Source organism: Caenorhabditis remanei, chromosome IV (assembly GCF_010183535.1).
Source record: "Caenorhabditis remanei strain PX506 chromosome IV, whole genome shotgun sequence".
Classification (NCBI taxonomy): domain Eukaryota; kingdom Metazoa; phylum Nematoda; class Chromadorea; order Rhabditida; family Rhabditidae; genus Caenorhabditis; species Caenorhabditis remanei.
The window spans coordinates 8,367,829-8,652,820 of NC_071331.1; the positions used below are offsets into that span (position 1 = coordinate 8,367,829).

The 284,992-nt window shown below is 37.5% G+C and overlaps 57 protein-coding genes across 57 annotated transcripts; 19 read left to right on the forward strand and 38 right to left on the reverse strand.

Annotated features, from left to right (window-relative positions):
- Positions 1–834: 834 nt before the first annotated feature.
- Positions 835–1,829, reverse strand: GCK72_012906 (uncharacterized protein; the record flags this gene model as incomplete). Its single annotated transcript, XM_003096921.2, has 3 exons — positions 835–1,068; positions 1,154–1,509; positions 1,742–1,829. The coding sequence occupies 3 exons, from the start codon at positions 1,827–1,829 to the stop codon at positions 835–837; spliced, it is 678 nt and encodes a 225-aa protein (XP_003096969.2).
- A 9,594-nt stretch (positions 1,830–11,423) lies between these two features.
- On the reverse strand, positions 11,424–12,217 carry GCK72_012907 (uncharacterized protein; the record flags this gene model as incomplete). Its single annotated transcript, XM_053729487.1, has 3 exons — positions 11,424–11,639; positions 11,719–12,053; positions 12,100–12,217. 3 exons carry the CDS (start codon positions 12,215–12,217, stop codon positions 11,424–11,426), a joined length of 669 nt encoding a protein of 222 aa, XP_053584259.1.
- Positions 12,218–15,811: 3,594 nt separating this feature from the next.
- GCK72_012908 (uncharacterized protein) lies at positions 15,812–17,043 on the reverse strand (the record flags this gene model as incomplete). The annotated part of the gene is made up of 4 exons (XM_053729488.1): positions 15,812–15,937; positions 15,984–16,280; positions 16,331–16,707; positions 16,893–17,043. The coding sequence occupies 4 exons, from the start codon at positions 17,041–17,043 to the stop codon at positions 15,812–15,814; spliced, it is 951 nt and encodes a 316-aa protein (XP_053584260.1).
- A 1,609-nt stretch (positions 17,044–18,652) lies between these two features.
- Positions 18,653–23,841, reverse strand: GCK72_012909 (uncharacterized protein; the record flags this gene model as incomplete). The annotated part of the gene is made up of 7 exons (XM_053729489.1): positions 18,653–19,108; positions 20,159–20,448; positions 20,533–21,025; positions 22,055–22,318; positions 22,367–22,769; positions 23,333–23,525; positions 23,640–23,841. The coding sequence occupies 7 exons, from the start codon at positions 23,839–23,841 to the stop codon at positions 18,653–18,655; spliced, it is 2,301 nt and encodes a 766-aa protein (XP_053584261.1).
- Positions 23,842–26,249: 2,408 nt separating this feature from the next.
- On the forward strand, positions 26,250–29,133 carry GCK72_012910 (uncharacterized protein; the record flags this gene model as incomplete). The annotated part of the gene is made up of 5 exons (XM_003096913.2): positions 26,250–26,363; positions 26,408–26,497; positions 26,705–26,770; positions 27,838–28,026; positions 29,044–29,133. 5 exons carry the CDS (start codon positions 26,250–26,252, stop codon positions 29,131–29,133), a joined length of 549 nt encoding a protein of 182 aa, XP_003096961.2.
- Positions 29,134–42,234: 13,101 nt separating this feature from the next.
- Positions 42,235–47,803, forward strand: GCK72_012911 (uncharacterized protein; the record flags this gene model as incomplete). Its single annotated transcript, XM_053729490.1, has 11 exons — positions 42,235–42,323; positions 43,146–43,337; positions 43,445–43,814; positions 44,265–44,423; positions 44,518–44,764; positions 44,864–44,951; positions 45,006–45,127; positions 45,172–45,302; positions 46,410–47,069; positions 47,191–47,421; positions 47,591–47,803. The coding sequence occupies 11 exons, from the start codon at positions 42,235–42,237 to the stop codon at positions 47,801–47,803; spliced, it is 2,502 nt and encodes an 833-aa protein (XP_053584262.1).
- Positions 47,804–48,772: 969 nt separating this feature from the next.
- On the reverse strand, positions 48,773–49,354 carry GCK72_012912 (uncharacterized protein; the record flags this gene model as incomplete). The annotated part of the gene is made up of 3 exons (XM_053729491.1): positions 48,773–49,014; positions 49,061–49,184; positions 49,238–49,354. 3 exons carry the CDS (start codon positions 49,352–49,354, stop codon positions 48,773–48,775), a joined length of 483 nt encoding a protein of 160 aa, XP_053584263.1.
- Positions 49,355–50,011: 657 nt separating this feature from the next.
- Positions 50,012–51,848, reverse strand: GCK72_012913 (uncharacterized protein; the record flags this gene model as incomplete). Its single annotated transcript, XM_053729492.1, has 5 exons — positions 50,012–50,379; positions 50,430–50,876; positions 50,996–51,487; positions 51,555–51,678; positions 51,732–51,848. The coding sequence occupies 5 exons, from the start codon at positions 51,846–51,848 to the stop codon at positions 50,012–50,014; spliced, it is 1,548 nt and encodes a 515-aa protein (XP_053584264.1).
- A 1,185-nt stretch (positions 51,849–53,033) lies between these two features.
- Positions 53,034–54,582, reverse strand: GCK72_012914 (uncharacterized protein; the record flags this gene model as incomplete). The annotated part of the gene is made up of 4 exons (XM_053729493.1): positions 53,034–53,431; positions 53,482–53,949; positions 54,118–54,241; positions 54,358–54,582. 4 exons carry the CDS (start codon positions 54,580–54,582, stop codon positions 53,034–53,036), a joined length of 1,215 nt encoding a protein of 404 aa, XP_053584265.1.
- Positions 54,583–56,805: 2,223 nt separating this feature from the next.
- Positions 56,806–58,714, forward strand: GCK72_012915 (uncharacterized protein; the record flags this gene model as incomplete). The annotated part of the gene is made up of 5 exons (XM_053729494.1): positions 56,806–57,039; positions 57,283–57,418; positions 57,624–58,094; positions 58,142–58,288; positions 58,338–58,714. The coding sequence occupies 5 exons, from the start codon at positions 56,806–56,808 to the stop codon at positions 58,712–58,714; spliced, it is 1,365 nt and encodes a 454-aa protein (XP_053584266.1).
- An 892-nt stretch (positions 58,715–59,606) lies between these two features.
- GCK72_012916 (uncharacterized protein) lies at positions 59,607–68,704 on the forward strand (the record flags this gene model as incomplete). The annotated part of the gene is made up of 13 exons (XM_053729495.1): positions 59,607–59,689; positions 60,312–60,568; positions 61,888–61,981; positions 62,826–63,017; positions 63,127–63,496; positions 63,882–64,040; positions 64,133–64,379; positions 65,270–65,357; positions 65,412–65,533; positions 65,578–65,708; positions 66,906–67,565; positions 68,089–68,319; positions 68,492–68,704. 13 exons carry the CDS (start codon positions 59,607–59,609, stop codon positions 68,702–68,704), a joined length of 2,847 nt encoding a protein of 948 aa, XP_053584267.1.
- On the reverse strand, positions 59,826–60,453 carry GCK72_012917 (uncharacterized protein; the record flags this gene model as incomplete). The annotated part of the gene is made up of 2 exons (XM_053729496.1): positions 59,826–60,281; positions 60,325–60,453. 2 exons carry the CDS (start codon positions 60,451–60,453, stop codon positions 59,826–59,828), a joined length of 585 nt encoding a protein of 194 aa, XP_053584268.1.
- Positions 68,705–71,316: 2,612 nt separating the features above from the next.
- GCK72_012918 (uncharacterized protein) lies at positions 71,317–72,661 on the forward strand (the record flags this gene model as incomplete). Its single annotated transcript, XM_053729497.1, has 4 exons — positions 71,317–71,424; positions 71,837–71,929; positions 72,029–72,259; positions 72,449–72,661. The coding sequence occupies 4 exons, from the start codon at positions 71,317–71,319 to the stop codon at positions 72,659–72,661; spliced, it is 645 nt and encodes a 214-aa protein (XP_053584269.1).
- Positions 72,662–73,098: 437 nt separating this feature from the next.
- On the reverse strand, positions 73,099–74,402 carry GCK72_012919 (uncharacterized protein; the record flags this gene model as incomplete). Its single annotated transcript, XM_053729498.1, has 4 exons — positions 73,099–73,532; positions 73,616–74,062; positions 74,109–74,232; positions 74,286–74,402. The coding sequence occupies 4 exons, from the start codon at positions 74,400–74,402 to the stop codon at positions 73,099–73,101; spliced, it is 1,122 nt and encodes a 373-aa protein (XP_053584270.1).
- Positions 74,403–75,062: 660 nt separating this feature from the next.
- GCK72_012920 (uncharacterized protein) lies at positions 75,063–76,898 on the reverse strand (the record flags this gene model as incomplete). The annotated part of the gene is made up of 5 exons (XM_053729499.1): positions 75,063–75,430; positions 75,481–75,927; positions 76,048–76,539; positions 76,606–76,729; positions 76,782–76,898. 5 exons carry the CDS (start codon positions 76,896–76,898, stop codon positions 75,063–75,065), a joined length of 1,548 nt encoding a protein of 515 aa, XP_053584271.1.
- Positions 76,899–77,565: 667 nt separating this feature from the next.
- Positions 77,566–79,154, reverse strand: GCK72_012921 (uncharacterized protein; the record flags this gene model as incomplete). Its single annotated transcript, XM_053729500.1, has 4 exons — positions 77,566–77,975; positions 78,026–78,484; positions 78,652–78,775; positions 78,930–79,154. The coding sequence occupies 4 exons, from the start codon at positions 79,152–79,154 to the stop codon at positions 77,566–77,568; spliced, it is 1,218 nt and encodes a 405-aa protein (XP_053584272.1).
- Positions 79,155–81,546: 2,392 nt separating this feature from the next.
- Positions 81,547–82,508, reverse strand: GCK72_012922 (uncharacterized protein; the record flags this gene model as incomplete). The annotated part of the gene is made up of 2 exons (XM_053729501.1): positions 81,547–81,950; positions 82,001–82,508. The coding sequence occupies 2 exons, from the start codon at positions 82,506–82,508 to the stop codon at positions 81,547–81,549; spliced, it is 912 nt and encodes a 303-aa protein (XP_053584273.1).
- Positions 82,509–82,625: 117 nt separating this feature from the next.
- On the reverse strand, positions 82,626–83,424 carry GCK72_012923 (uncharacterized protein; the record flags this gene model as incomplete). The annotated part of the gene is made up of 3 exons (XM_003096955.2): positions 82,626–83,062; positions 83,130–83,253; positions 83,308–83,424. 3 exons carry the CDS (start codon positions 83,422–83,424, stop codon positions 82,626–82,628), a joined length of 678 nt encoding a protein of 225 aa, XP_003097003.2.
- A 650-nt stretch (positions 83,425–84,074) lies between these two features.
- On the reverse strand, positions 84,075–85,302 carry GCK72_012924 (uncharacterized protein; the record flags this gene model as incomplete). The annotated part of the gene is made up of 3 exons (XM_053729502.1): positions 84,075–84,478; positions 84,529–84,987; positions 85,146–85,302. 3 exons carry the CDS (start codon positions 85,300–85,302, stop codon positions 84,075–84,077), a joined length of 1,020 nt encoding a protein of 339 aa, XP_053584274.1.
- Positions 85,303–88,453: 3,151 nt separating this feature from the next.
- Positions 88,454–91,459, reverse strand: GCK72_012925 (uncharacterized protein; the record flags this gene model as incomplete). Its single annotated transcript, XM_053729503.1, has 2 exons — positions 88,454–88,617; positions 91,267–91,459. The coding sequence occupies 2 exons, from the start codon at positions 91,457–91,459 to the stop codon at positions 88,454–88,456; spliced, it is 357 nt and encodes a 118-aa protein (XP_053584275.1).
- Positions 90,506–92,313, forward strand: GCK72_012926 (uncharacterized protein; the record flags this gene model as incomplete). The annotated part of the gene is made up of 5 exons (XM_053729504.1): positions 90,506–90,739; positions 90,864–90,987; positions 91,212–91,682; positions 91,732–91,878; positions 91,928–92,313. The coding sequence occupies 5 exons, from the start codon at positions 90,506–90,508 to the stop codon at positions 92,311–92,313; spliced, it is 1,362 nt and encodes a 453-aa protein (XP_053584276.1).
- Positions 92,314–104,937: 12,624 nt separating this feature from the next.
- On the reverse strand, positions 104,938–105,342 carry GCK72_012927 (uncharacterized protein; the record flags this gene model as incomplete). The annotated part of the gene is made up of 1 exon (XM_053729505.1): positions 104,938–105,342. The coding sequence occupies one exon, from the start codon at positions 105,340–105,342 to the stop codon at positions 104,938–104,940; it is 405 nt and encodes a 134-aa protein (XP_053584277.1).
- A 4,001-nt stretch (positions 105,343–109,343) lies between these two features.
- On the reverse strand, positions 109,344–110,288 carry GCK72_012928 (uncharacterized protein; the record flags this gene model as incomplete). Its single annotated transcript, XM_053729506.1, has 4 exons — positions 109,344–109,498; positions 109,547–109,948; positions 109,995–110,118; positions 110,172–110,288. The coding sequence occupies 4 exons, from the start codon at positions 110,286–110,288 to the stop codon at positions 109,344–109,346; spliced, it is 798 nt and encodes a 265-aa protein (XP_053584278.1).
- A 650-nt stretch (positions 110,289–110,938) lies between these two features.
- On the reverse strand, positions 110,939–112,717 carry GCK72_012929 (uncharacterized protein; the record flags this gene model as incomplete). Its single annotated transcript, XM_053729507.1, has 5 exons — positions 110,939–111,306; positions 111,357–111,803; positions 111,923–112,414; positions 112,481–112,547; positions 112,601–112,717. The coding sequence occupies 5 exons, from the start codon at positions 112,715–112,717 to the stop codon at positions 110,939–110,941; spliced, it is 1,491 nt and encodes a 496-aa protein (XP_053584279.1).
- A 572-nt stretch (positions 112,718–113,289) lies between these two features.
- GCK72_012930 (uncharacterized protein) lies at positions 113,290–114,822 on the reverse strand (the record flags this gene model as incomplete). Its single annotated transcript, XM_053729508.1, has 4 exons — positions 113,290–113,681; positions 113,732–114,190; positions 114,357–114,480; positions 114,598–114,822. 4 exons carry the CDS (start codon positions 114,820–114,822, stop codon positions 113,290–113,292), a joined length of 1,200 nt encoding a protein of 399 aa, XP_053584280.1.
- A 1,896-nt stretch (positions 114,823–116,718) lies between these two features.
- Positions 116,719–117,992, forward strand: GCK72_012931 (uncharacterized protein; the record flags this gene model as incomplete). Its single annotated transcript, XM_053729509.1, has 4 exons — positions 116,719–116,952; positions 117,063–117,186; positions 117,411–117,881; positions 117,931–117,992. 4 exons carry the CDS (start codon positions 116,719–116,721, stop codon positions 117,990–117,992), a joined length of 891 nt encoding a protein of 296 aa, XP_053584281.1.
- A 1,053-nt stretch (positions 117,993–119,045) lies between these two features.
- Positions 119,046–119,707, reverse strand: GCK72_012932 (uncharacterized protein; the record flags this gene model as incomplete). Its single annotated transcript, XM_053729510.1, has 3 exons — positions 119,046–119,130; positions 119,178–119,607; positions 119,656–119,707. The coding sequence occupies 3 exons, from the start codon at positions 119,705–119,707 to the stop codon at positions 119,046–119,048; spliced, it is 567 nt and encodes a 188-aa protein (XP_053584282.1).
- A 7,557-nt stretch (positions 119,708–127,264) lies between these two features.
- On the forward strand, positions 127,265–127,917 carry GCK72_012933 (uncharacterized protein; the record flags this gene model as incomplete). Its single annotated transcript, XM_053729511.1, has 2 exons — positions 127,265–127,749; positions 127,794–127,917. The coding sequence occupies 2 exons, from the start codon at positions 127,265–127,267 to the stop codon at positions 127,915–127,917; spliced, it is 609 nt and encodes a 202-aa protein (XP_053584283.1).
- Positions 127,918–129,792: 1,875 nt separating this feature from the next.
- GCK72_012934 (uncharacterized protein) lies at positions 129,793–130,445 on the reverse strand (the record flags this gene model as incomplete). The annotated part of the gene is made up of 2 exons (XM_053729512.1): positions 129,793–129,916; positions 129,961–130,445. The coding sequence occupies 2 exons, from the start codon at positions 130,443–130,445 to the stop codon at positions 129,793–129,795; spliced, it is 609 nt and encodes a 202-aa protein (XP_053584284.1).
- A 7,557-nt stretch (positions 130,446–138,002) lies between these two features.
- GCK72_012935 (uncharacterized protein) lies at positions 138,003–138,664 on the forward strand (the record flags this gene model as incomplete). Its single annotated transcript, XM_053729513.1, has 3 exons — positions 138,003–138,054; positions 138,103–138,532; positions 138,580–138,664. The coding sequence occupies 3 exons, from the start codon at positions 138,003–138,005 to the stop codon at positions 138,662–138,664; spliced, it is 567 nt and encodes a 188-aa protein (XP_053584285.1).
- A 1,100-nt stretch (positions 138,665–139,764) lies between these two features.
- Positions 139,765–140,260, forward strand: GCK72_012936 (uncharacterized protein; the record flags this gene model as incomplete). The annotated part of the gene is made up of 2 exons (XM_053729514.1): positions 139,765–139,834; positions 139,884–140,260. 2 exons carry the CDS (start codon positions 139,765–139,767, stop codon positions 140,258–140,260), a joined length of 447 nt encoding a protein of 148 aa, XP_053584286.1.
- Positions 140,261–141,650: 1,390 nt separating this feature from the next.
- GCK72_012937 (uncharacterized protein) lies at positions 141,651–145,404 on the reverse strand (the record flags this gene model as incomplete). Its single annotated transcript, XM_053729515.1, has 4 exons — positions 141,651–141,839; positions 143,544–143,687; positions 145,063–145,181; positions 145,233–145,404. 4 exons carry the CDS (start codon positions 145,402–145,404, stop codon positions 141,651–141,653), a joined length of 624 nt encoding a protein of 207 aa, XP_053584287.1.
- An 8,971-nt stretch (positions 145,405–154,375) lies between these two features.
- Positions 154,376–158,697, reverse strand: GCK72_012938 (uncharacterized protein; the record flags this gene model as incomplete). The annotated part of the gene is made up of 6 exons (XM_003096940.2): positions 154,376–155,149; positions 155,265–155,344; positions 155,394–155,577; positions 155,863–155,939; positions 158,308–158,437; positions 158,491–158,697. 6 exons carry the CDS (start codon positions 158,695–158,697, stop codon positions 154,376–154,378), a joined length of 1,452 nt encoding a protein of 483 aa, XP_003096988.2.
- Positions 158,698–198,371: 39,674 nt separating this feature from the next.
- On the reverse strand, positions 198,372–198,954 carry GCK72_012939 (uncharacterized protein; the record flags this gene model as incomplete). The annotated part of the gene is made up of 2 exons (XM_053729516.1): positions 198,372–198,821; positions 198,871–198,954. Coding segments are annotated over 2 exons (534 nt in total), but the record flags the coding sequence as incomplete, so codon positions are not given.
- Positions 198,955–200,646: 1,692 nt separating this feature from the next.
- Positions 200,647–202,134, forward strand: GCK72_012940 (uncharacterized protein; the record flags this gene model as incomplete). Its single annotated transcript, XM_053729517.1, has 5 exons — positions 200,647–200,800; positions 200,858–201,108; positions 201,259–201,561; positions 201,608–201,760; positions 201,943–202,134. The coding sequence occupies 5 exons, from the start codon at positions 200,647–200,649 to the stop codon at positions 202,132–202,134; spliced, it is 1,053 nt and encodes a 350-aa protein (XP_053584289.1).
- Positions 202,135–202,167: 33 nt separating this feature from the next.
- On the forward strand, positions 202,168–203,450 carry GCK72_012941 (uncharacterized protein; the record flags this gene model as incomplete). Its single annotated transcript, XM_053729518.1, has 3 exons — positions 202,168–202,408; positions 202,457–202,785; positions 202,830–203,450. The coding sequence occupies 3 exons, from the start codon at positions 202,168–202,170 to the stop codon at positions 203,448–203,450; spliced, it is 1,191 nt and encodes a 396-aa protein (XP_053584290.1).
- A 437-nt stretch (positions 203,451–203,887) lies between these two features.
- GCK72_012942 (uncharacterized protein) lies at positions 203,888–204,395 on the forward strand (the record flags this gene model as incomplete). The annotated part of the gene is made up of 2 exons (XM_053729519.1): positions 203,888–203,958; positions 204,005–204,395. 2 exons carry the CDS (start codon positions 203,888–203,890, stop codon positions 204,393–204,395), a joined length of 462 nt encoding a protein of 153 aa, XP_053584291.1.
- A 1,798-nt stretch (positions 204,396–206,193) lies between these two features.
- Positions 206,194–206,589, reverse strand: GCK72_012943 (uncharacterized protein; the record flags this gene model as incomplete). The annotated part of the gene is made up of 1 exon (XM_053729520.1): positions 206,194–206,589. One exon carries the CDS (start codon positions 206,587–206,589, stop codon positions 206,194–206,196), a length of 396 nt encoding a protein of 131 aa, XP_053584292.1.
- On the forward strand, positions 206,258–207,172 carry GCK72_012944 (uncharacterized protein; the record flags this gene model as incomplete). Its single annotated transcript, XM_053729521.1, has 1 exon — positions 206,258–207,172. The coding sequence occupies one exon, from the start codon at positions 206,258–206,260 to the stop codon at positions 207,170–207,172; it is 915 nt and encodes a 304-aa protein (XP_053584293.1).
- Positions 207,173–208,072: 900 nt separating this feature from the next.
- Positions 208,073–208,533, forward strand: GCK72_012945 (uncharacterized protein; the record flags this gene model as incomplete). Its single annotated transcript, XM_053729522.1, has 3 exons — positions 208,073–208,207; positions 208,263–208,349; positions 208,459–208,533. The coding sequence occupies 3 exons, from the start codon at positions 208,073–208,075 to the stop codon at positions 208,531–208,533; spliced, it is 297 nt and encodes a 98-aa protein (XP_053584294.1).
- A 2,408-nt stretch (positions 208,534–210,941) lies between these two features.
- Positions 210,942–211,656, reverse strand: GCK72_012946 (uncharacterized protein; the record flags this gene model as incomplete). Its single annotated transcript, XM_003090806.2, has 3 exons — positions 210,942–211,126; positions 211,240–211,492; positions 211,546–211,656. 3 exons carry the CDS (start codon positions 211,654–211,656, stop codon positions 210,942–210,944), a joined length of 549 nt encoding a protein of 182 aa, XP_003090854.2.
- A 1,375-nt stretch (positions 211,657–213,031) lies between these two features.
- On the reverse strand, positions 213,032–213,562 carry GCK72_012947 (uncharacterized protein; the record flags this gene model as incomplete). The annotated part of the gene is made up of 3 exons (XM_053729523.1): positions 213,032–213,148; positions 213,194–213,391; positions 213,443–213,562. 3 exons carry the CDS (start codon positions 213,560–213,562, stop codon positions 213,032–213,034), a joined length of 435 nt encoding a protein of 144 aa, XP_053584295.1.
- Positions 213,563–214,627: 1,065 nt separating this feature from the next.
- GCK72_012948 (uncharacterized protein) lies at positions 214,628–215,234 on the reverse strand (the record flags this gene model as incomplete). The annotated part of the gene is made up of 2 exons (XM_053729524.1): positions 214,628–215,086; positions 215,139–215,234. The coding sequence occupies 2 exons, from the start codon at positions 215,232–215,234 to the stop codon at positions 214,628–214,630; spliced, it is 555 nt and encodes a 184-aa protein (XP_053584296.1).
- Positions 215,235–215,927: 693 nt separating this feature from the next.
- Positions 215,928–216,388, reverse strand: GCK72_012949 (uncharacterized protein; the record flags this gene model as incomplete). The annotated part of the gene is made up of 3 exons (XM_053729525.1): positions 215,928–216,002; positions 216,112–216,198; positions 216,254–216,388. 3 exons carry the CDS (start codon positions 216,386–216,388, stop codon positions 215,928–215,930), a joined length of 297 nt encoding a protein of 98 aa, XP_053584297.1.
- Positions 216,389–217,871: 1,483 nt separating this feature from the next.
- Positions 217,872–219,251, forward strand: GCK72_012950 (uncharacterized protein; the record flags this gene model as incomplete). The annotated part of the gene is made up of 1 exon (XM_053729526.1): positions 217,872–219,251. One exon carries the CDS (start codon positions 217,872–217,874, stop codon positions 219,249–219,251), a length of 1,380 nt encoding a protein of 459 aa, XP_053584298.1.
- An 11,551-nt stretch (positions 219,252–230,802) lies between these two features.
- On the reverse strand, positions 230,803–231,414 carry GCK72_012951 (uncharacterized protein; the record flags this gene model as incomplete). Its single annotated transcript, XM_053729527.1, has 2 exons — positions 230,803–231,135; positions 231,178–231,414. The coding sequence occupies 2 exons, from the start codon at positions 231,412–231,414 to the stop codon at positions 230,803–230,805; spliced, it is 570 nt and encodes a 189-aa protein (XP_053584299.1).
- Positions 231,415–240,098: 8,684 nt separating this feature from the next.
- On the reverse strand, positions 240,099–240,727 carry GCK72_012952 (uncharacterized protein; the record flags this gene model as incomplete). The annotated part of the gene is made up of 2 exons (XM_053729528.1): positions 240,099–240,557; positions 240,608–240,727. The coding sequence occupies 2 exons, from the start codon at positions 240,725–240,727 to the stop codon at positions 240,099–240,101; spliced, it is 579 nt and encodes a 192-aa protein (XP_053584300.1).
- Positions 240,728–242,085: 1,358 nt separating this feature from the next.
- GCK72_012953 (uncharacterized protein) lies at positions 242,086–242,963 on the reverse strand (the record flags this gene model as incomplete). The annotated part of the gene is made up of 2 exons (XM_003089752.2): positions 242,086–242,517; positions 242,838–242,963. 2 exons carry the CDS (start codon positions 242,961–242,963, stop codon positions 242,086–242,088), a joined length of 558 nt encoding a protein of 185 aa, XP_003089800.2.
- A 212-nt stretch (positions 242,964–243,175) lies between these two features.
- Positions 243,176–245,692, reverse strand: GCK72_012954 (uncharacterized protein; the record flags this gene model as incomplete). The annotated part of the gene is made up of 1 exon (XM_053729529.1): positions 243,176–245,692. The coding sequence occupies one exon, from the start codon at positions 245,690–245,692 to the stop codon at positions 243,176–243,178; it is 2,517 nt and encodes an 838-aa protein (XP_053584301.1).
- A 668-nt stretch (positions 245,693–246,360) lies between these two features.
- Positions 246,361–248,673, reverse strand: GCK72_012955 (uncharacterized protein; the record flags this gene model as incomplete). Its single annotated transcript, XM_053729530.1, has 7 exons — positions 246,361–246,632; positions 246,683–247,031; positions 247,075–247,186; positions 247,238–247,424; positions 248,108–248,277; positions 248,324–248,471; positions 248,517–248,673. 7 exons carry the CDS (start codon positions 248,671–248,673, stop codon positions 246,361–246,363), a joined length of 1,395 nt encoding a protein of 464 aa, XP_053584302.1.
- A 2,258-nt stretch (positions 248,674–250,931) lies between these two features.
- Positions 250,932–254,250, reverse strand: GCK72_012956 (uncharacterized protein; the record flags this gene model as incomplete). Its single annotated transcript, XM_003092015.2, has 7 exons — positions 250,932–252,223; positions 252,279–252,615; positions 252,659–252,770; positions 252,830–253,016; positions 253,683–253,852; positions 253,901–254,048; positions 254,094–254,250. 7 exons carry the CDS (start codon positions 254,248–254,250, stop codon positions 250,932–250,934), a joined length of 2,403 nt encoding a protein of 800 aa, XP_003092063.2.
- Positions 254,251–256,466: 2,216 nt separating this feature from the next.
- On the reverse strand, positions 256,467–257,330 carry GCK72_012957 (uncharacterized protein; the record flags this gene model as incomplete). Its single annotated transcript, XM_053729531.1, has 3 exons — positions 256,467–256,766; positions 256,831–257,028; positions 257,163–257,330. 3 exons carry the CDS (start codon positions 257,328–257,330, stop codon positions 256,467–256,469), a joined length of 666 nt encoding a protein of 221 aa, XP_053584303.1.
- Positions 257,331–258,675: 1,345 nt separating this feature from the next.
- On the forward strand, positions 258,676–259,459 carry GCK72_012958 (uncharacterized protein; the record flags this gene model as incomplete). Its single annotated transcript, XM_003090695.2, has 3 exons — positions 258,676–258,789; positions 258,884–259,099; positions 259,163–259,459. 3 exons carry the CDS (start codon positions 258,676–258,678, stop codon positions 259,457–259,459), a joined length of 627 nt encoding a protein of 208 aa, XP_003090743.2.
- Positions 259,460–260,332: 873 nt separating this feature from the next.
- On the reverse strand, positions 260,333–263,652 carry GCK72_012959 (uncharacterized protein; the record flags this gene model as incomplete). The annotated part of the gene is made up of 2 exons (XM_053729532.1): positions 260,333–262,280; positions 263,105–263,652. The coding sequence occupies 2 exons, from the start codon at positions 263,650–263,652 to the stop codon at positions 260,333–260,335; spliced, it is 2,496 nt and encodes an 831-aa protein (XP_053584304.1).
- Positions 263,653–267,537: 3,885 nt separating this feature from the next.
- On the forward strand, positions 267,538–269,386 carry GCK72_012960 (uncharacterized protein; the record flags this gene model as incomplete). The annotated part of the gene is made up of 6 exons (XM_053729533.1): positions 267,538–267,553; positions 267,684–267,743; positions 267,801–267,945; positions 268,908–269,031; positions 269,077–269,178; positions 269,234–269,386. 6 exons carry the CDS (start codon positions 267,538–267,540, stop codon positions 269,384–269,386), a joined length of 600 nt encoding a protein of 199 aa, XP_053584305.1.
- Positions 269,387–273,321: 3,935 nt separating this feature from the next.
- GCK72_012961 (uncharacterized protein) lies at positions 273,322–275,572 on the forward strand (the record flags this gene model as incomplete). The annotated part of the gene is made up of 7 exons (XM_053729534.1): positions 273,322–273,507; positions 274,398–274,485; positions 274,529–274,742; positions 274,789–274,882; positions 274,940–275,065; positions 275,200–275,377; positions 275,463–275,572. 7 exons carry the CDS (start codon positions 273,322–273,324, stop codon positions 275,570–275,572), a joined length of 996 nt encoding a protein of 331 aa, XP_053584306.1.
- An 884-nt stretch (positions 275,573–276,456) lies between these two features.
- On the reverse strand, positions 276,457–278,115 carry GCK72_012962 (uncharacterized protein; the record flags this gene model as incomplete). Its single annotated transcript, XM_053729535.1, has 3 exons — positions 276,457–276,702; positions 277,724–277,887; positions 278,046–278,115. 3 exons carry the CDS (start codon positions 278,113–278,115, stop codon positions 276,457–276,459), a joined length of 480 nt encoding a protein of 159 aa, XP_053584307.1.
- Between the last annotated feature and the right edge of the window lie 6,877 nt (positions 278,116–284,992).

Sequence of the window (284,992 nt, forward strand, 5' to 3'; positions counted from 1 at the left end):
ACGGGCATCATCCGGGGAAAATTTCCAATCGATCTGTGTAAATTTCATTGAAAACGGTTCAGTACAGAAGGCGCTAGAGTCGGCGACAAACGGACAGACAGACAGATCTGCTCAATATTATTAGTAAAGATAAAGATGTAATTAAAACAGTAATAATATTTTAGGTGTACCGTTGAATTTTTAAAGTTCTGTCACTATCTTAAACAAGTTTTTCACAAATAGGTGATCCAATTTTTTTCATAGAAACAACGAGAAGGGAAAAGAGCAATTAATGAATCGAGTAGTGGTTTTTCAATCGTAAAACCATTCAATGAAACAATAAATATTTCTACGTAAATTTGAAAAAAAAAACAAACATTTTTTTAACAAGCACAAATAATGAAAAACATCAGATTGTGTTCTCAAGTTCTATTTCTTGAGCCACAAACGAGTAGAAAATTGCACAACGTCCAGTCAGGTCGGTCTGCTCTGAATTTTACAATTCCAAATTTTCCTTTTCATTCTCTGGATGTAACATGATTTTCATAATAAACTGAATATGTAGTGCTCTGGATACTATTATCAAGTCCTCAAATCTATTATGAATTCAAAATTTTTTGTGCAAGGAAAGCTCCCCCGCTTTCCATGCACAGAAAATTTGAAATTTTTAACAAGAATCAATTGAAATGTCTCTTCAAATCTAGTCAAATAATAAAACGTTTGAATCGGTATACTTTTTGATTTCCAACAACTTTTTTTTCAAAAACAAATCTTGCTTCACAACTGATAAATAATGTATTGAACCCAAATCATGAAATATAACTGATAATGAGTCACAGAACAGAAAAAAAGTTATCAAACATTTGCTTCTTGAAAATGCACAGAATAGAGGAAGAGCGGCGAGTACATGGGTTGTCCTCCGTGTTGGTTGTTGCCATCTTGTGCAGGGTCTTTTGCTTCAAATTTAATCATTGCCTCGAGTTGTTGAGTGACTGAGTGGACAGCTTCGCGTTTTCGGGAAATCTTTGCATGAAGACGACGTCGCTGGATTTCCATAGCTTGTCTTACCACTGTATTCCGGACGACCGTCTGTAAAAAGATGATGTGCTATTCGTTTTCAGACACAGCTCTGCCATTATTACATTTTTTGAAAATTGGAATAAAAGTTGGTTACCTTCGCCCTTTTCTCTAAAGAAGATTTGAAAGAGAATGGTGTAACATTTTCTTTCAAACCCTCATCGCCCACAACGGTACACCTTGATTCAGCAGAGCTAGTATCATAGCTTCCAAGATTTCCAAACTTCGAAACAGAAATATTTGGATTTCCCAAAGCGCAGCTACCCAAGCCGCTCCAGTTCGTGTCGAGACGCTGTCCATGATCTAAATCGCAAGTGCACATGCTCAAACCCTTAGAGTAGCTTCCGACTTCTGGACCACATGATTTTTTGTCAACAGTGTCCTGTTGAAACACATCATCCTCCTCATCGTTCCAGTCGATTCCAATGAGAAAGTTATCCGTTTGGACTGAATCTGGAAAAAAATATTTATGCCTCACTAAAATCATGTCGTATGGCTGACCGTGAGAGAAAAAAATTGAAAAAGCCGCGGCCGGCCGGGTAAAACCCTGGTTGTCAGATTGTCAAGTCATGTTTTCAGTTTATATTCTAGAAAGCCGCGGCTCTTCACGGCCCACCGGCCCCAATTTCTGACAGCCTTACCTCACTACGACAGTAATCGATACTAAAATTCACAATCTACTTACCATTTTCAGAATCCGCGGAGACATTATCGGTCTTTTCGGCCAACTCAAGATTGGTTTCGATGGCACTGTTTTCATATGTGGTGTTCATTGTGAACAATTTTGTTCGCGTTTTTTCTGTAAAGAAAGTTTTGAGAAGATATTGGAGTATGGACAGCAAAAATAACAAAAAATAATTAAAAATACTACAATAAAAATTCATTGAAACAGGAGGTTTTTTTTTGAAAATCAGTATAATGAAAGGTGTGCTAGATGAATCCAAAAACCGGAATGATCCGTTCAAAGTGAAAGAGAGGTGTGAGCAGACTTGCAAGATTCCGGGCCGGCCCGCCGGCCCGGCCCGGTTTTGGCCCGGATTTGAATTTTTGTACTTTTTTCCTTACAATTTTTTGTCCAAAAATTTATTTTCTGAAAATTTTTCATATTTTTCCTCAAGTATATTTTTCAAAAACCTTCGAAACCTACAAAAAATTGTTTTTAAGAAATATTTTTCAAAAAAAATCGGGAAATTTTCGAAAAAAAAATTTGAATTTTTTTCAGTACTGAACTTCCGGGCCGACCGGGCCGGGCCGGGCCGGGCCCTGGAAATTTTCATTCCGGCCCGGCCCGGCCCGTTGCAAGTCTGGGTGTGAGTGAATATTTAAGAGACGTTCTAGAAGAAAGTCGAGCACAGCCTCATAAAGGGTAGCAAATAATTTTTCCAAACCAAACATAAGTTATTTTTAGCGTTTAGGAAAAAAATTTACAAAATCGTTTTAACAGGAGAATAAAATTTACGGGTAGCACGGAAGAACTAACAGAGTCACAGTACCGCTCGGGACAAATCAATAAATGAGAAAGACACACGTCCAATCCTTCCCACGATCCGACGGAACGCTGATCGCCTCTTTTCATTTCCTGTGACAGATGGACCACACAAGGGGTAATCTTTCTGCATTCCTATTTATTCAACCGTGGGTCTTCTTGATCTGGGAAATTAGAATGGTCACTCTTCATAATAAGTTAACAGAGTGAGAAAGTCGGAGAGTTGTAAAACTTTGTAAATCGTAGGAGAGAAAATTCTGCAATGTTATAAGCTATCAGAGTTTAAAAAAGAGAAACCTGAAACAGCAGGTACGGTTTTCAGTTTCCTGTGTGAAAGGTATGATTAATCATTGTTTGATTATTAGATTAATATGTGTTTGTATGATTTTCTCACTGTCTTGAAACGGAAGTACTTTTGTTCTATGAGAAGTCTGATAGGACTCAACTTTTGCGATTAATATATTTGTGTCAAAACGATCAAGAGAAATGAAATCTGTAGATCATTTCATTGGGCTGAAACAATAAGAACAAGGTTAGATAAAAAAGCTACAAAAAACAACAAATAGGACAATCATGACAAGTTTTTTGTAGCGTTTATTTTCTAAAACCTTGTTGTTATTGAATTTATCCCATATTCTACACTATAATCTTCGTGGAATTTGTTTACAATAATTTCGTTGTTCATCAAAACCGAGAACTTCTGCAGTATATTTTCAAAATGTTCCTTGAAAGATACTGTTTCGAAAGCGTATGTTAACTTATCAAGTTTGAATGAGTTAGTTGATGAATGAGTTCGAAGATATTTTAATCACTTATGCAATTATTTATTTAACCTGATTTATTGGGAATTTTAAATTTTAAAATTCAATGACGAAGAAAGTGTATGTTTTCATAAAATACATTCTTATTTATGGGTATTTCCTTTTCAAACCTCAATCATTTTTAATTTTTCCTGAGGTAGAACCATGAAAATGTGGCCCCTGGGGTTTCTTTGTACCCTGAATCGAATGGTCATCACAGATTTTTTCTATCTGTACTGGTTCTGTCTGGAACCCCAAAACATAGGGGGGTCCTATCATTATTGGACGCACTGTATAATACAATGATATGTGTAAAACTGCAATAAATTTTAACAAATTATAACACACATGATTTTGTAAACCTACAGTGCGCGTCATAAAACTCTAAAAAGTGAAAAATCACTAAAAAGTCAGAAAATCGAATTTTTTCAAACAAGTTTTTTACTAAGAATTTTTGCAAAAACATTTAAAAAAGGACTAATTATTGCACTCAAGACTACTTTTGATCAAAAAATTCCACATTTTCTTACTTTTTGAGAAGAAAAGTACTGAATTTTTGGAGTGTCCGTTCTTTATGACGCAGCCTCAAAAATAACTTTTGAGCACAGCGTTGTTCAAAGTTGCTCAATCCAAACGATCAGATACTACGGGTTTTTAGAGTCGCTGAATCGAACTACACTCACCGATTTTTGATAACTATCCAGGATTTTTCAGAACGTCAAATTTTGGGGGGTGTTCTATCTTTATGACGCGCACTGGAATGATCCGGTCATTACCGGAATCCTATCAGTCAGAATAGCACAAAGTTAGGAAACAGGAAAGTTTGAAAAAAAAAGTTTTCCATACAGTTGAACTATACAATTGAACCAATGAACACTCATACTCACAAGGGAACCTTTTAAGTGGTACCTAACGCCATCAAAAACGACCAATACAGGGTGAAAGAGGATGTTTGAAAACCTAGAAATCAACTTTCAAAAGTTGCTTACGTGACCTGTAAGTGGGTGAAATTGCCATCTGAAAATTGACCATTTTTAACATTGATTTGGTGCATCTCCCCCCTCTCGCCTCCTCTTCTTTTTACCACGTTTGTATTAGACTTCGGCGACACTATCGAAACGTGGTAGGATGGCGCAGCTGGTTAGCTTCTCGGGGGAGGAAAACTATACGCGGGTTCGACCCCTTCACCATTTTTTTCTTTTTTTTTGTTTGATTTGATTTTTGCAATTTTTTTCTGGATTTTTTTTTGGAAGCAAAGTAAGAAAAACACTAATTTACTTGTAAAGGAAAAGAGAAAACGAGTTGATATACAATGAATCTGCTAACAACGATGACATTTGTCCCAGAAACATTCGAAACAAAAAGATTCTTCACATCTTGGGCAAACAGTGAAGCCTTCTTGGGAGCATGAGCAGGGCTTGCTAATTCCGGAACCAAATATGAATTGTTTGGGACCATCAAACGGTGGTGGCTTCGATGGAATGAATCCTCCCTTGTAAAAACCGTATGCAATGAAAGATTTGAAACGGGGAGATCCGATGACCCAATGAGCTTGGGAAGCAAATTTCAGCAAATTGTCTCGCTCTGAAACTCGATATCTTATATCCCGGAACATGATAAGTGACGTCAGTCTCTTCTGGATCCCTTTCAACTGATGATTATAAGAAAGATCTGCTGGTTGACAGATGGAAGTGCCGCCAGGTGGAATGTTGATAATGTGGAGATCAGTTGATGGAGGTGCAAAGCTTCTGATGAAAGCATGATCCCGAAAGATAGGCCAAGAATCCAGAATCAAAAGAAGTTTTGCTGGAACATGTCCTCCAAAAAGTACATTCCTGAAAAAGTGTTCTGCAGTTGCGCGAGACATGATGTGGGATTTCGCCACAGAAACATGAATAGTCTTATCAGAATAGCATCCTTTCTGTGGAAGTCGGCCGTTTGGTTCTCCAAGCTGGATAAACACTTTGTCGTGCTGGAAACCATCACTGCCAATGATGGGAAGAAATGTGATGGAATGAGAAGTCGCATTTTTTGATTGCACTTTGATTTTCACTTTTTTAGATCCTGTTCGTGAATGCGTTCTCATTCCGTGACATTCCTATGAAAATAAATTACTTTTTTTAAAAGTTGGAGCTCTGACTACCTTCACCAGTCCCGTTTGGTCGCAATTCCAGATTTCGATTCCAGGGTTGTTTGCCACAATGGTTTCCACATCTTTCCGGAGCTTCTCGACCAGATCCAAAACTTTTTGAGGGTCCTTGGATGGTTTCAAGCTAATAAATTCTGTGATTCTTCTGCTGCTAACTTTGAAGCGTTTCTTCCATTTAAGAAGCCAGCTCTCCGAACACTAGAATACTGATTTTCCAACCAGCAATGCAAAAATTAAGCGATTACCTTGAATTTCGGCCACAATGCATTTTGTCGGTTTATGGCCAGTGCCATTTCTCGAAGTTCAAAATCCGAAAACTGGAGCCCCTCATCTATAACACGTTCCACCTCCTTATCCAATTCTATTGCCAGTTTTTCCAGTTGCACATTCCGACTCTTTGGGATTTCCCCTGCATTTTTGATTTTGTTTATTTGGACAACTTCTCATACCTGTTGCTCCATAAGCGATCACTGATTTGAAAACTTTCATTGACGTAATCCAACGGAAACGTCTTGTCATAGATTTCAAACTGCGTACTCCTTGTCCTCGATAGTTTACCTTTTTTTTGCATGATCTATAGAATTTTATAGCAGCGTCCATCTACATACAAAATTGTGAGAATATTATAAAGGGAATAACTAACCATTTGTTTTGTTATTTCTCTACTCTTCTCCTCAAAAACTTCATCCTCATAATCCCAGTCCAAATCCTCTTCATCATATTCACAGTCGTGCCGTGTCAAAATATCTTTTTCTCTAATCATACCTTCACCTGTTTCCGCGCATCGTATCATTAGTGCGATTCGATCCCTCCATCTCTTCTCAACATCATTGAGTGTCACACTTGAAGGAAGATTCAATCCGAAAGTAATTGCCAAACTTTCCACAATTGCTTTTCCGCGGACTTCCGAAAAATCCGGAGACTCAACTTTAAAGGAACATGCCACATTTTGCCACATGTTATTTTCTTACTTTGCTTCCAAAAAAAATCGGGATTCTTTACTTATCGCCCCCCACATCAGTAGAGTCCCCCACGTTGAAATGTACCTAGGAAGAGCCCCCCACCCAGTACAAAACAGGTGGGGGCTTTTCCCTCACGGCGGGGGGCTCTACTTCTATTTTGGTGTGAAACAATGACCCCCCACCAGTACAAAGTGGGGGACGATTGTTCAAGAACCTGGTATTCATGACTTATCGCCCCCACCCCCCTAGAGCCCCCCACCGAAAGTGGAGTTGTAATTCTTACTGTTTATCTTTAGCTGTAATCATTTACTGATAGCCCCCCACCATTGAACATCGGTCCCCCACCTATGGATTATTAGACCCCCATCATTGAATATCAGTCCCCCATTAATGACTTTGACACCCCCATTGTTTAACAATAGACCCCCATAATAGAACATCAGGCCCCCACTATTGAACCCCACACTATGAATGAAACAAATGGAAGCACGTTTTCAGACTATAAGCTTCATAAATATAAATTATGCCGAAAATGTCCTTCCGGGTCTTTTTTCCTAAGCCGGAAGATTCGGGTATAGTTGAATTATGTTGGACTCAATGGTTCAGGCGTTTAAGTGAAAAAGAGAAAGGGGGGGGGGGGGCTAATGTTCAATGGGTGGGGGGTCAATAATCAATCAGGTGGGGGGCTTTTCCCAGGTCCTTTTTGTGGGGTCATTCTTCAATATAGGGGGGGACGAAAAGTAAATATACCCAAAAAATCCAGAAAAAAATTGCAAAAATCAAATCAAACAAAAAAAAAGAAAAAAATGGTGAAGGGGTCGAACCCGCGTATAGTTTTCCTCCCCCGAGAAGCTAACCAGCTGCGCCATCCTACCACGTTTCGATAGTGTCGCCGAAGTCTAATACAAACGTGGTAAAAAGAAGAGGAGGCGAGAGGGGGGAGATGCACCAAATCAATGTTAAAAATGGTCAATTTTCAGATGGCAATTTCACCCACTTACAGGTCACGTAAGCAACTTTTGAAAGTTGATTTCTAGGTTTTCAAACATCCTCTTTCACCCTGTATTGGTCGTTTTTGATGGCGTTAGGTACCACTTAAAAGGTTCCCTTGTCAGTGCTACGCTTTGTGGGACCCTTTACTGAAAAAAAAATTGGTTTTTATTTAGCCTAAAACCACAAGAAAGTAAAAAAATGTTCTTCAAACAACAAAGCTTTATTGGACCCAAATTGAAGTGTTGAAGGAATAAGGGTACCTTGAGGTCCCGAATAAAAAACATTGTGTGTCAAACAATTTTCAATCCTCAAAACCCTAGATGTGCTCTGGATAAGCAAACAGTGGTGAATACAAATTTTTCTCGGAAACAGGGGTGTAGTCATGGGTTTCCCTCTCGAAGGCCATCATTACTTCAAGATCCTTGGTAACCGACACAATGCGCTCTCTTTTGCGCTCAATCCTCGCTTCAAGACGACGAAGATAGACGTCGACAGCTTCCTTGGTCTTCATCTTGTAGAGTTTTGCCTAGAAAAAAGAATTGAAAATTGAAAAATGTATAGGGTAAAGGTATTTCATAACACCAGTACTCGCCATAAAGAATGCGGCACGTGCAGTTTTTAGTGGGAAATGGTCAACTTTGTGAGTGTGTCACAGCCTCCCTGATTGTATAACAATATCGATTGTTTACGGAATGTATAGATCAAAAGTAGAGCTTGGTTTTTGTAGTTGACAACTATTTTGTACAAGCACTCCCTAGTAAGTTATCGATTAATAAAGTAATTCTCGCTCTTTTTCAGTGCTAAAGGGAGACATTTTTTTAGATTGATGGACTGTAACTTGTTAGGAAGAGCTTGTACAAAAAGTAGTCAACTACAAAAATGAAGCGCTATTTTCAGTCTATACATTCTATAAAAGTTTGGTATTTTGCGATAAACACAAAGATTGTGGCACATGGTCAAAGCTGACTTGTCAAATAAAAATTTTCAGTGCGGCATTCTTTTTATAGAGGTTACTGTAGGTTTTTATTAAAACGAGATCTTACCTTTGACCGTTTTTCAATCGCAGATTGAAATGAGTGGCTATGTGTTTCTTCTTTTGAGTAGCGTGAGATCTTAGCGATTGATGACTGATCTTTGGAGTGTGAGACATCGTGCGAAGTTATCACACGGGGAGTCCAGCCTCTGCAGCAGTCCTCAGTTCCCACATTGATTTCGAAATAGTAATTGCCTGATGAGTCTGAAATAGTAGTACTCGTGATAAAAGAATCCAGAATTCATAAAAGTTTTACTACCTCATGAAAACTTACCAATATCATGCTCATCCCGGACGGCATTGTTGTTCTCGGACAGCTCAACGCGTGCTCGAATAGGTTTGTTTCCAACATTGTTGTTCATTTTGAACATTATTCTTCTTGTTTTCGTGTAGTTTACGCTGAAAAAAAAACAAAAATTAGGTTACAATAGAAGAGAACCAGCAAAACACAATAAACTCGTAAAAATAATACGAATTTGAAGAAACAGAATATGTTGAAAGATAATCAAAAGTAGCGAAAGGGTTAGGGATTCAACCAAAAAAACGCTGGTATCTACACTACTGGCCATACACAGTGACGAATGTTCATTTTTCCTCATTCCTCGCTTTTACGTTGCTGGGGGTCTCTTTGCTATTCTCCTTGGGGCAGCACTTTCCCTCCATCCCTCCATTCCTCCATTCCCATCTTTTGATTTATGGATACACCCTTTTTTACAGTATAACTTTTTTTTCTTCATATTTCCTAAAACACTTGCTTCCTGTCACGATCGACTTATATTCTCAACCGCATTGTCGGTCTCAACAGTTTCAAAATTCCGAGTACTTTCTCTTGTAGCATCAATTTTTTGGCACATAGAATGCGAAACTTACCGACTTTAGGTTAAAACTGGTAAACTTTGAGCACATTTCACGGCTTCACTGATTGTCTCACTATGTAAATTGTTAACGGAGTGTATAAACTTGAAGTAGAGCTTCAGTTTTATAATTGACAACTTTTTTGTCAGAGCACACGCTACTGAGTTATTGATTGTCGAAGTACACAGCTCAAAAAACACTTATTAGTAAGAGAGTTATATGATCTTGACAATCAATAACTGACTAGCGTGTACTTGTACAAAATAGTTGTCAACTACAAAAATAAAGTTCTACTTTTGGTCTATGCATTCCGTTAAAATTTGACATTGTGAGCTAATCAGTGAGGCTGTGACACATACTGAAAGTTGACCAGTTTCTGCAAGTGAGTGTATGCCTAAACTGTAAAACTTCAAGAGAAGTGCTTGAAAGGCGAGAAACTATTAAGACCAATAGAAGTAGATTATACAAATCGGTCGTAACAGGAAAAAAGTAAAATAAAATTGAGGAAATATGAAAAACGAGTGTACTGTACTACTAACCATAAGACAACTAAAAAATCAATAAAATAGAATGAAGGGATGGAGGGAAGAGAAGGAAAGTACTGTCACAAGGCGAATGACGAAGAGACCTTTAGCAACGGGAAAGCGACTGGTCAACCGAAAGGAATGAGGAAGACTGAACCGTCGTCACTGCGTATACCACAGGTGCACAGACTGCGTCGTTAATATTGCGCGTGACAGACTGACGATGTGGAGATCGTCTGTTTGCACTCCTTTTAGTACATCACTGATGGGCCGTCTGTTTTGGGGATATTTAATCAGCGTATGAGTAAAAAATGTGAGATATGTAGGAAAAAAGGAATCCGTGAATTTGAGAATTTTTACAAACAAGTAAAGCACAGATAATTACAAAAATGAGAAACTGAACAACTGACAATGAGAGAAAAATAATGATTATTTGAATTGTACGACCTCGAATAATATTAAAAATTAATTCCGTTTTGGTTTTGAAAAAAATATATACAATTAACTCATGCATTTAATATAATTGGCCATTGGAGGCATATCTTGGTTTCACACTGGAACAGAAAATCAAAGTTTTATAGGATGAGACGAAAAATGTCAGAGGTCATAGCGAGATTCCACGACTCCTGCATTATTGACAAGCAAAAACGTCGAGTGAGCAATGATTATTAGAAAGCTTGTGTTAACTGATAAAGTTGAAACTGTAACTGGTTGTGATATTTTCATTTTTTCATATTAAATAATTTAATTCACGTCGCATATTGGATGTTGATTGATAGGTGTCGAAAATTTGTTTTTCATGAAAATATTGAAACAGCAGTTGTAACTATCTTCATTACCATACAAAAATGTAGAGAAGAAGCTTCATAATGTTTTTCTTTAAAATTAAAGTTTTTTGTTTCTTTTTTATTGCAGTACAACTATTTCTTCAACCAAAAAATTCAAGCTAATTTTTGTTTGAAATCATGAACTTCTGAAGTGGAAAGTTTGAAATATTAAATTATTGTGACATCAAGAAAAAAATTCAGAAAAATCAACTTTAGTCGTTCGACAAGAGGGTTCAAAGCTCAGAGGAGTCCTATCCCTTTTGCATCGACTCTAACGGGGATTCCCTTTTTCGACATGTCGCGTGTTGAAAAATTGGAAATGACCATACTCACCGGGGGCCGGCCCAACCCGGCATGGCCCGGAAAGGCCCGAATGCCCGGCTAAAAAAATTAACCTTTTTTTCAAAATGTTTTTCAATTCTTTATCGAAAATGTGAACCTCTCTGATGATTTTTCAGAATTTCTTCTAATTCAAAAAAATCGAAAATTTTGAAATTTGAACTTTGGCGCAAAGTACCCAGGCATTGACAAGTATGGAAATGACTATCGAAAAAAAGAAGGAAATGTAGAAACATTTAGATAAAATATATAGAAAAAGTACCTCTAAGTGTTTTCTAGAAAGAAACAAACATTTTTTATCAACGACTAATTTATTTATTCAACCTAAAACAACAGAAGTGAATAAAGTAAGAAAGATGAATGAACAACAGAAAAAGATTCTCAATTGTTTGAGTATTGTCAATGCTCAAGGTACACTGGTGAAGAAGGTAGTGACCATCCTTCGAAGACTTCATCATTTTCTTCCAATTCTTCCATTTCCATTTCGAAGACACGCATCATTTCTTCTTGTTGAGTGACATGAAACTGTGGCTCCCTCTTGCGACAGATTCGATCGCGAAGTCTACGATGATAAATATCAATCGCTTTGGGGAGTTCGAGCTTGAAGAGCTTGTTCTAAAAATTTATGTGAATTAGGAACTTGAACTCATGTGAGTTGCTTGAAAAACCCTAGGTAAATGGAAAAGTTGCTCACCTTCGATCTTCTCTCCACCGCTGATTTTGCTGAGTACGGTGTTCCGATGTCTCTCAAGATCTTCTTGCTTCTAGCGATAGTACCACTTATTTCAGTGCTATCAGCGAATTTTCCCGTTTTGACAGGATTGGAGTTCCTCATCTTGTGACAATTGGTTCCAGTCTCCGGGAGTTGTTGGCAATCCATGTCACAAAGACATGGGATCTCACTCCAACAAGTGCTACGAATCCCTGGCCCACATTTGTTTTGTCCAATGGCACAACTCGATTCATCACTGAAGACATCGTCGTCGAAGTCTGCTGGGTCCGCTACGAGTAGTGCGGCATGATGGGATTCTGAAAGCCAAATTGTTACTATTTTGTAGATGTGACAGTAACTTACCACGATCATCATCCTTAACATCCTTCGGTTGCTCAATATCATCAGAAACTTCCTTCACGTCCTCACTGGACTTATTGGAGCGATTGACCATTTCAGGAGAACCGAGTGTGAAGACCATACGGTTTATCATTTTTGGGTGCAAGTTTTTTTTAATCTGAAAATAATTATATGAGAATCAATGCATTAAACAAGAACGAGAACATATTTCTACAGCACGAGCAATGTAACAACGTAAATGAGCGATGGGTACAGTAAGAAACAGTAAGATTTTGACAATTCCAGTTTTTAGTTAAAAATAATCAACTTTGAGTATGTCTCACTGCCTCACTTATTGTCTCACAATGTTAACTGATTATACAATGTATAGATAAAAAGTAGAGCTTCATTTTTGTAGTTCACAACTTTTTTCTACGGGCACACACTGGTGAGTTATCGATCGTCAAAGTACACAGCTCAAAAATCTCACCACTCAGCAAGGGTTACTTTGACAATTAATAACTCACTAGAGTGTGCTCCTACAAGAAAATTTTCAACTACAAAAATGTAGCTCAACTTTAGGTCTATGCACACTGTTAGAATTTTACATTGTCAGACAATAAGTGAAGCCGTGATACATGCTCAAAGTTGACAATTTTTAACTATTATGACCTACTGTTAGTACTGTAGAATGTTAGAGACCAATAGAGTTACAAAAAGAGAATCAATAAGAAAGAAGGAAAGGTAACCAGTGGAGAATTGGGAAGATCATGAAGTGTACGACAGCAAGAAAGATACACTATAACCCACAGATGAGAATCAAGAAAGAAAAATACGACTGGTCGGCATGAACGAATAAGGAAGAATGAACATCCGCAGACCTTTTACCCAACATATGTGAGGACTTCCCAAAGGACAATTCTTTTTTGGCAGCGTGCGAATCGTTGTGCGACGGAGCGCGTTTCCGCGACCTTACGCCTCTGCTGTGTAGTCGCCCCAGTATACCGGAGAGGAATTTTTTGATACTGTATTGACATGGTCTACGAAAGATTTACAAGTTTTTCTTCTTCTGAGAAAAGGGACGGCAGGATGCGAAAACCTCACAAACAAGGTGCAACCATACTTTGAATTTTTTCTAATATTTTTTTGATTTTTTCGCAAAAAAGTAGAATTTTCGACTATGCTTTTACATATCGATAAAACTCAAGTGTACATAGGATTTTTGACTATTTTTGATGAAAATTTCAAAAAATTTCGAAAAATTTTGTGAAAAAATTGTGCTCATTTTTTGACTCCGGCCGACCGGGCCGGGCCGGGCCGGCAACTTTCTCTACCGGACGGGCCGACGGGCCGAGCCGGGCCGGCCGATATTTTGCAAGTATGGGTGCAATACAGTGCGCGTCATAAATATGTGCCACCCCCCAAAAATGGGTGTTCCGTGGAAACGAAAGATTTTCGGAAAAAATGATTGTTATAATCAAACTCAGCGTGCAAAAAAACATATATTCAGAAGTTTTTACGAAAATCTGCCGTAAAATAAGACCAAGCCACGAAAAAATCGAAAAAAACGACCGCGTCATAAACATGTGCCACCTCTCAAAAATTGAAAATTTGTTCAACTTTTCGGATTTTTTTTCGAAGTTTTCTAAACTTTTCTGGTATTTAATTGATTGTTTACTTCAAAACAATCAACATTACCACATTTTTCATTTGATATTCATTTATTCACAAAAAATGTTAAGCGATTATAGCAAAATTATCGTATTTCTAGGGTTATTGAGATAAGAAAGTGCAAAACCCCAAAATATTGAATATATCAGGGTCTGAAAATATTGATATAGAATGTCACTAACTCTATGACAAAAAATATTACGTTTACAGACTCCTAACCCGTTCGTTCAGGCATGTTGAATCTCGTATGAGATACCTTCTACATGCCCAAGTGAGATTGGACAGTCAAATTGTCATCCTGGATGAGCTAGTACCAGATTTTTTGAAGTGTTCACTCTCTTTCATGTCATTTCTAAATAAAATACAGACAATTGAATGACATTCGACTGATTCTTGACTCTGTCGAGGATCCTGAGTAGCTCATGAATCCCAGGAACTGTGAGAAACCACGTATTTTGAGATATGTTGTCGGCAGGACTTAATTTTGTACATATTTGTCGACAAAAATATATATTTGGAAACTTTTAAACAATAGTTCTACGCTCGGATGCCAGAATTCTGAGGCGGAAGTCATTTTGTGCCCTAAACTTCAAAATCTCAATGCCTCTAACCTTGTACACTATTTACTGGGATTCAGGAGCTACTCAGGATCCACGACAGAGTTAGGAATTAGTCGAATGTCTTTCAGTTGTATGTAAAATATCTAGAAGTGACATGAAAGAGAGTGAACACTTCAAAAAATCTGGTACTAGCTCATCCAGGATGACAATTTGACTGTCCAATCTCACTTGGGCATGTAGAAGGTATCTCATACGAGATTCAACATGCCTGAACGAACGGGTTAGGAGTCTGTAAACGTAATATTTTTTGTCATAGAGTTAGTGACATTCTATATCAATATTTTCAGACCCTGATATATTCAATATTTTGGGGTTTTGCACTTTCTTATCTCAATAACCCTAGAAATACGACAATTTTGCTATAATCGCTTAACATTTTTTTGTGAATAAATGAATATCAAATGAAAAATGTGGTAATGTTGATTGTTTTGAAATAAACAATCAATTAAATACCAGAAAAGTTTAGAAAACTTCGAAAAAAATCCGAAAAGTTGAACAAATTTTCAATTTTTGAGAGGTGACACATATTTATGACGCGGTCGTTTTTTCGATTTTTTCGTGGCTTGGTCTTATTTTACGGCAGATTTTCGTAAAAACTTCTGAATATATGTTTTTTTGCACGCTGAGTTTGATTATAACAATCATTTTTTCCGAAAATCTTTCGTTTCCACGGAACACCCATTTTTGGGGGGTGGCACATATTTATGACGCGCACTGTAGGTACTTCGTTCTTACACTTTTTTCAGGAATTACAGACTTTTTATTCGGTTTCTAAAATGGTATACTCGATTCTAACCGCAATTACATAACTGTTTTTGTTTAATTTTGACCTTTTCTTGATGCAGTCGAATATTATGTTTCAAAAATAATGTATTGTTCGAGTGTCAAGTCTATGGGAATACTTTAGGAATAAATAAATCAACATTAAAGTTCGATAATTGAATGACTATGAATACCATTTTGCAAAGGAACAGATCCTAAAGAAACAATCTGATGCTAACATAGAACACATAGAAATTGTTGTTTTTACAGATAAATTTTATTTTCGCAAAAGTTTTGCACATTTTCTGATAACGGGTCTTTCCGCTCGAAAATTGGGAAAATATGTATTGGAGAGTAAGAATTACTGTTTCAGAACTTACACAACTCAATCCTCAACTTGTTTTTAGCGATAGTTTCAATTAATTGGCAGTTAGCTTAATTTTTAAATAGACACTTTGTGAGTTAAAGAAAATCAGCAAAACACAATTTTTCATCATCAAACTAGTTATTTACTCGAAATGATAATTCTGAACACAAAGAAAATGTGATAAGGGAATAGAGGGGCTAATGTTTGTTCACCATGTTGGCATCCCCTAATAGTAAGTCGACGGTGTTTGCAAATTGAAGCATTTAATATTCATACGAGTACCAAAGAAAAAGTTCAGACATCATTCATCCGTCTTTTATTTCCATCCAACCTCAAAAACTCTCATCACGATAGCCTTCATAATTTCCCCCGACATCTTCTCAACATCCAAATCTTCTACATCTTTCTTTTTGATTGACTCCTGCTTGTTTAGCCAAGTGTGCTGAGAAGAGCATAATTATTGATTGTCAACTCAAGAAATAACTAACCAAAACTCTTCTCAAATTGAATGTAACCGCAATCTTCCGACAAGAAATGTTATTGTTATAAACAAAAGGTTTTTGGATAACTGTTGCTTCTACTCTTCGAGCTACCGCTCTCATTTTGAAGGACACAGATAATTCAAGGAGGCTTTGAACACTACCGAGAAAGAGAATTGAAATAGGAAAACCATAAACACAATCCAAAAATTCTTCGAATAATTCACCTGACGGCTGCTTAAATGAGAAGGAATCCATTTTGGAAATATCAAAATCTCTTCCGCATTTGGCATGGGCATTTAGGATCTGCGTACACAAAATTCGAACGTTTCACATTTTTAGAAAATTTGACTTACCGCCTTATTACAATAAAAAGTGTCGTTGGAGTGAATGAAACGGAACAAATTCTTGGAGTTTACCGGTGGTAATCGATAATTTATGACCAATGGCTGATGAAATCCCTCTACTTCCACAACTCGAATATCTGTCTCCATTATGATTTCATTATTTCTCATAAATCCAGAGTCTTCACCGAGGAGATCAACCAAACGGATATTGATACGCCGATGAAGATCTGGCCTATCAAGATCGTGGTTGCCGAAACTAAGTTCTCCGCAATTATGTATTATTGAACCGCTATCATTGTTGAAATTTCGTATGTTGACGGTAACATTTGCTTTGACTTTCCAAAAATTCCCAATCAAGTTATTCGCATCACACTCAACAATTAAATCTAGATTTGTACGTTCATTGCCCACAAATATGATGTGTGAAAATGATATATTCATTTTCCGGAACCCGATACAGAAATATTCAATGATTGTGTTGTTGTCTTTGATGACGTGAACAGATTTGAAATGACCGAGAGGGTCGGGGTCTGAAATTCACTATACATATGATTAGAAGGGGATAACTCACAATTTTCAAGGTATGATCTTTTCTCCATTGCGCTACAATCTGAGTTATTTGAGTGATCCTCAAAATCATAGGAATCAGAAGATTCAGAAGAATCCGAAAAACCAGAAGAATCAGAATTATCGCTTTCTGTATGAGATTGATTCGCGCCCATTGTGACCAAATTAAAATGATGAAGAAAACAGTTATAATCAATTTGACAAAGGAGAAAATGTGTTTTTAAAGGTTACCCGGTTTTCATTTAGTGGTTTACGTAAAAACTAATTCATTTCCAATTAATTCAATTTGAATCGTTGGTGTAGATAGAATGTAGGACTAGAAAATGGTTTAACTGATTCAAACACTCTTGAGCTATAAATAAGGTCTAAGTGAAACTGCAAGAATTTTATTGATTTTTCCAATAAAATCGACTACTATAAAAGAACTAATTGTGAGAAGATAAAAGATTCTGATAATTTTATTCATTTCGTAGTGTATTTAGATCGGCCAAAATCCTTGCAATTCAGACATGAGGCGTATGAAACATTGCATTTTTTAACCCTCTCAAAAGTGGGACAGTTTCAATTGGAAAGGAAAATATGATAAATTCTTGACCGGTACTATATATTTGAGTGTCTCGCGTAGGCATGTTGTTGTATTCAGGTCTTGGTGAACGAAAAATACTGTAGGAGTGTATTTTAAAGAAGACAACTGGTAACTGTTGTCGTGATCTTCACTGGTTATCATCTGAAACTCGTGATGCAAAAATTATCAAAATAAACATGTACATAAGTTCATAGTGAAACTGCAAGAATTCCATTGCAGTTATTAAAAAGTTCTACCATTAAAACAACTAGAGAAGAAATGAGAACACGCATGTTATAAAAAGGTTTCCCAAAAAACTAATGACAAAGTATTGAACCTGCTCCCATAAACCGTTCTTATTTTTTGTATGCTAAACAAAACGGTGTCATGAATTCTTATTTTCTCAAAATATTATTTCCGACAGTTCCTCAATGAAAAAAAAGTCCAACTGTTTTTATGATCATTGAGTAGTTTCAGAAGTCAGTAAAACGATTGGTCCACCGAGAGGACTAGGAGCACATTGATGATATGTGGGAAGTTCTAAATCTATATTGGAGTTTTTCATGTGGCCATGTTAAGGCATTTGGTTTTCGTGAACGGAACATATTGGCCGCACGTCAACCACATTTTTTATCCCTGGCCACCCCGAGTCATATGGTTCCCCAATTTGTTCCGGTCCCCATAATGGATGGGGCCGCATAACAGTTCGCCGCACTCGCAAATGACATGATGCGAGCGCCACCACAAGGAGTTCAACAAATCAATCCCCTCAACCAAATATTCGCTGCCACACCACAAGCATTCACTCTGCCTAAGTTCATCCCCTTCTAACATATTGCTGGAATAGACATAGTTTTTGACGTCATGAGCTAGTGACCAGAAAACTTGAAAACTTACCAATAAATTGATGTTTCACCAACAAGTGTTGTAACTGACTCAAAAAAATGTTATGATTCGTTTGTCAGATGATTGCTCTAACAGTTACATATAATTTGTTTTTGATAGTCGATTTTACTGGAAATATACTGTTTCTGTTCAGAGTTATCAAGATAAGATTATATCAAAATGCAATAGAATCCATCGATTTGAATTCATAATCATTTCTGAAAAAATCCGTATCAGATCCTCGCAATGACAGAAGAGTCTAACTGTTTGTATGATCTAATAAAAAGTATTCATTCAGTCAAAAAAGAGAAACTTCAATATTTAGTAACCCTATCCATGACTATTTTCATATCGTCCTCATTCAATTTCTTCACTGATTTCGTGTTGACTACTTTCTTTGTGTTCTCTGCCATCACTTCCTGTTCATTTCTATAACTTCCACGTGTCATCATCTGCGTCTCTCCATTTCTCATTCTCTCTGATGTCTGTGTTCCAATTCCTCGTTCACTCACAATCTGTCTATCCGGATATTTATAGAAATCCTCTTGTCTCGGAGTCATATTTTCCGATTTCGGCTTGGTGAAAGTCAGAAAATTGTCAGCAAATCGTGCACTTCCACCTTCCAACGGTAACAATCTCATCCATTCGATCGGGATTTTTGGGTGTTTTTCAGGAAATAATGGGTTGGTGAATGATTTTGCAGTCGACAGTTTTAGAGAGTTGTCGGAGAGAGTCGGTGTTTTTTGGCCAGACTCCATGAAGGTCGGGTACTAAAATTGAATGAATTATTTAAGAAGTGATGTTAGTTTTAAACAGGGAGCTGTTAGTATTATTATGATTTCTATAAAGGGTTCTCCGTAAGACTCGAATTTTTTTTGCGAATAACTCGACAATCCTTTCTTGAAATTTTATGAAACTTCGTGAAAAAATTATAATAATCGTCTATAAACTACACTAAGTTTTTTGAGCACCTACAGTAACCCAGGGGCCGGTAGGTGGGCACCAGGATTATGCATATTGGTTAACCAAGACCCATAGTACATGCTAATATAAAAATGTGTCCCCATGGCAGACGTTGCTCGAGTTTTACAGAGAACACGCCCCCTCGCAGCGGCCACGCCACTCATATTTTAGCGCAGCGTTCAATATTGAAAATTTTTCTGCTTCAAGAAATGGCCTTGACAGGGGCAAGGAGGCGGGGCAACTTTTCTTTGCACAATAAAAATTTGAATTCATAACACCCGCAATGTAATCAGAGTTTGTAGTTATTAAAAAAAAATATACTATAGTCGTAAAACAGAGAGCTGTAAGAAGTTATCGGCTCTCAATTGCCAGATATTACTATTATAAATTTTATCAATTCTCCGTTTTAGTTGAGGAAAAAATAGCATTTCAGAAAAAGTTAGTTCTTAAAATATCGTAAACCTGCTTTTGGCTGACTAGGTAATATTTTCCGTTTCCTATTCTTGTTATAGTGACTTGCTCAATCCTGATGGCATTGTGTTACCATTTCCCTTCTCACTAGATTGAAATTTTTGACTCCAAACTTATTCTAATAACTCAATCAACCTCTGTTTCAGAATTATTAAATTAGTCTCGGTTGGTTTAATTGCTTTGATTTCGAATGAACTGTCTTGAAAACCTCATACTAGTTCAAGCTTCGAGGTCAAAATTATTACTGTTTCGACAATTTTTTAATAATAGCACTTATCAACTTATTCCGATTCGATCTGAATGGTGTGAGATTTCTCAATTTCAACAGCTTCTTCTTGTTTTGATTTTGACATAACGATTAGAATTCCTGTTAAATTATTTCCCACCTTTTCCCTCTCCGATTCCGATTCCTTAAAACTCAAATCCCCAATAGGTGCGGGTGTCCGACTGGATAGCATTCCGAAATCCAATTTCTCAATAACCGGTGCGTCATCATGAACTGGTGCATCTTCATAGTGTAATGGAATATCTGATATTTCAGATTCCTCATCTTCTTCTCGAATGTACATTGACTTCTGTCTATCAGCGAGTCCTTTCACCACTTCATCCAATCTCTCGTTCAGAAGATTCAATTGTTTTGCAAGAGCTTCATCGACTAGTTGTTTGGTAGGAGGATCTGAAATACATGATGATTAAAGCAAGAAATAAACTTTTTCCAAGTAGCCCCTATAATACAGTAATTTTTTAAATGTAAACGTACCCACAGACTCCTTTCCTGCTTTCAACACCTCCACATCTTCCAATGGATCCGGATAATAATAGTGTCCAGCTCGTTTCAAAAACTCTGTTTCTTTATTCAATTCCCTCTGTAACTCATCTTGTTGCCTCGAAAAAACTCTCAGCTGCTCCTCGAACGGCGTGAAAAACCGTGCGGTCTGTGCCATTTCCCTCGTCATTTTTTCGTGTTTTTCCGCATATTTCGATATCAAATCAGGACTCGCTGGATGATTTCTCGGAGTGAATATCTTCTCCTCGTCTTTCTCTTGATACTTGCTCAATTCTTCTTGAGGACTATAGAGGATATCTCTGGCAGATGCAGAGAAATTGACAGTGGCAGTTGTGGTTCCAAGGCAGAGATCATGAGGATGGATTGATAGACGAAGAGCGAGACACCCGGGTTGGATGAATGTGAATCCAGGGGATGTCCATTGGGAGTTTATGAAGAGCATCTGGGACATGACGACGTCGCATACCTGGAAAAAAGGAGAACATTAATTAGCATGCAGGTACTGCTGTCTACTTGTAGAAATTTTCTACGTGAAACATGAATTTTTTTATTTTGTGGAAATCGTTAAGCTATACATACGGTTCATAATCATAGCGTTACGTTATTATCACATACAATTTTCTGTTCCGCTTGAAACATTTTTCAAAATTTTGCTGACAAAACTCCCAAAGAAGCCATTTGAGCCCGACCCGCGGTACATTAACGACTAGCCATACGGCCCGTAGTAGGCCGCAGGTATAGATCTCGTTGAGCTCATAATATTAAGTTTGCAGCCTGTGTCGACCCGTTTCAGCCCGGTTTGCAAATATGATTTACACTTTTATCGGCCCTCATAATCACATATGGTTCATCATCACAGCGTTATGCTATTATTGCAAACAATTTTCTGTCCCGCTTGAAACATTCTTCAAATCTCGCTAACAGAACTACCACTCATAGCTATCTTAAAAATGGATTGTATCCAAAACTGTCAAAGATCGTAGTGCAATTTAATATTGAAGTTCCCAGCCATGGAAACTTTTCACTTCTTCAGGCACCCTTGTAGAAGACCAGAAGATTAGTCGATGGGCAAAAATTCAGCTCATTGGCGGCCCTGAAAGTCACGGTCGGGCGTACGACAGCCTCGATACTACCAAAAACCATTTTACACTGGCGGAGTAGAGTATGCACTACCCAAATTATACATACATTCTAATCTGCCCTACTTGAAACATTCTTCAAATTTCCTTTACTCGCCCTGTGTTTCGGATGACAGACGGATCGAAACCAATCCATAGTTCTCTCCTGTCGGATATCTCTGTGATTGATTGTACTATTCAACACAATTCTTCGAAGCCATAATTCTCGAGAACGCGATGCCAGTGGAAGGAGCGATGATGTCTGGAAGATATTGGGAGAAATTATTAGGATCACAGTTTCAATGGGTCTATATTTCTATACTGGTTTGACTAGGTCCAGTAGTTTTAAATAAATAAAAGCTCAAAAAGATACCAACCTGTTGATAGTTATTCTGAATCCAATCGACAAACACCCCACTTCTCTCCTGATCATCTTCTTCTGCAGTCTTAAACCATTCTTGCAGAAGGATATGTTCTCCACTTTCATCTTTCAATAATTGTTTGTATCTCTCTGCAATCTTCCCCAGATTCGGATGATTCTCCCGTAGAGCAACAGAGAATAAATGACGATAAGTGATACGGAGCATGAGAAGAAGAACTCGATGTAGGAAATAGTTGTGGGAGATGTCGGATGGAAGTTTCTGGAAAAATAACTGATTGCAACGTAAGAATTTTCAAAAAACCCCTACAGTGTCATTTGTAACCAGCTTGACTGTAAAATTCATCTGATCTACCAATCGATTCGTCCTCGCAAAACTCTCCAATAACAACTGTACATATCCATGAATCTCAGAGAAAGCTTTAGCCTCTTCTGAATCCGAAGTGTCCCCCGGATCCTCGTAAATTGGATTCGGAAGCAATTCTTCTGATTCCCAAGGCAACTCGGAAAAAAGAAATTCAGCGGATGAGATGAGATGTTGTTCCATGAAAAGAACCAAGTCATCTTGCAATGCAACATCCAGTTGGAGTATCGACTCGGTGAAATTTTGAGAGAATTTCGATACAGATTTCGGCGATTTCAGGGATTCCTCCATTTGGAGAGGGAGGTTTTCGACAATCATGGTTTTGATGAAGTCGATGGTCAGATCTTTGCTGAAATTACTTTTATTATGAGGCAACTTTTACTGTTTTGTCTAGGTTTTATGTACCTTTGTAACAATGATAATCTACTACAGAGGGTGTTACGGTATCACCAATTGTCTCACAAAGTAAATTATGTATAAATCATACAGCACAAAGGTAGAGCTTTATTTTTGTAGTTAACAACTTTTAGGTATAAAAACTCCCTAGCAAGTTAAATATCGACAAAGTAATTTATCCCTCAAATCGTCCAATTTCAATGCAAAATATGTAGAGTGATTTTTTAGCTGGAGCCTTAAAATGACCAAAACTCTCTAGGGAGTGCCCGTACAAAAAAGTTGTCAACTACAAAAATGAAGATCTACTTTTGATCTGTGGGATCCTTTAAAAATCTAACTGATGGGACAATCAGTATTACCATGACACACTCTCAAAGTTGGACATTTTCAACTACCTAAGTTTTCAACTTTTTGGCGGGTACTGTACAGACTACAATACAATCTGTTTCAAACAATCCATTATATGATCATTACTACAAAAGCAATAGTAAACGCATCCTTAGTTTTAAAACTCACTTATGCAACGAATCCGCAAGTAATCTCAATATGAGACTAGTCCTCCTATCATCAAAATGATCTACATAACTGATTGCTTCTATCAAACTGTCACATTTAACCATCAGTAGAGCAGGCAGGGCGGGAGAATATTCCACTGGGAGAAGGGAGCTCACTTTGGTACGATCCAATATTGTGTCGGTTGGTTTCAGATCTGGAAGAGACATTTTTACACGAGCTCTTATAAAGTATGTAGTGAAGTAGCAGAATAACTCGAAATCTTATACCGCTATGAAACGGGAAAATTTTTTCGTTTCATGACACTAACCGTCTTTCTGAATATTTCCCCATAGATACAGTGATGGTAGAAGTCCTTCCTCTTCTTTAGGCAAGAATAACAGGTAATCCAAATAATATGCGGCTACAAATCTCGCAATTTTAATACAAGTCGACTTGTTTTTATCTGGATCCAGGAGTAATGTACGGAGAAATTGAGGGTTTAACCATTGGGATAGGATGGTGTCAGTCATTCTGAAAAGATGATAAAAGTAAAAGTTCGAGTAGACATTGGTATGATTTTGGGAGATTTAAATCCAATTTAAGATATGATTTCCAAATAAACACTGTTTCACAAATAAGTTATAATAGAACAAATGTAATATCCTTCAATATATCTTAATAGAAACAGTCAATTTTATTTCATTTCATTTGGCACAATTAGCTTTTAAATCCAGTGGGAATACTACAGTAATTTTGTTCCAATAAAGGTTGTTTTAATAAACTAATGTTTAAAAGTGGACGTGATGAAGATCTATATAATGGAACCAATCATAATATCCCCTTGGATTGGACTGAGGAATAAACAACAACCTCTACCACCATATAAGAAAAGGAGTTAGAACAGTAATGTAGGAAAACCCTCTTTGAAGGAGTGCTTTCAAAACGAGTACATGATGTCATTATGTCACACGTTTTATATGCTACTATTATATAAACAGATGTCATTTCTGTTCCGAGTTCACTGCTCATTGAGAATCATCAGTGAACATTAAAATAACGAGCAGGAACCACAGATTTAGGTATACCGAAACAAGCTATGTAAACACAGTTTATAAGCAATTTTTGTAACAGAAGAACAAATTCTCATACTCTGGAACGGTTTGAAGGCACGCAGTTTGACATCAGAAATTTCCGTTCGTTTCTCATTTCTTCTCGGTTTCAACCATATGGTTTCAAAACGTACCAATTCACTGTTTCAGTTATTTTTGGAGTCTCTGACTTAAGTTTATATAATTTTTTAACAATAAACGGCTCTGGAACGTTCTAAGAAGAAAATCCTTTAGAACCAAACTTTAACTGGGTTGAGCAAACGTTGAAAAAACTCATTCACATTTTCTAGTTTTAAAAAGTCAAGTGTAGAAATGTTCCCGGACCAAAGCAGATCTTCGAGTTAGAGTTTTACTGTTTTAGAACTCACTAGTCAGTGAATTGCCTCATCGTTCAAAATAATTGTTTTCCATCTTTTTTAGTAGTCACAGCACCAAGATCTAGAACAAAAATATTCCAAGTAAAAACATTTGCTAACTCTGTGAAACCGAGTCGATAGAGTGTTTAGCTCGTCTCTTCATGTGTTTTTTACAAGCTTGTTATGAATCTACCGAATAAGTATTCAAAAAATATAAAATGCAACTTTGGAACGAAATAAAAAATCTGATATGTAGCTCATAAACATGGTACATGTGAACAAAAAGCAAAATGATCGAAATGCAGGAATTAAAAAAAATAGTAACGAACTTATGCCATCTCGAAAACAGCAAAAAAACTAAATAAAATCGAGTCAAAATGAATATCTAAGACGTTGTGAAACCCCGTCCTCATCACCATAGTAACAGCTAAATAGAGAGCAGGTGAGAGACCACGAACCGACGAGAGAGTATGTAAGGAGGAGAGACGCAGAGAGTGAACGGAGGGGGGGAAGAGTTCTCTCGTAAAGGGGGACTAAAGAAGGATAATAAAGGGGTGAGAGGGGGGATTTTGCGAAGAGAAGAGAAAATTGGGCGACACGAATGACACCAAAAAATGAAAGAAGTCTTTCTGAGAGTCCGTGTCGAGGAGGAAAAAGATTGATTCCGTTTTTAAAATGTATGCATTTTGGAGAAACGAACATGGACAAATCTCTCTTGGGAATCGGTTCTTTTTTGGATTTGGAATTGTTGGGGAACATTGAGAAATTGGTGGCCGAAGTTTTGAGTGGGGGACTAGAAAACTAAATTGGGAAAGTTTGACCGTTAATTGCAAATTTTCGGTTTCTCCAGCTTTTCTTTACAAATTGTGGTAATTTATGACAATTTTCGTCTAAAGTATATTTTTAAAATCATTCTAAACATTATGCGATGTACTATTTCCTCTTTTAGGGGTTTTCACCACTTTTTTTGAAGGATTTTTGCCCAAATTCTACTCAAATTTACTTATTTCTGAATTTTCCTTCTTTCCCACCTTCACTTTCATGTTTTTTAACCTTTTTCCAGCGATTTTCAGCAATCTTTTACCAATTTTGCACCTAGTAGTACGGTCAACATTTTCTGACTCAGCACAATGTCCGCAAACACCGTCACGTGAGAATGCACACACTTGGTCTACGACCGATTTATTTGCGCTTTTCCACTCGCTTTTTCGAGTGTTTTAATTGATTTTTCGCTATTTTTCCTTTTTAAAAATGATGGAAAACTCTTTAAAATGTTGAAATTATGTAGAAAATCTGGAAAAATCTTTTAAAATATCGATTTTTCGTCGGAAACTTGAAGTGCAAGTTTTTCTCTCATTTTTCTTCATTTTCGTTGCTTTTTTTTGCTTTCTTTGATGTTTCGTATGTAAAAAACGCTCAAAATTCTGAATTTCTGCATTAGAAACCTTGAAAATCCTCTAAATTTCCAGAAAAATGGCTCAACCGCCGGGGGCGATGGTGTCTCAGCCACAAATGCGAAACGGCACCTCTTCCGACACAAAAAGTCCGTTCGAGACGCAAATAATAATTCTAAATCAGTGCAGAAAGGTGAGTAAAACTATAAAAAAGCAAAAAATCAATAACTTGGTTAGTTGAATGGTCAGATCTTCATTCAAAGGGACTACACGCAGGGCCTCGACGTGCAGTTTGAGGTCGAATATCCGTCGAGATTTACTGAAAAAGTGAGTGAGATTTCTATAGAATTCTATTAGCACGGCACGCTTTTTACAACCGCGCTCTACTGAAACTGAAGAAAAGTGTGTGGGAAATTGAGAGACTCAGTGAAAAAGAGACATTTTTCAAGGGCTTTTCGGTGGAGCGCAGTTGTTAGAACTGTGCCGAGCTAATTGCGGAAAATCTGAAGAAAATAGTAAATATTTTGTGTTTAGGTGCCTCGCGACGTCTGGGAAAACACAATTGTCCGAATAAATCGGATATTCGCTGACGCCGAAGCGGTAGGTATAAGAAATGAGAAAATCGCTCAAAAATATCGAAATTTTGATATTTTATTCATGAAAATTGGTGATTTTCGTTCTAATTCTATCGAAAATCCTTTTTTCTGGTGTTCTGACCGAGAAATAGAGAAAATCGCATTTTTTCGCCATGTGAATCGATTTTTCTCCGTTTGGTGTGCTTAAACTCTTCAAAATGCCCAAATTTTCTGTTTTATAGGATGTTTTGAAATTTGCTTAAATTGCTGCTGAGAAACGTCGTAAAAATTGTATTTTCAACTTTTCTCACCATCAGATTTTTTCATATGCACGGTCTACCACACAGCGAAAAAGAACTGCAAAAAAAGTGAAGACGATTTTTTCACGTTTTGATTCAATTCTTTCGGATTTTGCCCTGAAAATTCAGTATTTTCAGCTGTTTAGGCGCCGAAATGGATGAAAAAAGGTCCCATGCATCAGAATTGTAGAAAAATGAAATTCTATACCTTATGAGACAGAAACTCTGAATTTCAGGCCAAAATTGACTTTTTTCTTACAGAAAAACGGATTTTGAGAAAAATGAGATATTCTGCCGTTTCACCCGATTTTTCTTTTTCTAAAAATTGTTTCAGAGCATCCTCAAGTACATTATGTGCAATTTTTATTGGAAAAAGTTTTCTGACAAAAAAATTATGCTCATTTTTCCGAAAATCGGTTTTTCTATATTAAAAAAGTCAATTTCTGACCGAATTTTTCGTTTTTTGGCTCATTAAATAGATAATTGTATTTTCTAGAATTCTGATGAATGGGACCGTTTTTCATCCATTGCGACACCTAAAATACTGGATTTTCAGTGTAAAAAATTGAAGATTTGAATTAAAAATTGAAAAATCAGCTTCACTTTTCTTGCAGTTCTTTTTCGCTGTGTCGGAGACCATGCTGTACGAAAAAAAAACTGTTTTGTTGCTGAAAAAGCTGTCATTTTTTGTTATTTTTTCCTGAAAACTCATATTTTCAAGCGAAAAAAGTTTTTTTTGCAAAAACTTCGATTTCCTCTCCCATTTTCCTCATTCAACCATCCCCATTTCCAGATCACACCTCAAACAATCTTCGAAACGTTGCTGGGGTGTTTCACGTGTTACGCCTCGTATCTCGTGACCAAATCCACATATCGCCGGAAATTAGACGAATTGCAAGAGTTTTTGGACCGAGAGAATCGAGAAATCTATCATAACGTCGGTTTTCATATCCGCAATCCCATGGAGAGAGGATTGAGAGTGGTTAGTGTCGAGGGACTTGCAAAAACTGGGTTGCAAAAAATCAGTCCTGAAAAATCTGAACATTTTGGAAAAAAATGAATTTTTTCTGTACTGGAGCTCCTTTTTTCTTTTTTCCCGTTTCTGTAAAATTGGTTGAAAACAATAAAAAATTATGCACAAATGATCAAAATGTGTTGAAAAATTTGCATTTTGAGTGGTTTTTTAATTGAAAAATGTAAATTTTTCATTAAAATTGTCAATTTTCACTATAGAACTTTTTCCGTTGGAGAAGGGAATAGAAGTGTCAATTCATTTTTTCGAGAAAACTCTCGGAAAATTGAAAATCAGCGATAAAAACAGAGTTTTAGATATACTATTGTCCAAAAGCTTGTCCGATAAGATTGAAACGAGATAATTAGGAAATTAGACTAATTAAGGTAATTAGTGAAATTTTTCTGAAAAGTGCCGTTAGCTGTGCGAAAAAACTTTTTTCGAAAAATTCGAAAAAAAAGTCAAGAAAAATGTCTGAAAAAATAGTTTTTCGGAGGCAAAAGTTATGAATTTGTATGAAAACAATAAGTATTTTGAGGACAGACCCCCAGAAACCTGTTTTTGAGTACAAAATTGGAAAAAAATTCTGGAAAAATCAAAAATCACTATTTTTGTTACTTAGTTTCGAAAAAATTTTCGAAAATTTTGGAAATCTCTACTGAAATGTTCAAAATATAAGTATAAAAAAGTGATTTTTGACTTTTTCTGAATTTTTTTCTAATTTTGTACTCAAAAACATGTTTCTGGGTCTGTCCTGAAAATACTTACAGTTTTCATGCAAATTTGAGATTTTTGACTCTGAAAACCTTTTTCAGACAGTTTTTTTGCATTTTTTTCGAATTTTTCGGTTTTTTCGGTCAAAAATTTACCACCGAAAAACCGAAATGTTTTTCGCACAGCCCTGGTTAAGAGAGAAAATTGACGGGGGGCTTTACACATTTTTTCCTAAAAAAGTTCAAAAAAATGTATCAAAGTCAATTCTTTCAGCTCGAAATCGCGATGCTCATTCGACAAGGCGAGACACCACGCGATGAGGTGGAAATTCAAGAATCCAGTCGTCCGATTCGAACAATTTGAAGCCCCCGCCATCAGCCAACGACACACATGTTAGGGAAATTTAATTTCTTCTTGTCTCTCTTTTTTCCTATTTTGTCACTTCTTTTGATCCCAACCATGATATGAGATATCCCTTGAATCAAATCCAGGTGCGATATATATTATTTTTTATTTTCAACTTTTGAATTCTCTATTTCTCTCACATTTCCCTTCTATTTTTATCCATTCTTCTGAACCGAGCTTTATAATCAAAAATTCACCCCCCACTAAGTCATGTATCATATTCCTCCCTCTTCTTTGTGCCCTTTTTGAAAGGTTCACACAAAATTTTTTAGAAATAAAAATAGTAAATAGAGGAATCAATCTCAGGGTCCTCTGGCGGCTCCAGGGAGCCCTCGGAGCCAAGAGAGAGAACAAGAGCAGTTGGTGATGTGTAACACACACAAATCGACTCAAAAATCATTTTAACCCCGCAAAAAAATCAAAACATGCTTCACCGCCAGAGATCCATTTCATTCTCTGCCGGGAGCTCGCCTATATTCGATGTCTGTTTCGATGATGACACGAATCATGACTTCTTGGCACCGTGCCAACAATTCTGGAATGGACAATCAAACGACGAGAGAGTGGAGACGCAGGAAGAGGAGGAGGGAGGTGAGTTTTCGGAGTGTCGGGTTTCAGGTGGGGGGGAACAACTCAAATATCTAATTAAAAATTAAAAATGAGAAAATTATATTTTTTCTGTCGTGTAGTCCTTTTGGGCAAGTGAAAAATCTTATTTTCGTGGCTAAAAATGCTAATTTTGCTCTAAAAACGTCACGATATGTAGACAGTTTTTTGAAAAAGCACGCTTCTTACAGCCGCGCTCTACCGAAACCAAAAAAAGTTGTGTGCGAAATTGAGAGACATCTACAGAAATTGCTGCTCACGTAATTGATGGGCGAACTGCGCTATCATTGGGCAGTTTGCGGGACGTTTGGGCAGCCCTGCGGAGTGGCAGCGGCAACCCGCTCATTTGAGGCGCAGTTCGCCCGATCCCCGCGCATTGCCTGCCCAGTAGCTGCCCATTCCTAGCGCCGCCTGCCCCAACTCATGCCAGATCTCGCGTCACAGCTGCCCACCTTCGCGCATTACCTGCCCAGTAGCTGCCCATCACCTGCCCATGCGCAGTTTGCCCAAAACCGTATATATATTTTATCCTGTGTTTTTGAAATTTAGAGCGACTTTCATAAATCCATCATCATATCCTAGAGTTTTGTTTGTTACTTAAAAATCGAAGTTTTGAAACCGAAAATATTGGAAAGCACAGCGTAAAGTCGCGAAAACTCGCTCCATCGCACAGCGGTTTACGTGGCGCAAAATTTAAATTTGACGCAGTGCCTAAGATTTTTATTTGAGGCACAGTCAATGCAAACCGCGACGAAAGTTATACATATGTAGTGATTTTAAGAAAAGTGAAAAATAAGGGAATGCACTGTTCATGGACAGATATCTAGTTACAATACTGCGGACTTCTGCGCGCCAAATTAAAAAAAAACTGAAAAATTTTCAATTTGTGAAGGAAAAACTGAAAAATTGTGTTTTTTCACTAAATATCTGCGAAATCTTACCGTAGCCCTTGGAGTGATAATTGCAATTCAACAGTATCGCGGCTTCGATTAAGTCACTGAACTTATATAACTTATTGCTTGAAAATGGAAGTTGTGAAACATACTTTTTCTGTGATTTTTTCTTTTTTGGTGCAAGTAAGAAAGTGTGAAGGACTTTAGTTCGATCTCAACGTCATACAAATGTGAGACACTATTCCATTTGGCAATCCGGTGAATGAATTGATCCCAGTGTTGGTGTTGTTACTCTAAAATGGAGGTTTTGAAACGGGAAGTTATATATTTTTGTTTGATTCTCGAAACTTCTAGTAGAATTTTTTACAAATTTCGAGCTCAACACTAACGGTACATCATTGAAATGTAATGCTTGAAACAGAAGCTTTCGTCATTTTTATCTGATTTTTTTGGTGTTTTAGAAATATTTTGATAAGTGCGTTAACTGTACAATAATTTATAGTACGGATAGTTCTTGAAAAATAGATTCTGTGAAACTGAAAGTATTCAGTACTCCTACCCATATCACCAAAGATTAGTTTTTTTGGGATTCCGTCCACGTCCAGGATGTTTTAGGTTTTCCTCATATTTGTGTACTGAATATCAGATTTTAGAGCAATAATTCAGATATCTCAAAAACGACTTTATAACTCCAGAATGCTGATTTAGACCTGAAAATGTAAATTTCGAAACAGGAGACTTTCTTTTTCAAGAAAGATTAAAATGTTGGATGAAAATGTGTATTTTTAACTTTTCTCAGATTTATCCTGTTTTGTAGAAGTGGGATAATGGGTGGAGTTTTAGCTCAGTCAGTGATAGAATCCCGTTCATTTCTCGAATTCTGGCGTATACATATTCAAAACATGGAAATTTAGAAACTGAAATTCTAGAAGAACAAGAAGATTCTGTGAATTTTGAATTTTTGGAAGATTTTATTTTTCTTCATTCCTTTCATATCGATAGAAAGATATATAGAACAGTTTTGAAACAGATTTTTTCCGATTTTTGTGTTCTCTAGAAGCAGTTGAAAACAGTTTTGATTGCTATAATTTTTGGCACGGTCATCAATAAGCCCCACCCACTTCTCTCATCTTGTCTTTGGTCACGATGTTTAATAGTTCTGTGCACAATTGGGGTTGAAAGTGTTCTATACATGGTTATGACTGAATATGAACGTTTCGAAACAGAAAATCTCAATTTGAATATGAATTTTAGTGGATTTTCTGTAAAAGTGACTTGCAATAGGCGGAGTTTAAATTGCAATACTGCGTTTTTTGCGTTATTTTGAAACGTGATTTATTGTAATTTGCTCTCGACGAGATTTTTCCCCTTTGGCATTATTTTTTCTCCCTATTTGCGATAAACGGACTCCCGAATCCATGCTTTCCTGCAAAAATGGAAGCTTTGAAACAGACGTTAGACGCTTTCCAGGAAAACACATTTTCCACAGAAAATATTTCCCAAGAAAATGGCTCGGAAAACAGTTTTCCGAGAAAACCGTTTTCGGTATTCACGAGTGATTTTCCACCGAGAAAATATTTTCCGCGTTAAACAGGGAGAGAAAATGAATTTAGAGGCTTTCTTCAATGAGATTCTCCCTAGTAAAACTGTAAAACGAATGGTTTCAAGTGTGATAACTAGCAAAACGACAGTTTCGAATGAGAAATTCGACCGTAATATTTGCAAATTAAACAATTTAAAAGAAAATCTCATTTGCAAGTTGCAACTAGTTTTACTATACACATAATATGCGTTATGTATTACCCTTAACAATATATTAATGAGTTGATTAGTATTCTTTCAAATTCCCATGAGAAAAACATTATTGTTTTGAAATTATCACAGATAACCATGTTTGCATACCATAGCTTGATCAACTCATGAACAACTCTACCATCATATGAGGATTACGGTTTGAAAGAGGCTTTTTCATTTCCACAAAGTTCCTAACTCTGAAAATTGTTTTACTTTCAAAACTTCCAGGACCTTTTCTCTCTGAAATATTATATCATAAAAATTTATCTAATACATTCAAATTTAAAGATATTATATTATCTGATCGAAATTTCATGGCTGATCAGCCTGTCAAAGCTCGGAAAATGTCTATTTTCCGACGTCTTAGGTGGGTAAATCTTTTTCCGGCGGAAAACGGTTTTCCATTTTCTCAAAAAGTTTCATGGATACGGATTTTCTCAGAAAACGATTTTCCGAGTTCATTTTCCACACGGAAAACGTTCATGGATACGGCCACAGAATTTTTAATCGTAATCTGGGCTTCGAGTGACACTTCTGTCACTTCGGTCCAGAGAAAGTCCACCGTCCAAATTCTCTCTGCTGAGTAAATGATTATTATCTTCCGTTTTTGCATCGCTGATGTAAATATACCTGAGTTTCGGTTTCATTGAGAACTGATGAAAAATTGAGTTTTCATCTGTGTTCACTATTTAATTGTCCACCGTATGCCTAATTTTGAATGAGAGAATCCATGTTTTCCGCGTTCCGTATACTTGAAATTATCTCCCGTGCACATCCCCATCGACCCTGTCAGATTTTACATTTTTTGAAAATGATGCACAATCAAATTGACTGTTACATGCATGTCTTTAATAAATGTGTTGAATCAGAAATTAATCTGGTTAAGCTGGTCGAGGAAGACTGAATGAAAGTAGTGTTTAGAACATGATGAGGTGGGGTTCTTGAAAACGTAGTCGAGTTTTGGTGCGTCTTATTAATTTTTGAATTTTTCGAAAAACGAGGGGAGTTTTCGGGGTGTCGGGTTTTAGGGGAAGAACTCAAATATCTAATTAAAAATTAAAAATGAGAAAATTATATATTTTCTGTCGTGTAGTCCTTTTGGACAAGATGGAAATCTAATTTTTGAGGCGGGAAATACTCATTTCGCTCTAAAAACATCACGATGTATAGACGGTTTTTCAAAAAGTGATCCGAAAAAAAATTACCGAATTTCAGTTGTTGCTTTGAAATGAATGTTCTGAAACGGAAGTTTTCAAAATGTTTGCTGTTTTCTTTGGTTCAACTTCATGATTCGACTTCCACTTCGTGTACTCCTTTTGGACAATTTTATCCTGTGTTTTTGAAATTTGGGAAAAATTAGAGCGACTTTTAAAAATTTTATTCACGAATTCAATTGGATAGATTTTTTCTATTGCAGCGTTTTGTGTGTTTCTTGAAAATGGATGTTTTGAAACCGAAATTTTTGAAAGTTTTTGTGCTTTTAAAGGAAGACTGAAATCATTATTTTATTCCAGATTCTGATTATTCAGACAGATCTAAGAAACTTTCATCGTTGGAGAATTTGCTAAAAACCGCTATAAAAACCCTAAATTCCCGTTCTCCTGACTGAGTAAAAATTTGACTTGACATTTAAAGGAAAATGTGAAAAATTGTGTTCTTACACCAAATATAAGCGATATTTTACCGTAGCCTACGTGGACAACAGGAATACAGTTTTTTGGAGAGTGATTCTTGCAATTCGGTCGCACTGAACTTATATAACTTATTGCTTGAAAATGGAAGTTGTGAAACATACTTTTCTGTGATTTTTGCTTTTTCGGTAGAAATTGGAAAGTGTGCAGGGCTTTAGTTCGATTTCAAGGTCATACAAATGTGAGACACTATTCTGGTTGAGAATCCGCACAGGGTCATATTTTGTCCATATGAATTCAAATTATTTTCCCGCGAAACTGAAAGTTCAGTGAAGCGCGTTTGCACACCACTTGGCATGCTGCCAAGTGAGTCGCCGATCAGCATAATGCGGGACTTATAACGTGGACGAAATCGACTAACGATAGGGAATTGAATTTTTCGAATGAAGCTCACTTTTCTTCCATTTTTCTCCCTATTTTCGATAAAACTTTGCACAAAAAATGTCGAATTCATCAAAAAAGAGAAAAAATACAAAATCCGGTATTCAGACTATTTAGTATTGGCTGTTACTTTAAAATGGAGGTTTTGAAACAGGAAGTTATATATTTTTGTTTGATTCTCGAAACTTTTAGAAAAAATTTTCCTATACGCTGAGCTCAAAACTAACGGCACATCATTGAAATTGAATGTTTGAAACAGAAGCTTTCGTCATTTTCATCTGATTTTCGTGGTGTTTCAAAAATAAGTTTTGATAAATGTTGGGTAGCAAAGCAATCCTATTCAATGTATCTGAGATTATCATACAACCGATACTTCTTGAGAAATAGATTTTATGAAACTGATAGCAAATGTTTTCTGTACTCTTACAATCAGCAACACATTTTTTTGTTTTATAAGGGCTCGACTCATTCTCTGCATGTTTTATTTAGGTTAACATATTTGTGTACTGAATATCGGATTTTAAAGCAATAATTCAGATAACTTTAAAAAAACGACGTTCCAACTCCAGAATGCTGACTTAGGCCTGAAAATGTAAATTTCGAAACGGGAAACTCTTATTTTTGGAGAAATGACAAGTTTTGGTCAAAGAACTCGGAAAATTGTATTTTTCAACTTTTCTCAATTTTTCCTGTTTTGTAGAAGTGGGATAATGGGCGGAGTTTTGGGTCAGTGATCTGGTTTTGTGAAGACTATTTGACAGAATAATAATTGTTTACCAAGATACAATTAGGGACGCCTCAAGAATTACAGTCAAAATGGTTATGACCGGAAGTGCAAGTTTTGAAACAGAAGATTTCAATATAATTTCGGATTTTTGTGGATTTTCTGTATAGAAGATTAGCAAAAAGGGTGGGGAGGCTAGATTGCAATTCTGTGTTTTTTTTTGGAAACGGGGTGTACAGTCGTAAAGTCTTTTTAGACTAGATAAGATCATCCTAGTGCAGAACAAGTTTCGAATTATAAGTTCATGTTTTTATTCAACAAAGAGAAGCTTAGAAACAGAAATCTTAGAAGAAAAAAGACTTCGTGATTATTGAATGGTGGGAGGATTATTTCTCGATTAATTTCTTCCATCTCGGGAGAACGATAAAAAAGTTTTGAAACTGATTTTTTCCGATTTTCGCGATTTTCTCATCGAGATTGGTGTCGAGAAAATTGTGGGTACTAGCTACTCCTGAATTCATGTTCTCCTGCAAAAATGGAAGTTTCGAAGACAGAAGTAAACGTTTGTTTTTTATCACGGTACATGGTTTTTACAGCGGCGCTCCTAGAACTCGGAAAAAAGAACTGTGAGAAAATGAAACTGTAGTTCGAATGGAGCGCGTTTGCGTTCTTGATTTTTTAGAAGAATTAGAACCAATTTTCGAGGAGAAAGGTCTACCACCATTTTCTTGCAGTTCTATTTTTCCGACTTCCAAAAGCGACTCCTAATTCAGAATGTGTGTTGCACCGCAGAAATGAAAGTTTTGAGACAGTGAAATTAGTATTTTTTCTGATTTGTGTTTCATTTAGAAGTAGTGAAGGAAATTGATGGTGTCTAGGTTTTCACCCTTGCAGTCCTCTAAGACAAGAGTGTTTTATGATTTTGAAAAGTTTGTGGAGCTCCTTTTGAGATGAAATAGCGAATTTGTCTACAACTTCAAAGTGCGGGCTACTGCAGGAAAATGGAGAATTTGAAACGGAAAAATTAATTATTTTTGTTTTGATTTTCCCGGTTTTCAGTAGTAATGAGAAAAAAAGCTATTCCAATTTTCCCCAAAAATTACTAGAGTTATGTTTGTCTGTCGTGCAGTCCTTCTAGGCAAAGAGTATCCAGTATTTTTAATCGTAATCTGGACTTTACTTCGAGTGACATTTCAGTCACTTCGGTCCAGAGATGTAAGGAAACCCACCGTCCGAATTCTTTATTCTGAGAAAATTTCCTTTTTTCTTTTTTTGCGACGCTGAAGTGCATATGCCAATCTAAATTTCGTTTCATTGAGAACTGATGAGAGAATGTGTTTTCATCGATCTACAGTGTGCAACTGTCCGTGAGACTAAAAATCAACCGTATGTCTGATTGTAAATGACGAAGTAGAATTCATGACTGTTACATTTCTGTCTTTAATAAATGTATTGAAGCAGAAATTAATTTTTTTTTTTCTGGACAAGGAAGACTGTATAAAAGTATTATTTGATGAGGCGGGGTTCTTAAAAACGTTGTCTAGTTTTGGTGCGACTCTATACTGTGAAAAAGTAAAGTTTGGCCAAGAATTTTCACAGTAATTGCCGATTTTTACGTCAATCCATTATTTCACGTCACTACAGTAACTGCTTTCCGAGTTTTGTGAGGCTGTATCATAAGAAAGTTTTCGCAACTTTTAAAAAGCTGTTTCATGCTGGACAAAAACTGCGTCGAAGGATCGAATTTACATTATGATTTCTTGTATCCGTGATAATTGAAACTGGAAGTTTCATTTGGTATATTCTTTCAAATTCTTAGTTTCTGAACATTTTTAGTGGAAAAGTGTTGAACTTGATAGGCAATGCCATGTGCATAAGTTTTTTCGATCAAATAATATTTTTCCCCCAGTCATCGTACACCAAAAGTTAACGACCTTGATTCATAGAAAAATCTATTATGACTTGATGTTTTGTTTCCCACACGTTGAAGTGTTATTAGCATTATCGTACTTAAAGAAGATGTACTGAATTTCTTGCATATAGAAGTTGTTTTATCTAGCAGTTGAAACTGTAATTAGTCGTTGGACAGTTTAATATTTAGTTGAAAAAATTTACCCTTACTAGAGAAAGAAGGATAACGAGTCTCATGAAAAAGTTTTTTCGATTTAAAAAAGTTTAAATTACGTTTATGTTTCGATGATTGGTCTCTTGCATAAAACGATGTGATTTTCAAATTAAGTAGATTTCCCATGTTCCCATTTTTCCAGGTTGCCGTGCTTTGGGTCGTTATGAGAGCTAGTAAGTGTCAGCAGGCCTTTTTTGAAACCATTTTTTTTTGTTTCAAAATGTTAAATTTTGCAAACTGTTGTACTTTTCTTGTTTCAGAGTGAAAACCTACTTTCTTGCAGTTCTTACTCGGAGTCTGGGAGACTGTGCTTTTATTAAAATTTTCATTGGGAGCGATTGTTTATGGAATTTTTCTAGTTTTTCTTTGAAATTTATTTTAGAAGAAAAGCCGTTACTTAATTACTACTCAATTTTTGTACAGAAATGTTATGGAATTTGTGAAACCGTTTTTTACTATGGTCTTTACTACAATTAATAAATTGTCAAGCCAGCGCACTTTGTAAGTGTTTTTGGCCTCAATTTCGAAATTTACGGTCGTAATACTCCTTGAAAACAAGTTTTGCTAATTGATGGTATTGAAACAGGGGCTCCTTAAAAGTATTCTGATTATTAATTTCCAGTTTCTGTATTTCAGATTCCTGAATTTTGTGAAACTTCTTTGTAAACGAATTCATTGCGAACGTTTATATACATGTAAAAAAGAAGAATCATTTTGCTGTAAATCCAAACTGAGTGAGCATGAATGAGGAAAAATATATTAGTTTTGAAAAAGAGCAGAATTTCGTGTTACTCACGGGAAAGCATTTGTCCGATATGCCCTTCTTTTCTTCTGTTTCTTTTGATATATATCACAGTTTTAGAAATTCCTAAAGAGTGTGTTCTGAAATAAAAGTTGATAATCATTTTCAATTTTTCCATTTCCGTAAGGTAGTAGAACAGATATCACTAGCAAATATTATCGACCAATCATAATATAATGACTGTGAGAACTGTATGTTTTATAAGAAACAGTGTTTAAGTTTTATCCTATTCCAATTTCTGAAACAACTCTTTGTATATTTTACATCTTCAAGGAAAGACTAGTTTACCAAGTTACTGAAATAAAGTTTGTTGAACAAAAGCAAGTGAAACAGTTGTGGAATGACAGCAACGAATCTTGTTGACAAATCTCCATACGTTGCATCTAGAGAGCAATCTAACAAAGACAGAAGGAAACATTTTTAAACAAGAAAAACTATGTTTTACCAATTATAATTTGGCTAACCTAATCTGCATTGGTGTTGTGAAAAATCTGCGCCGTGTGGTCATGATTTTTGAGAAACTTTCAATTTCTACAATCTCATATTTTGTAACAAATCAAGGCTGTTATACTGCTAGATTTGACCCGCCAAACAAAAAACGTAAAATTATCACTGTCTCGTATATTAACTTTCATAGTAGGATAGAACAGTGATAAAAACTTTCCATATGCAAATTGCAACGATTCGAATGTTAGGAACATTTTCCATTGTGACTGCTTTTTAAATAAGCTCATCTTCAAATGACTTGTTCGTTTGATTGAGAACTCCTTCCAGTTTCACAATGTTCATTTAAACAAACATTCTCTCCTGTAATAGTCGGAACTAAAAATTGATCTAAGAGAACTATTTATACGATTAATATTATGTTTCAGTTGTGTTCAATAATTAAAAAAAGGAGCAAACACAAGCGTATAATTAAATTCTTTTGTATTGTTCTACAGATATTGTAAAACTCAGATTTTGTGAGACAATGTTAAACGAATACCGTTCTCGTCAAATAATTTATAAGAAGTAATTGTTTCAGAATTTGCTTCTGGATTATTTTCTTGAATTTTCAGAAGCGAAGGAAGTTTGCAAGTTTCTGTCCTGTTTTTTTTCATTTGTTTATTGTGCAGAAATATGAATCTAGGAGAATTCGAGATATTTCATAAGCAGAATTAAATTTTGTTAAACTGGGCCTTCTCATTGAAAAAAGTTACTGAAAAACAATCGAAATGGAAAAGTTAACAACCGTGTGAAACAGTGGGAAAGTTATCTATATTGGGATAGTTGAGATTTTTTTTGAATTATTCATTATAAACCGAAAATTCTTGTACTATATTATTGGCTCTGAGACTTTTCTATGAACTTTACTTATTGAAACAGAAAGTATAATTAAAATAGAGTTTCGTCATTTTCTTAAAATGAAAACCATAATGCTTTCTCTTGATAACTCCCTCGATACAAAAGGACTTCTAATCCCATAAGGAAATATTCTGGAAATTAAGACTCGGCTGGCCAACTCAAGGGTAATATCCGTTTAGTGCACCACTTCTCTATACCAATACCTATGCCAACCCAAAATCCATTGAGGTAATTTTCATTCCGAGAAACACAAAAACTTCTGTTCCAATGACTTTATTATTTCTTTCAAACAATATTTCTCTATTATATCGTCCCATTAATAATTCAACCACACTACAAAAAAACCATCTGCCTCTTTCATCGCCTTCTTCTTCCCCCTCTTTTCCACCCGGCAGATGATGTCCAGAAGTCTTCTCTAACCACCTGCGTCTCTTCTCCCTCTCCATTTTCATGATGCTCTTAATTGTTGCGGAGAAGAGGGGTGGATGGAGAAGGGCATGCCAGCCCTCTCTTTCTTTCGAAAATATAAAATCGATGTTTGTTGGTTTTCCCTTTTCTCCCGTTTTTGGATGAACGACAGTTTTCACTTTTTAGTGTAAATAGATTTCACACAAAAATGTTGTGTTTCAAAATTTTTATTTGTTTCTTTCCTGTGTTTGTTCATATGTTCTTTGACGAAAAATTTCCAAAAAAGAAACAGAAAAAAGAGAAAAGGAGGTGAATGTTTTGGTATGAATAATAAAAACAACGGGGACTCTTGGGACATGTGAGACCAAAGAAAAAGAGTAGAAAGACGAAGAAAAGGAGAGAAGGAAACTCCATCGATTTTTGAAATTATGCTCCTTTTTGGTGTTTTGGCTCTTTGTTTTGTAATATTTCAATTTTTCGTATGGATTAAAAAAAAATTACCGACACAGAGTATTTTTTTTACTTTTTTGAAAATTCAAACTGTGAGATTGAATACTGACGAATTCGAAATTGATTTCTGAAACATGTGAAACCGCTTAAAACTTTTCTAACAGGCTCCCCCTTTTAAACGCAGAGTTATTGGTAACTTTAAAAGGGGGATTTCGGAAACTTGGGAATTTTTTTCAAAGTGTGTAGAAACAAAATGGAACTTCAAACGATAATACTCAAAAACACCTTTAAAAATTTGCTGGCCGAACTTTTTGAAGTGCTTTCTTTTATCAGTAGTGAAAATAAGAGAATAATAGCGATACGAACGGGAAGAACTTTCCGTGGCCTAGAAACAAAAAACCAAAGTATTTACTAGGAATTTCGGGCTGGAAATTCACGGTTTAAAATTTGTTTCGGTGTTTTTGAGTAGAAATGACAATGTCAACAACATGTCAATAAAAGCTGCCGAAATCCCCCTTTTAGTTATCGGCGAGCTATTAGAAAGTTTTTGAAACCGCAGCGGTTTTTTTTAACTTCCCGTTTCGGATAGTGCACACAATATCTCTGTTCTCCTAGTAATTATTCAAAATATGTTTCAAATAAAAACAAACATCGTTATACCCAACTTTATTGCAAAGGTTTTCAGTTCATCTATTTTTACAAAGTATTGTAACATGTACATATATATCATACTTGTCACGGGCCTCAAAAAAAAGAAATCAAAAATATTCTCGTCCCGGCCCCACCCGGCCCGGTCCGCTCGGCCCGTTTTGAAACATTTCTGAAATTTTGATGTTTTTTGGAAATTTGTTGAAAAAAAAAGTTTTCGAATAAAAATTCAAAATTCAATGAAAAGGTGAATATGTATGATAATTTAAGCATTTTTACTCTAAATTTTCGAAAAAAAAATTGTGTTACAAAATAAGTACACATTTATGAATCCGGGCCGAGAGAAATTTCGGCCCGGCTCACCCGATTTTTGACAAGTATGGTATATATATATTTTGATATCCACATGTTTATTTTTTGAGAAAAAAGAAAGGAAAGTTAAACCAGGAGTAATTGTTGCGAGATCACAAATTTTTGCCGTTTTTTGTAGTTGGCATAGTTTCGAAACAGAAATGTTATGTTCGATAACGAGATCACAGGTTGATGTTACTGAAAATTATAATTTGTTTTTTACCGTTTTCCAATGATGATAAATCTCTCTGCTTTAGTGCCGTAACTGATATGTGAAAATTTTTATTTGTTCGTTCTCAAGGCTAGTCAGTGGCAAAAAAGAACATTCCAACATCCGAAAAGGTGGTTGCGCAAATCCTATTCTTATCTTCCTCAAGCTACTCCAACAACTTTTTGCCTCCGATAACAGATTTTCTTTCACTCAAGAACCATCTGAATCCAAGATTTAACGAGTTTTTGAAACTGTAACAGAACTACCGTGAGCTTCTGTTTCATCAGATAATTATTGGAAGTGTCTGAAAACATTTGATAGTTTTTTTGTCGTAATACCATCATATGATTTGCCATCTATTTCGAAACAAAACTCATGATTTATATTTTTTAGTTTCACATAAACTCTGGGAAACAATATTTTCATCGTTTCGTTCTCACCAAACCGTTATTTTCTCTTTTCCTCCTTCTCTTTTTTTCACTGCGTAATGAATATTCAGCCGATTGATATCGGAATTGTCAAAAATAACTATCTCCGTTTTACCAAAATCTTGAAAATGCAAGAAAATCATGTGCTCATTTTGTATCCTTTAAAGTCTCTCTTACGAATTCAATTTCAATTTTCAGGCGTAATGGCAACACTCCACAACAAATTTGGGGCGATTATACAGGATGGAATCGTTGAGGGACAGAGATTTGCACTCAGTTCGGATTTGTGGAGGTGAGTTTGGAAAAAGGAATAGAGCCACGCACAATCGAGCAAAATCAACCTGAAAATCAGTTGTCAACATTTGGAAACGGGAACTTTTTTTAGTCAGAGCTTTTTTGCGCATATGGGAAGTCATTGAAGGCACCACTTTCAAACGACCTATAAATTTGGTTATAGGCGCTTTCGACTTCGGGGAGTCCATTTCTGCAGTCAAAACCGGCTAAATGTTTCTGTGAACCGAGTTATGAACTCTCAAACTATTCATGTGGTAAAGCTTTTCACATGAATTTCAAATCGGGCTCTCGTACGTTGCAAAAACGAGAATATCTTGTGTATACTATTATATTTTTCCGATTCGAAATTCCATGTAAAAAAGCTTGACCAAATAATAAGTTTGAGAGCTCATAACTCGGCTAGCAGAGACATTTAACCGATTCTGACTGCAGAAATAGACTCCCCGTAGTCGAAAGTACTTATGACGCAATTTATAAAGCGTTTGAAAGCCGCATATCTAAAGGCTTCCCTTGTGAGTCTGCATTTCGTGGAGAGAATAAAATTGTTGTTGAAACAAGTTGATAACGAAAAACCAAAAACTTAACATGAAAACCAAAACCCAATTATCGACTTTTGTGAACGGGAAATTTATTTTAGTAAGAGCTTTTTTTCTCTGAACATTTTCATTCACAATGTCAGCTTTAGTAAACCAAACTGTAAAACATCCACTAAAAGAGTCTCAGAACATCTCATTAAAAATGTGATGGTTAACTCATTAAATGAAATGTACATAATACATTTTGAAAAATATCAAAAAATTCCAACATCCCTTATTTCCAGATACGCCTCCACCTCCACCCACTGTGATCTTCTAATCACTATGAAATTCTCGGATGATGACGTGGAAAACAAGACATCCGTGATGTGGTTGGTACAACAGATGAGAGAACATGAACCGAATTTACGGATAGAAGTCAGATACCACAGATTGAATAGTTGTTATGCGATATATTTGACGGCGGATTATAAGAGGTAATTTATCTTCGTACTATGAAAGTTTCATTAGGTTTATAATAGTCACCTAAAGTTTGTGGGCTGATTGAAACTGTAGAAAAAACAACAATAAAAATTGTTTTCAGTCTCCTGAAAGGCGCCGAATTGTGTCATATCAAGAAAGCAATAAAAACAAAATTTGGGGGTGGAATGCGAGATTTTTCATTTGAAGAAGCCCAGTTTTTTGCCGGAGTCGAAGGAAAGAACACCTTTTTATCACCGATGGAACGGACAATAATTGTAAAACAGATGGTTGATATGATGAGAGCAGGGAAAGGAGGATTATCATTAAAACTTCCAAGAAGGACGATTACATTCACTGAAGGAATTGCAATTGTTCCACGGCTGATATCTATGAATGTAGTGCAGAATGTATCTGCATTGCATAACACGGAGTATCTGAAACATCTTCAACAGAAATGGGTGGCCTCGTTGGGAGAGCAACCGATTGATCAGGTTAGTTGTTGCAGAAATTGTACTGTCTCAAATATTTGATAAATTGAATGAAATGTTATTCAAATATTCGGCTTAAAGAAAACGTAAAAAGTCCGTTGCGAAAATGACTAAAGATTTGGATTCTGCCTAAAACTTGCAATCAGCCAACTTGTCAAAATTTCTGCTGGGATTTTGCTCGGCCCGGTCGGCCAGCCTTTAAAAAAAAAGTACAGTTTTTTACCTTTTTTTGAGTATTTAAATAATTTAACATTTAAAAAATATAATTTTTTGATGGATAACTAGCTTTTGATTGAATTCTGACTCAAGAAAGTAGAGTCAAAAAGCCCGGACAGGCCAGTGACAAATTTGATAAATTCATTTTGTTCTGAAACATGTACAGTTTCAAATAAGGGATAACACAACTAGTGTTTTTCCTTTTTTGTTCATCATTGCCTCAAATTTTGTTTTCAGGTCAAAGACTACTTTGGAACTGAAATCGCCATGTATTTCGCGTGGTTGGGTCATATGACAACTGCTCTGTGGTTCCCATCACTTCTCGGGATCCTCATGTGGTTTTTGGGTGGATTCAAGTACAAAAATAATCCTGGAGACAAACAGGATTTGTATCAGGTAAATAACACAGTTTCTGTAAAATTCAACTTTTAAAACATATGCCTTCAAAAGTTATTACAGTTCTGAAACAATAAAAATGTTCTTTTTTCAGCTGATCTCCGACATTTGCTTCGTCTTGTTCGCTTTCTTCAACTGCATCTGGTCGACAATTTATCTGGAATGGTGGAAACGAGTACAAGCTGAATTAGCATTCAAATGGGGAACTTATGATGCAACTCAAGATTCATATCTACAAGATCCAAGACCTGCATTTGCTGGAGACTACTTGGCTCCTAATCCAGTATCCGGGCGGATGGAACCATTTTATCCGGCTTGGAAGCACACTGTAGTGAGATATGGTAAATGCTTTTTGTAATGGAAAAAAACTAAAAACATTGAAATCAAAGAATAGTATTTTTTCATACAATGATGTTGAAACACAAATAAATTTATTTCAGTCATCACCTATCCCATCACTTGTCTCTGTGTTGTTGGAATGTTTGTTGCCATGTTGGCTATCTTCACTGTTCAAGATCTTGCTGACTTGTAAGTTTTCCTTTTTCCAGCTACATATTTTCAATATTAACTTTTTCATTCCAGTTACTTTGCCGAATCCTTCTTCTTCCACTGGATCTGTTACCTTCCAATGATTGTCTACGCGTTGATGATTGTGATCAGTGACAAGATTTATAGACGGCTTGCATTGGTTCTAAATGATTGGGGTATCCTAGAAAATCCGTGTCTGAAAATAAGAAAATGGTTTCAGAGAATTACCGTACTGATGATGAATACGAGGATTTCCTGATAACGAAAATTGTGTTGTTCCAATTTGTCACTGCGTTCGGGTCACTTTTCTATATTGCATTTGTGTTGAGAGATATGAAAAGGTTACAGGAGGTGAGGAACATTTATTACGGTAGAGAGAAATCAATTGCTTTCCGTAAACTAAACGAAGATTTGTGCACTTCGAGAAACAGAAATTTTTTAAAGGAGGAATGAAGTCATATTTTTATCACAGATTCTGAAACTTTAAACAATTCTGAACAACTTTCATAATTGGAGTATATGTTAAAAATCGCTCTAAATCCCACAATTCCCGTTCTCCTGACTCCAAAGGGGCCTTCGTGGGAGGATAAAAGTATCTCTCAATTCCTCGAAAAACTCGCTTTTTTCTACAAACTTCGTATTTTTTCAAATTTGAAAAAACACGAAGTTTGTAGAAAAAAATGTAGATATACGAAAGTTTCTTAGAAAAAGTGAGTGAGAAAACGAGGAATTGAACCGGAATCTTGTCCGAGAAGACTACACGGCTGCGCGGAAAAACTCTTCCATCTAGGCTCATTTTGAGCTAGGAGAACGGGAATTGTAGCGTTTAGAGTGATTTTTAGCACATGCTCCAATCGTTTTTTTTTCTTAGAATTGTCAGAAGTATCATAATCTGTGATAAAAAATATGACTTCAGTCAGGCTGGATTATACCAAAGCTTACTGTTGATTCATAGTCTATAATCAGTTTTTGCAACAGGAGTTGATTTGTAATTTCCTGGTATTTTTGGTTTATTTTGAAAAACTTATGGAAAAAAGATTGTGGCAAAGTTTGAACCAACTTTACAGTTATCAAAGAGGAGACTTCTTCAAACTTTTTCTATAGCTGTTTTGCCACAAGACAAAAAATTTCAATGAATCATGTAAAAAATCAAGACTGATACTCCTAAAATTGCACATTTGGGAAGGTAGATTCTCCCAAAAACATAAAAACTTTTCTGATAGATTCTCGTAGCAAAAACTGATTACAGTTCCGAAATCAGCGTAAATTTTTTTCGATTGAACTAAGGACGTTACCAATTTTAAATAAAAAACAACGTAAAAAATTCATAATATGAAACAGAGAATATGTATTGGCTTAACATGAAATAGAACTGAATTTTTATATTATAACTTCCTGTTTTCCAAGTTTAGTATGAGCAAATATTTATACATTCAAACATTCAATGCTTAATTTCAGACTCTTGCCACCCTCCTCATCACCCGTCAAGTCACTCAGAACATCATGGAAACTGTGGTCCCATTCATGATCGAAAAGCTGAAATTGAGCAGTTTAACGTACAAAATGACACGAAGCATGAGTGATGGAACATTGAGAAGACACGTGGAGAACGTGAGGAACAAAAGACAAAGTTCCGTGGAGCAAGAGGAAGAAATGAGTCCGAAACGGAGCCCCATCGGATCATTTTTCAGTTTGGGATCTCCGACGGAAGGGGAATTGAGGGAGAGGAAGAAACATGACGATGGAAAACTTGAGACGAATGATATGAAACAACTTCGAACACTTTCTTCGATATTCCGAGAGGACTTCTCATTGAAAACAGAACGTCTTCCACTTCCAGAATTCAAACCGTCGAATGATTCGAATCCAGAATTGACACAAGCTGAACTGGAGAGTGTTATGTCTGTTTATGCACGCCCACTTGACGATTTTCTCGAAATGTTCATTCAATTCGGATATGTTTTACTGTTTTCCCCTGCGTTCCCGTTGGCTGCCGTATGTGCATTGATCAATAATTTGATCGAGATTCGAGTGGATGCATTCAAATTGTGTAATACTGTACAGAGACCGTTTGGAAGGAGGGTTAAGGATATTGGAGCATGGCAGAAGGCTATGGAGGTGAGTAGTAGAGGATACTGTTTCGAAAACTAAAGAATATCTAATGAGATCGTAATACATGTTCTTCAATCAAATCTCCGTGGTCAGCAGCAAATACAAATTTTTAAAATAAGAATTTTAGCTTCTCGGAATCCTCGGCGTCATTGTCAACTGTGCCCTCATCGGTCAATCCGGTCTTGTCCAGAGAATTTGGCCAGACTTATCATGGGGAGGCCAGATATTGATTGTTGTGGTTTTGGAGCATGTTATTCTTGCATCAAAGATGATTATTGATATTCTGGTACCGGATGTTCCACATTGGGTCAGAATTGAGACGGCGAAGCAGGAACATTTCAGAAGGGAGGCGTTCAAGGTGAGTTAGACTTGCAGAATCTCAAAAATGTTTGAAAATTTTATCAAATATAGTCAAATACCGCATTTGCAGGAATCTAGAATCAATAGTGAAAAATACTATTCAGTTTCATCGAGTTGTTGAAACGGGACACAAGTTTTGCAAAACAATATAGTCCTCTTTTTTTCAGAGAGAATCCCGCCTACTCTCCCATACCCAAACTCCGTCATCCGACCAACTTCAATCTTCAAATAACCAACAAGAACCAACTACTCCAGATGCTGCATCGAGATTCAATCGATTGGATCAGATCAATAGATCAAAAAGGAGAAGTATCACTCCGATGGTCAGGTTATCCAGTTTCACAAGGAAACCAAGGAACGAGGATAATTGTATCGATTGAGATATTAGGGAAAATAATGAAATCTGATATCAATTTGTCATAATTGTAAAACCTATTTCTGAAATTCTAGTCGTTATATCTTCTTTTCTGGCTACGGGATTACAACTTCTTCACTGTCTGTTTTTGAGTTTGCTTTAATAAATTACTGTTTCACAAGGCAAGTATTCTACAAATATTTCGACCAGGATCAATTTGTTGATGTGCTGCGGAGTCAATGATGACAATGTTTTGTACCAATCAATTCTTCTGTCAGCAATAATGGGCATAGAATTCTTTCAGTAATAGTTTTTATTGGCCAGTTATATTTGTTAATAAGTTAGAAATACGAATATGCATCAGTCACTTTTAATTTGATATACTGTTCATGAAACACGAAAAATAGAGTTGAAAACATGAGATTTGAAACGGATTGAAATAAGTTATTATGAGTTATTTGTATTTGTATTTATTCTTGTAAAAAAAAATTATCAATATATGGGGCGAGAGGCTGAGAATGAGTCCCTCACGAGACCATTCAAAGGGTGGGTTAAAGTGAGAGATGTGGGGCAACGAAAAAAAAAGAATGACCGGTATGAGGGGTATAAAAGAAGGCAATATGAATTGAGAAATATGGTAATGCGGGGAAAGGTGGTTTGGGAGTACAGGATAAGAATAGGCTCTAATAGCGTGTGATACTAGACGAAATTAGGGTATTGAACTCGGAAGGGGAGAGAAAATGTGAGCTTTGGGAGGTAATGGCATTCCAGATGGGAATGGTGTGGGAAAAAAAGTCAGAGCACTTGGGTTTAATACAAATAAGATTCATAGGGCGACGGGTGGAGGAGGAAAACCGGATGTACGAATCTAGGTGTGGAAAGTATGAGGTACCGCTTAGAAATTTATATAGGAGGAGAAGCTGGGCTTTTAGTCTACGATGGCGCAATGAGAAGAGATTAAGTTGGGCTAGACGATCGGAATAGGAGGAATAAGTTATGTTACAGCGTTGGAAGATTTTCCTCTCTTATCTCTCTTACAATCTCTTATCTCTCTTACAATTCCTTCGGCATTCATATCGTCTTCATCGCTGATCGGTGTGCTGAGATATTCCAGTGCCATCTCAACAGAATCTGTTGATGAATGAGAATCTATAGTTGGTAATGGAGAAAATAATGTCGAGGAGGAATAGTTTGGAGACAATACGGAAGATTTTGGGATGCCGCGTGATTGGAGATCTGAAAAATTGAAAACATACACTCCACCGAAGAAATTCTCACTCACCTGTTCTTAACATCCATTTCCTGCCTCCACTCATCCCTACTGATGTCGAGTTTTCTACTCCAAAATCTTCTTTTTTGATCTTCTTGACTGTTGGGATTAACTCATCTTGATCTTCATTCTCAACCTGTAAAATTTTATCATTTTTACAAAATTTCGAGTGAAATCTGAAACTGTTACCTTATTTCTTTTAAGAATTCCACTTCCATCTCGTTTCTTCTGATTCTTGACGTTTGTTAGTTTTGATTGTGGGTTGTTCGAGTTATCGGCGGTTTGTTGATTATTGATTGGAATCATGTCTGAAATGAAAAAACTTTATATGTGTTAGAGGTAAAAGAAAGAAAATCTACCAAGCAATCGGAGAGAAAATGGGAAGAATGATTTTCTAGTGGAAGGCAAGATGAGGTAGGTCAAATATTTCTATTGATGAATTTTCGCGCGTTTTTTTTAACAAAACATTTCTGTTTTGAGTTCACAAGACTAGGGTGATACTTAACATTGTTACGTGTTTCAGGAAACTAATAAAACAGAGATTATGGAAAATCTTGAATTCTTTGATTTCATCGAGTTCTATTTTTCTGTAAGCTGTGAGTCCACTATCAAGTTTTGATATAAATATCAGCTATAACTATATTGCCTGTTATTATTTGATAAGAGAAAATGTATAATATATTAAATATTTTAATTTTCATCGAATTATTAGAATAGTAAATTAAAAATCAAGCAGAAAACTGGGAAATAAAGAAACTGCAAATAGGAAATATATTTTACAAATTAGCTTAGATATTACAATATGAGTATTGAAGATAGGAAGACACAAAAAAAAATTATAAGTGAGTATCGGGAAATGAAAGAGAGATCTGTTTAACAGGGGAAACAAGATATATTAATGGTACAAAGATTTAGAAATGCTTGAGTTCTTGGAAGTGTCGAGTCGTCTGTCAACTTGATTTTCTACTGGCATTTCATGTTTGGCGCCTTGTAAACTTTCATCATCTTGAGTCTCTGCTCTTCTGTCAAACACATCCAATTGTACATCTTCACGTAGATCTTCCTCTTTTGGCTCAATTCTTTCCAGTCCTTTGGCTTATTCAGACATTGACCGAGTGTCTTTCTGCTTCTTCCCAAGATTTTTTTGGCAAACCACCTCTGAGTCGCTTGAGTTCTCTGGAGCCAATTCTTCATCAAAATAGAGATATTTTTGGTGTTAACATAATTGATTTTCTTGTTGATGATTGCATTGAATGTCTCGGCGGTAATCGACGGAGATGTCTCCGAAAGGAGTGAAACTTCGCGTTTCTTCGAGATCTCCGTTGGACACTCTGAATCAAAGTGAAATGAAATGAAACATACTTTTATTGATATAACCTACCGTACTCCTCTTCTTCGCCTTCTGGCTCTTGGACAATCTTCTTTGACTTTTCATCGTTCATTCCAGCTACCGACCAGATTTCCCTTTTCACATCTTCTGACATCTTCAACCAATTGTACATTTTGATGTACAATTCCTTTCCATTCCTCAACTTTTTGAATCGTAGTGGAGTTGTCAGAATTGTGTGGAATCGATTGCGCGGTGTACCAAGAATTTTGGCAGCGAAGAAGGACTGGGTACAGATTCCCAGAGTGAACCACTCTTTCATTTGTCTGGCAATGTCCTTGGTATCCAGGTAGACGTTATCGGGTATTGGTGTACTCAGAAGCTCACGAGCCTGTTCGGCAGACATTGAAGAAGTACTGGATGATGTCGGTAGTGAAAGAGAAGGCGAGACGGGAGAACACGGTGATGAGGAGGGCATCGGACGATTGACGTTGTTGAGTTCTAAAATTGTAATTTGATTGATTTTCACAGATTCGGAGGGTATTTCTGAGAATCTTGTAACTGTAGCAGATGACTAGCAAACGCGGTTTTAGTTTCTGTCTGTAAATATTGTCACTTACCTCCAGTAACTCCACGTTCTTGATTATCGCATCCGCCCACTGGTTGTTGGTCCTGTTGGTCCACTGAGTAGTCCTCCAATTTAATTATCTTCGTAGATTGATCTAATGTCAGTATCTTCATTTTCGAAGCTTCACTTATCCTCAACCAATTATACATTCTGACGAATAGCTTCCGTCCACTAGCCAACGAGAAATATGCTTGTGGATAGGTGATGATGTCATCGAATCGTATTTCATCGACATTGAGAATATAAAAAGGAAAGAATTCTTGAGAACAGAGACCCAATGAGAGCCACTCTCTTATTTCTTTCACAATTCTTTCGGCATTCATATCGTCTTCATTGCTGATCGGTAGGTTAAGTAATTCCAGTGCCAGTTCAACAGATATTGAAGATGAATGTGAATCTGTCGTTGATGAAGGAAGTGATGAAGTCATTGAGGAATAGTTTGGAGACAATACGGATGCGATGGAGTGGCGGAGGGGTCGGAGCTCTGAAAGTTTTGAAAAAAAGTTGTAGCTCTCTTGCAAATGCGCCCCACCGAAGAACTTCTCACCCACCTGTCCGCAATGTCCATTGTTTGCCTTCATTGCTCCCCACTGGTGTCGAGTTCTCCACTCCCAAATCATCTTTTTCGATCTTCTTGACTGTCGTGACTAACTCATCTTGATCTTTATTATCATCCTGAAAAATATTGTTATTTTTACTGGTTTTCAGTTGAAATCTGAACCTGTTACCTGATTTCTTTTAATAATTCCACTCTCATCCGGTTTCGTCTGGTTCTTGTCGTTTGGTAGTTCTGATTGTGGGTGGTTCGATTCATCGGAAGTTGGCTGGTTTTTAATTGGAATCATATCTGAAATAAAATAATTTTGTTATGAATCACGAAAGAAAAGAAAGAAAATCAACAAAGCAATGGGAGAGAAAATGAGAAGAATGATTTTCTCGTTGAATGAAAGAGGCGGTAGGTCAAATATTTTTTCTGATGAATTTTCGCGCATTTTTTTCATCGTGAAATTACCATTTTAAATTAACAAGACTAGGAGAAACTCAAAATTGTTGCGTGTTTCAGAGAACTAATAAAACAGAGATTATGGGAAATTTGGAATGTAGTGATCTCATCGAGTATAATATAATAATATAATATAATAATAATAATAATATTCAACAGATCCGTCTGTGTATTTATTTGTCGCCAGCCATAACTCCCTCCGTACTGGGCCGATTTTTATGAAACCTGGATAGATAGATAGGAAATTGCGCTTAGTTGATGCCCGAACTTTTCTTTTTTCAAAAATTCCTGTTTTGACGTCATCTGGAGAAGTCGTTTCATTTTTCCCAGAAAATTCACGTGGAAAATCAAAACTCCTCGGTGAGGTGTACACCTCTATGACCATGCGTCGCAAGTGTCCCCCGTGGTCTACCTGTCACAGGTAAACCGCTAAGTCCCAAAAACGGGCCGACGGCGGCGCGCAAGTTGCCCAACGGCGAACATACGGTGGTTGAAGTTGCGAGCCGCCGACGGACCAACGTTTAGCCGCCACCGGGCCAACTTTCACCCGGCGCACTTTCCCAATAGGCCCCTTTCCCCGGTAGTTTCGGAACACATGGTTGAATAATTATGAAATTGTTTATTATAAGAAAAAACGATCTCGTGTAAGCTATCCAGTACTTTTAAATTTCGATAGCGATGACAATATTAGCTATGCATATAACTTTTCTGTAATTATAAGAAGAGAGAAACTGTATATTAATTATTTTTTATTTTTATCAAATTACTCGAATAGTAAATTAGAAATTAAACAGAAAATTAGGAAATAAAGAAGCTGCAAATGGGAAAGATATTTTACAAATTAGCATGATGAAACGAAGTATTGAAGAAAGAAAGACGCGGGAAAAATTAAGAGAGAGAATCGGAAAATGGGAGATCTGTTTAACAGGGGAAATAAGTTATATTGATGTTACAAAAATTAGAAATTGGTTAAGTAATTGTGAGTTTTTGGAAGTGTCCATTGAGTAATCCCATTTGATTTGATGATCTATTCCATATTTGGCGCCTTGTAAACTTTCATCATCTCGTGTCTCTGCTCCTCCGTCAGACACATCCAATTGTGCATCTTCACGTAGAACTTCCTCTTTTGGCTCAAATCTTTCCAGTCCTTTGGCTTATTCAGACATTGGCCGAGTGTCTTTCTGCTTCTTCCCAAGATTTTTTTGGCAAACCACCTCTGAGTCGCTTGAGTTCTCTGGAGCCAATTCTTCATCAAAATAGAGATATTTTTGGTGTTAACATAATTGATTTGCTTGTTGATGATTGCATTGAATGTCTCGTCAGTGATCGATGTGTCGAGGAATGAGTCAGGAGACAATGATGAGTAGGAAGATGTATCCGAATGGAGTGAAGCTTGGCGTTTCCGGGAAATCTCCTTTGGACAATCTGAAATAAGTTGAACTGAAATGAAAAATACTGGAATCGAGGTAACTTACCGTACTCCTCCTCTTCGCCTTCTGGCTCTTGGGCAATCTTCTTTGACTTTTGATCGTTGTTTCCAAATACCGACAAGATTTCCTTTTTCACATCCTCCGTCAGCTTCAACCAATTGTACATTTTGATATACAATTCCTTTCCAGACTTCAAGGAATCGAATGGTGGTGGGACGGTGAGAACTCTATGGAAACGGTTCCGGGCAACGCCAAGAACATGTGCAGCGAAGAATGCCTGGGAACAGATCGCAAGTGTGAACCACTCTCTCATTTGTCTGGCGATTTCCTTGGTATTCAAGTTGATCTTATAAGAGATCGGTGTGCTCAAAAGATCCAGAGCTTGCTCGATTGACATTGAATGAGAATGGGTTGATGTTGGTAATGAGAGAGAAGACGAGACGGAAGAAAAAGAGATTTCGGGTGATGAAGAGGGCATCGGACGATTGAAGTTGAAGATAGCGTTGTTGAGTTCTGAAATTGCAAATATTATTGATTTTCACTGATTGTGAGGGTATCCATGAGAATCTTGTAACTGTAACAGCTGACTAGCTAACGCGGTTTCAGTTTCTAAACATTTCTGTACAAGTTTTTCTTTGTTAATCATAGATCTTCTTAATGTCTATAAATCTTGTGACTTACCTCCAGTAACTCCACGTTTTGGCAAACTGTATGAGCCGACTGGCGTCTCTTGATCTACAGAGGAGTCCTCCAGTTTCATTCGTTTGGTTGCTGGCTCGAACTCGTGTGGGTTTTGATTTTCGTCCTGAAAAAGAGATTATATTATGGAATGTTATCACTCGTTCAGTAAATCACCAGATAATAAGATCTATCGAAACATTCTTTGTTAGATTCCAGTTCCCCTCTCTCCCATTTACTTACCGTAATACCGAAAGAGATCGGATAATCTCTTGATTCATATCCCGTCTCGCATCGATTCTCAATCTGAACTGTATCCAGTTCGAAGCATGAAATTGGGACTTCTTTCCTTTTGAGAATTCCATAACAGTCCGTATTCCCCGGGTGTCTGACATTGGTCAGTTCCGTAAGAATGTAGTTCGACTCATCGATTATTTGTTGGAAACAGAGTGCTCTGGTTGGAATCATTTCTGAAAATAATACATTAGAGTATGGATAGTGTTAGGGGGAAGAAAACTAAGAAGACGAGAAATTAGTATAGGAGAGGGAAAGACAGAACAGTATGCAGGAAATGAATAAGTAAATGAGGTTCCAAGTTGCGGTATTATGTGGCTGCACATAATTAGCGTGACATCTGATTTACAACCGCGGCGTTCTTTTTAAGATCTCTGGGAAAAAAACTGACTATCTGTATCTTTTCTACAGCAGTTTAACCTGACCTATGCAAGAAGAAAACATCATAAAGGTTAACAATATGGGAAGAGTTGAATATCTATTTACTTGATTTGATCATAACAATGGACAAAATCAGAAGTCAATAATTGTCAATCACGTCAAAAAAGTTGGTAGTCAATATTTTGTCAAAATTTAAAAATTACTGTTATTTCTTGTAGAAAAATGCAAAACTTTGAAAACGTGACAATTACATATCATGTATCAGAAAAAGTCAAACTGATAAAAATTGATCAATTAGAGCATAGAAAATGGGTGGTATGTGTTTCCAGAACCATGGCTATTATAAAGGTTAACAATATGAGAAAATGAAAAGAATAAACCGCCTGTAGGGGAAAAAAGGGAATGAATGAGTGACAGTCCCATCTATCTGGGATACAACTGTGCATTGCGTCCTTTTAAAAAGGCTCTGGGAAAACCTGTCATGTTTTAAAGCGATGTGACCTGACCTATGAGATAAATCAACATCGTAAAAGTTAGCTATGCGTATTGTTATGAGTATTCGCAAAGTGTGAGTACGTCAGTGAATTTGTTTTATCCCAGAACCAGAACCAGAAGGACCCCAGAAGGAGAATGAAATTGTTTCTCGCGTTTGATATAACAAAATTGAAAAAAGCTAGAAAAAAGAAGTCTTTCCATGAGGACCCGAAAGAAAAAGTGATATTTTTTCTTACGAACATAGCGGTCCCTTAAAACTAAATAAAACGGGTAAAATAATATAGGATGGCAAAATAATCGTCTGTAGGACGCAAAAGAAGAAAATGGAAGTTTTGTTCCATTCGATCATAGCGATCCCTAGTTACTATAAGAGAAGAGATAACACTATAACAGCATAAATAAAGATGGTGAGAGGTAAAGGATAAACCGTCTGTAGGGGGAAAACAAGGGTGTGAATGAATGACGGTCCCATATTGGACATCTACCGTGACATCTGGTATACAACCACTTGCGTTTTTGGCCCTGGGAAGAAGTTGTATTGCCTGCAGAGTCAATATGATCGATTCGGCTGATCCGGGTTAGAAAACATCCCGTGGGACCCTAAAAGGACAATACGCAAACGATGTAACTGACGCATTTCTCCTGCAATTTTTCTCCAATTTTGTTTAATCTGAAAGGCCAAATTGTAAAATTGATGAAATTTTCAAAAAATCAGAAATTCGATATTTTTCTGTTGTAAAAAATCACTAAATGAACAGATAAGAAACAAGAAACAATGTTTCATCACAAAATACCAAAACTTTAAGAACAGAAAATCCAACAAAAATTGAACAAATTTTCAAAGTTCAACTTTGAAAACTAAAAAAAAACGCATTTCAGCGAGTTTAGATATACCGGGCTATGGGAAAATGTTATTGGACTGTATCCCAGGATAAAAACCCAACGTTTGCTTGTTTTCGAGTATTTTCGTAATTTCTCAACTTTCAATTCAGATCGGAATGAAACACTAAAAATTAGAAATTTGTAATTTTCTGAAACTTCTTTTTTACTCTTTGATTCTATCAATTATTATTTTTATTATTTTTTTGAAATTCTACCATTTCCTTTTTTTACAAAAAACTGACTTTTCAGTAGTCATTTCTTTTCCTCAAGTTGTTGAACGTTCCGCGCCAAGAAAAACAAAAAACTGGCAAAAACCTCAATTTTTAGTAAAAACCTACCTTTTCACATTTTCTAGAAGATATGTTTTTCTAGAAACAGATTCCTGTGTTAAGAACTTTTTCTTTTATACCCCATTCAAAATCGCCACACTCCTCATCGGCTCTCTTTATGTTGAATAACGTTCTCCAGACCCAAAACATTGTAAGAAAACACCGTATCCTATATTTGACCTACCTATTCGAGTCTTGATCTACAGACCCTCCTTTTATTTTTTCCTTCTTCCCCACAATAATTTTGTCGTCTGTTTCAATTTACCGTTTTCCTCCCGTACTTATAGTCAATTTCCCTGTTTTTCCAGATATGATTCCAACCAGAGCTCTCAGTGTCCAACAAACAATCGATGAGTCTAACTACATTCTGGCGGAACTGACCAATGTCAGACACCCGAGGAATACGGATTGTTATGGAATTCTCAAAAGGAAAGAAGTCCCAATTTCATGCTTCGAACGGGAAATGGTTAAGAAGGAGAATCGATTCGAAATGAGATACACTCCATATGGATCAAAAGATCTTCCAATTTACTTTATGTTCTCGGTGAGTTAATGGCAGAGTTGTTATCATTAAAGTATGTTTCAACTGGTTCTCTTAGCTTAAGATTCCACAACCTTATGATGAAATCGTACTATCGAAATAAAAAAGTTCCGACATTTTTTACCGACGCGTGTTTGCGGACTTAGTGCTACATTTTTAAATTTAGCACTGAGTCCGCAAACACGCGTCGTTAAAAAATGTCGGAACTTTTTTGTCGCGACAATAGATTGTGAACTGTTTTTCCAGGACGAAAACCAATCCCCAAACGAGTTCGAGCCAGCAACCAAAAGAATGAAACTGGAGGACTACTCATTGGTCATTTCATTGGAGCAACAGATGGCAGTAGACTCATTCAGTGGTCAAGAACGTAGAGTTACTAGAGGTGAGTTACAAAATGTTTAGATAATTCGGGTTACTGTCAATTACAAAGAAAAATTCGTCAGGAAATTTCAAGAAACTGAAATCGCGCATTTTGATTTTTAAAACTTAGGGTTTGGTATAAATAGCTGTTTGTCATGTGTTACAGTTGCAACATTTTCATAAATGCCATCACAATCAGTTAATATCAATGGATCAATCGTTTTCAGAACTCAACAACGCTGTTCTCAACTTCAATTGTCCGATGCCCTCCTCATCACTCACTGATACTTTCTCTCCAGTCGCGTCCTCACCCTCGACATCTTCCCGACCTCGTTCCATGTCCGCCAAACAGGCTCATGAGCTTCTGAGTACACCAATACCCGATAACGTCTACCTGGATACCAAGGACATTGCCAGACAAATGAGAGAGTGGTTCACACTTGCAATCTGTTCCCAGTCATTCTTCGCTGCACATGTTTTAGGAACAGTACGAAACCGTTTGCATAGAGTTCTCACCATCCCACGACCATTCGATTCATTGAAGACTGGAAAGGAGTTGTTCATCAAAATGTACAATTGGTTGAAGCTGTCGGAAGATGTGAAAAAAGAGATTCTGTCGATATTTGAAATCGACAATGAGAAGCCAAAGAAGTTTATGAGAGGTCCAGAAGACTTGGGAAGTTTTTCAGATGAGTACGGTAAGATTCTTGATAACAGCATGCTCCAGTTCAACTTGATTTTTCAGACTACCCAAAGCTGGTCTCCCGAAAACGGCAAGTATCACTTCAATCGGAGGCGTCTTCTGATTCCGGCGTTTCCACAATGTCTACTCGTTCATCTTGTCACTCATCAATCTCTACACAGATGTTCGAAACAATTGAAGAGGGTTATGGTACGTTACTTTGATCAAATCATGTTTAATTTTAACTAAATTGTTTAAGATTTCACACAATCGCTGACATCTTCCGTTTCTGGATCATCACTGTCTCCTGAATCATCATTTCACACATCGGTTACCACTGAGACATTCAATGACCTCATCAACAAACCAGTCAATTACGTTGACACCAAAAGAATCTCCGTGGTGGTCAAGAATTGGCTCGAGAGAACTCAAGCGACTCAGGAGTGGTTTGCCACGAAGATTTTGAAAAGATGCAGAAGAACACTCAACCAATGTTTGAATAATCCAAAGGACTGGAAAGAATTGAGCCAAAAAAGAGAAATTTACGTGAAGATGCACAATTGGATGTGTCTGGCGGAAGAGCAGAGACACGAGATGATGAGAATTTACAATGCGCCCAACATGGACTCCCAATAAAACATCGAATCAAGTTGACAGATCATTCGATGGATACTTCCAAGAATTCACAATCACTTAATTAATTTCTAAACCTTATTAACACTAATATGACTTATTTCCACTCTCATTTCCCGATTCTCACTTCTAATTTTTCCTGCGTCTTTCTTTCTTCAATACGCATATTCGTTTCATACAACTAATTTGTAAAATACCCTTCCGCACTTTCAGTTTCTCTATTTCCCAGTTTTCCGTTTAATTGAAAATTTACTGTTCCAATAATTTGATAAGAAAAGAACTTCCCAAATTCTAGTAGTATGAAGATAAGTTGTCGACTTGATTTCTATTTTTCTCTTTTGTTTTCTCCGGTTTCCCCGTAACATAATATATGTGTTATCTTAATGACCTTCAATAATTTTTTTTATTTCCTTCAAAAAAATCGAATTTTATTCAATAAAAATTAAAATAATATTCCGTTTTCATCGACTCGTTATATTATCGAGATCTGTACGAAAAGAAGCCCTGGCCGAGAATCCGACAACTCCTCGACCGCGATATTTCACCACGAAAATGACGTCACTTCGACACAGTCGAAACGAGTGCGACAGTAGTCTTTGGCGGGAAAATTTAAATCAAATATTTTTTTATCCTATTTTCAAGCAATTTTATCATCAAATTTATCGATTTTCAACGCGTTTTGGGTTTTTTTTTTGGGAAAAAAAATTATAATTGTACTTCGCTTCGATTTTCTCACGTTTTTTGGCTGTTTTATTTCAGATTTTTGAATTTCAGGTCACAAAATCGTCCTCGTCATCAACATCGCCGTAATGTCTCACTTTCGTCTCCATTATTTTGCGGTTAGTTTTATTTTCGAACAGATATTTCTTCTCCGCCAGAGATTATCTTTTCAGATATGTCTCTGGAATCAATCGATCGCGCAGTTCGAGGACAGAATAAATGCGAAACTATGGAAAACGCTATGGAAAATTATGAGCGGTTAGTCGCACCATGTTCAGCAAATTTCTTCTCCGCCTTCAGTTGTTTCAGGTCGCTTCAATGCCTACCAACTCGCCAAGCAACGGAAAATATGCAACATCAATCAACAACAATTTATTAGAAAACAGCCAAGAAGTCACATGTCCGATTCATCGTCATTCCACTCCCAAGTCTCCTCATCTTCATCCATCACAAGCTTGATGCCCTCTTCGATTTCGAGAATGTGCTCATAAGTCCACGCAATTTGTGATTCATTGGTGTTCTTAAGCCATGTTTTTGCGCGCTCAGCGACTACTTCCAACTTATCAGTTGTCTTTCCCGCCGATCTAAGATGGGTTTTGAGTTGATTCCAAACCAATTCGATCGGAGAGAATTGACAATGGTAAGGTGGAAGCCGCACAATCTTGACACCGAGAGATTCCGCGTACTCATCGACATAGTAACGTTTCATTGCATCTCTTCCGCCCCTTGTTTCCATTAATGCTTTCACTTCCTCCCACAGCTGCAGATTAGTGGCATCCACAGCACAATCGACGTTGTGCTTTTCGAGAAATGCGCGTAACTCTGCCTTTTTGGAGCTTTTGGTCGGAAGCTGTAAAACTTAATTTGTATATTTTTCCAGATCATCAAAACACCTTGTCAATGAGAGTATTATGAATAGTAGCATTGTCGATAACGAGCGTTGGCTGTCGGCCCTTTGGAGTCGCCGCAACGATTTGGGGCAACACTTTCTTCATGTACTCGATGTACAAATCGGAAGACATGTATTGGTGATAGTCCACCAAGATCTCAGACGGATGACGATTCGGAATAACAATATCAACGGATCCTGGGAGTACTCAGTCAAACTTTATTCAATAAAAATTAAAATAATATTTCGTTTTCATCAATAATGTTAATCCGGTGAGAAAAAAGAAGCTTGTTAGATTTCCATATCACCTGTTACCTTACAATAATCGGAAGGACCATTATATTTACACGTTCTTTAAAATTTTGGATTTATAAAAAGTATGCATATCTGTACTGTTTCAAAAATCAATTGACTTCTGAAAATGAATTGCTAAAACAGTATATAGAAAATTAGCACATCTCAAGAAATTCTAATTTGCTTTTCAACAAAAAAAGGAAACAACTGATTCTTGCGATTTTATTAAAACAGTGTTTTGAGGAATTTGTTAGTTCAGTTCAAAACTATTGCGCCCTACAAATCACTTCAGATTAAATGCCTATTCGCTACAGAAAATTTTCATTGCGCCACAGAAGATGATGAAAATATTGTATATAAAGTTGTCAATTCTTCGGAAAGACCGTTTCATTTCCACGTTCAAAAAAAATCTGGAATTATGAAAAGTATATCTGTACAGTTTCAAAAATCAATTATCTTCTGACAGTAAATTGTTAAAACAGTGGGTAGAATTATTGCACAGTTCAAGAAATTCCAATGTGCTTTTCAATAAAAAAGGAAAACAACTGATTCTTGTGATTTTATTAAAACAGTGTTTTGAAGATTTTGATGAACAATTCGCAATCAAAACATTTGCATTGAGACAAACATTGCGCCCTACTAATCAGTTCATATTAAATGCCTGCTCGATACAGAAAATTTTCTTGGCAAAATGACGAAAATGAAGTTGTCAACTTCAATTTTTATCCAAAAGAAAACTTGTGGAAGAGATTAGTAACAAGACGAACCATTTTAAAATCTGAAACCAGTCTGAAGCAGAAGTGGTTTGCTTCACGTTTTTGCTGAATGTGGTAACAATTATTGCATTAAAGACTGATTTATAGGCTATCTTTCACTCAAGAACCATCTGAATCCAGGACTTTACAAGTTTTTGTAACAGTAACACAACTACCGGGATCTTCTGTTTCATCAGATAATTATTCGAGCTGTCTGAAAACTTTGAATAGTTTATTTGTCCTACATGTATCGAAACCAAACTCACGGTTTACATTTTGTAGTTTCACATAAACTCTGGGAAACAATATTTCCATCGTTTCGTTCTCACCAGAACGTTATTTTCTCTTTTCCTTCTTCTCTGTTTTTCACTGCGGAATGAATATTCAGCCGGTCGATATCGGAATTGTCAAAAATAACTATCTCCGTTTAACCAAATTCTTGAAAATGCAAAAAAAGTGCTCATTTTGTATCCTTTAATGCTTTAAATCTCTTTTACGAATTCAATTTCAATTTCCAGGCGTAATGGCAACGCTCCACAACAAATTTGGGGCGATTATACAGGATGGAATCGTTGAGGGACAGAGATTTGCACTCAGTTCGGATTTGTGGAGGTGAGTCAGGAAAAGAGATGAAATAGATGAAAATCGAGCAAAATCAACCTGAAAATCAGTTGTCCACTTTTGGAAACGGGTACTTTTTTTAGTCAGAGCTTTTTTAGTCTTTGGAGACCCGGCTTTCAAACGATCAATAAAGTGGGTTATAGGTACTTTCGACTTCGGGGAGTCCATTTCTGCCGTCAAAACCGGCTAAATGTTTCTGCGAGCCGAGTTATGAGCTCTCAAACTATTCATATAGTGAGGCTTTTCACATGAATTCCAAATTGGCAAATATTATTTTTTTAACGTACGAACACAGGTGAACCGCTGGATGAACACATATGGAACCGCGCGGTGGCGTACATTCTGCCGATTTGGTATTCCATGCAAAAGAGCTTTACCATTTGAACAGTTTGAGAGCTCATAACTCGGCACGAAGAGGCATTTAGCAGGTTTTGACTGCAGAAATGGACTCCCCGTAGTCGAAAGTACCTATAACCCAATTTATAAAGCGTTTGAAAGCCGCATATCCAAAGACTTCCCTTGTGAGTCTGCAATTCGGGGAGAGAAAAAACTTCTTGTTGAAACAAGATGATAACGAAAAACCAAAAACTTAACATGAAAAACCAAAACCCAATTATCGACTTTTGTGAACGGGAAATTTTTTTAGTCAGAGCTTTTTTTTATCAGAACTTTTTCATTCACAATGTCAGCTTTAGTAAACCAACACTGTAAAACATCCACCAAAAGAGTCTCAGAACATCTCATTGGAAAATGCAGTAGGTAACTTGTTAAGAAAAAAATGTGTACATGATACGTTTTGAAAAAATCAAAAAATTCCAACATTCCTCATTTCCAGGTACGCCTCCACCTCCACCCACTGTGATCTTCTCATCACTATGAAATTCTCGGATGATGACGTGGAAAACAAGACATCCGTGATGTGGTTGGTACAACAGATGAGAGAACATGAACCGAATTTACGGATAGAAGTCAGATACCACAGATTGAATAGTTGTTATGCGATTTATTTGACGGCGGATTATAAGAGGTAATTTATTGTCACTTAATGCCTGAAATATTAATTTAATAACATTTACTTGAAATTTGTGGTCTGATTGAAACTGTAGAAAAAAAACAACATTAAAAATTGTTTTCAGTCTCCTGAAAGGCGCCGAATTGTGTCACATCAAGAAAGCAATAAAATCGAAATTTGGCGGTGGAATGCGAGATTTCTCATTTGAAGAAGCCCAGTTTTTTGCTGGAGTAGAAGGAAAGAACACCTTTTTATCTCCGATGGAACGGACAATAATTGTAAAACAAATGGTTGATATGATGAGAGCTGGAAAAGGAGGATTATCTTTGAAACTTCCAAGGAGGACGATTACATTCACTGAAGGGATTGCAATAGTTCCACGACTGATATCAATGAATGTAGTGCAGAATGTATCTGCATTACATAACACGGAGTATCTGAAACATCTTCAACAGAAATGGGTGGCTTCGTTGGGAGAGCAACCGATTGATCAGGTTAGTTGTGGGAGAAATTGTATCTCAAATATTTGATAAGTTAAATCCAATATGTTTCAAATATTCGGGGTGCCTTAAACTTGTCAAATTTCGGCTCGGCTTCCAAAAAAGTACCGATTTTTACCAAATTTTTTGAATCAAAAATGCAATTTCTTGACGCAAAATTAGTCTTTGATTAAATTCGGAAGTATAGTCGAAAACTCGGCATTTTTGGAAAAAAATCAAAAAGTGTAGTACAAAAGGTTTTTGAATTCCGATTTCGGCCAGGCCCGTGGTAAGTTTGGTAAATTTATTTTGTTCTGAAACATGTACAGTTTCAAATAAGGAATAACACAACTAGTGTTTTTCCTTTTTCGTTCATCATTGCCTTAAACTTTATTTTCAGGTCAAAGACTACTTTGGAACTGAAATTGCCATGTATTTCGCGTGGTTGGGTCATATGACAACTGCTCTGTGGTTTCCATCACTTCTCGGGATTCTTATGTGGTTTTTGGGTGGATTCAAGTACAAAAATAATCCAGGAGATAAGCAGGATTTGTATCAGGTAACATTATACTTGTTATCTCAAAACCATTAAAACAATAATTACTTATTAGTTATTACATTTCTGAAACAATAAAATTTTTCTTTTTCCAGCTGATCTCCGACATCTGCTTCGTCCTATTTGCTTTCTTCAACTGTATCTGGTCGACAATTTATCTTGAATGGTGGAAACGAGTACAAGCTGAATTAGCATTCAAATGGGGAACTTATGATGCAACTCAAGATTCATATCTACAAGATCCAAGACCTGCATTTGCTGGAGACTACTTGGCTCCTAATCCAGTATCCGGGCGGATGGAACCATTCTATCCGGCTTGGAAGCATACTGTAGTGAGATATGGTATGTGTTCTTTTTTAATAGAAGAAAAATGTACGCATTTAATTTATTTATTGACTAGAATATAAATCATGAATATTAAACAGGAGATCAGATCATGCCCCTCACGAGGCTATAGACCTGGTAGGAGGGCGAAATAAGGGGAAAGCAAGATATTAAGTCCGAAAGAATGGGGAAAAATGGGGAACGAGAATTAATTGACATGAGGTGAGAAGATATGAGTGAAATGGGTGAAATAACCGAAAAGGGGAAGAGGGGGCAAGGTAAAGAGCAAATTCACAGGGGGAGATCATAGTCTATTAATTGAATTATTGAGCAGGGAGACAAATTTACCGGAGGGGAGGAAGTCATGGGTATTACATATGATAGAATTCCATATGGGGATTGTAGAAGAGAAGAAGTCATTAACGTCAGGCCTAACACAAATTAAAGTCATGGGTCGTCTAGCCGAATTGGACAGTCTGACATACGATTGGATATTTGGAAAATACGCTGCGCCGCATATAAATTTATAAAGTAAGATTAATTGTGATTTAAGTCTGCGATGGCGGGCTGAGTAAATATCGAGAATTTCGAGACGGTCGAGGTAAGAAGAATAAGGGATGTTGCATCGTTGTAGAACTTTTCTAGTGAATAATCTGAGTGGTTTTTCAAGTTTTTGAGATAGAATGCTAGAAGGTGTAGGAGAGTAGACAACAGAGCAATATTCAAGTAAGGGCAGAACATAGGTGTTGAAAAGATGTCTGTAGAGTGATAGAGATCTAGACTTGAAGGCTTTCAGCAGTTGATTACAGCGGAGTAAAGCTAACGAGGATAATTTCGAAAAGAAATTGAAATCAAAGAATAGTATTTTTTCATACAATGATGTTGAAACACAAATAAATTTATTTCAGTCATCACCTACCCCATCACTTGTCTCTGTGTTGTTGGAATGTTTGTTGCCATGTTGGCTATCTTCACTGTTCAAGATCTTGCTGACTTGTAAGTTTTCTTTTTTCCAGCTACATATTTTCAGTATTTACTTTTTCATTCCAGTTACTTTGCCGAATCCTTCTTCTTCCACTGGATCTGTTACCTTCCAATGATTGTCTACGCGTTGATGATTGTGATTAGTGACAAGATTTATAGACGGCTCGCTTTGGTTCTAAATGATTGGGGTATCCTAGAAAATCCGTGTCTGAAATTAAAAAAATTGTTTTAGAGAACTACCGTACTGATGATGAATATGAGGATTTTCTGATAACGAAAATTGTGTTGTTCCAATTTGTCACTGCGTTCGGGTCACTTTTTTATATTGCATTTGTGTTGAGGGATATGAAACGGTTACAGGAGGTGAGGAAAATTTATAGGGAGGGATGTAAATCAATTGCTTTTGATAAACTGAACGAAGATTTGGGCACTTCGAGAAACAGAAATTTTTTAAAGGAGGACTGAAGCCATATTTTTTATCACAGATTCTGAAACTTCATACAATTCTAAGAAACTTTCATCATTGGAGCATGTACTAAAAGTTCCTCTAAACGCCACAATTCCTGTTTCCCTGACTCAAAAGGAGTCTAGGTGGAAGTTTTTTTCAGCACGGCCGTGTAGTCCTCTCGGACAAGATTTCTGTGCAATTCCTCGTTTTCTCACATTTTCTAACAAACTTTCGTGTTTTTTAACTTATATCGGAAAATAAAAGAGAAACTACGAAAGTTCGTAGGAAAAGTGAGAAAATGAGGAATTGGACCGAAATCTTGTGCGAGAGGACTACACGACCGCTTGGAAAAACTCTTCCACCAAGGCTCCTTTTGGGCTAGGAGAACGGGAATTCTAGCATTCAAAGCGATTTTTAGCACATGCTCCAATCGTGAAGTTTCTTAGAATTGTCAGAAGTATCATAATCTGAAATAAAAATATAAATTCAGGTCTCCTTTAAAAATTTTTGTTTCTCGAAGTGCTCAAGTTTCGTTAAGTGTATCAAAATCAATGCAGAATTGCTAGGGTCCAGATCAATAAATTTAGTCAAATGCTGTTTACTAAATTTTACGTTAATTCAAAATCTATAATCAGTTTTAGCAACAGGACTTTTTTGTATTTTCCTGGTATTTTTTGTAAATTTTGTGAAAATTATGAGGAAAAAAAGATTTTGACAAAGCTTAAACCAACTTACAGTTGTCAAAGATGAGACTTCTACAAATTTTTTCTATAATTGTAAGATGTTGCCACAAGACAACAAATTTCAATGAATCATGTAAAAAATAAAGACTGATACTCCTGAAAATGCACATTTGGGAAGGTAGATTCTCCCAAAACATAAATAACTTTTCTCATAGATTCTCGTAGCAAAAACTGATTACAGGTTCGGAATCAGAGTAAAAAAATTTCTGAATGAATGGAGTTGAGAAATACAGATAAACGTAACAAATTCATGAGATGAAACAGAGAATGGGTGTTGGCTTAACATGAAACAGACTCGAATTTTTATAACATTATTTCCGGTTTCCCATGTCTAGTATATGTATTCAAACATTCAATGCATAATTTCAGACTCTTGCCACCCTCCTCATTACCCGCCAAGTCACCCAAAACATCATGGAAACTGTGGTCCCATTCATGATCGAAAAGTTGAAATTGAGCAGTTTAACGTACAAAATGACACGAAGCATGAGTGATGGAACATTGAGAAGACACGTGGAGAACGTGAGGAACAAAAGACAAAGTTCCGTGGAGCAAGAGGAAGAAATGAGTCCGAAACGGAGCCCAATCGGATCATTTTTTAGTTTGGGATCTCCGATGGAAGGGGAATTGAGGGAGAGGAAGAAACATGATGAAGGAAAACTAGAGACAAATGATATGAAGCAGCTTCGAACACTTTCATCGATATTCCGAGAGGACTTCTCACTGAAAACAGAACGTCTTCCACTTCCAGAATTCAAACCATCAAATGATTCGAATCCAGAATTGACACAAGCTGAACTGGAGAGTGTCATGTCTGTGTATGCACGTCCACTTGACGATTTTCTCGAAATGTTCATTCAATTCGGATATGTTTTATTGTTTTCCCCTGCTTTCCCGTTGGCTGCCGTATGTGCATTGATCAATAATTTGATCGAGATTCGAGTGGATGCATTCAAGCTGTGTAACACTGTACAGAGGCCGTTTGGAAGGAGGGTTAAGGATATTGGAGCATGGCAGAAGGCTATGGAGGTGAGTAGTGGGTGGACACTGTTTCAAAAACTAATGAATTTCTGATGAGAACCTACATACATCGCCGTGCGATAAGATATACAATTTGACCTTTTTCCGTTGAAAATGACCAACTTTGAGAGCGTGTTACGGTATTACTGATTGTCCCACAAAGTAAACTATGTATAAACCATACAGAACAAAGGTAGAGGTTTATTTTTGTAATTGACAACTTTTTTGTACGAGCACTCCCTATTACGTTATGGTCAATTAAAGGGGACATCTCAAAAATCACTCATTTTGCACTGAAATGGGACGATATAAGGGAGAAGTTACTTTGTGGATATGTAACTTGCTAGGTAACGTCCGTATCAAAAAGTTGTCAACTACAAAAATGAAGCTCTATTATTGTTTTGTATGATTTACACATAGTTTACTTTGTGGGACAATCAGGGATACCGGAACACCCCTATCTTACTGCACGGTACTGTAGTTATTAATTCATTTACTTCAGCAGAAAAATTATTCAATAAAAAATATTCAGCTTCTCGGAATCCTCGGCGTCATTGTCAACTGTGCCCTTATCGGTCAATCCGGTCTTGTCCAGAGAATTTGGCCAGACTTATCATGGGGAGGCCAGATATTGATTGTTGTGGTTTTGGAGCATGTCATTCTTGCATCAAAGATGATTATTGATATTCTGGTACCGGATGTTCCACATTGGGTCAGAATTGAGACGGCGAAGCAGGAACATTTCAGAAGGGAGGCGTTCAAGGTGAAGCAGACTTGCAAAATCTCAAAAATGTTTGAAAATTTTATCAAGAATAGTCAAATATCCTATTTTCATTTATTCAGAATCAATAGTGAAAAATACTATTCAGTTTCATCGAGTTGTTGAAACGGCAGAACATTTTTTGCAAAACAATACCATTCTTCATTTTCTTCAGAGGGAATCCCGCCTACTTTCCCATACCCAAACTCCGTCATCCGACCAACTTCAATCTTCGAATAACCAACAAGAACCGACTACACCAGATGCTGCATCGAGGTTCAATCGATTGGATCAGATCAATAGATCAAAGAGGAGAAGTATCACTCCGATGGTCAGATTATCCAGTTTCACAAGGAAACCAAGGAACGAGGATAATTGTATCGATTGACATAATATTGATAAGAATAATCTGATATCAATTTATCATAATTTTACAATCGAATTCTTTGCATCTGAAATTCTAGTCATTATATCTTCTTTTCTGGCTACGGGATTACAACTTCTTCACTGTCTGTTTTTGAGTATGATTTAATAAATTACTGTTTCACAAAGCAAGAATTCTACAACATTTTCAGCCAGGATCAATCTGTTGGTGTGCTGCCGAATCAATGATGACTATTATAAATTCACGACACTGCGCCGCATGGCTTTTGGCGCCTCTATTTTGTTCAAAATGGTCTCGAAGCGAAAAACATTATTTGCATTTATTTTTAGACCTGCAAAGCTCGAAAATAGGGTATTTGATCTTTTTCAACTACGAGACCATTCCGCGAAATTTCTAATAAATGGGATGCGCCTTTAAAGCCATGCGGCGCAGTATTGTGAAAATAAATATGTTTCGTATAAATCAATTCCGCATTCAATTGCTTTTGATAAACTGAACGAAGCTTTGAGCACTTCGAGAAACAGAAATTTTTTAAGATCATATTTTTATTACAGCTTATGATACTTTAGACAATTTTAAGAAACTTTCATCACTGAAGCATATGCTAAAACTCGTTCTAAACGCTACTACTCCCGTTCTCCTGACTCAAAAGAGGCCTTCGTGGAAGAGTTTTCCCACGTGGCCGTGTAGTCTCTCGGACAAAAATATTTCTCAATCCCTCGCTTTTTTAACAAACGTCCGTTTTTTTAAAATTTATATCGCAAAAAATACAAAAGTTCGTTGGAAAAAGTAAGCGCTTCTTTTGAGTTAGGGGAACGGGAATTGTGGCGTTTAGAGCATTTTTTAAAGCAAATACTTTAATAATGAAAGTTACTTAAAACTGTCAGAATTATCATGATCTGAAACGGAAAATATGACTTCAGTCCTTTTTTAAATGAATCTTGTATTACAAGGGAATGGTCCAGATCTATAAATGTGGAAAAATACGGTTTTATAGCAAATTTTACGTTGATTCAGAATCTATAATCAGTTTTTGCAACAGGGATTTCTGAAATTACCTGGTATTTTTGTGCATTTATTAAAACTTATGGGGCAAAAAAGATTGTGACAATGCTTGAACCAACTTTACAGTTGTCAAAGATGATGATTTTACAATTTTTTTTTCTATGACCTATTTTGCCACAAGACTTCGTTAAATGAAAATCAAAAAAAAATTCAGAGAAATATGAAAAAAGTCTAAACTAAGACTCCTGAAAATGCTCATTTCGTTAGATAATTAGATTTTCACAAAAAAACTTTTATAACAGATTCCCGTTGCAAAAACCAGACTTGTCACGGGCCGGGCCGGGCCGAAATCAGGAAAAATTTTGGCCCGGCCGGCCCGGCCCGGCCCGGCTCTTTTGAAACATTTTGAGTTTTTGATTTTTTTTTGGAAATTTTAGGAAAAATGTGAATATGTATGATAATTTAAGCATTTTTACTCTATTTTTTCGAAAAATTTCAAATAAAATTTGGTAAAAACGGGTTCCCATTTTTTGAACTCAAGAAAAATCTCGGCCCGGCCCGGGCCGGCCCGATTTTTGACAAGTCTGGCAAAAACTGATTTAAGATTCGGAATCAGAGTAAAAGATGTTTGATTCATCAAGGTCATCACTTGTTGAGAATACAGATAAACATAACAAATTTATGATATGAAACAGAGAATTTGATTAAACATGAAACATATGGAAATTTACAGCATAAAACGTTGAAAACATCGATTGAAATACGAGTTTATTTTGAAATTCAATTTTGTTCGTTAAAAATCAGCTGGAATTTCATCCGCGCCACTTGCAATTTAAGCTCCGCCCACAACTCCATGCCGCCCTTGCGTTTCAGTCTGCGAAAATCTTTTGAAAACCTTTGTCGAATTTTTTTTCACAGTTCAAATCAAGAAGTTGTGAAATAGACAGTGGTGAATAGACAACAAGTTCATGATATGAAACAGACTTAAATTTTTATAACATTTGAGGTGCATGCAACTCTATTGTTCAAACAGTCCGTCGGAGAGCAACTCTATTAGAGGGTCAATTCAAATAGAGAGTGCACCTCTATTTTTCGCCGAAGAATTCGCCCGACCTTGATACTCAACTATCTTTTGAATTTGTTCGATTTCATTAGTTTTTTATGCCGAGTTTTTCGAACTTTAACGTAAAAAACGGAGAATATCCTGAATTGTTATGGCAAACTACGTTTTTAACAACAAAAATTATGAAATAGAAATGTGAGAGAACAGTTCGGAGTCAGTTAATGATGATATTAGATAAAAGTGTAAATCGCTGGAGAGCAACTTTATTAGAGGGGCACCTCAATTAGAGGGTGCACCTCTATTGTTTAAAGGGTCCGTCGGAGTGCAACTCTATCAGAGGGGCACTTCAAATTAAGGGGCAACTCAAATACAGTTTTTACGGTAACTTCCGGTTTCCCATGTTTAGTATAAGCATTCACTTCCGGTTTCCCACGTTTTGTATAAGCATTCACTTCCGGTTTCCCATGTTTGATATAATCAATTCATAATAAATTTTTTCAAGACGCTGGCGACCCTCCTCATTACCCGTCAAGTCACTCAAAACATCATGGAAACCGTGGTCCCATTCATGATCGAAAAGCTGAAATTGAGCAGTTTAACGTACAAAATGACACGAAGCATGAGTGATGGAACATTGAGAAGACACGTGGAGAACGTGAGGAATAAAAGACAAAGTTCCGTGGAGCAAGAGGAAGAAATGAGTCCGAAACGGAGCCCCATCGGATCATTTTTAGTCTGGGATCTCCGACGGATGGGGAATTGAGGGAGAGGAAGAAACATGACGATGGAAAACTTGAGACAAATGATATGAAGCAACTTCGAACGCTTTCATCGATATTCCGAGAGGACTTTTCGCTGAAAACAGAACGTCTTCCACTTCCAGAATTCAAACCGTCGAATGATTCGAATCCTGAATTGACACAAGCTGAACTGGAGAGTGTCATGTCTGTGTATGCACGCCCACTTGACGATTTTCTCGAAATGTTCATTCAATTCGGATATGTTTTATTGTTTTCCCTGCGTTCCCGCTAGCTGCCGTATGTGCATTGATCAATAATTTGATCGAGATTCGAGTGGATGCATTCAAATTGTGTAATACTGTACAGAGACCATTCGGAAGGAGGGTTAAGGACATTGGAGCATGGCAGAAGGCTATGGAGGTGAGTGATGGGGGGGACACTGTTTCGAACACTATTGAAATTTCGGATGAGAACGTAGTTATTAATACCTGGAAATTTATTCCATTAAACAAATTTCAGCTTCTCGGAATCCTCGGCGTCATTGTCAACTGTGCCCTCATCGGTCAATCCGGTCTTGTCCAGAGGATCTGGCCAGACTTATCATGGGGTGGCCAGATATTGATTGTTGTGGTTTTGGAGCATGTCATTCTTGCATCAAAGATGATTATTGATATTCTGGTACCGGATGTTCCACATTGGGTCAGAATTGAGACGGCGAAGCAGGAACATTTCAGGAGGGAGGCGTTTAAAGTGAGTCAGACTGGCAAAATCTCAAAAATTTTTGAAAATTTTATCAAAAATAGTCAAATATCCTATTTACATTTGGGTTTTATCGGCATTTAAGTACACACTGAATAGTAAAAAATACTATTCAGTTTCATCGAGTTTTTGAAACGGCGCACAAGTTTTGTAAAAAAATATATTTTTCATATTATTCAGAGAGAATCTCGCCTACTCTCCCATACCCAAACACCGTCATCCGACCAACTTCAATCTTCAAATAACCAACAAGAACCGACTACACCAGATGCTGCATCGAGATTCAATCGATTGGATCAGATCAATAGATCAAAGAGGAGAAGTATCACTCCGATGGTCAGATTATCCAGTTTCACAAGGATACCAAGGAACGAGGATAATTGTATCGATTGAGATCTTAGGGAAAATAATGAAATCTGATATCAATTTGTCATAATTTTAAAACCTATTTCTGAAATTCTAGTCATTATATCTTCTTTTCTGGCTACGGGATTACAACTTCTTCACTGTCTGTTTTTGAGTATGATTTAATAAATTACTGTTTCACAAAGCAAGAATTCTACAAATATTTCGACCAGGATCAATTTGTTGATGTGCTGCGGAGTCAATGGTGACAATGTTTTGTACCAATCAATTCTTCTGTCAGCAATAATGGGCATAGAATTCTTTCAGTAGTAGTTTTTATCGGCCAGTTATATTTGTTAATAAGTTAGAAATACGAATATGCATCAGTCACTTTGTAAGTTGAAATACTGTTCATGAAACACGAAAAATAGATTTGAAAACATGAGATTTGAAACGGATTGAAATAAGTTATTATGAGTTTACATTTAGGATTTAGGAAGTTCTTCGAGGATTCCACCAAGTGATAGATCAGTTTGAGACGTGTCCGTAATTGGTGCATTCAGAAGTCTCAAGATCTCTTGTCTCTGCTTCTCTGTCATACTCATCCAATTATGCATCTTCGCATACATATTATTATTATTTCGAATCCCATCATTCCAATCTTTTGGATTATTGATTGCATCAGTCAGTGTTGATCTCCATCGTTTCAATATTTTTGTAGCAAACCATTCTTCGCATACTTGAGATATTTCCAGCCATCTCTTGACTTCGATGGAGACGTTTTTGGTATCAACGAAGCTGACTGGTCTGTTAATAATCTTTGTGACCATATCGGAATCGGTGGTCGATGTGTTTGAAGACAAATCAGGAGTCAATGGAACGTCGCCGGAATCAGAAGACGTCTCTGGTTGAGGAGATGCTGGACGAATTCTGGATATCTTTTCCCGCCATGTTGAAACTATTTGAGTGAAATTTATTTATAATTTGATCACTGTTACTTACCATTCTCTTTGTTTTCCGGCACTTCCATCGAGCTGTCATTCTTGTTTCCAGATAGATTTAATGACAATATCTTCATTTTCAAATCTCCACTCATCCTCAACCAATTATACATTCTGACGAATAACTTCCGTCCACTAGCCAACGAGAAATATTCTTGTGGGAAGGCGATGACGTAATCGAATCGTCTCTTATCAACATCCAGAATGTGAGACAGAAAGAACTCTTGAGAACAGCGACTCAATGAGAGCCAATCTCTTATCTCTCTTACAATTCCTTCGGCATTCATATCGTCTTCATCGCTGATCGGTGTGCTGAGATATTCCAGTGCCATCTCAACAGATAATGGTGATGAATGTGAATCCGTCGTTGGTAATGGAGGAAATAATGTCGAGGAGGAATAGTTTGGAGACAATACGGATGATTTTGGGATGCCGCGTGATTGGAGATCTGAAAAATTGAAAACATACACTCCACCGAAGAAATTCTCACTCACCTGTTCTCAACTTCCATTTCCTGCCTCCACTCACCCCTACTGATGTCGAGTTTTCTACTCCAAAATCTTCTTTTTTGATCTTCTTGACTGTTGGGATTAACTCATCTTGATCTTCATTCTCAACCTGTAAAATTTTATCATTTTTACAAATTTTCGAGTGAAATCTGAAACTGTTACCTTATTTCTTTTAAGAATTCCACTTCCATCTCGTTTCTTCTGATTCTTGACGTTTGTTAGTTTTGATTGTGGGTTGTTCGAGTTATCGGCGGTTTGTTGATTATTGATTGGAATCATGTCTGAAATGAAAAAACTTTATATGTGTTAGAGGTAAAAGAAAGAAAATCTACCAAGCAATCGGAGAGAAAATGGGAAGAATGATTTTCTAGTGGAAGGCAAGAGGAGGTAGGTCAAATATTTCTATTGATGAATTTTCGCGCGTTTTTTTTAACAAAACATTTCTGTTTTGAGTTCACAAGACTAGGGTGATACTTAACATTGTTACGTGTTTCAGGAAACTAATAAAACAGAGATTATGGAAAATCTTGAATTCTTTGATTTCATCGAGTTCTATTTTTCTGTAAGCTGTGAGTCCAGTACTATCAAGTTTTGATATAAATATCAGCTATAACTATATTGCCTGTTATTATTTGATAAGAGAAAATGTATAATATATTAAATATTTTAATTTTCATCGAATTATTAGAATAGTAAATTAAAAATCAAGCAGAAAACTGGGAAATAAAGAAACTGCAAATAGGAAAGATATTTTACAAATTAGCTTAGATATTACAATATGAGTATTGAAGAAAGGAAGACACAAAAAAAAATTATAAGTGAGTATCGGGAAATGAAAGAGAGATCTGTTTAACAGGGGAAACAAGATATATTAATGGTACAAAGATTTAGAAATGCTTGAGTTCTTGGAAGTGTCGAGTCGTCTGTCAACTTGATTTTCTACTGGCATTTCATGTTTGGCGCCTTGTAAACTCTCATAATCTCGAGTCTCTGCTCTTCTGTCAAACACATCCAATTGTACATCTTCACGTAGATCTTCCTCTTTTGGCTCAATTCTTTCCAGTCCTTTGGCTTATTCAGACATTGACCGAGTGTCTTTCTGCTTCTTCCCAAGATTTTTTTGGCAAACCACCTCTGAGTCGCTTGAGTTCTCTGGAGCCAATTCTTCATCAAAATAGAGATATTTTTGGTGTTAACATAATTGATTTTCTTGTTGATGATTGCATTGAATGTCTCGGCGGTAATCGACGGAGATGTCTCCGGAAGGAGTGAAACTTCGCGTTTCTTCGAGATCTCCGTTGGACACTCTGAAACAAAGTGAATTGAAATGAAACATACTTTTATTGATATAACCTACCGTACTCCTCTTCTTCGCTTTCTGGCTGTTGGGCAATCTTCTTTGACTTTTCATTGTTCATTCCAACTACCGACCAGATTTCCCTTTTCACATCTTCTGACATCTTCAACCAGTTGTACATTTTGATGAACAATTCCTTTCCATTCCTCAACTTTTTGAATCGTGGTGGAGTTGTCAGAATTGTGTGGAATCGATTGTTTGGTGTACCAAGAATTTTGGCAGCGAAGAAGGCCTGGGTACAGATTCCCAGAGTGAACCACTCCCTCATTTGTCTGGCAATGTCCTTAGTATCCAGGTAGACGTTATCGGGTATTGGTGTACTCAAAAGTTCTTGAGCCTGTTCGGCAGACATTGAAGAAGTACTGGATGATGTCGGTAGTGAGAGTGAAGGCGAGACGGGAGAACACGATGATGAGGAGGTCATCGGACGATTGACGTTGTTGAGTTCTGAAATTGTTATTTGATTGATTTTCACAGATTCGGAGGGTATTTCTGAGAATCTTGTAACTGAAGTAGATGACTAGAAAAACGCGGTTTCAGTTTCTGTCTATAAATATTGTCACTTACCTCCAGTAACTCCTCGTTCTTGATCATCGCATCCGCCCACTGGTTTCTGTTGTTCCACTGAGTAGTCCTCTAATTTAATTCTCTTCGTAGATTGATCTAATGACAATATCTTCATTTTCGAAGCTTCACTTATCCTCAACCAATTATACATTTTGGCGAATAGCTTGCGTCCACTATCCAACGAAAAATATGCTTCTGGATAGGTGATGACGTCATCGAATCGTATCTCATCGATATTGAGAACATGAGAGGGAAAGAATTCTTGAGAACAGAGACCCAATGAGAGCCACTCTCTTATTTCTTTCACAATTCTTTCGGCATTCATATCGTCTTCATTGCTGATCGGTAGGTTAAGTAATTCCAGTGCTAGCTCAACACATATTGATGATGACTGTAAATCTGTCGTTGATGAAGGAAGTGATGAAGTCAAGGAGGAATAGTTTGTAGATGATACGGAAGGTTTCGAGATGCTGGGGCGGAGGGGTTGGAGCTCTGAAAATTTGTACAAGAATTGTAGCTCTCTTGCAAATGCGCCCCACCGAAGAAATTCTCACTCACCTGTCCGCAAAGTCCATTTCTTGCCTTCATTGCTCCCCACTGGTATCGAGTTTTCCACTCCAAAGTCTTCTCTTCTGCTCTTCTTGACTGTTGTGATTATCTCATCTTGATCTTGATTATCATCCTGAAAAATATTACATTATTATGATTTTTCAGTTGAAATCTGAACCTGTTACCTGATTTCTTTCAATAATTCCACTCTCATCCCCTTTCATCTGATTCTTGTCGTTTGGTAGTTCTGATTGTGGGTGGTTCGAGTCATCGGATGTTGGCTGGTTTTCAATAGGAATCATATCTGAAATAAAGAAGTTTAGTTATGAATCACAAAAGAAAAAAAAGAAAATCAACGAAGTAATGGTCGAGAAATGGAGAAGAATGATTTTCTAGTGGAAGGAAAGAGGAGGTAGGTCAAATATGTCTTCTGATGAACTTTCGCGCAATTTTTTCGGCGGGAAATTATAACTTTAAATTTGCAAGACTAGGATTACACTTAGCATTGTTGCGCGTTTCAGAGAAGTAATAAAACAGAGATTATGTGAAATTTGGAATGGAGTAATCTCATCGAATCCGACTTTTATGTAACCTTACCTGTACTTTCAAAGTTTAATTGGAGAATTGAATATTAGCTGTACAATTTTTCATAATTACACAATGAGAGAAACTGTATATTATTTATTTTTATTTTTTTCAAATTATTGGAATAGTAAATTAGAAAATTAAACAGAAAGCTTGGAAAGAAAGAAGCTGCAAATGGGAAAGATATTTTACAAATGTTCTTGATGAAACGAAGTATTGAAGAAAGAAAGACGCGGGAAAAATTAAGAGAGAGAATCGGAAAATGGGAGATCTGTTTAACAGGGGAAATAAGTTATATTGATGTTACAAAAATTAGAAATTGGTTAAGTAATTGTGAGTTTTTGGAAGTGTTCATTGAGTGATCTGTCAACGTCATTTGATGTTTTAGTGGGAGTCCATGTTCGGCGCATTGTAAGCTCTCATCATCTCGTGTCTCTGCTCCTTTGTCAAACACATCCAATTGTGCATCTTCACGTAAATTTCTCTTTTTTGACTCAAATCTTTCCAGTCCTTTGGATTATTCAAACATTGGCTGAGAGTTCTTCTGCATCTTTTCAAAATCTTCGTGGCAAACCACTCCTGAGTCGCTTGAGTTTCCTCGAGCCAATCTTTGACCAAAAAGGAGATCTTACTGGTGTTAACATAAGTGACTGGCTTGTTGATGAGGGCGTTGAATGTCTCGGTAGTTATTGAAGTATAAAGGAATGAGTCAGAAGACAATGATGAGCTCGAGTAGGAAGATGTCTCCGAATGGAATGAAGCTTTTCGTTTCCGGGAAATCTCCTTGGGACACTCTGAAACAAATTGAATTGAAATGAAACAAACTGGGATCGTGGTAACTTACCGTACTCTTCCTCTTCGTTTACTGATTCTTGGGCAAACTTTATTGAGTTTGTTCCAGATACCGACAAAATCTCCTTTTTCACATCTTCCGACAAATTCAACCAATTGTACATTTTGATGTACAATTCCTTTCCAGCCTTCAATGAATTGAATGGTGGTGGGATGGTGAGAACTCTATGGAAACGGCTCCGAACAACGCCAAGAACATGGACTGCGAAGAATGCCTGGGAACAGATCGCAAGTGTGAACCACTTTCTCATTTGACTGGCGATTTCCTTGGTATCCAAGTTGATCTTATAAGAGATCGGTGTACTCAAAAGATCCTGAGCTTGCTTGATTGACATTGAATGAGATTGGGTTGAAGTTGGTGATGAGAGAGAAGACGAGACGGGAGTGAATGTGAATTCGGGCGATGAAGAGGGCATCGGACGATTGGAGTTGAGGACAGCGTTGTTAAGTTCTGAAATTGAAAAGTCGATTGATGTTCCCTGATTGTGAGGGTATTTCTGAGAATCTTGTAACTGTAACAGCTAACTAGCAAACGCGGTTTCAGTTTCTAAACATTTCTGGACACGTTTTTTGTGGAAATAATTAAACTATGGAATGTCTATAACTCTTGTAACTTACCTCTAGTAACTCCACGTTCTGGCAAACTGCATGAGCCAACTGACGTCTCTTGATCTACGGAGGAGTCCTCCAGTTTCATTCGTTTGGTTGCTGGCTCGAACTTGTTAGTATATTGATTTTCGTCCTAGAAAAAATTTTCTGTGTAAAATGCAATTACTTTTTCGGTATTTTTGGTATTTTTCGGTACTGACACTATTCTTTTCGGCAAATCATAAATTAACAGGGCTCATTGAAACATATTTTGTTAGATCTCAATTCCTTCTCTCCCATAAACTTACCAAAATACCAAAGCAGATCGGATGATCTCTTGATTCACATTCCGTCCTGAATCGATTCTCAATCTGGACTGTATCTAGTTCGAAACATGAAATCGGGACTTCCTTCCTTTTGAGAATTCCATAACAATCCGTATTCATCGGGTGTCTGACATTGGTCAGTTCCGTCAGAATGTAAGTTGACTCATCGATGATTTGTTGGAAAGTGAGAGCTCTGGTTGGAATCATTTCTGAAAATAATACATTAGAGTATGGATATGTGTTAGGGGGAAGAAGAAAAAATATGCAGTCAATAAGAGGAAGAGAAAACAAAACAATATGCAAGTCAGAGCGAGGGAATAAGCGAATGAGGTTCCAAGTTGCGGGATTATATGACTGCACATAATTAGCGTGACATCTGATTTACAACCGCGGCGTCTTTTTCAAGGGCTCTGGGAAAGTAACTGACTATCTGTATCTTTTCTACAGCTGTTTGACCTGACCTATGCAAAAAGATAACATCATAAAGGTTAACAATATGGGAAGAGTTGAAAATCTATTTTTCTTGATTTGATCATGACAATGGACAAAATCAGAAATCAATAATTGTCAATCACGTCAAAAAAAGTTGGTAGTCCATATTTTGTCAAAATTTAAAAATTACTGTTATTTCTTGTTAAAAAATGCAAATCTTTGAAAACGTGACAATTATCATTTATCAGAAAAGTCAAACTGATAAAACTTAATTAACTAGAGTATAGAAAATGGGTGGGTATGTCTTTCCAGAACCATGGTTATTATAATGGTTAACAATATGAGAAGATGAAATAAACCGTCTGTAGGGGAAAAAAGGGAATGAATGAGTGACAGTCCCATCTATCTGGGATACAACTGTGCATTGCGTCCTTTTTTGGGGCTCTGGGAAAACCTGTCATGTTTTAAAGTGATGTGACCTGACCTATGAGATAAATAAATATCGAAAAAGATAACTATGCGTATTGTTTCTGAGTATTCGCAAAGTGTGAGTACGTCAGTGACTACGGTTTATGAGGACCCCAGAAGGAAAATGGAAATGTTTCTCGCGTTTAATATAACAAAGTTGAAAAAAGCTAGTAAAAAAATAAGTCTTTCCATGCGAACCCGAAAGAAAAAGTGATATTTTTTCTTACGAACATAGCGGTCCCTTAAAACTAAATAAAAAGGGTGAAATAATATGCATAGGAAGGCAATAAATCGTCTGTAGGACGCAAAAGAAGAAAATGGAAGTTTTGTTCCTTATGAACGTAACGGTCCCTAGTTACTATAACAAAAGAGAGAACACTATATACTGTATAAATAAATATGATTGAGAGGAAAAGAATAAACCGTCTGTAGGGGGAAAACAAGGGTGTGAATGAATGACGGTCCCATAATGGACATCTACCGTGGCATCTAGTATACAACCACTTCCGTTTTTGGCCCTGGGAAGAAGGTGTCATGAACTGGAGAGTCAATATGATCGATTCGGCTGATCCATGCAAGAAGACATCCTAAAAAATTGCAATGCTCATTGCTCATGTGGAAATACAAGAAGCTGGTAAAATTGCAATTACAAGGGAATATGCTTCTGTGAAATCCATACAAAGGTACTAAAATGAAAAGAAGTAAACGCATTTTAAAATTAAAAGCAAGGAATTAAAAATAAATAATAAAATAAATATAACTGAATTCCATAACTCAATCCCACAAAACAGTAACTCAGATAATATAGTAGCCTGTACACTTCCAGTCCATATTCCTCCTTTCTTTAGTTTCCTCAGCTTATTTCATCTTTCTAGTTGCTCTCCCTCATTTCTTTCACGAAGAACAATCCATTGGAGAGTCTTTGACACGTCACCTTCCAGAGAAGTATGCATAGAGATTTGAGATACGGTTTTTTTCCTGAAATGAAATAAATTTCCACATTTACTGTTTCATGTTGCACATTAAATTTAAAGATGGGGATAATGTTTTGATAAGAGCGCTAAATACTTTTGAACTGCTGCTTTTGAATACTCACCACAAATACTAGTCTCGAAAGCTGTCTCGAAAAGCAGTGCAACCAAAAACAAGGAGAGTGATTCGAAGAGTGACTCGAATATTGAGCGAAGGGTAGATTACAGTTTCATCGAGTTGTTGAAACAGTGCATCAATTATGTGAGACGATATCTTCTCAGTTTTCAAAGGGGAACCTGTCTGAACTTCTAGTCATTATGTCTTCTTTTCTGGCTACTCGATAACAACTTGGTTACTGTCTGCTTTTGAGTTTCTTAAAATAAATTACTGTTTAACAGTGTTTGTATTTTCCAAATTTCTTGACCAGGATCAGTTGATCTTCAGGAAGATAAACATTCAAAATAAATTTTTATTAGTTTAAAAAAAATCAAATTATTGGAATAGTAAATTAGGAATTAAACAGAAAATCGGGAAATAAAGAAGCTGCAAGTGGGAAGGGTATTCGATAAATTAACTTGATGAAACGGATATGAGTATTGAAGAAAGAAAGACGCGGGAAAAATTAAAAGTGAGAATCGGGAAATGAGAGGGAGATCTGTTTAACAGGGAAAATAAGTTAAATTAAATTATTGTGAGATTGTGAGTATTTTAAGTCCGACTTGATGTTTTAGTGAGAGTTCATGTTCGGCGCCTTGTAAACTCTCATAATCTCGTGTCTGTTCTCCTTCGTCAAACACATCCAATTGTGCATCGTTACGAAGATTCCTTTATTTTGGGTCAAATTTTTCCACTCCCTTGGATTATTCAGGCATTGGTTGAGTGTCTTTCTGCATCTTCCCAAAATCTTCGTGGCAAACCACTCCTGAGTCGCTTGGGTTTCCTTGAGCCAATCCTTGATCAAATTGGAGATCTTTTTGGTGTCAACATAATCGACTTGTTTGTTGATGAAGGCATTGAGTGTCTCAGCGGTGATCGATGTGTGAAGGAATGAGTCAGGAGACAATAATGAGTAGGAAGATGTCTCCGAATGGTGTGAAACTTCGCGTTTCCGGGAGATCTTCTTTGGACATGCTGAAACAAATTGAATTGAAATGAAACGTACTCTTATTGATAAAACTCACCGTACTCCTCCTCTTCGCCTTCTGGCCCTTGGGCAATCTTCTTTGACTTTTCATCGTTCATTCCAACTACCGACAAAATTTCTTTTTTCACATCTTCTGACAGTTTCAACCAATTGTACATTTTGATGTACAATTCCTTTCCAGCCTTCAAAGAATTGAATGGCCGTGGGACGGTGAGAAGCTTGCGCAAACGGTTTCGTCCTGTTCCTAGAACATGTACAGCGAAGAAGGACCGGGTACTGATTCTCAGGGTGAACCACTCTTTCATTTTTCTGGCAATGTCATTGGTATCTATGTAGATGTTATCGGGAATTGGTGTACTCATAGTCAGAAGCTCACGAGCCTGTTCGGCGGACATTGAACGAGATTGGGTTGAAGTCGGTAGTGAGAGTGAAGACAAGACGGGAGAACACGATGATGAGGAGGGCATTGGACGATTGAAGTTGAGGACAGCGTTGTTGAGTTCTGAAATTGTAATTTGACTGATGTTCACTGATTGTGAGGGCATTTCTAAATTCTGTACAAATTTTTTTAGTTAATCAGGTCTATTTAGTGTCCATAAATCTTGTAACATACCTCCAGTAACTCCACGTTCTTGATTATCGCATGCGCCCACTGGCTGCTGTTAGTCCACTGAGTATTCCTCCGATTTAATTCTCTTCGTAGATTGATCTAATGACAATATCTTCATTTTCAAAGCTTCACTTATTCTCAACCAATTATACATTCTGACGAATAGCTTCCGTCCACTATCCAACGAGAAATATTCTTGTGGATAGGTGATGACGTCATCGAATCGTATCTCATCGATATTCAGAATATGAGAGGGAAAGAATTCTTGAGAACAGAGACCCAATGAGAGCCACTCTCTTATTCCTTTCACAATTCCTTCGGCATTCATATCGTCTTTATCACTGATCGGTTTGTTAAGAAATTCCAGTGCCATCTCAACAGATATTGATGATGAATGTGAATCTGTCGTTGATGAAGAAAGTGATGAAGTCATGGAGGAATAGTTTGGAGACAATACGGATGCGATGGAGTGGCGGAGGGGTTGGAGCTCTGAAAGTTTTGAAAAAAAGTTGTCGCTCTCTTGCAAATGCGCCCCACCGAAGAAATTCTCACTCACCTGTCCGCAACGTCCATTTTTTGCCTTTATTGCTCCCCACTTGTGCCGAGTTCTCCACTCCCAAATCTTCTCTTTTGCTCTTCTTGACTGTTGTGACTAACTCATCTTGATCTTGATTTTCGTTCTGAAAAATATTGCTATTTTTCCTAATTTTTCGGTTAAAATCTGAACCTGTTACCTTATTTCTTTTAATAATTCCACTTCCATCTCGTTTCATCTGATTCTTGTCGTTCGTTAGTTCTGCTTGTTGGTGGTTCGAGTCATCGGAAGTTGGCTGGTTTTTAATTGGAATCATATCTGAAATAAAGAAATTTTGTCATGAATCACGAAAGAAAAGAAAGAAAATCAACGAATGAATGGGAGAGAAAATGGGAAGAATGATTTTCTCGTTGAAGGTAAAAGGCGGTAGATCAAATATGTCTTCTGATGAATTTTCGCGCATTTTTTTGAGCGGGAAATTACCATTTTAAATTAACAAGACTAGGAGAAACTCAAAATTGTTGCGTGTTTCAGAGAACTAATAAAACAGAGATTATGTGAAATTTGGAATGGCTTAATTCTATTGAATTCAACCTTCATGTAAGCTATCCAGTACATTCAAAATTCGATAGCGATGAGAACATCTATATCAATTTTTTGTATAATACTATAAGAAAACGATGTATTAATTAATTTTATTTTCATCAAATTATTGGAATAGTAAATTAGGAATTAAACAGAAAACTGGGAAATAAAAAAGCTGGAAATGGGAACGATATTTTATAAATTAGCATGAAGTATTGAAGAAAGAAAGACACGGGAAAAATTAAGAGAGAATTGGAAAATGGGAGATCGGTTTAACAGGGAAAATAAGTAATATTGATGTTACAAAAATTAGAAATTTGTTAAGTAATTGTGAGTTTTTGGAAGTGTCCATCGATTGATTCATCAAATTGATTCGATGTTTTATTGGGAATCCATGTTCGGCGCCTTGTAAATTCTCATCATCTCGTGTCTCTGTTCTTCTGTCAAACACATCCAATTGTGCATCTTCACGTAGATTTCTCTCTTTTGACTCAAATCTTTCCAGTCCTTTGGATTATTCAGACATTGACTGAGTGTCCTTCTGCATCTTCCCAAGATCTTGATGGCAAACCACTCCTGAGTCGCTTGAGTTTTCTCGAGCCAATCCTTGATCAACATCGAGATATTACTGGTGTTAACATAATTGATTTTCTTGTTGATGATTGCATTGAATGCCTCGGCGGTAATCGATGTGGACGAGTCAGGAGATAGAGATGATCCAGAGTAGGAAGATGTCTTCGAATGGAATGAAGCTTTGCGTTTCCGGGAGATCTCTTTTGGACACTCTGAAATAAATTGAATTGAAATGAAACAAACTGGGATCGTGGTAACTTACCGTACTCTTCCTCTTTGTTTTCTGAAACTTGAGCAAACTTTATTGAGTTTGTCCCAGATACCGACAAGATTTCTTTTTTCACATCTTCTGACAAATTCAACCAATTGTACATTTTGATGTACAATTCCTTTCCAGCCTTCAATGAATTGAATGGTGGTGGGATGGTGAGAACTCTATGGAAACGGCTCCGAGCAACCCCAAGAACATGGACTGCAAAGAATGCCTGGGAACAGATCGCAAGTGTGAACCACTCTCTCATTTGTCTGGCGATTTTCTTGGTATCCAGGTAGATCTTATAAGAGATCGGTGTGCTCAAAAGAACCTGAGCTTGCTCGATTGACATTGAATGAGATTGGGTTAATGTTGGTGGGGAGAGAGAAGACGAGAGGGGAGCAAACGGGAATTCGGGTGATGAAGAGGGCATCGGACGATTGAAGTTGAGAACAGTGTTGTTGAGTTCTGAAATTGATTGATTTTCACTGATTGTGAGAGTATTTATGAGAATATAGTAACTTTAACAGCTAACTAGCAAACGCGGTTTCAGCTTCTAAACATTTCTGGACACGTTTTTGTGCTAATAATTAACCTATTGAATGTCTACAACTCTTGTAACTTACCTCTAGTAACTCCACGTTCTGGCAAACTGCATGAGCCAACTGACGTCTCTTGATCTACTGAGGAGTCCTCCAGTTTCATTCGTTTGGTAGTTGACTCGAACTTGTTCGGATATTGATTTTCGTCCTGGAAAACGTTGTCTAAGTAACTTGATACCATTTTTTCGGTGAATCATAAACTAACAGGGCTTAATGAAACATGTTTTGTTAGATCTCAATTCCCTTTTCTCCCATCAACTTACCGGAAAACCAAAGAAGATCGGATGATCTCTTGATTCACATTCCGTCTTGAATCGATTCTCAATCTGAATTGTACCAGTCGGTTTACGTCGCCTAACGGCGACTAAACCTCCTTCCCTACACCACCCTTCTCAGTTTTACGGCGCCTGCGGCGCTTCTTAGCTGAGCAGTTCGTTCCGACAAAGCACAATTATAAAATCTCTCTTTTTCAGACACAAATTCTACAAACTTTCTCAATGACTTTTCAATCCTGATAGAATATGAAATTTAGAATGATCTGTTTTTGAATTTTACCAATTTGAACTTTATTCCTGTTTTCCGTATTTCGAAACAATCTTACAGAAGAACGTGAACTTGATAACTCTTCTCTCTTCCCTCCCCAAAAGGCGAGTGATCATATGAGTTTTTATTTTTTGACTGATCGGCGGCGATGCCGCCTCCCTTCTCGGAAGATGGCAGACTAAGACGGTGTTTTAAAAAACTTTCATCCTAGAATTCATTTTTTTATGTAGCCGAGCAACGACAAAGTTTTTGACTGATCGGCGGCGCGACGTCGCCTCCTTTCCCCTGAATTTTTCAAGAATTGTTTCATATACACTAAAATCTTCTTCTTAGTCTAGTTTTTTTCCAAAACGTTCTGCTTCCTGATTTTTTTTACTAAAAAGGGTCGGTTAACAACTGGTCGGTACTGAATCAGTCGGTTGACCTCCTTCCTCCTCCTCCTTCCCTACTCCACCCTTCTCCGTTTTACAGCCCTTGCGGCGCTTTTTCAATGATTCAGTCAGCCGGGACATCAAAATTATTTCCTACTTCTGGATCGTACAAAACTTTTATCACTTGTTGGTAGTTTTTGTCCGCCGAGCAACAGCTCTTTTTTTGTTTCCGGCTCTATTTTCAGACTTCCATTCTACAAAATTTCTCAATGACTTTTTTATCTTTCATGGAAATAGAAATTTAGAATGAGCGGTTTTTCAATTTACTTTTAGTTTTTCCTTATTTCAAAATAATCTTTCAGAATAACTGAAACTTGATAACTCTTTGTTTTCCCTCATCAAAAGGCGAGCGGTCAGATATCAATTTTTAATTTTTTGACTGATCGGCGGCGATACCGCCTCTTTCCTCGAAGTAAGCCAAAATAAAACAATAAAATTTAATATAACCATAGGGCCGCTGAAAACAATCAGGCGCGTTTTAATGGGAACTCCTAAGCTTATTAAACGTAACAAAAGAAAAGGTCTTCCTCTGTTCCTCTTTACTTTACCTTGCTCGAACTACCTTTACCGGAACAATTTTAAAATACTGTTACAGAAAACTGAAATTTGGTCTTCTTTTTTTTTCCTTCTCGGAATGGGAACGGGTCAATTATATGTATATCAATTTTTAATTTTTGACTGATCGGCGGCGATGCCGCCTCCCTCCCCCATGAAGCTGTGGACAAAAGTGTTATTGTAAACTGCTATCAATTCCTGATTTAGTGTTTATGGGATTGTAATTTTAAAACACCGTTAAAGCTGGAGCTCAATCACCCATTATGGCAAAATTTGTTATTTTTTCGTACTTTCTCTCGACTTAACAAAGTTATTTACAACTTTCGTAAACTGGCGATCAATGTTTTTATCAAAACAAAAAAAAACAAAAAAAGTTCCCGGGGCGGGAACGAACTCTCCTCGTGTGCGTGAGAGTCATCGATGTACACCATTCACAGGTGAACCGCTGGGAATCCTATGTGTGAAAGTGCCAGAATAGCGCCCTATATGTGTCCTCAAATGAAACGTGGACCGCGCGTGTGGCGTATATGTGCGGTCGTCTTTTCTGTGTACTGGCCGCGCGTGCACCCATTTGGCTCCCATATACGTTCCATGTATGGTCCATATTTGAGGGTGGCGGCCGGCCGCCGCAACGACACTCCGGAATTACACGTGGGCGTGTTGTTTACCGTAAATCGACGCGACATTTTTTTCTATAAGTCCGGGCCCATTTTCTCCGTTTCTCGAAGTTTTTCGCCTATTTTCTTCATTCTTTTTGCACAAAACAGATAATGGCAAACTTCAAAAATAAAAATAAAGCTATTTAAACTTACGGAAACTTATTTTTTCAATACAAAAGTTGTTATTTTCTCAATAAACTTAAATTTTAGCTTTTTGTCGAGAAATTCGAGTCTTGTGTTTTTCTTTACTTCGGTATGATAAGAAATTATATTTTTTCAGATGGATTTGAAGGTAAGAAGGTAAGTATTTGTCATACCGAAGTAAAGTCAAAATACCGGACTTCGAATTTCGTCGGCGGGTTTTTTTTTCCGAGTTCAAAGAAAAGCTCGAACATCAAAAATTGTTTTATAACCGCCAAGCTAACCTATAATATTTATATGAAATCGTATGTGATTTTCAATTTTTCATGAAGTATTGCCATTATCTGTTTGAAAAATGAAGAACTTCGAGAAAGAACGGAGAAAATGTACAAGTCCGAGAAATGGAAAGTGAACAAGTTGAAAAAAGGAATAGTGAAACAACATAATAACATTACATACCTATCATAACAATGAATTAGGGCTTTCTAGTGTTTCATACAGAATAATCAACCAAATACGGTTGGTAGAATTAATGCTGATATGCTATCCATATGCGTTCCATATGCGCCCCACGTTTTCGGCCGACCGCGCGTGGATCCATATGGGCACATATAGGGCCCAACCCTCATTCTTTTTAGCCACATATTCGCCACCGCGCGGTTCCATATGTGTTCCCCAGCGGTTCACCTGTGTTATACCAAACATGGGGCGGGGGACTGCTCTCGAGAATGTAGTTATGAAACACCGAGTCAGTAATATTAGGTTGATATTTTGAGCTTTCTACCACCCTGTCGGGACACACCTTGTCACAACGCTTTTTACCGTTGAAATCGGTATCGTCTTCAGAAGATGTCAAATTTGATATTTTTGAAAAAAGGAAAGTTCGGGCATCATCTAAGGGAAATTTCCAGCCTATCTATCTAGGTTTCATAAAAATCGGCCCACTACGGAGGGAGTTATGGCTTGCAACACATAAACAGACAGACGGATCTGTTGAATATTATTAGTAAAGATCCCGTTCGAAGCATGAAATCGGGACTTCCTTCCTTTTGAGAACTCCATAACAATCCGTATTCCCCGGGTGTCTGACATTGGTCAATTCCGTAAGAATGTAGGCCGACTCATCGATAATTTGTTGGAAACAGAGAGCAGTGGTTGGAATCATTTCTGAAAATAATAAATTATTGTATGGGTATATGTTAGGGGAAGAAGAATAAAAATATGCAGTCAATAAGAGGAAGAGAAAAACAAAACAATATGCAAGTCAGAGCGAGGGTATAAGCGAATGATGTTCCAAGTTGCGGTGTTATGTGACTGCACATAATTAGCGTGACATCTGATTTACAACCGCGGTGTTCTTTTTAAGGTTTCTGGGAGAACCTGACCTATGCAAGAAGATAATATCATAAAGGTTAACAATATGGGAAGAGTTGAATATCTATTTCTCTTGATTTGATCATGACAATGGACAAAATCAGAAATCAATAATTGTCAATCACGTCAAAAAAGTTGATAGTCAAAAGTTGGACGAAATTCTTTTTAATTAAAAATTGACTCTCGTTTTTGTCAGAAAAAGTCAAAACCAAATCTTATAAACGGATGGTATGTCTTTCCAGAACTGTCCCGTTTCAGAACCGTGGTCACGATGAAGGTTAACAATATGAGAAGATGAAAATAATAAACCATCTGAAGGGGAAAACAAGAGAATGAATGAGTGACAGTCGCATATTTGACTTCGCATATCTAACGGGACATCTGATTTACAACCGCACATAGCGTTTTTTTTGGGGGCTCTGGGAAAACTTGTCATGTTTTAAAGCGGTTTGACCTGACCTGTTAGGAATATAAATATATATAAAAGATAACTATGCGTATGGTTTATGAGTTCGCTGAAATGCGCTTTTTTTAGTTTTCAAAGTTGAACTTTGAAAATTTTTTCTATTTTTGTTGGATTTTCTGTTTTTCAAGTTTTGGTAGATATACAAAAAACATTTGTTTATTTCTCATCTGTATAATTAGTGATTATTTAGAACAGACAAAATTTATTTATTTTTTGAATTTCTGATTTTCGAAACTTTCATTAATTTTAAGATCTGCAATTTAAACAAAATTGGCGAAAAATTGCACAAGAAATGCGTCAGTAACATCGCTTTAAACATTTAGGGTGCCGCGGGATATTTTTTATATGAATTAGCCGGAATCGATCATAGAATTATATTGACTCTTACTAGGGAATGACTCACACAAAGTATGGATTTCTCAAAACTGGAAAGGCCACTGCAAAAACTGACTATAGATTCGGAATCAGGAAAACGTCAGCTTTCCAGCGATATAGGTCATGTAGCGTATCTCCATACTTTGTGTGAGTCATTCCCTAGTTAGTGCAACACTTTCTCACATCTCACAGTGGTTCTTTCCGAGATGTACGCAGTCAAATATGGGACAGTCACTCAATGTCACTCACACTTCGCGAAAACTTATAAACAATACGCATAGTTATCTTTTTCGATATTTATATTCCTAACAGTTCAGGTCAAACCGCTTTAAAACATGACAAGTTTTCCCAGAGCCCCCCAAAAAAAACGCTATGTGCGGTTGTAAATCAGATGTCCCGTTAGATATGCGAAGTCAAATATGCGACAGTCACTCATTCATTCTCTTGTTTTCCCCTTCAGACGGTTTATTTCATCTTCTCATATTGCGAATTTAGATATACCGGGCTATGGGAAAATGTTATTAAGCTGTTTCAGTGATGCAGTGACCTCTTCACATATTCTAGACGGTATGTTTTTTTAGAAACAGATCCCTGTGTTAAGAACTTTTCTTTTATAGGCCAGTTAAAGTCAACGGTCTTCAAGTTGAATAATATTCTCCAGACTTAAAACATTGTAAGAAAACACCGTATCCTATATTTGACCTACCTATTCTAGTTTTGATCTACAGACCCTCCTTTTATGTTTTCCTTCTTCCCCACAATAATTTTGTCGTCTGTTTCAATTTACCGTTTTCCTCCCGTCCCCAGTAACTTATAGTCAATTTCCTTGTTTCTCCAGATATGATTCCAACCAGAGCGCTCTGTTTCCAACAAATAATCGATGAGTCGAAGTACATTCTGACGGAGTTGACCAATGTCAGACACCCGAAGAATATGGATTGTTATGGAATTCTCAAAAGGAAGAAAGTCCCGATTTCATGCTTCGAACGGGATACAGTTCAGATTGAAAATCGATTCGACATGAGATACACTCCATATGGATCAAAAGATCTTCCGATCTACTTTATGTACTCGGTGAGTTGATGGGAGAGATATTGGGAACTGTATTCATAAAATATGTATGTTTCAACTGGTTTTCTAAACTTGAGATTCCACAACCTTATGATAAAATCGATAGATGGTTAACTGTATTTTCCAGGACGAAAACCAATATCCAAACGAGTTCAAGCCAGCAACCAAAAGAATAAAACTGGAGGACTACTCATTGGAGCAACAGATGCCAGTGGACTCATTCGGTGGTCAAGAACGTGGAGTTACTGGAGGTGAGTTACAGCATTTAGAAACTACAATGGATCTATAATTGACGATAAAGATCCTGTCTAGAAATGTTTGGAAACTGAAACGGCACATAACATTTTGAAGGTCTGGAAATGATTAATATTGATTTTTAAAGCATATTGGTAGCTTTCTTATCAGGTGTTACAGTTGCAACATTTTCATAAATGCCATCACAATTAGTTAAAATCAATCAGCCTATCGTTTTCAGAACTCAACAACGCTGTTCTCAACTTCAATTGTCCGATGCCTTCCTCATCACTCACTGCCACTTTCTCCCCAGTTGCGTCCCCACCCTCGACATCTTCCCGACCTCGTTCCATGTCCGCCGAACAGGCTCATGAGCTTCTGAGTACACCAATACCAGATAACGTCTACCTCGATACCAAGGACATTGCCAGACAAATGAGGGAGTGGTTCTCTCTGGGAATCTGTACCCAGGCCTTCTTTGCTGTACATGTTCTAGGAACAGTACGAAACCGTTTGCATAGAGTTCTGACCATCCCACCACCATTCAATTCTTTGAAGTCTGGAAAGGAATTGTATATCAAAATGCATAATTGGTTGAAGCTGTCGGAAGATGTGAAAAAGGAAATTTTGTCGGTATTTGGAATCAACGATGAAAAGCCGAAGAAGTTTATGAGAGGTCCAGAAGACATGGAGAGTTTTCCAGATGAGTACGGTAAGCTTGTTGATGACAGTATGCTCCAGTTCAACTTGATTTATTTCAGACTACCCAAAGCTGATCACCCGAAAACGGCAAGTATCACTGGAATCGGAGGCGTCTTCTGATTCCGGCGTTTCAACAATGTCTACTCGTTCATCTTGCCACTCATCAGTCTCTACACAGATGTTCGAAACTATCGAAGAGGGTTATGGTACGTTACTTTGACCAAATTATGTTTAATTTTAACTAAATTGTTTCAGATTGCCCAGAAGAGTTCATCCTTCACTCGCAGACGTCTTCCGTCTCATCACTGTCTCCTCAATCATCCTTCCACACATCGATTACCGCCGAGACATTCAATGACCTCATCAACAAACCAGCCAATTATGTTAACACCAAAAAGATCTCCATTTTGATCAAGGATTGGCTCGAAAGAACTCAAGCGACGCAGGAGTGGTTTGCCACGAAGATCTTGAAAAGATGCAGAAGGACACTCAACCAATGTCTGAATAATCCAAAGGACTGGAAAGAATTGAGTCAAAAAAGAGAAATTTACGTGAAGATGCACAATTGGATGTGTCTGGCGGAGGAGCAGAGACACGAGATGATGAGAGTATACAAGGCGCCCAACATGGACTCCCACTAAAACATTAAATCAAGTTGACTCGATGGATACTTCCAAGAATTCACAATCACATAACTAATTTTCAAACCTTATTAACACTAATATAACTTATTTCTAACATATACCCCTCTCATTTCCCAATTCTCACTATTAATTTTTCACGTGTCTTTCGTTGTTCAATACTCATATTCATTTCATACAACTAATTCGTAAAATACCCTTCCCACTCGTAGCTTCTTTGTTTCCCAATTTCCAGTTTAATAGAAAATTTACTGTTTTAATAATTTGATAAGAAAAGAACTTCCCAAATCTCAGTAGTTTTGTACATTTATTAAACATATCTCGTCCTCATTTCTCATTTTCTTTTTCGTTTTCTCCGGTTTCCCGGTAACATATTATATTATTTTACCGACCTTCAATCTTTACAAAAAATTCGAATTTTATTCAATAAAAAATTAAAATAATATTCCGTTTCATAAATAATGGTAATACAGTGAAAAAAAAAGAAGTTCATTAGAATCGGATTCTAATGAGTTGCTATACCTTACAATAATCGGAGCGACCTTTTTATTAAAAAAATTAAAAATCTGGAATTATGAAAAGTATATGTACAGTTTCAAAAATCAATTATCTTCTGAAAGTAAATTGTTAAAACAATGGGTAGAATTATTGCACAGTTCAAGAAGTTCAAATGTGCTACACTGCGGGACATAAATATGGAGCCACTTGAATTTTTAATATTTTTGGTAAAATTTTGTCGTTTTCAAAAATTCTTTGAATACCAATAATGTACTTTCCTGCCCTCAAAAACGATACACTTGCTGAAATTTTGAAAATTTTTGGGTTTTTGAAAGTTTTGAAAAAAGTGTGAAAAACGGCTTATTTCTATGGGACATAAGTATGGAGCCACCCATGAAAAAAGGAAAAACCGCGAAAATCTTTGTCTGAAAACATTGAAATCGTACTCTCCGTCCAAAATTGAGTTGTTTAGAAATATTTTTCCAACAATTTCAGGTAAAAACTTTTGAGAAAAACAAGAATTTCGGAAAATTTTCGAGTCTTTTCATTTTTTGTAAATATTTCGTGAACAAGTCAACTGTACCAAACTATTTTAGTTATTATCTAATAAAACACTCTTAATTGTTAGTTTTAAACTGTTTTTGTAGAGTATTTAACCATTTTGTAGAACTTACGTGACTTCAAATTCAAAGAATGAGTCATGTTTTGAAATTGAGGCTACATTTTAGATCATATTCTTCGAATTTCATATTTTAAACTGAATTTTTTTGTAGATTAAATCAAATTCGGGTTTTTTGTTCCAGTTATCAACATCCTGAATTAACTTACTGACCTCTATAATGCCGAAAAAAGCCCTAAAACAGAATTTTTGAGCATTGTGTGGAGTGAAATTCATGAACCAATTTAAAACGTATCTAATGTGGAATTATGGTTGTAATCTGAAACGAATTCTTTTTTTTGTGCCTTTTGCTTCTCATTCTGAAAATTTTCCTAGCCGTTGCGCTAGTTTGCACAAACTTATAGATTACACCTCCTTACTAATGAATGAAAATTCACTTAGGCGATTTTTTCGGCAGTCTAGTGGCCAGTAAATTAACGCAGAGTGCTGATAACTGAAACAAAAAATTAGACTTTGTTTTAATCTGCAAAAAAAATTAGTTGAAAAGGTGAAATTCGGAGAATATGAGCTAAAACGTAGCCTCAATTTCGAAATATGACTCACTCTTTGAGTTTGAAGTCACGTAAGTTCTACAAAACGTTCAATCTCTCTACAAAAACATTTTAAAACGAACAATCAAGACTGTTTGATTAGATTATAACTAAAATAGTTTGCTAGAGATGACTTGTTCGCAAAATGTATACAAAAAATGAAAAGACTCGAAAATTTTCCGAAATTCTTGTTTTTCTCAAAAGTTTTTACCTGAAATTGTTAGAAAAATATTTCTAAACAACTCAATTTTGGACGGAGAGTACGATTTCAATGTTTTCAGACAAAGATTTTCGCGGTTTTTCCTTTTTTCATGGGTGGCTCCATACTTATGTCCCATAGAAATAAGCCGTTTTTCACACTTTTTTCAAAACTTTCAAAAACCCAAAAATTTTCAAAATTTCAGCAAGTGTATCGTTTTTGAGGGCAGGAAAGTACATTATTGGTATTCAAAGAATTTTTGAAAACGACAAAATTTTACCAAAAATATTAAAAATTCAAGTGGCTCCATATTTATGTCCCGCAGTGTATTCAATAAAAAGGAAAGCAACTGATTCTTGAGATATTACTAAAACAGTGTTTTGAAGATTTAGTTCGAAACTATTGCGCCCTACAAATCAGTTCAGATTAAGTGCCTCCACGATACAGAAAATTTTCATGGCGCAACAGAAGATGATGAAAATATTGAATATAAAGCTGTCAATTCTTCGGATAGACCGTTTCACGTTAAAAAAAACTCTGGAATTATGAAAAGTATATCTGTACAGTTTCAAAAATCAATCATCTTCTGAAAATAAGTTGTTAAAACAGTGGGTAGAATTATTGCACAGTTCAAGAAATTTTAATGCGCTTTTCAATAAAAAAGGAAAACAACTGATTCTTGTGATTTTATTAAAACAGTGCTTTGAAGATTTTGATGAACAATTCGAAATCAAAACATTTGCATTGAGACAAAGATTGCGCCCTACTAATCAGTTCATATTAAATACCTGCTCGATACAGAAAATTTCCTTGGCGACACAGAAAATGATGAGAATAAAGACTGAAACTGAAGTTAAAAATTTATTGAAAAGATTTGCTAATCAAATAGTAACAAGGCAAACCATTTTAAAATCTGAAACCAATCTGAAACTGAAGTGATTCGCTTCACGTTTTTGCTGAATGTGGTAATAATTATTGTATTAAAAACTGATTTATAAGAAACATTCAGCACATTACTCTTTTCACAAAGTATTGTAACAGGTATATAACTTTTGAAATCAATAGTTATTCTATTCTTTCTTTGGGGAAAAAAGAAAAGAAAAATAAACCATGAGTATTTGTATCTTTCTCGAATTACAAATTTTCGTCGTTTTTTGTTATTGACACAGTTTTGAAACAGAAATGTTTTTTCGATAACACAAATAACGAGATTACAAGTTGATATTTCTGAAAATCATCACGCCTTTTTTACCGTTGTCCAATGACAATAAATATGTCAGCTTTAGTGTCGTAGCTGATAGTTGGTATTCTGGCGAGATATAAATTCTAAATTTTCTTAGTTTTCCAGTGGTGACTGCCCAAATTTCATTTTTAACTTGCCTAAGCTACTCCAACAACTGTTTTCATTTCGATTATTCATATCATAACATTTTTCAACTCAAGAACCATCTGAATGCAGGATTTGGCAAGTTTTTGAAACAGTAACACAACTACCGTGAGCTTCTGTTTCATCATATAATTATTGAGCATATCTGAAAATTTTTAATCGCTTTTTTCATAAACCAAGTGATAGCAACTATCTATTTCGTAACAAAACTCATGGTTCATATTTTTTCGTTTCACATAAACTCTGGGAAACAATATTTTCATCGTTTCGTTCTCACCAAACCGTTATTTTCTCTTTTCCTCCTTCTCTTTTTTTCACTGCGGAATGAATATTCAGCCGGTTGATATCGGAATGGTCAAAAATAACTATCTCCGTTTTACCAAAATCTTGAAAACGCAAGAAAATTATGTGCTTCGATATCTTTTTCGAGTTCAATTTCAGTTTCCAGGCGTAATGGCAACGCTCCACAACAAATTTGGGGCGATTATACAGGATGGAATCGTTGAGGGACAGAGATTTGCACTCACATGGAATGTACTCCGAGTGGCCCCCCACAACTTGCGAGTTTATTGGCTTATTTGATAGATTCTACAGAAAAAATGACAAATCTAATAGCTTTTCCGGTGACTGGACTTAATTTTTGAGATTTTGAGATTTTTAAAAAATCAATTTTTTTCAATTTTTTTTCAACATTTTTTTTTTTCATCATTTTTTTTCTCAATGTTCTCCCATCTGGCAAAGAAAACGAAAACATGTAAAGAATCGAGAATTTCATAGGCTTTTCGATAGGCTATGAAAATTTTTTTGGTCATGTTCCTACTTTTACCAGACCCCCGAAAACTGAGAGTCAAAAAAAAATATTTTTTTTGTGAAGTCGTTGGGATGTTTTAAAATGCTTTAAAAAAATAATTAAAAAAAATAGTAAAACTTATGGAAACAAATTTTTCAAAAAAAAATTTGGGGGTACCCGCGATAAAAAACGAAATAATTTTTTTTGAAAATTTTGGTTTTTCAAGGTTTTGATGGGTATAGAAAATATGTTATTTCTTCTGTTTATACTATGAAGACGTTGATTAATCTAAAGAAATTGACAACCACGGATTTTTAAAACCAGTATCAAGAAGTTTGAATGTTTCCTGATCAGTTTCCAATTCGTAGAATAGGCTCAAAAAATACATTGTTTTGAGGTGGTGAAAATTTCAAAAGCTTGCCACGTTGATTTAAACTGCAAATAAACGACTTTTGCTATGAAAACATACTTAAAATGAAAGAAATAACAAATTCGGCCACTTTAAACGAAAATTTAAAATTTTCATTTTTTTTGAAAATTTCAGAAGGGGGGACCACATGAAATTTTCATAAAAAATTAAAATAAAAATTTTTTGTTTAAAGTGATCAAACTTGTGAACTTATATGTTTTAAATATGTTTTCATAGCAAAAATCGTTTATTTGAAGTTTAAATCACGTTGCAAGCTTTAGAAATTTTCCCCACCTCAAAACAATGTATTTTTTGAGCCTATTCTACGAATTGGAAACTGATCAGGAACGATTCAAACTTCTTGATACAGGTTTTAAAAATCCGTGGTTGTCAATTTCTTTAAATTGATCAACGATTTCAGAGTATAAACAGAAGAAATAACATATTTTCTATACCCATCAAAACCTTGAAAAACCAAAATTTTCAAAAAAAATTATTTCGTTTTTCATCGCGGGTACCCCCAAATTTTTTTTTGAAAAATTTGTTTCCATAAGTTTTACTATTTTTTTAATAATTTTTTTAAAGCATTTTAAAACATCCCAACGACTTCACAAAAAAATATTTTTTTTGACTCTCAGTTTTCGGGGGTCTGGTAAAAGTAGGAACATGACCAAAAAAATTTTCATAGCCTATCGAAAAGCCTATGAAATTCTCGATTCTTTACATGTTTTCGTTTTTTTTGCCAGATGGGAGAACATTGAGAAAAAAAATGATGAAAAAAAAATGTTGAAAAAAAATTGAAAAAATTGATTTTCTAAAAATCTAAAAATCTCAAAAATTAGGTCCAGTCACCGGAAAAGCTATTAAATTTGTCATTTTTCTGTAAAACGTATCAAATAAGCCAATAAACTCGCAAGTTGTGGGGGGCCACTCGGAGTACATTCCATGTCAGTTCGGATTTGTGGAGGTGAGTTTGGAAAAGAGATGAAATAGATGAAAATCGAGCAAAATCAACCTGAAAATCAGTTGTCAACTTTTGGAAACGGGAACTTTTTTTAGTCAGAGCTTATTTGCTCACAAGGTAAGTCTTTGGAGACCCGGCTTTCAAACGATCAATAAATTGGGTTATAGGTTCTTTCGACTACGGGGAGTCCATTTCAGTCAAAATCGGCTAAATGTTTCTGCGAGCCGAGTTATGAGCTCTCAAACTATTCATATAGTGAAGTTTTTCACATGAATTCCAAATCGGCAAATAGTACACGCAATTATTATTTTTTAACGTACGAGCACAGGTGAACCGCTGGGTGAACACATATGGAACCGCGCGGCTTCCCTTGTGAGTCGGCATTTCGTGAAGAGGAAAAAATTGTTGTTGAAACAAGTTGAACGTGGCAAAATTGAGCAAAATCAGCATGAAAATCAAATATCGACTTTTGTGAACGGGAAATTTTTTTAGTCAGGGATTCTTTGTCTGAACATTCACAATGCCAGCTTTTGTAAACCGACAGTGTAAAACAGTTACCGAAAGAGTCTCAACACATCTCATTAAAAATGTAGTAGTTATTAGCTCAGCACAGTTCTTACAACTGCGCCCCACCGGAATATCCTCTAGAAATGTCTCTTTTCTCAGAGTCTCTCAATTTTGCAAGCAGTTTTCTTCGGTTTCGGTAGAGCGCGGTTGTAAGACGCAGTAGTTAACATTATAGATTTTGGAAAAAGCAAAAAAATCCAACATGCCTGATTTCCAGATACGCCTCCACCTCCACCCACTGTGATCTTCTAATCACAATGAAATTCTCGGATGATGACGTGGAAAACAAGACATCCGTGATGTGGTTGGTACAACAGATGAGAGAACATGAACCAAATTTACGGATAGAAGTCAGATATCACCGATTGAATAGTTGCTATGCGATTTATTTGACGGCGGATTATAAGAGGTAATTTATCAACATTCATTGTGAAAATCATTAGATTTAAAACAATTACCTAAAATTTGTGGACTAATTGAAACTGTAGAAAAAACAACATTAGAAATTGTTTACAGTCTCCTGAAAGGCGCTGAATTGTGTCACATCAAGAAAGCAATAAAATCAAAGTTTGGCGGTGGAATGCGAGATTTCTCATTCGAAGAAGCCCAGTTTTTTGCTGGAGTCGAAGGGAAAAATACATTTTTATCTCCGATGGAACGGACAATAATAGTAAAACAAATGGTTGATATGATGAGAGCTGGAAAAGGAGGATTGACATTGAAACTTCCAAGGAGGACGATTACATTCACTGAAGGGATTGCAATAGTTCCACGGCTGATATCTATGAATGTGGTACAGAATGTGTCTGCATTACATAACACGGAGTATCTTAAACATCTTCAACAGAAATGGGTGGCCTCGTTGGGAGAGCAACCGATTGATCAGGTTAGTTGTTGCAGAAATTGTACTGTCTCAAATATTTGATAAATTGAATCAAATATGTTTCAAATATTGGGATTCTACCTAAAACTGGCAATCAGCAAACTTATCAAATTTCGTCCGGGCTGGGATTTTGCTCGGCCCGGTCGGCCAGGCTTCAAGAAAAAGTACCTGTTTTTGACCTTTTTTTGAGTATTTAAATAATTTAACATTTAAAAAATGCAATTTCTTGATGAATAACTAGCTTTTGATTGAATTCTGACTTGAGAAAGTATAGTCAAAAGGTCCAGAGGCCCGTGACAATTTTGGTATGTTCATTTTGTTCTGAAACTTGTACAGTTTCAAATAAGGAATAACACAACTAGTGTTTTTCCTTTTTCGTTCATCATTGCCTTAAACTTTATTTTCAGGTCAAAGACTACTTTGGAACTGAAATCGCCATGTATTTCGCGTGGTTGGGTCATATGACAACTGCTCTGTGGTTTCCATCACTTCTCGGGATTCTCATGTGGTTTTTGGGTGGATTCAAGTACAAAAATAATCCAGGAGATAAACAGGATTTGTATCAGGTAACATTATACTTGTTATCTCAAAACCATTAAAACAATAATTACTTATTAGTTATTACATTTCTGAAACAATAAAATTTTTCTTTTTCCAGCTGATCTCCGACATCTGCTTCGTCCTATTTGCTTTCTTCAACTGTATCTGGTCGACAATTTATCTTGAATGGTGGAAACGAGTACAAGCTGAATTAGCATTCAAATGGGGAACTTATGATGCAACTCAAGATTCATATCTACAAGATCCAAGACCTGCATTTGCTGGAGACTACTTGGCTCCTAATCCGTTGTCGGGACGGATGGAACCATTTTATCCGGCTTGGAAGCATACTGTAGTGAGATATGGTATGTGTTCTTTTTTAATAGAAGAAAAATGTACGCATTTAATTTATTTATTGACTAGAATATAAATCATGAATATTAAACAGGAGATCAGATCATGCCCCTCACGAGGCTATAGACCTGGTAGGAGGGCGAAATAAGGGGAAAGCAAGATATTAAGTCCGAAAGAATGGGGAAAAATGGGGAACGAGAATTAATTGACATGAGGTGAGAAGATATGAGTGAAATGGGTGAAATAACCGAAAAGGGGAAGAGGGGGCAAGGTAAAGAGCAAATTCACAGGGGGAGATCATAGTCTATTAATTGAATTATTGAGCAGGGAGACAAATTTACCGGAGGGGAGGAAGTCATGGGTATTACATATGATAGAATTCCATATGGGGATTGTAGAAGAGAAGAAGTCATTAACGTCAGGCCTAACACAAATTAAAGTCATGGGTCGTCTAGCCGAATTGGACAGTCTGACATACGATTGGATATTTGGAAAATACGCTGCGCCGCATATAAATTTATAAAGTAAGATTAATTGTGATTTAAGTCTGCGATGGCGGGCTGAGTAAATATCGAGAATTTCGAGACGGTCGAGGTAAGAAGAATAAGGGATGTTGCATCGTTGTAGAATTTTTATAGTGAATAATCTGAGTGGTTTTTCAAGTTTTTGAGATAGAATGCTAGAAGGTGTAGGAGAGTAGACAACAGAGCAATATTCAAGTAAGGGCAGAACATAGGTGTTGAAAAGATGTCTGTAGAGTGATATTGATCTAGACTTGAAGGCTTTCAGCAGTTGATTACAGCGGAGTAAAGCTAACGATGATAATTTCGAAAAGAAATTGAAATCAAAGAATAGTATTTTTTCATACAATGATGTTGAAACACAAATAAATTTATTTCAGTCATCACCTACCCCATCACTTGTCTCTGTGTTGTTGGAATGTTTGTTGCCATGTTGGCTATCTTCACTGTTCAAGATCTTGCTGACTTGTAAGTTTTCTTTTTTCCAGCTACATATTTTCAGTATTTACTTTTTCATTCCAGTTACTTTGCCGAATCCTTCTTCTTCCACTGGATCTGCTATCTTCCAATGATTGTCTACGCGTTGATGATTGTGATTAGTGACAAGATTTATAGACGGCTCGCTTTGGTTCTAAATGATTGGGGTATCCTAGAAAATCCGTGTCTGAAATTAAAAAAATTGTTTTAGAGAACTACCGTACTGATGATGAATATGAGGATTTTCTGATAACGAAAATTGTGTTGTTCCAATTTGTCACTGCGTTCGGGTCACTTTTTTATATTGCATTTGTGTTGAGAGATATGAAAAGGTTACAGGAGGTGAGGAAAATTTATAGGGAGGGATGTAAATCAATTGCTTTTGATAAACTGAACGAAGATTTGGGCACTTCGAGAAACAGAAATTTTTTAAAGGAGGACTGAAGCCATATTTTTTATCACAGATTCTGAAACTTCATACAATTCTAAGAAACTTTCATCATTGGAGCATGTACTAAAAGTTCCTCTAAACGCCACAATTCCTGTTTCCCTGACTCAAAAGGAGTCTAGGTGGAAGTTTTTTTCAGCACGGCCGTGTAGTCCTCTCGGACAAGATTTCTGTGCAATTCCTCGTTTTCTCACATTTTCTAACAAACTTTCGTGTTTTTTAACTTATATCGGAAAATAAAAGAGAAACTACGAAAGTTCGTAGGAAAAGTGAGAAAATGAGGAATTGGACCGAAATCTTGTGCGAGAGGACTACACGACCGCTTGGAAAAACTCTTCCACCAAGGCTCCTTTTGGGCTAGGAGAACGGGAATTCTAGCATTCAAAGCGATTTTTAGCACATGCTCCAATCGTGAAGTTTCTTAGAATTGTCAGAAGTATCATAATCTGAAATAAAAATATAAATTCTGGTCTCCTTTAAAAATTTTTGTTTCTCGAAGTGCTCAAGTTTCGTTAAGTGTATCAAAATCAATGCAGAATTGCTAGGGTCCAGATCAATAAATTTAGTCAAATGCTGTTTACTAAATTTTACGTTAATTCAAAATCTATAATCAGTTTTAGCAACAGGACTTTTTTGTATTTTCCTGGTATTTTTTGTAAATTTTGTGAAAATTATGAGGAAAAAAAGATTTTGACAAAGCTTAAACCAACTTACAGTTGTCAAAGATGAGACTTCTACAAATTTTTTCTATAATTGTAAGATGTTGCCACAAGACAACAAATTTCAATGAATCATGTAAAAAATAAAGACTGATACTCCTGAAAATGCACATTTGGGAAGGTAGATTCTCCCAAAACATAAATAACTTTTCTCATAGATTCTCGTAGCAAAAACTGATTACAGGTTCGGAATCAGAGTAAAAAAATTTCTGAATGAATGGAGTTGAGAAATACAGATAAACGTAACAAATTCATGAGATGAAACAGAGAATGGGTGTTGGCTTAACATGAAACAGACTCGAATTTTTATAACATTATTTCCGGTTTCCCATGTCTAGTATATGTATTCAAACATTCAATGCATAATTTCAGACTCTTGCCACCCTCCTCATTACCCGCCAAGTCACCCAAAACATCATGGAAACTGTGGTCCCATTCATGATCGAAAAGTTGAAATTGAGCAGTTTAACGTACAAAATGACACGAAGCATGAGTGATGGAACATTGAGAAGACACGTGGAGAACGTGAGGAACAAAAGACAAAGTTCCGTGGAGCAAGAGGAAGAAATGAGTCCGAAACGAAGCCCCATCGGATCATTTTTCAGTTTGGGATCTCCGACGGAAGGGGAATTGAGGGAAAGGAAGAAACATGACGATGGAAAACTTGAGACAAATGATATGAAGCAGCTTCGAACACTTTCTTCGATATTCCGAGAGGACTTCTCACTGAAAACAGAACGTCTTCCACTTCCAGAATTCAAACCGTCGAACGATTCGAATCCAGAATTGACACAAGCTGAACTGGAGAGTGTCATGTCTGTGTGTGCACGCCCACTTGACGATTTTCTCGAAATGTTCATTCAATTCGGATATGTTTTATTGTTTTCCCCTGCTTTCCCGTTAGCCGCCATATGTGCATTGATCAATAATTTGATCGAGATTCGAGTGGATGCATTCAAATTGTGTAATACTGTACAGAGGCCGTTTGGAAGGAGGGTTAAGGATATTGGAGCGTGGCAAAAGGCTATGGAGGTAGGTAGTGGGGGACACTGTCTCAAACACTAATGAATTTCTGATGAGAACAGTTCCGTACAGTATGATATACAATTTGATTTTTTTAGTTGAAAATGACCAACTTTGAGAGGGTGTCCCGGTATCACTGATTGTGCCACAAGATAAGTTATGTATAAACCATACAGATCAAAGGTAGAGCTTCATTTTTGCAATTGACAACTTTTTTGTTCGAGCACTCCTTAGAGAGTTATGGTTATTTTAAGGAAACAGCTCAAAATCTGTGCAAAAAGGTTATCAACTACAAACATGAAGCGCTACTCTTGATCTGTAGGATCCATAAAAAATTTTACTTTGTGGGACAATCAGGGATACCGTAATAGCTTCTTAAAAGTAGCCATTTTCAACTATAAAAGGCCAAATTGTTTCTCTTACTGCACGGATTTTTAGAAAGTGCAAATTTTTCTGTTTTACAAGTTTATGATTTTACGATTTGAAAATTACTATCAATAAATATGCTTCTTCTAGCTTCTCGGAATCCTCGGCGTCATTGTCAACTGTGCCCTTATCGGCCAATCCGGTCTTGTCCAGAGGATCTGGCCAGACTTATCATGGGGAGGCCAGATATTGATTGTTGTGGTTTTGGAGCATGTCATTCTCGCATCAAAGATGATTATTGATATTCTCGTGCCGGATGTTCCACATTGGGTCAGAATTGAAACGGCGAAGCAGGAACATTTCAGGAGGGAGGCGTTTAAGGTGAGTCAGACTTGCAAAATCTCAAAAATGTTTGAAAATTTTATCAAAAATAGTCAAATATCCTATTTGCATTTGGGTTTATTTCGACATTTAAAAAAATAGTCGAAAATTACGCTTTTTGCCGAATAAATCTGAAAAATTTGGGCTTAATCCACTTTCACAATCAATAGTGAAAAGTACTATTCAGTTTCATCGAGTTGTTGAAACGGCACACAAGTTTTGTAAAACAATTTCGTTTTCGTTTTTTCAGAGAGAATCTCGCCTGCTCTCCCATACCCAAACTCCGTCATCCGACCAACTTCAATCTTCAAATAACCAACAAGAACCAACTACACCAGATGCTGCATCGAGATTCAATCGATTAGATCAGATCAATAGATCAAAGAGGAGAAGTATCACTCCGATGGTCAGGTTATCCAGTTTCACAAGGAAACCAAGGAACGAGGATAATTGTATCGATTGACATAATATTGATAAGAATAATCTGATATCAATTTATCATAATTTTAAAACCGATTTCTTTGCATCTGAAATTCTAGTCATTATATCTTCTTTTCTGGCTACGGGATCACAACTTCTTCACTGTCTGTTTTTGAGTTTGCTTTAATAAATTACTGTTTCACAGCGTTAGCAACCAGTGTCAATGTGTTGGTTTCTGGCTAAGTCAATAATGACAATGTTTTGTACCAATCATTCCCTCTGGCAGCAATGATGGATATCGAGTCCACCTACTAGTAGTTTTTATCGACAAGTTATATTTATTAAAAACTTGAAACACGAATATGCATCAGTCACTTTGTAAGCCAAAATACTGGTCAAGAAATACGAAAAATAGAGTTGAAAACATGAGATTTGAAACGGATTGAAATAAGTTATTATGAGCTTACATTTAGGATTTAGGAAGTTCTTCGAGGATTCCACCAAGTGATAAATCTGTTTGAGACGTGTCCGTAATTGGTGCATTCAGAAGTCTCAAGATCTCTTGTCTCTGCTCCTCTGTCATACTCATCCAATTATGTATCCTCGCATAAACATTATTATTATTTCGAATTCCATCATTCCAATCTTTTGGATTATTGATTGCATCAGTCAGTGTTGATCTCCATCGTTTCAATATTTTTGTAGCGAACCATTCTTCGCATACTTGAGATATTTCCAGCCATATCTTGACTTCCATGGAGACGTTTTTGGTATCAACGAAGCTGACTGGTCTGTTAATAATCTCTGTGACCATATCGGAATCGGTGGTCGATGTGGTGGAAGACAAATCAGGATGTGCTCGATCTGAGCACATTCTTTTCATTTCATGTGCTCGATCTGAGCACCTTGTCACAGGCCAGTCTCTGACCTGTCTCTACTCTCTTTTCCTCGGGTTCTCTCTCGACTGAGATGACGTCTTGCTCTCGGCTCAGCGAGGCGTAAACAACCACGCGGCCGGCCGAGAGACCCTTTTCCCCCTTTACATTTTTAGTTTCTATACTGGTGCGGGTGAAGGACGGCAAGTCCTTCTCCTTGCTATACCGGGAAATAAATGATTGCAATCATAAACTAAATGTGTACCTAAAACAGACAGAAATGTTAAAAGGATGAGCAGGCGCATTCATGCCTTTTACATGGAAGTCCCACCTCGAGTAGGGTGATAAAGTTGGCGCCCTATCATTCAACTTTATCATCTGCGAACTCAGGTCGTCGCAGGATTCAAACGCGTCCTGAAGTGCTACCACTACACCGCTACACCCATGGAACCACCACCCCATTTGAACCCCCCACTACCCACCCATTTCGACTATTCATTCTATAACTTCTATTATATCACTCTAATATTCATCGTCGTCAGTCTCAGTGCAATGCAGTTGCGATGTTCTCGATTTCAATCGATCGCGGATTTTGATTCGGATTGTTTTGGTTCAATCACTGGAAAAGGATTGGCCTGATGTGAAAAGCTGTTATGGGAATCTTCAATGCCGGAAAGGAAAGTCAATATAATTATAATTTTTTTAATACCATTTTGAGAAATTTCCCACCCCTAGTTGAGACAAAAAGTCACTAGAGTGAGTGTAGGATAATGAGCGGATGAGCACATGCGCGGAAGCGCATGGTTATTAAGTAATTGACTGTTCAAAAAATTCAACAGCTAAAATGAGTCTGATTTGAATAGAACCAATAATTGAGAAGATTGTCCCCCAAATTTTAATTGAATTGTATGACACAGCTTAAAATTTTTATTTTTTAGAATGTTTGATTTTCTTCTTGTAGATACTCGCCTCAAAACATCATAGTTTATTATTGTATGTTACCGCAACTTCCTAACGCCGCCAGTTTGACAAAACTTCGGTCACTAGATAAGATTAGGGCAATAAGACGCTATGAGAATCTGATTTTTGTATTTGAGACCCCGATGACGATTGTTTATTTTTGTGTATTTTATGTTGTTTTATAGTCTGTTTCACTGTTTTAGGCTCTTTTGAACTGTTTTTACCCCAAGTTTCCAACCACTTTAAAAAAATTCAAGTTGGTTGACGCTTCGGGACGAAGCAGTTCTCGAGAGGAGGGGAGAGCCTTAGGGGAACCCTTCGGAAAGTGGTCTCTAACTTGATCTCTTACATAGAGTTTCGAGGACGAAACCTTCTTTCCAAAGAGGGGAGGATGTCACAGGCCAGTCTCTGACCTGTCTCTACTCTCTTTTCCTCGGGTTCTCTCTCGACTGAGATGACGTCTTGCTCTCGGCTCAGCGAGGCGTAAACAACCACGCGGCCGGCCGAGAGACCCTTTTCCCCCTTTACATTTTTAGTTTCTATACTGGTGCGGGTGAAGGACGGCAAGTCCTTCTCCTTGCTATACCGGGAAATAAATGATTGCAATCATAAACTAAATGTGTACCTAAAACAGACAGAAATGTTAAAAGGATGAGCAGGCGCATTCATGCCTTTTACAACCTTCTTCCCATTTCAATTCTTGTCTATTCTTTAATTAAATTCTTTCAATATCTTCCTTCTCGCCCCCACATATTTCTCTCTCAAATAATATTTCTACACCTAGACTGTATAATCCCTCTTTTCTCTCACCAGGGACAGTCACGCCCCCCTTCTCCCGCATTCTCAAAGCTTTGTGAGCGACCGGACGGTCGTCTCCTCTTTTTCTGTTACTTTTTCTCTCCTTTCCTATTTTTTCTCTTTATACTCTTGTTTCCTATTAATGTAGGTTTAATTACCCAAGTTTGAGATAAACATCGTCGTATTGATTCCTGACTTGGTACCACTACATCTTCTCTCCCACCGTTTCACTCCGGATCGGACAATCTCCGCAATTCGGACAAATCAGTGACAACTTCTGTCACTTCCAACATCCCCCGCGAAACCAGCCCATTGGTTTCGCATACTTTTCCAATCTCACAGTCCGTCCCAGTTCAGAGCCCACTGCCATCGTGCATATGGTGCATCGACCGGGATACCTTCACATTTTGATTGTAATCCCATTCATCACTGCACTCATTTCACCAGTATTTGGCACCACACCAAATACTGAAAATTCTCTGCACACTCCTTTGTTTTCCGGACAATACTCACTCTCACAAACCGTTTTTCCTTGCTCACTCCTCTCTCAATCCGTCTCACTCCTCTCTCAATCCGTCACACTCACTCAAATTCCGTTCAAAGGTTTAATTACCCAAGTTTGAGGTAACTCGGGCTTGGGTGGTTAGTTTTGACCCCGGTTTTTTTTCCCTCGGGAAGAAAAGTCGTTAGGATGATCAAAACCTCAAGTTGTAAGCCTAGGGGATAAAGAGGATATAAGCATTCCTTTCTTTTTCTCCACTGAGAGGCTTACAACAAAGTGGGGACCTTTGCACTCTCCAAATTTTAAGGCTTCCTGATAGCCGGTAATATCAGATGCTCAACCTGCCACGATCTGATCTGGCATAGTGTTTGGAAGGTCTCTGTCTCTCGATCTGAAAGAGAGCTCTGGCCGGAAGAACACACGAGTGGCAGGTTGAATGCCGACCGGTGCTGGAGGGGTCAAACCCGAAGGTAAGGTCGTAGGCCGTGAGGCTCCTGGCGGGGAACTCCGTCATGGGAGGGCGAAGGTTAAGTCGGAACCTGAGTCCACTGCGTGCAGCTATACCTAACCAAATAGTGATGCCGGTGGAATCAACTCGGGTGATGATGTTCCCTGAGCTCGACCTTCTGCACAAACCCACCGTCTGATAAAAAAGACAGACGAGAGACCTATCAAAATCTCTCGTCGCAGCTAGCGGACCTACCGTGAGGTAGACCCCCGCCGCTGTAAGCAGGCTCGCCATCGTCGTATTGATTCCTGACTTGGTACCACTACATCTTCTCTCCCACCGTTTCACTCCGGATCGGACAATCTCCGCAATTCGGACAAATCAGTGACAACTTCTGTCACTTCCAACATCCCCCGCGAAACCAGCCCATTGGTTTCGCATACTTTTCCAATCTCACAGTCCGTCCCAGTTCAGAGCCCACTGCCATCGTGCATATGGTGCATCGACCGGGATACCTTCACATTTTGATTGTAATCCCATTCATCACTGCACTCATTTCACCAGTATTTGGCACCACACCAAATACTGAAAATTCTCTGCACACTCCTTTGTTTTCCGGACAATACTCACTCTCACAAACCGTTTTTCCTTGCTCACTCCTCTCTCAATCCGTCTCACTCCTCTCTCAATCCGTCACACTCACTCAAATTCCGTTCAAAACCCTCACAATCTCTATCAAACCGGACAAAAAGAGAATATTTACAGGGAAAACCATGCAACGACAAAGCAAAATTGCGGACCAGGCGACTGACAAAAAGGACAAGGCTCATATGCCCAACGTTGAGACAATTAAGTCGGCGACCAAGGCCATGGAGGAGTGGAAAAATATGAAGGAGGAGGAGAAGAGAGAGAAAATGGTGGACCGGAACTTCATGCTCAACATGGATCAGAAGCTCGACGCCATATGCCAATACCTCGGCATTCCACTCACCAACTCGCCGCGAGCATCTCCAGACGGAGATTCAGAAGTCCCAGAAGCGGGTCGATTCGAGGAAGTGGAAGCTGGAAACGGACAAGAGGAAGATCCGGTGCCCCGGGATTCCTCACCTCGAGCTTCATCGCCACATGCTCCATCGACACGGACTTCATCGCCACTGGCTCCAGCAACGCGAGCTCCATCGCCTCAAAATGCACAACCTCGTCTTCAATCGAAAGTGGAAGTCGTAGTGGAAAATACCGCATACAAAATGCGCAAGCTGGAGAAGAACCCAAAGAAGGGCACGACCAAGTGCCTATTCTGCAAAGAGTATCACTACTCCGATCTCTGTCCAGCAGTCCCAGAGGCGGACGAGAGACGAACCATCGCCATGGACAAGGGGCGCTGCTTCCAATGCTTGCTCGACGACCAGAAATGCAAGCAAAATTGCAAAGCAAAGCCATGCCACTACTGCAACCAAACGGGACACCACAGTGCGTTATGTCTGAGGGCAATCACCAAATGGGTGGACAAGGGTGATCACCGAAAACACCGTCGACAGGAGGAGGACAAGACGGGTGACCTCTCTGGCGAATAGCTTCCGTCCACTAGCCAACGAGAAATATTCTTGTGGGAAGGCGATGACGTAATCGAATCGTCTCTTATCGACATCCAGAATGTGAGACAGAAATAACTCTTGAGAGCAGCGACTCAATGAGAGCCAATCTCTTATCTCTCTTACAATTCCTTCGGCATTCATATCGTCTTCATTGCTGATCGGTATGTTAAGAAATTCCAGTGCCATCTCAACAGATAATGGTGATGAATGAGAATCTGTAGTTTGTAATGGAGGAAATAATGCCGAGGAAGAATAGTTTGGAGACGATACGGAAGGTTTTGGGATGCCACGTGATTGGAGATCTGAAAAATTGAAAACATACACTCCTTCGAAGAAATTCTCACTCACCTGTTCTCAACATCCATTTCCTGCCACCACTCATCCCTACTGATGTCGAGTTTTCTACTCCAAAATCTTCTTTTTTGATCTTCTTGACTGTTGGGATTAACTCATCTTGATCTTGATTTTCGTTCTGAAATACATCATCATTTTTACAAATTTTCGAGTAAAATCTGAAACTGTTACCTTATTTCTTTTAAGAATTCCACTCCCATCTGGTTTCTTCTGATTCTTGACGTTTGTTAGTTTTGATTGTGGGTTGTTCGAGTTATCGGCGGTTTGTTGATTATTAATTGGAATCATATCTGAAATGAGAAAAAAATGTTGTGAGTCAAGACAGAAAAGAAAGAAAATCTACGAAGCAATCGGAGAGAAAAGAGCAAGAATGATTTTCTAGTGGAAGGCAAGAGGAGGTAGGTCAAATATTTCTATTGATGAATTTTCGCGCGTTTTTTTTTACAAACAATTTCTGTTTTGAGTTCACAAGACTAGGGTGATACTTAACATTGTTACGTGTTTCTGGAAAATAATAAAGAGAGATTATGGAAAATTTGGAATTCTTTGATTTCATCGAGTTCTATTTTTCTGTAAGCTGTGAGTCCAGTACTATCAAGTTTCGATATAAATATTAGCTATAACTATATTGTCTGTTATTATTTGATAAGAGAAAATGTATATTAAATATTTTTATTTTCATCAAACTACTGGAATAGTAAATTAGGAATTAAACAGCAAATTAGGAAATAAAGAAACGGCAAATAGGAAATATATTTTACAAATTAGCTTTGATATAAGAATATGCGTATTAAAGAAAGAAAGACATGGGAAAATTTAAAGAATCGGGAAATGAAAGGGAGATCTGTTTAACAAGGGAAACAAGTTATAATAATGGTACAAAGATTTAGAAATGTTTGAGTTCTTGGAAGTGTCGAGTCGTCTGTCAACTTAATTTTCTACTGGCATTTCAAGTTTGGCGCCTTGTAAATTCTCATAATCTCGAGTCTCTGCTCTTCTGTCAAACACATCCAGTTGTACATCTTCACGTAGATCTTCCTCTTTTGGCTCAATTCTTTCCAGTCTTTTGGCTTATTCAGACATTGGCCGAGTGTCTTTCTGCTTCTTCCCAAGATTTTTTTGGCAAACCACCTCTGAGTCGCTTGAGTTCTCTGGAGCCAATTCTTCATCAAAATAGAGATATTTTTGGTGTTAACATAATTGATTTTCTTGTTGATGATTGCATTGAATGTCTCGGCGGTAATCGACGGAGATGTCTCCGAAAGGAGTGAAACTTCGCGTTTCTTCGAGATCTCCGTTGGACACTCTGAAGCAAAGTGAATTGAAATGAAACATACTTTTATTGATATAACCTACCGTACTCCTCTTCTTCGCCTTCTGGCTCTTGGGCAATCTTCTTTGACTTTTCATCGTTCATTCCAACTACCGACCAGATTTCCTTTTTTACATCTTCTGACATCTTCAACCAATTGTACATTTTGATGAACAATTCCTTTCCAGCCTTCAACTTTTTGAACCGTAGTGGAGTTGTCAGAATTGTGTGGAATCGATTGCGTCGTGTACCAAGAATTTTGACAGCGAAGAAGGCCTGGGTACAGATTCTCAGAGTGAACCACTCCTTCATTTGTCTGGCAATGTCCTTGGTATCCAGGTAGATGTTATCGGGTATTGGTTTACTCAAAAGTTCTTGAGCCTGTTCGGCAGACATTGAAGAAGTACTGGATGATGTCGGTAGTGAGAGTGAAGGCGAGACGGGAAAATACGATGATGAGGAGGGCATCGGACGACTGACGTTGTTGAGTTCTGAAATTGTAATTTGATTGATTTTCACAGATTGTGAGGGTATTTCTGAGAATCTTGTAACTGTAGCAGATGACTAGCAAACGCGGTTTCAGTTTCTGTCTATAAATATTGTCACTTACCTCCAGTAACTCCCCGTTCTTGATTATCGCATCCGCCCACTGGTTGCTGTTGGTTCACTGAGAAGTCCTCCGATTTAATTCTCTTCGTAGATTGATCTAATGACAGTATCTTCATTTTCGAAGCTTCACTTATCCTCAACCAATTATACATTCTGGCGAATAGCTTGCGTCCACTATCCAACGAGAAATATGCTTGTGGGAAGGTGATGACGTCATCGAATCGTATCTCATCGATATTGAGAATATGAGTAGGAAAGAATTCTTGAGAACAGAGACCCAATGAGAGCCACTCTCTTATTCCTTTCACAATTCCTTCGGGATTCATATCGTCTTCATTGCTGATCGGTAGGTTGAGTAATTCCAGTGCCAGTTCAACAGATATTGATGATGAATGTGAATCTTTCGTTGATGAAGGAAGTGATGAGGTCATGGAGGAATAGTTTGGAGACGATACGGAAGGTTTTGAGATGCTGGGGCGGAGGTGTTGGAGCTCTGAAAATTTGTACAAGAATTGTAGCTCTCTTGCAAATGCGCCCCACCGAAGAACTTCTCACTCACCTCCAAAGTCTTCTCTTCTGCTCTTCTTGACTGTTGTGATTATCTCATCTTGATCTTGATTATTATCCTGATAAATAATGTTATTTTTACTGGTTTTCAGTTGAAATCTGAACCTGTTACCTGATTTCTTTTAATAATTCCACTCCCATCCGGTTTCATCTCATTCTTGTCGTTTGGTAGTTCTGCTTGTCGGTGGTTCGAGTCATCGGAAGTTGGCTGGTTCTCAATAGGAATCATATCTGAAATAAAGCAATTTTGTCATAAGTCACGGAAAAAAGAAAGAAAACTGAGGAAGCAATAGGAGAGAAAATGGGAAGAATGATTCTCTCGTGGAAGGAAAGAGGCGGTAGGTCAAATATGTCTTCCGATGAACTTTCGCGCGCTTTTTTGAGCGGGATATTACCATTTTGAATTAACAAGACTAAAGTGACACTCAACATTGTTGCGTGTTTCAGAGTGCTAATGAAATTTCAGATTATTTTTCTGTAATTATAAGATGAGAGAAACTGTATATTAATTATTTTTATTTTCATCGAATTATTGGAATAGTAAATCTGGAATTAAACAGAAAATTAGGAAATAAAGAAGCTGTCATTGGGAAAAGTATTTTACAAATTAAGTTGATGAATCGATTATGAGTATTGAAGAAAGAAAGACGCGGGAAAAGTTAAAAGTGAGAATCGGAAAAGGGGAGATCTGTTTAACAGGGGAAATAAGTTATATTCATGTTACAAAAATTAGAAATTGGTTAAGTAATTGTGAGTTTTTGGAAGTGTCCATTGAGTGATCTGGCAACTTGATTTGATGTTTTATTGGGAATCCATGTTTGGCGCCTTGTAAACTCTCATAATCTCAAGTCTCTGTTCCTCTCTCAGACACATCCAATTGTACATCTTCACGTAGATTTCTCTCTTTTGACTCAAGTTTTTCCAGTCCTTTGGATTATTCAAACATTGACTGAGTGTCCTTCTGCATCTTTCCAAGATCTTGGTGGCAAACCACTCCTGAGTCGCTTGAGTTTCCTCGAGCCAATCCTTGATCAACATCGAGATCTTTTTGGTGTTAACATAATTGACTGGCTTGTTGATAAAGGCATTGAATGTCTCGTCAGTGATCGATGAATCGAGGAATGAGTCAGAAGACAATGATGTCTCCGAATGGAATGAAGCTTTTCGTTTCCGGGAGATCTCTTTTGGACACTCTGAAGTGAATTAAATGTAAGTGAAACACACTGGGATTGTGGTAACTTACCGTACTCTTCCTCTTCGTTTTCTGAAACTTGAGCAAACTTTATTGAGTTTGTCCCAGATACCGACAAGATTTCCTTTTTCACATCTTCCGACAGTTTCAACCAATTGTACATTTTTATATACAATTCCTTTCCAGTCTTCATGGAACTGAATGGTGGTGGAACGGTGAGAACTCTATGAAAACGGTTCCGAGCAACGCCAAGAACATGTGCAGCGAAGAATGCCTGGGAACAGATCGCAAGTGTGAACCACTCTCTCATTTGACTGGCAATTTCCTTGGTATTCAAGTTGATCTTATAAGAGATTGTTGTGTTCAGAAGTTGCTGAGCTTGTTCGGTTGACATTGAATGAGATTGGGTTGATGTTGGTGGTGAGAGAGAAGACGAGACGGAAGAGAATGCGATTTCGGGTGATGAGGAGGGCAACGGACGATTGAAATTGAGAACATCGTTGTTGAATTCTTAAATTGTAACTTGATTGATTTTTACAGATTGTGAGAATATTTATGAGAATCCTGTAACTGTAACAGCTAACTAACAAACGCAGTTTCAGCTTCTAAACAATTCTGGACACGTTTTTTGTGCTAATAATTTTCCTATTGCATGTCTATAACTCTTGTAACTTACCTTTAGTAACTCCACGTTCTGGCAAACTGCATGAGCCAACTGGCGTCTCTTGATCAACTGAGGAGTCCTCTAGCTTCATTCGTTTGGTTGCTGGTTCGAACTTGTTAGTGTATTGATTTTCGTCCTGGAAAATGTTTTCTAAGTAACTCAACAGCATTATTTTCGGCGAATCATAAACTAACAAGGCTTATTGAAACATGTTTTGTTAGATTCCAGCTCCTCCTCTCTCCCATTTACTTACCGAAATACCGAAAGAGATCGGATGATCTCTTGATTCATATCCCGTCTCGAATCGATTTTCAATCTGAATTGTATCCCGTTCGAAGCATGAAATCGGGACTTCCTTCCTTTTGAGAATTCCATAACAATCCGTATTCCCTGGGTGTCTGACATTGGTCAGTTCGGTAAGAATGTAGTTCGACTCATCGATTATTTGTTGGAAACAGAGAGCAGTGGTTGGAATCATTTCTGAAAATAATAAATTATTGTATGGGTATTTGTTAGGGGAAGAAGAAGAAAAATATGCTGTCAATAAGAGGAAGAGAAAAAATAAAACAATATGCAAGTCAGAGCGAGGGAATAAGTAAATGAGGTTCCAAGTTGCGGGATTATGTGACTGCACATAATTAGCGTGACATTTGATTTACAACCGCGGCGTTCTTTTTAAGGTCTCTGGGAAAAAACTGATTATCTATATCTTTTCTACAGCTGTTTGACTTGACCTATGCAAGAAGATAACATCATAAAGGTGAACAATATGGGAAGAGTTGAATATCTATTTTTCTTGATTTGATCATGACAATGGACAAAATCAGAAGTCAATAATTGTCAATCACGTCAAAAAAGTTGGTTGTCAATATTTTGTCAAAATTTAAAAATTACTGTTATTTCTTGTTAAAAAAATGCAAATCTTTGAAAACGTGGCAATTATCATTTATCAGAAAAAGTCAAACTGATAAAACTTGATCAACTAGAGCATAGAAAATGAGTAATATGTCTTTCCAGAACCATGGTTATTATAAAGGTTAACAATATGAGAAGATGAAATAAACCGTCTGTATGGGGAAAAAGGGAATGAATGAGTGACAGTCCCATCTTTTTGGGATACAACTGTGCATTGCGTCCTTTTTTAAAGGCTCTGGGAAAACTTGTCATGTTTCAAAGCGGTTTGACCTGACCTATGAGATAAATAAATATCGAAAAAGATAACTATGCGTATTGTATATGAGTATTCGTAAAGTGTGAGTACGTCAGTGACTTCGTTTCATGAGGACCCCAGAAAGAAAATGGAAATGTTTCTCGCATTGGATATAACAAAAGTGAAAAAGCTAGAAAAAAGCATTTCCATGAGGACCCGAAAGAAAAAATGAGATTTTTGCTTACGAACATAGCGGTCCCTTAAAACTAAATAAAAAGGGTAAAATAATATACATAGGAAGGCAAAATAATCGTCTGGAGGACGCAAAAGAAGAAAAATGGAATTTTTGTTCCTTACGAACGTAGCGGTCCCTAGTTACTATAACAAAAGAGAGAACAGTATAAATAAAGATGGGGAGAGGTAAAGAAGAAACCGTCTCTAGGTGGAAAACAAGGGTGTTAGTGAATGTCGGTCCCATATTGGACATCTACCGTGACATTTGGTATGCAAGCACTTCCGTTTTTGGCCCTGGAAAGAAGTTGACATGAACTGGAGAGTCAATTTAATCGATTTGGCTGATCCAGGTTGGAAAACATCCCGCGGCACCCTCAATGTACAATGCGCATGCGATGTTACTGACGCATTTCTCGTGCAATTTCTCGCCAATTTTGTTTAAATTGGAGTTCTAATTGTAAAATTGATGAAATTTTCAAAAAATGAGAAATTCGAAATTTCTCTGTTGTAAATAATCACTAAATATACAGTTAAAAAACAAGAAACAATGTTTAAGAACAGAAAACCCAACAAAAATCGAAAACATTTTTAAAAATTCAACTTTGAAAACTAAAAAAAAACGCATTTCAGCGAGTTTAGATATACCGGGCTATGGGAAATGTTATTAAGCTGTTTCAGTGATGCAGTAACCTCTTCACATATTCTAGACGGTATGTTTTTCTAGAAACAGATTTCTGTGTTAAGAACTTTTTCTTTTCTAGGCCAGTTAAAGTCGCCTCAACGGTCTTCAAGTTGAATAATATTCTCCAGACCCAAAACATTGTAAGAAAACACCGTATCCTATATTTGACCTACCTATTCTAGTCTTGATCTACAGACCCTCATTTTATGTTTTCCTTCTTCTCCACAATAATTTTGTCGTCTGATTCAATTTACCGTTTTCCTCCCGTTCCCAGTAACTTATAGTCAATTTCCCTGTTTTTTTTAGATATGATTCCAACCAGAGCTCTCAGTGTCCAACAAACAATCGCTGAGTCGAAGTACATTCTGACGGAATTGACCAATGTCAGACACCCGAAGAATATGGATTGTTATGGAATTCTCAAAAGGAAGAAAGTCACGATTTCATGCTTCGAACGGGAAATGGTTAAGAAGGAGAATCGATTCGAAATGAGATACACTCCATATGGATCAAAAGATCTTCCGATCTACTTTATGTTCTCGGTGAGTTCATGGCAGAGTTGTTATCATTAAAGTATGTTTCAACTGGTTTTGTTAGCTTGAGATTCCACAACCTTATGATAAAATCGGTAAATGGTTAACTGTTTTTCCAGGACGAAAACCAATATCCAAACGAGTTCAAGCCAGCAACCAAAAGAATGAAACTGGAGGACTACTCAGTGGAGCAACAGATGCCAGTGGGCGCCTGCTGTAGTCCAGGAAGTGGATTTACTAGAGGTGAGTTACAACATTTAGGAACCACAATGAATCTATAATTGACGATAAAGGCCTTGTCTAGAAATGTCTAGAAACTGAAACCGCACATAATATTTTGAATTCCTGAAAATGATTAATTTTGATTTTTAAAACATATTAGTAGCTTTCTTATCAAGTGTTACAGTTGCAACATTTTCATAAATGACATCACAATCAGTTAACATCAATCATCCAATTGTTTTCAGAACTCAACAACGCTGTTCTCAACTTCAATTGTCCGATGCCCTCCTCATCACTCACTGACACTTTCTCTTCAGACGCGTCCCCACCCTCGACATCTTCCCGACCTCGTTCCATGTCCGCCGAACAGGCTCAAGAACTTTTGAGTACACCAGTACTCGATAACGTCTACCTGGATACCAAAGACATTGCCAGACAAATGAAAAAGTGGTTCACTCTGGGAATCTGTACCCAGGCCTTCTTCGCTGTAAATGTTCTAGGAACGGTACGAAACCGTTTGCATAGAGTTCTCACCATCCCACGACCATTCGATTCTTTGAAGGCTGGAAAGGAATTGTATATCAAAATGTACAATTGGTTGAAGCTATCAGAAGATGTGAAAAAAGAGATTCTGTCGATATTTGGAATCAACGATGAAAAGCCGAAAAAGTTTATGAGAGGTCCAGAAGACATGGAGAGTTTTCCAGATGAGTACGGTAAGATTCTTGATAACAGTATGCTTCAGTTCAACTTGATATAATTCAGACTACCCAAAGCTGATCACACAAAAACGAAAAGTATCACTGGAATCGGAAGTAGATTGGTAGGTGAAATTTACCACCATGTCGTCAAATTTACCATGAGATTTTGTGACTGATGGCATTAGCGTATGACTCAAGATTGAAGACTGGCCAGAGAGCTGACCAGAGCTTGAGCAAAAAGAGCTCAAAAATGTGTCGAAGAGGCTCCAGGGGACCTAAACTATAGGGTCATATGGGTAAATTAACCGCATTTGAACCACACTCCTAATGGTGATAATTTTACCACGAGATATTATGTTGTGAGTTGACCAGTCACCTACAATCAAATACTAGGCTCAGTAGATTCTCACACGCTCACTGGCTCAGAATAGGAGCTCAAAAAGACGTCGAAGGTGCGCCAGCTGGCTCTAGTTATTGGGTCATATGGTTAAATTCACACCGCCAAGCCTATCCTCAGATGTAGTTAATTTCACCATGGGGTTCTCTTCTGTGAGATCTGGGGCTAGATTCAAGGGTGCTTAGATAGACGAAACCACCCACTATCATTAAACTTTGATCCGTGACCCGTAGACCTGACTTTCCGTCATGTGAACATCAAGTGAGGGTAATGTGAGGCCCACAGAGTCCATGTTTTTGGGAGGTTCTCGCGCGTTCTAGGCACATAGGACAGATCTCCAAATTTACACGTTTTGTCAAGTTCATGGCCAGGCTTTTTATCAATTTTCACTCAATGTTTGATCTGATGATGATGATTGTAGGAAAGGCACAATCATGTAAAACCTGATGGGTAAAAAATTTTTGTTTTATCTTCTATGTTGTTAAAATTGTGAGAGACTCCTCACCTCACACAACCAGGCAAGGGTTGTGCGAGTCGAGGGCATAAGTAAGTGTGGTTTATTCTCTTACAAGGGGATCTTTTTTCATACACCGGTTGAAAATTCTCATTTGACATATGTATGACGCATCCACAGAGAAGACGCTTTCATGTTTGTGAGTCACATTCAAATGCTAGTGATTAAAATTTTATTGTTTTTTCATTAATTCTCAACATTTTACCGTTTTAAAATAATTTACATTCAAAAAAAAAAGACATTATAGATGAACATAGAATATTATTATTTAGACTTTCTGGGTATCTTCATTCAATTTTGGAGAGTTGGTTGATGGAGACTGTGGCAGGTTTTGACAGGAGGAGCACGGTGTTCTGAAAGATTTGAAAAAGTGTTGACAAATATATCGATAGTTACTTACGGAACTTTGGCAATAAACAGCTCAGAAATAGGATGGTATCTCCCTTGCTTATCCATCAGAACAAATTGTTCATCAGTAATATTCTTCTTGAGCTTGTTGTTGTAAAATTCAAGCAAATTAACACCGTCTTGAATCGAGGGAACTTCACTTGGACATTTAGCAATCACATCACTGTATTCAAGAATTCGACCGTCTCTAAAGTGGAAAATTGCTTCATCTTTTCCCAATTGGTCATCAATTATGAATCGTATAGTTTCCAAATCCTGAAGGAGTTCACATCGTATGCCCAAACCACCACGATATCTTATTTCACGAAAAGTACAAAATATCTTGCATTGACTTGTATACTTTGATCGAATGTCCCGGAGAGGGTCCATGCAATTGCATCGTTTTCCACGTTTGCCGGATAATTTTGAAGGCATTAGAAAATCTGGAAAACAATTATAGAAAAGACAGAACTCAGAAACAGGTCACCTACCACTATGGCGTGATAAATCACGAATGACATTTTTCGTAACGGTTAAAACCATAGAACGAGAGAGTATGAAAACGAGAGACGAAGAAAACAAAATAAATGTTAGAGATGACGTCATCAACCAGAAAGTAACAGCTGACTGTTGCAGAGGGTGATTTGAGATATTCATAATCTGTGGCTCATTTTCATCTTTTTACCGCATGGTAAATGGTGACCTATTTTTGAGCTCTCATTTCTTTTCCTTTTCTCTCGTCCGTTTATTCATCCTTTTTCATCCTTTTTTTTTCATCCTTTTTTTTTTCATCCTTTGTTTTTTCAGTTATGAAACGCAAAACACTAAACGCTCACAATTCACGAGGAGGAGCCCCTCCACCAACTAGTCTTGAACCAAAGACGAAAAAGACAAAACCAGAAAGTCGATCACATGAAAAAGAAGAAGAAACTGTAGACCACACAAGAACGGACAAGAAGAGAAAATATCAAACATCAACTAGTTCAGTTCAGAATCAAGGAGGATTTTTAGAAGAAAAGAAAAGACAATCTAAGCCAGCCAGAATAGTTTCGACACGAAGACGTGAGTGATAATGAAAACATAAAGAATTTCAATTATTCATTTTAGATGGCAAAGGACCGCAGCGAAAAATGCAAATACGAGACTTTGAAAGAAGCGAGACCTTTCCAACACCAGAGGAAGAAGAGTTCTTCACAGAAAACGTTATAACTTCTAATGAACCACATTTTCGAAGACACAACAGCCAGTTTCTGATTGCGGACACCGTCAGAATGAAATTCATCAATCTTGATAAAGTAAAAGACAACAAGATACTCCATCAACATGTGGCCAAGCTCTTGGACATTTTTATTCGTAAAATGCTCAAAAAAGCTGGAGGAAATCTGAAAACAACCAAATATTGGCTTCAGTAAGTTTTATCATACTTTCAAATCTTAAGAAGAACGTTTACAGACTGAACCATGATGGGTATACCGATAGAGATGGTTTCTTTGTAACCCACAAAACGTATGCAGTGGCTGATGGAGGAGTGATAATGAATGAAATTGCTAAGCAGATGCAATCTAATAAAGAGCTACGCTTAGATGAAAGTTTTACTGTTGCTATGAACGTTTTCAAGGATAAACAATCACAACTACGAGGCAGGGGAACACAGAATACTCGGAAAACTGATAAAATTGAAAAAATAAGAAAAACACTATTGGTAAGGCATACTGTCTTTTGTCAAACTATAATATATTTTATAACAGAAACAACATTTTGGTGTTAGCCTCAGCAGGATCACAGGGATGAGCCACTGTCTACCAAAAGCACTTGCACTAGGAAAACTGGAAAGTGATATAGAAACTACGACCAACGGAGACGAAAGGCAGAAATTGGAAAAATTTTATCGAAGCCTCGTAAGACCAGAGGTACTTTTAGACTCTTTGATTGTCCGTAATATGTGCTTTTTACAGATAACCCCAAAATTCAAAAGTGAATCACAAGGAAAGCTTGCCAAGCAGCTTTTGGCCGATGCAGGGATGGATGTGAACAAAGAGGAGCATGGCCGAAAAGATCTTATAGAGCTTGCAAATTATCTTTCAAACTATCAAATAATATTGTGGACTGCAAACAAAAATCAAGCCGTCCCAACTGAAGAAAAGCGATTCAATCCCGATGGCAAAGGATTTATTGGATTATTTTATTATGAGGGACATTATGAACATGTGAATCACACCAAAGGAAAACAAGCATCAAGGTAAGTTATCAATTTATTGTTATAAGAGATTTTATTATTAGGTTTTGTTTCCAATGCTCTACTTTTGACGACAATCAGCATTGTCGAAGATGTAAAGCCAAATGCAAAAGATGTGGTGCCACAGGATGCAAACAAGAAGATGAGAACATTCATTGCAGCTTTTGTAATATTTACTTTCGAAGTAAAACGTGTTTTGACGCGCATCTCACCGCAAAATCAAAGAAGGGGTTGTCACATTGCAAGAAATATAGCAGGTAACTAATCAATTAGACAAACATTAGTAATGTCTTACAGATGCGAAAAGTGCAATAAAATTGATAGGTCAGAGAGGATTCTTGGAGAAACACACGTATGTAACGCGAACGAGTTCTGTTCCATATGCAGGGAGAAAGCATTGAAGGGACATGCCTGTGCTCACCACGTCCCTGACGAGAAGGAAAAGTTGAGGAAACGAGAAAACCAAAAGCAATGGGCTATTATCGTGTATGATATGGAATGTATTGTGTCAGAGTCAGGAAAATTCAATGGTAAGAAACATAAACAATCAAAGTATAAGCTTTCTTTTTCCAGGACATATTGAAAGAGGTCCCAAGCACAAGCCCAACTTTATTTGTGTAAGAATGATCTGCAGTGATTGTCGAGGAGAGGAAGGATGCCAATTATGTGCCCAACCATGGACCTACAGCTACAAGAATTTTCCACCATTCAAAAACAACAAACACGATTCTCCATTAGCCAGTTTTGCAGATTTCCTACTACATAACCCACGGGCAGCCGGTGCATATGTGATCGCACACAATGGTGGAAGGTATGTTTCAATAGTTAACTTTTTCAACTTCCAAGATATTTTCAGGTATGACCATGTTATGTTGTTAGCAGAGCTCGATAGACAAGGAGGCACAAAGGCAAAAGAACCAAAAATTTTATTAAATGGGATGACAATCATAACGGCAGAGTTTGAATATGAGAAAAGAAAGCTGCATTTTCGTGATTCTTTCCAATACTTGCAAATGGGATTAGCAAAAATGCCTGGAGCTTTTGGCCTGGAGGGCGAGGCAAAAGGTTTCTTTCCCCACTTATACAATCATCCGGACAATTACGATAAAGAATTGAAAACGTTGCCATCAAAGGAATACTATAGCCCACAGTTCATGGCACCTTCTACAAAGAAAGAATTTGATGACTGGTATGAAAAGTGTTACCATGATGGATTCAAGTTACATGATGAGCTGCTAAAGTATTGCCAATCGGATGTTCGCATTCTCACGTTAACATTGATGTCTTTCATTGAGGTGAGTAAACTGTTTCAACCTGTTAGTATTTTTGTTTTTACAGATGTGTGAATCGACTTTCAATGGTTGGAACCCAATTGTCAATGGATGTACTATAGCTTCCTATGTCATGTTCGTATTGAAGCACGAATACATAAAAAAAGGAGATGTTGGATATATTCCCGAGAATGGCTATGGAGGAGGAAATAATTCAATGTTAGCGTTAAAGTATATCCAATGGCTCGAGAAAATAGATCCAACACTACATTTAAAGTACAAATTACGCGGAGGAGAAGTCAAAATCGATGCTAATGGACATTCTTACTTTGCTGATGCTTTCAATGTGACCACAAATGAAGTTTTTGAGGTATATTTTCATTTTTGATACAAACCCATTCCATTTACACACACACACACACACAGACCCCAAGGAAGACTGACCCTCACAACAAGTGAGGTGAAGGAAATCTTTTTCTCTGTATCAAATAGTATCAATTTTATTTAACTTTTCAGATTTATGGATGTGTATGGCACGGGTGCCCAAAGTGTTATCCGGATCGGGACAAGAAATGTCCAATGAGACCCGACAAGACAATGGAAGCTTTGTATAAAGAAACAATGAAGAGAGAAGAAGATATTCTAAATGACGGATTCAATCTAAATTCTGTTTGGGAATGTGAAATATACGAACAGATGGAAAAAGATAGAGAGATGCAACAATTCTTTGAGCTAGTAAGTTTTCAAACAAATAGGCTAAACATAAAGTTTTCTTCAGAACAAGTACGATCAAAGACTCAAACCACGCGAAGCATTATATGGAGGAAGAACACAGGCATTTCGATCAATGGCAGTTGCGATTGAAGACATACTTCTAAATTATTACGATTTCAATAGTTTATACCCATATCTCAATGCAGGAGGTACAGCTTACCCGCGAGGAAACCCAATTGTGGTCGATAAGGACTTTCCCAATACTGATGAACCATTAAAACTCAAAGGTATGCATATTTTTCCTATTCTTACTAACATTTACATTATAGGAATTGTGTTTTGTGATGTACTACCCACACAAGACGCAGCCATGGGATATTTACCTCAGAAAATAATGAAGAAGCTCATGTTTGTTCTCTGTAGAACTTGTGCGAATAATCAGAATATTGAAGGAAAATGTACACATACCAAGGTCTCTGAAAGATTTTTGACTGGAGTATGGTGCACAGATGAGCTGAATAAGGCCGTTTCTAAAGGGTACAAGGTGCTCAAGTACCATGAAATCTGGCATTGGCCAGAAGAGGCTTGGGTCAAAGGAGGATTCTTTGCCGATTACATCAAGCCTCTATTGAAATTGAAACATGAAAGTAGTGGATGGCCAAAGGAAAATATGATGGATGAGGAAAAGAAAGCATACATCGCAAGAATATGGGAGATGGATGGAGTCAAACTGGATCCCTTGAAGATCATAAAAAACAAAGCACTGCGAAGCCTGTGCAAAATATTCCTCAATTCCGCCTGGGGTAAGTAGAAATCTATCGTCTTCTAATGTTGTTCCTTTTTCAGGAAAATTTGCACAGAACCCAATGAAAGTTGAGACAAGACTCATCTACAACAGTGATGGACTTGCAATGGCCAATTTTTTCAACGATCCCAACTTTGAACCAACTGGACTGCTTCCTTATGGCGAACACAAACATTTCATATCAAGAAAGCCCAAGAAAGACTTTCTCAAGACATCACCATTCACAAATCTTGCTATCGCGGCGATCACAACATGTGCGGCCAGGTTAAGACTCACTGAAGCTATAGAGAGAGTTGGAATAGAGAATATGATTTATTGCGGTATGTGAGTAAATGTAACACGAATACAACTATTATTTTTAGACACTGACTCTGTGATTTTCAAACAGAAGAAAGACAGTGATCCTCTTGGGGACCTCAAGGGAGATAATTTAGGCTACTTAACGAACGAAATTCCACCAGGGAATGAGTTGGTTGAAGCCGTAGCAATGGCTCCAAAGGTTTATGCATTGAAGATAAGAGACAAGGACGGCAACTACAGCTATACAGTAAAAGCAAAAGGAATGTGTTTGAACAGTGGCAACACTGGAAGTATCAACTTTGACACTATGAAAGAAAGTGTAGGTATTAGTTCTGTTATGCTTTGGCCAACGTATTCTTTTCAGATGAATGCATTCATTCGAGATGGTGTAGCAACCCCCATGGAAGGCGAGATGTTAACGTTCAAAAGAGGAGATAATGCATTAGATGGCCTTTGGACCTTCAGATTGAAGAAGACTCTCAACCCTCGAATGGACAAGGGACACTACGTTGATGGTGTTGTAGCACCATTCGGACAAATATCAGGAGATATACAATTAATTAATGATTATCCTTTCTAACATTGTAAATAAATATTGTAGAGACAAAACATTTGTACACATTTCATACACAATCTACACAATCTACGCACAATCTTTGCACAATCTTTGCACAAAAAATTTATTGAAAAACAATCTATGCACAATCTCAAAACAAAAATTTGGCAGAGACACAATCTATGCACAAAAATTTTTTTGACAGAAATCAGTGTGAAATCTTACAAAAATTGAGAAAAAACAACACTTTTATCAGATGTTCAAAGCTTTTTTGTCAGTTTTTCATGTGAGCATGTCTGATTTCCCGATATATGTATGCATATATCAACGTTTTTAGTAATTTAACCTGAACATATACCCATTTTAAAGGCATAGCCATACATACAGGTCTATATTTTGATCCATATACATGCACTTTTACAATATTTCGGTGTATATGCACAAGTTTTTGATATATTTCGGTGTATACGCACACGTTTTCACAATGTTTCAGTGCATATGCAGACATTTTCACAATTGTTTAATGTATATGCGTACATTGCTTGCATTATTTTAGTGTATACGCACAGATTTTCACAATACTTTAGTGTATATACACCCATTTTCACAATATTTTGATACATGCGCACAGATTTTTAAAATAATTTGATCCATATGCGTAGACTTTTGCAATATTTCTGTGTATACACATGTTTTCAAGATATTTTGGTGTAAATGCACACACTATCACAATGTTTTAGGTGTATATGCACACTTTCTACATTATTTTTGGTGTATGCACACACATTTTCACGATATTTTGATACAAATCTAAACATTTTATTCTATTTTCATACGTGGACATACTACTTTTCACGTATGTCTACACATTTTTACCTACAAGTCTACATTTTTTCGGGCACGTGCACACATTTATTAGTTGTTTTTCATTTTTTTTAATGTAAGATTACCTGATTTCGCGACATTTGTATGCATACATACCAACGTTTTAGTAATTTATTCTGAACATATACCCATTTTTACGGTGTTTCCATACATACACACCCACTTTTTGTGTATATGCACACACTTTCTCAGTTTTTATCCATTCTGATATAGTCATTTCACGATATTCTGATACAAATCTAACCATTTTACTCTATTTTTATGCGTTGGCACACGTTTTAGGCTAGTTTCCGTATTTTTCGTGCCCGTACATACATTTTACGTGTATATCTACCCTTTTTTTCGTGTATTTCTACATATTTTAGTGTATTTCTACACTTTTTTCGTATATGCACATACATTTTTCGTGCGCATACACATATTTTTATATGTGCCTACAGATTTTTCGTGTATTTCTTCTAGTTTTTCATATACGCCTACATTTTTCATGTATACCTACATATTTTCGTGAATTTCCACAGAATTTTCGTGTTTGTCTGCATATTCTTCGGGTATGCCTACATATTTTTCGGGTATATCTACATATTCTTCGGGTATGCCTACAGATTTTTCTCCAAAATGATAGGCTTTTCAATGTTTTGTGTTGATACTTGATGAAAGTGCCATACATTTTGCACAAACACCGTATAGATTCAATAGTTTATGGACTTATTTTACATAAGCATGGGACTTTTCATCAATTTAATGATAAATCCATTATAGTGTCCTTGAAGAGGGTGTGTAGCTTTAATAAGAATGATGATACGGACGCGCATTTTTGCATCTAGGGATGCATTACAAGAAAGATTTCTAGTTTTTGTTCAGAAATATACGCATTTCATCTACAAATGACAAAGTTCAAACGTATAAGCTTCATACTTTTATCAATAACCACTTATATTTGCTATCGCTTTTATCTATATGCATCTTTTCTTTACACTAGGAGGTCACGGTATATTACATTTTTCATGGACATATATTTACAGAGCATACTACATTCTTCTATTCTATCAACAAAAACACTAAGGTGTAGTTTTTCAATCATAGTTTGATAATGTATTTCAGGTGCGCAGCCAACACTGTGAGTAATATTCTTGAAGAAATATGTGTGTACAGAATAGAACTGAATAGGGTGGCAACAATTTCCAGAAATGAGAAGACTTTTCTTGACCTATGCATTTTCTCTGTGTCTCTCACTATCTCTTACAGCTACTTATGGACTATTTTGTACCATTCCGTATTTTTAACGTCATCGTGATTGGTGATCTATTTCCTACGCTCTCGTCGTGCCATTATGGATTCCTGTGAAGATTTTGATATGTGTGAGGACATGGACAAAATAGATTTGTGCTTGCCAACAAAGAAAGAGGATAAATCAAAACCATGCAATCATCAAGAGATTGAAGACCGTTTTCGTGAATTCAAGCAATCAACATACAAAGAAATTCAGCAGCTGTCTTGTGCTTTGAAGAAAGTTGGATATTCTCCTTTGTGTCCGGACGTCAAACGCCGAACAGATTTGGATTATATTCGCGAATGTTTGGATCGAATGACTGCTGACCAAGCTGTGTTTTACAGCCGAGCTGGTGAAGTATTGGTAGGGTGCTACGTCACTCCATTACGTCCGACTGAAGTTCAATGTGGTCAAGGAAAGCTTAACCTTTGTCAGTATTTTGCTGCTAAATGGTGCTATAGCATTGATGACAACCAGTATGTAGTGATCAACGGATGTGGGGCTGCTTATCCTGTGTCAGAGCTGTTCATTGTCAGAGTTCCAAGGTAACTACACTTCTTTTAATCAGAAAATATATTAGTTTTTATAGACCTGAAGCTATGCAAAACGATAGAGAGGTTCGTGCTCAGAAGAAACGAGACAGCGGCATGAGATGGTCCATACCTTCATCGGATATTTCTGGTGCTCGAGGAATTTTACGTTCTAACAAGTGATATGATATTGTCAAATTTATGAATAATTGATCTTTATGTATATGTTTTGTGTGCTTACTCCTACTTGTTAATAATGTATCAATTGTACACGAAAAATGCAACAATTTCAGTTATACAACTTTTCTATAGTGCCTAAAACTGTGTGAATAAAGAAGTATACATAATGTGAAGTTGAAAGAAACAACTATAAACATGCAGTCTTTACCACAAAGTCATCAAAAATAAAAGAACTGACACGTCTTTGAATCAAATGGGTTTAAAACATATGCATCATCAAAAGACAGTGGGTTATAGTCTTCTAACCCATATGCATTATTCGTAGACATAATTATAACATATAACCCCAATAAATCGATCATAGCCAGAATTTGTGTGTACTTTCGAAGATGGTTAAAGACAAAAAGGGTAATTTTTGAAGAAAGTACAAGGAACAGTAACTCAAATAGGTGCAAAGTCAAATAGCTGCATTGCGATATAATAAGCTCTGGAGAACACACGAAACCTATGTTTCAATATAAATTTAGCAAAATATTAGTATTTAGAAATAAGTTTCATTGAAAAAAGTCATTCAATTTATGAGTTTTTGTCATGAATACTCATTTTTGCAACTCAAAACAGCACGTAAAAAGACACAGACCCCCCCGATATTCTTCCGCAATTGTAAGGGTGAGGAGAAGGGGGTCCTGTTTTTTGGCACTGGGTGAGATAGAGTGTGTAAAGACGATGTGCCCCGGTTTTTTGACAACGCGAATAGCGGTGAGTAGTATGGGGGTAAGGATCCGGGAAGGGGAAGGTCCCACTAACAGCTGTTCCCCGCACGACACCGCCCAACCCAGCGGAAAAAAACAGGACCACCCTCCTCTTTTTACACACTCTCTCACCACCCCAGCGGAAAAAAACAGGACTACCCTCCTCCTCACCCCAGCGGAAAAAACGGGAACCCCCCAGCGGAAAAAAACGGGACAACTTTTCCGCAAAAAGAAGACCCGCTGGGGGGTTCCCGTTTTTTCCGCTGGGGTGAGGAGGAGGGTGGCCCGGTATGCTTCCGCTTTGGGTGGTGAGAGAGTGTGTAAAAAGAGGAGGGCGTCCCCCTTCCATCCTTACCCCCATACTACTCACCGCTATTCGCGTTGTCAAAAAACCGGGGCACATCGTCTTTACACACTCTATCTCACCCAGTGCCAAAAAACAGGACCCCCTTCTCCTCACCCTTACAATTGCGGAAGAATATCGGGGGGGTCTGTGTCTTTTTACGTGCTGTTTTGAGTTGCAAAAATGAGTATTCATGACAAAAACTCATAAATTGAATGACTTTTTTCAATGAAACTTATTTCTAAATACTAATATTTTGCTAAATTTATATTGAAACATAGGTTTCGTGTGTTCTCCAGAGCTTATTATATCGCAATGCAGCTATTTGACTTTGCACCTATTTGAGTTACTGTTCCTTGTACTTTCTTCAAAAATTACCCTTTTTGTCTTTAACCATCTTCGAAAGTACACACAAATTCTGGCTATGATCGATTTATTGGGGTTATATGTTATAATTATGTCTACGAATAATGCATATGGGTTAGAAGACTATAACCCACTGTCTTTTGATGATGCATATGTTTTAAACCCATTTGATTCAAAGACGTGTCAGTTCTTTTATTTTTGATGACTTTGTGGTAAAGACTGCATGTTTATAGTTGTTTCTTTCAACTTCACATTATGTATACTTCTTTATTCACACAGTTTTAGGCACTATAGAAAAGTTGTATAACTGAAATTGTTGCATTTTTCGTGTACAATTGATACATTATTAACAAGTAGGAGTAAGCACACAAAACATATACATAAAGATCAATTATTCATAAATTTGACAATATCATATCACTTGTTAGAACGTAAAATTCCTCGAGCACCAGAAATATCCGATGAAGGTATGGACCATCTCATGCCGCTGTCTCGTTTCTTCTGAGCACGAACCTCTCTATCGTTTTGCATAGCTTCAGGTCTATAAAAACTAATATATTTTCTGATTAAAAGAAGTGTAGTTACCTTGGAACTCTGACAATGAACAGCTCTGACACAGGATAAGCAGCCCCACATCCGTTGATCACTACATACTGGTTGTCATCAATGCTATAGCACCATTTAGCAGCAAAATACTGACAAAGGTTAAGCTTTCCTTGACCACATTGAACTTCAGTCGGACGTAATGGAGTGACGTAGCACCCTACCAATACTTCACCAGCTCGGCTGTAAAACACAGCTTGGTCAGCAGTCATTCGATCCAAACATTCGCGAATATAATCCAAATCTGTTCGGCGTTTGACGTCCGGACACAAAGGAGAATATCCAACTTTCTTCAAAGCACAAGACAGCTGCTGAATTTCTTTGTATGTTGATTGCTTGAATTCACGAAAACGGTCTTCAATCTCTTGATGATTGCATGGTTTTGATTTATCCTCTTTCTTTGTTGGCAAGCACAAATCTATTTTGTCCATGTCCTCACACATATCAAAATCTTCACAGGAATCCATAATGGCACGACGAGAGCGTAGGAAATAGATCACCAATCACGATGACGTTAAAAATACGGAATGGTACAAAATAGTCCATAAGTAGCTGTAAGAGATAGTGAGAGACACAGAGAAAATGCATAGGTCAAGAAAAGTCTTCTCATTTCTGGAAATTGTTGCCACCCTATTCAGTTCTATTCTGTACACACATATTTCTTCAAGAATATTACTCACAGTGTTGGCTGCGCACCTGAAATACATTATCAAACTATGATTGAAAAACTACACCTTAGTGTTTTTGTTGATAGAATAGAAGAATGTAGTATGCTCTGTAAATATATGTCCATGAAAAATGTAATATACCGTGACCTCCTAGTGTAAAGAAAAGATGCATATAGATAAAAGCGATAGCAAATATAAGTGGTTATTGATAAAAGTATGAAGCTTATACGTTTGAACTTTGTCATTTGTAGATGAAATGCGTATATTTCTGAACAAAAACTAGAAATCTTTCTTGTAATGCATCCCTAGATGCAAAAATGCGCGTCCGTATCATCATTCTTATTAAAGCTACACACCCTCTTCAAGGACACTATAATGGATTTATCATTAAATTGATGAAAAGTCCCATGCTTATGTAAAATAAGTCCATAAACTATTGAATCTATACGGTGTTTGTGCAAAATGTATGGCACTTTCATCAAGTATCAACACAAAACATTGAAAAGCCTATCATTTTGGAGAAAAATCTGTAGGCATACCCGAAGAATATGTAGATATACCCGAAAAATATGTAGGCATACCCGAAGAATATGCAGACAAACACGAAAATTCTGTGGAAATTCACGAAAATATGTAGGTATACATGAAAAATGTAGGCGTATATGAAAAACTAGAAGAAATACACGAAAAATCTGTAGGCACATATAAAAATATGTGTATGCGCACGAAAAATGTATGTGCATATACGAAAAAAGTGTAGAAATACACTAAAATATGTAGAAATACACGAAAAAAAGGGTAGATATACACGTAAAATGTATGTACGGGCACGAAAAATACGGAAACTAGCCTAAAACGTGTGCCAACGCATAAAAATAGAGTAAAATGGTTAGATTTGTATCAGAATATCGTGAAATGACTATATCAGAATGGATAAAAACTGAGAAAGTGTGTGCATATACACAAAAAGTGGGTGTGTATGTATGGAAACACCGTAAAAATGGGTATATGTTCAGAATAAATTACTAAAACGTTGGTATGTATGCATACAAATGTCGCGAAATCAGGTAATCTTACATTAAAAAAAATGAAAAACAACTAATAAATGTGTGCACGTGCCCGAAAAAATGTAGACTTGTAGGTAAAAATGTGTAGACATACGTGAAAAGTAGTATGTCCACGTATGAAAATAGAATAAAATGTTTAGATTTGTATCAAAATATCGTGAAAATGTGTGTGCATACACCAAAAATAATGTAGAAAGTGTGCATATACACCTAAAACATTGTGATAGTGTGTGCATTTACACCAAAATATCTTGAAAACATGTGTATACACAGAAATATTGCAAAAGTCTACGCATATGGATCAAATTATTTTAAAAATCTGTGCGCATGTATCAAAATATTGTGAAAATGGGTGTATATACACTAAAGTATTGTGAAAATCTGTGCGTATACACTAAAATAATGCAAGCAATGTACGCATATACATTAAACAATTGTGAAAATGTCTGCATATGCACTGAAACATTGTGAAAACGTGTGCGTATACACCGAAATATATCAAAAACTTGTGCATATACACCGAAATATTGTAAAAGTGCATGTATATGGATCAAAATATAGACCTGTATGTATGGCTATGCCTTTAAAATGGGTATATGTTCAGGTTAAATTACTAAAAACGTTGATATATGCATACATATATCGGGAAATCAGACATGCTCACATGAAAAACTGACAAAAAAGCTTTGAACATCTGATAAAAGTGTTGTTTTTTCTCAATTTTTGTAAGATTTCACACTGATTTCTGTCAAAAAAATTTTTGTGCATAGATTGTGTCTCTGCCAAATTTTTGTTTTGAGATTGTGCATAGATTGTTTTTCAATAAATTTTTTGTGCAAAGATTGTGCAAAGATTGTGCGTAGATTGTGTAGATTGTGTATGAAATGTGTACAAATGTTTTGTCTCTACAATATTTATTTACAATGTTAGAAAGGATAATCATTAATTAATTGTATATCTCCTGATATTTGTCCGAATGGTGCTACAACACCATCAACGTAGTGTCCCTTGTCCATTCGAGGGTTGAGAGTCTTCTTCAATCTGAAGGTCCAAAGGCCATCTAATGCATTATCTCCTCTTTTGAACGTTAACATCTCGCCTTCCATGGGGGTTGCTACACCATCTCGAATGAATGCATTCATCTGAAAAGAATACGTTGGCCAAAGCATAACAGAACTAATACCTACACTTTCTTTCATAGTGTCAAAGTTGATACTTCCAGTGTTGCCACTGTTCAAACACATTCCTTTTGCTTTTACTGTATAGCTGTAGTTGCCGTCCTTGTCTCTTATCTTCAATGCATAAACCTTTGGAGCCATTGCTACGGCTTCAACCAACTCATTCCCTGGTGGAATTTCGTTCGTTAAGTAGCCTAAATTATCTCCCTTGAGGTCCCCAAGAGGATCACTGTCTTTCTTCTGTTTGAAAATCACAGAGTCAGTGTCTAAAAATAATAGTTGTATTCGTGTTACATTTACTCACATACCGCAATAAATCATATTCTCTATTCCAACTCTCTCTATAGCTTCAGTGAGTCTTAACCTGGCCGCACATGTTGTGATCGCCGCGATAGCAAGATTTGTGAATGGTGATGTCTTGAGAAAGTCTTTCTTGGGCTTTCTTGATATGAAATGTTTGTGTTCGCCATAAGGAAGCAGTCCAGTTGGTTCAAAGTTGGGATCGTTGAAAAAATTGGCCATTGCAAGTCCATCACTGTTGTAGATGAGTCTTGTCTCAACTTTCATTGGGTTCTGTGCAAATTTTCCTGAAAAAGGAACAACATTAGAAGACGATAGATTTCTACTTACCCCAGGCGGAATTGAGGAATATTTTGCACAGGCTTCGCAGTGCTTTGTTTTTTATGATCTTCAAGGGATCCAGTTTGACTCCATCCATCTCCCATATTCTTGCGATGTATGCTTTCTTTTCCTCATCCATCATATTTTCCTTTGGCCATCCACTACTTTCATGTTTCAATTTCAATAGAGGCTTGATGTAATCGGCAAAGAATCCTCCTTTGACCCAAGCCTCTTCTGGCCAATGCCAGATTTCATGGTACTTGAGCACCTTGTACCCTTTAGAAACGGCCTTATTCAGCTCATCTGTGCACCATACTCCAGTCAAAAATCTTTCAGAGACCTTGGTATGTGTACATTTTCCTTCAATATTCTGATTATTCGCACAAGTTCTACAGAGAACAAACATGAGCTTCTTCATTATTTTCTGAGGTAAATATCCCATGGCTGCGTCTTGTGTGGGTAGTACATCACAAAACACAATTCCTATAATGTAAATGTTAGTAAGAATAGGAAAAATATGCATACCTTTGAGTTTTAATGGTTCATCAGTATTGGGAAAGTCCTTATCGACCACAATTGGGTTTCCTCGCGGGTAAGCTGTACCTCCTGCATTGAGATATGGGTATAAACTATTGAAATCGTAATAATTTAGAAGTATGTCTTCAATCGCAACTGCCATTGATCGAAATGCCTGTGTTCTTCCTCCATATAATGCTTCGCGTGGTTTGAGTCTTTGATCGTACTTGTTCTGAAGAAAACTTTATGTTTAGCCTATTTGTTTGAAAACTTACTAGCTCAAAGAATTGTTGCATCTCTCTATCTTTTTCCATCTGTTCGTATATTTCACATTCCCAAACAGAATTTAGATTGAATCCGTCATTTAGAATATCTTCTTCTCTCTTCATTGTTTCTTTATACAAAGCTTCCATTGTCTTGTCGGGTCTCATTGGACATTTCTTGTCCCGATCCGGATAACACTTTGGGCACCCGTGCCATACACATCCATAAATCTGAAAAGTTAAATAAAATTGATACTATTTGATACAGAGAAAAAGATTTCCTTCACCTCACTTGTTGTGAGGGTCAGTCTTCCTTGGGGTCTGTGTGTGTGTGTGTGTGTAAATGGAATGGGTTTGTATCAAAAATGAAAATATACCTCAAAAACTTCATTTGTGGTCACATTGAAAGCATCAGCAAAGTAAGAATGTCCATTAGCATCGATTTTGACTTCTCCTCCGCGTAATTTGTACTTTAAATGTAGTGTTGGATCTATTTTCTCGAGCCATTGGATATACTTTAACGCTAACATTGAATTATTTCCTCCTCCATAGCCATTCTCGGGAATATATCCAACATCTCCTTTTTTTATGTATTCGTGCTTCAATACGAACATGACATAGGAAGCTATAGTACATCCATTGACAATTGGGTTCCAACCATTGAAAGTCGATTCACACATCTGTAAAAACAAAAATACTAACAGGTTGAAACAGTTTACTCACCTCAATGAAAGACATCAATGTTAACGTGAGAATGCGAACATCCGATTGGCAATACTTTAGCAGCTCATCATGTAACTTGAATCCATCATGGTAACACTTTTCATACCAGTCATCAAATTCTTTCTTTGTAGAAGGTGCCATGAACTGTGGGCTATAGTATTCCTTTGATGGCAACGTTTTCAATTCTTTATCGTAATTGTCCGGATGATTGTATAAGTGGGGAAAGAAACCTTTTGCCTCGCCCTCCAGGCCAAAAGCTCCAGGCATTTTTGCTAATCCCATTTGCAAGTATTGGAAAGAATCACGAAAATGCAGCTTTCTTTTCTCATATTCAAACTCTGCCGTTATGATTGTCATCCCATTTAATAAAATTTTTGGTTCTTTTGCCTTTGTGCCTCCTTGTCTATCGAGCTCTGCTAACAACATAACATGGTCATACCTGAAAATATCTTGGAAGTTGAAAAAGTTAACTATTGAAACATACCTTCCACCATTGTGTGCGATCACATATGCACCGGCTGCCCGTGGGTTATGTAGTAGGAAATCTGCAAAACTGGCTAATGGAGAATCGTGTTTGTTGTTTTTGAATGGTGGAAAATTCTTGTAGCTGTAGGTCCATGGTTGGGCACATAATTGGCATCCTTCCTCTCCTCGACAATCACTGCAGATCATTCTTACACAAATAAAGTTGGGCTTGTGCTTGGGACCTCTTTCAATATGTCCTGGAAAAAGAAAGCTTATACTTTGATTGTTTATGTTTCTTACCATTGAATTTTCCTGACTCTGACACAATACATTCCATATCATACACGATAATAGCCCATTGCTTTTGGTTTTCTCGTTTCCTCAACTTTTCCTTCTCGTCAGGGACGTGGTGAGCACAGGCATGTCCCTTCAATGCTTTCTCCCTGCATATGGAACAGAACTCGTTCGCGTTACATACGTGTGTTTCTCCAAGAATCCTCTCTGACCTATCAATTTTATTGCACTTTTCGCATCTGTAAGACATTACTAATGTTTGTCTAATTGATTAGTTACCTGCTATATTTCTTGCAATGTGACAACCCCTTCTTTGATTTTGCGGTGAGATGCGCGTCAAAACACGTTTTACTTCGAAAGTAAATATTACAAAAGCTGCAATGAATGTTCTCATCTTCTTGTTTGCATCCTGTGGCACCACATCTTTTGCATTTGGCTTTACATCTTCGACAATGCTGATTGTCGTCAAAAGTAGAGCATTGGAAACAAAACCTAATAATAAAATCTCTTATAACAATAAATTGATAACTTACCTTGATGCTTGTTTTCCTTTGGTGTGATTCACATGTTCATAATGTCCCTCATAATAAAATAATCCAATAAATCCTTTGCCATCGGGATTGAATCGCTTTTCTTCAGTTGGGACGGCTTGATTTTTGTTTGCAGTCCACAATATTATTTGATAGTTTGAAAGATAATTTGCAAGCTCTATAAGATCTTTTCGGCCATGCTCCTCTTTGTTCACATCCATCCCTGCATCGGCCAAAAGCTGCTTGGCAAGCTTTCCTTGTGATTCACTTTTGAATTTTGGGGTTATCTGTAAAAAGCACATATTACGGACAATCAAAGAGTCTAAAAGTACCTCTGGTCTTACGAGGCTTCGATAAAATTTTTCCAATTTCTGCCTTTCGTCTCCGTTGGTCGTAGTTTCTATATCACTTTCCAGTTTTCCTAGTGCAAGTGCTTTTGGTAGACAGTGGCTCATCCCTGTGATCCTGCTGAGGCTAACACCAAAATGTTGTTTCTGTTATAAAATATATTATAGTTTGACAAAAGACAGTATGCCTTACCAATAGTGTTTTTCTTATTTTTTCAATTTTATCAGTTTTCCGAGTATTCTGTGTTCCCCTGCCTCGTAGTTGTGATTGTTTATCCTTGAAAACGTTCATAGCAACAGTAAAACTTTCATCTAAGCGTAGCTCTTTATTAGATTGCATCTGCTTAGCAATTTCATTCATTATCACTCCTCCATCAGCCACTGCATACGTTTTGTGGGTTACAAAGAAACCATCTCTATCGGTATACCCATCATGGTTCAGTCTGTAAACGTTCTTCTTAAGATTTGAAAGTATGATAAAACTTACTGAAGCCAATATTTGGTTGTTTTCAGATTTCCTCCAGCTTTTTTGAGCATTTTACGAATAAAAATGTCCAAGAGCTTGGCCACATGTTGATGGAGTATCTTGTTGTCTTTTACTTTATCAAGATTGATGAATTTCATTCTGACGGTGTCCGCAATCAGAAACTGGCTGTTGTGTCTTCGAAAATGTGGTTCATTAGAAGTTATAACGTTTTCTGTGAAGAACTCTTCTTCCTCTGGTGTTGGAAAGGTCTCGCTTCTTTCAAAGTCTCGTATTTGCATTTTTCGCTGCGGTCCTTTGCCATCTAAAATGAATAATTGAAATTCTTTATGTTTTCATTATCACTCACGTCTTCGTGTCGAAACTATTCTGGCTGGCTTAGATTGTCTTTTCTTTTCTTCTAAAAATCCTCCTTGATTCTGAACTGAACTAGTTGATGTTTGATATTTTCTCTTCTTGTCCGTTCTTGTGTGGTCTACAGTTTCTTCTTCTTTTTCATGTGATCGACTTTCTGGTTTTGTCTTTTTCGTCTTTGGTTCAAGACTAGTTGGTGGAGGGGCTCCTCCTCGTGAATTGTGAGCGTTTAGTGTTTTGCGTTTCATAACTGAAAAAACAAAGGATGAAAAAAAAAAGGATGAAAAAAAAAGGATGAAAAAGGATGAATAAACGGACGAGAGAAAAGGAAAAGAAATGAGAGCTCAAAAATAGGTCACCATTTACCATGCGGTAAAAAGATGAAAATGAGCCACAGATTATGAATATCTCAAATCACCCTCTGCAACAGTCAGCTGTTACTTTCTGGTTGATGACGTCATCTCTAACATTTATTTTGTTTTCTTCGTCTCTCGTTTTCATACTCTCTCGTTCTATGGTTTTAACCGTTACGAAAAATGTCATTCGTGATTTATCACGCCATAGTGGTAGGTGACCTGTTTCTGAGTTCTGTCTTTTCTATAATTGTTTTCCAGATTTTCTAATGCCTTCAAAATTATCCGGCAAACGTGGAAAACGATGCAATTGCATGGACCCTCTCCGGGACATTCGATCAAAGTATACAAGTCAATGCAAGATATTTTGTACTTTTCGTGAAATAAGATATCGTGGTGGTTTGGGCATACGATGTGAACTCCTTCAGGATTTGGAAACTATACGATTCATAATTGATGACCAATTGGGAAAAGATGAAGCAATTTTCCACTTTAGAGACGGTCGAATTCTTGAATACAGTGATGTGATTGCTAAATGTCCAAGTGAAGTTCCCTCGATTCAAGACGGTGTTAATTTGCTTGAATTTTACAACAACAAGCTCAAGAAGAATATTACTGATGAACAATTTGTTCTGATGGATAAGCAAGGGAGATACCATCCTATTTCTGAGCTGTTTATTGCCAAAGTTCCGTAAGTAACTATCGATATATTTGTCAACACTTTTTCAAATCTTTCAGAACACCGTGCTCCTCCTGTCAAAACCTGCCACAGTCTCCATCAACCAACTCTCCAAAATTGAATGAAGATACCCAGAAAGTCTAAATAATAATATTCTATGTTCATCTATAATGTCTTTTTTTTTTGAATGTAAATTATTTTAAAACGGTAAAATGTTGAGAATTAATGAAAAAACAATAAAATTTTAATCACTAGCATTTGAATGTGACTCACAAACATGAAAGCGTCTTCTCTGTGGATGCGTCATACATATGTCAAATGAGAATTTTCAACCGGTGTATGAAAAAAGATCCCCTTGTAAGAGAATAAACCACACTTACTTATGCCCTCGACTCGCACAACCCTTGCCTGGTTGTGTGAGGTGAGGAGTCTCTCACAATTTTAACAACATAGAAGATAAAACAAAAATTTTTTACCCATCAGGTTTTACATGATTGTGCCTTTCCTACAATCATCATCATCAGATCAAACATTGAGTGAAAATTGATAAAAAGCCTGGCCATGAACTTGACAAAACGTGTAAATTTGGAGATCTGTCCTATGTGCCTAGAACGCGCGAGAACCTCCCAAAAACATGGACTCTGTGGGCCTCACATTACCCTCACTTGATGTTCACATGACGGAAAGTCAGGTCTACGGGTCACGGATCAAAGTTTAATGATAGTGGGTGGTTTCGTCTATCTAAGCACCCTTGAATCTAGCCCCAGATCTCACAGAAGAGAACCCCATGGTGAAATTAACTACATCTGAGGATAGGCTTGGCGGTGTGAATTTAACCATATGACCCAATAACTAGAGCCAGCTGGCGCACCTTCGACGTCTTTTTGAGCTCCTATTCTGAGCCAGTGAGCGTGTGAGAATCTACTGAGCCTAGTATTTGATTGTAGGTGACTGGTCAACTCACAACATAATATCTCGTGGTAAAATTATCACCATTAGGAGTGTGGTTCAAATGCGGTTAATTTACCCATATGACCCTATAGTTTAGGTCCCCTGGAGCCTCTTCGACACATTTTTGAGCTCTTTTTGCTCAAGCTCTGGTCAGCTCTCTGGCCAGTCTTCAATCTTGAGTCATACGCTAATGCCATCAGTCACAAAATCTCATGGTAAATTTGACGACATGGTGGTAAATTTCACCTACCAATCTACTATCGGAGGCGTCTTCTGATTCCGGCGTTTCCACAATGTCCACTCGTTCATCTTGTCACTCATCAATTTCTACACAGATGTTCGGATCTATCGAAGAGGGTTATGGTACGTTACTTTGATCAAATGATTTTTAATTATAACTAAATTGTTTAAGATTTCCCACAATCGCTGACATCTTCCGTTTCTGGATCATCACTGTCTCCTGAATCATCTTTCCACACATTGATTACCATTGAGACATTCAATGCAATCATCAACAAACCAGTCAATTATGTTGACACCAAAAGAATCTCCGTGGTGGTCAAGAATTGGCTCGAAAGAACTCAAGCGACTCAGGAGTGGTTTGCCACGAAAATCTTGGGAAGATGCAGAAGGACACTCGGTCAATGCCTGAATAAGCCAAAGGACTGGAAAGAATTAAGCCAAAAGAGAGAAATCTACGTGAAGATGCACAATTGGATGTGTCTAACAGAGGAGCAGAGACACGAGATGATGAGAGTTTACAAGGCGCCAAATATGCCCTCCCACTAAAACATCAAATCAAGTTGACTCGATGGGCACTTCCAAGAATTCACAATCACATAACTAATTTCTAAACCTTATTAACACTAATATAACTTATTTCCAACAGACCCCCATCTCATTTCCCGATTCTCACTTTTAATTTTTCCCGCGTCTTTCTTTCTTCAATACTCATTTCGTTTCATACAACTAATTTGTAAAATACCCTTCCCACTCGTAGCCTCTTTGTTTCCCAGTTATCCGTTTAATTGAAAATTTACAGTTCCAATAATATGATAAGAAAAGAACTTCCCAAATCCTAGTAGTATGATAAGTTGTCAACTTCATTTCTCTTTTTCTCTTTCGTTTTCTCCGGTTTCCCGGTAACATAATATATTATCTTAGTAACCTTCAATCTTTAAAAAAAAATTCCTTTAAAAAGATCCGAATTTTTTCAATAAAAATTAAAATAATATTCCGTTTCATAGATAATGTTAATCCGATGGGAAAAAAATAGCTCAATAATCGGCAGGACCGTTTTTTACATGTCCATTAAAATTCTGGAATTATGAAAAGCATATCTGTACTGTTTCAAAAATCAATTATCTTCTGACAGTAAATTGTTAAAACAGTGGGTAGACTTATTGCACAGTTCAAGAAATTTCAATGTGCTTTTCAATAAAAAGGAAAACAACTGATTCTTGAGATTTTATTAAAACAGTGCTTTGAATATGAAGATTCGAAATTATTGCGCCCTACAAATCAGTTCAGATTAAATGCCTTCTCGGAACAGAAAATTTTCATTGCGACACCGAAAATGATAAGAATATTGAATATACATGAAGTTGTCAATTCTTCGGAAAGACCGTTTCATTTCCACGCTCAAAGAAATTCTGGAATTATGAAAAGTATATCTGTACTGTTTCAAAAATTAATTATCCTCTGAAAGTAAATTGTTAAAACAGTGGGTAGAATTATCACTCAGTTCAAGAAATTCAAATGTGCTATTCAATAAAAAAAAGGAAAACAACTGATTCTTGAGATTTTATTAAAACAGTGTTTTGAAGATTTAGTTCGAAACTATTGCGCCCTACTAATCAGTTCAGATTAAAAACAGCCCGACACAGAAAATGATGTAAATGAAGACTGAAACCGAAGTCGACAATTTGTTGAAAAGAATATTTGCTAATCGAATAATAACAAGGCAAACCATTTTAAAATCTGAAACCAGTCTAAAACTGAAATGAAATGTTATTTTTGTGTATAAAAATCTGAATGAGGTAACAATTGTTGTATTAAAAACTGATTTATAAGAAACATTCAGCACATTACCTGCTGAAAATCATAATACAGAATTTGAATTGAAGAAATAATACTTTTCAAAATAAACGATTATAACTCAACTCCACAAAACAGTAACTCAGATAATATTAGTAGCCTGTACACTTCCAGTCCATATTCCTCCTTTCTTCAGTTTTCTCAACTTATTTCTTCTTTCCAGTTGTTTTCCCTCATTTCTTTCGTAAGATACAAGATGGACAATCCATTGGAGAGTCTTCGAAACATCATCGTCCAGAGAAGTGTAGAGATTTGCGATACGATTTTTCTCCTGAAATTAAACACATTTTTACAGTTTCATGAACGAAATAGAAAAAGTGGGCATCGATGGCATCTTAGTGTTTGCTTTGTCATCCGACACCTATCCAATCTCTCTAAAATAATTATGTAGCTTTTCTTGTTCTGCACCGCAAAGCTTATTGAAAAGTGTTCTTACCTTTTTGTCGTATAAGGAAACCAAACGGTTTTCATTTATTTTACTAATACTAATTGAATACATAAACTATTACGACTAGCGTCCCCCGCCTCCCGGCGGGCTCCGCTAGAAGGGGCTTCGCCCCTTGCGCAGTGCTCAGCAAGCTTTGAATTTTTGTTCTACGACCATTTTGAAGCAAGTTATGAGCATTTTTCTATTTTATGTGACCCAAGCAAACAGAATTTCATTAGCTTTCGAATGGTAGTAAAATGAAGGTTCTACGACAATTTTGAGCCGAGTTAGAAAAAATTAAAAAATTAGACCAGCCAGAAACTCGAACCAAAAACCTCCCCAGCGACGCACCACAACACTGCCACTGAGCCACACACTCGCTATTTTGTAGGCACACAGATGGCGTTCAAGTGGTGGGAAGAGGCACGCTTGCTTCGGCTCGACCAGTCGTCTCCTTTCAGAAATGTTCTCCAAAGTTTGGGACACTGTAACTCAGGTCAAAATCAATATTTTTCAAATCTGTTTTTTTCTCCCTCTAGATAATTTTCTTGTCTAACACATATCACAAAACCATATTAGCCGGACTGAAGACACTCCAGAGCTAAGCGATATAAGCGAAAAACACGTTTTCTCCACAGCTCAGCTCCTCCTGGACCGTTTTGGCTGAAACTGACATATTCCATTAGATAATTCCGATTTGACCAACATATCAAAAAATCAAAACAAGTTTAGTACAAAAATTTTTCAGGACTGCCAAAACAGTCCGGTGGAGGCCGACTACAGCAAGGCGTTTTTTTCTTTTTTTCTGCAGTCCACCGGCCGTACCGGACGGGGGGTTATTCAAATTATGAATTTGACGTGAAAAAGTGATTTCTCGTCTAATTTTACGTCAAGTAACCAATTTATATGAAAAAATATCGGGTAGAACTCGAGATAATCGAGGTAAAGCAAAAAAATCGAAAAATCAAAAAACCGAAAATCTTCTCAAAATAAAAAGTTGCCTCCATTCTATCGATTATAACTCGTTTAGAAGTATGGAATCTCAAAAAGGGGGTTCGTAATAAAAGATTGCCCCGAAAATTTGCTATCGATTAAAAAAATAAAATCAAAATTTCATCGAGAATCGGAAAAGTTATTAATGGTTCAAAAGTGGAACAAAAAGTTGACATTTTTTTGTCGCTTTTTTCACCTATTTCTGAGCACAACTCTGCTCTTTTCCACCACAGAAATATGGAATTTGGTAAAAAGCAAGAAAAAGTTATTAGCTAAGAAGCTAAAAAAAAATTATCAAAACATATAAAGTTTGAACAAAGTTACACTGGCAAAAGTGAAAAACAAAATTATAGACACGCGCTTAAGCCCCGCCCACTTTTTTTCCCCGCGCCATACCTACTACCCATTGGGAAAGAAGGTGGTGGACAAAATAGCTAAGTTGTAACAGGAATTTTACGATGGTTGTTCTTCATTGATTCGTTCAAATAAAAAAACAATCATTTTTCAGATTCTGCATTTTCTATTGAGTTACTAGTAATTGACGATAGACCTTACTTGAACTCTTGTAATATCAATATCCTGTACTATTTCTGACAGTCTTCGCAATGCTTCTGGTAGATTCTTGATGATTCTCTCTACTCTCATTTTCGAGTTGTCCACGTGTTGTGAGAGACGTTGATGGAATTCCATTATGTCAGTCTGGAAATTGAGAGTGTGAAACATGCTGAGATAATGTGTGCAATGAATTTCATAATTCTACTTTAAATTATAGGAATTCGGAATGAATACAATGAGAAATTATCCAACAATCGTTAAATAAACTTAATATAGAGGTGGGGAAACCGACAAATACTTTTTTGACAACGTGACTTTAAAACAAGAAGAAGATTCTTAAAGTTTTTCTCTTTGCGTGCAATTTTAACATAACTAGCCATTTTCATGACTAACTGTAACAGAAATAAATGACTCAGTTACACGATCTGGGTGATACGATCCAGTTTTTTTCTGTGGGTTCAGAATTTTTTTGTTAAAATATTGGAAATTTGGGCTATAGAGTTGTTTATATGGACCAGTGAGAAAATGATCATTTAGATTTCAGGACTGCGATTTTAGCAATTGAAATCAACATAACTCGCCCTTTTCATAACGAACAGTAACAGCAATACTTTTTTCTATTGGAAGTTCAAAACACTGCAACCTTTAATTACGGTTTCATATGTGTTTCATTATTTTTCAAAATATGTTCAACTGATTGAAATAACACGGATTGTCACTGACACAATACGAAAATAAGTGAGTGAAACGATGCTTAATAAATATTAGGATAAAGAACGAGAAATTTATGAATGTTTACTAGAAGTAAGTTTGACTCAAATGCTGTAAAGGAGATTTTGGCAGGGAAATGGATTTTTTCAATAGTGTTTTTTTGTACCACTGTTACACGATTTGGGTAATTTCAACCAGAATTTTCTGTAGATTCAGAATTTTCTGTAAACATTTGAAATTGTGCCAGACGGAGTAGTTTTTGGAAGTTTGCTTCATACCATACTTGCAAACCGGGCCGAAACGGGCCGACGCGTAACCCGCTTCAAAATGAGTTTTATGAGCTGAAAAATATATCAAAATGTAGATCTCGACGAGTTCTATGTCCGTGTCCAACTACGGGACGGATGGTTATTCGTTAATGTGCCGCGGGCCGGGCTAGAATGACCTTTTTGGCCATTTTGGCTTTTTTAGGCCATTTTGGCTTTTTTAGGCACTTTTTCCCGGCTCGCAGCACAATAACGAATAGCCATCCGGCCCGTAGTGGGTTACGGAGATAGAACTCGTCGAGATCTACATTTTGGTATATTTTTCAGCTCATAATATTCATTTTGACGCGAGTTACGCGCCGGCCCGTGTCGGCCCGGTTTGAAAGTATGATTCATACAAGTTCCTTTTCATAACGAACAGTAACAGCAATACTTTTTTCTATTGGAAGTTCAAAACACTGCAACCTTTAATTACCGTTTCATATGTGTTTCATTATTTTTCAAAATATTTTCAACTGGTTGTATTTCGATCTTATTCTCACCTTAACATACTCGGATTGCTTCTCCGCCCACTGTTCCACTCGTTCCCATATCTCCGATTTACTCAATTTATCGTTTTGAATAATTGAGAAAAACTCTTGACGGCTTAGTTCATCAGCACCTAAATAGTTCCAATATTAATTATTTTCGAAACTTTTTCGCCAAATCTAACTTTTCAAAAACGGTAATCTCTCCTCCAACTTTGCATTTTTCTCATCTTGAGTTCTCGTCGGTACAGTAATAGATTCCACGGACGATAGAGGGATGTCCGTGGTTACTGTAGGTACAGTAGTCTGAATAACAGCGGCTACCGTAAAAATTGGCAGTAGGAAGAATAAGAACATGCTCTGATCTCCAAGAGGGTTAGTTTATAAAAATAATAAAATTTGAGCTCTCGGAGCAAGACGAGAAGTTGTGAAATGGTGGGGAGCATTGGGTCAACATAAGTCTCCAGGCTAATGGTATAAGCTGTCGGTCAAATAACATGCTCTCACTCCCGTTCACACCTTTTCGATACTGTTATTTGTTTGTGTGTGTGTGGGTACATAAATAGAAGAAACGAGATACATTTGAGAGGTTGAGAGGGGGAAGGGGACTGAACTTGGAACAGGTTTTGAATAGTGGTCTTAGATTATTCGGGTATGAATGAGAAGCTGGCTAGTGGAATGAAAAGTACTTTCTGGATTGAGAGAAATGGCGACATGGCAATTTAATACTGTTTTTGAAGTTTGCCAAGGGCTGATTGGTAAAAGTTTAATGTTGGTATTGAGCTCGTAATTGATCATTTTTCTAAATATTTTTGACTAAATCGATAATTATTTTCTTTCGAAAAGTGTAAATGACGATCAGCTCATACTGATTTCGTCTATTTTCACAATGACTAAGAACGTCAGTTCGGTGGGTAAAAATTATAGCAAGCAATATTCCATTAGGATTTCAATGTTTCAGCTTGAAGATTTAGTCGAAGAGAGCAGTTTCTTTTATTCTATCCATTTCAGTCTCATTTCTGAAAAAATCCTACAGGTACTATATTTCGGCAGCAGTAATTGTTTAGAAGCATATAGATTTTCCCATAATCAAAGCCTGGTTATCAAACATTATTAGTTTAAAACTTACTTATTTGCTTTTCTTAAAACAGTACATACAGTAAACTTTCTCTACATATTGTGCTGAAAGATGTATTTTCTTAATTCAGTTACATGTACATATGTATAAAGTTCAGTTTCAAAACAACAAGATTACTCTGCATTTTCCAACTGAGTTCGTTTTTATGAAATATAAGTGAGCAGACAAATTCCTGCGCTTTTACTCATTCTATTTTAGAGAAAATTTCATAAAACTTTGAACCGCGAGAGCCCGAAAATTCAATTTGGCACTGTGCCCAAAACCTACAGTAACCCGTTTCACAAATTTCATGTATTTTGTTTCAGGACATCGTCGTTACTAAATTATACATTCTTTTTAAGTGTTGACATCACAAATTTTTTCAAATATTGTAATACCACCAATAAGTACTGTCTCTAAATTTTGAGATTACTTGTGTGGTTTCTTTTAAAACAATAAATTAACTACTAAAAATGGTCTAAATTTTGAGATGGAATCAATCAAGCGATGTCCATTCATGATATTGCTGATAATAATTTTAAGTGTTTCAGCATGAAACTTTAGATTGTTTATTTTTCAATTCCAAATGCAATAATGAACCTCTCTATTTCAATCTCCCTAAATTTTAGTTGTGAAATAGTAAAAGTTCTTCAGCTTTCAAAAAAACAAGTCGAAAATTTAGAATGATCAGTTAGGTTAGAATTAGTTATTTTTGTTTAAAAATGGCTGAATTTAACAGAAAACATTTCGAGGTACGCTAGATATATCCATAGAGAATGTACTACCCAATTTCTATTTTTTTGATAATTCTTGTTTCACTCAATGATTTTTCAAAATCACTTAATTTGTTCTCTGAAACCAAAAAAATGTGACTTCAAGTTTTCCAAATGCCTTTCAGGAGTTCCAGTGTACTGTTTGGTTTCAACTTATCTGGTTTAAAAAAACTTTAGGAAACAGGTAAGTTATTGTAAGAGTGATGGATACTTCTGGAGTACACAATGAAAATGTTAGTATTTCTGTTTATAAGTTCTGTTTCAGTATGGTTGTATAACTTGCAGGTCGACAACCGTTGTGTTTCAGCGCGGCATTCATTTTGTTTTTATACTGTTTCAGATATCTGTCATTACCGTTTTTGAATATTTCACGTAATAAAAACGATAACTTATCAGGAACAAATAATACATTTAAAAATCCTCACTGATACTCTAGACCAGAGTTGTATTTTTTTGTTTCCGGATTCCGGAATCCGGAATGCAGAAAAAACCCAGAATTCCGGAATTTCGGAATCCGGAATCCGGATTCCGGACAACTCTGCTCTAGACATGTCTAGAAGCTTACTGACATTTGAACTTTTTATTTTTTTAGTTTTTGTGTTCTGTTTAAACATTAGAGAAAACGTTCACTACTTTTTATGTGATTTGAAACCGATTTTGCTTTGAAGCTTACATCAATTCTAATTTTATATAATCATGTTCCTATTCCCTTCGTGATGACTCAACTAACCCTAAATCCCCCTTTACGCCCAATGCCTATACATCAAATAAGCGTCAATGGATTTTCCATTCATGGAGATTTAAAAAATGAGTGCGCTCGATATGTAGATACCCAAATTTGTAATTCATTAGATGCAATCTACACGTTCTGAATGCAATTTTCGACGGTGTTCTCATTTTTTTTCGTTTAAAATACAGAAAAAGTTGGAATCGCGATTGAGATTCAAAGATTTTATTATAAAAATTCCGTTTCGTCGGGGTTCTTTATGTTGAGAAAATTGGATCAACTTTATTAAGATGAGTTTTTCCAGTATTCCTTTGAAATGTATATCATGAGAACCCATCAGTCAGAATAAGCAGTAACAGAGTATATCAAACTCTAGTAGAACAAAAATACTAAAACTGTTTATATGATGTTTTGTATCGGAATCAATTTTGTCAGAACTGAAACCGAACATTGAATAAAGTATTTCAGAAATCATGAAACCAATTTCTTATTATCATTTTGGTAATAATTTAATTCACATTTTTCCAAATTCGAGGTATATGGAACAGGCGATCGGAATTATTGGGTTAGTACCTAGCATTTTACAGTTTTAACTGTGTTCTTCTAGTCCAAAAACATTCTACTTGTCACTTTATGTGATAAAAAAATCGTTCTACTGTTTCATTACTATCTCTTTTCTGGAAAAGCGGATTCGAGTAGATATTCGCAAAGTAAGGTAATCTCCAAACTTGTCACGGGCCGGATCAAAATCGGAATTGTTCTCGGACCGGGTTTTGAACTTCAACAATTTTCTTAATTGTAAAAATTTGTGAAAACGTCGCATTTTTACCATTATATACATAGAATTCAACCAAATGCTAGTTATGCATCAAGAAATCGGAAATTTTTAATCGTAAAATTCAAAAAATTCAAAAAAATTGGTTAAAAAACAGGTACCCTTTTCGTATCTGGGCCGCGGCGAAAATTTGTCAAGTTTGGTATCTTCCGGTACTCTCCGTGTGGGCGGTAGGGAGGAGTTGGGTAGCGACCCGGAAGTAAGGATGCCCACGCGCGGACCGGTTGGATGCCGACTCGATCTGGAGGGTGCAAACCTGAAAGGGAAAGTTGAAGGCCGTGAGGCTCCTGGCGGGAAACTCCGTCATAGTCAGTGGTGTGCCAACACCCGACGACTATGACATAGTTGGAGGAATCCTGATCTGATAATAATCATTGTTCATATAAGGGAGGGGGATGGTAAATACCCAGGGTCCGAAACCATCAAAGCAGCTACTGACCAGCATAGTAGTGATGAACACATAGACCCTGGGGTTCCCTGAACTCGACCCATCTGCACAAACCCACTTTGTACAAATGAACCAAACTGATGAAGAGTTTAATGATTTCTTACATCACAGCTAGCGGACCTACCGTGAGGTAGACTCCCGCCGCTGTAGCAGGCTCGCCAATTAATTTCAGAACGTTTTGAGTTAATTCAGAATCAAATTCCTCTATCTCGCAAGTGTATTTTTTTTGGAATACAATTACTCCTAGTGAAAAGTCAAAAATAAATTCAAATATTTTCATGAGATCACTTCAGAATTGATCATTAAAGCAGGAGGAGGAATTGAAAAAAATATGAAAAGTTACTTCCTGAATAAATGTTGTATTGTTGGTTTTCTGTTTCAAAGATTTAATTTATTGAAGCATTTTTTCAGTTAAGTGGTCCACCGTTCTCTTAATTTGCATTGCTTAGCCTGGCTCGTTTTTCAATAAGGGTGGACAGATAACTTTAGCGAGAACAATTAATGCACCGATTTTATCTGACAAGCACGAGTAAAGTGTGAATGTGTTTCCATCATATTATATGAAGCGGTAAACACTTGCTCTGGTTGTTTCCAATAAACTGATGAGTTCCTCTGTCATTTTCAGTATTAATATATTTGTTTATGAAATTTCTGAAATTTTTGGCTGATTCAATTCCCGCTGTTTTATATATGTATGAAATAGTCAGGTTTTGGTATATATTTAATAGGACTTCGTTCCAGGAAAGCGTGTGAACAATGGATTTTCCATATAGACATATTTTTGACGTAAATAATTGTTGTGTTACAGTCTGTTTTTAAAAATTTGTTATTGATAGCTGAAACATATTTCGATTGTTCGGTTGTCAATAAATCAATCTGAAAAACCGCAGTTTTCCAGAAAAAATATAAAAATTTCTGTTTCAGCAAATCGATTTTTTCTCAAACAGTGGTCGTGAGTCTCAAAGTTTAGGAAACATATTCTTCCAATAAGTTTTAGGAACTTTTGAGATGTTCAAATTTATGACTGTCTTGAAGTCTTCTATTTTGACTTCACATTCTCTATTTCTAATTTCGGATTCGTTCGCTCAACCCTATTTCGAAATAGATGCCTAGACATCGAAACGGACGTTAGTGGATTATTCATACAGAAAAAATGAGCGTGCTCGATTTGGAGACACCCAAATTTATAATTCATTAGATGTAATCTACTCGTTTTGAATCCAATATTAGATGTTGTTTTCGGTGTTTTTTTGTCCGCTTAAAATACAGAAAAAGTAGAATCGCGCTTGAGATTTAGAGATTTTATTGGAATAGATCCGTTCTGTGTCAGAGTTTTTTGTTGGTTTGAAGAATCGAATCGACTTCATTGGTTCTCTTTTGAACACAGAAAATGTGTGGAGAGGTACATTCATTGATCTGATATAGATAAAAGGACCGATGAAAATTTAGAAATGGAGTTTTTGAAGTGAAATTAAAAACTCTGTCTCAAAATCAGGTCAAATTACAACAAATCCTCTAAAAATCAGTTCCTCGATCATTCATTTATCACGCGCAACTAATAGTAACATGTTCCGACTGAAACCGATTTTATCGGAGAAATTTGTAGCTCACTCTAAAAATTTGATTGACTACTGGAAATAATGATAAATCTGATATTATCACACGATACTGTTTCATTTTTACCATTTTTCTATAAAGAACATTTCGAATTAATTAGAGAGACTGAAGATCATTCTTATATATAAAAGACAATTGGGCATACTTGCAACGGGCCGGGCCGGGCCGATTTGAGAATTTTCACCGGCCCAACCCGGCCCGGCCCGGCCCGGCCCGGCCCGACCCGGCCCGGCCTGGCCCGGCCCGGTCGGCCCGGGTTACAGCACCAAAATTTGAAAATTTGAATTTTTTTGAAAATTTTTTGATTTTTTCGCAAAAAAGTCGAATTTTCGACTATGTTTTTACATATCGATAAAACTCAAGTGTACATAGGATTTTTGACTATTTTTGATGAAAATTTCGAAAATTTTCGAAAAATTTTGTGAAAAAATTGTGCTCATTTTTTGACTCCGGGCCGACGGGCCGAGCCGGGCCGGGCCGATATTTTGCAAGTCTGCAATTGGGCGTTGTCTGAGGCGCTGTCGGCAACTGTTTTGGAAAGAGAAGAAAAACTGAGCCAGTGGGCAAAACCGAACTAGCGTGCTTTGGACACGACCGCCGCTTTCACAGGTAGTTGGCGTGTGGTCCGCATGCGGATTCAGTCCCATTTTCCGTCCGCATAGAGTCCGCGGCGAAAATATGGCCCGCTACGGACTGTAGATGGACGCAGTGTGGACATCGGGAAAAGAGGAGGAAATGTGCGGCAGGCGTCCGCGCGCGGACTCAGCGCGGACCGTATATGGATTGGCGAAATAGTCCGTATGGACTGGCCGCGGCGGCCGCTTGCAGTAGCTCTTCCGAAGCTCTCGGACTCCTCTCGGATAATGATTATTGTTGTAATCATTTACGGAGCTTTTACGTTTCTTTCCCTATTTTTCGAAAGTTTCGCCTTTCTTTATGTTTTTTATATTGAAATTTCTTTTAATTAATTTTTTTTGTGAAAAATTCTCGTATTTAACTGTGAATGATCGAAAATTTAGTATGTTTTCAGTCAGTCCGATGATCCCAAAAAGAGAAACAGCGGCGATAGCTGAAATGGAACCAATTCTTCGATTTCCTCAAAGGTTTGTGATAGTATTCAACATTCTCTATTCAAAATAAATTTTTCAGTGAGGAAATTCGATAAAATTGGCCGGAACTCCTTCTCAAACACGACATCTGTATTTGTTCGGAGCAGGAACCCTTTTTCGAAAGTAAGTTAACTGAATAAATATTTTTTATTCCGCAATTAATTGATTTTTTTCAGAAATACAAAGGGAAAAACGGAAATCAACGACTGAAAATTGCTTCTACGACAATTGGATTTCGATTGATTTCAAGGACACGACTGGCCGACAAACTTGTGATTTCTATGTCTAATTTGCTATGTTTTCTTCTTATTTTCATTATTTTCAATGTTCCTTTTTATCTTTCTTTAAATAAAATAGGAATTTTATCACTAATCTTCCTTGTTAAATGACGATCTCAACCGGGAAACAAAAGTAGGGAAGGGGCTAGCGGTGGGAGGGAGAGGAGCAACTTTTTCGGCGCGCGGACTCGAAACGGACCGTATATGACGCACACATATCGTCCTTAGCTACTTCTTTTTGAGTCCGGCGTGGACGCGTATATGGTCCGTATTTCGTCGCTGACCAACTACCTGTGTTAGACCACTCGGCCATTAGGGCACATTCGAAACTCAAAGCCCACGTGAATGAAGAGAACCAGCCGGCTCAACCGCCGAAGGCGGGGTAGACAGGCTCGTAAGTAAATAAAGAAATAGGCATGTCAAACATCACACAAGTTTTGAAAACACTAGCAAATAAACTTTATCCAAAATGTAAAACAGTATTTTTCTGTTTCAATAATATAGCGTATTTGCAATACGTAATAAGAAAAGTAGTAGTCGATTTCCCGAGCATACGCTCTCAATGCATGACGGTTTCACGAAACCATCAAAATAACCATCAATTTTCCAGCAATGCTTCAAGTTTGGAACGTTTTGGTATGTATTGCAAACACTATTTTCAAGGTTTTGTTTTTTGGCTTGTGAATTAATGTGTGATCACTGCTTTCAAGAGAATAGTGGTTTCTTACAGTAAGAGCTAATAAGACAAGATTCAGAAACAGTGTCAATTCTTTTTTTTTAGAATAATTGATTTCGAAAAGTTTTGGATACGTTAATCGCGAAGACAATCTGCAAATTTCAATTGGGCGTTGTTTTGTAAAAACGTTCGCTACTCGTTTATATCGAAATTCAATAATTTTTTTCCTGTTTCTATGTAGCGTATTAAATCAAACATTGACAAAGGAATATAATACGCTTAACATTAACAGCAATTGATTATTCCCGAGTTTGAATGATTAGTTTAAAATTTTTGATATCTTTAAGTGTCGTTTCAGGAGCCAAATTTTGCTTGTTAATTTTGTTTAGGTGATTGGGCAAACTCTTCAGCTTTTAAAAAATAGTTTATCACTTTCTTGTACGGATCATTCCTGGAGAGATACAAATTTGAATGGTAATTGCTTTTTTCGATCGGAAATGAAAATCGTGAGCAACTTCATTATCTGTTTCGAAAACTCTCACACAAAAAATTGTCAACTGCAAAAATGTGACACTAGATTTGATCATAGTATCAAATGGAAACTAACTGCCGTGGCAGGAAATCAAATTTTGACTGTTCCATGTTGATAGTGAAATAAACGAATAGGATTCTGGAAAGTTCTTTTCAGGAAAATTTTTGCTTACTTATCATTTGACGGGCAGGGCCGAGGAGAATTTTTTTTTGAATTTTAACATTCCAAATAATTTTCAAGTACTGGTTATCGCTAAATTCGCTGTAGAACTACTTCAATTTGTCATTCTACTCGAATTATAGCTCAACATGCCCCAATAATATTTTTTAAATTACTGCACCCGGGTGGTGACAAGTATAATTTTTTGTGTTTATCATCGAACTGTTACAATGCTATCACTGGCAAACTATAAAACATCATTACCTAGAAATAAATCTGAAACAGTAAGAATTTGTGTAAGAGTCTTATTTCAGAAAGTCCATTGACAGAAGATCGGCAAAGCTAGTTTTTTCAGTTTCAATATGGCTCTAACAATTCAATTCGCGGGGAAAATATAGTTCGTTCACCATATTTCCTATTGACCACATAGTTTCCTTTTTCACATCTTCCTGAAAAGAAATCGTGAGATCTCACTTCTCCAACGGATGTATCAGAACTAATCACTACGTATGTAACATCTAAAAATAAATAAAAATATCCGCCGTGCGTACATATCAAGTCTCTAATCCAATAAGTAGATTAACCTCTTCTCGTTATATCCCGATTGAAATGTCACTCCGTGCTTTAGTCTCACTAATCTCTGAGCCGTGCTCTTTTTCTTTTTTCGTCTGTCACACTCCTACGGCTTCTCAGAAATTCAATTTCCGCCTTTTCTGTTCTGATCAATTTTGTTCGATTGTGTAGAGCAAAACATAACATTTGATTTTTGATTTCTTTTATTTTTCACATTTTGAGTCAGAAATAATTATTAATTAAGGGGGGCAAAAATGAGGAGTGAGAGGATGTGAATATCACACATAGCCTGAGAGCACAAAGAGAGATTTTCAGGTGGTTCAGAGAGAGGAAAAGTACAAAAAAGTATGATTCAGACAGAGGAGAAGAGACTAGACGGGGGTGGTTGAGAGCACTAAAGGGGTTTAAGGAAGCAAATGTATTATGGATGCAATTTTTGTGTGGAGGAAGGGCCTCAGAAGACAAATAAAAATGTAAGAAAAAATTAAACCGGGTTCGTGAAAAGATGAGATTGCAAGAATGGATTTAACAATGAATTCGTTGAGAGCGATGGTAGTGTCTTCTGAAGCATCGGAAGTGGTTGTGGAGCAGCCGAGACCGGTGTGGGTGTGCTCATTGGAATCTGGATGCCCGCTGCCTGGAGAGCCGACGCCAACGCTGCCGCCTGTTGTTGTAAGCGGAGCATTGAGAGCACATCGACCTGTGGTTGAGGTGTCGCTTGTGATCCGCCGAGGAAGTCTTGCATCATCTGACTATTCTGTTGTTGTTGTTGGAGTACTGTGTTGTGAAGAATCAGAGAGCTAAGACTTTGTTCGGTGGACAAGTTGTTGACGAGTGACTGATTGGCGGCAGGTAGTCCCACTGGTTTGAACGGTGACAGTTGAGGTGGTGCCATAACTGGAGCCGGACGTGGGAGTTGCTGCTGCATTGGGGAGGTTGTGATTGGCATTTGGAAGGGGCGGATGTTGCTGGAGGTGGATGGGATGTCGAAGATCGACGTCGGTGTAATCATCGGTGCCATTGTTGTTGTGGGAAGAGGGAGTTGAGCCATTGTAGTCATCGGAGTCATCTGTTGCTGACTCATTGGAATCGATGGGATCAGGGATGGAGTCATAAGTGGTGACGGCTTCTCCTCCTCGGTCTCATTCACAAAAATCCGCATGGCAGGGATCGTGGGAAGGAGTATGTATTTCCCTTTACCCTTCTCGTCAACTGACATTTTCTTCGGTGCGACGACGGGAATTTCTTCGGTGCGGTTCTGCAAAAACAATCATTTAGGAATGAGTCAAGGGGGTCTGAGGTGACGACTATAGCATAGATCACAAGTTGGTCAGAATTTTTAAGTCAGAAATTCAAGACGTCACTATGCTTACCGTTGGCTGAGCAACAAATGTGTGTGCGCGCTTCCTCATTGGAGTTGGTGACGGGGATCTGGTGAATGGGTCGAGGGAAGCTGAAAATTTAAATAATGATAATTTGATCTCAATTTCTGTTAAACTCACTTTTCTTCGCACGTTCATCTTCTAGCCGTTTCTTTTCCGATGCGCACTTTGCCTTCCATATATCATAGGACATCACTGTCATGTGTCCCAACGATCCACTTCTTCCCTCCAATCCATTATTATTAGCTGAGGTTGGTGTGGAGTTTGACATAGCAGCTGGACTGGCACGAGTAATAGGGGTAGTCTGAAAGTGTATCATAGAGTGAATGAGAAGTGATATGCTGGCGGGGAGCTTGTTATTATAGAAGGGGCTCGCGCACCTGCCCCGCCTATTCTGACTGCTAGACGAGGTTCTCTAGCTTGAGGGAGAAGGGGAGAGAAAAAAACTGAGAAAGAGAAAAAGAGCGCGAGATTAAAAACCATAAGATCAGAATTTTCCCCTTCTCTTTCAGGCCGACGGCGTGTGTGCTCACGCGCTCATATCACAGCCAGACTAGATTCTTGTTTTCAGAATAGAGTATATGCTTACCGATGATGTGCGTGTGTCGCCACTGTCCATATCAGGTGTAGAAGTTTTGGAGCAGAACGAAGATCTTCTGGAGTATCCTGAAAATAAGCAAAATAAGAATTGAGTGAAATGAGGAAAATTGTCTTGCGGATTCGAAATGCAATAGAGAGTGGGGGTATCTAGGACATGAGATAAAGATCAGCGATGGAAATGGGTTCCGTACTTTTGTTGTATGCGTCGTGGCATTAGGGGAAGAGGATACATGCGAGAGGAGAGAATGTTGATCTTTGTCTACGCTCTCTCCCAAATTTTCGTAGTCTGTGTACACTCACTCCCACAGAAATTGGTGTATAATTTCCCGCGACACTCGTATACTTTTTTTCTATCATCACAGACTCTAGTTTAGCACGCATTCAATGATTCATCTAATGATGAGCCGAGAGCTGACGTCGTCGAGCCGCTAAACTTAGTCATTTGTGTCACGCGGTTTTTGATCTTTCGTACATATTAAAATTAAAACATCGGGGTAAAAAAGGGAAAAGAAAGGAATCGAAAGTTGTGGAATCGAAAGGAAAATGATGATTTCTGTTGTCTTCGTATCAGTAAATGGATGGAGAGAAAAGATAAGAAAATGAATCTGTCTAAAGAATTTGCAGATAGAGAGAATAAGACCTATATGTTCCGAGGAGAGCAGAAGACATGTCAACACAGACAGAATTCAGGGAAATCTGGTGGCTAGACTATTTCTAGATATGGCTACTGGTCAAAGAGCTGTATTCTGTTTAGTTTCAGTAAAAGAATAATCGAATCGAAAACCGACTGACAGAGCGACGTGGAAAAACGCAAAAACACAGTTGGAATGGGGGGGCTGGCTGGGCACACATAGTGATTGTGTACTGAAAGTGCGGCGTTGTGGCAAAGAAGAGGAAAAAGAAGAAGAAGAAGGCGAGGAGATGAGGGACGACAAAATCAGACAGACCAAACACTTGTCGAAATAGTGTAGTCCGTGTGAGAGATCACAGAGAGAACTTAACAGAGAGAGAAGAGACGCAGAAGGAAGCAAAAATAGAGAAGAGGGGGGAAGTTGCTGGAATGATGCACTAAAAACAAGCGGCGGGGCGGAGGAGCAAAACAAAAAGGTCAGGCAGTTTTCAGTTTTTTTTCAGGCAGTAAAGGATGGGTTCGTGTCGATCAGGACATGATGGAATGTGTGGTGGTACTCGGGGGAAGGCGAAAACAAATTTTTGGTTGATAAATGAACGCGCGTGTTATTTTGGTATGTGTTCAGTGCACACTAATGTATTGGGATTTAAAACAAATAGTGGAGGAGTGAAAATTCTACAGACTTGACCTTGAAATGAGGATTCTGAAACAGGGACATGTGTACATAAACTTATGCATAATAATCTTAAGCCGACTATTTAAATTGGTCTCGAAATGTTTAGATGGTTCCCATTTTGAGAATTCTCGGTTTCAAAATGTCGTTTTCAAAAAGGGAAAATGAAGCAAAACAGTTATTCGATAATTTTTGTTATCTGTTAAAAAACTTTTGATTTTGAGAGGTCTCGGTTTTGAAACGATCTGGTTTGGCCAAATTTGCTTCATAGTTTCGAAATGTCTTGGTTTCAAAATGTCTCGATTTCTTAGTGTTCGGAATTCGTATCAAAGTTTTGAAATTCTTCAAATTTTAAAAACATTCATGAAACTGGAAAATTACTGGGCAGGATTTTCCCAAAACACTGTATAAAATGTTTTTGAAAAACCAAAAATGAACCAAGTACATGTTTCAAACCATCATCTGAAAGTTATAGTTTTGAAACAGTGCTGAAATCCCGTTTTTTACAAAGCACTGTCTAAAATGTTTTGAACTGTCAAAAATTTGTCAGTTCATGTTTCAAAACCATCATATAAGAATTATAGTTTTGAAACAGTGCTGAACTCCTTCGAATTAAAATTTTTTCTAACTTCAGGATCCTAACCTAATCTCTAATTTTACTTCCTTGTTGCTTAACGATTCCAAGTACGTGACTCGCCTGTTCCTCTTATAAAGTGAGCATGACCTCTATCTAGCTGGGAACGACGAAAACAACATGAAAACAAGAATGATGAAATTGTGGTGCCCTATTCAACTGTAAACACTTTTCGATTTTCGAACGGTTACTGAGGAGTACATTCAAATGAAGGGGAGACTATCGTCATAACATGATCTCAAATTGGTTTCTATTATTATTATTTTCAAGAGTTAGTGAATTCCCAGTATTCCGCGTGTGTGTGTGACTGTCTAGTCTCACTTAGTCATACTGTGATTTTCGATCAACTCGAGGCAAAAAAAGAGAGAACAGGAACTATTGTGGGGTACATTCGTTGTAAATCTATCAGACAGAGAGGAGAGTGAGCCAACAAGCACCAAAATACGAAATGAATCAGAAATCAGAATACTGAAATCCGAAGGGAGAAGTACCGTACCTTCTTCATCGTCTACACTCGATCCTGACTCTGTGGCGTGTCTCTTAGCGTTGAGTGCAGCTGCCAACTCGATCTTCTCCTTGTTTCTCTTGTTGAACGACTTCAGTCTTTTGTAATTCAATTTTTCGCACTGAAATCATTAATAATTAGATTTCGCACACACCTGTACCTCTCAAAACCTACCGATTTACAATTGCACAGGATATACGGGCACTGGGGAGAGTGATTTTTGAGGATGACCTTCTCTCCGTGTCCCTCACACTTTCGGCAGTAGAGGATGCGTCCCTTTGGTTTTGGTGATTGGCTCATGTCTTGAGAGGATGGTGAGCAGTTCTCGTTACGATGATTCTCGTCGTCGATGGTCACTGTTGCGAGGATGTGTGGGCTCATTTTACTGAAAATAGAATGAATATGAAATTGCAATGGTTAGGAATCAATTGGACTGATGAAACCGTGAGACAACAAGATTATCAAGATATAGAAACAGTAAGAAAAATTTACTGAAGTTGGATGAAATGGGTTACTATAACATAGGTACAGTATCCCAGAATATGAGAATTCGATAAATGATAGAGACCAAGATTTTTCAGAATTGGTTACTGTATCACAGACAACACAAGTACGGTAAGCAGTTCAAACACGACTTAAGATAAGTTCACTGATGACAGTTTCACAGTTTAGGTTTTGGTTTCACTCGAGATCAGTTAGTACTAGTCTGGATACTTTTAGATAGATTTTCTTTCGAATTACAGTAGTCAAAAGAAAACTATGCACACAAAGTGAGATTTCGGTTTCACTATTCAGGTTTTCGTTGGACAGTTTTTGTGTGTAATGATAGTCGACTCATTTTGAATAGTTAACACAAGCTAGGTTACTGTATCAGAAACTTGAGGACTGAAAGTAATTACATTGAAAATGGGTTTTTGTGGAAAATGTTACTGTTTCAGATACAAAAATTTAGTTCTCAACTAGTAAGCACAAGTAATGACGATATAATTGTAGCTGTTGATCCTGAAATAAAAAGTAACAGTAATGAATTCTAGGTGTAAAATATTTAAAGAAGAGAAGTGATTCCAAAAACTTATGTTAATTATCACTTTTTTCAGAATGAGAAAAAAAGATAAGTACCCGAAACAGTAGCCAACAAACTGAAAAATTGATAAAATATGTTTCAAATAATTAGTAAATTGTATGCAATTATGTGCCATTAATCTTCTTGGGATTGCCGATCCATAGCACTAAAAAAATTTTAAGGCTCTTGGCTACTGTAGCCTTACTCAAGTGCTCATCGCTACAGTACCCCTCAAGGACACATACCTAGAACCTACTTTTTATTCTAGAATGATATATGGAATAATCACTTCTCTGGATCTCTAAAAAAGGGAGGAGTTGAAAAAGCGGAAGTTAAAAAAGCGGGGTCCCCGAGAGAAAAATATGTAATTTTCTCTAAAGAAAACACTCGCTTGGGGTGTTCGTGTTCTTCAGCTTCCTCGTTCTCCCCTTATTTTCTCTTTTTTCCCCTTCTAGTGGTTCAATAATCATCTTCTTGGGTGGCTGTTCAAAGATCCCATTCCGAGTCTAGAGTCTGGGGGAAAGCTCAAAAATTGGAGGGGGGAGAGACAACGAAAACATGGCTGAAAAAAATTGTGATCTCGCAGAGAAATAGATGACCAGATGGGCTGTGTGTGTGTGTGTTTTGGGTTCGGAGCACAAAACAGAAAGCAGAAAAAAAAGAGAAAAAAAGGAACACGGAAATGGGGAGAGCTGGGAATGAGCAAGCAATTTAGGGTTGCAAAAATTGAAAAATAGAGGAAGTATTCTCCAGTTTTCCAGGTCTACTGAACAGAAATCAGATATTATTCACTTTTTTTCTTCTTAGGCCTAAGAATCTTAGCAAATGGCGGTACTGTAGCAACTGATCGGATCTCTGGCCACATCGGAGGAAAGTGGGCGGGGCGTTCCCTAAGAAGGGTTTGATCTACAGGTCAAGTAGTAGATGCAAACTTTGTTTCATGTTTACAGAACATGTACACAATAAACATCACTTCCAAAGGTGCAAAGTACCGCAAGTTCATGACGGTGAACAAATATTTGAGCGGTGTGGTCCCGAGGTCGAAATGTTAGAAGGATAGAAACTATGAAAATGAAAATGAAGAGTATTTTGTGACTAGATAGACCAAACTCGTAGAATGGCAAAGGGTCTAGAATAAGAAAAAATGAGACAAGGAAAAAAAAAGAACCTTTAAAAAAGAGAAAAACAAGGAAGCATGGGGCGAGCACAGGGATCAAAAAACTCAACGGACCCCGCTAAACAGAGAACAGAATTGGATGTTGGGTCTCCCAGACATGTTGAAAAAAGGAGAAGAAAAAACATTTCGAAAAATAACAAAAAGTTCAGTCTGGAGTGAACTTGGTCAGGCGCCAGAAATGGAAACTAGGAAGAATTCTGGATTTCGGAGGTTATTATTGGGTACTGTTTCTTATTCTAAATATTGGTAAGGGTTCACTTTTGACGGTACTTGAATCACATACGGTACTTGAATCACCTTTTGACGGTACTTGAATCACATGGTCCTGATCATCCTAAAAATTTACTGTGACAAGAGTTGTAAAATCTGGGAAACGATACTGTAAGGACTTATCCCGTGTAGGTGAATTTGGAAATTTCCGGGTTACTGTGGCTAATGGGTTATTGTACCTAACGGGTTATTGTAACATCATTAGAAGATTCATTTAAAAAGATGGTGCCTGTTACAAAAATGTCACTTAACAGACCCAAGTTGTGCAAGGCGCTATTAACACGGTACAACAAAGTAATAAAATTTTGGAAATCCAGAAACTTATTATTTAAAAATCATCATTTGAAATTTGAAGACTGTATGAAACTGACCATTTGTACAAGTCAAGTTCCTTAAAATTACAGTTTCAAATACTGCATGAAAGTTTTGGAAGTTGAGAAACTCTAATGCTTCGCAAAAATTACACACCAAATATCAATCTTTTTTGTTGACTAGGGTACCGTACCTCATGTATACTGTAGTACTGAAATACCCTACATGGGTTACTGTACAGGGCTGGTTGCATTAGTACTGTTACAAAATCTAAACGACCAGAATTATATAAATTTATTTTCGAAATCTAAAACTACTAAATGAAACAGTAGTCAACCCAAAAAACTGAACCCAACGATCACAAAAATGTAGGACTGAATGACAAAAACCTCGAGCTATGAGCAAAAATGTTTGCGTGCAAATATGTAGTCCACCAACTCGTAGTCTCCACAAACACAAAAAATATGAGCACAGGATAGAGACAATAGTTTGTAACAACGAGAAGAGCAAACATTCAAGAATCCCACAAATATTGTGGCACAAAATGTGTCAAGACTACAGTACCCAGTACCCCTAGAGAGCTCAGGTTTCTAGGATCTCGTCACTTTAGGAAGGATCTCTAGACAGTGTGCCTCAAGTGTCAAGCACTTACCAATGACCAGCAACACACACTTTTTCGATTTTTGAGCTCGTGTAGGAATGGGCTCGGCTTCTTTTGGACGTTATAGTTTGTGGGGCGAAGATTTATCTGAAAAAAAGAAGAAAATTGATAAAGATATGTACAGGAAGCCATAGAAGAGGAATAATAGAATACAACGTGATTTTTGAAAATTCGCGTGAAAATTAAAGCCACAAAAGAGGGAGAATTTTTGCATACATACATAGAGAGGGGGAGAATCTAGTAATAGGATTATACCGGTAGTCAACAGCGATCACTGGAAATAAGGGGAAACGATTAAAAACGAAATGGAATGAATGAGAATCGAGAAGCACGATCGAATGAAAGCAGAAAAAGGATCGGAAAAGGTGGAAGAAATGAAGAAATGGAGTAGATAGGATCATAACGAATTTGGACAAAGGGGAACGAATGTGAGGATGAAAAAAAGGAGTTTCTGGGATCAGGTGTGGAGGAGGAGGAGGTGGAGGAACAGGATGTGGAAATGGCATTTTATGGAATTTCTTCTTTTCAGAAAGATCAGATATTGGATGTTGTATACAATTTGTTTTGGTAGGATGTTTGAGGTGACAAAATTTTGTTTCAAAGTGTTTGAAGGTGGTGGTGAGTAAGGTGGAAATATCTTAAAAACTGTATGCCGTTATATTTTTTCAATTGCCTTCCAGAGAAGTTTTGGTGGTTTTGGAGACCCTTAAAGGTTCACTAAAAACTTTTCTAGATGTACGTACTGTGCCTTTATAATACAGTTTTTACGGTACCTAGGAGGAATTTGCAAAAAGTGGTTAACCGCTAAAATGAAGTATCGCGGAGTAGTATATATGTTGCAGCTAATGTTTCAGATTAGATTATGACAGGTCTTTGGAATGGGTAATTTTGATTGGCACAAAGTTTTCTAGACTGATCAAAAAGTAGGATTTCCACCCGGGCGACGACACGCCCGAGTTCAGACTTTTTCGTTTTGTATCAAATGGAGAAGAGAGTGAAATAGGTTTTTTGACAAAATTAAGTTAGATATTATGAAACTGCGCAAAAAATAAATTACGGAGACAAATTTTGTCGCGTCAGTCAACCCAAGGGCGGGCTAGGGCGGTGGAGGGCCGCCCGCCTAATAGTTACAGTTTCAAAAACTTTGTATTGGAAACTCTGAGTTCTGCTGATTCGATTCCGTCTCTTCTTCTTTTGCCCAACAAATCTGTTGCGTTCCATATACAAAATTTTGCAACTCTAAATATATGAATGGTTGATAAACCTTAGTTTAGACTTTTCAGTTTCAAAACCTTTTTAGATATTCCATTCCAAAAACTTTTTGTTCCTCGTGGTATAAACGATTTTTCAACTTTCGGGTACAAAATTTTGCAACTCTAAATATATATGTCGATATATTGCAAAAGGAACTCATTGAAATATATAGAAATGGGTTGTACATTGTTTGGAATCGTCTTCTCTCGGGGAAATTATGATATTCGATCTTTCAGATAACGAATGTTCGAAAGAGGAAAGGTACACTTTCACATTATAAGGAATTAATTAAAGAAGTATGAATCTTAAGTTAAAAAATTCAATTTCAGTTTCAGCACAAGGATAATACAAGTTAGTTCAAAATATTACTAATTTTGCTTCCATACGATCAAAATTACTTTGAAAGTTGTTCTCAAACATTTTGTATACCTGTCTTCAAAATCGTCCGAACACAAATCGACTGAATATTTTAGGTACACAGATATCCATCAAAAACGACAAAAACGATTGAAAATAAAGTGGAATGGATTTGGACTGGATATAGATATTTTCTCTTAGATAACATCTAGAATGTCTATAAGCATCATCGCTACATATGAAAGATGTAATGTCAGTCAACACATAAAGTCATCTGCAACTGAAAATGAAAATGAAACTGTCCTGGATCACACTACATGTAAAAACCGTGTAAAAACGGATGGGAGAGAGAAAGGGTGTATAGTTTGAATGAGAACATATTTTGGTTAAAAGATCCGATGGGATAGATAAAAATAGCAACATTTGGAATAATGAGGATGTGTCTGTTGAATATGGGTTTTTGCACGGATTTTTTGAGTTTCAGAGGTAAGGTTTTGGCGGGAAATTTGGGGAGGTAAAATGTTATAATTGTGACCCCTGTTATCTGATTGAAATCGGGCTATGATAATTTCGACAATGTAAAACGATGAACTGAAATTCATTTAAAAAATTTTCAAATAGGCTGCACAGTTTGAACGAACAGGGTTTTCAGAATTCCGTAAAACCTGTACAAGAGGTAGCAAGAGTTTGAAGCATCCTATCACGGCTGTCTTTAAAGATATGAAAATTGTTTCAATTGAACAAATATTCTGGCACCGCTAGGTGCGCATCTAATACAGGATTTACGGTGGCCTAAAAAGTTCTGAATTCATCTACTACTCCTCTAAGACCAAACTCAACACATTTCGACACTGTACACATTTCCTGGTCTTCTGCCCTAAAGAGATCCGTAAAAGAGATAATGAATTTGTGTTCTAATGTTGGGATCCTTCGCGCGATGTACTTTTGATCCAAATCCATATTTGTTTGAGGAAATTGGTGGAAATATATTCTTCCTAGAGCAAACTTTTAAAGCTGAGCAAACAAAAAAGTTTTTTTTGAGCGAGCTAAGTTCTTCATGAAACTTCATAAACTGTTTTAAAGTGTTTGTTGAAGTAGGCATGAAAAATCATGATAGTTCTATTGTTCCAGTTATATCGTTAAAAAATATCTATCAATTTCAGTTCTTCCTCAATCATAATCTGGAATTTTCAAAACGTTCACACTACACACAGAAATTCTGGACTGGATCAGTATTCAGATCAATTCCGAGTGCCGAGTCGGACGTGAAAGGGAAGATGCGGTTTCAAGATAATAGTGAGAATAGGGAGGGTTGGAAATTTTTAGTAGGTGGCTGTTCGAACAAAAAAGAGGATTGAAAAATCTTGAATACATTTTTTTGAATTTGATCACGTGTCTATTGTATGACTGAAACAGTAACAGGGTACTTTTGATTCTATAGGAATTTTGAGATTCTTAGAAGGAGCTATGTATCAGCACGGCACGCTTATTACAACCGCGCTCTACCGTAACGATAGAAAATTGTGTGCGGAATTTCTCGAGGGCGGCGCAGGTGGAGCGCAGTTGTAAGAACTGTGCTGAGCTAATATCCTAATTCTCAAATCTTTCCCGAAAAATTTAATGAGTTTTGATCACATATTAATATTTTCTAATATGTTCCCAGAATTCTCTTCTTGATCTCGGAGATGCGCCGGCCCCGGTACATGAAAGAAATAGTCCAACGGAGGTTCACGCGTACCAAAAGATTGTCCAGATATGGGGTTGTTGAACATTTTCGTGTAGAAATCACGGTTCTCCGTTGGGGTGTGTAGTTTGAAAGGGCCGATGATTGTCTAGATTACAAGGGAAAACGTCAGGGGTGAGAATTTGTATTCAATGAATTTCAGAATGGGGGTAGTGATTCAGTATCTACATATGCATAAAAAAGAAATAGTCGAGGGTTGGAATATGATATTACCAATATCGAAGGGACAAGATTAATCAAAATGTAACTTTTTCGAAATTCCAATAATCTCAGATGAGGTTCCAGAATAACTCTGTTCGTTAACATGTCATTATGAACAGAGCATGCACTATAATTGTTAGGTTCAACAAAAACTAAACCATGAAGATCAGGAAGAAAACTAAAAAGTTTGGTTTTTCTTCAATAGGCTCCAAAATTGTTTAGGTTTATTTGCTTACTGTCTTCTTTTTTAAAGAATGCATTCTCTGCGTGATGTTAATAGGAATACATAGATCCGAGACCAAGATAACTATCGATGTGATGAAAAAAGTTCATCGAGGTCAATTCGATGGAAAAGATTTCAAAAAGAATTCAAAAAGTCAAACAAAAAGAGATCAGGTAGGGTAGATGGAAGATGATTCAGAGGGGAGAGTGGGTTTTCAAATGTTGGGAGGAATTGATTTCGTGAAATTCAAGAAAAAAGAATGATAAGGCACTGTTTCAGATTAGTCATTTTTTGAAGGAAAAAGCGATAGAGATAATTAAGACACCATACGAACTAACATCCATAAGTTTTACGGGACTTTCCCAATATTAAGGTTATCAAACTTGTTAAAAATCGGAACGGTCCGGCTCGGCCCCTCTGTCCGGCCCGGTTGGCAAGGATTCCAAAAAGGGTACTCATTATTTTACGAAATTTTCTGAAATGTTTCGAAAATTCATAGTAAAAATGCTCAAATTATCATACATATTCCCCTTTGGTTCACGTTTAACTTTTAAGTTGAAAGCTTAACTTTTTTCAAAGAAATTTCAAAAATTAAAATTTTCGTTCAAAATTTTTTTCACCATTTTGTCGAAAAATTGCAAAAAGGGGAAAATACTGTTGGACCAATGTTACACTGAAATTTCAATAAGGAAAACTGTATTAAAATACACTTTTACATGTCATTCCCAGGGATAGGTCAAAAAACCAAACGCACAAAAAAATCGTGCCCACAGTCCCCCTTCATAGATCCGAGAACAGATAAGTCTCCACTTTTTTCTGACTTGACCAATCACTAAGCCTTTCTTCAGGAGGCGAAAACTTGAAATCCTCCCGCTTATCTGATTCACGATCCAGAATAAAATAAAACGATTTTTTTGGAAACATAAACATAAAAACATGAAAATATTGTGTCAGATTCAGATCAGAAAAAAATGAACTGTGATGTTGTTCGGTGAGCATAATATAAAGGTAATAATACATTAAAAGGGCATTTCCAGAATTTCAGGCAAACACCAGTATAGTCAATAGACCGGAAATAAAAAGTGTCTGGGTGGAAATAGCAGGTGGAAAGACTTTTAAAAGTGGATTTATAGAAATGAAACATCAGTATTAAAATAAAAAAAGAGAAGATTAATAGTTCAAAATACGAATTTCTATAGAGGTGGGTTGAGAGATAAATGAATGTGATTGTGTTGTTGGCAATAGTCACAATGGGCGGAGTCTATCGGCGTGGGGGTTTCCCCCTAACTGGAAATCAGAGGAGACGAAAAATGAAATGATCAACGCTTGATAATACGATAAATCGAAGATCAGCAGACACAAAACGTGATCTTTTGAATTTTCGAATTTTCGTATTTATTTTTGATTCGTTGAATAAATAGGTATTGGAGAGAGACATGTCGTCGACAGAAATCTGTTATACGATGATGTTGATGATGATCGGAAAGGGGCGGAGCCTATCTTGATAGTTCTTTGAGGAGAAAACGATTTGGAACATAATGACTAAACGGACTTTGATGTGCGTGATTTATAAAGTTGGGTCTAAGACAGACAGAAGGAAAAGTGGAAAGTGGGCGGAGCCTAGGAAAGTGGAGCCTACGACACGAGGTGTTGAACTAATTATTCTTGGGAAGGAGGTAGAGAGATTGAAAATTGAAAATCAAGAATGACATTGGGGAGGCTAGAAACTACAAAATGTGTGCTTGAAAGTAGGTTTGTTAGTCAAACTGAGAGTAGTGATGCAAAAAGAATCAAATGTTGAATCTGGAACAGAAAATTGTTCAGTTTCAGAATATCGGTAAAAGGAATGGGTTAAGGAAAAAGGAAAACTGATTTTTCTGTTTCAGAACGGTGTGGTATAGATGGTATGAGCTGATGATACAGTTATTTCCTCCCTAAATACTATTGAAAGTGTCAAAACTCAATTTATGAAATAGAGATTCTTACAGTCGAAAAGTTTTTTGATCGGTATCAGACAATCTTTTTGAAAACGGTCCACTTTAAAGTCTATTCTCGTGATTTAGCTATTGATCAATTTTTCAGTTTCATGATCTTAATTTCTCAGCATCATTTTAAAATGTGACAATGCTCCGACGACTCCATGCAATTAAAGAAAGATAGCAACCCTGTTTGTAATTTTTCTTACTGGTTCAAAATGGTAGCAAAAGTTGAAATAGTTTTACTACACACTCGGTCAAGACGAATTCTTAAAATACTAATCGAAGACAAAAATTTTAAGCAAAATCTGGAAAATAATGTTTCAGCCACTCAATATTCAGCCTATCTACTCCAAAATGGAATTCCGTAATTTAATTCAAACTGTGTGATTTCTAGAACGGATTCATCGAAAAATGTTCACTTTCTTGAACATGATGTCTCTAGTTCAAGTTTTCAGTTTCCATTACGAAATCTAGATTTTTGAAAGTTTCGACTGTTCCAAAAAGTCTGTTTAAGCTAATGTGGTTTTAATTTCTGTTACCAGCTTTCGATGCTCAACTGACGTACCTAAACCTATATTGACTGCACTTTCCCTGATTCAAGGAAATACTAAAACCCAATTTTTTGCTTTCCCTCACACCTTCACCTCTTCACCCCAAATCACATTACCCTAGACTTTTGATCAAACTCTAACGTTATTAAACATCTCGCACATTTCCTGTTTCCTAGAAAAACACTACGTGTTTCTTTTCTAGTTTTCCCAGAAAACATTAGAGGTCTGCAAATTGTTGGAACGTGCAAAAAGTTCCTACTTATCAAGTTTTCGGATCAAAATATCAAGATCAATTTCTCGTCCCCTCTTTTCTATGTCAATTGGCTTTTCTTATCACAACCCGATTCTTTCTTCTTCTTCCTTCTTGCTTTACAGCTGATGACTGTTTGAACAAGAATAAAGAAAAAAAAAAGAAGAAGAAGACGACGTGACAGCGATTCAGCAAGGAGGACAATAATTGAGGTGTTTCAATTTTTAAACAACTTGATCTTCTGATTCCCCCGTCAAAAGTGACGTCAAAAAAACAAGTGTTTGCAGAAGGGGCATGAAAAATTGATGAGAAGGGAGTAACTATTTTGATGCATCCCTCCTTGTATTTATGTTTTCTTTTTTTCTTATCCTTGTACACCAATACATGACGAGGGCAGCAATTTCTCAATGATCAACGTCTGTCTTCCACGTGAGAAACAAAGATAAACTGTTTCTCCAATTCTCAAAGATCAAAAGTTCAAAGTCTTTCCCCACTCAAAACAATTTCTCTCACTCTTCTCCTATCACTGGTGATTGATCGGATCAAATTTCTTCTGAAGGAGAAGAAGTTTCGGAGAGATAGAAGCAGATGGTGTCTGGTTTTGGGATAAAAGAATAAAAGAGAAGTGATATGACGGAGAAGAAAGAAGGGGGAGAGAGGATCTTTGAAAGATATCCTTCTCTCGTCGTGATAATTTTGTAGGATTTGGCTTGATCGGGCAATGATTTTCGGAGAATATACCTCTGTATGTGGATGCGTGGATATGGATGATGACTTGATAAGAGAAGAAGACAGGTTGTGGATAGGGGGGAAGAGAAGGGGTCCAAAGGTTGATTGGGGGAGAGACGCAAAGAAGCTAGAGTGTCTGGCTTCTCTGGACTCTCTTGGTGAGGAGGAGAAGAAAAAATAAATAAGATTGAAATCAGAGTATGAAACAGTTTAACATAATTTTGGAGAATGAGAAACAAGATGGTAGAGAATCGTCTAAAATAATCAGACTAAAAATGTTATTGTATCAAAAAATATGACGGAGTAGTGAAACTGTAAATTTCAGAAATTTTTGACTTGTTTGAGATGTGGTAAGTACAGATTACAAAGCAAAGTATAACGCTTCCATCATGAATAAATGCTTCTACTAAAACAGAAAATTTCTGTTTTCTGATCTGAAAAAACGCTGTCTACAACAAAAATGAAGAAATATAGCTCAAGTGCAATTTCTAGCAGAATTTGTAGATCTTGAGATACAAGCTGTCTAAGACAACGCTCTAATGAGAAGTGAAAAAAAACCGACCGTTTCCAAACATTGTGAAAACTACTTGTTGGACAGTTACAGGGGTTCGTGGAATACTGCAGATACGGAAAATAGCTGACGGATTTTGGTAGCATCTCTAAGAACGAAGAAACTAAATCTTGTTTTCAAACTTTACAATGTTCATTTCGAAACATCAACCTCCAACTTTTTCGTATTCCAAACAAAACGACCTTGTGATCTTCGGAAAAAATACGCGAAAAAACCGTGCCCGATAAAGATCTGCACTATGCAGAAAAATGCCAAATCAGCGTCCGAAACCTGTCGCCCCACACCAACATAATCGTCAGTCACAATAAGACAGGAAACAACATTTTGGTGTTTGATGTGAGTGTCGTCCAACCCACTAAAGCAGGTCAGACTATATTAGTAGTGTAGAAAGATGTGATGGGCCGGTTCTGTGTTAAAACAGAGACTACAAAATGATTCAGATTCAGGCTTTGAGGTGATGAGAGGGTGATGACAAATGGCAAACATAAAATAAATAAATCGGGGGTACTGGTGACTGTCTCAAGAATCGGATGCAGACCGATGAAACAGTCAGTGAAAAGCACGTAAGAGATCATGGAGATCGGGAAGATCATCAAAATGAAAAAGAAAACATTTTGTTGCTTTTTGTCTTTCTCTCTGGGTGGAAACAGAGATAGGAGACAGTAAACATGAGCTGTGAGCGCTTGTGTGCAAAAAATACGAAACAAGGCATCAATGAACACTGGTAGGGAATACTGTAAAAAGATCCATGGAAATGAAAAAAGAAAGAAAAATAGATAGAGAGAGAGAGAGGGAGAGGAGAGTCAAGTGAAACAAAAAAAAGTGTTATCAGTGTGATATTTATCAAAAACGACATCAAGTTCAAACCACCAACACAGAAACTAATTGATCTCTTCTTCGTTTCGCCTCCTATTTTTTGCGCCGACACACCAACTGTTGTCTCTGCCGTCTCTTCCCAATCAGTGTATCTCTCATGCAACATAAGAGAGGCGGAGCCACGAGGGAACCTTCTAGAATGAGAGTGCAAAATGTGTGGCCTCGGGGGGAGGACTGTCGTCTTACGGGGCGCGCATTCTAACAAAAGTTTTGTTTCGCAAGAGTCATGTATGACGGGATGGAGAAAGAGAGATGAGTTCAAAAGTTCACCCTACAAAATACGATGTATTTGATTTGTGAGAGGTTGAGGGAGAGAGGGGAACTGTGGTCTTTCAATGGGAGCGAAAAGAGATATTTGCAATGTTTCAGTGGGGAAAAGGGGTCTTGGAGGAAAATTTTTAGCCAAAATGTACTGTTTTGTGATATTTATGAAAAGGATCGATGTGGTCGCAAGACATTGAAGGATCGACAGGTGGTCTGAGATTGTCGGGATATGGAAATGACCGGAGATGTCACGATGGCCATAGGCAATAAGGAAAACTTCAGATTCTGAAAGATAACATAATTTCTTTTGTCTAGACAAGTCAATAATCAAAAAAAAAGTTGAAGTATACTGTTTCATGATTGTATTGAAACCGGTAAGAGAATTTGTGGAACAGTTGTAATGTGTCTAAAATAATATCATAATAAGTCTTTTACAGTTTCAAGAGCCCTGTGAAACAGAGTCCCGCTTTTGAGGTATGATTGGATCTTTGGGTGCATTTTCACAAACGTTACCCATTTTTTGACCAAATTAAAAAAATTACATTAAAAATCCAATTTATCTAGACTTTGATTGAATTCTGAAGTATATGCAGAAGAAAATTTTTCGGAAAAATATTCAAAAAAGTTCAAAAATAGAGAAAAGTTCGCTCGAAGTTTAGTTCGAAAAATTGCTGATTTCTAACTTCCGATCCGAGAAATAAAATCAATTATCAAAAAAAAGTTGAAGTGTACTGTTTCATGATAGTATTGTAACCGGTAAGAGAATTTGTGGAGCAGTCCTGATGTTATCGCTGGAAATTAAAATAATATCAAAACAAGTATTTTACAGTTTCAAGAACACTCTGAAACAGTCTTGTCATCGAGGAATTATTAGGCTATATAGGCAATTTTTCAAAATCCACACGATGTCATCAGAATGAAGACCCAGTGATTCCTCTGATCTCACCTATTTCGAAACTTTTGACAACGTCTGACAGCAATTAAATTTACTCTAAAGCTACAAGGCTCCAAATTACAGTCCTCCGAACTTCACGATTATAAAATGCGAACTTGGTGAAAGATTGAGCAAACTACATGATCAGTTCACAGTTTTACACAAGTGGTAAAGCAGAGGATTTTTGTGAAAAAATTCTACATACGATGGTTTTGAAAATGACATCCAGATGAAATTGATATAGTTTAAAGAATCAAAAATTGCAGACATCATGAAACAGTGAGTTTCCTTCCAAGAAACTGTCGTTGATTCCTTGTCGACCCTGAAATTGATCAACTTTTATCCTGATAAAATTACTGTTCAAAAAACAAGAAAACAAGAGTTGAGAATGGATTCGGGATACGTCGAAGGAATCAATTTTTGATCTCCCCCGAAGAAAGGATCAAGGTTAATAAACAACATTTTTCTTTCTCTCTCTTCAAAAATCGAATCATAAACACATTTTTCAGAATTCCCCCAATATATATGATCAAATAACCAGCGCACTCTGAAACTTCATACGTCATCGAAATGTGAACTTTCTCGTTTACTTTGTATATATTTCTTCTGTAATCGAATTAGGTTGGGGTAGGACCTCAGAGGGAGGGGGAGGAGAGAAGTGAATTTTGTAGGCTGCTATTGATAGTAGACACGTTTTGATCTTTTGGGGAAAAGATGATGTGGAACTTGATTTGATTTAATTAGGCAAGAGGAGAGAGGGAATTATTGATCTGATATGATTTGGAAAAGGGAGAATAAGAAGACAGGAATGAGAAGCTATCTGGTTTTTCACGGACATCTAGACTTGCGGAAAGACCGCGGGAGGGGAATTGAGGAAAGTGATTGACTACAGGATTCAACAAAATAGTGGGCTAACAGAGCTTTCAGTTTCGATTACTCGAATTATGCTTTGGGGAAAATAAAATAGAGGTTCCCAGATACTCCATTTCCAATTATCCGACATCATGAATATTTCAGAGCTGCCCGTTTTGAAACCGATAACGTTAAACCATCCAAGGCTAGAGTGAGTTTTGACAAAATTCTACTGTTTCGAATTCAATGTTTCAATGAATCGGGTTGGTACGATTCAGTCACGATGTTACAAAATCAGCCAAATATTCAGAGAGTGAAACCGGGATTCCAAAATTCACTGGTGACCTAGAAACCTTCAATTTGGTTCCCCTCAGTCACTTGGTTCGAAATCAAAGCCAGATCTAGATTCAAAATCCGAGATTCAATGAGTCGGGTCGGTACATTTCAATAATGACTTTCCAAAACTGAGGGTGTCCTCAAAATCCAGAAACTTTCAACCGTTATTCCAAAGTCGATTGATGGCCTAGAAACTCTTAAGATGGTTCCACATGGTCAGATTTAGACCAAATATGTTAATGTTTCAAAGTCGGAGTTTGAATGAGTCGGTTTGGTAGATTTTGATAACGCAACGTTAAACTGATGGTATCAACCACGAGACCCGGAAACCTGGAAAACTAGAATCAAAATACTAAGTAAGGTTTTCGTGGCCACTCCGTTAATTCTGATCCATTTCAAAACCTCCCGTTTGTAATCTTTAAAAAACTGAAATTTACACTTTCAGATTGAACTTTTTTTAAATCTCGGTTAGTTTAGCACAATTCGAAACTCTTACTATACTCAATATTTCGTAAGGTCCTCTTCCAAAACAAACACATTTTACCTCATCTTTGTTCATTTTTGCTGACTATGTCTCCCTGCTGACTACAAACCACGTGACACACTTTAAAATGTTGCACCAATATGAATGGAATGGGTGTTTGACAAACTGGTCTGGGGGGTTGTCATTTATTCGTTATTCGTCACCTTGCTACACAGATCACAATTCTTTTTTTGTACCCCAGCGATCCCTCATAGTGCTTTTGAGACACAATAATGACTAAGAGGGGGGAGACCATGGCTACGAAAAGTGACGGGTACACAAACACACATTATGAGGCACACATTACAGTTCAAGAGACCGACAATCACAAAAAGAAACTGCAAGAACTAGAAGAGGGGGGATTCCTTGTGTGCAACATTGTGATCTGGACACGATCTCTTATGAAGCTGAATCAACAGGATGTATAGTAATTGTGATGAACATGATTGGTGACTGGGACAAGATTAAAAATCAAACATCCTGATGAAATTGAGAAGAAGGACCAAAAGAGCACAGTGAGACGGTGTGCATTGAAGAGCGGAAGCTGGGTAAACAACGGGAGCATACACGTGGATTGTAATACATGGAAATGGTTGAGAGGGATGTTAGTAGCAACAAAGATCACAATTTTTGTGCGGCTAGGGAATGATTCAGAAAAATTTAAACTTCAAAAATTTCTCTTATGAAAATAACAAGGAAGGTTGGAATCAGTTAGAGCACAAAATGTTCTCTCTTGATAAGTTTATGAAACAGTGGTCACCGGAAAAATTAGAAAAAAAGGTTTCACTGCAACGTACTGAAAATTGAAGAAGAAAATATTTATGAAAACTTAACGGTTTCGTGAAACAGTAATGTGCCACACAAAATTGAAATGGTATTGGTATCATTTTTTAGTCTGAAGGTGTGAGGCTCCGACCATGTTGCATACTGTACCAAAAAACTATGAGAAACGCGCAGTAAAGAGCTGTTTGAAAATGGAAACATTACGTTAAAACTCAAGAAAAAAAATTCTAAGATTACTTATTGGTTACGTGGAAAAGGATTATCTCTAAGATATGAGGCGAAATTGGTGGTGTTTCTATCGATAGAGATTTTAAGTTCAGATATACTGTGCCTGTACCATCGAAATAATCTGGAAAAAAAAATTAAAGTTCACTTATCGGTTTCGTGAAATAGTAATATTCGGAAAAATACAATGGTTGTCGCTGTGGAATGTGGAAAATTTGCGGGTCTGTCCCTATAGGATACTGTGACAGTACTACAAAACTAGGAAAAATGCGATTTCCTACAACAACTTTCTCTTACTGAAAGATGTTTTTAATAAATCTTATTTTTAATACATCACGATTATATTGAAGATCAAAAATAGAACCCACGATTACATATATCAGTTTCATGAAACAGCAATTAGCTACAAAAATTGCAAAGATATTAACAGAAACAAACATTAACGAGATCAATGCCTGTGGTTTCTTACTATTATTTTTTTAATGCATTTTCAGAATCGATTATCAGATCAGCTTTTCTTTTTTCACAGTTTCCAGAAATTGAGATAATTTTAAGATTCATTCCTGTGAGATAATAATGTTGACATCAGAAGAGGAAATTGAAAAAAGTTAACTTACCCACCCGAAACAGTGAAAAATTTCAAAAATGTGATGACTCAAGAGTCCAAACCACTAGACAAATCCTCTCAGAGAAAGGCGAGTGCAAAAAGAAGATATGCCTAGATAAAGATGTCAACAATCCTCCCCAAGTGCATCTCATAAACCTCAGCCCCGTCAAAAAAAGAGAGAATTGAGTTCAAAAGTTCAGTTGCGTGACATTTTCAATTAATTTTTCTCCTTTTTTATGATTTCGTTTCCGTCTTGTTCTCCTTCTTCCAGTGTAGTCTTGTTGCATTGCTCTCCACTTGTGCTATTACACTTTGGAGGGAAGAAAATCAACGAAACAAAAAGAGGGGGGATCAAAAAGATATGAGCTCAAAACACACGGAGCTCTCTGAGCCTAGAGAAGAGGGCTCATTAAGATCAAAAGAATAAAGAACAAGGTGAAATGAAACTGTGATGAAAATAAGTGTGGAGGGAAGCATAGAGAACGAGAACAAATAAATGGACCTCCCCCCTCCATCTTCTTTATTCTTCCCCCTCTCTTTCCTCACCGAGGTGTTTAGTTTGAACTCCTCAAGTAGAGAAAGAAAGTTCAATAGATCAAAAAGTGTGTATGGGTGTGTGTGTGTGTGTGTGTGTGTGTGTTGTTTGTCATCGTCACGGTATGTTCCCGACGAAACGGAAGAATAGATAGTTTCAATGCAAACCCTCCTCCCCCCTTTCATCGTTTCAATTGGGTATTATGTATGCGAGAAAGTGTATGAACTTTTGATCTCTAAAGAAAAGAAAACACTTAATGTTCTCAAGGCACTGTCATTTAATGGGAGGGAAATCGGAGATCTTTTCTACTTTTTTAATCGGGCGGTGATACTATTTTTAGGGATTGCGGCTACTTATGCCCTATAAAGAAATAGTATACGGAAATAGTTAAAAAGAGAGTTACCGTTCTGAACTATTTGAACTGTACCGGTGCGGAGGCTAAAAATAGATTTTTTTGGAAAGAGGAAATGAAAATGGAGTAAGGTTAGTTTAGCTGTGGGGGGTGTAGTAAAATACTTTTTCAGATATCCGATTTTGGACTTTTTCCTAGGCTGAACTATTTTTTGGACATGCTTAAGTTTTTACAGTTTAAAATTCTCAGAAAACATTGATGTTTCAACATGTCATTATCAGTTACCAGAAGTTTAAATTAACTAATCTTCCGTTCATTATTTTTAAAATAATTGCGGTTTTTGAATATTGAATTTTAAGCAAACTTATATACGAGGCTATTCGGTAACTAGTGGAACTCCGGAGTTAAACTGTTCATAATTCACGTTACTACATGAATGCTTGTGTTGGTGAGAAACGTGCTGATCAGCAGTATCGACCTGCAAACTCTCAAAAAAATACTGCTGTTCCGCGTAACAGGTATATGGTTGTGGTAGTCAACACCTGCTAATAAAATTTTAAAGCAAAATTTAAACCTACACAGAATAAACGACGTTTTTATTGAAACAGTTTTTCGGGATTCTTGAAATTTGAGAACTGACTACTTTGCCTCGGAAGACTGTTTTTACGATACAAAACCAATATTCTTTTAAACCACAAATATTACTGTTTCATATTGAAGATATACTGTTGAAAATATGAATTGGCTCATTGACTTTAAGCTACATCGACGAAGTATATAAAATTTATGTTCCACCAACTAAGTTTCTGGGGGTGCATTCTTGACCTCGAGAAATTTCAAGTCGTGCAGTTCCAATTCGTCACTATAGCTGATATAGATCTGCAGCAGAAATTCATAGTAATTTTTTGTTTTTTTTGGACTCGCCTCATAATGGTAACATTTCGGTTTCAAATGAAAAGGTTATCTGAAAGAATAGAAACCGTGATGAGTTATTGTTCTCAATAAAATACAAACCCGTTCCAAAAATATCTCAAATTCTCAACTATTTCCACAAGTTTTGTTTCTAGTTCCGATATTTTTAATTTCAAAAACACCAACATGATCTCTGCCAGGAAAAAAACAGTATGACTTTATCACTATGCAAATAAAATTCAGAATCATAATCACAAAGAGTTGATCGACCCCCGAAATTTGCATATCTAAATATGTCCCTCACCCCTGTCATGACGCAAAAACAGTCCATGAAAAGTCATGTGACGAATCGAAAAAGGTTGATCTACAACTTATGTATGAACCTCTAATCTTTAATCCTATTATTTCTTTGAAAGGGAACTTTTGAATGAATGTTTGAACTTCTTTCATAAAGTCAAAAGAAAAAAGAGAAAAGAGAAAGTGACCAGAGTAGACTGATGGTTTGAACGTTTGGATAGAATTGGAAGAAATAAGGAGATTATTTGGGGGTGACCAAAGATTTCGCGGTATCAATTTCAATTTATGAAGATTGTTGACCAAAAATATATGTCAACTAATCAAAAATATGGAATATGAGAAACGGTATTATGGTAGCCTAGCACATATTTTTAAATGTCATCCCAAAATAAGGAACCAACTGGCTTTAAATGGCAAAGGGTTTCTATATAGAGCTTCACTAATACATAGATCACTTACAGGGTTCAAACGGTGGTCTAGAATCCCTCAAAGCGGATTCTAGTCCCCCTCGAGCTGACTAAACCAATCAATTTTTGTTAGATCACACTCGTTTTTTGCATGTTCTCATAAAGAGGATCTACAGTACCCCTTGCAGCTAAACACACAAATTGTACGAAAACGAGATCCCAATCGTTTTTTATTATTTGATCTAGATCAACATTTGGAAACAATGAAATGAAACATTAATTTTTAATGACTATGTGGTTGCCAGGCTGACATTTACTGAAAAAACACTTCCTTTTAAAACGATAAAAGGGGGATCAGATAAGAAGGGATTAGATGGGGGATTATGACTTTGCAATTTCTTCTAAAAAGGCTTCACTTAATTTTATCGGATAACCATAGATTTTGCTTTTTTTAATACATCAGTTCTAAATCAAAACACATGACATATGGATCTTCTGGGTGGAGTGGAGGCTTTGGTGGTTTGGAATTTTTGGGATTTGGGCTATGGAATCAAGAAAACTTGGAAGGGGAGAATCTTTCTGGGAATCGGGAACATCGTTTTTAGTTTTCAGGAAGAGGAGATATCTAACTGATCTCAAATTTTGAAACATTCAAATAATACCATTGTGAAACTGGAAAAATTTCATTTAAAATGTTTTTGGAGTTAGTATTGATAGAACAGTCAATAGAATACAACGTTTTCCCGTTTCACGCTATCTAGAACACATGAATCTGAAAATTTTGGCAGTGTCCCGATAATAATAATCAAAGTCGATAACTGAAAAACAAATTTGTTTTTTTTTTCAAGGTGAAAAGTCGGCTCATTCGGAAAAGTTGTCCACAAAAGTTGAGTTGGTCTCCTTATTTATTCAATAACTCTGAACAGATGAAACTTGTACTATGAACTTTTTGAAACAGGGAAGCACTATGGCAAGAGTGTATCTCCCAATCAGATGAGGCGCACACAGCTATTCAGAATTAATTGGTCCTAAACTCGAGAAGTGTGCAATAATAACATTGTGAAACAGAAAGAAATCGCTACTCCGACCAAAATTGATAATTTAAATCGTCCCCATCACACTAACTCAACTAATTTTTTGTTGCATTATTTGGAACACCTGTAACAGCAATGTAAAAGATTTTTTCCAGTTTTTTTTATTAACGTAAAACCGTAAAACTGAACAAGACAGTGAGGAAAATAACTTGAAAAATTTTACAGTTCCGAATCTTCAAAGTAATCCCTGATGTCTCAGCAAAATCTCAAGGAAAAAAGTGCACACTGCTCATCTGCTCCACTTCCTGGGCTTGGATTTTCGTAGTTTGTAATTAATCCGTGAACATAAGTCGTCAGGATCATCCCTTCTGGTAACAGGCTTTTTTGGTCGGTCACCATGCATACTACTCTCAAATAATTCTTCAAAATTAGAATAGAGTTCGAAGATTACTAAAAACCAACATTCTGATTCCAATTTATGTCTTGGTTGAAACTGATTTCCAGATTCCAACCATTATTTTTATCTTCCCGGTACTAAATCTCCCAAACGATTCAGCCACAGATGTGTGTAGTTTGAACAAGCCTCTTTATGGTCTCCCTGTCTCCCCTAACATTCCGATCCTGTTCATCTCAAGTTGAAGCCTTCCGTACTTCTAAATATTTGTTCTCGAGAGACCAAGAGGGAATAGGAAATTCCAAAAACTATGCCAAAGATCAGCATCAAAAGTGCATAATAGTGGGATGGGTCAAAGTAGAAATACAAAACGATTGGTTGATCCATCACTCCTCCGCATACACTTATCTCCGATAGACACGGACAAATAAGCGATTTATTCTATCATCATTTCTGTATATATTTAGTTGTAATGCGACAAAAATAGTGTAGCAGGGTGGGGGGCAGTTCTTTCGTAATTGTAATGTACACTGGGATCAAAATTTGCTGATTACGAATTGATGATGATAAAGAAGCGGTTATTTTGCAAGAATATCATTAGCAAACTTGATGAAGGAAATAACGATGAAACAAAGATATTGGAGCAATGTTTTGATAATCCGGTTTTGAAACAGATGGATACCTCGGAAACATAGAAAGATTTTTGATATTTTCAAAAAACTGTTTGTGGATGACGTGGAAGCTATCTGTCAGTATCACCCCGGTCAACATTTACACGATTCAAAGCACTTGGAAAACTGATTTTGAATAAGTCTATCTATAAACATTTCCACTTATTTTCTTATGTTTTTGTGAATTTCTTAAAACAGTGCATAATATAATAGTTTCAGTTTCAAGTTGACAAGATTCATTGAAGATTGCCTGTTAAAGGCAATAAGCATCTCGCTAAAAAAGTAAGTAACGCGAAATTTACACTTTTATTCACTAGTCAGTAATTAAAAACCCTGTTTAGGACTAAGATCAGATTCTTGAAACAGATTTCTTGAATAAAGGCAATGAGCATCTTGCACGAAATTCACACTTTCATTCAGTAATTATCCGTATATTGGTTCCTCTCATCTAATATTCAATCTCCGTTCCCTTGAACGCTCACCCAATATTTAGAAAACCGGTTTAGGACTAAAATCAGATTTATTGAACATTATGTCTAAGCGATCAGAAATAGCAACTATGAACTATTATTTATGAGAGAGCAACAACAGGGATTTTTTCAAATTGTCTCGAATAAAGTGGGATTAGTAACTAATTGCATTGTTCAGATACCTTAGTTTAGAAACCGATAATTCACTTTCACATCTGATTTCTTTAGACTTATACTACCGTTTTTCGAAAGTACTGTTTCATTTAACAAATGGAATGTGTTCAAGTTATAAAATTGGATTCACCTACTTCAAAACTTGGCATAAAACAATTTTCGAACATTTGCGCAATTACAATAACCTATAAAGGAATTTGATATCGTCAGATATAAAATTTCTGTGCTTTTAAACACTTTTGAAAACCGGAAAAGTTTTGGTCATAAACTCTAAAGCTTTGTATTTAATACATAAAAACGGTGACAATTTTCGGAACCTTTGTTGTGGTTCTAAATTAACCCTACAGTTTCAAAAGCAACATTTCAATTAATTAATTTATGCTCTCTCAGTCCATTCTGTTCACTCTTTGTTTAACATTTTCGGGTTGGTTTTACGGTCCAAATAAGAAAAAACATCTGATCAATCTAGTTGAAAATGGAAATTAGAGATTTTCAAAATTAAAAACATTATGGTACATATCTAGGCCATTTTTTTCAGTGTTTTCAAAAAAATAATCTAGTCTCCCGGTCTCAAACATCAATTCTATTTTATCCCTTCAACCTTGACAAGAATTTCGATACCATCTTTTATTCAAATAGTTCCCCCTATGCCCTGATCCTAATCTCTTGACCTTTAAAGGGTCTTCCGCCTATATTCTTTTTTCGGAGTATGTATATAATAATAGGAATATGGAATTGCCTTGAAGATTAAGAGATTAAAAGACCATAGTCATTATTTTTTGCAGGTGGTGTTTTATTTATTTTTTGTTTTGTTATTTTTTGTAATTCTAAGGGAGCGAAAGATCAAAATAGAATCATATAGTGACCCAGAGATAAAAATATGGTGATGATGATAACAAACGTGTTTTTTGGTTATTGATAAGGATGAAAGAGAGAAAATACATAGGGGAGAAGATAAACTGGCGGAAATCAGATTTGACAAATAAAAATTGGGGGAAGAAAAGAAAAACGATAAGAAGAATAGGGGGATACGGTGGAGAAGAAAAGAACAAGGAAGTCTGGGGTATGGAAGCCAGGAAGGGGATAGAGTGGAGTACAAGTGAATAGCAGCGAGTAATTTTTGAGTTATAGTTGGAAATGATCAGAAATTGGTTGGTGAAATGTTTTTTTTTCGGTTCCAGACAGTAACTATAATTTTTGAAAAAGAGGCATAGCCGTTTTATTATGCACATATAAGAAAAAATCCAGAATATGAGAGGTTCGCAGTTTCAATATAGCAGTTTCAATATAATAATAAAGTCTCTATCAGTTACGGACTATTTGATATGGGAACAGCTTCGGTAAGAAATGTATGATGAGACTAGGGAACGTTACTATGATCATGAAACTTGGAAGCGTCACAGCATGACTCTCAACATAAAATTTGGGGAATCTCTCGAAATGAATGCTGGGACCAGATTAGTTTTGGTTCTTTTTTCCTAACCCATTAAACTGTCAAGAATCTTCCAATTTTGACAATGCTCTAAAACCGGAAACTTTGTTTGAAACCTTTTATGAGCTTTCAGTTTCAAAAGGTGCATATTGTTTTAGAAATTCTCAAAGCCTTGTTGTGACTTGGAAATGACTATCAATAATTTACTTTATTCTTTTGAGTGCTAATCCCTAGAATTCAAAAAAAGATAATGGTCGTTTGAACCAAGACAGTTTGATTTGATCGTTTCAGCTACAGTTTCAAATTTATGATATTTGGTTTACAATCATTGCAAGATGATACTTCGTCTGTTTTCTGAATTATGGTTCCATTAAAAACTGCGACGATATAATTACTATTTCAGACGGTTCTTACATATTTATAGCTATACGAAGCAGGATATTACAAATAGTCCCGTTTCAGCACTGTCAAATAATTTTCGGTGAGTGTCTACTGCAATGCAACGAACGCTTTCTATGTTTCAAGTTGAGCATGAATTGCTTGCACTAAAAAGGAAATTGTTCTCATTAAAATCAGGTGCTATCTTCACAATACATTGTCGAAACAGAACATTTCGAGTTCATTCTTTTGATGGATCTTTCAGTTTCAATAACTAAGTATAATTTTCGCTACCAAAAACTGTAATGGTTGTAACGGTTACTCAACTCATCCTTCAAAAGGACTTTCACACTGAATCAAAAAAGTTTTACGAATTTCAGAAGTTGGGTATACAAGACAGTCTGATTTGAGAGTTTCAGCTACAGTTTCAAATTTAGGATATCTGGTTGACAGACAATGCAAGATAATACTTCATCTGCTTTTACATTGAAGAACCAGTACGAGTTAATTACTATTTCAGACGGTTCTCGCATATTTATAACTATCTTGAAGCAGGATATTACAAATAGTCCCGTTTCAAAATTGCCGAATAATTTTCGATGAGTGTCTACTGCAATGCGCAGTCTTTTTTTCGGACGTTTTCTCTGTTTTAAGTTAAGGAAGATTAGTTTGCACTAAAACTGAAAGCGCTCTCTGTGAAATTAGATTTTAACAAACTTTTCTGCGCCGTGCACTTTCCATACTTGTTTGAAACAGAAGATTTCGAGAGAAAAATTTCAATGGATCTTTCAGTTTCAACAACTAAATATAATTCTTTAATTCAGAACACATGGAATGGTCAAATGTGTATCACTCGACTTTCAAAAGGACCTTGAATCAGAAAAATGTAACGAATTTCAGATATTTTTATATATGAATAGCTTTACTTTATTCTTGAACATGATCACAATGTATTATCAATAGACTTATTTCAGTGCTCATCAAGAAACTTCCTCTGCGATTACAAGTTACAGTGCACTGTTGTTACACTGTTTCAAGAAAACAATTAATCTTGCTAAATCAAGCACAAGTAATTCGAAGAATACGTTCGCGTTCTACAAAATTCCAAAAGATCACATTGCCACCTTTGACCCGGAAAACGTTAATAACATTCTGACCGGTTTCGATCAGTCACACCTTATCAAACATGCTCCGTCTACTACTCGCAGAAAGTCAAACATCATTTTCATTTCTCAAACTATTTGTACCCACCCTCTGTGGAAATCAAACAACCAACCATTTTCCATTAAAAATACCGTACTCTTTTCAATGAAACACAAGTTGTCCTTCTCCATACGTGATAAACTTTTCCTCGTGGTGTCTCTCAATGTAATCAAAATGACAGTTAGTCAGGCCAATATCAAAGTTCATGAGATCAAACCTCCAAAATTTTGTCTCACTGTGTCTTCTTCTACTACGGGAATGGAGAGCGAACAGAAAATTGTGACGTAAGAAGAGTAAGAGTAACATGAAAAGAAGAGGAAGGAGAGGGGAAGAAAGGGACACAAAATACTCTACAGATCGAAATGTTTTCGGCCTTTTTTTGATGTGATGATGGTCAACTATTTTTAGAGAACAACATAAATAGTCTTGGGAAAATGGGGGACCGACAAATTGATTTGGCTGATGAAAGATGAGCTGTTTTAACACAAAAACTTGAGACAATGGATGTTCTGAATCTGAGAATTTTGGAAAACTCAGCTCGAATTGGTTTGCATATCATCATGATACATTTTTCTTGCTGTTTCAAAACTATATAATTTTCTGTTGTTCGGAGAACAGACAATAACTTTAACAAGGTTTAATAACTTTATCAATAATCACTTGAAAAAGTTGCATTCCTATAGAAGAGAGTTTTAACCTAAAAATGAGAATGTGGAAATCACCATTGGAAATCACCATTACGGTTTTAAAAAAGTAATGTTTTTATACGGATCTTGAAACTGAATTCCATTTTGCTTGGTTATACAACCTTTCCCTATTTATGCCATCAATCCCACTATCAGTTTAGATTCAAAAATTGAAGCGTTCAAAGTCAGGATGATTAAAACGGATTTTCCTAATGGAAGCAGTATTCAAAATATTGATATTGAATATTTCATGGAATTGAAATAGAAAAATTAATTGTGTTTCGAGTAGTTTGGATAATGGCACTGAACCAACTTTGTCAATACTCCGATTAAAAAATCCGTACTTCCCCGGGAACTTAGCTTTTATGGAACTCACCTAAAACCCTAGAGATACAAAGTTTATAATTGATATATTAAAAAAAATAACTCGATCTGAAATCTGGAAATGGAAATAATCTGAATTGTCGGCTCTAACAATAAATGTACTCAGGAAAAGTTGCAGGATTTTAATGGGAAAACAGAAAAAGCAAAATGCTTGAAACTGCTCTGACGACTTTTTATTCAACGTATTTTAAGGCAAAAGAAAGTGAACAATGTTAAGAGGTTGGTTACTATTAAAGAAGTTGTTCAAACCCAGTTAGCTATCTCATGAAACAAAAATATAATTTTTTAAATAACTTTTAAAAGTTAACTTTTTCTAGTTTTCCAGTTTGAGTTGCGTGTGGGCTAGTGAAAAAAATAAATTCTGAATTTTCTGTCACTAAAAAAAGACGCAAATAAAATTATGGACCCAAAATTCCCAGTACCAAGGTGTACAGTTAAGAAATCATTTTACCAAAATTACAATGACATGGTATAAAACATTCGAAAAAATTTTGCTTTGTTCGTGGCACCAATAAGAATTTCGAAAAATTCATTAAAGTGTAAATCTAGAAACATTGATTCACTGTTCCACATTCACAAAATGAAGACACTGAAAAATATTCCAAACGATACGTCTATAGATCCCAATCTCATCTCTTCTCAAAAATGGAGTGCATTATAAATTAAGGATGACCGAAATGTGAGGCGGACAGGATTCTTAACTATATGTGAAAAAAGTTTTAATGGATTCATTAGAAGGAAAAGATTCTGATCACGATCTATTCGGGCGGATGAAAAAGAAGGAACATTTAATCGGTCACATTTCATCGGAATAGGAACGGTTCAAAAAACTATTGTGGAATGGATTCGGAATTTAATATTGTTGGTGGGAGAAAGGGATAGAGGCTGGATTATCATAGAGTCAAACTGTTCAGCTAATGAGCAAAAAATGCAATTGAAAAACTGTGAACGGTCCCAATATAGTCATGATGGTGAATAGATTAATTGGTAGTACTGCTGAGAAGTTGTGGAATAATATACACTAGTATTGAAACAGGCAGTGTTTGGGAAAGTACCCTTAATTATAACACTGTTACATGGTTTCAATATGAGATTCACGACATCGCTACTAGTAATCGAATAATACTTCAAACAACTTTACTGAAAATACATAACAGCTAAACAGGTCGGACAAAGCAAGTTGGTCGAGTCGAAACGTCATTTGCCCAGATGACTCTCTTAGACGACCCCGTGAAGAAAAGTTGTCTACTGCAGAAAATGAAGTTCTAGGTTTGATCCAATACAGTCAGTGGCCCCGTCATGTCTCAAAGTGGGTACTGTACTGATTACACGTTATTTGAAAATTTTCAGTTTCGATACCAATTGATAGACATATCTAACAAAACACTTTTGCTGGATCAAATTTATCAGGTGCGGATTTCAACTAATGCCACGTGAATTGTTCTGTTCCGAATCTAACACAAAATGGTTTGATGTTTCAGAAATTTCGCTAACGAAACACTCATGGGTCATTAACACATGTTAAAAATTTTGATTGGATCACTCCACCGGTCGTTCAGCTATCAGTTCGCTGTGTAGCGACTCAAACCAATATGCGGGAAGGGTGATACGGAGGTAATCATGGTTTTTTTGACAGGATTTTATTGTTAATTGCAGAAAGTTATTCAAACACTGTAAATAAGTAAAGTTCAGGGAAACCCAGATAGACGCTGAATCAAACAAGAAGTTACTTAAAACATAGCTTTCTTGATGCGGGAACAGTAATAAACCTTGACGATGAATCTTAGCAAACATATAATCAAAACCATACAAACTTCTAGAAAACATGAAACACAAACTTTTTTTCTTCTCAAAGAAGATCGAATAATCTTTAGCCCAGATCTTTATCCAATGGCACCCGTCTCAAAATCAGTACTCTTTGAATTACACATTTATGTAAATTTTCTCAGTTTCGATAAAAGTTTATAGACATGTTTAACAGAAAATTTTTGTTAGTTCAAATTTTTCATGTCCGGATTTCATCGTACGGTTGCATATTTCCAGTCTCTCCAATGTTACAAAAATTTTTCTGTTCCGAATCTAACACAAAATAGTTCGATGTTTCAGAAACTCCGCTCACGAATTAACAAATGTTAAAAATTTTGATTGGATCAGCTCATCGGTCATTTAGCTATCAGCTCGCTTCGTAGCGACTCAATCTAACAGGAAGACGGGGGAAGAGTGATACGGAGGTAACCATTGTTTATTAAAAGGATTTTATTGTTAAGCGCAAAAAAGTTTTTTAAAGTCAAAAATATCTGAAGTTCAGTGAAATGCACATAAAATGCTGGATCCAACAATTAACTTGAAATTTAGCTTCTTGAAAAACGCAACAGGAACAGTAAAAAGTGTTCGACGAAGACTATTATAGTAGCAAAAATCAAATCAAAACATTTTTTTTTTGAATTTTCAGAAAACTTGAAACACTAAAAAATTTTTTCTTCTCAAAGATCACTAAAGCTTAACCGGAAATCCTGATCTCTGTTGCACATCATATGGACACACGACTACGCAAAAAGTGTGTTTTGTTGTCATATTTATAGAATTGTGTACATCTTTTCAAAATTAGTTCGAATTTAGTGGAGCAAGGAAACAAAAAAAGTGCACAGTAAAGACCATCGAAATTGTGGTTAATTATAGTGACTCAATTGTTTGTTTTTTTTTGAAATCGAGTGAGTGACGACGCTCTTATCTTTTTTGAAAAAGAAAAGAGATCATAGATCAATTACAAAAATTACATAAAACGAAGGGAAATAAAAACTTTGGTGTCTACACTTAGATAGAGATCTTGTAAACGTACAAAAAGGAAGATTCTGGTTTCGAAACGATTTGCCGGATAGTCAAGATAAACGAAACAAGTTGTAAATGAGTGTTTTGTTGGAACTTCAACGTAGCAACTTCCTCAGTTTTTGTGTTTCTTCACGATGAGTCAACAAGTGGATACAGAAGACGGGAGGAGGGAGAGAGGGAGTACAGTGTAGTTGACTTTAGCTTTGAAGGACTAGAGTCTCGGAATGAAATCGGAGCTTTGTAGGGAGCAATGGAACAGTGGGAGAAGGAATTGACGGTTTGGGAAAGTGGGAAGTAGGTTCATTATTTATTGAAAAACAAGAAAACCGCATGAAAATGTGAGATTTTCAAAACAGAATAGTTTTTTGAGGAATTTTGACTCGGGAATAGGGATGTTAAAAATGCGTTTTACGGTAACCTTCGCCTTTTTCATTTTCGCCGACGGTGATATTTGCCGCTTCAATTTCAGGCGAAGGCCGCCTTCGGCTGTTTTTAAAACGCAAAGTTTTGACGCGTTTCATTTCCCAGTGGTCAAAAATGCAAGTTTTTTTCTAATTTTGTGTAGAAATTAATTTCAAAAAGCGTAAAAAATACTTGCCGAAAAATGAAAAGCGGTAATGAAAACCTGCGAGAAAAAAACTAAACAGGCGAAAATCGCCTGTCTTGGAAATGAATACGGTATTTTTCGCCTTATTGGGAAATGAAGCAGGCGCAGCGTGAAGGCGAAGGCGGCCTGCAACATCCCTACTCGGGAATCGCTCAGATTTTCTAAAACTTTTCAGGGAATATCCGTCCGTACTAAAAAGTTTTGAACTAAAAAAATGAAGGCATGAACTACAGTTAAAAACTGTGATTAGAACGTAAAAACCTGGATTGGAATTTTTTCTGTTTTTAATGAAACTGAACTTATTGAAAAAGTGTAGCAAAGTAATTCTCGACGTGGAAGAAGGAATTGACAGTTTGGGAAAGTGGAAAAGTGAAAGGTTTTCAGATTGATAGAAGAAGACAAAACTTTGAAAATGTGAGATTTTCGAAACATAAATTTTCTGAGGAATTTTTTATACCGGCATCGCTCAGATCTTCTAGTAGTCTTCTGAAACCACATGTTTGTATACAGTACCGCTCAAAAAACTGGAAATTTTAGCTGTTTACTTTGGAAAATGATTGTTGGTTGTACCTGTATCTTTACATTGTCAGGGAATGTCTGTCCGTTCTATTTGGAAAGCTGAAAAAGTTTTAGCCAAAAATCTACAGAGCAATCAGGATTGGTCTGAAATTATTTGGATTGGTCTGAAATTATTTCTATTTGATTTATTTTTTTCTGAACTGAACTTTTTGAAAAAAAGTAGTATAGTGGTTTTTGGATAAGTTTTTGGATTACTATCGGATTATAGTTTACGAACACTTCTCAATTTAATAGATTTCTAAACCAGTAATTTTTCAGGATATCAGGTTTTCTGAAATTTACTGCTTCATAGCGGTTTCTTTTTGTTATACTTGCAAAAAATTTGATGATTGCGCTAATATCACATCGACTGTTCATATTCCTAATTGCCGGGCAGAGGCCTGAGAAAAATGTTGATTTAGAACGGACCGTAACGTGACAAATATGATGATGAGTTAGTTATGGGACGATGTCAGTATCAGTGTTGTTAAAAAGATTCTATAGCGTGACTGGAGGTTAAGATACCATTGTTGGGAATTCCGACTACCGGGTAAAAAATATTCACTTGCCATCATTTTTGGTCAGTATCAGCATACAAATGCTGGCAAGGTCAAAATAAAAGTGTTGAAACTGGAAAACGTGAGATTTAGTTTTAAACAAATCGTTTGCTCCTAGTGAACCCAATCTTCAAACTATTAGGTTGTCCCATAAGTTTTCGAACATTATTGAATTCAAATTTATTCAAAGCCAGAATATTACAAAAATCAAACATAGTGACCACCTTTATCCACGACTCTTTGCCATTTAATAGGTAGAGATTCAATACCTTTCCGCCAAAACTCAGGCTGCTTCGAGTCAAAATACTTCTTCAACCATTTCTCGACCTCTGACTTTGTTTTGAAGTCCTGGCCTTCAAAGGATCGATGTATGTCGCTGAACAGATGGTAATCCGAAGGAGCGATATCAGGGCTGTACGGAGGGTGAGCAGGGACTCTCCAGTGGAATGTAGCCCGGAGAGACTTGATCGTCTTTGCGGTGTGTGGTCTTGCGTTGTCATGGAGGTAGTGGACTTTGTGACCGTGTAGAGGGGAGGTTTTCAGTTTGGGCTTCACCTTTTGTAATTGAGAAGAATAGTAGTCGGCGGTGATAGTTTTTGCCCCCGGAAGCAGTTCCCAATAAAGCACTCCATGAACAGACCACCAGACGGAGAGCACTATTTTCTTTGGGTGTAACTCCTGTTTGACGACATCCTCTTGCTGTTTATCAGCATCAACCCACTGGGCTCTCCTGTGGTGGTTTTCGTATAAGACCCACTTCTCGTCCGACGTAACCAAATGATCCAGCCAGTTGAAATTAGGTTGGTGGGTTAGAAGATGCAGTGACATGTCCACTCGGCGCTCAAGGTCAAAGTTAGACAATTTGTGTGGTATCCATCTTCCCATTTTTTTTAACTTGCCAAGAGCTCCCAGTCATCTTTCTACCGCAGAGTGAGTAGAGCCCATTACTGTTGCCAGTTCACGAATGGATTGAAGTGAGTCACTTTCCACTACCTCCCGTAACTTGTCAATGTCGAACTCCACTGGTCTTCCAGAACGTGCTGCTTCGGTCAAAGAAAAATCATTATTTTTGAAACGATGGACCTAACGGCTAATTGTCTGCCGTTGAGGGGCAATATCCTTTTAAACTTCAACCATACGTTCTTCAATCTCAGTGATTTTGGAGTTAGATAGAAACAAAAATAAAATGAGTTGTTCGAGATTTATTCTGCCACTGCGAACACAAACAACTAATAAAAACTAAACTGCATGAAACTGAGCACTGTTAGAAAAAACTTTTTCTGACAGTGAAAAAAGTTTGTCCATTTCACCGCCTAGTATCACTGAGAATAAAAAATACAATAGTACAGTACTGCAAATTCAAAAAGTATAAGCATATATAGTTGTTCATTTGAGAAATCTTGCCGTTTTAAAACAGTAATATTTTTGACGAAAACTCACATACATAGTAAAGAGACGAAATTACCAAACTTTTCATATTTTTCCTACTACTAATAGCTTTAAATATCAGATTTTGACTCAACAAAAAATTGCTTATTCAAAAAAAAACTTCTGTTTTAGTGTGGTCATAAGAGTTGACTATCGCGAGAGCAGACGATACCACGAGTACTGTCGAAAAAATAAAGTTTCGACAAGGATTTTCAAAAAAAACTTCGCGCGCTGAAACGCGCAAGCGCATAAAGTTCTGGGCGGAGCTTAAACTGCAAGCGGCGCGGTTTTTAATTTGGAAAAAACAACTGGAATTAGAACCGCGCCGCTTATTTAAGCTTGCAGTTTAAGCTCCGCCAAATAAAGGCTCTGATGGTCCTAGTTTGGTAGGTAAGCCCAGTGGTGGGCCATCGGATTGCCTCTGGTAGCCAACCAAAGGGTATCCAAACATCCACATCATTTAACCGGGGATTTGAGGGAGCTCAGCAAAAACCATTGTGGGTAACTTTGAAAATGAGAAAAATAACCGTTTCAAAACAGAATTTTTTTTTTGCAACAAGGAGTCGCACCCAATTATACAGCTTGAAAAAATGTCTAAAACAGATACTCTGTTTCAAACCTGAGCGCTTTCAAAAGTTGAAAGTAACGTTCGGCTATTGTGTTGAAATATTGAAAACTTTCACCACCCAAATCCATAGAACAGAATCTTGAGTAATCCGAACCAATTCTTTCTTTTCTCTCCTCAAAGTTCATAAGGTTCAAATATTGTACTCTTTGGACATTGTCATCTTGTTTGTTTGGTTTTCCCTCTTCCGCAGTTCCTTTTGACTACAATTTCATGAGTACATTCTATGTATATTTGCTGAATAGGGGAGGGGGATGATGTGTGGTGCAGGATGTGTCCTCCTACTTATTTTAAAGGTGGGGGAAGTTATGTTACATAATCTGATGTTTCAATGAAGTCATTTCAAAAAAGTTACTGATGTTCGTTTTAACACGATGACATTGAATTACAGTAATCACAGTTCTGCCGAGAAGAATGACATCATCTTCTTTTTACAACACATGCAACACAAAAAAGTACGTGAAAAACTCAATAAAAGCATATTGAAACACACAAAAATTGATCTTCCGATCTCGATTCCCTTCTATACACATGTCCTTCTTATGTTATCAGTTTAGACAGGAAAACGTTGGATGTTTGAGTTTTGGATGCATCATGATAAGGGATGGGAGGAATAGAATATAGGAGGGGAGTGTATAGAAATCAGATTGGTGAAAATGGAGGGGTCTGGAGTGATTGAGGGAGAACGTTTCACAGAAATAGAAGTTTTTAACAGATACCATTAAAACTATCACAATCTTTACGGCTTCAATACGTGGTGAAAACGTAAAATTTTGATAAAAATTGGAATTCATGATCTCATAGATGACATCGATTTTGAAATCTGTTTCACAACTGAGTTAGAAACTGGATCGAAGTTCTCAGTTTGATAGTTGGGAAATGCGAGAAATTTTTTGAGTTTTTCAAGAAACCCTTGTGAAATTAGTGTTCGAAATGGGACGAGTAGGGACGTCCCGCGTCCCTGTCTCGTTCGTCCCGGATAGTCATAAAAACGTTAAAAATGAACTTATGTTTTTGAAACTTTGAAAATAGCTATGTCTTCAGACTCGGTGAAAGTTTGACTACTCTCCGACTAAAATTTACTGTTTTCCAAAATGACCGGCTAGGGGAAACTGAGCTTTCACTTTACTTTAAAGTCTTCAAGACGATGGAATAACCAGAAGGAAAAGGTTATTTTCCAAATTAAAACTTTTTGAAAATGAAAAACAGATTGGAAACCAATCGTCACACCAGTCGTTTAAAGCTATACTTTATTTTCTGTTACATGATTGAGATATTGATTATCGGATTCACTGAAACACAGCGCCCCGAAACGGGATACAGCGCTGAAAAATTTCAAACGTTCGCCGGGGAGCGCGTTTGCTATTTCAGTGCATTTTCAGAGGCACTTTTTTCAAAGTGTTATAACTTTTTATAGAGCGAATTAAAATAAATTCTGAGACCTAACTATTGTAGAGGATAAGCTCTTTTATCGATTTTTTATGATTTTAAATTTTTAAAAATGCTTAATCGCTGAGATCATTCGAGAGTTTTCGAAAAAACACTCAAAATTGCTTGTTTTTGGACGAATTCCCTACTTTTTCAGAACTTTTTTAAATGAAAAAAACAAAAAAAGGCATGAATAACTGACATCATACCGAAAATTCGCGTAACATTAACACTAGTGGGATAAAACGCTGAAATTGCACAATTCGAGTATTCATGTCATATTTGCGTATTATAACCGAAATTTCTTAATTTTATTGTTGATCTAGATGTCTCGAAACATATAAACTATTTTCAAAGCAGTTCAACAACTTCCCATTGAAAAAAAACCCGTTTTTTCAAAAATGTCATTTTCCAATTTTTGCATTCACTCTCAAAAAGAAGAAATTAAGGTTCCAGGTGTGATTTTTGAATCTATATCATCTTCTATTATACTGAATTACTCAATATGTCGAGATCCCTAGTACTTTTGCCGTGTATCACTTATTTTTCAATCAAAAACTGCTTTGACGGGTTTTAGGGTCTCATCAATGATTTTATGTTTCCTGTAACGATTTCTTTATTTTATAATCACTCAAATAGTCGAGAAACTTTTTTTCATTCAAAAAAGTTCTGAAAAAGTAGGGAATTCGTCCAAAAACAAGCAATTTTGAGTGTTTTTTCGAAAACTCTCGAATGATCTCAGCGATTAAGCATTTTTAAAAATTTAAAATCATAAAAAATCGATAAAACAGCTTATCCTCTTCAATAGTTAGGTCTCAGAATTTATTTTAATTCGCTCTATAAAAAGTTATAGCACTTTGAAAAAAGTGCCTCTGAAAATGCACTGAAATAGCAAACGCGCTCCCCGGCGAACGTTTGAAATTTTTCAGCGCTGTATCCCGTTTCGGGGCGCTGTGTGATATCTAGTCGGAAAGTTCTCTCCAGAGAAATACAGTGATTGACATTTACGGTATACCTAATTATCTCTTCTTGTTGGTATTGTGATAGTTAGTGGTGTGATGTGATAGATTCTTCATAACTTTTTGAAGTCCGTAAGAGTATTTAAACCGCCTCTATCTTTTCAATCAGGTTACAAAGAAACTAATATAGTACAGGCACATCCTACAATGTTTAAAACTTAGTGTTAACAGTTATTTCCAGTTTGAAACAGTCAAGAAGATGTATAAGTATTTTGTTGGTTTCTCAAAAATGTTGATCAGAATCTTATGAAATCCGGTTTCAAAAGTTCTTGGAATACAGTTCTTTAATAGTAACCTAATTAACATTACTATCTGTTTTGTTATTGATTCTTTTGTGAGACTCGAATCAACAAACGTTTAATTTCAGTTTCAAAATGAACACGTAAAATGTTGCTACCACAAGAAAACGATCTTAATTCCATTCTCCCTTAAAAAATTAGTAGCCACAGTAAGGATCCGACTAACATTTATATAAAAGTCGATTTGGTATTATGTGGAAGTTGAAACATAGGTAAAAATTAGAATTCATGCTCTCATAGATAATATCGATTCTGTATCCATTTTCAGAACTGAGGTTTAATAAAACTCAAAACAATTGGAGTTTTGCAAGTAACCATAGTGAAACTAGCGCTCGAAATATGACGATTTGGGACGTCCCGCGCGTCCCGGATAGCCACAAAACGGTTAGAAATAAACCTATATTCTTGAAACTTTGGAAATCGCGTTCCCAGCTATGTCTTCAGGCTCTGTGAAATTTTGACAACTCGCCGACAAAAATTAACTATTTGCAAACTGACCGGAAAATAGTGGGATTTTCCGAGCGCTAGGTGAAACGGAGTTTTCAGATTATCTTAAAGTCTTCAAGAATTTGTAATGACCAGAAGAAAAAGGTTATTTTCCAAACTAAAACTTTATGAAAATGTAAAACAGATTGGAAAACAATCGTCACACTGGCATTATCGTTTTAATTTATTTCCTGTTACATGATTGAGATATTGATTATCGGATTCACTGATATCTAGTCGGAAACTTGTGGCCAAAGAAATACACTGATTGACATTTTCGGTATTATGATCTCTTTTCGTTGGTATAGTTAGTGTATGATGTGATAGATTCTTCAAAACTATTTTTTTAAGCTATGAGAGTAATTGCAAACCGCTTCCACCTTTTCATTCAAATTACATAGAAAAAATTATACGAGCACCGTGCACTGTAAAAAAATTAGTTTTAACTGATACTTTCAGTTTGAAACAGTCAAAATGAGGAAAATAATTTTTGTTGATTTCTCAAAAATGTTGATCAGAATCTTATAAAATCCGGTTTCAAAAGTTCTTGGAATACAGTTCTTTAATAGTAACCTAATTAACATTACTATCTGTTTTGTTATTGATTCTTTTGTGAAACTCGAATCAACAAACATTTAATTTCAGTTTCAAGATGAACACGTAAAATGTCACTACCACAAAAATATGATTTCAATTGATTCCTCACAGAACAAATTTGTAGTCACAGTAAAGAACCTACTAACATTTATATAGAAGTCAGTTTAGTATTATGTGTAAGTTGAAACATAGGTAAAAATTAGAATTCTTGATCTCCTAGATAATATCGATTTTGAAATCTGTTTCGCAACTGAGTTTTAATAAAACACGAAAAAAATTGGAGTTTAGCAAGACACTGTGATTAAACTTGCGCTCGAAATATGGGACGTCCCGCGCGTCCCGGATAGCCACAAAACGGTTAGAAATAAACCTATATTCTTGAAACTTTGGAAATCGCGTCCCCAGCTATGTCTTCAGGCTCTGTGAAATTTTGACAACTCGCCGACAAAAATTAACTATTTGCAAACTGACCGGAAAATAGTGGGATTTTCCGAGCGCTAGGTGAAACGGAGTTTTCAGATTATCTTAAAGTCTTCAAGAATTTGTAATGACCAGAAGAAAAAGGTTATTTTCCAAACTAAAACGTTTTTTTAAAATGAAAAACAGATTGGACGGCGTTTTCCAACCTAAAGTCACACTGGCATAATCTTTTAAATTTTTTTTCTGTTTCGTGATTGAGAAATTGATTACCGGATCCACTGATACTTAGTTGGAAACTTGAGACAACAGAAATACACATTGACATTTTCGGTATAATTATCTCTTCTTGTTGGTATTGTGATAGTTAGTGATGTGATGTGATAGATTCTTTAAAGCTATTTTTTAAGCTGTGAGAATAACTATTAACCGCTTCCACCTTTTCATTCAAAGTACATAGAAAAAGTTATACGCGCACCGTGCATTGTAAAAAAATTAGTTTTAACTGATACCTCCAGTTTGAAACAGTCAAAATGAGGGAAAATAACTTTTGTTGGTTTCTCAAAAATGTTGATCAGAATTCGGTTTCACAGGTTCTTGAAATACAGTTTTTGAAAAATGGTTAGCTAATTCAATCTTATCATCCAGTAATTCTCATAACTGTCAGTACTGTCAGGAAAAGCAATTCGAAAACCCGAATGTCTGCTGGCTCAAAACATGGTTCGACTTGATTTTGAAAAAAAGACTTTACTGGAACCTTAAACGAGCATGTACTAAAACGTTGTTATATCTGACAGTTTCAACAACTTGTTGGAACATTGGTTTTTTTTTTAAATTTTTACTGGGCGTGATAACATAAAAACCACGCTCTAAACTTTTAAAATGTTGTCTGAAATTATGGCAGATCGACAGAGATATTTCTTCAATAGTACGCTACTGTTTCGAGAAACACGTTGAAGCAGAGCTTCAACAATGCCCAATGATCCGTCGTGTGTGTGTTATGAATTGAAATACATACAAGATGTAATAGTTTCTCAAAAAAATATATACTCAAGGCAACTTTTTGAAACATTGTAAACTACTTATGTGACTTTTGTGTTAGAATAGATCCGAAGAAAGTCAGAACATTGGTGGTTTTTAGTTTTATTAGATCCTCAAAAGATGGCCAAAGTCGTTATCTACTCTTCATTTTGTTAATAAATTGCAAACAAAATTTTTACAAGTTAAAACAATTGCAAAAAAACGAATTAAAAGCGAAAATGATTTCAGTCTGAAACAGTTTAAAAATATGTTGCAACCGCGCGCTGTTGTAATTCCATTGGCTGGAAACTCAAAAAATTGTCTTGAACCAACAGAATAAACCTTCCCACTGACAAAATTCGGTCAAACTCATGCAGAAGCGAATGTCAAAAAGTACAGTACCAAAAATGGTAAAACGTGTTCACATAAGATCACTACATTTAGACCCAAAAGACCATAACGAGTATCTGAAACAGTAAGTCTATATCATAACAAAAGAACGTGTCAAAATCTGAAACACAATATTTCGATCACGTAACATCTTTCCTTTTTCAATATCACACATATTCTTAACTTCCGTTTCGTTTTCCAGGAAATTCCATTGGATTGCACCTGGATTATCCTGATATCAAAGCACAAACTTTTATGGACAGGAAATCAAAAAAATGGAGCACAAAAACATTCAAAAAACTTTTGAAGATTTCTCACGTCCACATTTTTTTTGCATCTCTCAAAGAGCAAAGTACAGAGAGTGGGGGGGTACATAAAGATCAAATAATGTGTTGTGTTTTCAATTGAAATATCTTTTTGCGCGCATTGAGAGAATGCACGTTATGCAAAGAAAAGCGACTGGAAGCAATCGAAAGATCAATTATATAATGTACGGGAAGCAGAGCAAAGATTGTTCCGTTTCAATTTGAGGGGACGGAGATTCCATTCTACACAGAGTGAGTCGGTAAATAGAGGAAACAATGTGTGGAACGTAGCGAAGATTTGAAATATTTGGAATGGGGAGAGAAATGTCTGGAAATGTGAGGGACCAGGTGGAAAATCTTGAATGAAAATTTTGGACTTTGATATTTTAGACCGTGAAAAATGATTAAACTGATCGAAACGTTCTCGAGAATTTAACGAATCCGAAATTTTTTTGTTTAAGGTAGTGGTAATTTTACATGGCGGCCGTAGCAGATGAAAAAGTCAAACTATTTAGTGAAAATTAGAATTCCCGTTTCATATTATTAGGAAAACCGTTTACTTATAAAAAATTATAGTTAATTCCACCTACCATCACATATGTAGCTCATCCATGCATTCTGGCGTCAAAATACCTTTTGAGATGTCTCGTTTTTTGAATGTGCTGAAAACCTTTTTGTGTTTATGAGACAATCTCTGACTGACACGAGCATATTTCTAATGGCCATGTTACACATGTACCAAGTTAATCCGTTTCAGCTGATTTGATTTCCAGTTATTCTGATTTTTCTCAATTTTTTTAACTGAAATTGTTAGAGAAATGTATTAACCTACATAGTTCAATTTTGGACGAAGATTCCAAAATGGGAGTCCCCATTTCGAGCGCTAGATAGATTGAAGTCATTTTTTACATTTTCTCGATTTTTCCAAAAACAAAAAGGCAGAGTTAAAATGTTTTGCATGCAACATTTCGGAGTTCACAAATGTACAATTCTGTCGTTCTGAAAACGTCTTGAAGTATCATCATTTTTGTGTGATAGTCAGCAATCACAACTGGCTCTATATTTATGTCGGGCAGTGTATCAGTAACGACATCGACGGTTTTGAAACTTGTGCTTTCAGTTGTGTTTAAAAATATTTATACTTCGATCTCATTCATTCTATTTTTCTTTCAGAAGCCAATTTTGTAAAATTGTTGGAACTTATCTGAAAAAAATGACAAGGTAACATTGACAAGTTAACTATCTATACGGTTTCCAAGTGAATTGAAAAAATATAACCTTTAATATTCTTGGGACTCGACATATCCCATTTATTTTGTGAGAGTTCCAGTTTTCGAATCTTCAAGTAAAAACAAAACAACAAGCAGTTTATTTTGAGGTTAAACAATTATCCATCAATTACTTCAACAGTAGAATGCATCAATACAGAATTGGAAGTCCGTATAGTTTCATTAATTCGTGATCTACTTTTCCGATATGACAACTACTTCGAAGTTCAATCGGCAATGAAATAAGAATTGTAACATTACATTCAGGTATATAAGTCAATGAATCAAGAAAACAACTAGCAGTCTTTTCACAGGAATTCAGCAATTCATTTTTATTTTCTTTCTGTTGGTCCTGTTTGCCGGAGCACTTTTCCCAAATTTCATCGTGTTTTTTACTAGGGATACATCCGCCTATTTTCTCCATCAAGTAATGAAGCCAACGTGTTTTTCTTGTCAAGCTTTCACCATAAAGTTGGGTGGTGTGGCAGTTGGATTTGGAAGGTAGACAGTATTGTGCATTGAAAATATCGAGAAGTAGGAGGATGTATTCTGAGGGATTCGGGTGAAATATGGAATCCAATTTTGAGAAAAGGGTGCGGTTCTGTAATAGTTCGAGTAAAAAATGCAAATATTACAACAACAAAACCCACTGTCACACATTCATTAGATTTGTCTTTTTGTCCTAACGCAACCAATGGAAAAAGAAATAGGAAGTAGAAAAGCATGACTTCTAAATGTATTTCTCTTCTCCACTGGAACTTATATATGTTCCAGAATAATGAAAGAATTCGTCATTTTGTTTAGTAGACATTCTAAAGGTATTTGTTCTGAAAAAAAATATGTCATAACGCAATAATGAAATCAATTCAACCATTTTCCGGTAGAAGGATTTGTTTTGTATTTCAGGAATGTGCTTGAAATTGGGAAATAAAACTTAGGAAAATCTAGAAACAGGCTAATCTGGCTTCATCAATTACCAATTGAAAAAGTTGCGTTCCGATAAAATACAGTTGCATGAGAATTAGGAAAACATCATTCGACATTACGGTTACAAAAAGTTATTAGTTGATACGCGTATTGAAATGGAGATTGAGTTTCGGAAAAATCAGTTTAAATTCAAAAATTAAGGTGTTGACGATTGCTCAATTCGAAATCAGAATGTTATCCTAATAGAAGCAATATTCAAAACATTGATATTGATAATTTTTTAGAATTGAAACAGAAAAGAATTGTGTTTCAGAAAGTTTTGATAATGGCAGTGAACCTACTTTGTCAATAATAAGATCAAGTATCCACCAATTCCCTGTAAAGCTACTTTTTGAAAATGGAAATAATCAGAATTATCGGCTCTAAATTTACTTAGGAAATGTTATGGAACTTCAACCGGAAAAATGAAATATTATGAACTGCTCCTCTTCATACAACGTATTTTATGCTAAAACAAAGCTTACAGTGAGATGAGTTTACTATCAGCTATCCATTAAAACAAAAAATCATGTTTCAAATAACTTTTTTTAATAACTAATTTCATCTAGTTTCCCAGTTTGAGTGTAACCAGCTGAGTGAAATTGTAATTTTTCTCGGACCGGCTCGACATTAAAATTCAAAATTTTTTTGAAATTTCTTTCAAAAAATGTCAAATTTTTGACTACACTTCAGGATTCAATCAAAAGCTAATTATGCATCAAGAAATTGGATTATTTTGATGTAAAATCTTTAAACAATTCACAAAATCCGGTCAAAAAATAGGACCGGGCACGGCTGGCTGAGGCTGAAACTTGACAATTTTGGAGACTATGTACCGTATCTTTTTAAAGAATCATCCAAGTTAATTCTGAAATGGGTCCCACACCGTACCGCGTAAAATGGGTCCTACACCGTACCGCGTAAAATGGGTCCTACACCGTACCTGGAAATTTTTTCGATTGCGTTTTTTGTTTCCACATGTTCTTTAATTCATCCCTTCCTGTTGTAAAAAGATTTCCCATATCAATTTAAACAGACTTATTGTTAGAAAAGTACATTTTCTTCTGACTTTCCAACAGATAAACAACTTGTTGCCTGTCGGCAAGACAATGAAAACGATATCTTTTTTGTTATGAAATAAATCGAAATTATTTACTCTTCACTATTTCCTCAGTTCCTCAGTTTACTCTTCCTAGAGAGCATCTTATCTGCTGAGAGAAAACACTTGCAAAAAAGAGAGAAACAAACACATCTCCTCAGCGCCTCTTGATGTCCACTGTCATAATTTTTGCCTCCCACAGCAATATTTCTGTCCGCTTGTTTACTACTTTACGCTGATACATATAGTCGCAGATATCGTTTGATGTAGTTCTCTGAATCATTTTTCACTGAGTTTTTCAATTCTTTAGTAACTTTCTCACTTTTTCACTTTTTCTGCTTATTTCAGCTCGTCTCACGGAATGATCGTCGATTTGGTTCAATCGGTTTTACAAGGGGAATGGGCCCAAGTTCGCCAGTTGCTATTCAAACACTGGCTTGTTCAAGTTCCACAAGTATTTGAAATAAATGAAGATATACCATGGGACAATACGGGTGTTAAGGAGAAGTTGCTTGGTATGTAGTACTGTTATCGTAATGCTCGAATGTTAAGGTATTGAAAAATGTTTTTAGGCCCTTCAGGGCAATTATTGTTCTCCCCTATCGTCAGTGCATTTTTGTTAGATGTTCGTAACACAAAAAGTGATTTGGGAGGAATGAACGAAATTGCTGGAGTAGATCCATCGAAAACAGGCAAAATTTGTGGTCATGTTTTCAAAAACGTAGAGGAGACGTATACCTGTCTGGATTGTGCTACAGATAAAACATGTGTCATGTGTCTTCCATGTTTCAAAGTATCCATTCACAAATCGCACAAGTATGAGGTAACACGCTCTACATTTTTACACTTTATTCTAGCTATTTATACGTTTTTGAAACACATATCAAATTCAGCCTAACACCGTTTTGATTTCTGATTAGTATGTGTTTTACATTCGAGCGTCTGACGTTATTTTAGTTCTATATATTTCAAGATGCGCTCTTCATCCGGATCAGGTTGCTGTGATTGCGGCGATGTGGAAGCGTGGCTGGAAGGATACGCTTGTGCTAACCACAAAAAGAAAGACGACGATGAAACATTTACCCTAGCTCCAGAATTGAAAAAACGCAGTGAGCAACTGATTGAAATTATTCTACATTTTGCTCTTTCAATGCTTACACACAATGACGATCTCAAACTACCCGATTTTTTCGAAAAGTTGGAGATAGAAAGCTCAACTGACAATCAGCAATGCTTAACAGTTTTGTACAAAAATGAAACGCATTCATATGAATCTGTGAGTGAACTATTGCGATGATCTTTAATTCAAAGTAAGGTTTCAGGTTCTCAAAGTGTTAGAACTGTACTGCACTAAAGATCAGGCAATGTTTGTTGAAACAATCGTTGATCGAGAAGGCCGCAGTGCGGTGAAGCTGGGGAATAAAACTGATTGTACAAGAGCAAAAGATGATCATCATTTACCACTCAGTTTCAAAGTCATGGATACATCACTCTTTGCCCTTCAAAATTTTTCTATATCACTTTTAACTTGGCTCAATACCCAGATGGACGTTTTCCGTATGTTGAAAATTGAACACACTATAAAAAACTTGAATTTACTGCGCCGCTGCGAGAAATTGTTGGGGAGGTCTTGCTCAATTCAAACTTTCCTTTAAAGAAGAAGTTCTTACAAAAAGTGGTTTTGGAAGATTCCAAAGATGATGGAGGTGTGAGAAACGAAATTGATGCAAATGAAGGAGCAGAGGTTTTCAATTCAGTAACAACGATTGTTGAACAACAAGAATCGACCATCGAAAATTCATCGTTCACAATGCTGGAAAATATTCTTCTGCAGGATACCCAAATATGAACAGCTGGAAGATGTATCTTGCATCAGTTACTCATGAGAACCGTATTCATGATTTACGATCAGAAAGTTCGCTTTGCTAAAGCTTTCATGAAACACTACAATGAGATTTATGAGGATTTTATCAAAGACGATCACGAAATATATGAATCTGTAGTACAATTGTCAGTACAGTTTATGACTGTCCCAAGTTTGGCCAGAAAATTAATAGCAGAAGAAGACGCATTTAGTGTAATCTCAAAAGCAATTTGTGTGCAGACTGATAAATACACTAAATGTAAGATACTCTTCGACGATCACTGGGAGCTAAAATTAATATTTTCAGTGAATGCTGATGAGAAAATTGCGAGATTCGACTTCACGAGCCTATCATTCCCAGCTGATTTAAGAAGATCACTTCAAATCGCACGCGATTTAGATTATATTCTGAATTCAGTTCCTTCCGAAACGGATTGGACCCGAGAGTTAATCGATGGATTTGTTAGTGGGTTTGCTGATTTCTTAGTTTTTTTTCAACGCTTACAAGGAATGGATGAGGTGAAGCTACAAGCAGTGGAACATCAAAATTGGGAATCCGAGTGGGAAACGGCGTTTCATATTCTTATAAGATTGAAAAATGCAATTTCTCTATCAGTATCGTGGGCGGAAACGAATGTAAGCAAGTCTTGTACTAGGTTTCATGATATAACTTTTTATAGGAAGAAGTTCACAATCGTGTTCTATTGATGTGTTTGGAATTGATGAATAATATGCCACCCGTTTACACAAAGGCTGACGATGATTCAAAAGAAGTTACAATAACTGTTAATGGAGAATCGTGCAAAATTACACATTTTGATGTATTGAAATCTGCAACATCAATTCATCAACCGGTGGTTCGAATTATCGCAGGTCTATTCACTGCTCAAAATCGTGCAATGTTTTTGATGAGAAATGAGCGTGGTAACAAGCTTCAGGAACAGATCAAGACCATTCTAATAACGAACGAAGACACAAATCTCTACGAGTTGAGTCTTAGAGTCCTCGTTCTATGTGCTCAGTCAAATGCGTCACTATGGAGAAGAAATGGCTTTTCTTTAGAAAATCAAATTCACAACTATTTTTCCCCATTTTGGCGTAGTGAGATGTTTGATCGAGATATATTAATGATGCAAGTTGGAGCTGCTATGACGCCACCATTGAAGTTCATCATTCACTTGCTTCAACGCTTTGGGCTTGATAAATGGGCAACTATCGAATTTGAACAAGATGAAGCAACTGTTGCACAAATCAAACCTGAATCAGAGGATCTTAGCAAGACCATGGTCACTATCGCTTAAGAATTTTTCCAATGTCTTATTTTGATTTTATGTGAACGGTACGCCCACGGTGTTGGTAAAACGAATCCTTTCGATAGAGTGAAACGGGAAGTCATTCATATTCTGTGCACTGGCTCTCATACTTTCAGCCAAGTAAGTTGATGATTTTAGCAATTTTTGGAGGGCTCCCATAGGTTCTTAGTTGGTTATTGGTTTAGTATTTCAAATTCTTGTTTGTGTGGCAGTCGAAAAAAATAGTCGGGAGAAACGATACGTATATTTCCAAAGAATTGGTTTTGCTTTAGATTCAACAGAAGGTATCTAATGATATCAACTCAAAACGTATTTCACTTCATGATGTCGTTAACCAAGTCGCTGATTTCCGAAATCCGTTGTCAACTTCAGCTGGGCAGTTTCACTGCAAAGAATCTAGTCTTCCTGTTTACTCCCCTTTTTTCATGCACTATTCGAAAAGTGATCAATTGGCAGCAGAACAAAGTCAAGCTCGTGTACGTGAGAATCTAAACAAGTGAGTTTGATCATTTTTTCCGTATAATAACTGTCTTCGCATTCAGAAATATTCGTGCTTGCGCTCCTCCTGTTCTTCCTGATTTCCTCCCATTTTTCGAACAAATACCAATGCTTTTGAAATCTGGTATCCTGATTCATGTCTTTCGTATTGTGATAGACCGAACTACTCGTAGAAGTCGTTTTTCAAGCGATCGTCTTTTCCATAAGGTTCTTTATCTAATTGGAATTGCATTAAATGAAGAAGAAAAATGTTCATCATTCGGATTTACCCAGAAAGCTGAAGAAAGCGTTGGTCTATTAGCGTTACTGGAAGGTCTTATCGGAAAACCTGAATCATCTATTTGTCCGATTCTACTCGAAGTAATTGTTGAAAAGTATAGGAAGCTGTTGAAATTTAACATAGGACCATCCGAACCGACTCTAGCTGTTGACTAAAAAAAATATTTCAAATCTTCGCTACGTTCCACACATTGTTTCCTCTATTTACCGACTCACTCTGTGTAGAATGGAATCTCCGTCCCCTCAAATTGAAACGGAACAATCTTTGCTCTGCTTCCCGTACATTATATAATTGATCTTTCGATTGCTTCCAGTCGCTTTTCTTTGCATAACGTGCATTCTCTCAATGCGCGCAAAAAGATATTTCAATTGAAAACACAACACATTATTTGATCTTTATGTACCCCCCCACTCTCTGTACTTTGCTCTTTGAGAGATGCAAAAAAAATGTGGACGTGAGAAATCTTCAAAAGTTTTTTGAATGTTTTTGTGCTCCATTTTTTTGATTTCCTGTCCATAAAAGTTTGTGCTTTGATATCAGGATAATCCAGGTGCAATCCAATGGAATTTCCTGGAAAACGAAACGGAAGTTAAGAATATGTGTGATATTGAAAAAGGAAAGATGTTACGTGATCGAAATATTGTGTTTCAGATTTTGACACGTTCTTTTGTTATGATATAGACTTACTGTTTCAGATACTCGTTATGGTCTTTTGGGTCTAAATGTAGTGATCTTATGTGAACACGTTTTACCATTTTTGGTACTGTACTTTTTGACATTCGCTTCTGCATGAGTTTGACCGAATTTTGTCAGTGGGAAGGTTTATTCTGTTGGTTCAAGACAATTTTTTGAGTTTCCAGCCAATGGAATTACAACAGCGCGCGGTTGCAACATATTTTTAAACTGTTTCAGACTGAAATCATTTTCGCTTTTAATTCGTTTTTTTGCAATTGTTTTAACTTGTAAAAATTTTGTTTGCAATTTATTAACAAAATGAAGAGTAGATAACGACTTTGGCCATCTTTTGAGGATCTAATAAAACTAAAAACCACCAATGTTCTGACTTTCTTCGGATCTATTCTAACACAAAAGTCACATAAGTAGTTTACAATGTTTCAAAAAGTTGCCTTGAGTATATATTTTTTTGAGAAACTATTACATCTTGTATGTATTTCAATTCATAACACACACACGACGGATCATTGGGCATTGTTGAAGCTCTGCTTCAACGTGTTTCTCGAAACAGTAGCGTACTATTGAAGAAATATCTCTGTCGATCTGCCATAATTTCAGACAACATTTTAAAAGTTTAGAGCGTGGTTTTTATGTTATCACGCCCAGTAAAAATTTAAAAAAAAAACCAATGTTCCAACAAGTTGTTGAAACTGTCAGATATAACAACGTTTTAGTACATGCTCGTTTAAGGTTCCAGTAAAGTCTTTTTTTCAAAATCAAGTCGAACCATGTTTTGAGCCAGCAGACATTCGGGTTTTCGAATTGCTTTTCCTGACAGTACTGACAGTTATGAGAATTACTGGATGATAAGATTGAATTAGCTAACCATTTTTCAAAAACTGTATTTCAAGAACCTGTGAAACCGAATTCTGATCAACATTTTTGAGAAACCAACAAAAGTTATTTTCCCTCATTTTGACTGTTTCAAACTGGAGGTATCAGTTAAAACTAATTTTTTTACAATGCACGGTGCGCGTATAACTTTTTCTATGTACTTTGAATGAAAAGGTGGAAGCGGTTAATAGTTATTCTCACAGCTTAAAAAATAGCTTTAAAGAATCTATCACATCACATCACTAACTATCACAATACCAACAAGAAGAGATAATTATACCGAAAATGTCAATGTGTATTTCTGTTGTCTCAAGTTTCCAACTAAGTATCAGTGGATCCGGTAATCAATTTCTCAATCACGAAACAGAAAAAAAATTTAAAAGATTATGCCAGTGTGACTTTAGGCACGGACTTGGATGCTGGTCGTTCTGGCACATCCATCGGAGGGATGAAGATTCCGTTCGCCCCGGATTCAGATGCTTGTCGTTCAGACACATCTGGAGATGGCGCTATACGGGAAGTCCCGAATTTGGAAGCTAGTCGATCAGGCGCATCCAATATAAGATATGGACTAAAGTCATCTGGTCCCGAGAAAATATTCGATAGTGGTTCCCCTCGAACAGCTAATTCTTTAGCCTTCGATGGTACACCTCGACCGGATACCCCTCGGCCAGCCACCGACTTGGTTGCTTGTCGCTCAGGCGCACCCAGAAAAAGGAGAAGACTGCAGTCTCCGGACTCAGGATCAATCATGGATGTTGGTCGATCTGGCACATCCATTAGAAGGATACTACCGTCCGCCCCGGATTCAGATGCTTGTCGTTCAGGCACATCTGGAGATGGCGCTCAACGGAAAGTCCCGAATTTGGAAGCTAGTCGTTCAGGCGCATCCAAAGCTGGGAAATCTCCTCGTGCTCCGGATTCAGATGTTAGTCGTTCAGGCACATCTGGAAACGGATTCATCCGGGTAGTCCCTAACTTGGATGCTAATCGCCACGCATCTGTTAACGAGTCTGCACAGTTAGATTCTGATTCTAATGCCCCTCGACAGCGTAATACCGAGATAATGGATGACTTGACGAAGCCATCAGGTTCCGCGATCTCTCATGGTGACATAGTACCCCAAGACACTGCTAATCACAGTCCAGGGGTCAGTTATCCAATGATGTCTTCTCGCCCTGACAGCGTTGATCATGCGAAAACTCGCTTACCAATCCACCGTGTCCGACAATACCAACCTCGCAAAGCGAAAGCTAAGCTTGCACGTTATGTTCACATAACGCAAGCAGCCGGGCCTCAGACCCCCCGGAGTGTTGACAGTCTCCTGGTCCCCGAATCAGGTTCCTGTCCCACTCCAAACTAAAATGTAATTCGTATCACTAAATTATTCTAATTTAGTTTATACTTATTACGTATTTTACTTTCTGTTAATTAACTCCCTTCTTCCCTGTCTCTTTAACCCCATTTCAGGCGGAAGTAATATTCCACAATTCAAGTTGCCGCCATTTAGTCGTGTCTGCGTCTCTCCAGTCAAAGGCGCACGCTGTTTCCGACGTCCGCTGGTCTCGCCACGCGCACACCTGCTAAACGACTGTGACCGTACTCGACCGACTCCCCTCGCTTGGCCTAAAGCCATTAATAATTTAGTTGTTCCTTAGTGTTGTTTTTCCTCTCTCTCTAAGAGAGTTATTATTGTGTTTTGTAAGAGAAGTTGTTAGAGAGCTTCTTGTAGCCCCTCGAGAGCTCCCGATACGTGTATCGGGCGCTTGCAGAGTCGCTATTAAGTTCCCTCGATAGCCCTTTTCCCTTTAAATTCTATTTGTATTGTAAAAGGCAGAACCGAATAGGTTTTTAATGCAGTCCCTCGCGGGACATGCTTTTTCCCTATAATAAATGGTTCTTGTAAATACTTGAATTGTCAGCACATCGGGCACTTCCTTTAAACCCACTGAACCACCTATCGGAAGTATAATTTGGGCTCATGTTCCCACCCTACTCGGCACATTACCGGCGGCCTTCTGGAGACAGAAGGGGTGGCCACAGGAACTGTCAATTTTGACCGACTTTTGATTCATCCAAATGTTTTTTTGATTACGGTTTTCCAAGCAAAATGTTTCTTTCATTTCAGACATTTCAGAAAAATTCCTGAAAAATCAAAAGCTTTTTTGAAAAAAAATGTGAGTCATTGGTTTTGTGTTCGACCTCGATAAATATTTTCCTGTTGTTCGTATTGTTCGTTCCATTTATATAATCTAGCCCAAAAATGGTTATAGTTATAGAAACCATGTTTCTCTTCCTTCTAATTTTCGTTCCTACTGCTGTTATCGGTCAGGATACAACTGTTTCAACTGTTCTGGATCCGCAATGTGTTGAGGAGTTCCACAAAATTCTAAGCCGCGTAAAGGTGTTTTCTGAATTTCTCAAAACATGAGTACAGTTCTTATTATTTTCAGAACAGAACGGTGTTCAACAAAGTTTACGATGTTGATTTGAATGAAGAGTGGATGGATCGGAACCTTGCTGAAGAACTAGGAAATAATGTATACCATTCCTTCCCAACCTGTCCAAGCGCTCAGAGATTCCTATTTTTTTTATTCCAAGAAAAATGGACGATTGATTTTTATCACAGTGAACTGGAATCTTGTTTAGGAATTGGAACTCTCAAAGAGATCAAAAGAATCTGTAACTCTATTCCAAGACCTCCATCAGATGAAGTTGATTTGAGTCCTTGTAGTAAAATATTTTATTTGCAAGTTTTAAAATAAACGTTAACAAATCGAATGTGAACAACTTGGTGCGCTGTTTCTAGCCTTCTTGATGCCGTTTCATTCAGGAGAAGAGTTCTGTGCCTGAACCAGAGCTGACCCAAACATTGGTATCACTATTTATGCCGCACCCTGTACCTAATGGATTCGATTTTTCATTTTTGTTTTCTGACAAATTTTTTTTTGCAAGTTTTGTAATCCCCTGTTAGATTCCCACAAAAACCCGACGTGGCCACTCCTACATTTCTTAACTTGACTTCCCCCACCTCTTTTTATTGTATTTTATTTTTCGATTTGATTGATTGATAACCTTCACGTATCGAGCATGCTTGAATAAACAAAAAATGTTTTCAATGAATTTTATAAGTTCTGTCAGAATTCAGAATATGCGAATTTTTTTCAGATTCTTCTTCCGTCTTTACATTTTTCAGAATTGTCTTCCGTGCATCACAGATGCATATCAAGCAAAATTTCGATTGTCAAAATTGATTTAAAACTGATATTCGACAGTTTTCTCAGTCGAAATTTCTTATCAAATGTATCATAATCATCTGAAAAGTACTAATCGGTAGTAGAAAAGTGAAAACAACGCTTAGTGAGAGAATATGCTCTCTACTTTTCTCATTTGCGGTAAAAATTTTCTGGGGGAGTTGGGTAATTATGGATTGATTCACACATCTATCCAGTTTTCGAATCATCAGTTTAAAGACAAAACAACAAACACATTCTTCTGAGATTAAACAATTATTTATTAATCAATTCAACAGTTGGATGCACTAATACAAAATTGGAAGTCCCATTTCTTTCATTGTTTCGTAAGCCATTTTTTCGAGAATATTATTTAACTTTATGGACTTTTGAGCTTCACCAATGCATTTACAACCAAAAGAATCCTGCGTTTCCTGGCCTTTTTGTTCATCTTGGCCCTGTTTGCATTTCTCCCAAATTTCATCCTTTATTTCACTAGTGAAACATTCGCGTATTTTCTCCATCAACCATTGAAGATTAATCGATATTATTGTCAAGCTTTCTCTATAAACTTTTGTGCTGGAGCAGTTGGATTTCAATGGAAGACAGCCTAGAGCATTGTTAATATCGGCAAGGAGACTGATGTATTCTGAGGGATATGGGTGAAACGCGGAATCCAATTTTGAGAAAAGGGTGCGGTTCTGTAAATTTTTAAAGTCCAAAAACTGCAAATATTATAACAACAAAACCCACCTTCACACATCCATTAGATTTTTCGATTTCCTTAATACATTCGGGTGTTAAAGGGGGGTACCCAAATGCAACCAATGGCAAAAGAAATAGGAAGTAGAAAAGCATGGCTTCTAAATGTATTTCTCTTTTCCACTGGAACTTATATATGTTCTAGAATAATGAAAGAATTCGTCATTTTGTTTAGAAGACATTCTAAAGGTAATTGTTCTGAAAAAATTTGTCATAACGCAATAATGAAATCAATTCAACTATTTTCCGATTGAAAAATTCGTTTTGTGTTTCAGGAATGTCATTGATTTGTGGAACGCTGTTTTGTTTGATTGGATAATAATGGCTGACACAAAAATCCGATGAGAGAATCAAGTAGAGAACCTAAATCGTGAAAAAAACAGACTGATTTCACAAATGGTAAAAAGTTTGGAAAGTACAAAAACAGGCTAATTATGAAAACCAAAACTTCCAGTTTTGATGGAAATTTGTTGCTCATAGAAATTCTAAAAGTAAACAGATGAGTTTTATGTCTTTACCAAGACTGGCCCTTATTGGTCACTGGAGTGAAGTTGGTCATAATTTTTCCTACTCGGTAGTCGTGTTGCAACTTCAGGTCGAACGCTGAAAGCATAATGATTTCAGACTTTTAGTCGGATCTAAGTCACTTTTTGAGTGGAAGATGGAACAGTCTTGGTATGAAGTTGGACTTTCGGCATTTTTTACCCGCAAGTGAAAGGAATGGCAACTTTGGATCTGATATTGGTCGGATTTTGATCACAACTTTTTATCTGACTGTCGCTGCCCGGAAGTTGGTTGAACCTTGGAGAGATTTAGTAGCGGTCTTGTCCAGAATACGACCAACGTCCGAGCTAAAGCAACCGGGGATGATGTAAATGGACTTATGTTAAGATACACCTTTAAAAACTAGGTAAGATCTGTTCCAGAAAATTTAAAACAGAAACATTTCCAAGTTGTACTATTGGAACAATCTCTTAGCGTGAATACAGAGTTTTGCTTGACTTTTTTCCATATTTCGATATGTGTTTTCAATGTTTCAAAGCTTCCCATTATTTTAACTTTACTCAGGCCCCTAGTAAGCCCATGCTATAACTACTCCAACAATAATGCTCATCATTCATTCAAATCACAATAAAATCAGAAAGAAATCCGTATTTTCTCGATATAATGCTTAATTTCTGGTCCATAGCGATTGGCGGATACGTAAATCGACCGAACCAAATTAGTGAAGAGGAGGAATCGAGACGCATCTTTATTATCGCATGTCGAATGGTTCAAGAACTCCACAACGGCGCATTTTTCATCCAATTCGAAGAAAAAATCTGGAATTTTTTGTTTGTTTCGAAGTTTTTCCGCTGTATTGTTTCAATGTTTTTGTTAGAGCAGTACATATATTGATTCAGTTTGCTATAAAAATTTATTCGTTAAATCTTACCATCTACATCACTAGTAGCACATTTCCTCCAAACCTCTAGGACTACAAACATCCCTGCACAAGCCTCCAAGTTCTCATTGTAGTAATCCAAAATACACTTCTTTTGATACAAGAATGAACGGAAAATTTGAGAAATCGGGCAGTGGAGTGGTCCGGAACAAGCAAGAACATACTGAAGCTCTTCGGAGAGTTCATGATTCAACGCGGAGTCGTCACGGGGACTACTTTCAGAGAATCGGAAAAGGGACTGATTCTGGAATAGTTTTTTGTTGTTCAGGGTTAATATCCTGTGAAAGTTTTACTCACTCTCACACAGCTGTATATTTCATTGAACTCATTTATGCAAGCGGGATTGAGAATATAGTCGGTTTGTCCAGAGATTGAAAATGGTAGGAGAAGAAGGGTTAAGAGAAGCATGGTTTCAGAAATAGATTTTTGTCAGGGAGCAGGAGTTTTATAGATGGGTTGAACAATGCATGAATTGTTCATTATTTGTTATTAAATTAATTAAATGAAAATTGCTTCCGGTCTGATTGTGAGTCATAGAAATCGGGAATTAAAAAATCAAATTGTTTCGAAATAAAGATACAAATGAATTTTTTCAAACTTTACTAAAATAGTGTTCTGTTTTCAAATATAAGCTCGGCACAGTTCTTCAAATTGCGGTCCACCGAAATTCCCTTGAAAACTGTCTCTACGGAATGATCATTCTCCCATTTTTACAACTTCAGCCTACTCGGCCCTAGCGTTTCAACTTTTGGTCGAATTTGGGGCCAACTTGGCTTCAGAGCAAATTTTAATCACATATTAGTCAGAAGACAAAAAAATCTTCTGTAGCTGATAGCGGCCATCTCTGAAAAGAAGTTGGTCAAAATTTGATTGGACGTTTAAGAGATTTTGACCTCAAGTTTCAATTTGATTGAAGACAAGACAGAAGCCGTTTGTAAGTGTATCTTGATCGACTTTAGTGACGGTATTGTCCAGAATACGACCAACTTTCGAACTGAAGTTACCGGTGACAATTCAAATGTATTTCTCTCAAGGCACACCTTCAAAACTTATGAAAGGTCTGCGAATTCTGAAGTTTTACATTTCTGGAACAGTAGCCGACAAATTTATAAGGGAAAATGTGGTAAATTATTATGTAGTGGAGCAGTGATACAATATTTTCCACATTTTCCAAGGATGTGAATGTAGTTATATATTTTCTGATTGTCGTATTGTATACAACAGAATATTTACGAGAGCGTTCAGCAGATGATCGCATTTTCGATATGATACCGAAACCAGAGCTGTGCGAACAATATTTCTATTTTTCGGTGGTTGTTGAAAAAATTTACAGCAAAAAACATTTCGGTTCAAACTTTTCAAAAAAAATTGGGAAAGTTTTCGAAAATACTGCTCGAAAAATTTTCAAAAATTAAATAACAAAAGTAGTGATTTTTTGGTTTTCACACTTTTTTAAAGGTTTTGTTCTCAAAAAAAAAAGTTTCTGAATGTCTGTCCTTGAAGTAGTTACAGTTTACATACAAATTCGAGATTTTTGGTCAGAAAAAAGTTTTTAAAACCATGTCTATTAGCACCGTCATAACTTGTGATTTTGTTAAAACGAATTAATTTATAATTATCATATTTATTAATTATTTTAATCATTAAACAGGTTTAAAAAAGTAAGGTGTTAATTCGTTTCTGTATCTTTCTTGGAATTTGTAATATGAGTACAGTAGACGATGGTAGTGTAGAAAATGAGAAGCATCTTTCATCTCACACGTCGACCATTCCAGCAACAGTTTTATGGCACATTTTTCATCAATTGCAAAACGATCAAAATCTTAAAATATGTATCAATTGCTGTATTTTTTAAAGACTCACATTCTTCTTTTGTCTCATCTTCGTTCGTTTTTGGTGTCTGCAATTTGCATCGAGATTGAATAGTCATAGTTACATCCATTACCACGCACGACTCTAAATGCTCAATATAGTAATTCATGTAAAGCTGGGCCTGGTTTAATTGAGTCATGTAAAGCTGCATATAGTAGCAGTTCATTGGTTTGCCACAATCAATCTCTTGTTGAAGCTCTCTTCTGTAAGATTCGCCGAAATCTGAACCGTTATCCGAGCTATTTGTTGTTGAAGGTAATAGAGATTGTTCCTGAAACAGTTTTTTCGGTGACTTCGAAGAACATGATCATGCTTTACTCACCTTAATACACATTTCAAATATTATGAATTCTTTTTGGCAAACAGGATCGAGAGTGTTGTTGTTACTATACGTGTGCCCAGAAATAGGTAAGGAGAGGAAAATAAGGAAGAAAAGAAACATGGTTTTCTTATTACTTTTCTTTCGACGTGTCGGTATTTTATAGATGGGTAGAACAATTGTTCAATTGTTTTCTTATTATATTGAGAAATTGCTTGCCGAAAAATTGAATTTGGAAAATGAAAAAGCATTGTTTAAATCTAATATTTAATAATATAAGTTGAATTGTCCAAGCACCAATATTGCAAAGGAGTTTTTCAGCTAGGTTTTATTTCCGGTATTACTAATAACAAGAAATCAAAAAATCAAAAAATCAAACACCGTACTGTCACTTTCGCAAATTAAACCTATCTGGATTTGTGCCAATGCACATCTTTATAAACTTCACCGGGATTGAAAACCCCTGCCAAGAACCATTAGTGAGTTAATTTGTATAATTTGGTTTGTATGTGAAAGTTTGCATAGTCTAACGCAGAAATAGCTTCAAAATGGTTTCAATAAACAACGGTCATTTTTCAAAATTATTTTACTGTGTAAAATGACATAAATAGTATAAAGACCACACTCCAAACATAAAGAATTATATCTGAAATGACGGCAGATCGACAGGGTTAGTTCTTCGATAGTACGTTATTGTGTCGTTAATCAGGTTACAGCAATGCTATCACAAAAAATTTGTCTTTGAAATATTTTCCTGAATTGAATTATTCGAAATGAAATATTAAGGATCGCATTATAAAATTAAGAGAATACAATTGGAACATGATTTAGGTTTATGAAACAACTGATTTTCATTATCGGGTCATCTGCAACTACCTATACTCGGCTATTATTTTCTTGCTACATTAAAAACCCAGAAAGACGTGATTCAATAGTTTCTGAACGATTTGCAGTTGTTTCTTTTCGTAAAGCTCATAAAAATTTTCTCATTTTTTATTTTTTTCATAATCTGAAGATTCAGCCCCTCTTCTTTTTTTTGAAACTAGAGTAAACTAAAACTGGTCATCTTTATCAATCAGTCTTGTTCAACATCTGAAAATGCACCAAAATATTGCTTGCATTGTGTTTATTACGTTAAATTTGAAAAAAAGCAAATGAAATATTTATTCAGTGTTTTTAGTCAAAAAATTATGAAGACCTGTAATAATCAATAGAATATTCTTTCCATGTGTCTGCTAAATACGGAACATGTAAGGAAACACACTCTGTGTGCAATGCAAAACTGAACACTTTGAAATCCGGAAGATGTGCATCTGTGCATGTTTTCTGCTTTACAAGTTCTTCGGAGAAACATGGATCCTCGATTCCTTGACAAGGACTCAAATCATCTGATGGAGGTCTCGGAATAGAGTTACAGATTCTTTTGATCTCTTTGAGAGTTCCATTTCCCAAACAAGATTTCAGTTCACTGTGGTAAAAATCAATCGTCCATTTTTCTTGTAGTAAGAGTCTATAGAAATCCTCAGCGACCAAACAGATTGGCATAGAAGAACAAGATATAGCATTTCCAATTTCTTCAGCCAGGTTCCGATCCATCCACTCTTCATCCAATCCTAGATCGTAAATTCTGCTGAACAGTGTTCTGTTCTGAAAATAATATACTAAACTATAGTTATGTTTCAAGAAATTCAGTTAAAACCTTTACGCAGCCAAGCATTTTGTGGAACTCCTCTACACATTGCGGATCAAGCCCGGAAATAGCAACAGGAACCAAAACGAGAAGGAAAAGAAACATGGTTTCTATAACTGTAACAATTTTTTGGCCAAGATTATATACTGGAGTGAACAATGAGAAAGAAAAGGAAAATATTTATCAAGGTTGAACACGAAACCAATGACTCACCTTTTCTTTCAAAAAAGCCTTTGTATTTTTTCAGGCATTTTTTTGAAACGAAAAGAACCTATTGCCTGAAAAACATTAATCGAATAGCATGATTTTCAGAAGAATCAAAAACCAGTCACCTATTTTCTTGAAGTAAGTTTTAGGCTATGGATGGGACGAAAAAGAAAAGGTTTGTGAACTATTATCACGTCACGCTTCTAACAACCGTGCTCTACCGAACCAGAAGAAAATTGAGAGACTCAGAGAAAAATATACACTTTTTTAGAACATTCCGGTGGAGCGCAGTTGTAAAAAAAAATTTCGAATTGTTTCTTTCATAAAGCTTATCACATTTTTCCGTTTCATTTCTTTCAGAAACTTTAACCCAAATCAGTAAACTTTTTTTTTGAATTTTTTGTTTTTGCCAACAAACATGTTTTTTGAAACTAGAGCAAACTTGAATAACAAAATTGGTAATGTTTATTCATAATTTTTATTAAAAAATGGAAAAATCAAGAAGGCTAGAAACAGCGCACCAAGTTGTTCACATTCGATTTGTTAACGTTTATTTTAAAACTTGCAAATAAAATATTTTACTACAAGGACTCAAATCAACTTCATCTGATGGAGGTCTTGGAATAGAGTTACAGATTCTTTTGATCTCTTTGAGAGTTCCAATTCCTAAACAAGATTCCAGTTCACTGTGATAAAAATCAATCGTCCATTTTTCTTGGAATAAAAAAAATAGGAATCTCTGAGCGCTTGGACAGGTTGGGAAGGAATGGTATACATTATTTCCTAGTTCTTCAGCAAGGTTCCGATCCATCCACTCTTCATTCAAATCAACATCGTAAACTTTGTTGAACACCGTTCTGTTCTGAAAATAATAAGAACTGTACTCATGTTTTGAGAAATTCAGAAAACACCTTTACGCGGCTTAGAATTTTGTGGAACTCCTCAACACATTGCGGATCCAGAACAGTTGAAACAGTTGTATCCTGACCGATAACAGCAGTAGGAACGAAAATTAGAAGGAAGAGAAACATGGTTTCTATAACTATAACCATTTTTGGGCTAGATTATATAAATGGAACGAACAATACGAACAACAGGAAAATATTTATCGAGGTCGAACACAAAACCAATGACTCACATTTTTTTTCAAAAAAGCTTTTGATTTTTCAGGAATTTTTCTGAAATGTCTGAAATGAAAGAAACATTTTGCTTGGAAAACCGTAATCAAAAAAACATTTGGATGAATCAAAAGTCGGTCAAAATTGACAGTTCCTGTGGCCACCCCTTCTGTCTCCAGAAGGCCGCCGGTAATGTGCCGAGTAGGGTGGGAACATGAGCCCAAATTATACTTCCGATAGGTGGTTCAGTGGGTTTAAAGGAAGTGCCCGATGTGCTGACAATTCAAGTATTTACAAGAACCATTTATTATAGGGAAAAAGCATGTCCCGCGAGGGACTGCATTAAAAACCTATTCGGTTCTGCCTTTTACAATACAAATAGAATTTAAAGGGAAAAGGGCTATCGAGGGAACTTAATAGCGACTCTGCAAGCGCCCGATACACGTATCGGGAGCTCTCGAGGGGCTACAAGAAGCTCTCTAACAACTTCTCTTACAAAACACAATAATAACTCTCTTAGAGAGAGAGGAAAAACAACACTAAGGAACAACTAAATTATTAATGGCTTTAGGCCAAGCGAGGGGAGTCGGTCGAGTACGGTCACAGTCGTTTAGCAGGTGTGCGCGTGGCGAGACCAGCGGACGTCGGAAACAGCGTGCGCCTTTGACTGGAGAGACGCAGACACGACTAAATGGCGGCAACTTGAATTGTGGAATATTACTTCCGCCTGAAATGGGGTTAAAGAGACAGGGAAGAAGGGAGTTAATTAACAGAAAGTAAAATACGTAATAAGTATAAACTAAATTAGAATAATTTAGTGATACGAATTACATTTTAGTTTGGAGTGGGACAGGAACCTGATTCGGGGACCAGGAGACTGTCAACACTCCGGGGGGTCTGAGGCCCGGCTGCTTGCGTTATGTGAACATAACGTGCAAGCTTAGCTTTCGCTTTGCGAGGTTGGTATTGTCGGACACGGTGGATTGGTAAGCGAGTTTTCGCATGATCAACGCTGTCAGGGCGAGAAGACATCATTGGATAACTGACCCCTGGACTGTGATTAGCAGTGTCTTGGGGTACTATGTCACCATGAGAGATCGCGGAACCTGATGGCTTCGTCAAGTCATCCATTATCTCGGTATTACGCTGTCGAGGGGCATTAGAATCAGAATCTAACTGTGCAGACTCGTTAACAGATGCGTGGCGATTAGCATCCAAGTTAGGGACTACCCGGATGAATCCGTTTCCAGATGTGCCTGAACGACTAACATCTGAATCCGGAGCACGAGGAGATTTCCCAGCTTTGGATGCGCCTGAACGACTAGCTTCCAAATTCGGGACTTTCCGTTGAGCGCCATCTCCAGATGTGCCTGAACGACAAGCATCTGAATCCGGGGCGGACGGTAGTATCCTTCTAATGGATGTGCCAGATCGACCAACATCCATGATTGATCCTGAGTCCGGAGACTGCAGTCTTCTCCTTTTTCTGGGTGCGCCTGAGCGACAAGCAACCAAGTCGGTGGCTGGCCGAGGGGTATCCGGTCGAGGTGTACCATCGAAGGCTAAAGAATTAGCTGTTCGAGGGGAACCACTATCGAATATTTTCTCGGGACCAGATGACTTTAGTCCATATCTTATATTGGATGCGCCTGATCGACTAGCTTCCAAATTCGGGACTTCCCGTATAGCGCCATCTCCAGATGTGTCTGAACGACAAGCATCTGAATCCGGGGCGAACGGAATCTTCATCCCTCCGATGGATGTGCCAGAACGACCAGCATCCAAGTCCGTGGCTGATTCTACTGGCCGAGGGGTATCCGGTCGAGGTGTACCATCGAAGGCTAAAGAATTAGCTGTTCGAGGGGAACCACTGTCGAATCTTTTCCCGGGACCAGATGACTTTAGTCCATTCCTTGTATTGGATGCGCCTGATCGACCAGCTTCCAAATTCGGGACTTCCCGTATAGCGCCATCTCCAGATGTGTCTGAACGACAAGCATCTGAATCCGGGGCGAACGGAATCTTCATCCCTCCGATGGATGTGCCAGAACGACCAACATCCAAGTCCGTGGCTGATTCTACTGGCCGAGGGGTATCCGGTCGAGGTGTACCATCGAAGGCTAAAGAATTAGCTGTTCGAGGGGAACCACTATCGAATATTTTCCCGGGACCAGATGACTTCAGTCCATTCCTTGTGTTGGATGCGCCTGATCGACTAGCTTCCAAATTCGGGACTTCCCGTTTAGCGCCATCTCCAGATGTGTCTGAACGACAAGCATCTGAATCCGGGGCGAACGGAATCTTCATCCCTCCGATGGATGTGCCAGAACGACCAACATCCAAGTCCGTGGCTGATTCTACTGGCCGAGGGGTATCCGGTCGAGGTGTACCATCGAAGGCTAAAGAATTAGCTGTTCGATGGGGACCACTATCGAATATTTTCCCGGGACCAGATGACTTTAGTCCATTCCTTGTATTGGATGCGCCTGATCGACTAGCTTCCAAATTCGGGACTTCCCGCTTAGCGCCATCTCCAGATGTGTCTGAACGACAAGCATCTGAATCCGGGGCGAACGGAATCTTCATCCCTCCGATGGATGTGCCAGAACGACCAATATCCAAGTCCGGAACTTTCGAATCTGCTCTAACCAAACTTTCGCTGAAGCTTTGTACTTTGACTTTCGCTAATCTCTTTCCTTCAACGCTGGTCTTCAACGTATTAGGTTTTGTCGATTTCTCGACAGTGTCTACCGATTTCGCAGTAGACACGACTGATTTCTCAGCAAGGTTTCTGTGATCTACAGAATTCCAGTGATACCCGAGTAAATTGACCGACGGATCAGCTGTGATCTCCTCCCGAGGGAATTTTGACATCTCTTCCGCACTGTTTGAGATATATTCTCGAGGACGCTTGTTCATCGAGGTGAACGCGTTACTCGAGTCAATCCGAATATTCTGTGTTTGAGCCCTATCATTCGAGGTAATCATTATATTGTCGACGTAGATGTTTTTCCGGATTCGCTCGGCGATCGGATCGGTCATCCCATTTGGGAAGTGATCAATCGTGGCGGCGAGGAGGAACGGAGAACAGGTCATTCCGAAAGGAATCCGAGTAAATCGGTACTCAATAAGATTATCTCGAACTGGGGGCTTCGCGTTATCTTTCAAGATAACACGAGTACAGTTACGCTCTTCGGGGTCCAGACGTACCTGGTGGAAGGCTTTTTCTATGTCAGCCTTCACCAGGGAATCCGGTAGCCGAGGGCGAATGAGAGTGTCATAAAGATCAACCAGCATCGAGGGTCCAGGTTCGAGGCAGTCATTAAGACTGAGCTCTCTCCCTTTTTTACTACTAGCATCGAACACGATCCGCAACTTTGTCATGAGCGAAGATTCCTTCACTACGACTCGATGGGGGATGTAATAGACCGGATCTGTAGTATTGTCCATCTCCGGGGTTACCATCTCAATAATACCGCTAACTAGCTTCACAAATATTTCATAAGGAAGCAACAGTCTCCGGGACGTTCCTAATAATCGAGGCAACAAATCGATGCCCAAGAGCATACCGATGACTTGTCCGTTGAACGAACTATCCGTCAGTAATCTTCGAGGGGCAATTTGATTGTCACGAGAATAGCGAATATCTGCAGCGCTCAAACGAGGGCATACAAACTTCGTTTTCGGAAGTCGAGGGGAACTCGCGAATGTCATTGAGAATGGCGTACCATCCGTATGAAAAGACAATTGATAAAGAACTGGGAACGTAGCGATGCGAGGGGGATCCGAAGGGTCTTGAGAATCATGAGTACCCTGAACCAGCTCAAGAGCGGGGTCGTCATCCGAGGATGACAATTCGAGGGGGGTCAGTTGATTCTCGGAACGCTCATAGATCTTGCCCGTGCATCTGATAGTCGCTGAGCGGATTTCTCCGGTGCTACTACGTTTAAACGTTCCAATTAGTACTAGAGGCACTGTTGCTGGCGAGGCAACAGTCGGTACGCTAACCGAGGAAGGCCCAAGGTTTATCCCTGGAAATTTACTGCGAGCCCCCGAGGGGGCCACGAAAAAATTCAGACAGGATTGGAGCCGGGGCGTCGGATGGATAGTTTCGAGGGTCGCGGTAGTACTCTTTCAAAGTGCAAGCTCCCGAGTTGTGCTTGCCTTGACAGTAAGCGCAGGTACTGAAGCTCTTGCATTCTTCGGTGGGGTGGGTTCTCTGTGCACAATTGTGACAAGATCCACTGGAACGGAAGAATTGCCGAACTTCGTACGAAGGGAGGGCACACTGTAAAATGGAGTGTCCGGGACCGCAGATGAAACAGCATTTCGAGGCAACTTCGGAGTCTCGAGGGAAAGTATGAGCGATAAAACGCTCATCATATCCTCTACCGTACTTATAGCACGGTTCGAGTTTCTCTCCGGGCTGCCCTTTCATGCCGGGAATCCGAGGCTTGAGGGTTCCTGAGTTTGGGTTAGACGTGGGGCCTCCTCCTTGGCGATTTCCGGGTGACGCGATTCCTTGCGGATTCGGAAACGAGGGTCTACCAAATGGTGCGGAACCTTGGCTCGGGGGAGCCTGATTTCCCTGGTGTTGGGCGGTTGCTTGGGAACCGAAGTACCCGAGGCCGGCCTGACCAGAGGAGCCTTGATTGCCGGATTTATTCGGCTGGTTCGAATTCTTCGAGGGGTTCTGTCCTTTGCCGCCTTTGCCCGAAGTAGGAGACGCGTTATTGCTAACGTTCGCCGGTTTCGGGGAGGAAGCGAATTTGGGGGCGGTACGAGTACTGCCGCCAGGAGTAGAGTTACCTCGAGGATTCTTAGATGTACTTGAAATCGCGTTTGTAGCCATTACTGACTCGCCCGGGATCTCTTTCAATCTCTCAGAGACTTTGGCAGTTCGAAAACGGTCGACGAAGGCACGGTCGTTAAGATAACTTGCGTACCGGTCGAAGATCTGATTTGTCGAGGGCTGCCCGCCATTGTCGAACAACGGCTTGATGACACGGATCATCTTTTCCGGCAACTTTTCCATAAGATTGCGAACAAACGCGGGGGAGTCAACATCTTCCCCTAGATCTCTGAGCCGTAGGACGAGAGTTTTCGCGTCCTGTAATTGGCGGGAGGAGCGTTTGAGGTCGGTCTCGTGGAATGTCAGCTCCCGGAAACGCGTTAGGGCTTCCGTGACGCCAGAAGTATCGCCCTCGAAGGTGTTGCGAAGACCTTCCAAGGAAGCTTCGATGGCCCTGCGAGGATCACTTAAGTCGACATAAAAGCGCTTTGCGTCTCCGACCAGCTTCTTTTCCAGGATAGCGAGTCGCATTTCATCGGAAAGTCGCGGATTTTGCATTCCAAGTTTTTCGAACATCGAAATGAACTTTTTGTATCGGAGGGCATCACCAGAAAATTTCGGAAGAATAGACTCGAGGTCGTAATAAGACAACCCTTTGTTACTCGATTTCATTTTTCTGCCTCTCTGAGCCTCACGGCATTCGTCGTTAGCTTCCTCATCTGAGGAAACTTCGGTTCGAATTTGAGGGGCGGGCGAGCGAGCCGAAACATCTTGTTCTTTCCCTTCGCTGTCAGACAGATTGGGGAAATTCGATTGAACCTGACGAGGAGTAGAGGCTACTATCGGGGTAGCCGAGGTCACAAAACGTCCACCGCTTTCTGGCCGCATTGCGCTAGCGAAATTTGGTGATGACCGGGGTTCCCGTAGTGGACACTGGTGTGTCTTATGTCTCGACGACGTGCAGAGAACGCATAAATCGTTCTTAGCGCAAAAGACCGGTAGCTTCGGACTAGTGCAGTCGAGAAGATCATGACTTCCTCTACAGAGCGGACAGGCCGATCTTTGAGGAGCCGAACTAGAGGCTTTGTGGGTTTCGGTATTTGAACGAATATCCGAAGTGACCACTGGAGGAACTTGCGTTCCACCGGAGTTGGTGATACCATCGAACGAGGTGTGTTGAACACGATTGCTGTCCTCATTCTTGGCATCGAGAGGATCGATGACTTCTTGAGAAGTATCTGATAACGAGGGATCATTCAAATCGTCCTCGTCGGATACAATCTCATCCTCCTGGGGTGAAGTTTCCACTAACTCCGAGATATCCGCGGCTTCCGTAGAGGATACCTCTTCGTCATAGCGGTACTTCTGCTTTTCGAGCGTTTCCTGCAATGCCAATATGGTCGTCCTGAGAACCGGCAAGGTGTTGGTCCGAGGCTTCAGATTAAGATGAGCCTTTGCCGCTTCGCGTAGACGGTGACGTTCCTTGTTGGACAGGACTTCCTGGACTTTGGAGACGAAATCGTGGAAGTGATTATCAGTCTCGATCATTGCTTTGATGACGATCAACTTCTTTCGTAAATCGTTGATAGTCTTGAGCTCGATAGCGTCATGGACGACCGAAGTGTCGTCAATGAAGGGTTGTGCTTCTGCCACAGCTTTGACGCCGGCAGAACTTGCACGAGTGATCGCGGTCTTGACTTTCTTCTGAGCCTTCTTGAAGTTCTCCGAGGGTTGACGTTGAATCACGTTGTTGTTTGCGGCGGTTCCTCCAGATGTTGACGAGGGGTCGATCCGCGAGTGTTGTTGTCCGGTACCAGACATGGTTGATTGTTCACACGAGGTGTTGAAAGATGAGAAACTGAAAATAAATTATTCTTTAAGAGAATTGAGACCGGACAGCGGGACTATAAAAAGATTAAAAAACAGAGAAACAAAACGCTATGAAGTCCGCTCCTGTTCGGGCGAGTCCTGACGTCCATCCACGAACTGTACACATTCGAAGCTGAAATCCAGGCTACACAACAAAACTAAAATTGTAGCATCAGCTGTGCTCAGTAGGAGGACGAGTCAGGTGAGCTCCGAGACGTTGCCTTGGTAGGACGAATACCAAGTTATAATTACGTCTAACTCTAACTTAGTTCATCCTAAATGGATGGTATACAACGTATATCTCATCACAGCTCATCGACTCATCGACCATCACTCCGGAAGTTGAAAAACCTTCGTCTTCCGAAGAGTCGACATAGACTGAATACTAGAATCCGAGAAATGAAGTGGCTGGGGTGTGTTTTCGCTGTACCGTCAGCTAGACACGTTCAGAGCCTCGCAACTCTGAGATACGAGAGGGGACCATTTCAGATGAGAGTTCTGAATTGGCTCTGGGATATCGCGTACCAAACGAGTACCCTTACAAATCATGATAGACTACTGTCGACTATGTGCAACACAGAGGTGGACGAGGGCCCGCGTTGGCTCCGGCACTTGTGGATTACATGACTACAGAGTTCTCAGCAGTATCGCACTTACTGTATCACGAGGGGCGTGTTCTCCAGTGTCTGGTGGCTTCTCACCACAACACGGAGGTCTTCAAACATAACACTACGAATTTACCTGAAGTAGTCCGTCAGATGAAACTGGATCTGCTAATAGGAACTTCGGAACCCTTCGGTAGGGCACTACTACTCGGTGGGGGGAGTCGGGTATCTCTCAATTATTCCAACTCCCGATCAAGGTCATAGTAGATTCTAGACAGGGAAACTAGGCTTTGTCCGAGGCTTATCGGTTTATACAAAACCCTCTCTAGCGGTAACACGATTATCGGCTCATTCAATCACTGCTGTATCATAGACACGCGGAAGACAGGATTTATGGCTGGGATAACGTGTATCGATCCCTAGAGAAGTCGAGAATATGTCCTCCTTGACCAGACGACCGAAGTCGCCCTTTTTAACAATCTTTCGAGGTTACACGGTATCACCACGAGGATTGTACTAGAGACATGAGATGAAATTGTACGTGTTTCTAATACTTGTACCATAGTAAAGACTCGGATATGTGAAACGATGGAGGGACTCGACCCACTCATCAACTGGCGGAAAGCATCGCGAAAATTGAATCCGATGTGGACTTTTTAAAACATATGGAGCTCTCCATCTGGCTAAGATGCCGCTGTCTTCCATAAGCTCCCACTTTTCCCAGTGAACCGGTTGAATTCTGAAGCATCCGATGCTTAGATTCTCGTATTCTATGCACATGGTGAACATTTTTCCGATTTTAACACGCTAAAAAGTAGTACGATCTCGCCCCAGACGGCTCGAACGATCGTATCGAGTCTACTTTTTACTCATCGCATAGAGTTGATTTCATCACATTTTACCCCCGTTCATGAATCTCGAATTCAAGAAGGGCTTTTTCTCAATACGTGCAGACTTGTAATAGACGAGGTAACTGTTTTAATCGGACTGTCTCGGTTTCGAGACAGTCCGATTAATCTGTACTTAGTACATCTGCACCAAATATCGTCGGTTGACGAGGAATTCGATGGAAATCAGAAGTACCGAATGATGCTCAAAATAAGTATATCCGAGGACATATTAGAAATTTTTTACTCCTAGATCGTGGTGATGGGATTCCGGAAGACCGTTCAATCTTGCTGGAATTCATGACCACTTCTGAGGAGTACCCATTAGAGACGGAGAGTTCGACACGGGTAGCTCGAGAGCAATTTGCCTCAAACGATCGGTCTAAAGATGGGTTGCGAGGAGCGTGGCTTACAGATACTAGCACCGATAAACAAGTTGTCCAACCAAAATAAGACGGGGGGTTTTTAAGAGCGAAGGGTAAAGATGTGAAAACACGAACTGAACACTGGGGCTCGAAACCGCCCATCTCATTTTAGCCACGTCGTAACGTGGACAAGTTTATTAGCACACGTAAGAGGTCACGTTCATAATGAACGTGGAATACGAGGGGTACACGTACTAATAATTTACGTATAACCTCGTTGTGCCATATAGGTCTCAAAGTATCTAGCTTTCTGTGACGTCTCAGTCGGCGAATGCATCTTCGAGGGGATATGACCACGCATGGACGGTAAATTCAGCTGAATTTTCATCGATGCATGAAGTTAAAAGGAAGGATCCTTTTAGGTAGAGACGGTTCCTTGCTTTTCGTGATACGCTGCAGCTCAATCAAGCAGCATTAGAAAGAACTGAGGTTTCATCTGTATATGACTACGAAATGATATCACTTGTCAAGGAGGTGACGAGCACCTTTGCCATCGTCATGGCTCAAAAAACGAGCACCTTGGAACAATCGAGATATTCCGCTGGCGGACATTTTCTAAGTCAATCAGACCGCCGCTCATGAACGATTAACTCCATTGCCCTAATGGGGGGAAGAAAATACATTGATGAACGAATTTTGAGATGAAATCTCGGTACAAGAGGCACTTTCAGTTCAGTCGCTTGACGTTCCTGAAGTCGTCCAAAGACGTATAGAAGTAAACGAGGTGTAGTTGTCGAAGAAGCACGTCCCGAGGGCACTGACATCGTTCGACGGTACACTTGTGAGCCAGTAAGTATGCGAGGTGACTGATCCACGTAATGACAGAGCTTCAAATTCCGCTCTTGCGAAACCTGTGCCAATACGCTCCAGTTTTACCAAAGAACTTGATTCAACCGAATTTTTGCGGGCGGCGCTAAATTGAAACTATCGCGAATTTCTGTTGGTATAGTCCCGGAGGATGTTTACCGAGGAAATTCTTAGACCGAGTTGTCGGCTTGATAACAGATCGCCCGGCGCTGAAGACCAAACGACTCTCGAGTCCCGAGGGAACGATTATCGATTGAGCTGAGGCGGTGGGGGGAGTGGAATCGTATCCGAGGAACTCACATGGTCTAGATACTGCAATACGTGCGGCCGGCGTAGGATATTTTCACTCGCAGAACAAACTTAGATCTTAGACAGTCGTGTATAGTAATAGCGTTTCTGACGCACCAAATACGCTAGGCTATACCAAGTCAACATGCACCAGATGCCTTCATATTCAGCTGATATGAATAGAATTCCAATGTTTTAGCTTGATTGCTAAATCGCGATTCGAACTATCTGTGAAGATTCTGAACACAAATTATCATCTATATCCTCATTCCTTTTCTAGCTTTCGCATCATAGATCCGGAAATTAGGTATTTATCCCGAGGGATTGGACCGGTTTTTAAGATCACAGTGATCACCGACCCGGATAACCCTGAATCTAGGCTTAAACGAGGAGCCACCTAGTATCATCGCTTCGATTACAGGTTTGGGGGTTTACCAATTGAATTAATTTTCAATCGGAAGGGAAGATTGTACCCGATTATGAGTCAAAAACACCGAAGTGCACCAAGATAGGTCCGACATCATATGCCCGAGGGCGCTGGAACTAGTCCAAATCGGAATACGGCGTTAGCTGCCTGCTAATTATCAACCCAAATTGCACTAAATCGGTGTCCAGAGAACCTGGAGCACTAGATTCTGTGACTGACATACGAGGTTTATCATTTTACCCGGACTCGAGGTCATAGGGACGGATGAATCTCCTGTTAGCCTCAGAACGATCAGAAGAGCGTACTGAGTATGAGGTTTTACTTCTATTCATAACTATAGAAGGAGGGGGGTCCAGCGAATTGGCTGGCACCTCCCTGATACGTGGCATTCAGTTCGTGTTTGGACATCAGGAGGCGGGAAAAATAAAAGAGCGCTGAAACAGAAATAATAATGAGTTCGGACTCATATCAAAACCGAGAATGAAATCGCTCGAGATCAACAACAACTGGGATTTATTAGAAAACCCGTAACAAAAATTGATAAAAACAACAAATTGTTTAACAGTTATAAAAATCTCGAGGGACAATTCTTATTCGGCAGCTTCTGGCTCCTTCTTTATCGAGGATTCCGACTTTGCCGCTGGGGCGAGTCTCGGTCTCTTCGCATCGTCGCGCTTTCCACTGCTTCTGTGCTTGGCTCCGCGACGTTGCCAATTGTATCCACCATATTTCTTCGAGGTTTCGCCACCGGATCTCTTACTAGACGAGGGGGCTAGTGCTCGTTGACTTGACGAGGGCTTTTTCTCTTCGTCGGAACCGGAGTCCGAGAAGAAACCATTCTCTTTAAAGTCGACGTACTTTCTCTGCACGTGATATCGACCTTCTTGGCGAGGCCGAGAATGGTCAATGTATTTGCCCATGTTGCCGCCGTAGTACGAGGAATCGTCCTTAGGATCAGATTCTGAGCGATTTCCCGCTTTCGAGGTCTCTCCGGCCGAGGAAGACGGATGCTTCTGATGGCGGGAAGGACACAAAAGAGGGTGATGCTCTCGTTCTTTGGAGGGCATGGACGGATCACATCTGAGGCAGAGACGGTGTTTCGCTTTGCAGAGTTCTGGCGAGCCATCGCAGTCGTTTTTTCCACAAATGAGACATCTTTGCTGAGTAATCAGCGCCAGACGTTTCGAATGCAGATCGAGGTGCACGTCACAATAGGCTGCGTCGTGTGTTCCGGTGCAGTAAAAGCATTTCGTGGAACTCTGAACATTACTGAATTAAGAAATGATCTAAGAAAATCACACTACGTACGGTCTTTCGGGCCTCTTGAAGCTTTCGCTCCTCAATTTCAGCAACCTTTCGATTGTGAGCACGGTCCGAGGAATTACCGATCGCTTCGATCTCATCGAGGGCTATCAGGACTGAATCATCGTGGTCTGCGCCTGGTTCGAGGATTTGCTTGAAGCTATCCTGATCCTTCTTGATTCCAGCCATCTGGATTTTCAGATCTCTAACCTCCGTGGCCGTTTCCATCGATGACACTTTCCGTGCAATATAGCTTCTCAACGAGTCGTAGACTCTGGTGATTTTCAACGAGGTACTTTCGAACTTTTTCCAATCGAGGGAGCCTTGCTTCAAAAGTGTCTCTACTTTCTCATTGCCTTTGCCTTGACTTCTGGATAGACGGCGTTGATCGATCGCGATCCGAGTCAACTGCTCCAGGAAGATACCCATATTTTTGGAGATACCCTGGAGAGTTGCGATCGGGGCCAATCTCTCAATCATATCGGTCCATTGATCGAGGGAAGGAATACGATCAATAAGATCTGCTTTCTTCGCGAGGGCCTCGAGATCGGTCTTGGTTGCCAGCACTTCGAGATCTTTCTTGGTCACGTATTTGTCGAGGTCATCATGGGTGACTGAAGCTGTCGAGATGGTTTCGAGCTGATCCGAGATCTTTTTCAGCATCGCAAAAATCGTGGGAATCGTCTCCGATTCTTGGGTAGTATCGAGGAGTTGAGCTACGGTCTCTGGCGTCTTTCCGTCGGTCTCATCGCCGGATGTGGGCGCTGGACGTACGTCCTGGTCCTTATCTGGTGAATCCTGCGAGGGATCGACTTCGTCAGCGTTCGAGTTGACATCAACGTAAAACGCTGGCGGACCGAATAGAACCTGCTCGTTTGGCGGGAGGTCGTCCTCATTTGAGTACGATTTTCCGGCCTCATCGAGGATATGGTTGTCCTCTCCTGAACTTTCCCCTGAAAAAGAGATGATTTAGCCGCAATCCAGCGTACTGAATGGCACTAACCATAATCGAGAAGCTCTTTCTCTTCATTTGATCCGGGCTCCACGCTAGCCGATCCGAGTCCGAAGACTGGTGGGGCGGGCGAGGATTCTGAAACAAGAAGGCTAGTCACTCTCCACTCATTATCGATCTGTTTTTACCTTTGCCGACCTCAAGGAGCTCGACGATGCGTTGCTCACTTATCGGGGGGCATGGGATCAAGGCGATCGGCGGAAGCTTATTGCGAGGGACTTGATTGTTCACTCGCTCCTGGTCGTCAGTAGTGTTAGCTGCACTCATCTTTTTATGCTAAATCAATACAAAAATAATGATTAATTCACTGAGTCGTTTACGAAACAGATATCGAACGGGGTAAAAACCGAGTTACTGAATTACAAGCATAAATGAGTAGTGGAGGACACAACTTTATTACGAGGTAAAAAATGAATAATCAGTCTTTCTGCAAATTATGACGGCTTCCATTTGAGTGAAAACATCCTTTCGAGGGTTCCCGATTGGAGCTTGTGATGTACCAAGAGCATCGCTTTTTGGGCGATTTGACGGATTTGACAGAAGTCTGACAGTCCGAACGCTTCATGTTGTGACAGTAACGAGGGTAGGCATCCGCAGTTCATATCGTTTTCACGAATCAAACTCAACGAGGACAATCGTGAAGTGGAGTACCGAGGGCGAGGAGCATTTACATCAACATAATCCAAAATGGCTACGTGATAGGCTACCCACTGGTCCAATGGTGACATATCCCGAGGGATACGTGTTCCAAGAGCTTCCGGAGTCTTCTGGAGGAAAAATCCGCCGTTCAACTCGAAAGCCCGGACACTGTGCTCTCGACAACTCTCAACTTCGACGAGGATCCAAGTTGACCACACACGATTGCGTGATGCGAAGGCGTATGCTCGAACCATCACTTCCATTGGCATTCGATCTATCCGAATCTGAAAACTAGAGGCATCATTAGATTAAACTGTCTGCTTTTTCTGGCTAACCATCGTTTTTTCGAGGTGTTTATACTCATTTCTGCTAGAATTCACGACTTCAGATGCCCGAGGGCGATTGACGTCGAAACTCGGAGCAACAACGAAACTAACTGACTTCTGATCCGATTTCTCAGAGCGAAAAGTCCCCTCGATGGAGCGAGAGCCTGGAAAAAGTCGATTTAACCGCCCGATTCGATCTATTTGGATACTTTTGCAAGTTTCCTCCTTTCTCAAACACGAGGGATGTCCACCGAATTGATCCATGCCCGCTTGACGATTGGCCAAAAGGTGCTGTTACCTGAAATAAAAGTTTAGCCGCGAAACACCGGTCTATGTAAAGCGAACAGAACAAAGATACAACATGCAAAAACACGCTGGGGATCAATGAACACATAAAGGGGGCATTTCGTGGGAACCTTTATCTCATATAACGACAATTATATCTAATGATTTGTGACTTCTTTAACGAAATCTCGAGGGATCTCGTTCCGGCGGTGACGAAACGCTATTTTGCATCGGCAGTTACTCTGAAAAACGAATCTTTCATAGTAACGGAAAGAAATCACGGGGGCGTTACCATCATCTCATCATTACGTAACGGAGCTGTTCCGGTCCAACGGAATTTTCAGTTAGCAAACTTCAACAAAAAACAACAACGAGGTGAGAATATGCGAGACTTGAGACGAGGAACCTGAAACACGACCGATGTAAATGAGCTTGCTCATCTTAAACGACTACACCGGAAGTGCGTACAAGTAACACGCAAAGTGCGTCAGCTGCCTGCTGGCTCGAAACTAGCTAAGAAAAAATTATGCGTACTTTTTCGAAACTCTCAAATTTCGCAGTTCTGACCTACATGGCCATTTTCCTTGAAGGAAAAGCCATTTCCAGGCTGAAATCTACCAAGCGACAGTGCTAAAAACGTACAAGTAGTTAGTAGAACGGCCAAAGAAGCTCAAACGAGGGCTTCTAGAGATTCCAGGTTGAAAATGCTCTTCTCAGAGACGATAATCCAGACAGGGTCTCAGCGCGGGTGGGTTCCGAGGGCCAATAATTTTGGGTACGACTAGTCGAGGGCAGCTCAAAGAGATGAGCCTCGATATTAATATCCTCCATCATTTTTCCTTCACGAAGACCATCGGCGATTGCCGCTGCGAACGCGAGGGCTTGACACTCCGGTGGATCAGAATGATCGTAGAGAGGAGTATCGTACCACGGGTTGCATTGGCAACGCGGACGATCCACGGGAACCGAGTTTCGCAGCCAAGTCGCGAATTCGACTTTTACGAAGAATCCTCCGTCCTAAAATACAAAACGAGGCTGAGTCGAATAGTGCTTTCTCACATGTGAATGTGGGCCTTCGGGGCATCCAGGAGGTGGTCGAGGTGGGTGGATATGATAAAGAACGAACTTATCATCTACCCATTGATACCACTTAATCGCGTCCTCCGAAAAGGACTCGAAATTGAGCGGGTCGTAGTCGACTCGTACCGACAGATACGTAGTACCGTGGGCATTGATCGAGTGAAGACTGAATCCGATCGCTGGGAAATCGAAGGGAGCACTGTCCGACAGAGGCATTCTGTAGGTAACTTAATACAACGGTTTTTACACGTTTCTGTGATAAATCAATGAAATGATACGATCTGATTAACGACGATTCACTTTGAAAAAATAGTGAAAAGACCACAAAATTCCAGTGATTCAAAACGGAATTGCGTAAAAATTTATAGTCCGAGGGACTCTAGAGGCTGATGCATCCGAACTGTTACGAGGGCGGTGCATCCTTCACTCCGATTTCATTATCATCCGAAATCCGTCATTCGAGGAGATATCAGAATTTCCGTGGTTCTAACGAGCATGATATATTACTGGACTCGGAATTCGAGGGGTTGGCTGAGATCAGAAGATCTTAGCCTATGCCTAACGAATCATCAGCGAAGTAACTTATCAAGTTTCCGAGGCGGCCGGGTGAAATTTCATCAAAATTCGTATCGGAACCGTCTTCTCTTACGAGGAGTTGGCGAAGAATACAAGGGACGAATAACACGAGGTCAACGGGCTCTTCTAGATGTACAGAATCTGGAATCTGTCGTAACGGTTCGAGTGACTCATTCGTGTGTTCGAGACGCCTAAAATGGGCCTAACATGTTCATCGATTATCACAAATATAGCTGGTTAAAACCAGATATTACCCCAACGTGGAAGACGAAAGTGAACTGGTTCAAAGAACAAGTTTTATTAAGAAAAATTTAATAGACACGTTAAGGAGAGTGAGATTGGACGAGGTATTAGGCTGATCAAGACGTCGTTGAACGCGTGAAGATGTGAAAATGTCCAGTGAGGTGGAAAAAATGCTGTCACGAGGGTGGCGAGGAAAATTGAGAGATCTTGGCAGTGAGGTTGTAACAGGATTGGAGTCTATGGAGTGGATTCAGTAGGCGTTGCAAGCAGAAGGGGCAACTGCGCCAGACTGAGCTGGGGCGAATTGGAAACCCGTGCCGGCTTCGTCATCTGAATCGTCTTCTTCGTCGTTAGAGTCGGATGGGGGAGTATCCGGATCGGAGTCCTGACCGTCCGAATCTTCCGAGGAATCAGACGACTCCGAGGAGTCTCCGTAAGTAATAGACTGGAAAATCTTGAAACGTTTTCGGATGCCTCGAGCGCTCAATTCTCCGTTGGCCACGTCGCCACGGATTCGATCCATGATCTTCGAGATCTTCTGAAACATTCGGTGACGCTGGGATATTTAGGTGTGACTGGGTACCGCATAATTAGAGTAGCGTTTTCGCGCAATGCGAGGGTCCTTCTCTTTTTTGGCGGTTCCAAGATTAGAATCTTTGAGGCGTCTGGCTACGAGGTCGCTAATCTCTGCTCCGAGGTCGGCCTTGAACTTCCCATTCAATAACTTGAACAGAGAGTCCTGAATACGAGAGCTGGCTTGAAGCTGCATCTCAAAGTGTCTCAGGACACCATAACCAGTCTCAGACCGGAAATCAGCATATCGTAGTCGGCACGGCTCATTGTCACACCTAAAACACCATCATCTGTAATTTCTAGCTCGAATTCTGGTTAATCTCACGCTGTGGAGGTTCCGAGGGCTGATTGAAGCCTTGCGGCGGGTCAGATCCGTTAGCCGACATCGTCGATCTCGAGGGTCGCTGAAACATAAATGATTCAACTATGCTCGGATGGAACAATGACGAGAAACTGTCACGGAGTTACACGGGCAAGATAAGATAGAATTCGAAAAGGGAAACTACTTGCGTATACAACAGGGCACAAAGGTTCGAGATGACGAGAGATAGTCCACGACATCAGTTGAAGGAGTCACCTTCTCAGACATCACTGGCTAGAGCTCTACGCGAGAAGTTTCGCCGCAACACGATACTAAACCATCTCAAAGCTAAGCGAGAGCTTTCTATGTAGCGATCGAAACCACTACTCTGAAAGCAAGAGGCTTTGGAATCATAACGGATTCCGTGATGTAATTAGTTTGACAATATAGTGTATTCGTAAGCTGATTACGGTCTCTCTTAAACGACTATCATTCTCATCGGTTCTTTGTAAGTCTCGAGGATCTACTAATTTCAGTGTAGTTCGTGATAGAGACGAGGTATTGGTAGCCTAATAAGGCCCTCCGCTTGCCAGGCGGCCGGCCCGTTAATCTACCGATCCGCTTAAAATCGCTCCAAAACGGCTAAACCGAAAGCTTCAACCTCAAGTCCTACTTAGAACAAAACGAAGACTCGAATGACAGAGAGGGTCCGTAATCAAAAACGACTACCTACGGCCACTAAGAGAATCGAGGGAGAAGGAGGAGTCATACAACGCCGGCTTATCGCTGTCATCTGCCTATACCGCAAACTAAAGCACCACATAGTTTATTCTCTTTCTCTCATCCAGATGTGGTTATCGAGTGGATTTCCAGATTGGTAATACTGTCGACAACGGTTGTTAGACAACCTTCAGATTTCGAGGAAGTGTTCACAGTCAGTAATGTACCAAAAAGGTACAAAAGCCACGCGACCTGATGCGAAAACTGCCGAAAATCCGGTCTAGAGTATACCAAATCCCTTGCGGGATAGCGAGATTCTAAAAAGAATCTGAGCTACAAGAATTCCTATGCAATTCGAGGGAAACGCGCTCACACTCGCCCACTGGGGGAGAATGTAAGTCTATTTCGGTCGAATTACTCTCGATAATGAACATCTTTCACAAGATACTCAGAGTTCCGTGTTATGTATGATTGAATATCTAGGATTCAGAATCGAGACTCTGATTCCATACTTCATACACATCTTCCAATAGGCGGATCTGATAGCACCATATCTGGTCCCGAGGGTCTCATAATCAATGGCGCCCTGGAGCAGTGGGTCCTGGAACCCATGCTCCGGGGGGCCAGAGGATTCGAGTATATCTCCGATCCGAAGGGTCTCACTCGAAATCGAGGGATATGCTTCGGCGGAGGCTACACCGAATCGCTGACTACGATAACCTTTGAACGTGATCTAGTACTAGAAACTCTCCCCAGAGCGTAATCCACGCTCCGGGGGGCCAGAGGATGCTCCATAGGGAGTATCCTCCTCAAATACTGTAACCGGAAGAGCATACGAAAGACACTCTCTCGCACTAACACGGCCGACTATCCTATAGCTCATTGGGGACGACCACCGAATAACCAACCTTGCGGCCGGTTACGAGGGCGAGCGGGCCAACCAGCCAGAATAGCCGGGTTGACTGTTTCAGTTCACGTTAACACGCTACTGAATATGTCGGTCGCCAAAGAGCATATACACTCTTCAACTAAGTCTTCTGGCAGTTAGGTCAGATTTCGTATCGATGTGTACAGAGTCGGTCGAATTTCAAATTGCATGTATCCGAGGGGAGTAGACCCATACGGGGTTCCGGTCTCGATACGAAATTCAACGTGTCTCGGTGAGACCGAACGATCTGGAACCCATTCAATGCATAGCTCTCCGAATCAATTTGAACGGATGACTCGCTAGCACCAAATGCTCCGCAGGAGGGAATGGTCGTCTGAGGATCGGCAGTTCAGATGCTTGAAAAGCGTCTGTCGAACCAACGAGCTTAGGCGTAGTTCCTTTCCATTGGAGGTTCTAACACAGAAGACAAGTGCGAAATTACTCAAATTTTTCTGCGAAGTAGCGTCTTCTTGGGATAGAAAGTGGATATTAGTGAGTCGATATTATCTAATAGGCCGCTAGTTATCATATCAGGTAAACAGAGGGTACCGACTGCTCGATCGCTTCGGATCTACTCACAATGCAACGCTTGCGTTGATGTTTTCGAAAGTAGGCATCAGCCTTAACCCTTCAGAATCCTGCTACTAAACCAGTGGGTGTTCGAACAATCGATGAACTAAATCGACTTTCTACCTAGAAGTCTGAAAGCGAGGGAGCGAATCGGATGAATAATTAGAAGAATTGACTAGGTGTATTATCGAGGTGAGGGGGATTCGAAAGACTCGAAATACATCGAGGGAGATCAAATCGCCGAGGCTCGCATTAACACCATTGGTCGAACTTCCAGAATTGCGAGGGTCGTGAGGTCGAGGAAATATCGCCATTTCCTGTCAAGCTCTAAACCGGAGCAATAAAAGACTATCCGAAGGCTCGCTTGCTATCTACTGACGGCTTACGAAATTCTGAGTCCCGATGATGGGCCAGATACAGTACGTATTCCGCTAACTGTTCTCAAACGACTACCAAATCAAACGATAAGGCAAGAACAGACTCACGGAACGTCTAATGAAATCTCATTGGAGCGTGTTAACTCGAGGGGCCGGTTACGAAAATGGCATACGCACTGATCCGTGGCGTACCTTACTCGAGGTTTCTGTATTCATATGTCCGACCGGAGACCCTTGCCGGCAAGACGACCACGGTTAGTGGATGGGCGCCGCTAGGGGGAAACGGGTGGGACACAGAGCTTACAGTCCCTAACTAACGCAGAAAATGGAGCACCTGAGGCGGGACAGGGACTGCCCTCCGAAGGGAGGAGTCTGATCGTCTCTTGCCTGGCATCTCTTTCGCTAGTCAATAACACGAGCCGATAAGCTCAAAACCGTATCTGGTGAACCAGTCGGGCTTCACACGAGGGGGCCAGCCTGCTCGGTACTTAATTCAACACGTTCGGCGGGTCGGAATTAACCCGATGAAGCCTAGGGAGCTGAACAAAACCAAACCGACCCAAGATCCCATGTACGCATCAACATTCCGAGGGATCCTTGTCCCACGAGAGGGGTCGTACGCAGTAAAAACTGCCGACCGCTCGGGTAGGGAATCGGTTATCGGGACTGCTCGCGCTCCGAGGAGCTGGAGACAAATGCCGATAAACCATCAAAAGGAGCATCCGAAACATCAAAATCATACACGAGGTCGAGGACCCCCAGTTTTTCATATCATCCTTCAGTCTAAAAACTCGGCATCCCAACCGCTTTGCTACCTTGCGGCTGCTTAGCGGGGGTTCCGGGTTCTCAGACATTCAGACAACGTCTTAGATCCGAGGAATCGATTGTAGGGTATCGATCCGAATGCTGTAATTGACCGCCGATCCCCTTCGGAAGTACAGAATTCATAAGAATTCCGTAAATATCCGGCGAGGGGAGAGGGCGATATCAAAAACTATCCGGAAAGACATGACTACAATAGACACTCAAATCCGCAAAGAGGCTCCCTCCGATCCAGCAAGCTGGCATGAAGGGACCTTGACTTATTCAACGATCGTCTTTAATGCGATCAGTCGGCTGCCGGTACCACACCCTCCCGCAAACAGACGAATCTGTGTTAAAACACAGCAAGAAGCGGCAGTACCTTTCACCAACTTAGCACAAAAAATAAAACCGAAAAACTATAGCCAAGTGGCTTCGTCCCGAGGGAGAAGCACCCAAACGAGAACAATCCCGCTCGACATCCAGCACGAAACGACATCGGGCATCACACGAGACTTCTGATCGATTTTTCCCAGTTTCCGAATGGTTCGGGGCGAGCGAAACGCCTCGAATTGCTTCGAGGGGTGTCGGAATCGCGAAAACCGTTCGTAGTCCCGAGAAAACCGAGGGAAGTTGACCAGCAAACGACATCCGAAGCCACAGGGCACGAGGGAGCCATCCAAACCAATCGCGAACTTCTGATCGATTTTTTCTCAGTTTCCGATGGGTTCGGGACATACGAAACGCCTCTAGTTCATTACTCGAACGTCTCCGATGTGATCTGTTAGCTAGAAGCACTACACCCTTCCGCAAACGGACAAGTCCGTGTTAAAACACAGCAAGAAGGGGGCAGCACCGTTCACTAACGTAGCACGAGGGATGAGAACAAGAAACGAAACCTCAAAGCGTGTCGAAATCGCGAAATCCAATCGTAATCCCGAGAAAAAAGCGAGGGAAGTGGACCAAAACAGCAGCAAACGAAGCGACGAAGCACGATGCAGTCAGAGTACCCAATCCGTAGAACTTCTGATCGAATTCTTGCCCGCTTCCGGTTTTTTCGGAATTTTCGAAAAATTTCGAAATCCGAAAAAATGGGGAATTGGGGAGAAAAACGAGGGAAGCGGGAGAGGGCGAAGACAACTGACGCAAATGAGCACGAGGCAATCAGAGTACCCGATCCGTAGAACTTCTGATCGATTTCTTGCCCGCTTCCGGGTTTTTCGGAATTTTCGAAATATTTCGCAATATTTCGAAATTCGAAAAACGGGGGAATTGGGGAGAAAAACGAGGGAAGCGGGACCGGGCAATAACGACTGACGCCCGCGAAGCTCGAGCCATCCATTTGAGTCGATGCGAGGGCGGTCCGATCGATTTCCAACCAATTTTCAGAAAATCCGTTGAAAAATCCTCGAGGAGAGCGAATCCGAGGTTGATGTGCGTAGAAATCGAGTGGAATTGGGAATTTTCGCCGGGAAAATGTGCGGAATGCCGAAAAACATAGAATTTTCCGAGAAAAATTCGATTTTTCAGACAAACAGCGAATTTCGAGGAGAAAAATCCGAATTTCTCGAGTGTCCGAGTGTTTTCGGGCCTTTTCCGTCGATTTTCTAGCTGGTTTTCGCGAAAAATCGCGAGAACGCCGCCGAAAAGCGAGGGAATGATGCAAAAATCGCGCTGAAATTCGCGCAAAAGTGGGAAGGCCTAAAGCCGCTTTGCGGCGCAGCGCTTCGCACTAGAGCGCAGTTGCTACCCAAATTTAAAGGTGGGGCCTTAAATGGCGCCAAATTCAAAAAAGGGAAGCGGAATTTCGCGAGAAAAAAGCAACAAAAAGACCGAAATTGCGAAATGCAAAGAAGTTTTCGCCGTTCTAATGTATTTTCAAGGAAAAACACGAGAATCGCAGCACATAAAAAATCGAAAAATCGATTTTTTCGGACAAAATATGGGCAAACCGACTGATTCGTCCGTGTCGAGGGGAAAAATCGATAACTCGAAATTTTCCGGTCTAGCGGAGAAAACCTGGTCAAGATGCACCAAATGTGGCCACCCCTTCTGTCTCCAGAAGGCCGCCGGTAATGTGCCGAGTAGGGTGGGAACATGAGCCCAAATTATACTTCCGATAGGTGGTTCAGTGGGTTTAAAGGAAGTGCCCGATGTGCTGACAATTCAAGTATTTACAAGAACCATTTATTATAGGGAAAAAGCATGTCCCGCGAGGGACTGCATTAAAAACCTATTCGGTTCTGCCTTTTACAATACAAATAGAATTTAAAGGGAAAAGGGCTATCGAGGGAACTTAATAGCGACTCTGCAAGCGCCCGATACACGTATCGGGAGCTCTCGAGGGGCTACAAGAAGCTCTCTAACAACTTCTCTTACAAAACACAATAATAACTCTCTTAGAGAGAGAGGAAAAACAACACTAAGGAACAACTAAATTATTAATGGCTTTAGGCCAAGCGAGGGGAGTCGGTCGAGTACGGTCACAGTCGTTTAGCAGGTGTGCGCGTGGCGAGACCAGCGGACGTCGGAAACAGCGTGCGCCTTTGACTGGAGAGACGCAGACACGACTAAATGGCGGCAACTTGAATTGTGGAATATTACTTCCGCCTGAAATGGGGTTAAAGAGACAGGGAAGAAGGGAGTTAATTAACAGAAAGTAAAATACGTAATAAGTATAAACTAAATTAGAATAATTTAGTGATACGAATTACATTTTAGTTTGGAGTGGGACAGGAACCTGATTCGGGGACCAGGAGACTGTCAACAGTTCCTTGAAAAAATACAATTTTTGAAATTTTTGAAACTGTGAAAATCTGTAAACGTCAAAACATTTATTTTATCAGGAATGCTGTAATGACACTTTAGAGGGACGGTGGGCCCGTGTCACACTTAGAATGTGAGAGTAACAGAAAGAGGAGAACACTAACAAACTTTATTGACGTGAATAACTAATGAGACACTTTGTCATCAACAGTCGAGGCTTCTTCAGTAGATCTGATTGTTATGGGCGGCTGGTTGTCCGTATTGGAACAGGTTTCCTCGACGAGGTGGTTTGAGCTTGAAGCAGCTTCGCAGGCAGATAAAAAGACCCTCGGAGCCATTGTGCCAAAGGTTCATCGGTCTCCACGGTAGAACATCGGTGAGTGAATGATCGAGAGACAACGACTTCTGACGGCTTCCTTTTTCTTTTATGCACAGAATGTAGAGCGATGTTGTTATCGTAGGGTCATCAGGTTGAGTTTAGGAGAGCACGTCCAAAACAGTATTGGTTGCAGTATGGTTGGTCACGGTTCACGTTTCACGCAGTTGTTGGTGTTCATTTTATTGTTTATTATATTTTGAGTAAATTGTGTAAGTCTGGGAATGGACCAGGCTTAATACTCAAGGTCGTGAATTAAGACCTATTAATTCCGAGACAAATGCTTTTAATTTGACCAGTGAAAATTCCTGATCCACGGAAATTGTATAGGATTAGGGAAGCGCTGGTTTTAAATACACAGGAAATCATAAACTATTACTCGTAGAGGGAGAAGGAATTGTTTAATATTATCGAGCGACCATCAGCGCAATAACCCTCTCTCGACATAGACCCACATTGTATAATTCTGATGAAGGTTTGGGACAAGGGTTTGAAATTTTTAGAGCAGTTCCGTTTTCAAATGAAGATTTCAAAACTTTTTTTAAAGAGACTAATCCAGAAGCAACTTCATTTGGTCCATAATTTACAGAAAGTGGATTACCGAATAAAAAGATGGTTTTTCAAAAACTTGCAAATTAAATATTTATTCAATGGTTTATGTCAAAAAAATCAGGAAGATCTGTACCAATAAATAGAATATTGTTTCCAATCGGCTGCGTTTTGATATAGGGCTTTACAATCTGTGTACAATGCAGAACTGAGCGCTTGGAAATTCGGAAGATGTGCATCCGTGCACGTTTTCTGTTTCACTAGCTCTTCGGATAAACATGGATCAAAGAATCCTTGACAAGGACTCAAATCAACTTCATCTGATGGAGGTCTCGGAATAGAGTTACAGATTCTTTTGATCTCTTTGAGAGTTCCATTTCCCAAACAAGATTCCAGTTCTCTGTAGTAAAAACCAATCGCCCATTCTACTTGTTGTAAGAATATATAAAATATCTGAGCGCTCGAACATTTTGGCAATCTAGAACAAGATATAACCTTTCCGATTTCTGCAGCAAGGTTCCGATCCATCCACTCTTCATTCAAACCGAGATCGTCAATTCTGCTGAACACAGTTCTGTTCTGAAAATATTATAAATTTTGCTTAATTTTTTGAAATATTCAGGGAATACCTTTACGCACCCAAGCATTTCATTGAAATCCTCAACACATTGCTGATCAAGAACAGTTGGAGCAATAGTTTCTTGCCCGGAAATAGCAACAGGAACCAAAATTAGAAGGAAGAAAAACATGGTTTCTATGACTGTAACTATTTTTGCGCTAAGATTTTATAGTTGGAACGAACAATAAAAACGACAGGGAAAATATCGATGTGTTTTTTGTTCAACCAATGACTAACCAATATTTTTTCCAAAAAAGGTTTTGTATGTTTTTCTGAAAAGAAAGCAACGCATTGTCTGGGAAACAGTAATCGAATAACATGATATTTGGAAGAATCAAAAACCAATCACCTATTTTTCTGAAGTACATTTTTGGTAGATGATGGGCGGGACTGTTTCCCAAATGATTACCATTTTATAAGTAACATTCAATTTTAATATTCGTGATACAAAGTTTAACATGTCAAAGCTAATATATTCATGTCTCGAGACTTATCTGGGAACTGTCGAATCTGTGGTAAAAATTTTGCCTAATGCAATTAACAACGCCTTAAAAAATACAATTTCTGAACTTTTCGAAACTGTGAAAATCTGTAATTGTGAAAAAAAATTTAGGAATGCTCTTTCGGAAATTTTATAGGATTACGGAACCGCTAAAAACAGTTTTGATACATGATGATAGGGTTTCCCGAATCACCATTGCGGCGTGTTAACACAGAAAAGCATAAACTATTACTTGACGACTGGAGTAGTAAGTTTTACAAACTTTTCTGGCTACCCCACTGGTTGAAAAACTTTAAAAGTAGAAGTTGTTTTGTTTTTAAAGATTGGAAAGAATCAAAAACTGCGATCAATAGTTCTGAAACAATCTTCATTATATTCTGAAACATGATGAGATGATTTGGTGCAGCAGCAAACAACTCTCTTGAAAAATTATTTCATGAAGGCGCATTGATTGTTTCTATTGTTGCGGCCAATTTAATGTGTTTCGAAAATGAGAAAAGTAGTTTTTGCCTATCTGTTGAAAAGTAGCTTTAATGCTGCTTGTAGAAATTACATGAACTTCTGATAACCACGAAGCATGATTTTGAAAATCAGGAATAGCACAGGACTGAGTTTGTCGGATAAGATCAAGCAGCACATGTTCTCACCATTCATCTGTAACACTTGAAACTGTTGAAAAAACTGTATTATTGTCGTTTTTACGTCTTTCAAAACAACTGTATATTGATCGAGCTTTTCTTTTTTCAGCAGGTTTTATGACTTTTTTGAAACATAACAAGTGTTTCTGAAAAAGTGGGTTAAACGAGACAGTTTTGCAAGAATTTAAATGATAACTCTAAACTTATTGAAGATCACATTTAGTTTCAGTTTCACTTTGATAATTTTAGTTTCAGTGATATCAGGTGCAATAATAATATAATAATATAGGTTTTATTTCAAATAATCACATGTAACCATCGAGAAACATCATACATATCAATTAATGCTCAGCCAGCGTTAATTTCATAATTTTTGATTTCCAATACAAATTGATGTTCCATCAAACATTTAGCCCGATATGCAAAGATCCAACGTCTAAAAGGCTGAACATCCTTCGGCTCACAGTTTGGTTGTTGCTTCAGATTTGTGGAAAGACATTTCAAATTTGAAATTAGTCCATTACAATCCCTGTCGCTCACTTTATTGCATACTGATTGAATTTTATAAAATCCTTCTGGTGTCAAACAATGCGACAGTTTCTCATAGTAATGATCAGTAATCCATCGTTGATTGAAGAGATAAGATTGGAGGATTCTGGAGCTGTTGCAGTTCAAAAATCCAGAACAGTCGAGGACATGAGTGATCTCTCGAACGAATTCTTGATCTTTGGCTTGATCGAGAAATGGGATATCGTCGATTTGGCTGAATTGAACAGGGGGCTGAAAAATATTACTAGTAAGGTGTTATGGTTTACAGGTCGAAAATTTTGGATGATGATTTATTGTAGAATAATAGCGTGACCTTAAAAATGGAACAGGAAGCGACGACAATCTCTATCTCTCGAGATCTAACAGTAACTTGAAACTGCAATTAGTTGAAAAATTGTGTTCAGTAAACGAGTCGTAGCAAAACCTGTTACTTTCCATTGGCGTCAAACACAATTTTAAAACCAGTTTTTTTTTGATTCTAGGGAAAGTAGTCACTTTTTTACATCAGAAGTGAACCCCAAGCACTTGTAAGTTTGAACAACCTAACTCACCCTAAAACATCCCACAATCTTATCAAACTCCGCCTGACATTGCTCATTGGTGACAACTGGTGGTGGGGTACCCCATTGTCCGAATACTGATAACGGGAATAGGATAGTAAACCAATAAGAAATCATTTTGCCACATGTTTTGTTGTTTCAGGTACAATATTTATAGGTGGCGGGAACAATTGAAATATTAATTGTACCAGCATTGATGAAAAATAATTTGAAATATTTCTTTTCCATTCCGGAAAGGAAAACTTTTGATCAAAAATTTCTAATTAGTTTTTTTTGAACAAGATGATAAAAACAAAATAAATTGTTATTAGTCACGTAAAACATCAAAATCATTCGAAATTATTGAACATGGCAACCCGGGTACTGACTAGTTTGGTATTTCGTGGAGCAGGTTGTTGCGACGGGGAAGATGTAGAAGTTTCGCTGATGTCGTGATTCACGTCAACATCTGGAGTTTTCGAATCGGACGTATTTTGTGTCTTCGCCAGGTCTGCATTTACTAAAAATTTGGCTCTCATGACTGGTCTTGGCACATTCAGCGTGGTTCCATTGTCTGATTGTGTTCTTTTCTTGAAACCGGCCAATAGATTTTCAAACTTAAAGTTTTCTTCAGTGTCCGCGTTCGCCAAAGGAGCCGAGTTGAGAACTTCGGATTGATTTTGGATTCCGGTCTCATTGGTTTCAACTGCGGCAGGCTGTTGAGTCGTAAGTAGATTGTTGGATTCTGGAGCTGACTCTTGAACCATCTCTGAGGGTGTCGAGGAGGAAGATCTTCCCACTTGCTTCGATATATTTTCAGATGGTGAAAAATTTGGTTCATCTAGTAGTTGATTAGCAATATGATGATCCTCCGAATTATCAGAAGATGTTGAAACAGCAGAACCGTCAGTTTCGAGATCACCACTTTCTGTTTCTGTGACCCGATTTGAGTCACCATTCTCAAAGAAATCAGTAGTTTCGGAACTTTGAACAGCCTCTCCGGTGGTAGTTAAATTTCTGATGCGATCAGCGATGGTAGAATCAGTACAGTCTGTAGCAGGTCGTGAAGCAGCAATCTTTGTCTTTATATAATTCTTGTTGCCAATTGGTTGCTGCTCGATTTTGTTGAAATGATCAATGTGAGAGCGGACTCCTTGAGTGGGAGAGGAATCAGTCGTTCCTTGTGAAGACTCTTCAGAATGCTCGCCTGGAGACAGTTCTTCCGGTTCAATCACTTCTTCTGCAACTGCAGAATCTGAATCTTCAATCCTGGAAGACAGTAGAATCGGTGTTTCAACAACGGGCTCCTCATCATGAGTTTCTGAATCTGTGAAAATCATTGATGGGCAAACGGATTCTGACATTAGAGAGTCTATGGAACTGTCAGTGCTTTCTGGAACAACATCAGTGACGTGTCCTGATTGAGATGTTCTGTCGTCTGGTTCGGAAACATTATCCACCACTTCTGCACTAGAAATCACGTGAGAACGAATGGATTCTTGAGTTGCTGAGTCAATCGGTGATTCACAAATTTCTGTTTCTGCAGCCGAGTCAGCGGCGTCCGAATGTTGTACAGCCTCTCCACTTGGATGCTCGATCGTATCATTAATGGTATTCTCAGTACAATCTTGAGCAGGTAGTGAATCAGCGATCTTTGTCTTTGTATAATTCTTGTTGCCAATTGGTTGCTGCTCGATTTTGTTGAGATGCTCTATGCGAGAACGGACTCCTTGAGTGGGATGAGAATCACCTGTTTCTGGTGCAATGGGGTCTGAAGGCTCACCAGAATGCTCGCCTGGTGATTGCTCATCAATCACTCCTTCTGCTATTGTAGCATCCGCATCACTGCTGGAAGACAACAAAATTGGAGTTTCCTGAACTGGCTCCTCATCGTGAGTTTCTGAATCTGTGAAAATCATTGATGGGCAAACGGATTCTGACGTTGAAGAGTTTATGGGACGGTTAGTGCTTTCTGGAACAACATCAGTGGCATGTCCTGATTGAGATGTTCCGTCGTCGCGATCAGATTGTCTTGATTCAGAAACAGGCGTCAAATTTGATAACATCATCCAAATCCTCTCCACATCCTCTGACTCGAAAACCATAGAAGGAAGAGATGTTTCTTGAGTTGCTGAGTCAATCGGCGATTCACAAGTTTCTGTTTCAGCAGCCGAGTCAGCATTTCCAGAGAAAACAGGAGTTTCGGAACTTTGAGCAGCGAGTAGGTTAGTAGTTGGAGTTGAGTCAGTACAGTCTTGAGCAGATAGTGAAGCAGCAATCTTTGTCTTTATATAATTCTTGGTGCCAATTGGTTGCTGCTGGATATTGTTGAAATGATCTATGTGAGAGCGGGCTCCTTGAGTGGGAGGAGAATCACTTGTTTCTGGTGCAATGGAAGCTGAAGGCTCACCAGAATTCTCGCCTGGAGATTGTTCTTCTGGCTCACTAGCTTCTTCTGTCATTATGGAGTTTGCATCACTGTTTAGCAGTTTACAAGACGATAAAATCGGAGTCTTGATAGGTTGCCCCTCAGGATGAGAATCTGGTTCCGATAACAGCATTGAAAGGTAAACGGGTTCCGAAGCTTGAGAGTCGATGGGACGATGGCTGCTTTCTGGAACAACATCAGTGACGTCAGTAATAGTTCCTTGTGAAGACTCTTCAGGATGCGCGCGTGGAGATTGTTCTTCAACAACTTCTTCTGCTATTGCAGAATCTGCATGACATCTTGAAGACAGCAAAATTGGAGTTTCCACAACTGGCTCCTCATCATGAGTTTCTGAATCCTTGAAAATCATTGAGAGGCACACGGATTCTCGAACTGTAGAGTCGATGGTGTTGTCAACTGTACCATGCTTTGCATTCATTTGACAACTTGAAAGCACTTTAATGACTCCCTAAGGTTTTGCCCACAAAACTAGAGTCATTAAATGCTTTTATTATTTCCGGTTTACTATATTTCCCATTTTACCGTGTTAAATTACGTTAAAACTGCTCATAAAGCAAACCACACTCACAATAATTATATTTTGAATGCCCGCGCTTTTGTGCGGGCACCCACGCAGTGAGGGGCACCCACGCAGTCGACTATATAAGGCGACCGCGCGCCCTCACTCGAGTGACTATTCCAATAGGTCTTTCACTTATAATTATTCACTACTTTTCGCGGTGTCCCGTGTCGGTATAAATTCCGACCAGCGCCCGCTATTCACTGACGCTCTTCAATCCGTATAACACGGACAGAAAGGTAAGACTGAGTGTAAAAGTGTGTAAATTTGCTCCCAAAAACGTCTTCCCCTCATAAGGGTTTTCGTATGCTTTTCTCCCTAAAATTCAATCAATCCCGGAACATCCCTTCGGCCGCTCCATCGGACCGCCCTTTCGTATAATAATTGTTCCTTATATTCCTTTCAATAAATTGGGATTCGTTCAAACTGTGTACTGTTATCTGCTTGCACCGCTTATCACACCGCTACCCTCACCAAACAGACATTACACTTAACTCCCCGGACATGGGTGGGCCCGCCGACGCCCGCTAGACCCACTTGTCCACACGGTTACTGCTTTCTGGTGTATCTTCATTAAAAACCTCCAAATTTGATAACACTTCATCCAATACATCTGCCACGTCAATCATGGAAAATCGAACAGATTCGGGAGTTGGTGAGTCAATCGGTAAAGTCTCTTCCGAATGAATAGTTTCAGGAGCGTTTTCTAGATTAGAAGGTTTAGTAGGTATTGGCACTGGAGTATCTTGGGTTGCCGTATTTGTTTCCAAAGCGACGTTTTCTGGGGCAACGTCAACTACTGTAAAAATTTAATTGATACACTCATATTATTAAAAACGGACTACTCACTATTTCCATATTCTTCAAAGCACAATTCCGTTAAACCCGTAATCCACCTATAAAAAAATTGCTCATCCATGTATATTTCGTATTTACTCCTCTTCCATATTTCTCCGTATTTCTTCACGTCCTTCAACAAGTCTAATCTTAAATTCAGTTCCTCTTGCTTCTCAATTGACAATGTAGGCAAAACATCCACCCATTCTCGCTGTTTTTTAGCTAATACTTTCAGGATATTGGTCAGTACTATCTGGTTTTGCTCCAAGTTTTTCCGAATAGTCTCATACCGATGTTTCTTGTGTGACTCTTGATAACAATGAAGACAAATTGGTGAGTGATCGGATGAACAATCGGCTTGCTGAAAACTAATTGGTTTTTTAGAGCGTAGAAGTGAAACCAACCGTGCAAACCACTTCTGCAAATTTATCCGGGCAGTTTGTACACTGTGGGAATGTGATGTCAATTGTGTCATGTGCGGATAACACTCTTCCCTGGTGGTTTTTGTTGAAACATCTAGAAATAGAACCATCCGGAAAAATCAAATTATTTTTCTTTCAAACGTACGGTTCACAATAATTAGCTTTGCAGACAACGCAACGAACAGTTGATTCGTGCCTGGAATTTTCCACGCAAGGAATTCTGGGATAGGTTGGTTCAGAATCGATCGGTTCCATGGGAATGTTTAAGAAAGTGTTCCGTTCTTCAATGGTTTCCAGAATCGCGAAATTTCGGGGAAGACTACTGGCTCCTCCTGAAATGATAGGAAATAATTTTTTTTTTAATTTTCAAAAATTCTAGTTTTTGAGCATTTTTCATGAGTTATGAAGATTTCCCCAAGGGTACTACTTTTGGCTTCTGGAGCTCTAGCACGAAGCTCAGGGTTTGAGAAACCAATTCAACATAATTTTTTTGTTTATTCAAGTGTTTTCCAACATTTTGATACAAAAAACCCAATAACTCCAAGGGAAAAATAAAACTTTTCGGCTCTATTTCTTTGAAAACTCGAACGTCCCAAAAAACATTTAGAAGTCCCTCAAAACATGTTTCCCTTTGTTGTTCCAAAAGTACTCAGAGTTGTTTAAACGCCCCATAAAATGTTTAGACGTCCCTTGAACACTTCCAGTGACTTTTAGTGTTGAAGGGACGTCTGAATAAATTTTGGGACGTCTAAACGTTTTTTTGGGGCGTCTGAATGTTTTTTGGGACGTTTGAACATTTGAAAAGACGCTTTAATTTTCGATAAAAAACTTTGAGCTTGAAAGGAGGTATAACGTTTTTTTGTCAAAAAACAATTTACGCAACACGGAGTAGAATTACGCATGAGAGTATAAATCTGTATTTACTTATGCTCGCTACTGTAGGATTTTTGACAACTTTTTATGAAAACTTCGTAAAGTTTTGTGAAATGAAAGGCTTACCACCGAAGTTTCTTACCTTCAACATTAACATCTCTTCTATCGATTGGACATTTCAGTGTATTTCCACTGATAATGTTTTTCGCACAATCCTCGCACAATGTATGTCCACAGACTGGAATGACTCGGGGGATTCGATCCGTCTCATTATATTGACGGACACAAATTTTGCATTCTAAGGACTCCAATCTGAAATTTATATTTATTCAGTAAAGTATTTTTTCCAAAGTCTTACTCTAGAAGTTGCTCCACAATTCTAATCGGAAAAACCAGTGGAAAGCAACAATTGTCCAAAGTGATCCATCCAACAGTAACCTTGCTCGAAGAGGTGTCCGGAGGTTTTGGGATTCCGATTGTTTCCAAGTTTCCCGGATCAATTATAACTGAAAATCAAGTTTTATTAAGACCGGTATAGTTGAATTATGTACCTTTAAGTTGTGGATTAACATAAGGGATTGATAGGAATGAAATATGAAATTCCGAATTGTTCCTCAGTATGAATTCTGCTCTTGAGTCTTCAGAATTCGTGAAAGTCAACACATTCGGAGTGATTTCAATGGTTTCAGGAATCCTCGGCAGATACATTCGTTCTGAAAAAACGGGTTTTTATCACGGCACGCTTCTTACAAACGCGCTCTAAACAAAGAAAATCGTGTGCGAAGTTGAGAGATTCAGAGAAAAAGATACATTTTTCAAAAGCATTTCGGTAAAGCGAAGTTGTAGGAACTGTGAAAACGTAGCAATCGTTAATGAGAGAATTTGTCAAGAAATGGTTAGAATGAAACAGTTAAGAAAAAAATTAATTGCATTAGCGCTAATTTCATAGAAATCGGTGAAGAGCTATTTCTTTTATAGTAAAAGATAAATTATTTATGAATCATGAAACACTTCCACTTCCAGGAACTGGAAATGTGCAGAGACTCTCCGCAAGAGTTTTGATAAGAATGGAAAAATGACGAATCGTGTGATTGAACCGAAGCGAAATGGAAAAATCAACAAGTGTTATCTAAGGAATAGCAATAAAATTCGACTCTAAATTTTGCTTTCAAAGATAAATTGGTGGATGGGTGGGGATAAGAGAAAGAAAAACTTGAAGAAATGTCCTGTAAAGAAAAAAATGAAATCACTTTGAATAAAAACCGTTTACTAATAGTAAACTGAGAAAAAAGACTGACATGAAACTAACAGTGAGTAATAGAATGTGTCCACGGAATACACGGAGTGATAATAGAGTTGTGAATAGTATTAGTCATTTGACTCTTGGTCAAACAAGTGCCTATACGGGGAGAAAAGTGATTCAAGGAGGTCGAAAGTGAGTGATTTTGATTCAGGTTTGAAATTGTCACAGTTTCTACACGTCAAGTTTAACAGATGAAAAAAAATGAAACACGATCGATCAGCAATTCTTGTTAACAGCATAGTTGTCAAGACCCGGCAAGGTACGAAGGTCCGCCTTCAAAAAAAGTACCTTATCCAACATATTTTTGACATTTTCCAATTTTTCCGAAAAAAATACGAAATTGTTTTAAATGATTATTCAGAATTTCTACTAATTCTGAATCATAGTAAAAATTGGACTTTCTCCCAAAAAAAATTCAAAGAAATTTTGAAGAATTTTGGCGCCAACATCCAGACCTTGATAACTGTGGTTAACAGCGAAAGAGATACAGCATTGATTTGCTTCAAAGCACTGAGGCTGATAGGGTAAACTGTTTTGAAATTGTTTTTTTAACAAAAAAATGAGAAAGTGAAGGTACACTATTTTATTGCGAAATAGATATTGATAAGTTTAATATCAACCCGTGTTTGAAATGATGATTCTCTTTACTCATAACACTTTACAATGTACACATTGAGGTATTTTTATTTTGAAATTTAAAACGCATAGAACATTAGCAGGGAATAAATGAATGCGATTGCTTATCAATTGGGAGTTGTGTTTATGTTTATCTAATATTTTGAAAGCAGAGAAACTGATGGTGTTCATTTCGCCCGACTCCAAAAAAAGAACCATTTCCAAAATTTTTTGACATTTTTTCAATTTTCCCGTCTGGTATTATAAAAACCATGGTATCATGTCTTTTGTGTGTTGCATTTGATAATTTTTCTAAGAAAACACCACGAATTCTAGACTTCAAACTGTATCCAGCTCTCTATTTCTTGACGTTTCTATCTCAATTATAGCTCAAAAAATCCGCAATAAATAGATCTTCATTTCTGATGGATGGGCCACTTTTTTGCCAAATAAGTTTTGAGAAATAATTAAAAAACTAATTTTTCAGGCCAAAACTTCGATCTGTATCAGCGCCTTTATTTTTGCTTCAAAAATAGTGTCTTTTTCCGAAATGTTGCTTTTGTCTTTCTCGTTTTTTGTAATGGACAATTTTCACTATTTATTTCCTTTATTGTTCGTATTTTAAATAAAATCAAAATTTTCAGTTAATAAAAAAACATTAATAAAAAATATATGGCCTTTGCGCTCCGCTGAGAACTTTCGCTTGTGAGAATATATAGAATATCTGAGCGCTTGTACAGGTTGGCAACCTAGAACACGATATAACATTTCTGATTTTTGCAGCAAGGTTCCGATCCATCCACTCTTCAATCAAACCGAGATCGTAAATTCTGCTGAACACAGTTCTGTTCTAAAAAGAATATAAACTATGCATAGTTATGTTTTGAGAAATGCAGTTGATACCTTTACGCAGCCAAGCATTTTTTTGAGCTCCTCTACACATTCCTGATCAAGAACATTACGAGCAATAGTTTCTTGCCCGGAATTAGCAACAAAATTAGATGATGTTATAGTTTTATTGAAACAAAATAATGAATCCCACAGAACATCAAAATCTGTCGAAATTATTGAACATGGCAACTCGGGTACTGACTAATTTGGTTTGAATAAGTTTTGTTCGTGGAGCGGGTTGAGGAGGAGGGGAAGAGGTAGAAGTTTTGCTGATGTCGGGGTTCACGTCAGCATCTGGAGTTTTCGAATTGGACGTATCTTGTGGCTTCGCCAGGTCTGCGTTGATTAAAAGTTTCGCTCTCATAACTGGTCTTGGCACATTTAGAATGGTTCCATTGTCTGATTGTGCTGTTTTTTCGAAGCGTGCCATTATATTTTTAAACTTAAAGTTGTCTTCAGCTTCAGGATCTTCTAGAGATGTCAAGTTGAGAGCTTCTGTTTGATTTTGGATTTCGGTCTCCTTGGTTTTAACTGCGGCTGGTTGTTGAGTCGAAAGTAGTTTTAGCGATTCTGGATATGGCTCTTGAACTATTCCTGGGGAGGTCGATAGATTTTCAGATGGAGAAAAACCAGATTCATCTAAAAGTTGATTAGCAATATGACGATCCTCCAAATTATCAGATGATTTTGAAACGGGAAATCCGAGTTCACCATGTTCTGTTTCTGTGACCGGATCTGAGTCACAATTCTCAGAGAAATCCGAAGTTCCGGAATTTTGAGCAGGCGCAGTTGAACTTTCGATCGAATCATTTATAGTTGATTCGCCACAGTCTTGAGCAGATAGCGAAGCAGCAATCTTTGTCTTCACATAATTCTTGGTGCCAATTGGTTGCTGCTTAATTTTATTGAGATGATCTATGCGTGAGCGGACTCCTTGGTTGATAGAAGAATCATTCGTTTTTTGTAGAACCAATCCTGAAAGCTCTCCAGGTTGCTCGCCTGAAGGTTGTTCTTCCGGTTCAATCGCTTCATCTGTCGTCGTGGAACTTGCAACACTGCTGGAAGATAATAAAATCGGAGTTTCCACAACTGGCTTCTCATCATGAGTTTCTGAAGCCGAAAAAATCATGGAGGATCGTACGGATTCAGGAACAGGTGAGTCAATGCGACGCTGACTGATTTCTGGTGTATTTTCACTACCGTCGCCATCAATTTTCCAGGGTTTAGAATCAGGCGGCAAATTTGATAACACTTCATCCAGCACTTCTGTCCCAAAAATCAATGAAGATCGAACGGATTCTGGGGTTGGTGAGTCAATTGGTAAAGTCTCTTCTGAATGAATAGTTTCAGAGGCGATTTCTAGATTGGAAGGTCTCGTAAGACTCGCTCTCCCAGCTGGAATGTCTTCGGTTTCCGAAGCGACGTTTTTCGAGGCAATGTCAACTACATCTGTAAAACAGTCTCTGTATAATTGATATAATATAATGTGAAAATGACTACTCACCATGCCCATATTTTTTGAAACACATCTTTGTTGCATCTTGAAACCACCAAGCAAAAGATTTTCCCTTCTTATGTTTTTTATAGTCACACTGTTTCATCTGAAATCCAAATATCCTCATGTTCTTCAGATATTCAAGATCCTCTTGCTCCTCAATTGATAAATTATGTGGAATCATCTCCAATTCTCGCAGTTTTTGAGCTAGTGCCCCCAGGATATTGTCCAGTACTATCTGGTTTTGCTCCAAGTTTTTCCGAACAGTCTCATACCGATGTTTCTTGTGTGACTCTCCATAACAATGAAGACAAATTGGTGAGTGGTCTGATGAACAATCGGCTTGCTGAAAACTAATTGGTTTTTGAGAGCGAAGAATTGAAACCAACCGTGCAAACCACTTCTGCAAATTTATCCGGGCAGTTTGTACACTGTGGGAATGTGATGTCAATTGTATCATGTGCGGATAACACTCTTCCCTTATGATTTTTGTTGAAACATCTAGAAATTGAAAAATCCGAAAAAATCTAATCTTTTTTTTTTAACAATAAAAAACTTACGATTTACAATAATTAGCTTCGCAGATAACGCAACGAACAGTTGATTCGTGCCTGGAATTTTCCACGCAAGGAATTCTGGGATAGGTTGGTTCAGAATCGATTGGTCCCATGGAAACGTTCAAAAGAGTATTCCGTTCTTCAATGGTTTCCAGAATCGCGAAATTCCGGGGAAGACTACTGGCACCTCCTGAATTATTAAGTAGATTACATTTTAGTGATTACCCCCCCCCCCCCCTCCCTATCTCGTTTTTGACCCATTCACGAGGTAGCAAAAAAAGGGCAAAACTATTTTTCTCTTTTTTACTACTTCCAAAGGGAGAAATAGTTTTTTACCTCCTAATTTTGCGTCCTCCAGAATCGGCCCATCAAATATTTCTTTATCTTTTTGTAATCCACTTCGGTTGTATCAGTGGCTCCTTGCCCTTCATATCGAATTAAAATAAATAATAAATAGTAAGCTGGCAGTTTTTAGTGGCGAGTCTTTCCAGAACTGTTTCTTACTAGGGAAGGTTGTGGAGTCAGTCTGGATTTATGGAGCATGACCTACATATATCATTGGAAAGTTGATATCATGCTATTCGGTTTTTGATATCGAGGCCTAGCATTCGAAGAAAACAATGTCAAAGTTAGTCTATTTTTCTGACGTCAGGAAGGTAATGATTTGCAAAGGATCCAAACTTTGACCTTGCTTTTCTCGAATACGTGGCCTCGAGGGCAAAAACTGAATATATATTTGGAATGAGCGTTTTCTCGTCTTTCAAACACTATAGGTCACATCCCATAACTTCAGACTGACGTCATGACCTTCCCTAATGAGGACAGTTCTGTAAAGTTTACTACCAAAGTTTCTTACCTTCAACATTAACATCCCTTCTATCGATTGGGCATTTCAGTGTATTTCCACGTATAATGTTCCTTGCACAATCCTCGCACAATGTATGTCCACAGACTGGAATGACTCGGGGGATTCGATCCGTATCATTATATTGACGGACACAAATTTTGCATTCTAAGGACTCCAATCTGAAACTTGTATTTATTCAGTGAAGTATTTTTTTTCCAAAGTCTTACTCTTGAGGTTGCTCCACAATTCTAATCGGAAAAACAAGTGGAAAAGAGTGATAGTCTACAGAGATCCATCCAACAGTCACTTTGCTCGTAGAGGTGTCCTGAGGTTTTGGAATTTCAATTGTTTTCAAGTTTCCCGAATCGATTGTAACTAAAAATCAAGTTTTATTAAGACCGGTATAGTTTAATTTTGTACCTGTAGGTTTAGGAATGATACCAGGTGTTGATAGGAATGAAATATGAAAGTCCGAATTGTTCCTCAGTTTGAATTCAGCACGCGAGTCTTTAGAATTCGAGAAAGTCAACACTTTCGGAGTGATTTCAATGGTTTCAGGAATCCTCGGCAGATACATTGGTTCTGAAGAAACGTGCGAAATTCTTATCAATCGCGAGAAAGAATTTGTCAAGAAATGATCAGGATGAAACAGTTGAGAAACTAAAGAGTAAAAAATTAATTGCATTAGCGTTAATTTCATAGAAATTGGTGAAGGGCTAATTTCTTTTATAGTAAAAGAAAATCATGTATGAATCATGAAGCATTTCCACTTTCAGGAACTGGAAATGTGCCGAGGCTCTCCGCAGAAGTTTTGATAAGAAAAGAGAAAATGACGAATCATGGGAATTGGCCGAAGCGAAATGGAGAGAATCAACAAGCGTTATCTAAGGAATATCAATTAAATTCGACTCTAGATTTGGTTTGCAAAGATAAATTGCTGGAAGGGAAGGATTGGAGAACGAGAAACAATTCAACAGCAAAACTTGATTTTAAAAATAATTCAGTCTTTCTGTAACCAAACATTTCACTTTGAATAACAACCGTTTACTACAGAGAAAAAACGCTGATAAGACTAACAGTGAGGAACAAAATGTGCACGAAACAGAAAAGGAATGATAATGGAGTTGTTAATTGTTATAGTCATTTGACTCTTGGACAAACAAGTGCCTATACAAGAAATAAAGTGATTCATGAAGGTCAAAGGTGAGTAATTTTGACTCGGTTTGAAAAATAGTCAGTTTCTCGATCTTAAGTTTAACAGAAGAAATAAATGAAACACGATAGATTAAACATTTTGGTTAACAGCATAGTTTTCAAGGCCCGGTCCGAGACTTGACTAAAATTTCATGGCACGACAAAGTCCGAAGGCCCGGCTAAAAAATTCAATTTTTCAACTTTTTTTTTTGACTTTTTTTCCACTTTTCATAAAAAATGTGAACATTTTTGATGATTAATCAGAATTTCTACTAATCCTGAATCATTATAAAATTTTGACTTTCTCGCGAAAAAGATCGGAAGTTTTCAAAAATTTAGAATGTTTTGTTTTGAACAAATTTGAATTTTGGCGTCAACATCCGGGCCTTGGTATATGCATAACAGTGGAAAAGACACGACCTTGATTTAACTAACAGCACTAACAATAAGATTGATTGCGGCAAACTGTTTTAGAATCGCTTTTTCAAACAAAAAATATGGAAGTGTAGGTACACTATTGCGAAATAGATATTTACAAGTTTAATATCAGCCAGTGTTAATAATGATGATTCTCTGTACTCATAACATTTTACAATGTACACATTGACGGATTTATATTTTGAAATTTAGAACGCATAGAACTTTAGCAGGGAATAAAGGAATGCGAGTGCTAATCAGTTGGGAGTTGCGTTTATATGTATCTAATATATCGGAAACAGAGAAACTGATGGGATTCATTTCTTCAAATACTTCGGTTTACAGATAATTTACGCACGGGGTCTGGGAGTGAGTACAAAATTCAATCGCGCTCCGTTGAAATCAGCAAACACTTTAGCGCGAAATTCAAAATAAATTTATCTCAAGGAACCATGCGACTGTCGAAAAACTGACCAAAATGCTTGAGATCTGACATAAATTGGCTCAAAAATTGGTCTATTAAGCTGAGTATCAAAATGCCACAACGAAACAGCGAATCGAGAAAATTCAAATTTGAATTTCTCTCCAGGTCCAGTGGAGCGCGTTTATTTTCAGTATTCACCACCAGACCCGTGTTTACATATTACTATAATTGTTTAATCACTATGAGCTTGCAAAAATTTTCCATTGCCCATCGGATTGTGAATATGCATATATTAAGACGGATGTTCTGAAACTGCAGAAAATATTACTTGCTTTCAATATACCTAAAAAGAATCACATATTTCATTGCTTTTCTTGCGGTGATTATTTATCATTTATCCAAATTATATTTAATAAACCTGGAATTATCAGATTTTATCACACAATCAATTTTCCTTCGTTTATTGCTTCATACCAAATAATTTATCCTAGATAAAAAAAAATAAATTAATCACACAACGACTTGAATTTTTTTTTCTTGTAATCAAGGCGTTCTGAAACTGTGAAAAACTTCATTTGCTTTTACGGAAAACTCTTGTATAAAATATCTTTACTTCCACTGATTCCAACAGTTGATGATCGAAATCCGCAAATATTTGCCATTTCTCCAAATCCGTATATTTCGATTACCCTTTTTCCGTTACAAAATAAATTACTTTTCAATGATACAGAACTTTATTTCCCAAAAAATATCACAAGTTACAACTCCAAATTATCGAAATCAGCACGATTGAACTTCTTATCGAAAGTCTCGATATATCCAAGTTGCTTGGTTTGTACACCATGAGCAACCTTCATGGCGACTTCCGCAAAATCCGCAAGCGCCATTGCTCCTTTGTAGAAAGCGTTCTTCTCCTTGGTTTCACAGTCCTGCCATCCAGTAATACACTTGGCAATTGGCTTCATTTTACTGGCCAATGCTTCGATTCCTCCAGCTTGAACTTCCTCCATACGAGCTTCAGATTGGAAACAGAATACAAGTCCGGCTTTCAGATTTTGCTGAAAATAAGTGAGTTTTATTTATAGGAAATTGTGTCCTTCTCGCTCCCCCCAATAAGCGTACCTCATCCAAACAGGAATATCCTTCCCCGAAGATTTGCTCCATAGCGTAGGCGGCAGTCTCCATGATGTAAACTGTCAACTTCAATTTTTTGCAAGTGACCTCTCCAGCGCATTCCACAGCTTGACGGATTTCAACAATTGATTGATTGATTTCCTCGCGGGTGGGAAATCTTGGCTCGTCGGAGTATTGTTGGGCTTCCTGAAAGGAGTTCAATTTTTTTACTTAGACTTAGTAAAGCTGGTCTGAGCTATTCAGATAATTTGATATTGGTGAAACAGATTTCTTTGAAAAGAAAGTTTTAGTTATTGAGAAATCAATAGAATTGCCCTTACCTCTTTAAGAACCTCGAAGCACTGCTTGAACTTCTCGGACTCCTCCTTACAGACTGCTGACTCATTCTCCGGGTTGAACATCTCCTCGATAGTTGAAACATAGCCGGAATCGATTGGAGACGCCAAGGCGACAGCCAGGAAGGATACAAAGACAAGGGACTTGAACATGATTCAAATGTGACTTTTCCTTGGGAGCCACGACGTTTTTATAGAGAGAAAATGATATTGTTGGACTGTGAATCAGAGGGAAAACATATAACATTGGGAAATCGAATTTTGTCAGAGTTTTATTTTAGTGTGAGTAATGTTTTTGATTTTTTTGAATTGAATGAAGAACTGATGTCAGGGAACCAAACTTGGAAACATGAAGAGAGTGAAAAATCGGTATAAGAAATGGAAAACATGAAAAATAGACTGGCAAGATATTATGTCGAATTAGAGTAACAGCAGAATGTTTTTTAATTTCAAAATTTAGGAAAGCACGTCGACTAGCCAGTCGGGCTCCATGCACCGATCGCGGATGGTGACCGAGAGACCATCTCCTCGGTTCCATCCTTCATTCATGAATCTTTCTTTTTTTATTTTACTCTTTTATATTAATCTTCATTTATATGCACTCTAATAAATACCATTGTTATAATTGTGTTCTGTTATGTAATGTATATGAAAAGACTGTAGGCATAGACCCCACCAGAGGTCTATGCCACAGTAGATGAGGACTGGAAAACATATACCCAACCGAGGTACATGTAACATTATCTTCAATACTATTTGATTAAAAATCCGAGCAATATAGTTTCTCAATTATAAGTTTTTAAATTTAGAAAAAATTGACACTAATTTAACTCTTGAAATCAAAATTTAACTATAAATTTGAAACAGACATACTAAAGACTTCGTATTTGTGAACCGGTGTACTCTGTTTCAAAATGTTGATAAAAATTATGAATAAAAGTTTTATGAACTTTTAAGAAGACTCATTTCGAAAGAATGTGTTATAATTTGCTATAGCTTGTAAATTAAAAGTAAATAATGAAAATTTCATTATGAATACCGTTTCGACAGTGTTTCAATTGGGAATGTGAAAGACAATAGTGATATTCGCGTATTAGTTATCAAATCGTCAAAATATTAAAATTATAGTTTTCAATTTACGTACATATTTTTTCCAGAACAGGAAACATTTACGAGAGACAATTAAGGAAATTTGAAAACTCGAAACATGAGAAAAAATTCAAATAATACCCGAACAAGACACTTTTCGGATCTTTAAGTTGTCATCGATCCAACCAATTTACTGAAAATACCTTATTAATGAAAGATTCCACTGTTCCGGCGAAGCGTTGTAAAAAACTTGACTGATTCACAATTAATAAATCGATAACTCTGAAAACTAACAAAAAACGTGACCCTTGATTCCCAAAAACTAATTTCTTCTTTCAATCCTTTCTCAGATTCTCTTCAATTTATTCCCTGAAAAACAAGCGCAATGATGTTCAATTGTTCCATTTCAATGTCAACTCTATTTGTCATTTTGCTGGCTCACGTGGCAGCAACAAAAGTATCAAACCTCGGAAGATGTTCTCAAGAGAAGGTGATGTTGGCAGAGTGTCTGAAACCACATCAGGTGAGGGAACAACTTTTTCTTCTGTTTCTTACTGTAGTTAAATTTTCAAGAAAAAAAATTTTATCATTCGGATCAGTCATAGTTCAATTTCCAGATTTACATCTCCTCCACTCTATCCAACGTTACCGGCGAAGAGATTCTCGATCGAGTCTTCATGAACAAATTCTTCAATTTCACCAAGAAAGTTGCCACGTGTATCGGTCCGAATATAGCGTGTGATAGAACACGTCACTATAAATACTTTTTGGATGCATTGACTTTTGTGGGAGAGTCATTGTATGATCCTACAGTTTTTGGGTGTCTACAAGAGGTGGGATTTTTTCAATCAAGGCTTCCACAATTTCAAATTTGAAAAGATGAAACTTTTTTTCAGATTGAACCCCATCTCCACTCATGTTTCGGTTACTTTTACAATTACAAAGAAGTGATGATATTGACTAAACTGTCTTCAGCAACTCAAGGTGTCATCAGATGTCTGTCGGATTCTCTTCAATCCCACAACTCTTTGTGTGGAAAACGGGCGACTGAGAAGATAAAATGTGCAGTGATTGCTCTTCGGTTGATAGCTAAAAACTATCATAATTGGAATAAGGGAAAGATGAAGGTGGCTGTGTTCAATCCAAAGAAGATCTCACCGAAACCTTATAAAGATATCATTTGTGGACTGTAGTCAAAAGGTTTTGAATATTAATAAAATTTTATTAAGAATTGTGAATGTGTCAAAGATGTATTAGCGAGAGATTCACTGTTTCATGATCATGACTCTTCGAAACACAAAAAATTAACTTATTGTTCTGTAATATCGATTTGTGCAGTGTTTTCAAACATGGTTCCATTCATATTCACCGTTTAACCGAATATTGTTTGAGAAGATTAGATAAAATGAGAATACCGTAACGAGTAGAATAACGAGAAAATCGTAAATTTTGTCTTCCATGAAACCATACCACAAATAATTATAAAATTTCTAAGTTTCGCAATTTTCCACGGTTTCTGAAACAGCAAAAATAAAATTACATGATAAATTCTTTAATGGGACCGTGCGATTATTTTCATTATGCACAGTCTCTCAAACCCCGAGAAACAACTGCAAGTCCAATGGAGCGCACACGCATACCCCAGCCGGCGGCAATTTTTTGTTTTAACGTTCGAATGTTGTATTTTTCACTCTTCTTTGTTCTAATATTGATTTTTCGTGTATTTTTTCACTTTTCTGATAAAGTTGTTGATATTTCAGTTCAATCATCGTGCAAAATCAGGTTCAAGGCAGATTCGAGACTCGGGAAATGGCGGAAAGGAGCAATTTTTCCCGAAAATTATTTTTCTGGCGGTTAGTTAGCGATCGGAACGGGTTATTCTTCTCCGATGAAACTTTTTCAGGGCCGAAACACGAGTCACATCATCAATACTCAAGATTTTTCAACGAATTAATGCGACATTTGGCTAGCTGTTAGAAAGAATAAACTTTAAATACTTCTCCGCCCGTTATTTTCAGATTTCGTCGGAATTCTCTTGGAAACAATAATTTATTCGAAGAAAACTTCTATTCCTCTTTGTACCAAGAAGAACCAATATCAAAAATAAGATTGAAATGGGATAATCGATCGACGATAAGAGTAGCTTTCTGAATCGGATCCCGAACAGCGGCAAATCGAACGTTGAGCCTGTTGAAGATAGCATGCAAACTTTCGATTCCTTGCTCAGTCACTCTTCCCCAACTACGATAACGCTTCAGATATGGAATGAGATGAGACGACAATAAATGAAGCTTTGGAGTCACAGAAGCATCTGGTTGAGCTTCACGAAGATTTCCAACAAATCTCTCCAAAACTCTCTCAATTTCATCAATCTCGTCATCATTTTTTACTGAATTCGAAGCGGCCGACATCAATGTAGCAAGATCCAACATCACTGATCGCATCAAATCGATTTTTACTTTTTCTGAAGCGTTTGGAGCTCTTCTGCTGTTAGAAGTGAAAACCGCAAGCACTTTATCAATGGAAGAACGACGGAGAAACTTTCGAGCCTGGTTCCCTGTCAAATCTTGGTACCAAATTCTACTGTCACATCCAATACTTCTGAGGGCCGCTTCGAGAAGTTGACGAGTCGACACTTCAGTTTGAATACGGGAGCCTTTAAGATGTTGCTCCAATTTCAATCGCTCACTATCAGCAACTTCTAAGATATCCTGAGCTTGCAGGAGCTGCTCGTTCACCGATTTCTGAATTTCAAGGGCGAGAGAGAGACGATCGGGAATCGACGGAATCATTCCATGACGACAATCCAAGCAAACTGCATTCGATTGGTCCATCAGAAGTCGCTGCTCTTCCGTAATGTAAAATGCACAAACATCGTGAACGGCAGCTTTACACGAAGTGCACTGGAAGATAGAAGAATCCCGAAAAGAAGACTTTTTAGAAGATCCAACAATACAAAACGAAGATGTGCAGTGAGAAGAATTCTTTTGTTTTGGCTTAGTAGTCTTGCAGTTTTTTTGAATGGTAGTCACGGCATCGTTAATTCTTTCCAGTGAACTTTCCAGAGAATCAACTAAATTGGTTGTTTCTTCTGTTTCCAAAACCAGTTTCTTCAAGTCTTTCTTTAGTTGTTTCAGATTTGCTGGAGATGATGAGCCAGTGTCAAAGTTGATAGCCATTGCAATGAGCCAATCGATACAATAATACTGACAAATTCCAAGAATCGTGTGAACTCCAGGAGGGCCAGCGTTCAAAGGATCAACATCGAGAAGAGGAACGCCGGTTTTTTTGAGATCGGAAAGAGTACGAATTTCTCCGGAAAACTCAAAATCGAAATTCTCAAGACTAGCAGTGTCGGATCCATGTGTAGACCATGCTAAATTGCACACATAGCAAGGAGTTTTGGAGTTTTGTCCTGCGTGACCGTACATTGCCGACACAAACTTGCAGTCTCCCAGTGGCTTCATGACAACAGCTTTTTCAACATTATTGCTTCCATCAAAATATCGAACACTATGAAGTTGGTTTAATTGATCGAAAACCGATGCAAAATTCTGTTTCAAAAGGGAATGACTGTCGTTGCCTGTGTAAAGGCCAAGGAGAAGTACTGCATGCGGATCATTGGGAATGTCGACGTTTTCTAAGACGATGACAAGTTTGGTTGTGTCAGAACCCTTGTCTCCACCGACTCCAATAACGATGCTGTCTTTTGTGCCATCATCGAAACGAAGACGTTCATGCCGACTCAACATTTCCAATCGTTTGGAGAGAAGTTCGTGGACATCATTGGCCTTTACAAGCGCTGTTTCTGCCATGATTTGCTTCCCACTTCGGGATGGTTTCATTACATTCTGACGTTCAAATGTGTAATATTTGGAAGTTGCGAACGTCTTCTTTACTTCTTCAATTTGATGACGAGATGCGAAAATGTCAATATGCAAATGTTGTTTTGTAAATTGCTTGAAATCTTTCAAGAATCCATCTGACAGCTGATGCTTGACAACAGTGAAAAAGCTATTCCAGGGCACAGTCTCCCAGACTCCGAGTAAGAACTGCAAGGAAATTTTTGATCTACCCTCATGAAACGAAAAATTTGAGAAATTAGCAGGTCTAAAACGTTATTACTTTAATTTTTAGCGTAAAGCTCAAGGTCAGAAGTAAGAAAATTTCAGTTTTAGAATTATTCTGAGAGCATTATCCAACCATTCAATCCAAAAAATCCTGGTTTCAGATATTATTTCAAGTCGAAAAGGCAATTTTTCATTTTGATTTCGGAAAAATCTACGGGATTTGTTCATTTCTCAACATTGGCCAACGAATGATAGCTCAAATCGTGCTCCGGAGATTTGTTCACATTTCTGTAGGACGGTTTTTTACTTTGTTCATTAGTTTTCGAGAAATCGATCAAATTCTGAATTTTTTTCAGTTTTTTGTTATTTTCTCGAAAACTAATGAACAAAGTAAAAAACCGTCCTACAGAAATGTGAACAAATCTCCGGAGCACGATTTGAGCTATCATTCGTTGGCCAATGTTGAGAAATGAACAAATCCCGTAGATTTTTCCGAAATCAAAATGAAAAATTGCCTTTTCGACTTGAAAAAGTATCTGAAACCAGGATTTTTTGGATTGAATGGTTGGATAATGCTCTCAGAATAATTCTAAAACTGAAATTTTCTTACTTCTGACCTTGAGCTTTACGCTAAAAATTAAAGTAAAATAACGTTTTAGACCTGCTAATTTCTCAAATTTTTCGTGTCATGAGGGTAGATCAAAAATTTCCTTGCAGTTCTTACTCGGAGTCTGGGAGACTGTGCAGGGTGACAATTTCAAAGTAAACTTCAAATCCTCATCTTCGTCTGCCATCTTCAAGAAGTCATACAAAAAAGCGTCAACGTTGAGAGGTCCCACAAATGAAGAAATCATTTTAATAATTCTTTCATAACGATCTTTTTTAGTTTCGTTGGTCCTAATCAAATTATATTGTTTCAGACATTTGCCACGGCTCGGCGACTCTTCGACCAGTGTGTCCACTCGTTTCTGCAGTTGGTCAGCTCTAGATTGGAGATAGGTGCCCTCCTTCTCTTTTTCGCGAAATGAGGATAATAATTGCTCTTTTTCATGATTTTTTTCAGCAAGAATAACACATTTTTCACTTTTTATATGTTGTATCTCAATCTCTGCATCTTGAAGTTTCTTGTTTGCCAATTCCAGGTTCCCTTTCAGCTCTTCGACCTCTTTTTTCAAATAGAATACTTCTTTTTTCAGTTTTGGAAACATAGTTTCTTTTTCTGCTTCGTGCTCAATCTCGTGGTTTTTTGCAGCTTTGAAAAGAGACGCCTGTTTTGCGCGTTCTATTCTTGCAATTTTATTTCGGGAAGGTGCCATTTTTCTGAAATTGTTATAACTAAACTATGTTTAAAGTTGATTTCACACTAACCAATTGGATGGAATCCTGTTCTCTTGGCACGGAACCCGTATTATAATGTACCCAATTGTTTGAACTTCTGGAAAATCATAGATTTCAGCAAATAATTGAGATTTCACATCACATAAAACGATATTTTTGAACAAAAAACAATAAAATTTCATATAATTAATGGTTAATGTGATGAATATATCAAGAAAAATCAATTATTCTTCTAAAAACCATGATTTAATGGCACTTGTGTACTCCGTATGCTTAATTTTTGAAAAAAACCCGTGCGTCACGTTGTGGAATTTTCAGCTTCAAACTAACCGCAATTCACCATTTTTTAATAGTTCTATCTCAATTATAGCTCAAAAAATTCGTCATATTTTTATCTACATTTCTGTAGGACGGTTCACTTTTTTACCCAATATTTTTCCAGAAAACGTGAAAAAACTGAATTTTCAGGCCAAAACTTCGATATTGATAAGCTCCTCCATTTCTGTTCCAAAATTGTTATTCTTTTCTTCGAAGTGTTGCTTTTGCCGTTTTCGTGTCTTGTATTGGACGATTTTCACTATTTAATTCTTTTATTGTTCGTAATTTATAAAAAATCAAAATTTTCAGTTGAAAAATTAATAAAAAATTATTTTTGACTACTGTAGCGCGCAGCCTTTGCGCTCCACTGAGAACTTTCGCTTGCAGTTGTTTCTCGGGGTTTGAGAGACTGTGTTATGTTAATTATTTTGGCTTTGTGATGTTGCTACAAAAGTGGTTCAGTTTTACCTGAAAAGTTTGAAAACCCTGTAGGAAACGGACAACTGAGAAGGCACAATTTTTCGATTGACACAGCTGCAAGATAATTAATTTTAGTGTTCCGTTTCAGAAAAATCATAATAATGAAACAGAAAGTTTAACAATATTGTGCAGACGGCACTTTTTGGTAATTATTACCTTGAAACAAAATAGTGAAGTGAGTGAAAAACCAAGAATAATATGTGCTAACTTCTATCATTGGAGTCACAACAACAAATAAAAGTGTTTGAGTTCGGTGATAATGAAGTACTGTTTTTAGCAATTTAAACCAGAGAAGTAGTTATTTACTCAATTGGTTTCAAACATCCAATTGGAATTTGTTCATATTTTCCCTGGACTTTTAATTTTATTCAAAATTTTTGAAAACGTCTTGAAACGTCAGGTGTTGCATCAGTTATAGGGATATAAACCCCGAACCATCCGCAAGCAGTGAGAGGAACCGAAACTTACAATTAGAAAGAATATCCAACAAGAGCTTTATAGTGGACGCAAATTAGTTAAGTATCTTTCCCATTCCTCTCGCTTTGGCAGTTGCATCAGAAGGTGGCACGGATGACACCAAACTGGCGGTTGTCATTGTATCGAGGAGAATCGTGGTGGAGGTTTCGTAGACTTCTAGTAACACACTTGCCAAATAGAAATTCAGACTTCGCCATAATTGAGCTAACCCTCCTAAAGCCGGAAAAAAGAAAATGGGCCATTTTTGAGACGTAGTACTAATGAAATTGAGTGTCATTTTCCACCTTTACTACGGAACGCCGATGTGAGGAGAGACAATGACATTATGAAAAATTATGCACATAAATGACACACACCAAACTATCTAAACCCTAATTTCCAAGTGTTTCATACTTGTCATCGTAGCTTGATATAAGGTTCATTGGGTTTTGAATCAATAGAGCATATCCAAAGTTTCGAAATTTTCTACTGCATCAGAAACTTTAGAATAGAGAAACAATCTTTAATTATTCAATTTGATCGACATGTCCTTTTTCAGTTGACCTCTTATTCACTACTCCCGCAAATGACGAGGGCAGCTGGTCTTGTGGTATCTCTCTGGCACTTCCAAGCAACATGTGTTATCCTCCTTCTCATTGATTGATGAGTTGACTCGTCGGTCACGACATACTAAATATTCGTAGGACAATCGTGTCAAAACGAATCTAGCGAAAATTTTACAATGTTTTAAGCGTTTTAAAAAACCGGAAAATTTGAAAAAAACCGCTTCGGTTCTCCTGTTTTATTAGGTTTCAGAAACTTCATTTATATTAATGGTTGATGAAAGTACCTATGATTGCACTTGAGTCATTGAGATACACACAAATTTTTACAAATTTCCACTGTTTATGAAACATCACAAAAAAAAGTTTATTCGACAATATTGAAATTCAACTTAAATCTTCTCCAGAGCGAACCTGAGAAAAATGTATGTGTAGAATTGCGATTATTGGGGATTATGTTCACCCAAATTATTTTAGAAAAGCTCGCTGTGCTAATGATGACCCTGTTGAAACAGGAAAAAATGGTATTTGTTCACAATTTGTTACATTTTTTGTCATTATTAATACTGAAAGAGCAAAAAACTTTAATGATTCGAAAATGAGAAGCATAGATAAAGCAAGACTTCAATACATAGGTCAGGGAGTTAGTTAGCAGACACATTGGAACCAGGCAAACACGAGACATCCAAATATGAAATTAAAAATCCTAATTATTCCTTTGTATTGTCGATCTCTAACCTCAAATACAACCGTTTTGAATATTTCATCCTATTCAGAAAGGGGAATTTTGTTATCAATCCTTTCTTTTCGTATTCTTTACTTGATTTTACTCTAAAAATTGTTTCATTTCCGAAATCGGCGGAACTCAACATATGTAGGACGAAATATCCTAAACCGCAAAAAATTGAAATTTGTTTATCTGGAGGGCCTCGTGATTTATTGAAAAAATCGTTAGAGCTCTCCGATTAAATGGATCTTTCACTGTTTCACAATTATGATTTTCGTGAAACAAAAAACATATAGTGTTATCAACTGAGCCCGCTGAAACTGAAACTGAGCCCGCCCGCTGAAACGCCCGTCCGGATGGAAAGCCTAATCAACTCATTAAACGAAACAAATTTAGGAACGTCTCAAACCAGATTCCGGAATCAACACTGATTCGCTTCGACACGAAGAAATGTGAAAAAGATTATCTGGAAATTTTTATACCTGTTTTGTTAGGTTTTCTATTGTTATTAGCGGCCCACCCCCTCTTACAACTGCGCCCCACCGCAAACGAGAGAGTATCGGTGAGAGACGCAGAATTTTTTCTCGCGCAAACAAATATTTTTACCATTTTTGACCTATTTTTGCTGTTTTTAAGAACAAATTCCATAAAAACTTTCGAAAAATAGTGAAAATAGGTCAAAAACTGTGAAAATAATTGTTGGCGCGAGAAAAAAATTTGCGTCTCTCGCCGATACTCTCTCGTTTGCGGCGGGGCGCAGTTGTAACGAATTTGCTCGGCTAATATGGTTATGAACTGGTTCCGCTTCGTAGCATGACACGATTTTTTTTCAAGTTAACATGTTCGGCACAATAGTCCCATTTTTATTTTCCCAAACTTCCCCTGTTGCTGAAACACCAAAAAAAAACAATTCAAATAAAAGTTGTTCTAATTCGACTTCTATATTATTCGAAAACGTGCCATACCCCAACATCATCTGAAAATCATTTCCATCTGACATCTGACGTCGTAATGGATCTTTGCCGTTTGGTTGAATGATACCCGTTTTCACATTTTTCGGAAGTTGACACGTTGTCTCACACTCGTGTTATGTATGTGCCGTAAAGCATTATCCAATCATCACATTAGCCGTCCATAAAATACGCCGTTTGTATTTCCGGCACTCTAGAAAAAGGGAGAGAGTCTTGTGATTTTTAAGGAGGAAAACGTATAAAATTGGAAGGAAGTTGACGAATTTCTCTTGATTCTTCACAATTTTTCATCTTGATTCATTTGGTTGAAAGCTCACGAAAATTTTTCGACGATATCTTCAAGCGGAGATGCCTTCCACATGTCGTAAGTTAATTTTGAATGATATATTAATTAAAAGATTCCTCTGTTTCCAAAGGTTACAGTTTTCCTGAAACGGTAACAATCCCATAAATTTTAAGTGAAATAATATAAATGTCATGAATATGATTTCCAGCATTCAAACAAAACGGGTCACCAGGACCACAATCTCCGCCTGTCCAATCTCCGATTTTCGGTAAATATTATTTACGAAATTCCTATCAAACATTTATGCCAAATGTTGTGTCTTCAGTTTCAGACTTGAATAACCCGGATGCCAAACAGAAAATGAGACAAGAGATGGAAAGACTGACTGAACGACAGAAACAGATATTCGTGGAGACATTTCCAGTGGTGTACAAAGATTTCAGAAGAAATGGATTGGTTTTGTTTGCGAAGTGAGTGGGGGTTATTTATCTGTTTTATTAAAGTTTTTTTTATATAAGACTATTAGCCTGTTGAATTACTGCAAGTACAATTCGGTGCTAGTAAAATTTGGATATGAAACATCACATCTGAAATTGTAAACTTTTTCACTTTTTTGTTCTTTTTATGTCCTCTGGTAGCGGGAGAAGAGAATTAGAAAACCATTTATTTACATGGTGAGAATCAACAACTAAGAGTTCTCTACATCTTATATAGGCAGATCTTCTTGCCACGTGTGACCTAGACGTTCACTAGGCTAGGCCATGCTAGCTCACGTCACAGCAGTTCTTAAAAACTATTCTGTTTCTGAAAGCTTTTTAATCGATGCTGTATATGTTGGTTTGTTCAAATTGTTATAGTTTATAACTTCAGCACCCACCTATTTGTCTATTATTCTATTGAAGAAGGGCTGTAAAATAAATTTTTAGACAGCTTATTGAAACTGAAAAAATTTAAGGAATCTGTTGTAACTATTATTGGTTCACAAACCCTTGTCGGGGGTTTTAAAGGATATTCGTTCGGATGGGTCTCGTAGTTGAGAGCAAGAAAACCGTTGTAAAAATACGGGTTTCACAAATTTCCGAACAACTTCCAAGCGTCTTTAACACCGTCCGGCAAGAGTTCGTGAGCCGATAATAGTTACAACAGATTCCGTGAATTTATTCTGTTTCTACTATTTGTTAAAATTTTTTACTTTAAAGTCTTTCATCAATAGACAAATCATGAGATACAATTAAAAACTATAACAAGGGTTCGTGAACCGATAATATGAAACCACGGAGTTTACTTTTTTGCTGTAGGTTTTTTTGATCATCTCCTACTTTCTTAATGATCTGGTAGTTCTGAAAATATGATGTTTCACCAGCACTACTTTCATCTGACAGAAACGTTTTCTTTAGTCGATTTAGTCTTTATCAACACGCATTACTTCCAGATACTTCTCCGAATTCCCGCACTACAAAAACATCTGGCCCCAGTTCCGTAATCTCCAGGATTCCGCTCTCCTCGCTTCCAATGAGCTTGCCAACCATTGCTCTGTATACATGAGTGGTTTGAAGGTAGATTCATAAATTCAAATTTCCGGTGTGAAGACTAATTTTCAGGAAATCGTGGAAGTGATGGATGACGAGGAGAAATTGACTTATTTCATGGCGAGGATCGCAAGGAGTCATGTTAAATGGAATATCAATAAATATCATATTACGGTGGGTCTCTAGGGACACAAACCTATATGACTGACTATGAGAAAAGGAATTTCAGAACATGTTGGAAGGAGTGGACGCAGTTTTGAAGAGAAGTTTCGAAGAGAAGCTGACAGATGAGATTGTGGACGCATATCACACTTTATATGACGTCATCGGAAATCTTTTGGATATTCAGAAGAAATTGGTTATCGTCAAGAGACCGTTTTGATATACATACTTTTCCTTATTTTCATGTTCAACTAATATCAATTTTGTATTGTCCGTACACAATTCCAGTACTGTCTGGCTAATGAGAATGAGATAAATAATTCCGAATAGAAACTGCATTTTTTTCTGTTACAGGTTGGGAATATTGCGATGTCTACCCTTTCTTCAAGTTCCCTTGTTGTGAGTCTCCAGTTTTGGGTAAAACTAGAAAATCTTCATTTTTTTCATTGTTAAGAAGCTGACAGATGAGATTGTGGACGCATATCACACTTTATATGACGTCATCGGAAATCTTTTGGATATTCAGAAGAAATTGGTTATCGTCAAGAGACCGTTTTGATCTACATACTCTTTTCATAATTTTCATGTTCAACTGCTATCAACTTTGTATTATCCGTACACAATTCTATTACTGTGGCTGATGAGAATGAGATAAATAATTCCGAATAGAAACTGAACTTTTTTCTGTTACAGGTTGGGAATATCGAAATGTATAACTAGAACATCTAACAAATTTTTTTTAAATCTGAGTGTTGAAACATTATTCACTGACTGAAACAAAGAGCTCGAAGATAATGTTCCTGTTCCAAAACTCTAGTGTTAAATGAATTTGTGATACAGAATTAAAATTTTGTATAGACGAATTTAGCTGATTTTTCCTCCGGTTTTAATGAAATCTTCTTTTAATTATGTTGGCTTTCCGGATATCCAATATTTTCTAGAGTAGTCACGGTAATTATAGTATTTGATTGAAAAATCAAATGTCTGTGAAAATGAACCAATCATATATTGACAAGGAAACATAAATTTTAGAAAAATTCATATCATTCTGAAGAGAAGTTTCGAAGAGAATCCGACAGATGAGATTGTGGATGCATATCATACTTTGTATGACGTCATCGGAAATCTATTGGATATTCAGAAGAAATTGGTTATCGTCAAGAGACCGTTTTGATCTACATACACTTTCATAATTTTTATGTTCAACTGCTATCAATTTTGTATTTTCCGTATAGAAGTTCATTACTGTCTGGCTGATGAGAATGAGATAAATAATTCCGAATAAAAACTGCATTTTCTTTCTGTTACAGGTTGGGAATATTGAAATGTGTACCTTCTTTTCAAGTCCCATTCTGTTTTGGGTAAAACTAGAAAATCTTCATTTTGAGAATGACCAAAACGGTGGAATTAATTTTTTTTAAATTTCCCAACCGCTATCGGAGTGTTGAAACATTATTTACTCCCTTTGGTAAATGAGATCTCGAAGGAGCAATGCTCCTGTTCCAAAACTCTAGTGTTAAATGAATTTGTGATACAGAATTAAAATTTTGTTTAGACGAATTTAACTGATTTTTCCTCCGGTTTTAATGAAATATTCATTGAATTCTGTTGGCTTTCCGGTTATCCAATGTTTTCTAGATTAGTCTGTGATGTTTCGAATTTGGTTTACGGTAATTACAGTATTTGATTGAAAAATCAAATGTCTGTGAAAATGAACCAATCATATATTGACAAAGAAACACAAATTTTATAAAAATTCATATCATTCTGAAGAGAAGTTTCGAAGAGAATTCGACAGATGAGATTGTCGATGCATATCACACTTTATATGACGTCATCGGAAATCTTTTGGATATTCAGAAGAAATTGGTTATCGTCAAGAGACCGTTTTGATCTACATACACTTTCATCATTTTTATGTTCAACTGCTATCAATTTTGTATATTCTCTGACTGTTCTATAACTGTCTGGCTGATGAGAACGAAATAAATAATTCCGAATAGAAAATGCAGTTTTTTTTCTGTTACAAATTGGGAATATTGAGATATCTACTTTTCTACTAGTTCAATGGCGATGCTTGTAAAAACTAAAAATCCTCATGTTCAGAATGTAACTCTTGACCAAAACTATGGAATCAAAAAACTATTTCGACAAAAGTTTTTCATCGGAGCGTTGAAACAATTTTCACCCAGAGGCTCCGAACATCTTGAAAATAGTCCTGTTCCAAAACTTCAGTGTTAAATAAATCAGTGAAAATTACATTTTTGAATTGAGCTTTTAAGGAAAATAATGATTCTATCGAATTTTTCCTATGTTTTTAATGAGATTTTCTTTGAATTATGTTGGCTTTCCGGTGATCTACTATTTGCAAGAGTAGCCTCTGATGTTTAAACAATCATATCCGTGAAAATGAACCAATTATGTAATGATGGGGAAACATAAATTTTAGAAAAATTCATATCAGTCTAAATCAATGTAAAGAAAATGTGCCAGTTGCAAAACATGCATAGCTTAGGAATCCCAATAGTAGAAATTATAAATAATGTGCTATAGTAAAACAATACCAGTAGCCTGACCGAAAATTTTCTGATTCACTGTTTTTGTTTTTTGTCTTGTTCTCGAAGGTAACAATGATATAGAACTAAAATATGTTTCAAAACATTCTACTTCGTCGATGCACAAACAAGGCAATTGCAACATTGTCGAGTCACCTGAGATTTTTATTGGAGTTCGTCAAAAAGAATAATTATTCGAATTTCAGTTATTGTTTTTTGTCATCAACTTTTCTTCATCAACCCAAGCGTTGATGTTTAATGTTCAAGTTATAGCGGAACTGTAATTCTTAGCACAATTTGGCAATAGAGACACCCAAACTTGTCTTGAAATGTAAATCTGTCAAACACTGATTCAGAAATTGGTTATAAACGAGGAAAATTTTTGGTGTTTGATGAGTCCCACAGTTATATTCAAAATTTAAAACTTTTTGCTCACTTCCATATCTCAACTGTTCAAACTGAATATTCGGAATGTTTTAATCCTGTTTCTAAAATGCCACAAGTTTCTAGAACTGATTCTGCTGACGTTGTAGCCAGATTTCTTAAGTTCTTTTCTGTATTGTGGTACGGGAATGTAAAGCTGATAAAAACACTGGGCGCCTGAGTGAACAGCTAATTATAAGGGCTATTTGTGAGTGCTAATTGCAAGTACGTGTGGTATGTCGTTCAGTGATAATGTGGTTGTTATTGTGTTAACCACTGAATGAGGTAAGAACGGTTTCAAAAAAATAACTTAATTTCTCTATGAAAAGAGTTCTGTGGTCAGTATGCATGACGAGTCGGAAAACGGTGGTAGAACGATGACGATGGTGGTGACTCTGTTTAGCCTTGTTTGGTGTCCAATGTTGTCAAGTGGTCACCTTGGCATTCGATGCATTTACGAGTTTGCTTGAAACAAGATCTGGGCCTATGGTCCGTCTTGCCACAATGGGGAAAATCGGTTAAGGCCAAGGTCACGTTCATTCGGAAGACTGCTTGAAATTGGAGTTGACAAGAGGAGGGGGTGGAAGGTCCCGTCAGATTGGCTAGTGAGTTGTTTATTGAGTTGTAGTCAGGTGGCGACTATTATTATTATCTTGTCAGTGCCTATCTGCTAGGCCATTTAAAAAAACCTATTGATTCCGCGACACCTTTTTCCAGAACTCACTCTGCTGATATCGTAACCCGTTAAATTTTTGAATAATTATGTTTTGCTCTTATGTTTGATCCAGTCCCAGCAAAGTACTTCACATCAGAATTTTAAATACTTGAAATGAAACAGGAAAATTTTCAGATTTTACTGCTTTAATAATAATGTATGTATAAAGTGAAATTATTTTACTTAATTGGTGTAGATAGATAAAACTCAAATCATTTTTTATTCAGAATACAGAATGTAATCTTAACCCGAACTGGATTCGGTCAAATTCATGAATCAAAGTCATGAATCAATTGACAACTATGCATTTATTCTTATCAAAATCTATCTCATGTTTTTTCTGGTCTATCTTTATTTTCTGTTCTGATCTCTGCTAAAGGGGTGGGGTCTCCACAGGTCTCGAATGGAATCTGACAATCACCTATATATATGTGAGAAACTGGACTAGAATAGTCTAAAAAGATGGAAGCTGAAATCTATGAATTCGTTTCATATTCTGCGTACTTGCTCACATTGTTATTCAACACCACCTTGATTTACTTGACTGCCTATCATACAGAACGGATGTCGTTGACTTATCGACATATGATTATTGGTTTTGCACTTTTTGGAATCGTGTTTTCCAGTTTGGATATTGTGGTGAGACCGGTGAGTTTTTTTTTGAAAATAGATGTTCCCGTTAAACGTTAACATCCCAAAACATTGGATATAAAGGAACACAATAGCAGCATCAAGTTGTATAGTGAACCGGAAATTATAATAGTAACTAGTGAGTTTCTACTATCTGACGTCGTTTGGAACGGAAATTACCGGCTACTCAAAAGTCGGACCTTATTAGGTGCAGAACGGCGATGGGCTATGCCTATGAAGGCAAAAGGGAGAGACGCAGAGAAGTCAGACAGTCTGGCTTCTCTGCGCTGTCTCATCTTCAGCAATTCAGGGACATGTCTTTAAAGACGTGTATTTCGAAGCCTAGCATTGTTATCGAAAATTGTCAATATCGAAAATGAAGATGTAGGTTTGATCTACACAACTAGTATAATGTTAGACACCTAGGTAAACTTTTCACCGAGAATGTGTGAAATATGTCGGAGCCATACTTGTCAACCGGGCCGAAACGGGCCGACACGGGCCGGCGCGTAACTCGCGTCAAAATGAATATTATGAGCTGAAAAATATACCAAATTGTAGATCTCGACGAGTTCAATGCCCGTGACCTACTACGGGGCGGATGGCTATTCGTTAATGTGCCGCGGGCCGGGAAAAAGTGCCAAAAAACGCGAAAATGGCCACAAAAGCCATTCTAGTCCCGGCCCTCGGCATATTAACGAATAGACATCCGGCCCGTAGTAGTTCACGGACATAGAACTTGTCGAAATCTACATTTTGGTATATTTTTCAGCTGATAATATTCATTTTGACGCGAGTTACGCGCCGGCTCGTGCCGGTCCGTTTCGGCCAGGTTGACAAGTATGGTCGGAGCATCTTGTGTAAAATAAGTGAAATTGTAAATAGTTGAAATTTTTATGATTCCTCAGATGATGCACTCATACAACGGCAGTTATCTCTACTTCAGTCTCAAGGGACTCTTCCGTTCCTCCAAAAACATCACCGAAGTTTTGCTGGGTACGTGGGCAAAACGATGTTTCTCTTCATGAAATGTTTTCAGCAGTCTACGCAGCGGTCTATTCTTCTATCCTCTCGTTCCTGACAATTCAATTCATATTCCGAACATGTCTTGTCATGAAATCCCGACTCGTCGAGTATTTTCAAGGATGGCGATGTGTGTTCTGGCTGGGATATGTTTTCATATTCGGATTTGTCTGGGGAATCATGACCTATAGGTTCACCTATTCAGATGATTATGCGAGGGAGTATGTCAGGTATACTAGATAGTCACCTTATTACCTTTTTATTAGAGAATTCCAGAAGTGAAATGTATGAACAATACAAAGTGGATTCCAACGACATTCCCATATTCATACTTTTAGCTTATGGAGAACGTGAAAATAATACAAATTTTGTAAGATTTCGAAGCCTTATTTGTATATTCACTGATATGGGAATTTTGACGCTACAGTATGTCATTATGATGATTTGCACGTTTTTGATGTATAAAACAATCACAAATGATCTGAAGAAAGTGACGGCAAAGAGGACGCACAGTCAGGTGCATAAACAGTTTTTCAAGGCGTTGTTGTATCAGGTTGGTTGAATGGCAATGGGAAAAAAACACAAGTTGTTGGAGTAGCCACAAGTTGTTGAAAAACACAACCTGTTCCAAAAATCATTTTTTCTAAACACACGTTGTGTGCGAAATCTCAATCTCAAATTTTCCAGCTCGCCGCGCCATCTCTCGTGGTGCATCTTCCTGCTCTCCCCCTCTTCTTCGCCCCATTCTTCGACATGAAATTCAGTTTTCGAGCCAGCGTCGTTGTCTACTTTTTCAGTGTCTATCCACTCCTGGATACTCTCATTTTGTTCATTGTGGTCTCTGAGTATAAGCACGCAGTGAGGAGTAAGTGTATGATCTCACATCAGGACGTTTTAGAACATAATTCTACGGTTTTGAAACTTCCTATAAATTGTTATAAAAACTCTAGAGATCATTGCCAACCGTGCTGTCCAGATAATCTCAATTATTAATGTTGCGTCGGCGGTACCCTCGACAAGTACGCCTCACAATAATGGAGTGGCGGAAAGTGTTGTTTAATAATGCATCAATAATAAATGTGCATGTGCCTTTTAATTTCCGTTACCGCCACTCAATAAAAACATATTTCACCATCATTATCGGTGTTTTTCCACATTGTTTATCTACCATCTCTCCTTGGTTACATTAATACATTTCCATTGGTGCCTACATATTTACAGTATTCCTCAATTCATTTTTTGTTTTACACGGGCCACTTTTTCTTATACCAATTTATTGCAAACTTTTTCAAATTTTTTGAAAATATTGCTATTTCACAACAGATTATTAACCAAAATGCATTTTTTTTTTATGCCCTGTTTCAAAACATTGACATCAAACAAAGCATGTATTCATCGTTAGTGCAATGAATATATGCTTGTAAAATACGATTTTGGCCTTATTTTGTAGTAAAAAACACTAAAATGGTTGAGTTTGTGTTAAATTGTATTTTTTCGGTAAACACTGATAACTTTGCTGCAAAAAACTTCAAAAATATCAGTAAATTGGAATAGGAGATCAAATTTTTCAAGATGAGGAAAAAATCTTAAAACATCGGAAGGCGGAAGGCGGAAGGCTGAATTCTGCTCAACTCTGGTTCACATGACAGTTCCATCCGTGAATTTACTATACTTCTCTAGAAAATCAGTTGAAAATGAGCACATTTATTAAGAAAATAATCATAACCCGAACAGAAATTGGTCAAATCAATACATTTCGAAATAGAATGAATGAGAAAGAACGAATTAGTTTGATTCGAACCCGAACAAAAACACAGAAACACATATTTTAGGGTGAAAAATTCGATGCTTGATAGGAGTGGGAAGAGGAAAAAAGAAAGTTGGAAATGGGAGAAGTGAAACAGGGATGAAAGAATCAATATAAGACTTCAAAGAAATCCAAATCTACAATCCCCCTCTAGTCCCATTCAACTCTAATTCCAGACCCAATGTCTCATTTAATTCCACAGATTTATTGGGTATTTCTGTTGTTGAGATCTCCGTTGAATTGTTCTGTTCACTTTCCGATGATCCATCGATTTCTGGAATAAGTGGAGTTGGTTTAAGATCATCTTGCAGGTTACAGAGATCTGATGTGCAGCAGCAGACGGTTACGTCGATGTCGGTGCGTTCTTTGCATTTTCCGTCCATCTGGAATAGAAAAGGATATACCGTAAAAACTGTATTAGAGCGGCATGTCGCTCTATATTTCAACCGCCTCTCAGAAAAATTTTGTGGTTTCAGAAACTCATCAAAGTTAAACGGAAAAAACTTTTTTGAAAGTTCTATTTTTTGATCTAGAGGTTACTATTCACGCTGCTTCCAATCAGAACCAAGAAAATACACTGGGATAATCATATTCATGAATCCTGAGTATAGATGGGTGTCGTTCTATTAAAGGTGTCGCTCTAATACAGTTTTTAGGAAAATCTTATCAACTGATCGAAAGAGGTGGCTTTAGTTTTTTTTTAAATGGAAATAGTAAAACTGTAGGTTTTATTAGTACTGTAATCTGAAAAAAAAACCACTGCACGGTCTCCCACACAGCGAAAAAGAACTACAAAAATTATTTTGTTTTTTGCACTGAAAATCGAGTATTTTCAGGTTTTCAGACGTGGCAATGTATGAAAAAAGGCCCCATCCAGCAAAAGAAAATAGAGATCTCTACCTTATGAGCCAGAAAATGTGAATTTTGGTAAAAATTGACATTTTTGAAACAGAATTTTCTCAAAATCTGTTTGATTTTGAGAAAATCTAGTATAACTCTTTTGGCAAAAAAAAATTAAAAGAACTGAAACTGTTACAACTTTTAGAAAAATAAATATTGGATGAAACGGCATAAAATTTCGTTTTTCTGAAAACGGTTTTTCTGAATCAAAAAAGTCATTTTCTGACCAAACTGCATGTTTTTTTGGCTCATAAGATAGAGAATTTTACTTTCTACAATTCGACTTTGTTTAATCCATTACGACGTCTGAAAACCTGAAAATACTCCATTTTCAGTGCAAAAAAACATCGGCTTCACGTTTCTTGCAGTTCTTTTTTGCTGTGTGGGAGACCGTGCACTACGCATTCAAAAACTTCCGTTCTCGGTACATGACTATTTCCTGTTTCAATATAGCCACTAATACAAATATGTTCCATCCCTTCAGTCTCAACATTGCTGTCTCACCTTACAAACTTCCAACAACTTCTGATCCGTTCCCATATTCTGACAACTTGCTGTCACTTCTGTCAGATTCGAATTATACGATTCGAAACAGTACGTCATATTGTCGTCACACAGATTTTGGACGAAATTTGAAGAATCCTCTCCGTTCACCATTCCTCGGGATCCTGTAAAGATTCTGTTGTATTTTACTATTTTCTTTTAGAAAAATTGACGAAAATTTACTGCTTCAACTATTTATCATTTTGGTAACTAAATTTTGATTATTGGTTTTTCGGTAACATTTTAACTCACGACTGATTATACTCAAGACCATTTCACTCACCTTCATAACACTTCAAGGTAGATGCTGACATGATGAATAGTGTCGACAGGAAGATTAGTATCGGAAACATCTGAAACATTCAACGACGGATAAACACATAAGTATAGAAAATGGAAACGTCTCAAAATAGAAACAGGATGAAACAGTTTTTGTTGTCGCAAAAAAGATACACAAAATTTCCAATACTATCAGTGAGTAATGTTAGAAACGAAAATCTAAAAATAAACTGTACAGTGGCTAAAAATAGAAAAAAAGTCAGGAAGACAAACGCGGCGTGGGAAAAAAAAGAGATTGTGGGGATGAACGGAATCATACTAAAATTCAAAACTATAATAATGAACACAGCGTGAAACAGAATCATAGGAGAAAAAGTCAGAAGATGTTCCATGAAGATTTAGTTGGAACAATTTTTCTTTGACAACCAAACATACTAATTGGAGCAGTTTCACATTGACTTGAAGTATAAACGAAATATTAGAAATTTCAGTGTGATTGTTGATTACACGGTCTTATATACAGTGTTCAACATCTTTCAGGAAAACGACTATAGACATCGCTAAAAATTGTATCGATCACACTTAATGCCCACTGAAAATAATTCCGATAATTTACCGAGCATGCGCTGAAAAAATTCACGGAGGTTGAGGCACGACACTTTCCACCAAGCTTATCAAGTTTCGGCCCGGGCCGTTAGAAAATTTTCAAGGCCCGGCCCGGAATCAAGAAAAGGTACAAAATATGTTGATATTTTTTTATTACAATTTTCACATTAAAACATCCAATTTCTTGATGCATAACAAGCTTTTGATTCAAATCTGAAGTGTAGTAAAAAAATTGACATTTTCGGAAAATATTTCAAAATTTAGTGAAAAATTCAATTAAAAAATTCAGTTTTGTTAAAGTCTGCATTTTAAACCACGGGCCGGGAAAAATTCTGATTTCGGCCCGGCCAGTGACAAGTTTGCTTTCAACGACATTAGTTTTGATTTCAAATTTTCGTAGACAACAAATTATTCACAGAAAATGAGTTTCCAAAAAACATATTTTTGAAACTGAAGAATAAAAAGCGGGAGTAAAATTTCTATGAACACAACGGAAGTTTTCAGATTTAGTATTGAGCATGAATAAAAAAATTGTAGAAAGACTTTTGCCAAAAAATCTATAAAGTTAATATCAATTTTATTCAAATATTTAAATAATTTATCACTTTTTTGAAACAGTGGTTGCGCAATGAGTTCAAATCTCAGTTAATCGGTCAGCCTCGTTAGAAAAAAATAAAAATTAACAATTCTGTTTTGAAACAGCCAAGAAAAAAGTGTTACAAACGGGTTTGATTATAAGTTTAGGAGCAACAAGCGACACTGAGAACGTTTCATAGCTACTATGCGACCAAAAGAAAAAATCAAGTAAGAAATTCATGAAAGTTCTGAAACTGAAAACGAATTGTGTTGCCTGCACACTCCCTGGTAACCAAGACCACCTCCTGACTTCTCCGAAAATAGAAACAATCCAATCCCCCCGAAATCTCAGACACCAATCCCCCCGGTTTCTTCCCAAAAAAAGTGATTCAAAACAGGAAGTGAGAGAATTAGAGACGAAAAGAAAAACGAGAAAGGGGAAAAAGGAAAAGTGGTGGCCGATGGTTCTCTCCATCTTCTTCTTCTTCTCACTCGATTTGTTTGTTGATTTGATGAGCCGCCGAATGAATAAGAAAAGGTGTGAGAAAAGACATAGAGAGGGAGAGAGTGAGGCACATTGTGTCTGTGTGCAAAGCAGATAAGCAATTCGATACGAAAAGAGTGAGAGAGTGAGAGAAGTGGAAGCAACTACTAGGCTCACGGTAGACTGCGCACACCAATTAAGTTGGGAGTTAATTGATTAGAGTTAGAAGAGCATATACTAGACATTGAAGAAAAAATATATGAATCAGAATAGCAGAGTACTCCAGTAATATAGAAATTGTGAAATACGAGTTTTTGAATGTTTCAAGCTTTAGTTTTTTATCAAAAGTTACGTACAGTACAATAAGTAAATCCCCGTAAAATTGGAAACTATCATCGTCTGTTCTTTTACTTTTTCAATGTACAAGAAACATAAAACGGTATTTGAAAGTTTTCAGGCGATGTCACAACATATCGAGTGCAAAGAATTCAATCCCGCATATTTTTGCCTTATGAAACAGTACAAATATGAAAGTTTAGCAGAGTTTAGTGGTAAATGAATACATGAGAAGAGACCAGCCGGATGAAGAGCTGAAGGCGTGGCAGACAGGCTTGTTTTCATAATAGAGATTTGCCAGTTATGTTTCGTTAAAGCCGAGAACGTTCTGATTATCTCTCAAATAAGAAATCTACAGTGAAATATACAACTTGAAACAGTTTTTTTATGTTTCAAGCAAATCGAAGATATAAATCAAAGATGAAATTAGAAAAAATAGTCACAAGAAATTAAAATTCAGACACATATAAATTTACTATTTTTGAACCGATTCAAATTTTAAAGTAATGGGATATTGATGAGATATTGAAAAAGAGAGAAAGAGCGCTCATTAAACACAACAAATGTCATAAAACTAAAAATTTGTTGTAATGACTTTCAAACGAACTAAACATTTAACTCAATTATTGAATCACATCTTCTGAAATATGAAACGGCGAACTTTTTATGAGTTTCAAAAATGGAAACAGTTTCAAATAATCAGTAAAAAATGAAAAAAAACAAATATCAGGTAGTAATAATAGAATTAATTAGATTTTAAATTTCCGTCATTTCACAATTTCAGTCGAATTAAAAAAACAAAAAGGGTATTTTTGTACACCAATAAAATGAATCAGTTGAAAAAACTCGCACGAAAGAGCAATACTAAGAACAAAATTCTGAACTATTGCATGTACAGGAAACAGTAAAACTAAGAAAAAAACTGAAAACTTCCGTTTCCAGATTTTAATAAAAAGGTTGATGTTTGAATTACAACAATACTAACGACTATTTACTTCTAGCATAACAAATTTCAAGTAATCTGAAATAATCAGAAGAAGCAAACAATTATCTTCATGAAATAATATTTAAATAAGTTTCGCATTTTCGTAAACAACATAAAAGACCAATCAACTAACATCACGTCACTCTTCTCCCCCGCTCTATCAGACTAATCAAACAGAACACTAACCAATCAGTTTCGATATCTCGTGAATTTTTTGAAATAAAAAAGTGAGAAGTGAAAAGAAAGTCAACATGGGGACACCCCCGTCATGAGCACTTTTGTTTCAATTTTTATAAGAGGTCAATTGAGTGTGTTGTTAAACTAATAATACTGATAAGAAGTGTTGCTGATAGGGGGAATACAACATTTTTTCGTGTTTCATGGTCAACTATACGATTTTTTATGTAGTGGAAATTTTGATTGATGTACGCTTACAATTAGAAGGAAAAAGTTAGTGAGTGATATCAGAGAAAAGTGGTATGCAAACAATAGGAATTATTTTCGGAAATGGGAGGAATTGTTATCAGAAAAAAGTTTTAGTTTGAAAATTTGAATGGAGTATGTGTAAATGGATTCCATCGACGCTGAATATCAAGTGAATTGTATTTTTGAATATATGTCCATGTAACAACGAAAATATTTTCTATTAGCGGTTTTGAATCACATTTGAAATGATACGAACCATTTGAAACTGTGAGCATTTTGGGGAGAATAAAAGCGTCAGAAGTTGTAAGAAAACCATCGACATGGAATAGGCAACCGTTGGAACGAAGGAATTAAAGAACAGACAAAATTCGAACTGAAAAATGTTAAAGTTGAAACTGCGATGACTATTATTTTCAGATGATCGACATTTATGATCATCCTATCAGTCCATAACAAAACATAGTTTTGGCTATCAAGAAATAATGCTATTTCCGATTTTAGTTCAAAAAATTAAGAAACTGCTAAACTAGTTACGAGGCTTCTTTAACTTGTGATGTTATAAGAAATTGAAGTTTCACTTTTATTCACGCGACTTTTAAACCAGAATATTGAAAATCTTATTATGTAACATAATTTATGTTCTATCAGATTGAATTAAAGTATAATCATTAAACTAAGATTGTGGAACAGTATACTTTTCAGTTGAACTTCAGTATGAAGAAGGATCTGAATAAGAAACGGGAATCTAGTGTACTCATGAAAGGGAATGCTAGAGGGCTGGTCCGTAGAGAAAAATCAAAAAATCATGAAAACCGAGACTTCATGTTCTCACAGTTCAAAAATACTGAATACTTGGATGGTCAACGATATCACAGTCGTGTACAATCAAAAAATGAGGAAATGTAACAGAAACTTTTCAACACTTCTTGAACTTACTAATTTAATGAAACATTACTCAAATATGCAAAAAGCTACATTTCATTTAAAAAATAGAGTAGCAAACTCAAACATAAAAGACCAATCAACCAGCATCACGTCATTCTTTTCTCCACTCTATCAGACTAATCAAACAGAACGCTAACCAATCAGTTTCGATATCTCGTGAGTTTTTTGAAATAAAAAAAGTGAGAAGTGAGAAGAAAGTCAACACGGGGACATCCCCGTCATGAGCACTTTTGTTTCAATTTTTATAAGAGGTCATTTGGGAGTGTTTTTAAACTGAAATCACTGATAAGAGGTGTTGCTGATAATGGGGAATACAACTTTTTTCTCTTTTTTCATGGTCAACTATACGATTTTTTATGTAGTGGAAATTTTGATTGATGTACATTTGGAAGAAAAAGTGGTTGATATCAGAGAAAAGTGGTATGCAAATAATAGGAACTATTTTCGGAAATGGAAGGAGTTGTTATCAGAAAAAGTTTTAGTTTGAAAATTTGAATGGAGTATGAGTAAGACTGTTTCATTGACAATTTGAATGAAATTGATATTATTGACTCAATGTCAACCGGTATACACATTACAAAACTAAAGTTTCGATGCTGAAATGTTCCCGTTGAAACTGAAAGATAGTGTGGTAAACGAAGGTTACTTGTTTAAAAAAAAATTTGTTTAAAATCCTAAGATGTAATATTTCTTTTTAAAAAGGTGCTCACTGAATCCCTTATACACTCAGAACTTGAAAAAAATTTAGTTTGAAACAGAAAACAGAAACAGAGAAACACTGAGTAAAAACGAGAGACGCAGAGACACCGCTAACGCGCCAATGCACGGATAGTACGCCTTGTTGACAGATCTACGTCACAAAGCTCCCCAGGGTTTTGGAAGTGTAGGGACCAATGTCTCTCTGCAGAGAGACATTGAAAAAACTTTCAGGTTATTATTTATCATTTAAGTTTAGTCAGGACAATAATGATTCCAACAACATGAGTTCAGATGTAAGCCTTTTTGGATTTTGATGTGATTCAACACTATATTTTGAAAAAAAAGTTTCTTTTTGATGAAGTTTTACATTGTTTTGATCATTTTACGTAATCTTCTCACTATTCAAAAAATTAAAGCTGGCCAAACGTCTAATAGTAAGCAAGTAAAATCGCTTTGATGCAGTTGCATGTAATAAATGTAAGCGAGGAAACTGAACAAATCTTTACAGCTGATCGAGGTTTCTGTTTCACTGATCCCTTTCATGTCTGTACCATAGTGATTTAAAAAACAGTAAGAATTAGATTTTTTCAAATTACAGTATCAACGTATCGTTTTAGATAAAAGTTGATTAATTCAGTTATTAAGCGGGGACATTTTCACCGAGAAAATAATTTCGTCTGTCGATCGATTCAGGGAACAGCGTATCTCAATTTTAGCAAATTTTACTGCTTTCGTTTCTGTCTTTGTATAAAATTTTATTGTCGGTTTCATGATCATAGTAAACTAAAAATATAATAATGTTCTTCACTATCTATTTTTAGGAATTGTCTTAAAATACAATTAAAATTTGACTTTACCGGGTTTTTTTTTAATATCTATCAAGCGCAATTGCACTCAAAATCGCAAATGTTTATTACTTGGATGAGAAGCATTTCCAACAAAAAAAAATCAGCGGACCAACTTTATGTAACAAGGGACAACTTATACACATGTTGTTGACTTGCCTCCGGAATACTCAACACACTGATTCTATGAAGTCTGTGTAACTTCTGAATTCTGAGATTGCGAAATTCAACGTTATTCGTTTTTTTCTGAATTTTGAATCTTTTCATGAATCTTACTTCCTTTTTTCTGTTTCATCATCAATGTAAACTGAAAATGAAAAATCGGGGATGTTTAGTAGAAGCCAAAGGTCTATTGTGGTCAGTTATGATATTTTCACATTATGTATTATTATGCATTTCGGCTAGCTCATTGTCAAACTTCAAGAATTTTCTAATTTGGTGCGCAACCTGCTGAAAGCAAGCGTGTGAAAGTTTGGTCAGTGAAATGGCCGGAGAGAATTTGCGAGGTGACCTAAAAATTTTACTTAATTTTTAAATTTTGGCAAATTTTGACACAGACCAAACTTTCCGGTGCTCGCTGTCAGTGAGTTGAGCATCGACTAAAAAACTTTCTTGAAGGGCAAAAATGAAATTCAGAATGATATGAAAATATCATAAATAGCCACAATAAACCTACAAAATTCTATTTTTCCCCGTTTCCCATTATTCATTTTTTCTGAGAAACAACCAAAGTAACAATCGTCTATCCTCAGTCTCACTAAAAGTTCAAAATCCACTTTTAATTCTCCCCAAGTCTACTCCCCCCTTTTTTCAATCCACAACCTTTTCCCATTCTTCTCTCCCCTCTTCCGTTTCCGTTTATTACCAGAAAGTCTCCATGGATACCAAAGACTCTTTTCTTGCCCCCTTCTAATTCTCTTTTCTATTTGAAAACCCTTAAGAGAGCCTTGTGACAAAAAAGAGTGGGAAGCCTTTTTTGTCTTTTTATAAGGCTTCATATCAGATGTAGATCCTCTCGGAGCAGTTATTCAATTTTTCCCCTCAGTTTT